The sequence below is a fragment of the Podarcis cretensis genome, assembly GCF_951804945.1.
Source record: "Podarcis cretensis genome assembly, chromosome: Z".
In the NCBI taxonomy this organism is placed as follows: Eukaryota; Metazoa; Chordata; class Lepidosauria; order Squamata; family Lacertidae; genus Podarcis; species Podarcis cretensis.
This window is the reverse complement of record NC_137184.1, coordinates 47732634-47991904: the sequence shown is the minus strand read 5'-3', so window position 1 is coordinate 47991904 and position 259271 is coordinate 47732634. Positions and strand designations below refer to the sequence as shown.

General features: G+C 44.5%; 1 protein-coding gene across 13 annotated transcripts; it reads right to left on the bottom strand.

Moving 5' to 3' along the window:
* Positions 1-18938: 18938 nt before the first annotated feature.
* On the bottom strand, positions 18939-249897 carry LOC307208231 (5-hydroxytryptamine receptor 2A-like). 13 transcript variants are annotated; one of them, XM_079962833.1, is made up of 8 exons: positions 248966-249897; positions 112720-112841; positions 111495-111574; positions 53145-53322; positions 52725-52942; positions 50585-51240; positions 22296-22496; positions 18939-20168 (listed from the first exon to the last, which is right to left on the bottom strand). In XM_079962833.1, the coding sequence occupies exons 6-8, from the start codon at positions 50970-50972 to the stop codon at positions 19342-19344; spliced, it is 1416 nt and encodes a 471-aa protein (XP_079818959.1). In that variant the 5' UTR covers positions 50973-51240; positions 52725-52942; positions 53145-53322; positions 111495-111574; positions 112720-112841; positions 248966-249897; the 3' UTR covers positions 18939-19341. The 13 variants fall into 13 exon arrangements, with proteins under 13 accessions (XP_079818959.1, XP_079818961.1, XP_079818962.1 ...); XM_079962835.1 differs by having other exon boundaries at positions 52725-52836; XM_079962836.1 differs by having other exon boundaries at positions 52725-52836; positions 53145-53209.
* Between the last annotated feature and the right edge of the window lie 9374 nt (positions 249898-259271).

Here is a 259271-nt window from a genome sequence, read left to right as displayed (position 1 = left end):
TGAGTGTTAGCAATATTTTTCCAATTGAGGGCTTACATTCCCATGGGTGTAGTCTGTGGAGGGGTATATACCAGCAATGAGCAGAACTGGAGTTGACACATTTCCTCTCCCTGTTCCTGCTGCCCATCCCCCACCCCATCCCCAATCCCTACATGAAATTAGGCAGCAGGCTGAGGGCTGCATTCCCTTCTGGGTAACCTCTTGATGACACCATGCCAGAGGCAAAAGTGAGTGGAGCAGCTATGGTAAGTCTTAACTTAGTACAATGTGCTGGATACATGGACATCCATCCATCTGGGCAAGCATTATCAGAGGCCAAAGAGACATTCCAAAAATACTTGACAGGAGCAAGCCCACAATAAATCACCCAGAGTACATGAAGTTAACGCTTTATTAGAAGAAACAGAATCTGCTCGGGAGTGCCAGGCTTAATGACCACAGCAACTCTTTGGTAAGTCTTGCCCCTATGAGGCAGTTGCAGAGACTAAAGGTTCCCACCTTCCCACAACTGCCTATGTCCCCTCTCCTAGGTTTCCCCAAGCAATCCGAGACTACACTAGCATGCCTGCTTTTGCTCCTCCCACTTCATGCCTCTCCTTGTCCTGGGAGACCAGCAGGGAGAGGAGCTTGTTGCAGCAGGAAGGGGAGACACACATGACTGCACCAGCCTGACTCATTTCTGCCTCTTGACCTCCCACTTTTCTGCTTCTGGACTGCTCTCTGCCACAGACGTTCTGCTCACTAAGCCCTGTTACTCCTTCAGCATCGAACACAACCTCCCAGTCTTCTCCCTTTGACCACTCATCGTCCCACCACCACTCCCCAGGCTCTGAGCCTTCCCTTGGGGGTTCCCCAGCTGGTGCCTCCCACCATTCCTCTGTGTCCAAATGATCCATAGCAACACTTGAGCACATGTGAAGTAGGGCCAGTGAGAGGTGTAGCCTGGGGAGATTTCTGAGGGTTAGACAGGTCGAGTCCTGCATTTGGCCCCATGTCAAAAGTTCTTCATCCTGGTATAAAATGGCAAATGCTGCTCTGCTTAAATGGTGGTGTGCAATGGCTTAGATGCATGATTAAACCAGACACAGAGGCAAGGAGATCTTTCAGTGGATAATAGTAAAAACAGCTAAACAGAAGCACTTTTTTCTGAGGCATTGATGCTGCTGGTTGTTGTTTTAGTTTTGTACATATATTGCAGCAGAATGCACAAATCAACAGTCCACTATTACTTCTGCTTGAAATAATAACAAACCTTAAGGTTTATTACTCCCAGCAAACAAAGCCATTCTGAGTACAACCTTGTGTGCAGCCATCATGGACTTCTGAGTTCAACAAAAGGAAGGTCCAACACTAACACTAACTGAAGCAGCGGCAGCAGGAAGGAAGTAAAGCCCAGGGTAGCAAGCAAGTGAGAAAACAATAAAGGCATATTTTAAAAGCATCCAGGACAGATGCAGCCTGGGAAAGATCTCTGCTTAAAAGCAAGAACACAACAGAGATGGTGTGCACTCAATATTTAACAGGAAGGAATTCCAAAGGCTATGCGCCATGACACTAAATACCTGATTCCTGTTGCAGCATCTGCATTGTGTTGTGTATGATGTGGTATTGTTTTCGACTGTTATTTTTCTTCTTTCTTTTATTGCTTTTAGATGGTAGTTTATTGTATCCCCATAGAATTTAAATTGCAATACAGTCATACCTCGGGATAAATAAGCTTCAGGTTGAGCGCTTTCGGGTTGTGCTCTGCGGCGACCCAGAAGTAACGGGTTTCACTGCTAACGCATGCGCAGACAGTCAAAATGAAGTCACGTGCATGCGCGAAAGCGGCGAAATGCAACCCGCGCACCCATAGACGCGCTGTCGCTTCTTACGTTCTGTTCAGGATGCGAATGGGGCTCCGGAATGGATCCCGTTCGCATCCCGAGGTACTGCTGTATGATAAAACACGACAGAAGAAATACAAATAAAATTCAGTTAAAATCAATATGGATATTTAATGTGATGGATGCGTCATCTCATCTTCAACCACACAGCCCAAGCCACGCCGTAGACTACCTTGAATGAAACGCAGGGACTGGCGGCCCACAAACCACAGTTTGTGAACCCTTGGCTTATAGATTAGGGCAATAAATGTCTCTTCTACACTGTCCCTGCTGAAACCTTCCTGTGTCCTGCCTCGTGTTCAGGAGTCAGGTGATGGTGGTAGTCCACAACTTGGTAGGCAGTGAGCAGCTGAGATGGTGGCTCACCCTTTGAGAGAGAACCACTACAAAGCCAAGAGGAACTTCATGGCTTGAGCAAGGAACTAACAATCATGGATCTCTCTCTTGCCAGGGCTGCAGCCACTGCAGCATGCTGCCGCCTCAATTCCTTTGCATCTTGGGAATTTGGGAAAGGGGCAGTGTAGTTCCAAGAGTAATGGGGAGGTACACAGAGCATAGATGGATGTTGGCATAGATGCCAGATCAGACCATTGTGGTCTATGCTGACCACATTGACAGAAAAGAATGGGCTTTTCTAATACCTGCTATCTTATTCTTCTGACTGGAAATGCTGGGGATTAAATCTAGGACCCCCACAATGCATTGCTGGTGCATTGTTACTGATTTGTGGCCATATCAAGGGTGGGGGACCTTTCTCAGCCCAAAGACCATATTCCTTCATGAGAAATCTTCCACGAGACACATTTTAAATGTCACATATGGTTTCCTAGAACAGGGCTTGCCAACATGGTGCCCATGCTTGTGAAAGCCTTCATTGACAACTCCAGGCAGGGCCCCAGACTCTGAACTTACATTTTTAAAAAGAAAGTTTCTAGCCTTCCTAGAAAGAAAGTTATGAAGCAAAATGTGCAGGTATCCTATGCTAGTTCTATGAAAAGAGCTAGTCTTGCTGCTCCCCCTCCCCTATTAATGTTTTTAGCCAAAGTCCGAGCTAGGATTGGTAAGTGAGCTGTTTGAATACCAAACAATAAGAATCCCTGGTGTTCTAAGAGCTGCTGTTTTCCTGCAATAAAGAGAAGAGTGAGGTGTGGCCACCTTACATATTTTTCCTGGTACTGGGAAATGCTCCCAGTTCACTGAAAACAACACTGTCTGTCTGTCTGTCTGTCTGTCTGTCTCTCTCTCTCTCGCTCTCTCTCTGTGTGTTTGTGTGTGTATATATTTCTGTGCAATCAAGATTGTGTGATCTGTGATCTCCACAATCAGGACCAAGAGAACACAGCTTGAAAGGTCCTAGAATGGATAATTAAACAGCATGGGTTTCTCAAAAACACGTCATGCAAGACTAAGCTTTCTTCTTTTGGCAGAACTTGGTGGATCAGAGGAATGCTGCAGATGTCGCATATCTTGGTTTCAGCAAGGCTTTCAGCAAAGTTCTCCATGACATTCTTGTGATGTGGATGCCATGGGGTCTGTCCTGGGCCTGGCGTTTTTGGATGAAGGAATAGAGGGGATACTCTATTTACAGATGACGCCAAATTGGGAGGAGTAACTAAAACATCAGAAGATTGAATCAGGGTTCCAGATGATCTTAATAGACTGGAGAACTGTGCCAAAAATAACAAAATGAATTTCAATAGGAACAAATGTAAGGAAAAACCAGACAGATACACAAATAGAGTGTGGGGGACACCTGGCTTGACAGAAGTATATAATAAAAGGGTCTGAAGGTCTTAGTAGACCACAAGCTTAACATGAGTCAACAGTGTGATGCAGCAGCAAAAAAAGGTAATGCGATTCTCAGCTGCATCAACAGAACTATACTGTCCAACTCAAGAGAAGTTATATTACCATTCTATTCTGCCTTGATCAGACACCCGCCATTTTTTAAAAAATGGTTCTTTTGGTACCTCCTGTTTTAAAAGGCAGAAGAATCTAGACTGGGGCAACTAATGAAATGCCCTGCAGATATTTCTGGACTGAAACTTCCATCTTCCCTGACCCTTGGTGATATGGCCGAGGCTAATGGGAACTGGAGGGCACGAAATTCTGGAAGGCTGACATGGATACAGTAATCTTGTGCTTGATGGGACAAATAGTTCAAGATAGAGCAACTTATCCCCCCCCCCCCCCAAAAAAAGTCCAATCCAATTCTTCTAGCTTTGGGGGAAAGGAACAAGTGATTCCATTCCCCCCCCTACTTTTTCTAAAGGGCTTGCATCCCAACCCCAGTTGCTTTTTCCATTAGTGACAACATTTTGGAATAGTCTGGTGGGACAGGCTTCAGCACAGCAAGGAGTGGTTCAGCTTTCAAGAGTACTGAAAGGTTCTTTCCAGTGTTTAATGTTTAATGGTACAAAGCTGCATATCCATAGAGGGGAAATCCCAGCTGGCTTCCATAAAGGTCTTTGGCCTCTTCTTTTGTTGGAAGAGAAAGGGAAGAGCTAAAAACAGCCACACTTTTATCCTTGTGCTGTTTCACCGAGTTCATCAGTGGCTGAGCATTCTGAGCTGTGGCGTGGAGGGGGTTGCATCAGGAAGAGCATCGGTTCTACTGCTCATGGGTGTGGCTGTGAGTCAGGGATGCTCTGTTGCTCTAGCGGTCAGGTCAGTTTCCATGAATGCAGCTCGAAGTTATGACCACAAACCTTGAAAACATGGCCTCCACGTTCTGGGCTGGGGCTTTGATTTTTTTTTTAAAATAATATTTATTACCTTTTCCAACAATTTAGACACTACAGGGAAAAAAAACATACAATACAACACAATACAACACAATACAACACAATACAATACAATACAATACAATACAATACAAAAAAACCACTACATTACACTAACAAAACACTAACATTAAACTAACAAAACAAAACAAACACAATTTAAAACACATCAAATACTTTCAATAACTTATCTTTCATTTACTTGTTTCCGCGACCTCCTCACACCTCCCTTTTTGTATTCCACTTCTATTAATTTTTTCAGCAATTCCTTTCCATCTTCCTCTATTTTTAATCTTATAGTTATCTTAACACATTCTAACCTTATTTTTCCTTTAATACTCTATTAATCTATTTATCCTTAATTCCTTATAACATTTCTACTAAAGCCATATAACTTCATTCCAACATTTTCCTAACATTCATTAATTTTACAGTAATTCCGTAAATAATCTTTAAACTTTTTCCAGTCTTCTTCCACCGACTCTTCTCCCTGGTCTCGGATTCTGCCAGTCATTTCCGCCAATTCCATGTAGTCTATCAACTTCATCTGCCATTCTTCCCGGGTGGGTAAATCTTGTGTCTTCTAAGATTTTGCGATGAGTATTCTTGCTGCTGTTGTTGCATACATGAAAAATGTTCTATCTTTCTTTGGCACCAATTGGCCGACCATGCCCAGGAGAAAGGCCTCTGGTTTCTTCAGGAAGGTATATTTAAATACCTTTTTCATTTCATTATAAATCATCTCCCAGAATGTCTTAATCCTTGGGCATGTCCACCAAAGGTGAAAGAATGTACCTTCAATCTCATTACATTTCCAACATTTATTATCGGGCAAATGGTAAATTTTTGCAAGCTTGACTGCTGTCATGTACCACCTGTAAATCATTTTCATTAAATTTTCTCTTAGGGCATTACATGCCGTAAATTTCATACCTGTGGTCCATAACTGTTCCCAGTCAGCCATCATTATGTTATGTCCAGCATCTTGTGCCCATTTAATCATAACTGATTTCACCATTTCATCTTGAGTGTTCCATTTCAGCAACAAGTTATACATTCTTGACAAATGCTTAGTTTTTGGATCCAACAATTCTGTTTCCAATATTGATTTTTCCACCTGGAAGCCAACTTTTTTGTCCGAATTATATGCCTCCATTATTTGATAATAATGAAGCCAATCTCGCACTTTATTTTTCAATTTTTCAAAACTCTGCAATTTTAGTCTGTCTCCATCTTGTTCCAAAATTTCCCAATATTTCGGCCATTTGGCCTCCATATTGAGTTTTTTCTGTGCCTTCGCTTCCATTGGTGACAACCATCTTGGGGTTTTCTTTTCTAACAAATCCTTATATCTTATCCAAACATTAAACAATGCTTTCCTAACAATATGATTTTTAAACGCCTTGTGTGCTTTTACCTTATCATACCACAAATATGCATGCCAACCAAATACATTATTAGAACCTTCTAAGTCCAACACATCAGTGTTTTCAAGAAGCAGCCATTCTCTCAGCCAGCAAAGAGCAGCTGATTCATAATATAGTTTAAGGTCTGGCAGGGCAAATCCACCTCTTTCTTTAGCATCAGTTAATATCTTAAATTTTATTCGAGGTTTCTTGCCCTGCCAAACAAATCTGGAAATATCTTTCTGCCACTTCTTGAAACAATCCATCTTATCCAAAATTTGCAATGTTTGAAACAAAAACAACATCCTTGGCAGCACATTCATTTTTATCACAGCAATTCGGCCTAACAATGATATTTCTAAATCCTTTTTCACTTCAGTCCAACATTTTTCATAATTTTCCTTAAATAAATTCACATTTTTGGCTGTCATATTAACCCCTAAATATTTCACTTTCTTAACCAATGTTAATCCTGTCTCTTCCTGAAACTTTTCTCTTGGTCCTTTCTAATCATATTTAACAAAACCTCAAGGACCGATATAAAGAGCAATGGAGAGATTGGGCAACCTTGTCGTGTCCCTTTCTCAATCTTAAACTCTTCTGTCACCACATTGTTCACAATTAGTTTTGCCTTTTGTTGTGAGTAAATTGCACCTATACCATTTTCAAAACCTTGGCCTACCCCAATTCCCTGTAGATTCTTCTTCATGAAACTCTAAGAAATGTTGTCAAAGGCTTTCTCTGCGTCTACAAATATCAAAACTGCCTTGATATTGATATTCACTTGTAATTTTTCTAGGATATTAATTATATTCCTCGTGTTGTCAGACAAGTGTCTGCCCGGGAGAAAGCCCGCTTCCTCTTTATGAATTTCTTCTACTAACACCTTTTTAAATATTTTAGCCAAAATATCTGCGAAAATTTTGTAATCCACATTAAGCAGCGATATGGGGCGGTAATTCTTAAGCTGTGTCTTTTCAGTCTCTGTTTTTGGTATAAGTGTAATTTAAGCTTCCTTCCACGACTCTGGTGCCTTTCTCCCTTCCAATATTTCATTGCAGACTTCCTTCAATGGTTGTATTAGCCATTCTTTCAAAGATCTGTAATATCTTGAAGTCAAACCATCTGGTCCTGGAGATTTACCTAATTGCATGTTCTGGATAGCCCCTTCCACCTCCTGATCCATTATTTTGTAATTCAACATTAGCTGTTTTTCCTGGGAGATTTTGTGTAGTCCATTTATTTTCAAAAATCGATCAACGTCCATTTCTTTCTGCTTCTCCTGTGTATAAAGTTGTTTAAAATATCTCTGAAAACACTTCCTGATCTCCACTGGGTTCTGTATATTCTTTCCTTCCACTTCCAAATTCGTAATAGTATTTAGTTTTTGTCTTTTTTTCATTTGCCAGGCTAATAATTTTCCACACTTATTTGCCGATTCAAATGTCTTTTGCCTCATCTGTTTAATCTTCCATTCTATTTCCTGATTCATCAGCTTTGTATATTGTACTTGGTATAACTTTATCTCTTTCAGAATCTCCTGTGACTTTGGTTTTGCTCTGTTTCTTCTCTCCTTCCTCTATTTTTCCCAGGATTTTATCCTTTTTTTCATTCTGAGTTCTCTTCTTAATTGCATTCTGTTGTATTAGGAATCCCCTCATAACTGCTTTGCTTGCGTTCCAAATTACTCTTTTTTCCACTGTAGTATTCATATTTATTTCAAAATAGTCTCTTAGAGTTTTTTGGGCCTTCTTGGTCACCTCTTAATTCCTAAACAATGTATCATTCATCCTCCATCTAAAGGAGCTAGTTGGCATCAATTTCATTTCCATCTTCACAGCATTATGGTCAGAACAAGTTTTGAGGCAGATCTCCACTTTGCTGATCTTCGGAACCAATCCCCTAGTTACCCAAATTTGATCAATTCTTGTCCATGTCATTTTTGCCTCAGAGAAGAAAGTTCCCTCTCTTCCCATTGGGTTCTTCACTCTCCAAATGTCAACTAAATCCATATTATCAGTCATGTCAAAGAAAGTTTTAGGTAGTCTACAATCTTTGGTGACTACCTGTCTCTGTGCCTTGTCCATATTTGTAGACACCACTCCATTCATGTCTCCCATTAAAATCATATTATAGTCCATATAGTCCATCAAAGTATCATGTAGCTTCTTGAAACCTGCAATGCCATCATGTATTTACGCTGATATTCCTCCAACTGCACCCAATGCTTGCTCTTCTTCTGTTGGTGGTAGTGGTGGCACGTTCACTGGGCAATCCAGTCCAAAGGATAATGTTGATATATCCAATATTCCCTTATTTGGTGATCCTCTATCCAATGCTCTTTGCTCTATTCCTCTATCTGGTGATCTTCTATCCGTTACTTCTGACTCTTTTCCAAGTCCTTTCTGCAGATCTTCTTCGTATTTATCCAAAAACTTTATCTTCTACTGATCTTATTTTTATTTTCCTTCCTTTGAAGCTGAAAGATAGACCTTGGGGAAACTCCCACCTAAAGATAATTTTGTTCCTTCTCAGCAGGGCTACCAGATCTCTATAGTTAGACCTTAGATCCAAAAGGTATTTCGGGACGTCTTTAAAAATTTCCACTCTTGCAGGTTTTGAGCTGGAATGTGAATGGACTGAATTCCCCGGAAAAAAGGCAGAGAGTCTTTCATTTATTGAAAAAAGAACATTTGGACTTGATTTGCTTACAAGAAACACATGTGATAAGGCTACATAGGAAGATATTGAGTAATAAAAGACTGGGCCAAGAATTTATTTCATCAGATAAAGTTAAAAAAAGAGGAGTGGCCCTTTATGCAAAGGAGAGCCTATCACCGAAATTCATATTTAAAGATGACCAAGGAAGATTCATTGCAATTGAAATTCAATCACAAGGAGAGAAATTCCTAATTGTAGGTATTTATGCACCAAATGAAGCTACACTCTTGACCATTGTACTTCTAGGTTCTTCTGATAGTGCCAGCCCAATATTCTATCTCTCTCTTCTTTCGTTCGAAGGGTAATCAAGCAATCTCTTATTCTGTTCTTCTCTTTTTTCCCTCCTCTTCCAAGTCTAAAGGCCCTCACAATTCTAAACTCTTCTTGGCCAAAATCCAAGTCCCAAAAGTCAGCAAATTCCTGTGTGAGAAAATCTGTCAAACTTTCCTTCTCAAATTCAGGTAGGGCTCTGATCCTCAAATTCGTCTGTTTTTCTTTAAGTTCAATCATAGCAAGTGTCAACTTATGTTCCTCAAGTTTCCTCTGTAGGGCTGGGACTCTCTCTGTCTCAAGTTCTATTACTTTACATTCAGCAGCAACAGCTTTCACCCTGGCTTCTTCCGCAGTCTGCCGTATCAAAGTAGATTCCTGTATCAATTTCTGGATGGTTTCTGTATTGATATTCACCTTTTGTCCCAGATCATTTATACTTTCTGTATTTAAATCAATTTTAGTAGTTGCAGCATCCACTTTCACATTTATCGTGTCTGTTTTCTTGTTAAGCTGTTCCAGTGAATCATTTATCTTACTTAATGCAATCGCCAAGGTTTCTTCTGTCGACATTCCTCTTGATTTTGAGTGAACTGATACAGAAGTAGCCGCAGAAGAAGCAGGGAGACCTGGTGTTGAACCTCTCCTGGGTTGCTGCAAAGTCCTCCCAGACCTTAATATTTTTTCTGCGGTTTGCTGGTCTGTTTTTTCCTTTCCATTTGCCATAACACTTAAGAATTCAAGGTCAGTCCCAGAGTCTCACAGTTTTTTATCTTGCAGCTGGAAATTCCCCTAGCCCAGCTCTTATAAAACAACCAGTCTCAAAGGCTTCCACTAGGGGAAAACAGTTTCAATTTGTATTAATCAATAGTGTCCTCTTTTAAGCGCAGTTCAAAGAATCCGAAGTTGGTATCAATTTTCAGTTACTTTTACTTCTTTTTAAAAGCAACCGGAGACAGTAGAAACAATGTATTTCTCTTGTAGCTAACTGTCAATAAACGTTCTAAGTGCTGTCAAAAAGCGTCAGTCCTGCTAGCAGCCCATTTCCAGGGTCCGAGCGGCGGTATTTTAACACTCTTCGCTCTCTTCTGCAGGCGTATTTAGTCCACAACTCTCCCCCCCCTCTTCTCCTGCCTCCAAGGGGTGGGGGATTTAATGTTCTTTACAGATGGAGATTCAATCTTTTACAATAGGCTTTCCAAGACTTCAACTTGCAGCCTCATTGCTTCAGTCTATTTACAAAAGGGGAAGGTGGACTTCCTGTATTGAACCTCCCCGTTACGATACCAAGTTAAACTTTTAAAAATCTAGTTCTGCCGCCTCAACTATACTCACGGGTAGTTACTTTAGATTCAAATTGTACACAGAAAAAAGTCAGTGCTCTCTGGCAACAGCTATGCGGCTTCGCTCCGTGGAAGAAGCAGTCGATTCAAAGCACCGCGCCGCTCACCTCACGTCGCTCTGGACCCCCGAAACTGGGTTTCCCCGTGAGTAAGGGAGGCGCAAAAGGTGCCCACCGAATCCCATGCTCACAGGCTTCTCCCACCTGTGATTTTTTTGCGGGTCTCCGCCTTCGCCATGGCAGCCAGACCCAATTCCCATGGGGCAAATTCCTCCCGATCAGAGGAATTCTGCCATTACCGGAGGCGCCAACCCAGAAGTCCCTCTAGCGGTCAGGTCAGTTTCCATGAGAGCAGCTTGAAGTTATGACCACAAACCTTGAAAACATGGCCTCCACATTCTGGGCTGGGGCTTTGAGAAGCATTGGCTGCCCTCACCTTGTCTACTTGGCCAATCCAAGCCGTTTCCCAGGATTGTGACCACTGCGACATGCTGACAGCTTCTAGGAGCCCCAGGTGAGAGCTGAGTGCAGGGATGAACTACCCCAGAAAGAGCACCATGAGTCCCCCACCAGAGGTACTACCCTTCTCCTAGCACCCCATGCACCACTAACCTCCTGTACAAAGGTAAGATTTACATTTCTTGCTCCACCCACTTTTGCCTCTGGTCCTGCCCACCACTGGCATATGGTTCCTGGAAAGGGAACAAGACCCTCAGGCTGCGAAAGGTTCCACACACTTTGCACATGCAACTGAAGAGTCTTGTCATTGTAGATCATGTCAGAGAACCAGCAGGAAAGCAACATTTGTACATGGGTGTGTTTCAGATCCAAGTGGTTTTAAGAGGATCTCAGGGTTGTTGTGCTGCTCAGATAGGCAGGTGTGCGCACAGACACACATGTGCATGCACAGGCATGGACTTAAGCATTGGTGCGAGCCCTGAAAGAGTTCTCTGAACATGCACCTCATGACACAGGTCCTCTCCAAGAGACATTGCACAGCACATCTTTGCAGAGCTGCAGCCTCTGCGAGCTTTGTGCCAAGATCAATATTCATTTTCTCACCTCCAATGCTCCTGCTATCAGGGGCAGCAGTTACTTGAGACTTGACACTGAAATTGTTGTTCAAATAATCTGTGCAATGAGCAAGATAGCATGTTAACACGGGGGCAGTGCCAAAAACATTTCTGCAAGAAAGCTAATCAGGGAAGCCCCTTTTCAGCTGAACAGAAAAGAGTCCTGTTCTACATCTGTGCCACAGTGAACCCAACCTAGATCTGTCCTTCCGAGGAGAAGGTAGAATGTGCAGTCTCTTTGCAACAACACAGCATGTGCCTTCACACATGAGCAACACTTTCTGCAAGGGTGGGGAACCTGTGGCCATTCAGATGTTATTAGAGTACTACTCCCATAACCCCTGATGATTAGCGATGCTCACAGGTGCTGATGGAAATTGGAGTCCAATGCTATCAGGAAAACCACAGCCTCCACCCCCAATTAGTTAAATCAGTTCCCTTGAGAGTGCTGAAAAAATAGGGCCGCTTTCAGTTCTTTTTAAAAATTGAACCTAAGCAGCCCCTTAGCAGTTAACTGTCCTATTTCTTCCCTGACTTCTCCACCTGGCTAATGCATGGCTTTGATTTAAGAAAGGGGGGAAATATAGGGGAGCACAGCTCTGGGACTCTTTCCAGAGCAGGAATGTGATAGCAACATCCACTGGGGCACCAGGGTAACAGACGAGCCCACCTTGCAAAGGAATGAGGTGAGAATGAGACTTTCAGGTCTCATCATTGCTTGTGACAGATTAGCATATGGGAGGTTGGAGAATGAGGAGAAGAATCAAGCAGAGGTTAGATTTGTATATCCTTTTCTTTGTTGGGGTTTCTGCTTCATGTGTCTTTGCAAGATTTTTGGTCTTTCTTTAGCCTTTAATAGCTAAAGGTTGCATTTCTGCTAACTGAATTTTTTTTTTAATAGAGACACATTTATTTATTTTAAGCTGAACTTATTCAATACACAGCTATTCTATGATTGTCAGTCTATCCTAGTGAATTGGTTAGTCTGCACTTTTGCTCAATTGCATTTTTTGAACTGTCCTGGGAAGGAGGATGTGGCAATGAGGACCATTAGGAGTTAATTCTTGAGAGATTTGGGGATGGCGGGGTGAAAATAAGAGATAAGGACAGGCGAATTCCTATAGCAGCCTCCCCAAATGCTGTTCTCCCAGTGTTTTGGAGTCCAACTTTCATCAACCCTGGTCAGAACCACCATGCTGATAGGAGAACCTCACACTATACGAAAATTAGCCTGGAGTAATTTTTGAGATGGGAAGAGCCCTGTCCCCTCCAGCTCTTCTCTGTGATGCTGCAATGTGATGGAATGTTCATAAACATTCCACATGCTGCTGAGGGTGAAACTGACAGTGGAATACCTGCAACTAGTATTAAGCAAAGGGATAGTAAATATGACTGAACTTAAGAGGCTGTGTGGTGTAGGAGGTTCAGGCAGACAAGGAGACATGGTGTAGAGAGGGAAGGAAGAGAAGCAAGGGGAGATGGAAAATAACCGACAAGAAAACTCATCACACAAAGGCCGAGGGGATTTGAGTGGCAGCACTCCTACCATGCTCCAGACTTCAGCATGGAGAATATTTGGAGAAACGCTTTTTGAGAAATTCAAATTGTGTTCTCTCCTACAAAAAATAAAGCAGAAGGATTCTCACTCTGACAGTCTACCAACCTCATAGCAGTTTGCCAGAGTAAGGTGAAAGTGGGCAGGATCAATATTGCAAAAATTCCAGTAATTCATTTCCCAGAAGCAACATCCTCTGGCACATGTCAGAGTCTTCTGTGCCATGTCCCTTAAATTTCCCGGGTTTCAAAGGAAGCAGCTCCTCTCCCTCCCTCCCTAATTTTGCTCTCCAAAATTATCTGGTCCCTTTTAACTTCATATTTCAACTGGTAGCCTAAAATCCCTTACTTTGGCTGCTGGTCCCTTATTTTCAAATCTGTAAGTTGACAGCTATGGTTCTATCAGTACTACATATTGCAGAAAAAGGAAACATGAACAGATTCTAACTGGGTAAGAGGTCCTGATGATGGGATTCCTTCAGAGAAAATAAATATATTTTCAGAATGCCAAAGAGGCAGGGTACAACTTCATAAATGCATATTGAATATTTGCATTTTAAATTAGATGTCTGCCTAATTATTGTGTGATCCTTGGGAAGGGCTTAATATACCCCTCTATAGCATTGCTTTGTGATCAAACCCATCCTGGGAAATTCACTTCATTGGGTAGCCTGTTGAGAGACCTGTGTCTATATCACAGATTCCATTTGTCACTAGTTATAATAGTTTTGAATAAAGATGCTTACATGAGTGGGAACAAGATAAGAGTGCTGGGAAGGTGGATAGAGAGTAGATATTATTCTGTAAACCGGCCTGAGACCTCTGGGTATAGGGCGTTATATAATAATAATAATAATAATAATAATAATAATAATAATAATAATATTGCCTGTTACTTTACTTCTACAGCCATCCCCAAAAAACTCAGGTTTCAATAAAATACAGAAGAGTGATTGCTATGCAAGCTTAAATCGGCACCTTAAAGAACCGCAACACAGATTGTACTGGCCTGATTCAGCAGATGCATCGTTATGTTCTTATAAGTTCCCTTTTAAGGAGTCTGTAACTGAATAGGAGATTGATATAAAGGTGACTGTAAAAAGGCAAGACCTCTGGGAAGTGTTTGAATGTAATGTTCATTGGTAGGTTCCTATTCTGACCAAACCATTTGACACATTAACAAGACCATATAACTTCCCAGAGTACTGGAACCAAGTATTACTAACCTCCCCACACCCTCAAGCAAATTAAGAACCAACTATTTTCCTAGATATAGCTTCCAAAATGAGATAGGCAGTTTTTCCTAGATTAATGTCTGCAACACCACAAATTAATACTAGAAAAACGAGCCAGCTTCCAAATAATAACAAGATACCAGCAATTGACAAGTGCTTTGTTCATTACCATCTATTACCAAAAACAGGGGGAAAGGGGCAGAGCAACTTGTGGTGTTTGCTGCTGTTGGCAATCTTTGGTCTAGCTACAGAGCAGCACAGGAAACCACCTTATGCTAAGTCAGATGCTTGGTCCATCTAGCTCAATGCTGTCCACACTTGCTGACAGCAGCTATCCAGGATTTCAGTCCTCCCCAGAGAAGCCATTTGGGATTGACCCTGCGATCTCTAGTATCCAAAGATGTCCAAATTGGGATCATGGAAGACGTAGTCGACAGGTGGCACTGAAGTTTGGTCTTTAACCAAAAATCACATGCAGCCTAAGACTGTACTGCTTTCTCTAGTGTTCTCTGTGGTGTTCACTGAGGACTAAAGGGGTAAAGGGACCCCTGACCGTTAGGTCCAGTTGTGGCCAACTCTGGGGTTGTGGTGCTCATCTTGCTTTATTGGCCGAGGGAGCCGGCGTACAGCTTCTGGGTCATGTGGCCAGCATGACCAAGCCGCTTCTGGTGAACCAGAGCAGTGCATGGAAACACTGTTTACCTTCACACACCTATTTATCTACTTGCACTTTGACATGCTTTCGAACTGCTAGGTTGGCAGGAGCAGGGACTGAGCAACAGGAGCTCACCCTGTCGTGGGGATTCGAACTGCCAACCTTCTGATCAGCAAGTCCTAGGCTCTGTGGTTTAACCCACAGTGCCACCCGCATCCCTCACTGAGGACTACTCACCTGCAAAAACCTTGCCTTCAGTGATGCTGGAATGATAATCTTCTTAACACAGCCAAGAGGAAGCAATGCTGCCTCTTTGGTAACTTCTGCTAGAAAGATGCAAGGAGGAGTCTGAAGAGCTTGAAAGAAGGTGGCAAACACTTAGCAATGAACATGGTGCTTTAGACAGAACTGCATTGGCAGTTAATACCAATAACTGTTGTTGTTGTTGTTGTTGTTGTTGTTGTTGTTGTTGTTGTTGTTGTTACTGTCATTGTATATGATGAGCTGTATAGATTATTAGATAAATCTCCCCTTCAAGGAATCCTCAGTTTATATAAAAAAATTGGGCTTCAACCAGGTCTTAAGAACTAGACTGAAATGTCATTATCTACATGAGAGAGGCTAAGTATAAATAAAGCAATCAACTAAAGACTGCCATCAAGGTAATCTAAATTTTGTGCCAAGGAATGATTACTGTATTTTTCCGTCTATAAGATGCCCCAAATTTTGGGGGACTCTGATTTAAGAAAAAATTGTGTATTTTACTATCCATGTATTAGATGCCCCCAAATTTTTGACATTTTTTAAAAGGAAAAAAACCTAGCCTTATACATGGAAAAATACAGTAATTTTGTGAATCTTCTATATCAGGTGTGCTGAACCTCCAGCTCTTCTGATGGTGCTGAACTAAAACTCCCATCGTCCATGGCCGTTGGCCATGCTTTCTGGGGTTGATTGGAGTTGTACTTAGGAATATCGGAGAATTCCAACAAAAACAGAAATGGGAGGGGAAATTGCTTTCTTTGCCCCATGTCCAGAACAGAAATCAACCCAGCGTATGTGATCACTATTTGCTGTGGCTGCTACATTCAACAGCCTCAAGCAATATGTAATTGATTATGTGACTCCTCTTCATTTGCAATGCACCTCCTTTGTACTGAAATTGATGGGGTGGAATATGAACAGCCTGCAATATCAGGTCAATGGCCCGTCAAGCCTAGTAACCTGCTCTCAAGGTGGCCCACCAGATGCCTGTGGGAAACCAGGGTGCACAACATGAGCACAACAGCACTCTCCCCTTCTGTGGCTTCCAGCCAACCCAGTACTCGTAAGCATTACTTTCTGTGACTGTGGAGGTAGTGCATAGCTGTAACACGGATTTCTCTAATCCTCTTTTAAAGCCTCCCAATGTAATACATAATGTAACGACAACTACATAAATTGTGTAGGTTACCACTTTGCCATAGCAGACAGTGTGAGACAAATAATGGAGTTTTCAGTGGAAGACAAACTTCATGTGATGAATACAGGACGGAATGGATAATGATAATCAATGGATAATGATGTCTTCTTACATTCCTAGGAGTGCTCCAGCAACATCTGGTGTGCCACAGAAGTTCCCTACACCTGATCTATATTATACAAAGAAACATGTTTCTATAGAGATGTTTTGCGCTGTTTATTTGGTTGTTGCTCATTGAGAAACAGCACCAGATACCAAGGCACAGAAGACTGAACTTCTCAGAATCTCGCACTGACCCTAAATCATCAACATACCTACAAGCCTTTGCAGGCACATGACATTTAGCAACTAGCTATTTTTAAAAAACCTGGAGGTTGTTTAGATACTTAAATTTGCCCTCCTACCAAGTTATGTGTTTTTAATGTGCACACTCAGAATCTACGCCACTCCAATACAATAAGAAGCTGTCATTCTGTTGTACTTGTGCTGGTAAAAGCTTTTTGTGAATAAAAGAAAAATATCCCTTTGTCTCCTTTGAGTAATAAGTTGTGGTGCTTTGCTGAATGATGTTACCTTGTCTGTTATACACAGCAGTCCACTTACATGCAACTCCTTTCCTTTAGGTAGTTTCTCTTAGTACACTGGGACAAAATGGGGGACTGCTTCAAGCACCATAATGTTTTGATCAACTAACTACATCTTTTCAAGAGACCTGAACTCCATGTTCCTGCAAACCCTGCCTAGCCCAAGAAAATTGGTTGGGGAAACTCATTCAAAGCAGTAACTTTCATCAGAAATCTCCAGAGGGTGAGGTTACCTACAGTATTTTGGGAGAAATGATTCTAAGCAAGTTAGCTACATGGAAAAAAATTAATGTACAGAGGAGCACCAAGCCATTGGTGCGAGTCATCAGCAAAAGTTTCAATGGAATCCCAAAATTTCATTGGACTTACAACAAGGAACAATCCTTGGGTCTGGTTCTCTTGAAGGTCACAGAGGGTGAGGATACAGTTTCCTTCCTGCACCAGATTTGTTACAGAAGTCACCTAGGGGTGGGAATTCCTTTTTCCATTTGCACTCCATAGGTAGACTATAGTTCACTGGTTGGGTGAAAGTACAATGGCTTCCATTCCAGCAACTCAAGTTTCCTTTTTAACACTTTTCTCCACTTTTCTCCATATTTTAACACTTTTCTCCACTTTTCTCCATATTTGATCTTGTGCATCTCCCTATGGACAAGATGGAGAACCTTTTCCTATGAAGGGCTGCTGGGTTATAGAAAGTCAACTAGGCAGAGCCATGGACCAAAGTGAGTGAAGTCTGCAGGACTATGTAGTTCTCTCACTCTCTGCCATCTTGTCTGTCTCACTCTCTGTTCCACCATATTTCTGGGGGATGCATGAATTACAGTCAGCCTGCAAGTCCACCATCCCAGGTATGGTGCCAGCCTGAATCTTTGCTTCCTGGTGCAAGATCTATTTTGGAGAACAATGGGGAACAGGAAGAGCAAGCTAATTGTGCATTCTTTCTCCTTCCCCTTCCTCACACCTGATGAGACTTTTAAAAGCATTGCCTTCTAGGATGTTGGGAAAGGGCTAGAGAGAATGTTCAAACAAAATAGCACTTTGGAGGGAGCACTTTGGTCACTTCCCTTCCTACTTAAGAGAGGCACATTTCTTTAGGAAATGTCATGCACCAAAATTGCAACACAAACATCCAGCCCTGTTGACAGGTTCTCACTGGCAGGCTTTTAAAAATCTTATTCTGCTCCTCATAACAAAGGAACATAGGAAGAGCCCTGCTTCCTAGTCCAACATCCAGTTGCCCACGATGGCTTACCAGGTGTCTATGGGAAGCCCACAAGGAAGAGACAAGCCCTCTCATACTGTGGTTCCTAAGGAAGTGGGATTCAGAAGCCTGATATCTCTGATCCTGGAGATAAAATCCAGCCACCCTAACAAGTAGCCGTTGCAGAATGTGTCTAATCCAATCTAAATTGGTGGCCATCGTCACACTTTATGGAAACAAATCCCATATTCTGACTGTGCACCGCGTGGTACAATTCTCCTTTTTATCTCTCCTGAATCTTCAATTGCATGGCCCCATTAGGTTCTAGTATTTTGAGAGGGGGGATGTGGGGGAAACCCTTTGTCCACTTTCTCAAACCATGCAATATCATATACACCACTAACATGCCACCTTTATTCAACTTCTTTTTCAAATTAAAAAGTTGCAAATCTAATGTAGCTTTTATTCACAGGGGAGTTGTCCCAGGCCTTTGATCCCTATGGTTACTTTTTTCTGCACCATTTCCAGTTCTACAAAGATCCTTTAAAAAATAAAAGGAAGACGTGGAAACATGATTTCTTTAAAGGCATGGTGGTATTGACAGGTTTGTTTTGATCCCTTTTCTAATGATTCCTTAGCCTGGGATTCATCTTTTCCCACAGCTGTCATTCATCCAGGTAGTCATTTTCATCAACTCATCCACCACAACCAAGCACAACATGCATTTATCCAGGGTTTGCTATCAATGCCAGCACAAGAAACGTTGAACTATCCAAGCCCATATCCCTTTATTTGATTTGTGACTACTCATAATGGACCATTGAGGACTCAAAAAAATACCACCTGAGATTAATAGTCAGCACTTTTGTTCATGCAGCAAGGGGAGAAAAATCAACATTTCAGAAGCAAAATAACAAATGCCACTTTGGGTCTGGTACCCACTGTTCCTATAGAGGCTCTGCCTCCTCTGCTTTTAACAGTAAGTACAGATTCTGTTTTAGGAATGATGGAAAGCAATGAGTTACAAATGTGAAAGTTCAAATTTAAAAAAAGGAGAGACTGCTTTGTTCAGAATGCATTATTTACATCATTCTTTGATTAACACATACATTGTCTGTAGCTGAGCCACAACGAAATCCGGAGCGTAGGTGTGTCCTTGAACAGTCTTACACACTACTTGTTTTCTTGCCACTGCAGTTGTTTATCGAGAGCTCTGAGGTTCCTACGTGCATTTCCAAAGCATCCTCCGTCTCGTCCATCTCCATGCTGTTGAGTTCATTCCCATTGCGGTAACTGTTCAAATTGAGGTCTTTCCCGTATAAAGCTGTTGTCGAGACGTTTGGACACTGGTTGTGCCGCTGCGCTGACTTTTTGCCATTGTTGTAACGGCAGCGGATGTAGTTAGAGAAAGCCCTGCGGTAGATTTTGTTGAAGAGTGTGTATACCAGGGGGTTGACCCCAGAGCAGATGTAGCCCACCCAAACGAAGACGTCCAGGAGCTCCCCCAGCAGAGCCTCATCACAGGCTTCCTTGCAGAGCACAGACATGATGTTGGTGATGAAAAAGGGGCACCACATGATGAGGAACAGAAAGAAGACAATCCCCAGGACCTTGGATGCCCTCCGCTCATTGTTGATGGACTGCATGGTGCCTTTCCGGAACAGCACCCCTTCCTTGTTGACAGGAGAGTTCAAGTGGGATGCGGCCTCATGGTTCTGGAGCATGGAGAGGTTCTCCGTGTTGTTCTCCTTCTTCAGACAGCTCATGCTGCTCCTCCTCTGCTTGGGCGCCTCCCCGTACAGGAACACAGATGCTTGTTTCTGCAGCACTTGGATGGTCAGGCAGTAGGCAAACACCATGATGATGAGCGGGATGAAGAACGCCACAAAGGAACCAATGAGGACAAAGTTCTCATCATTGAGGACGCAGCTCCCATTCACAAACACCCGGGAATCGTCTTGCAGGCCGATGACTGGGATGGGCAGTGAGATCCCTGAAGAGATCCATTCGGAAAGGGAAGGCCAAAAACAACAGCAGGAGCAGCAAAATACGTTATTTCAGTTTAGATTTATAACCCATTTTATAACCCCACTTATATGCTTGGAATGGATAATGATAATTTCATTTAACAATAGGGATGAGCAACTCTCCCTGTGTCAGTTTCTTTCATTCCTAGCGGATATTAGACATCAGTTTGCATTTTAAAAGTTGCCAGCATTTTAGTGGACATTTCTCTCAATATACTAATGTTTCTATTTCATTTCCCTTATTTATACACATTCTTGCAAGCCCTGGCTAAACAGATAGAGCCCTGGGAGAAACAAGGTTAGCCCACTTGCCCACCAGATGGCTCCACAAGTACAGGGAGAGGATGGCCAGCCATCTTGAACTGACGGCCCACCCAAAACATTCCATACCCACCAACTTAAATTGTTATTTTAATCAGCTACAAAAGAAACAGAGGAAAGGATCACATATCTTGTCCACAACCTTCAAAAACTTGCTCCAGGCAACCCTCCCCTGAAAAGCTTTCCCACAACCCAAGATTGCATTAAGCAGTGGCTGAAGCTATTGCATCATCCGGCTTAATTCCTGGCTCCTTTGTGAGCAGAGTATATGGCATCAAATTGTGGGTGGGGGTGGAGAAGGATGCTAACTTGGCAGGGCTAACCTTTGGATATCTGTGTTACATCTACACTGACTAAAACATCAGTGACACTACTCTGGCTTTTAAAGAGCAAGGCTGGTATGGCATATACTAAGATTTTGCCCTAAAAAAAAAACCATTGGGGGGGGGAGCACAGCATAGACCACGTGACTCACCAGGGAGCACATCCAGGAGGAAGGACATCCCAGTTTTTGATCTGCAGAAGTTGGACAGTGTGACTTTCGAGGAACCAACTCATGCCTAATGTTCTACAAATGTCAGATACCCCTGCATCTCAGGTGACAAAATCACTTACCAGTCTTGGGTTCTACCCAAGATCTACTCAAAGTAGACTAATTGAATTTACTGAGTTTGTCATGTCCTTTGGTTCCAGTGGTTCTACGCTGAGTAGGACTAACATTGAAGACAACCCTTTGACTTGGGTGGGGGGCACACCATTTGCTGTTCTGTCTCAGCTAGTAAAATGTCCTGGGCCCATCCTAGAAACCTGACCTGGGTCAGAGCTAGGGATGTCAGAGAATTCCACCAAAAACAGGAAAGGAAGCAAAAATTGCTGCCATTCATGTGTTTGTCTTTATTTGTTCATATTGTTTTTAAGTCTGCAAACAATAAGCAGTTAATGTGTCACCACCACATTGTTTTGTCATTTCCTTTACATTGAATGTAAGCTTCATAAAGAGTTATGCAAGTTAAGTAACTCACATCACTTGCATCAAATAGCGGGCTGCAGGGTGAACAACTGAGTACTTGGTGGGAACCAAAGTGCAGTGGAATGGAAACAGCACTGGTGGTGATGAATGCAGGTTGGAATGGATATTTCTGCTTTCTTAACATCCCTAGGAACCCACCCACCAAGTGGGCCAAGACCTTCTCAACATTTACCACTTTCCATGCTACTCTCTCACTTACAAAATGTACAGTTGTTTGGTGGGAGATGCAGGATGTGAAAGGCACGAAGGACAAGCAACATTTCAGTTGGCAGAATGCTGAGGAGGTTCAGTGGATGGCACTACTTCAGGCTCCAGGGGAACTGATCACTTAGAAATAAAACCCAGAGGGGTTGCTGGCATCTTAAAGGTAACATGTTTAAGTGTTTGTGCAGAAGATTACACACCTGCACATGCCCAACAACTCTTTGCTGCAGATGTATCTATGCTGTCCACACAACCCTTGTCCAATAGGCTGGGTTTTGGCCAGCTTCAGATATTGATTGGCTTGCCCATATGGGTATCATAATTGATATTGGAAGGTGAAGTATAATGCTTAATAAACTCTGCCAGCCAATTAATAAGAAAGCTTTATTGTTTGCAGCAACAGTCCATTATCATCAGTCATTGCAACCCATATTAACTGAAATTTATGGAAGTTTTTTCAAAGTAAATAGAGGCTGGAAAAAGAAAACCACGCCAGTATTTACAAGGTTATAATTGGCAACAAGGGAGGGTGACTTACCTATAGAGATGGTCCAAACAGCAGCAATTTTCATTATTGCCTTGGTGCGAGAATTAAACCGGCTGTGCTCGATGGGGTTACGGATCGCAACATAGCGGTCAAGAGAGATGGCACAGAGGTGCATGATAGAGGCAGTAGAAAAGAGGACATCTAAGGAAATCCAGATTGGACACAATTGTTTAGGTAAGGGCCAAGCATAATCTGAAACACAGAAAGAGACAGTGGGAGAGAGAGAGAGGAAGAGAAGCAAGGGGAGAGAAGACAGATTAGTTGGGGAAGGGTTTCACACTAGTACTTAACAACCTAGTTGGGGCTCAGAATTGCACTGGGTGGCACATGAGAACTGCAGGAGAAATTCATCCCTTTGCATCTGGATGAAAAATGGCCTAATTCACATTTCTTGAACCAATACGGGAACAAAAACACAATTATCTGAAATTCACACTTCTCTGAATTTTGGTGCTGCAGCTCTCTAGCCAAACTGTGGATACAAAAATGTGTGTAAGAATACAACAGCAAGCAGAAATCGGGGAGAGGGCTTTGCAAAATAAAAATGGCACGTTGGTCAAAATTGCATACACAATATGTATATGAAGAGAAATTTGCTCTAAAATTGCTGGTGAATTTTCACAGGGATTTTAAAAAGAAACCGCAAATTACTGTGAAAAATTAAGATTGGAATAAAATGGGAAACTGGGAGAAACTTAAACTGGTGGATTCACTTACCCCTAGGGAGCCCCTAGGTTTGTAGTTCCCAAACCGGGTGCTATGAGAAATCTGCTGAAGTGCCAAGAGAAAGGAAATAAAGAAATCAAAGCTGCAGTGGGGGAGTCCCCAAGGAGAGCACAGGCTCTGCATGCAGTAAGCCCCTGGTTCAATTCCCAGCTAGAACAATTTTAAAGTATCAGGCAGCAGGGAAGGGGAGGGACCTGAGACCATGGACAGCCACACAGAGACCTAGTCTGGTCTAGGTGGGCAAGGAATATAGCCTGGTGGCACCCAAACGTGGTTCCCAAGGATCAGCCAGCACAGAACCCACTGAGATCCACTTCCATGTAATCATGCATGCAGCTATGCTATGAACACTCCTAGATGCCCAGCCACAGTGTTTTAAATATTGAATATGCTGGCTGTCCAAGGGGACAGGTCAGGCCATGCTGCTGCACCTCGTTATTGAACGTGTTTGGATCATTTTATTGGTCCTGGAGCAGGCAAAGCCCTTGCTCTAAGACTGAGCTATGACCTTCTACTCAAATGGGAGTACAGGAAACTGCCTTAACCTGAGTCAGACCATTGGTCGATCTAGCTCAATACTGTCCACCAGGGCTGGGTGATATATCAATATATTGTCCAAATCTAGTTTGAAGTCCATACTGTGATATTGGTTTCATAATTTTTGACCTGGCAATATATCATGAATCATTCTGTGTGTGTGTGTGTGTGTGTGTGTGTGTGTGTGCGCGCGCGCGCTACACAAAAATCACAATGCGGGAAAAACTGTGAAGCCAGCCATTGCCTCCTCACAGCTCAATCCTTATTTCAGACATTGTGATATATTGGCATATCACAATGTTTAGCTGGTGATGCATCACAATGTTTATGTCCACCCTGACTGGTAGTGGGCTCTGCAGGGCTTCAGGCAGGACTCCGTTCCAGCTCTGTCTAGAGATGCCAGGGACTGAACCTGGAGGCTTCTATTTGCAAAGCAATTCCCCCCCCCCCTGTGCTATGACCCTTTCCCCAAGGAAAATCAGGCCAGCTACCAGGGGATGTGCAAATCATGGAGTCTCTCCCTTTTAGATAAGCAGAGAGAGGTTGCTAATTAGTTTTAAGGAAGGCCAGGCACTCATCCAAGATGAGAAACAAGTCATCCTCAGAGCCACCTTTAAATAAATAAGACACGTGCAGCTTAATGAAAGTGAGCTCAATTCAACCTGTGACTTAATTCGCCATTTGAGAGGTGATGACCTTCTGAATGAGGCACAAGCAAACATTACATTTCTTTCCAGAATGTTATGCAGCTGTTTTGCTTCCCAGATAATTTGTATTCATTCAGCTAAAAAAAATAATCCAGGACGACCCTAGTACATCATGAGATGAAGTTTTACTTGCATACTTGTCTGAGGGTGGTTCTTAGGGTGCATAAGATTATTTGTCTCATGGTGATCAGTTACCCCCTTTGCACCCTTAAATTGCCTGCTGGGCTCACAACCAGAATGGCTAAGAGATGGGCATGGGAAGGGCTCCCCACTGTCGTGGCCCTGATTGTGAGGCAAGAAGTGGTTACTACTTTTTACATGGGCAGATGAAAATGCTGGGAGGGAATTGAACTATCTGTTCCAGCTTCCCCAACCTGGGTCCTCCAGTTCCCATCAACCCCACCCAGCATGCCTATATGATCTTGGCTGTGCTATCTGGGATGGTTGGGAATGGAACTCCAAAATATCTAGAGGGCACCAGGTTGGGGAAGCTTGCAATATTCTGACTTGCACTGGCTTTCCAGGGTTTCAGGCAGAGAGGGGTGGGGTGGGTCTTTTGCAACTCTTCTGCTTGTTTGAACTTCCCACCCCCAAATGCTACTATGTCATTTATCTCATTTGCCCATTGCAGCAAAATTACTTAACTTACACTATTGACATAATCAATTACATTGTCATCTCCTTCCACCCAGCTCATTTCAATGCAAAGGAAACACAGTGCAAATGTGATGGCAGGGTGAGGTGGGGTGGGGCCATGATATAAATAATAAGTTTATCATTTGCAAACCAAAATCAACAAAAACAGTGAACACTGATTGCATTCCCTAAATTGATTTCCATTCCAGACTTGGAAAAAATAAGCGAACACCCACATCTTCTGCTTCTGTTTCTGTCAGAATTCTTTGACATCCCTACCTCCCACTTAGGTTTTTTTATTTTTATATGATGATGATGATGATGATGATGATGATGATGATGCTAATCAACTAAGAACAAGATCTAATTTAGGGCTGCTGGGGATTGAACCCAAGGCTTTCCCACATACAGATTATGTGCTCTGCTGATGATGTGGGCTGCCTGTTGTCAAGGTGAGGTCCTTTCATTCGTGGCTGTTCAAGAGCCTATTATTGTGGCAATGACTGTTTAGATTAGGGATGGGGAGCCTGCAGCCCTCCGGATGCTGCTGTTTTGATAATATTAGACCATTGGTCTTGGTGACCTGGATGGAGTCCACAACGTTGGCTCCCTATCTGTGACTTGTGACCTACAGATCAGGGCATGCAAGACTCCACACACCCTCTGTTTCATTGAGCAAACTGGCAACCGTGACCCTGTTTGCCAAATTCCATTACAATTTCCTTAGAGTGGCCATTTCTCTTAGGAGTTTAGGGGCTGCAAATGGAACTTGTGGCCCATTCACATCAGAATGCACAGACCATGGTGATGTGATGGAAGCATTTTTCATACTAATTCCATTTCCCTTCATCTGCTTCCCCTATCCACACACACTTCAACAGCCACAGATTTTACAGAAAAGTGAGCAATTACATGGAGTTTAAACTTTTCTTGCACTTCCCCTGCCCACCCACCCCCACATCAGAAGTGAAGACTTTCTCACACTGAAAAGCAGCGTATGGCAACAGAAGGAAAAGCGATGCTCTCTCGTCTCTGCTCCATTCCCAGACAAGTGACTCGCAAAATTACCCCATCTTGATGAGGTGCATTGCTAATGGCCCTCATCATGCCACCTTCCTTTCCCTGAGCCGAGAGAGATGGGACAATTAGTCTAATCAGGCAACTTTGTCACTGGTGATTTTTGAAAACAAGCAAATCCTTCCTGGTGGGTGCAGGAGGAAGAGTCAAGGGCATCACTGACTGTTGCTCTCCAGGCATTATTTAGGTCTCTGAAAACACGGCTCCTCTTTAGCTTTCATGTGCTGACATCAATGTGCTCCGGGTGGCAATCACTCTAATATGCTTTTAAGAAATGTCTCTTGACCTTGCTCCAACAGAGGTGGTAAACCTGTCTGTTTGGACAGCTTCAGACTCCAGGTGGGGGCTCACATGGTTGACTCAAACGCCAGACCAGAAAAAATAACTTTTAAAAACCTTGGCACTTAGGGCTTACCTACACTTCTGTTTGCTTCACCGCTTCCACCTGGGGAAAACTCATGGTTTAGCACTGAATCAGAGCAAACAGCAACTGAGTTTTCAGCAGATTCCCATTTGTTCCGATTTATCACTAAAAAGCAGGTTTTCTGAGGAAAAGCGACAGGGCAAAGGGAAAACTGCTCAGACCCAATTCTAGAATGCACAGGGCAAGTGGAAAACCTCTTGGACATTCTGAGCATGCATGCCCTCCAACATTTCTCCAGTGAATATAGGGACAACAACAACAACAACAACTTTCTTATTTTACCCGATCCAACTGGGTAGCCAGTTAGTGGGTGGTCACTTATTTTTATTTATTTTTACATTGTTTTTTTTTTTTTAAAAAAAAAATATTTCAAGTTGTATGGTTGTTGTAAACCTCTTTGGGTTTTGTTTTTGAGAAATAATGCTATATTTTAAATAAATAAATTGGATTAAATGGGTGGGGACTACAGACTGCCATTTTGATGCCACTGATGTGATGATGTGGATGCTGCAAAAAAAGAGGCACATTGTAAACATCCCACAGTTTTCTCCTCAAAGCTATGTTGCCTATTTCTTTAAAGGATTCTTCAAGATCTCAAACGCTGCCGAGTTCATTTACTGAGGCCACGTGAGGCCGCATAGCCTGATTCAGAGATGTTGAGACAAAGGGGGCAGAATGGAGAAATAGCGTAAGGAAAACTGGAAAGGAACAGAAAAGATGGAACAAACAAACAAACAAACAACCAAACAAAAACTGAGCCCCAAACCCCTTTTCCTAAGGTGCAAGAAGGACACTAAAAATTGTCAAATGATCTGGGGACGTGGGAGCTTCATCAGCTGGGTTCCACACAACAGTTCCCACTTTTAATTAAGAGGTCTCCACTCCTGCCCCCACTGAATTAATTTAAAATATAATAATAACAGCAAATGTATCTATTTTATTTCCACAGCTTACAACCTGCTTCACTGTTGGCATATCTTAAATGGGAGCCTTCCCTATTTGTATATCTTAATGGAACTAGTTTTCTTGATAAGATTCAAAATGCAGCCCCAGTAACCTCAACCTGTTTACTTGGCTCATAAGAAGGCGTCATGTGGGCAAGGCTGATAATTCATCAGCCAAAGGAAAACTTTGGCCGATGGCTAGAGGTGAGTGCTGAACTAGGGATTTATGACATGGATCTTCCACACATGCACACACATGCACACACAGTCTCTATTCGCCAGGAGAAAGCTATAAAGGACCACAAGTGGTGAAATGACGGGATGTCGTTCCCCTTGCAGAATTATTATAATAAGCATTTGGTTGGTAGCTGTGAGAACAGGATGTTGGGTTAGATGGGTCTTTGACCCAATCCAGCAGCCATATACAGAATTATCAGCCACCTTTCAAGAGCCACTGTACTCAAGCCCCTTTCACAATGTTAATTCCATGAGCTATGGATGCCCACCTGAACAAGGGCAAAGACAAAAGAGACATAATCATTGACTGCTGGCAGCTCAAAATCATCAGTCAAAGCACCCAAGCAATGAAAATGTTTAAGTCAATAGAAAATTAAGTATCTCCTTAAGCCTTTCCCCTGCTGAAGACTGGCACAGCAAGTTTCCTCCAAGCTTTCCGACATTCAAAGTGCCCTCCACTGAACCCTTCAGAGGCTCTTACAGATGATGGATTAATTTTCTGCCTTTGTAAAGTTAATGGCATTTCACTTGCCTGCTGGGGTTAAAAAGCCAACAGGCTGCCTTTAGAAAAAGGTCAGGGAGATGGACTGATGGGTCCCCTGACAGCAGCAGAGAGTCACGCTCCGAAGAGAGCAAGCCATGTCCTGTTCAAAATGAACCATGGCTCCTCTCCCTGACAGCTCAAGGAAATGATCTTCACCCCTCATTTGAATTTCTGCATGCAACAGGACCACTAAGATGAGTCAGGCAGAGATGGCAAGTTGCTCAGAGGCGTTGAAGCTTAAGACTTCAAGCCACACAGCTTTGCCTCCAAGATGTTTCCAGCTTAGATAAGGAGAGGTAGAATTTGAGTAGTTATTGGCCTACTTTAGGCACATTAGGTCTACATTCTTACTCTTGTTGGAGCAATGCGTCAGCTCTCTTGGAGCTCTCCCAGGTTCTGAAAATCCTACCTGCCTCCTTCATGCCTGCTATTAACAATAATCTCCATGCTGAACCTCACCAACCACCTCCATGGGCCTCTGGCAGCAGACAGAGGACAGCAATCTGGCTGCCGAATTCTGCACTAGCTGAAGTTTCTGAACCATCTTCAGAGGCAGCCCAATATATAATGTGTTGCAGGAATCTAACCTAGAGGTTACCAGAGCATAGACAATAGTAGTTAGGCTGTCCCTGTCCAGATAGAGACACAGGTCTATCCAAAGCTGATGGAAGGCACTCTGCACCACTGAGGTCACTAGGCAAGCATGATCAGAGTTCAAGGACAGATTGCTGTCAGGCAAATGCAACTGGGGTGGAAAGCAGAGACAGTGAGAAGTATGACTGGGGAGAGGGGTCCTGGCCAGATACCAAGGACTGGAGGACCACATTTTCCCCCAGGCCTGATGTAGCTCACAATCACTTAGTCCTTGTTGTGGCTGAACAATGTTTTAAAATTGTCTTCTCCGCCCCAACACTCTGCTCCCTGCACCACACTGAAGACAGACACAAATTTCTCCATCACTCTGGCTAACAGGACCCCCCTGACCCACCTCATCAGTGTTCTTCATCCCAAGAAACAGGACAGCGGACACCACTTCCGTTATGTCACCCTGGCATTTAATTACTGAGGAAGGTCATTACCAACTACATTTCTCTTATCGTGGGGAAATTCCTTTGAACTCCTATTTCAGCTCCCTGACTGTAGCTAAATTGAAAACACTGCTACTGCCTCCTTGGACAAGAGTCACTTCTTATTAAAAAGCAAAGTGGTCTTTTAAGAGAGGGGTGTTATTTCCAAAAAGGGTTTTGTTATCAATTAATGAATCAATTAAAACAAGGGTTTTAAACAGACACCTTTGGAAGTGGCAAGATCTTATCAGCAAGCTCTTTTGCAAGGCAGCCTGATTCAGATTATCAGGGGCATGATCCAGCACTGTGGTTGGTAAGCATGGAGCCCAGCACCTGGCAGCACTAGAGCCAATGACAGGCAGAACCAGCTGAGTCTAGCTTTGCCTCCTCTCTCCTCCCTGCTGAATACTACATGAGGCAACACTGAGACCAAGGAGGAGGATGCTGGCAGGCAGTGCCCTCCTTTAGGCTGGATACAGGTGAGAAAGCAGACAGGTGGGGGCTGACTGAGAGCAGGCTGAGGTTGGTGAGGTACTGCCCCATTCATCCAAATGAGCCAGCTTCTACTGCTCCATTGAAATGAGCTGTGCACATTGCTATCCCAATGCTTGCTAACTGTGGAGAGGTTTTATTCATTTATTTCATAGAATTTATATCCTGCTTGATTGCTATTGTTGTTTTTACAAAAAACTTTCCAAGTGGTTTGCAAAATGAATAAAACAATAAAATTATCAATAAAAGCTGTAAGCTGTTAAAAACAACTATTTAAAATGTTTGAGAAAAATAAGAGTCAGTGATAAACTCAAATTGGTTTTTTTAAAAAACAAACAAACACAACATTCTGCATATTTGGGTAGGCTTACTGAAAAAAAAAAATTTTCTAGCAGGCACCAGAAAGAGTACAGTTAAGTCACCTGCCTGATGTCACTAGGAAGGGAGTTCAAAAGCGCAGGTGCTGCCACACTACAAGATTGATTGCTTACAAGCGCTGAATGGGTATCGTGCAGCACCTACAATGGAACCAGTTCTGCAGAACAAAGTGGTCACGGGGGCATATCTGGCCAAAGGTGATGTTGCACTTAAGCTGATCACAAGTTATATACTGGAAGTGTAAAAGAAATAAGAAAAAAAGGTAAAAGACCCCTGAATGGTTAAGTTCAGTCAAAGGCAACTATGGGGTTGTGGCACTCATCACACTTTTCAGGCCGGGAGAGCCAGCATTTGTCCACGGACAGCCTTCCGGGTCATGTGGCCACCTGTTTTTCTTTTCATAAAAGAAAATACTGCATTGCTGCGAACCATGCAGCTAAGCAGTGATCTTATTTGCGATCGATGTCGGCTTTCTTTGCAACCTTAAAAAGGCATTACAAATAGCTCGTTGGGAGGCCTTGTCTTCCTATTTTGACAGCTGGCACTTTTCCTTCTGCCTTGGCAAGGCAGAGAGCAGAAGCAAGGAGGAGGTTGTTGGTTGAATCAATCTCAGCGGCTGTGAGTGGCACATGAGTTTTCAAGATCTGTTCGCCAGGCAGAGACAGAGGATGTGAACAAAGACAAGTGTGGCCAGCACAGCATAGCAGTTAAGAGTGTGGGGCTAAAATCAAGGGAAATGGGGTTCAAATCCCCACTCAACCATGAAGCTCGTAGGCAGCATCCGCTCAGCCATTATCTCTCAGCCTGACCGACCACACAGGGCTTTTGTGAGGATAATCAGATGGGTAGAGGAGGGTGTGTTCTACTCTGGCATGAACTCCGTGGCCCAAACATCCCTTTGAAGGGAAATGAAAATGCAATGAGGAAATCAAAGTTTTAAGTGTCTTTTGAAGTTCCACAAAAAGAGTTGCCATCTTTGGTTTGTGCCTGGGCTCCTGAGACTTTAACAAACTCACAACTAGCAAAGGAATTAGCTGGTCACATTTTCCCTGCCAGTGAGATATCTTTGTGGTCAGAAAAGCTTCAAGTCTCTGATATCGGAGGTAATAAGCCACCACAACTAGCCATTACTGATAGCCTTGTCCTGCATGAATTTATCCTTTTGTCCCAACATTTAAATGCCTGCTGAAAACTGTTCTATTCCACCAGGCCTATGCAGGAAATTATGAGTTTTTTGTTTTGAACTTTTAAAGCTTTTACTGCATGCTTTTATGCTCTTTATACTTTTATAACTGCTATAAACTGCTTTAATAATTTTAAGGGGTATAGTGGTATACAAATATTGTTATGAATAAACAAATAAAATGCAATTTGTCTAGTTCCCTTTTAAAAGCTGTGCAAATTGGTGGCCATTTTGTGGTAGCAAATTCCATAGTTTAACTCTGTGCTTCCTAAATATGTACTTTCTTTTACCAGCCCTGGATCTTCTAATGGGCAGCTTCCAGCTCAGGTTCCAAGGTTATGTGACAGGGAGAAAAACTCCATATTCACCTTTTTTGACATCATGGATAATCTTGTACACTTCTACAGGTACCCTCTTAGTGACTTCCCCCTCACCCTCACCTTCACCCCCCACTAAATCACAGAGCCCCAAATATTTTAACCTTTCCTCCTAAGAGGGTTTTCAGGACACTTTGCAAGCTCTACAATATCCTGTGTGCAAACAAATCCCTGCTCACCCCCCTTTTTTTATTTCTTTTTATTAATTTTCACTTGAATCACCGGAAAAAAAACACAACAGATCACCAGTTACAACAGTTGCAAAAAACACAAAAACACAAAAAGAAAATTAAATAAATATCTAAACATAACATGTAAATAATATCAATTTCCGTTACGTTTCTTTGTCTTCTCATTTATATCTTTATATCTTTAAATATTTCAATCATTCTTCTGCACCTCTATTGACTTCCATCCCTCCCGGTATCAGGCTTCTTAATATGAATAATTTATTTCTCCTGCAGTTGATAATTATAATATTTTGCACATCGTAAGATCTATATCAGTCCTGCTGTAGTTTTTAGGTTCTTATAATTCCCTTCAATGTAGATCATAAATTTATTCCAGTCGTTAATAAACTTTGTATTTTTTTGGTTTCTAATTTTTTGTGTCATTTTTCCAAGTTCTACAAATTCAAATAACTTTATTTGCCAATCTCTAATTGCTGCTCACCCTTAAAGCTCACTGGGTTAATTTAGATCAACCATCCCTTGGTCGGCCTGACCCACCTCACAGAATTGCTATGAAGATATAATGGGTGGGTGGATGAGAGCGAAATATGACACCCAGAGCCCCATGGAGAAGGGGCAAGATAAAAAATAAAGGGGAAAAAAATAAATATCACCCTCACCTTCTCATAGGAATATGCTGCTTTATATCAAGTCAGACCACTGGTCTATTTTACTCAGCACTGTATACACTGATTGGCAGCAACTTTCCAGATTTGGGAGAGCAACAACCCTAAACGACCTTGGATGTCCTCTCCAACACTATGAGATCATGATTCCGCATCAATCCCTCATGTGCTAATTTTCTAGGTGCAGGAAAGTATGTCATTGTAGTGAAGCATTCCACCTGCGTTGTAACTGAAGCCAAGGGCAGCTCCACGTGAAAGTGACCATGTGGGCTGGAAGGCCTAAACCTATCTGATCCCAGTTGCTCTGAGTTTGATGTATTGTTTGGGGAGGCCAGCACAGGGTGAAGGCCCCCTTTGTGGAAGGATGCAGATATCAAATATGTGTGTCGGGGGGGGGGGGGGAATCCTCTGCCTAGTCATCACTCCCACTCATAGGGCCTTCTCCAGTATCAACTATTTTGGACCCTATAATCACCAGATGAGGCCTTGCTGCTGCTGCCACCAGGGCTGCCTGACCGGCGCTGACACATGGCAGGCCCTTTTCAGTGGTGGCTCCCCCATTGTGGAATGCCCTCCCGAGTAAGATCCCTGCCATTAGTAACTTTCAGGAGGAATTTGAAAACATTCCTGTATAATCAGGCATTTGGTGGATGAAGGACACTGTGATAGCTTTTCGAATATTTTAAACGGAAACTGCTTTTAGACATTTTAATTCTGATTGTTTTTAGAAAGCTTTAATTTGTTTTAGAATTTATTTGTTTTCTTTTTGTTCTTAAATTGTGTGTTTGCTTGCTACCCTGGGCTCCTTGGGGAGGAGGGGCAGGGGACAGAAATGAAATTAATAAATGAAATATTTTTTAAAGCTCTGTTCAAAAACAGGAGCTTGAAATTTTCAACTGCCTGTTAGTCCCTCATTATGGCAGATTGCCGAGCAAGGTTGGGATGCAGGAGTAAAAATAGCCCAGGAAGCACACACATTTTAATTAGCATTTTGACAAACATATGGCAGTTAACACAACACACACAATTCATTCTTTTTAACATACTGACTAAATACTTTGGAGATAATTATTTTCGTTTTGTGTTATTCAGAACATGAGCAATGCTGCTGTTTAAAAACCCAAATCCAAACAGAACTTGCTTTTCAAGCCAAAACCACAAGAGTGTGATTGTGCTTAAGAAGCAAGTGGCTCCACGGGGAGGCTGATGGGCGGAAGAGCAGCTCCCTGTGCTCAGAAGGAGGAATCCACTCATCAGACAGACATGGCAGAGTTGTGATCTATCAGCCAGGGTCAGCAGTTGGCAGCCTGCCTGGGCATTAGGGATGGAGCAGATTTGTCAGTTTCAGCTTTTCTTCTTCTTTCTCATTCTTAAGCTCAGCTCTGAACATTTCATTCATTCATTCATTCATTCATTCATTCATTCATTCATTCCCTCCTTTTTCCTTCTATGGAGCTCAAATTGGCTTCCATAGTTCCTCTTCCTCTCCATTTTCTGGTCACAACAACCCTGTGAGGAAGGTTAGACTGAGAGGCAGTGAATGGCCCAAGATCACCTAAGCGAGTTTCATGGCAGAGTGTGGATTCGAACCCTGGTTCCCAGAACTTAGCCCAACAGTCAAGCCAATACACACCTCATTGTCTTCTAAAGGCTACATTACCCTGTACCATACCCTCCGAAATTCCTCTGTTGAAAACAGGGACATTCTATTCCACATCACTATCACTGCTGGGGGGGGGGGGAGAGGCTTTTTGGGGGGGGCATGTTAATATTTTTATTAAAGTTTTTCATTTTGCAAACAACCAGAGCCCAGCTAATTCCAGCACCCACCCTCAACCACCACAACATCCGTGCCCCCACCCCTCAAACTCCAGCCCCCCACAGGCTTGCCTGCACCCCACCAGCAACACCCATCTCCATTGCACATCCCCCCCCAAGAGCCCACTCCTTCCTAGGGTCTCCTCCAGCTGCTGCCTTCTCTTCAGGCCTGACCTGGCTCACTTTCTCCTTCTCATTTTTATTCAGCATGGCCAGCTGGGTGAGTGGCTGGGGGCCTGCCAGGCAGGAGAGCCCCAGCCTCCTGTGGCAGGGATGGAGGCATGGGCATCCCTCTTGCCTTGCTCTCCCTTCTTCTTCCTTTCCCTGCTGCTGCTCCACCACCAGCTGGACAGCCTGCCTGGCTCCCTCCCTAGGAGGACCTGGTGCAAGACTGTTTCCTCTTTCCCCACCCCTCCTTCTCCAACTCCCAAGAGCGATGACAAAGGAGGAGGAGGACGAGGAAGAGGAGGAGGAGGAGGAGGCCGCCTCAGTCACCAACTCACGCTTCCCCTAATATGAAGCCATTTCCAGTTAACGTACCTCAACAAAGATGGGAAGTTGGGACTCTGTGTGACAAAATAAGATACCTTGGTGGCTTAAGGGTTTTCATGACAGTCCCAGCATTTTGGGGGCAGTTGGAGACTTTACAGTGGTACCTCGGTTTTTGAACATCTCGGAAGTCAAACGTTTTGGTTTTTGAAAGCCATAAACCCAGATATAAATGCTTGTTTTCTAACACTTTTTGGAAGTCGAACATGCCACGCGGCTTCCGCTGGGTGCAAGATCCTGAATGCTAGCTGTCGGCTATTGAGGTTTTGGCTTTTGAATGTTTCAGAACTCAAATGGTCTTCCGGAATGGATTACATTTGAAAACCGAGGTACCACTGAACCTGTAGTCCCAAGTGGCCTCCCAACCAAGTACCCTTCAGGCCTGACCCTGCTTAGTTTCTGAGATCAGATGAAATCAGGGTCATGTGGCCATAAAATTTCTGCATCAGTTGTGATATTTAGTTGTTGCTGTTAGAAAAAGGCCTCACAAAAATCAGCAGCCTTTTAGGATGCATTACTCCTGACAGGTACAGTTTGTCCATGCAATTTTGCCTGATACAGTGGTACCTCAGTTGTCAAACGTAATCCATTCTAGAAGACCATTCAACTTCTGAAACGTTCGACAACCGAGGAGCAAAGGGTGGTCAGTAAAGTCAATGGAGAAAATGGGGGCGGAGATGCAGTGGAAGCCATTCAACTTCCGAGGTGTGTTCGAAAACGGAAGCATTTACTTCTAGGTTTTTGGTGGTTAAAAACCAAAATGTTTGGCTTCTGAGATGCTCAAAAATTGAGGTAGCACTGTATGAACATTTTTGCAAGATGTTTTACTGATACAAAATACTTTTGTACATTATTTTCAGCAATATATGCATTTTTAATGCAGAATACTCCCAATATATGCATTTCTGTACACTTTATTTTTTTGGCTAGAGAACTGCATTGCAAAATTTTGAGAGGTGCAAGTTTCGAAGGACAGCTGTGTTTCATACTTTGGGGAAACATGAGTTAGGCATACTCAAATTAACACGCTATTTTGCTTTCCAGTATTTTAAAACCCAACTGCTACAAATCATAGCTGCATTTCACTCATGCCCCTCACTCCTTCCTTGGCTGCAATAAATCCAGCAGAAAGCATGAACTACGGTGCCTATTGGAAAGTCAAAATCCAAAGAGGCAAATGGGTATCACAGCTGAGGAAGCCACAAAAAGCAAGCAACAAGGAAAAAACACAAGCTGTGTGTCATGCCGATTGTCGGCAAAACACTTGGAAGTCGAAATCTGGAGCTTTGAAGCCTTGCATCTGTCACTGAAGAGAAAATGAGGGGTTGGAAGTGCCTTGATGGAGATGAAGTGCAACAGGAGCAAACACAGGCAAATGGCAAGTAAGTGTGAAAATGGACCATAGCTCTTCACCAACACTTCTAGGTCCTCTGGGTAGAGGCTGTAGCTCAGTGGTAGAGCATCTGCTTTGCATGCAGAAGATCCCAGGTTCGATCCCTGGCATCTCCAGGTAACGATGGGAGTGTCACCTGCCAGACACTCTGAAGAGCTACCATACCTTGCCCCTGAAGCAAAATCAGAAACCACTGTTTAGGGGAGGTGTTCCGTGGTAGAACATCTACTTTGCATGTGGAAAGTCCCAGATTTAATCCTTGATGGCATCCCCAGGTTGGACCGGGAAATACTGCCTGCCTGAAACTCTGGAGAGCCACTGCGTATTGTTTCTCAAACTTGGGCCCCCAGCTGTTGTCCCCATCACCCATGACCACTTGTCCCACTAGCTATGGATAATGGGAGTTGTAGTCCAACAACAACTGGAGACCCAAGTTTGAGAAACACTGCTAGGCAGTACTGAGCCAGATGGGCCAATGCTCTGAGGTAGTATGAGGCAGCTTCCTCTGTGCTTATGAGACCCATCTTTGAGTCTTTCTGCTGTAATGACCACACCACAAATCACCCCAGGCCACCAGAGGGTGTGCTTTCCTTTTTTTTAACCAAAGCAGATGTTGTGGACTGGTTGGCCCAGAGAAATGGTGGGAGGCACCAGTTGGGGAACCACCAAGGGAAGAAAGGCTCAGAGCCTGAGGAGTGGTGGTGGGACAACAGTGAGAAGCCTGGGAGGAGGAGGTGTTGGAAGCTGAAGAGGCAACAGGGTTTAGTAAGCTGGGAGAGTCTGTGGCAGAGGAAGAAGCTGAAGTAGGGTAGGAGGAAGGTTGAGAGGCAGAGATGAGTCAGGCTGGTGAAGAGACAATGGTTCCTCACCCTCCTGCTGCAACAAGCTCCCCTCCCCCCTGGTTTCCCAGAACCAGAAAAGGCATGAAAAGGGCAGAGGAGAGGTTGGCTACACACAGCCACTGTCTCCGATTGCTTGGGAAAAGCCCTGGAAAGGAGCGGACTTAGATGGCTGTGAGGAGGTGGGGACTTTCAGTCTCAGCAACTGATTTTCAAGGAGTAAGGCTACTGGGGATGAGCTGCTCTGTTCATTGGGCCTGCTACTCAACCAAGTCTGTGGAGATCATGTTTTGCTAATAATTAGTTAACTCCAACTTTGAACTGTGTGATTACTGATTAGCACACTCCTGTGACAGCAGCCTGCTGGCCTCTAGATGTTTGTTGGACTCTTACTCCTGTCAGCCCAAGCCAGTTTTAGTAGGGATGATGTTAGTTCAGAGTCCCCCAGTTTGGAAAAGGATGCTCTAAGATAAAGCACTTGCTTTCCTACCAGCCAGTGCTTCACATCCAGCCAGCATGACCAAGGGTAAGGAATGATGATTGCTGGTGTCTAAAGCATCTGGTGGGTATAAGGCTGGGGAAGGCTGGGTTTTAAATACATGGCCAATTGTACCACACTGATGTTTGACTTCAAGTCACTGAATAGTAAGCCATGGTTTGTTCAGTCTATAGTTTGTTTAACAAACCATGAGTTGTCCCAACCCCCACCATTTCTGCAAAGTTTGCTTTGTTTTCCAGATGCTCTTGCCTTGTGCCTTTGCATCTTTGTCAGCCACTGGGGTGGGGTGGCCTAATGGCTAAGGAAGGCCACTGTGCTCACAAGTAATACCACCCCATAGTTAAAGCCACCCATGGTTTGTAAGCCATGAACAAGCTAGGCTTCACATTGTGGTTTGTTGGCACTAAATAAGCCACAGTTAAGCAGCTGCGGAAGGTTTGGATGATCAAACAAATCACAGATTAATAAGCCGTGGCTCAGTGTACTTTGTGAACCAGATTGTTCTCCCTCTTGATTTATTTGCGCTCTCTCTCTCTCTCTCTCTCTCTCTCTCTCACACACACACACCAAGCTTTAACTCAGTTGTGTTTGACACTCACTGAGTCATTGATTTCAATTTCAAGAGGCCTGAGGGTAAACATTATTAACACGTTTGTACTGCGTTGTAATATCATAAAATTCGTCCTTAAGGGACAGTTAATATAGTTGCATTTCCCCCTTTAAAAAATCAATTTAAGGCAAAACAATCTCCCTTTTAACTTTTTTTCCCTAATTAAGCAAAAGCAGCATCCAAAGAGGCATGATATGGTGTAGGACTACAATTCTCATCATCCCTAACGGTAGGCCATCTTGGCTAGAGCTGATGGGAGTTGCAGTCCAACAAAATCGGGGGCGGACACAGGTGTTCCTCATTCCTCAAATTACTGGATGCAGCCAAACCTGGGAAATTTCATAGAGAGCCGGTGTGGTGTAGTGGTTAGAGTGTCAAACTAAGGACTGGGAGACTAGGGTTCAAATCCCCACTCGGCCATGAAGCTCACTGGGTGACCCTGGGCCAATCACTGCCCTCAGCCTAACCTACCTCACAGGGCTGTTGTAGGGATTAATTGAAGAAGAGGAGAACCATGTGCGCCACCTTGAGCTCCTTTGAGAAAAAGGTGAGATAGAAATGCAATAAACGAGTAATGAATTAAAAAAATTTTGCTGCCTAAGGCAACTGATGGGTGTTTCCCCATTCAGTTTACTGAAACCAACTGAACTGGCAGCTGAATTGTAATTTGACACTGGTCATGGAAGGCTTGCTTGGAGGGTACAGGACACAGAGCTCTGTCCTCCAACAGAGGGGAACAACCAAAAGTCTCAGGAGGAATGGTGGGAAGGGGATGAATCCATCTGTGCTCCCTTCCTTACCAATCAGCCCACTCTGCCTAACTGTACAACTAACTCTGGACACAGCTCTGTGTGGATATTGGTGGAATTGAAGACGAAGACTATTCCATTCCAGGTAGGAAATACATGACACACCAAGAAGTGAATCAAGGTTGAAGCAGAGCTGTAAAACCCACTTGGCTGCACCCACTTCTGTCAAATAAAAAACAAACAAACCTGGATGTCTGCACATTCCCCATGTGTTGAAAACGGGGAACCACCTACCAGCATGCAAATCCCATCACCCCTGACTACTGGTCATGCTGGGTGGGACTGTTGGGAGTTGGAGTCCAAGAACATCTGTGTGGAAAACACAGGTCTTCTCACTCCTGCTTAAGTGCCTCTTTGCACCTAATATTTATCACTGCCTGCCTTAAGCTGCTTAAAATTGTAGCAGCTGAATATGCCAAACACCTGAATGCTCCTCAGGGGAATGAGGATTGACTGATGGTTGGCAACCTGGGTTTGCCCTCTGTAACACGTGAAAATGGTGAAAGGCTGACTTTGGCAAGGATGCCCCTCCCTAACAAGAGTGCTGAATCCACAACCCGCTCAAGAGATTCCCTGTTCAGTTCTTGCCAATGGTTCAGTTCCTAATACAATTGTCAAACGTGACTCCAACCATGTAAGCCAACAGTTAGCTTTTATCTGCTGCTCTCTGTACCTCGCCATCTATTAATTAACATACTTATTTAATTAGTCCTTCAGGAATTGCGTGCTACAGAAAACATTAAAGGATGTCAAATACAAGTTGTCCCTTAGTGCAAGACATTACCAAAAAAAAAAAAAGAAGAAGGGGAAAAAAGAAGAAGAAGAAGAGAAGGTTAACTGATAAACGTTGCGTAGGGCAGTGACTTAATTGACTTGGGCTGCTGATGTAATGGGCTCATGGCACTGACTGACACAATTTATGTTAACATATTAGAAAAGGGGAGGGAGATGCTTTTGAGAAGAACAGGGTGTCCGAGCAAATGCTTGATACGAAAAATGCTTAATTGACTTCATTAGACTCAACAGAAGAGAACTAGACTTCCTTGTGCAAAGTGGAGCATCACTAGGAGCAAAATACGTTCTCCAGGATAATGGTTTTCAAGTGGGGAAGCAAGCCCCCCACCCCCTTGCATAAAGGAATATATTCAGAGATGCACGCTTTTAGGTCAGGGAGGGGGGAAACTCTCTCTCTCTCTCTCTCTCTCTCTCTCTCTCTCTGTGTGTGTGTGTGTGTGTGTTAAGCATTCTTGCTTATTAATAGTTTTGTAGCAAAGTAATTTTAGACCCTGGACTTTAATGGCCCTACAGAGGGTGTGGAATATGCATTACTTCATTTCTGAAGCACACAATTGGCATATCTCTCCTTTCATCCAGCCTGTCCCTACTTCTACATTCCAGGTACGTCACAGCAAAAGGGTCAAGAAAAAAGAAAAGAAAAACAGCTTGCCAATCCAGATTTTTAAAAGAAAGGTATGTGCACTTTTGCATTTTAATCTCATACAAATCATAGCACCATCATGACTAAAGGAAGAAAACCAGGTTTGCTTCAGATGCTAAGCACATTTATTGGGGAATAAGCCCAATCCCATTGTAGAAAAGGCTAATAAGTTATTAAAGTAAGAATAACGAAACCAGCATCTGCAACCATGTATGTACCCAGCCTCTGGCTACAATCTTTTTTAAAGGAAGGGAGGGAGGATGTTGTGCCAACCAGAGCTAGTCCAAGTGAGCATTGCCATGCCCAGGCCAACTCTGGTGCTAAGGCTGGCTAGTTTGCCACTGCCACATCATCAGCTGCTCTCTAGTTGGTCACCTGAGACCTCCCTAGCCCAAGGGATCCTGGACTTCTCTCCAAAGTCCAGCAATCAGTGTACCACTTTTGCAATTAGGATCTCAAGCCATTCACAGCTATCCTAGGAGACACATCACTTTCATATAGTCAGTGCTAGCTGTTGCTTGTATGATTGATCACTAAGCATACTGAGCATAGTTAATGTTCTTCAAGCTTAGGTCCCGAGACATTGCTGTTGTTGGACCCCAACTTCCATAATTCCTACCCAGGTTAGCTGATGATTGGGGCTGTCAAAGTGAGGGGACAGTGGTAGCTAGGGATGGGTGAATACATAAGTTTCTGCTACTTTCTGTTTTTTCCAACTTTTCTTCTCCATATTTCTGCATCAGATTGCATTCTTTTGTTTTTAACTCATCATGAATACCCATTAGCATTTAGGGGCAAATTTCTGTCATACACATTTTTATATGCAATCCGCCTAATACAGTGGTACCTCAGGTTACAGACGCTTCAGGTTACAGACTCCGTTAACCCAGAAATAGTACCTCAGGTTAAGAACTTTGCTTCAGGATGAGAACGGAAATCACGCAGTGGTGGCATGGCAGGCCCCATTAGCTAAAGTGGTACCTCAGGTTAAGAACAGTTTCAGGTTAAGAATGGACCTCCAGAATGAATTAAGTTCTTAACCCGAGGTACCACTGTAAACACATTTTTCCAAAGCAATTTCCCCTAGTTATAATGCATCATTGCATGCTATTTTTACTAACACATGCATTTATATGCCCACTTTGTTCTTGTATATGCATTTTTGTACACATTGTTTGACTGGAGACAAACTGGAGGCAAAAGTGTGGCTTTCAAAGGATAGTTGTGTTTTGCTTTGCATTTGGAAAATGCAAATTTTCAAAGTTAGTCTTTAAATGTGAATTGAACTGAACTTTCCCCTCATTCCCTAGTGGTAGAGCACCTGTTTTGCATGCAGAAGGTTCCATGCTCAATCCCTGGTTTCCCCAGATATAGCTGGAAAAGACATGGCTCTGGAATTCTGGAGAGTCACTGCCAGTCGGTGTCAGTGAGTCTTCCTCAACATGCTGCCCTCCAGAGGTTCCTGACTACAAGTCCCATTTGGCCCCAGCCAGCACAGGAAATGGCCAGGGATGATGTGGGGCAGAGGACCAGAAACATCTGAAGGATACCAAGCTGGAGGCTGGCTTGGACCCTGACAGACACTGGAAGAATTTAATCTTAACAAAAGCTAGCACATAGAGTTGAAAGGAAGAGGCTGTTTTTAATATTCTTTTTCCTATTCTCTTTCAGATGGCTTTCTTGTAAAAGATGCTGCAGTCCTATAAGGTTTTAACTGCCTGTAATGTTTTTCAAATCTTAGGTAGCTTTACTGAACGATCTTTGCTGGTTCAATTTACTCTTTTATTATTCCAGCCAGTTATTTGGCTTTACATTTTTTTGGGTGCAGTATGATGATTTTGTAAGATGTTTACTTTTATTTGATGTGAGTTTTGCAGATTTATTTGCACTTAGATATTGCATAGAAGGCACTTTGAGAGGGATACACACACACACACACACACACACACACACACACCAATCTCTTACCAAGGATTTGATGATTTCCCAGGAATGAAGATTATGGAGACTGTGGTGTCTTTAGGGCATATTATTTTATTTATACCTATCTACAAGCTAAGCTTAGGATGGAGTGTCTCATAGAACTGACATAGAACAGATCTTGTCTCCCTCATTAGGTTCCCAGGGATATCCCCAGGTCATAGCTTTTTGGGTCCAGCACAGAGAATGGCAAGCCTCTATGTATCCAATTCCAATAGCCAAAACCTACATGTACCCTGACTCCTTTGGCCTATGGCTCTCCATCTTAAGACAATGTGGCATCCAGCCAGGTGAGGTGTGAAAAGGCCCACTCATTTGTCCCTATGGCAGAAGAACAACATCTTTAAGATGCTGATGGCGGGTACTTAGAATCATAGAATCATAGAATCATAGAGTTGGAAGAGACCACAAGGGCCATCGAGTCCAACCCCCTGCCAAGCAGGAAACACCATCAGAGCACTCCTGACATATGGTTGTCAAGCCTCTGCTTAAAGACCTCCAAAGAAGGAGACTCCACCACACTCCTTGGCAGCAAATTCCACTGTCGAACAGCTCTTAGCTGAGCGGCTAAGACCAAAGGAACTGGTTTGACTGGTTCAGCAGGTTGCCTCTTCTGGATTCTAACTTCAGAGGTTCAGGGCCATGGGCAACTGTGAATGGTGCATACACAGCTGTCACTTCATCCAGGCTCCAGCACAGTGTCATCTACACTGACTGGTAGTGGGCCCCAGGGTTTCAGGCTGGAGTCTCTTAGCCTTTTCTTCTCCCAAAGATATCCCACAAGGCAGTGGAGGTTTAGGACCAGAGTTTTCCTTCTTCCCAGGTAGACGAGCCCCATCTGCCCCTCACTTCCCTCTACAGCACATGCAGAAACTGCTTTCTTGACTATTGGGCCCACTATAGGTATCATTCACTCCATCTGCTGGAGCCTGTCTTGCATGCAGGGGAAGTTCCTAGCTCAGCAGGGTCTGAGACTCATCAGCTCCCCATACCTGGTTTACCCAGTCACTAAAAGCCATTTTCCAGGGTGTGGCCGCTGTCTCATGCTGACACCTTCTGGGAGCCCCAGCTGAGAGCTGTGGGGGGGACCAAAGGTGACAAACTCCCCCAGGAGGAGCATGATGTGTCCCCCACCAGAGGAACTACCTCTCTCCTAACACCCCATACACAATATGGCAGCATTTAAAATGTCACAACACAGAGAGCTGAAATGCTATGGTCATTCTCCTTCATCAGCATTGCTGCTTGAGGGCTTGTGCTGGAGGAGGAGGAGGAGGAGGAGGAGGAGGAGGAGAAGGGGGCAGTTTGGAGAAATGAGGCCACTGCAATCCCCACCCCATTTCTTTCAGCACCCTCCTGTTTCAAAGCCTAGCAGCATGACCCAAAGATTCCAGCAGGAGTCTTTCATTTTGTTTCAGCTCTGAACATTTCCTCCAGCTGTTCCCAACAGAAATACCATGGCCTTCACCTTCAAAAGCCTGCTCACAGGGTGTGAGGGGTTTCTATGTGAAATGATGTCTACTGGTTTTTATATACTGATTTGATAGAGAGAGAAAAGTGCCGGAGGCGGGGGGGTGGTGGTGAGGAGGACATGTGGGGAAACGGTGAAGAAAATACGTGTGCAGGGGGCATTTGATAAAATGAACAGCAGCTTTTGAAAGGTGAGATTCAGCTCTGAAAGACAAGCTGCTTCCCAGGAAAAGTTTCAGGGGCCAAAATCCTTGTAATGTGCAACTGTTGGACAAGGGTTCACCCTGACTGCTAAAGCTCTGTGGCAGAGCATCCATTTTGCATGCAGAAGGCCCCAAGTTTAGTCTCTGGAACCTGGGGAAACGTTTTCAGCCTGATGGCCATGTTCCCTTCTCAGCAGCCATCAGAGGCTGCAGGCCAGTGGTGGGCAGGGCCAGAGGCCAAAGTGGCTGGATGAATGAATGCAAATTTTACACTTCTACAATAGGCTAGCTTCTGCACAGACATCTTTCTATCCTCTGCCCAGGGGAGCAAGAGGCATGATCAAAGCTCAAAGACACATCCCAGTCAGGCAAAACCACTCAAGGAAGGTGCAAGGCTGGACCGAGTGTATGCAGCCTGCAGAGAGATCTAGGGGCCAGATAGAGAGACTTGAAAGAGCCACACTCACGAGTCTTTTGCACCCCAGTATTTATCCAGGTTCATAATCGTTCTCCAGGGCTTCAAAGCAGAGAAAAGCCTTTTTAATCACCTGTGACTTGAGACCCTTTTAGCTAGAGAAGCAACTCAGAGACGCAATTTCCAATGTTCATTCTTCCACACAAACGGAGACGCGCCAGCAGCCAGCCACACAAGCCCAGGTGCATGAATACTTCAAGGCACAATGGGCATTAAGGGGCCTCCTAATGCTTCCGTTGGAATTAAGAGGCTGTTATTCAAAGTGGGAGGTCGGGTGGCAATTTCCTTTAGAGCAGATGTTGGACCAAATGCATTTTGGTTCAGAGAGAGACTGATTTACAGGTATCAAAGGGCTTGCTTAGGATTTATTACTGCTGCTGTTGTTTTACAGGTCTCCACTTCTAATGGGTTTGTCCCAGGCCACCATACTGGACTGGGAAAGTTTATCCACCATAGTTCCTGTGCTGGTTCCTTTAAGACTGGATTACTGCAGTACCCTCTATGTGGGGCTTCCCTCATAGCTGCAGTTAGTGCAGAAAGCTGCAGCACGATAATTGACAGGAGGAAGGCCCTGTTAATACCTGTGCTCAGATATCTGCACTGGTTGCTGCTTTGCTACTGGGCCCCATTCCAGATGCTTCTATTAGCATATGCAGCCGTTAACAACTTGGGACCAGTTCACCTATGAGATCTCCTTATCCCTGCATGTGCCCAATTGGCTGCTTCACTTAGTGGAATTGGCACCACTGCAGGTGTCACATAATATCCATTTCACATCTGTAAGAAATTGATCTCTTAGTGTGACAGCACCTACACTTTGGAACTCCCTGTCTATTAACATCAGGAAGAAACCTTCACTGTACTCTTTTTGGCACATTTTTGTTTAGACGAGCCTACATAGATATCTAGAATACTAATGTGTCTTTAGTTTATTCCTAGTTTTAATTTACTGAACATTTTAATTGCTTTTACTAATGATTTTTGTTGTTTTTGTAAAGCATTTTGAGGATGTTGGTTTTTTTAATAAGTGGTATATAAATTTTATGAAATAAATAAACAATTGCCTGTCTCATTTTGAACATGCAAAATGAAAGTGACACTCTTGAGCATGTGCGAAGTGTTTTCCCTTGCTGCAGTGGATGTCCAGATAGCCACTAAGCATATGATTAGGAGGGGGCTTGCACTGAAAGCAGGACTGAACTCTCCACACAACAGCTGACGGATGAAAATTTCAGCCCTGCTTTCTGCAGGGATTAGCTGTGTGACATATGATGTCAGGTGGAGGGCAGGTGAGTACAGCCTTAGGGAAATGGCCTTGCGGGCCAAAGGAGGAGGCCTGTTAAGCCTGCATGCTGGAGGCGCCCCACCCCTGCACCTAAGACAAAGCCTGTGACCTCCAATGAGTCTCCTCCCTCCTTGGAGAATCTATGGTGCCATGTCACAATTCTGTATTTGAATGAGGAAATGGCACTGGGAATGAGGAAAGTGAGCTTAGTAGATGCATGGGGCGGCAAGGGGAAAGTTAATATTGAGGGAACAGCAGTTGGGTTTGTGAGCAGCATCAGCAATGGCACAGGCCCATATTCTTTCATTGCATATAAGACCTATGCCTGCAGAACACTCCAAAGGTTCCAAAAGTTGTTTTTTCTTTTAAGGGTGAATTATATTTTTGCCCCGGGACACGGGTGGCGCTGTGGGTAAAACCTCAGTGCCTAGGACTTGCCGATCGCATGGTCGGCGGTTCGAATCCCCGCGGCGGGGTGAGCTCCCATCGTTCGGTCCCAGCTCCTGCCCACCTAGCAGTTCGAAAGCACCCCCGGGTGCAAGTAGATAAATAGGTACCGCTTTATAGCAGGAAGGTAAACGGCGTTTCCGTGTGCTGCGCTGATGCTGGTTTACCAGAGCAGCTTCGTCACGCTGGCCACATGACCTGGAAGTGTCTCCGGACAGTGCTGGCCCCCGGGCTCTTAAGTGAGATGGGTGCACAACCCTAGAGTCGGACACGACTGGCCCATACGGGCAGGGGTACCTTTACCTTTATAGTTTTGCCCTGGATAAAGATTGGGGGGGGCACATCTGTGTAATTTTCTGTATGTGGTTCATGCTTTGGAGCTGTGGGTTTTATAGTCCTCATGTGGGCAGGAGCGTCGGTCTTCCTTCTTGGGGTGGCATTCTTGGGAACAATAGGGATCATAAAGCAGTATCTAGGCTCCTTAAGCCTGCTGTGCTCTCCCTAGGGAGAAGCGTGGGTTGTTCCAGCAGCTGCTGGGATCCTAAGAGCCACAGTAGGCAAGTACATCTCCCACCCCTTGCAAAGCGGTAGCCTGGGGTTTTTGGGGTGGGGGGTGGAGGACTTATTTCATTGGAACAGTAAATGTCCAGACCATGTCAAAAGTTGACTTTTTAAACCTCACCACCTCCCCAAATTTCAAAGCACAGCACCAGGGTGCATTGGTGGGTGTGTGGGGTGGGATGTAGTGCTTATAGAAATGCATGCTCAGTGTTCTGCAGGGTGAGTGGGAACCAAGTTTGTGTGGTGCTTTGGATGCTGGCCAAAAGGGGTTGGGAGGCTGCATTCCACCAAGAGCTTGGCAGTGTGCAGATCAGAGTGAGATTGCTCCATGTGGCACCCTGCCAAATGAAGTTAGCTAAGGAGGGAAAGAATTTCATGATGAGTCCTGGAGTGCGAGAGTTCATGGCCAGAGCAGAACAGGCTCATTAACTGGACTGTGCTGGTGTTGTGACCCATGGTCCAGGAACTTTGCACAGCACAGCAGGGAGATTCAGATGAGGTTCAGCTATTTCCTCAGAGAGATGACCACCATAATTGTACTCAGACCCTGGAGAACACAGCCCTACCACCATGCTCTGGCTCAGAAGATGTGTCAATCTTCTGAGCTCTTAAAGAAGGCAAAAGCAATGAATCAAGGCCAGGGCCAGCCAACTCTTCCATCCAGCCCACCCAAGGCTTTGGTTGGCTACAATAGCCTGAGCAGGGCTCCTTGGAGCTGTCCAAGGTCCTGGGCACTTTCTCTGGGAGCTGTCCAAGTTGCATGCTCTCTCTGACTCAATATTGCCTGCCTTCCCTAGGAACCTCTAGCACCCACTTGACCCTAGGTTGTAGAGAGCTCCTAAACACAATGCCCTCAGTAGGAGGCCCTCCTCAGTGAGCCCATCTCCTCCCTGCTGGCACCCCATGGCCTGTTTCCTGAGATGAATCTGCAGAATTGGGCAGGAGAGTGCAAAATAAGTGAAGGCTGCTGCTCTCTCCTCACCCATGTTCCTGCTTGCTTGCTTGCTTAGAAGAGGGCACGTGAACAGGCAGTGATGGCACAGCAAGGAGGCTTGGGGGGGGGTTGATGGTGGTCTCCTTGGACGACACTGTGGGCTTTGGCAAGTGCTCAGGGATGCCTATCTTGAATAGAACCCTCATCATCCTTTGTGAATGATGAGGTTTTTTTTATTGAAGTCTTCATAATACAATAAAATAGCTGCTACAAAAAATGCAAGTAGGATACAGAATCCTCTCTTAAAAGTAATTCTTAGCCCTCCCCACCTACAGAAGATAGTAACTCCTCCCAGCTCTCACTTGGAGACCGACATTTCCGTATCTCTTACCCAGGGTCCTTCATCAACCTTTTACCATCCCCATGAATATATACTCTGGACCTTAATAAAGCCCACAGACATGGACTTCAGAGAAAGAAAACAAACAAACAAACAAACAAAAAAGAATGAAAGGGAATGAGAGAAGAGAGAAGAGAAGAGAAAGAAAATAAAAAGACAAAAGAAACATTAGAGAAAGCTACCAAAAAGTCCTTCCAATTTTCCATTTGCTAGTTATATTAAACAAAAAAGGATTATGTAAGACATTCAGTCCATGCTAACACCCATCTTCTCCACTTTCTATTAAGCAATATTTCTTTTAAGTCAAGGTGTTTTAGAATCATTCATTTCTTTTTCCCATTAAAAGTCCAAGACGGGTTCCCAAATTGTTGTTAGTATTGGTAAATGTCAACCATATTTTCCCTTTAATATTAACTTTACCTCCATTAATTCCCACCACTGTAACTCCACAATGAATGATAGTAAATTCTTCCCTCCATGTCCATTTTAAAATCTCTCCACTGTGATCACATACTGGGATAATATTCCATAATTATTTTCTTATTATATATCCTTTAGCTCACGTCCAGTTCTGTATATTCACATTCCATTTCCGGTTGTATTTCCATGCCTATCTTAATGCCAACCCTGTGACCAGGGCCAACTGAACTACCCGAAGGCATCAACACACAGATACAAAGCTTCCTTATATTTAACCAAACCCTTGGCCCATCTCCTCCAGTAATGTCCACTTTACTTGAGAACCTGTAGAGCTGTGCCCAGAAAAGGCGGGGAACTTTCTATGGTTCTGCTGTTGAACAGCCTTTATGCTGGGAGTGCTGGGTGGGAATTGAATCAGGGACCAGACACACATAAAGCAGTGTATTCTGCCAGGAAGCTATTGCCTGCCCCCCTGAGGGACAGGCATTCTAAGACCACAGCAGTGACATCAAAAGTCTGCTGTAATTCTGAGGAATGCTAGAGGGCAGCACCAATCAGCAGAAATGCTAAAGAAAGCAAAGTGGGAGAGTGCTGTTGCACTCAAGTCATGCTCATGGGCTTCTGGTTGGCTACTGTGAGAAAAGGATGCTGGACTAGATGGGGCATTGGCCTGATCCAGCAGTGATCACATTCAGGAATGTCACCTAGGTTAAGAAAACCAGCCCAAACTACCTTTCCTTCCAAGTAAAATAACTAGTTAAAGGCTTTCTCTTTGATGGGCTGGCTTCCTAGCTGCAGGGAGCTTCCACACTGAGGAGCAACTTTTACCTGCAGCCCAGTGTCGCATGTAATTCACACCTCCTGCAGCCCACCTAGAGAAGAAATGAAGGAGTGACTCCCCCTTAGCCCTTGAGATGCTGCTGTACTGCAACTCCCATTATCCCCAGCAAAAAGGACAATGGTCAAGGATGTACTCCAACATCACTTTAAGGGAACCACATTGGCTTGTTAGCATCCATTTGTCTCAAGAAACAATGGAGTGCACCTCCAGGGGTGAAGTCAAACTATTGTGTCAGCAGCACCAAAGTCACCTCCCCAGGGTGCAAGCCTGGACAGTGTGTGTGAAGATCCTGGGCTGTCCAGATGACAAGACCCCTCTCTTGCTCTCGCAGAGGTGGTCCAAAGAAAAGCAGAGCAATACATTTGGCACCAGCTTGGCTGCAGGAGTTCCCAGAGGGAGGCGTACAAGGTGCCATCCAATCATCTTAGGGACTCCACTCTGGATTTGTGTAGGGTTTACTCCTGAGCCCTTTCTTCTCCTGAAGATATCCCACAAGCCAGTGGAAATTTAGGATCAGAGTTCTCCTTCTCCTAGATGAGGTACCTTTCCAGGTTGATGAGCCCCATCTGCCCCTCACTTCCCTCTACAGTACATGCAGAAACCGCTTTCTTGATTGTTGGACCCATTAGTGGTCTCATCCACTCAATCTTCCAAGCCTGTCTTGGCATGCAAGGGGATTCCTTAACTCACAGAGGGTTTGAGACCCATTGGCTCCCCTCAACTGGTTTAGCCAGCAGTCAAAGCCCTTCCTAGGGTGTAGCTGCTGTCACATGCTCATAGCTTCTGGGAGCCCCAGGTGAGAGCAGGGTGGGACAAAAGGTGGACAAACTAGCCCAGAAGGAGCACAATGTGTCCCCCACCAAAGGCACTACCCCTCCCCTAACACCTCACACACCCAAATTGGCTACTCCTGCTCTAATTTATTATGCTCAATGTGTTTCAGTTAAGAACTTCGTCAGGGCTTCTGTGAAGGAGGAATAACCATCGCTGCCTGCACAGAGCAGGTCTTTACCTGCAGAAATCAGAGGAGTCAGAAAAGGCTTTAAAAACCCACCTGCTGTTCAGTTAAGGGCTATGTCCTCCCAGTCCATCTGGCTTCAACTTGAACAAAGGCAGTGACTTACCGTAAAGAATGGTGATGAGGGAAACTGGCATGACAAGGATGCCCACCAACATGTCCGCCACTGCCAAGGACATCAGGAAGTAGTTGGTGGCATTTTGGAGCTTCTTCTCCAAGGAGACTGCCATGATGACCAGAATGTTCCCTCCAATAGTCAGTAGGATAATGATCAGGATGAGGAGGGCAGGCCAGTTCTTGTCCCCGATGGACTTCCGAGGGGCTGCTGCCCCCTCAGAGACATTCAGAGGATCGGACGTTGGTGAAGTCTGATTCAGAGTCAAATTGTGGCTCAGTGGCCCGGACATCAGGCCACTGTGTGAGCTAAAGTCTAGTGGGACGGACACTGTTGTAAGGCCAACAAGAACCCCAGCCCCATTAGTGGCACTCATCATTCATGCCAGTAATTGCCCCCTCTCCTTAAGAGCCCCTCAGTGTTAATCCCTTTTTCATTGGAAATAAGGTCCAAGGCAATAACTGGATCTCATGGCACCAGGGCCTCCAAGGTACTTGGCCTTCCATAGTGGATGAAAGCTTGTAGAAGCCACAGCGGAGTTCTTCCGGGATACCGTGAAGGCAAGACTCCGTGGCTTGAGAGGACCAATGGACAAGAGGCAACGGGATCTTTGAAAGAACATCCAACTCATACTCAAGGTCAGCATTCTGCAAAGGAAAGACAGAGGCACCCTCATTTTTGCAGCAATCAGAGCAGAGCCAGGGCTGGATCACACATGAGCATTCCATCCTACCAAGCCGGATGCAGCCCACAAGCTACATCTCCCAGCTGATACTCAACGATCCCACCTCCTCCTTTTTGCAGTCCTAGGAAGGCAGTGATCAAAAGGTTTATCATGCTTCTGATGGGTCTCCATCCTTGGCTGAGGAGCTATGTTCAGCACACAACTTCTGCAGGTTAGCCGAGGAGCCATGTGTAATTTGAAGAGGACCTCTCTGGTTTTACTCATGTCAAGAGCTCTATCTGGCCCAGGAAACCTTCCACCAAAATGAACCCACTGGTCTTCCAAGACCTTCTGCTGTTTCTACAGTAGCAGACTGAACATGCCTGCCACCCCTCTGGAATTGTACCTATGGCAGGCAGATCTCCCAAGCCAATTTTGAAAAGGAAGGCCAAAAATAGGCCACTGCCCTAAATGGAACTGTTCAGGGCCATTAAACACATCTTGGCATGAAGCAGGAGAACTATAAATAAAAGCAAGGGGTCCAGACACATGCTGTCCTGGGGACTGAATTTTGGCTAATATACTTCAACTGTAAGTCTAATTTGAGAGAGCTGTGTTGGAAGTCATGCAAAATAAGCAAACCAAGAAAAGAAAGAAAAACTAGACTTTGGGTGTATTGCATGTTATTTCCTTAAAAGACACAACAACCATTACCCCCCTAAACTAAAAGGTTTCCCCCCTCTAAAGATGGGTCAGAGGGACACATGATTGGATTATATGCTATATAAATTATACATGGTATGGTGAAAGAGGGTATTGGGGGGGGGGATCTCCTTCTGTCATACGGCTCATCTAGCCCAGCAGCATGTTTTCAGAGTGGCCAACCAGAGGCCTCAGGAAAGGCCCCAGACAGGACAAGAGCACTAGAGCACTCTCCTTTCCTGTGGTTTCCAGCAACTGGTATTCAGAAGCATTACTGCCTCCAGCTGTGGACACTGTAGCCAGAGAGACTTTAGTTGCAGACACAGGTGACACAATTCTAGCCATGGTTTAATTCATCCTGCTTTTGGCCATTGCTGTGTTCAAAAGGAAGAGTTCAGCTGTAGTGCTGTGTTTAAAAAAGAGCTCAGCTCTTCCAGAGATGGGCATGGAAGTTTCTTTCAAAGCACTTGCTGCAACCTGTGTATGTGTAACTGGCCCAGGTAGCCCACAATGCTACACAAAAGATGCCCATTCAGTTCTCTCCCAATCCATCACCCTCTCAATGTCGTTTCACTTGTCCGCAGTCAGAAGCAAACACATAATTACAGCCAGAGGGGTGGCCTGGCTGCAGAAAGCCAGAGCCCTAATCAATGGCAGCATCTGAGCAGCAACTATAAACAATTAACCCCACCCCCCTATTTCCAGGTATGCAGTGGAAGGAAAGAATAATAATTCTTCCCAAACCTGGCACAGCCAGACACTTACTAAGAAGGAGGAAGCCAGGTAGAGAAGTCATTATTAGCTCCAGCTGAAAGTTGCAGGACAATGCCGTCAGAGCAGAAGGGGATCTATTGAAGTAGTAAAAACTCCAAGGGAACTGAAATACATTGATGAGGGTTTATTAAGGCTCAATTACAGAGCTGCTGTTCAGACCTGCCAGATATATTCTTGTGAGGGCTGTGAAAGTGAAACAGCCACGTTTACTGGAGAAAGAGAGTAAAAAGACGGGAGGGGGAGCAGATAAATGAAAGAGCTTTTTGAAGACAAAACAGGAATGGAAACATTTCCCATTAATGGGGGGGGGGGGAGAAACCCACACAGCAGTGTTTCCCATGTTCAAAATCCAGCATGCTAAATAGCTTTCAGAGCATTTTATGTGGGTGACAGCTCGCTCTCTTCACATACCAGGTACCGGGATGCTGAATGTTCGTGATCTCCCACACAGTTTGTTCCTGTCGCCTTCTGTATTGCTTGCAGTCCATGTGAAAGATGGAACGAGAATTAAGACTCAAGGTGGTGATTGCTGAGGGGGTTTTTTCTTTGTAAAAACAACAACAAAGCACTTCCCATCACCTATTCTGCACTAAGAAAATTCACAAAGAGTGCATTTTAAGAAATATAGAAAATGCACGTGTCGACTAAGTTCACATGCATAGTGCACAATCTACATTCGAACCTTATGAAATTCATCTTTCTGAACAGCAATTCTTCACCTTGTGGTATATTATTTATTATTTATTCATTCATTGTGTTTATATCCCAGCATAATTTCCCTCCAAGGAGCTCAAGGTGGTGCACGTGGTTCTCCCGCTTCTCATTTAATCCCCACAACAACCCTGTGAGGTAGGTTAGGCAGAGAGGTCACCTCGTGAGCTTCATGACTGTGTGGGGATTCAAACCCTGGTTTCCCAGGTCCTAGTCGGACACTCACCACTACACCACACTCAACAAAATTGTACATTGCTATCTGCCACACCAATCTCTGAGTAGTGTGAGATTCCAAGGGTCCATGCACCTATAAGGGGTTCATGTTTCCTTTGGAAATGAGGCACAGCAGAGATTGTGTCTTTATTATATATGATTTACCGATACATGTATAAACAACCAGAGCCTATGATGGTGGAATTCACAACATTCACACCCCAAGAGGGTCTTGCTTCTCACATAAACACAGCAGCCAATGTATGCAAAAACACACTAGCCATGGCTTGGCCTCCCTTCAGCTTGCTGTGTTTTACAGACAGCAACTATTTTCTCTAGCTCACATTATCCCACAACTGCTATCCCAAATGCAACTCTGCTTGCAACTCACAACTCATAACAATATTTTTTTGTACTAGGGGCCACCACCCCTGCTTGCTCTGCTCATCAATCATGTTTATCCCTTTGCCCTTCTCCCACACCTAACCAAACACCCTCCCTTTATCCCTCACTCCCCACCCACTCACAAGAGGAAGCCAGCAGTAAATCACACCTTGTAAGTTGGAGTTAACTCTTTATTAGCAAAACCACAATCAACACAGGAGGGTTGCGTCTAATGAGCACAGCAATCATCACCAAGAGGTCTTGTCCCCATGAAGCAGTTGCTAAAGGTCCCTTCCATCTCACAGCTGTCTAAGTCCTCTCCTCTCCAGGGCCTTTTTCAAGCAATCAGAGATCAAGCCTGCATGCCGCCAACCTCTCCTCCGCCCTTTTCATGCCTCTTCTGGTTTTGGGAGACAAGTGGGGAGGGGATCTTTTTGCAGCAGGAGGGGGAGATACCCATGACTCTGTACCAGCCTGACTCATCCCTGCCTTTGGACCTCCTGCTCTCCTGCTTCAGCTTCTGCCTCTGATTCTGGACTTCACTCTGCCACAGACTCTCCCTGCTCACCAAACCCTGTTACCTCTTTGGCTTCTAACACCTCCTCCTCCCAGTCTTCTCCCTCTTCTCCTGTTGACCACTTACCAACACCCCACTACAAATCCCTTGGTTCTGAGCCTTCTTCCCTTGGGGGTTTCTCAACTGGTGCCTCCCACAATTCCTCTGCATCCAACCAGTCCATTGCACCCAGTCACTCACTCACTTACCTGTCTCGCAAAACCCCTCCCCTCCTTCCTCAACCCCCTTGTCTATCACCCCAACCACCCCATTTTGAAAGAGGGTGAAGCACTTCTAAGAGCAGTTTGCTAAACAGCTGTGGGAAGGGCCTCCCCCTTGCATTAAACTTCGCTGCAGGTGTGCTTAATGGAAAGGGGAAGGTGCTTCACAGCACTTCCCCTTCCCTTCATTAAACAATTTGCTTGGGCCATTTGGCTATTGCTCATGCTACAGTTGGCATGGCTGTCTATTGGGGGCCACACAAACTGCAGAGCATGATGACACCTTTTTATGCATATAGGAAGATAGGCTGAGCACTGCCTGGATCAGACTTCCCAACCCACTCCCTAAACTCAGGACTTTCAATCTTTGCTATCATGTCAGCCTTGAAGCCCCCTTTGTCATTGCAAGAGACAGATATCAGGGTGTGGCCATGGGGAAGCTAACTTCCCAGACTTTAATTGGTACTTCTCACAAGTCAATATGCTCCAAAAAAACCACCCTCGGTACAATAGTGGAAGAGAAGTTTTAATGCCAGGGTATCAAATGCCAGCATCTCACTTGACCTTCAGTACAATGCCCTGTACTTAACTCAGTAGAACAGGCTGAACTCAGTAAATTAAAGGAACAAATATTAACGTCTCTTGTAATAAAAGCATGAATTATGCATACATTGCCTCTGCTAGCTGTGAATTCTTAGCTTCTGTTTCATCCTCCCTGGACCGTAAGCCTCCCCTTCCTTTCACTAATATCCAGCCTAATGACTTTTCAATTCATTTTGGGTTTAATATGTGGCAGAACTCTGGCAATTAGTTCAGAGCAAGCAGGGCCCCTGCAACAAAATGTGGTGATGTATCCCTGGTGTGTAGGTGTTACCTGAGGTTGCGGGTGAGAGTGAATCACAAAAGATAGCATCAGAGATGGGAGTTGCTGCTCTAACTTGGGTCTTCCCTTCTTTGCAAAACCTTATTTAAGTATTCTTGATTTTTGAACATTTAAAAGTGCAGCCAGGCTGCAGGCAGGTCAGTGGAGCACCAGGCTTTTGCTTGTAACTGTTTGGTCCCTGTTTTGTTCCACTAGTTCTTTACTTTCTATGAAGGGGTCCAATGGGCTTTTCATTTGACCCCCCCCCACTTTCCCCAGGAAATCCCACTTTTTACAGTTGAATCAGAACAAATGTCAGTCCACAGTAAACTCAATTGATGTTTGTTATGATTCCGAGGTAAACAGTGGACTCATGCCTAGAAAACATGGTACAAGCAGAAGTGTGGATGAGGCCCAAGTGCTGGATTTGGCTAGTGAGAAGTGATTTAAATGTTGCCAATACTGAGGCAGATGCACCAGTGGTATAAGTCAGCTCTCCTGTGCCCTGAGAAAGTGGGGGTCTACAAGTCCCTCCCTCGTACCCGCCATGCCATGCCCATAATACCTTTCTTTCATTCCACCCTCACAAACTCCTCCAATATGCCATGATAGCCAAAAGGACCCTCCATGTTCAGTCAGAGTATACCTCTAAGTACAAGATTATGGAATCCATACTGGCAGAAAGTCCCTGTATTGAATGGTAGACCGATATGGTTTGCAACCACCCCTGCAGTTCACTGTTATAGTTGAAAGCTGGCAGGCTATGCTGAGAGAGAGAGAGAGAGAGAGAGAGAGAGAGAGAGTGAGAGTGCTTATAGGAACCCTGCAATATGGTCCACTGTGGGATGAGCTGGTTGGGATCCCTGGTCAAAAATTCCCCATATGTCTCAGGATTGCAGCAAATACCAGTCTACTAAACTTGCCACCCTCAGACCTCCTCCCAAATCAAATCAAGCACTCGAGCCCCTACAGACTGCCTTGCTTTGGAAGAAAACTGAATCCCGAAGGACTGTTTTGAATAAACAGCCCAAACACTCCCATACAGGGGTGCCAACTTGAATAAAATATGGGGGGGGGCAGGTAAGCCCTGCTAATCAATCACATGGTGTGGTCTACACATCCCATTTGAATGGCAATGCCTATTCACTTTGGGGTCCCTGGCCTCTCAAATATTGTACGGGGGGGGGGGGCAGAGTGACCACGGCTACTAGGAGTTGGCACCTATGTTCCCATATGGGCAGTTTGAGAATCTTTAGTTTGGGGTTTGTGTGTGTGGTGGGGGGACACTTATCCACAAAAGGCAAAGGTGATAAACTATTTAGGAAATGAGAGGAGCTCTTGCAAGCAGCAGGAATTGGCTGTTTTGTCACCCCATTGTTACATGGCAAGGCAATTGTTCTGAGGGCATTGATCACACTGACTGCAACAAGACACAAAGACACGGCAGGTCAACAGGCACCAAAGTGACACTTCATGAACCAGAATGGCAGAAAAAAATAAAACAAGCAAGGAGGGTTCTAGACTGTCCAAGCTGAGCATGCCTGTCCACTAGGCATTTCCCCCCCTACCATTTTTTTTGCCTAAAGTGACTTACATTTTGTCAGGGAGGTAGTGGTAATGTGGACAGCTGAAAGTTAGCAGACAGGACAAAAAAGAAAGGGGTGGATTCTTATTGCCAGACTTAAAGATATACTATGAAGTGTCCTGCCTGACCTGGCTAAGGGATTGGATGAAATTAGAAAATACAGATGTATTGGATTTAGAAGGTTGTGGCAACAGATTCGGGTGGCATGCATATCTACAGTATGACAAAGTTAAAGTTCATAGAGGTTTTTTGAACTACGCTATAAGAAAACCACTTTATGAGGTATGGACAAGATACAAAGATCTATTAGAGCGGAAAACACCATGTTGGATATCACCAGTAGAAGCAATATCAGTTAAAATATTAAACATAAAAGGTAATTGGCCTACATATGGGGAGTTGCTAACAGAAATGGATAATGAGTTAAAAATGAAGCCATATGATGAAACGAGTGATAAGTTAACAGGTTGGTTGCAATATCATCAAATAAATGATATTTTCCTGCTTGGCAGGGGGTTGGACTTGATGGCTCTTGTGGTCTCTTCCAACTCTATGATTCTATGATTCTATGATATATTTTAAAAAGATAAAAGTAAGAATGGCTCTGAGACTTTAGATTGAAGCTAAAAACCGATCTGTTGGAAGGTAAAACAAAAATATTATCGAAAATGTATGATTTACTTTTGGAATGGTATACAAAAGAGGAAGAGGTTAAGGAAGTAATGATAAAATAGGCAAAAGATATTGGGCACAATATTCAATTTGAAAACTGGTCAAAATTATGGAATGTTGGAATGAAATTCAGCGCATGTATGGCATTGAAAGAAAATATAATGAAAATGATGTATAGATGGTACTAGACACCAACTAAATTACCAAAAATGAGAAATAAGAATTGTTGGAAATGTAATGTTAAAGAAGGAGATTTTTATCATATGTGGTGGACCTGTGATAAAGTTAAAGTATTTTGGGAAAGTATTTACAATGAATTAAAAAAAAATGTTTAGGTACGCCTTCCCCCCAAAAACAGAAGCGTTCTTGCTGGGAATGATAGGAGTGGAAATATCAAAAGTAGATCAAAAACTGTTTATATATGCCACAACGGCAGCTAGAACCTTAACAGGCCAAAAATGAAAACAGCAGGAGTTACCAACGGTTGAAGAATGGCAGATGAAGATGATGGACTATGTGGAACTGGCAAAGCTGACCGGGAAAATTCAAAACCAGAGCGACCAAGCGTTCCAGAGACAGTGGAGTAAATTTATACAATACATTGAGAATCATTGTACACTTATAGAGACACTAGCAGGACTGAGATAAAAGCCATAACGTTTAAAAGAAGAAAGATTCTATTTGTGATTAAGGTTGGTTAATAAGTTAAGATATATATAGAACTGAGATGTTATAAATGTGTGGAGATAATAATGTGTTATAAGAAAACCAGAAGATTTTATAAAAAGTGTTATGATGTTATAAAATTGTTAAAAATGGAAAATCAATAAAAATATTGTTGTTGTTTTAAAAAATGAAAGTTAGTAGACAGTGCATTGTCATTTTGATGGTGAAGAAACACAGTGTGGGGTTATTGTTTGTGAAGCAAATGAGAATTATTTCTGCAGCAGGAGAGGGGAAAATATTTCAGCAGAAGCCAGAGATGCATCCCATGTATGACTCAATAATGAAACACACACACCCCCCACATATCCCAGGCAGAGACAGGAATGGGGAAGAGTTAGCCTAATGAGTGAAAGGCCTAGTATGCTTAATCATAGAATCATAGAATCATAGAGTTGGAAGAGACCACAAGGGCCATCGAGTCCAACCCCCTGCCAAGCAGGAAACACCATCAGAGCACTCCTGACATATGGTTGTCAAGCCTCTGCTTAAAGACCTCCAAAGAAGGAGACTCCACCACACTCCTTGGCAGCAAATTCCACTGTCGAACAGCTCTTACTGTCAGGAAGTTCTTCCTAATGTTTAGGTGGAATCTTCTTTCTTATAGTTTGGAACCATTGCTCCGTGTCCGCTTCTCTGGAGCAGCAGAAAACAACCTTTCTCCCTCCTCTATGTGACATCCTTTTATATATTTGAACATGGCTATCATATCACCCCTTAACCTCCTCTTCTCCAGGCTAAACATGCCCAGCTCCCTTAGCCGTTAATGGTGTGGTAGAAATAAAATTGAGATTGTGAAGTCCATAAGCTTATCAAGACAATGCCAGCTTCTTCTGTTAAGCAAGAAGTCCAGAAACAGTCCTACATGAAAGGATTTTGTACATGCGTGTAGAATTGCAGCAAAATAATTCACCTCTTAACTACCATTTTTGTGCCATAATTCTCTGATCTTCCTGTGAAGTTTTCCCACTGTACATTACTCAAAAATCTAAAAAAAAAAGTTTAAAAAACAATGCTAGCCTAAGAGCCTGATTCCCCAGGGGTGCTTCTTGGAAGATGTTTGAAAGGCACAAAGATATTTCCAAAGGAGTTTCCATCTTGTCTAAAGACATCTGAACATGCTGCTCTCAGGTCTATCTCACCTGCTCTTGCTTCCTGTCATGAAAAGAGATCCCATCAAGGGTCCCATTATCTCAGTGTCCTGTTTTCTGTAGTGGGACAACCAGACACACCCAGAAAGCCCACATCCAGAGCACTGGCCTCCTCCTTCTACTGTGCAGTTCCAGGGCCCATAAACACCTGATGTAGGTGGCTATAAAGAGATTCCTATGCTGCATGGTATGGTATGTTCAGTTGCCTGGTGGTGCTAGCTTGCTTCCTCCTCCTCTTGCTGCACCCACAACCTGCATAACAGGAAGTCAGTCCCCATTTAGAATATTGCTGTGAGTTTGGAAGGTTAGCTTGCATGATGCCTGAGTCCCTTGTAATTCCTGTGTTCCTGAATCCAGCAAAGGTTAAAAATCTAACCGAGGATTCATTTGTTGAATTAGTCAGACAACGGTCATTGTTACCACTTAAGCATGGTCATTAGTCTGACAAAGGAAGCTGCTCTGTGCCAGAAGACACTTGGGTGTGGGTGGGTGGGCTCCCTCCCCTCACCTGGATGGCAGTGAGAAAGACAATAGCCAGAGCTGAGTGTGTGAGAGAGCAGGAAGTTAAAAGCAGGCAGAAGCCAGAGAGGGAGAGCCATGCTTGATTCCTGCTTGTGCCTATGGGAAAAGCAAGACCTTCTGGGCTGTTATCCACCATAAACTCAGATTATATATAGGGGTATATAAGCAATTGGGACGCGGGTGGCGCTGTGGGTTAAACCACAGAGTCTAGGACTTGCCAATCAGAAGGTCGGCGTTTCGAATCCCCGTGACGGGGTGAGCTCCCATTGTTCAGTTCCTGCTCCTGCCAACCTAGCAGTTCAAAAGCACGTCCAAGTGCAAGTAGATAAATAGGTACCGCTCTGGCAGGAAGGTAAACGGTGTTTCCATGCGCTGCTCTGGTGTGCCAGAAGCGGCTTAGTCATGCTGGCCACATGACCCGGAAGCTGTATGCCGGCTCCCTCGGCCAATAAAGCGAGATGAGTGCTGCAACCCCAGAGTCGGTCACGACTGGACCTAATGGTCAGAGGTCCCTTTACCTTTTTATATAAGCAATATATCCTAAAGGCACTACAGTCTCTGCTGAGCCTCATTCACGAAGGAAACACAAACCTGTGTAAGCACCCAGAACACATGGAATCTTGCACTGCTTGGAGATTGGTGTGGCATGCAACAATACTATTTACCCTACTCTGCCCAAGGGCAACATTCCCTTATAGGCAACTTTCTGAGAGTCCCATGACAGTGGTGGGCATAGCCATAGGCAGACATGGGCACAGCAATGTGTGTAATTTTTACAATTATGTACTGGGCTGTTTATACACACATTCACATGCCCTTCTCTATTCTTATATACAGGCAAGCAAGAGAAATGATCAGTGTTCAAGGGTACATTCCAGCCATGGAAAAAAAACAAAAACAAATGGGGGCAGGGAAGGGCATGGCCTTGAGACAGTTCCCAGGGCCAAAGGGAGAAATGTTGAGGGCCACATCCACCCCTTAGAATACATCTTCTGGGTGTAAGTACACTATGGTATGCAATGCTAGTGCTACTTGAAGTAGACCTGTTGGAATGAATGAACCCAAGTTAGCCACCTGTGTTAACTATAATAGGTCTCTTCTAAGCAGGACTAACATTGGAAAGAACACTGAAAGTTTATAAGCAAAGCTGAACCACTCGCAGTAACCCTCTGAAAAATTACCAGAATCCGTGCAGGGGTGCACTGAAGTTAGAAAATGTCTTAGCTCCAGATTTTGCTCCTTTCTCTTACAAGCTATGTTCATAAATTGAACTGTGCATCAAAATAAGATAGAAAAATGTATTTTATTATTATTTTGCTTTTGGCAGGGCAAAGAAATGAGGCATTTATCTGCAGAATGGCTAGGTCTTTTTAAGCTTTTCCCTAGGCTGGTCTGTGCTTTGGCTCTTGCCAGCTCTTTGGAGTGCAGTTAATCAGCTGAAATTAAAAATAATTACCTCTGGAGATTTGTATCTCCCTTATTTTACCTGAAATTCTAAGCTGCTTTAGAAGACATTGCCATTTAGGGAATGCTCCAAGGCTCTTTCAGCACAACTTGTTTGCAAGCTACCCTTGCTTTCCTGATCTCAGCCAAGGAGAATTCCCAGTCCACCAAGGACTCATTTGCCAGGCTGGTTCCTAAGTACAGCGCCTGGTTGCAACCCAGTTGTTCGTCCCTTCCACCAGGAACTTCTGCTATGTCACTGAAATAAATAAATAAACAGGCTTTGCTAGAAGATAAGACACTGTCCTACTCCAAAGCCAGCTTCATACCGTTACTCTGAAGCACTATGATACCACTTTGAACAGCCAAAGAATTCTGGGAGCTGTAGTTTGCTAAGGGTGTGGTGAGTTGTTAGGAGACCCTATTACCCTCCCAGAGCTACAGTTTCCAGATAAGTTTAACAATCAATCCCTTTCCCCAGGGCACTGTGGGAATGTATCTCGGGAAGGGGACAAGGGAGAATAGCCACCTAACAACTCTAAGCAAACGACAGCTCCTTAATTATTTTGGGGGGAGCCACAGCTTTTTGAAGTGGTATTAAAAAGTAAAGGTAAAGGTACCCCTGCCCGTACGGGCCAGTCTTGACAGACTCTGGGGTTGTGCGCCCATCTCACTTAAGAGGCCAGGGGCCAGCGCTGTCCGGAGACACTTCCGGGTCACGTGGCCAGCGTGACATCGCTGCTCTGGCGAGCCAGAGCCGCACACGGAAACGCCGTTTACCTTCCCACTGGTAAGCGGTCCCTATTTATCTACTTGCACCCGGAGGTGCTTTCGAACTGCTAGGTTGGCAGGCGCTGGGACCGAGCAGCGGGAGCGCACCCCGCCGCAGGGATTCGAACCGCCAACCTTTCGATCGGCAAGTCCTAGGCGCTGAGGCTTTAACCCACAGCGCCACCTGCGTCCCTTGGTTTAAATGCACAGAGTGGATGTGACCTTAGTCACAGTCCAAAGGAAACACATATACAAAGGTGTAGTTGCTTTTATAATGAAAAGAAGAACAGCAAGTGTAAATCAGTGAATTCTGCTCCTGATTTCATTTCTGCCAGAACACCTGCATTATCCAGTATCCCCGGCCTGACACCAATGCTCCCTCTTCTCCCACCAAGTTAAGCCCACTTCCCAATGAAGCTCCTGTCAGGTGCAGTTTGAGAAAGTGTTGGATGCCTCCTAGATTTGGAGACTGCTTGTCTCTCCTTCCGTGCCATCAATGGAAGCTGTGGGTGCCCTTTTTCTCTTCTTTTCTATTTTCCCCAGCAGAAGAGGTGGTTGTCCCAGTTACGGGATGAATCAGCCCTCCAAGTTAACAATGACTCAGGAGCGGGAGGTTTATTTTATTTCATTCTCCCTCCCCCCCCCCCCAGTGGTTCCAGCAGGCTTTGTCTCAACAGGGCGCTGCCGATGAAATCACAGTGATTCCCCCCCAAACGCCTCTTCTTAATGCCAAAAGTACAGCCCTTTATCCAGTCCCCAGCAATGAAGCTAATGATGGGGAGAAGAAACAGCCGCGATCAGAAAACCTCAGCCAGCTTGTGATGCTTTGTGAATCCTCAATGAAGTTGCAGGCTCCATAGGGGTGCTCCCCCCCCCCATGCATTCTGTGCTTGAACAATGCCCCTCCTCCCACATGGCCTCTCCAGAGGAATGACAGCCTGATAACATTCATATTTCCCTCAGGGCTCTTGTACAGAAAAACCTTTTTACCTGCTGCTCTGTGGAAGGACCCTGGGGGCAGGCTGTGGGCCTCCCTTTGTCCAATCCATAGCCCATCCTAGATAGCTGCCAGAAGTGCAGAAGTCCTAAGAATGCAAGAAGAGCCATGCAAGCAGATCAGGCCAAAGGGGCTCCTGGACTAGACAGGCTATGGGTAGGCTTGCCATACGTCAGTAAAATTCCTGACATGTCCTGGTCTTCAGGTGTAAAAATGATGTAGGGGGGAATTTGGCTGAATCAGCAAAATGTCAGGGAAAACCCAGATGTATGGCAACGTGATGGAAAAAGCAGTGGAAACAGCTCCAGAAGCTTAAAATCACTATTTTGGGGGGAGGCTTTCCCCCCCAAAACTCAACAATTTTGGGGTATTCCTAAAAAAAAAAGTGCAACAACTTTGCAGGTGCCAGGAATTTGAAATATGGCAACCCTAGAGTGGGCCTGATCTAGCAGGGCTCTTTTTGTGCAACATTAGCACTCTGTTGATGGTCTGAGGAGTGCTCTGGAGACAGAACAGGGCTATGAATGGATACTAGTCACCATGGGTGCCATCTTGAATAAAATATTGGGGGGGGGGGATTTCCAAGTAAGCCCTGCCCTGCATAATCGATCACATGATGTGGTGCACGGACGCCATTTGAGTGGCAATGCCCATCAAGTCTAGGGTGGTGCCCACATCAAATATTTTATATCAAAGACCTCTTGACCCCTAAGGAATTGGCTCCTATGCTAGACACAATAGCTGTAAATTGCCTTCATTGTTAAAGGCAGTGTGCTCTCTGAATGCTGGTTGCTAGGAACTGCAAGTGAGGAGAGCGGTTGTTGCGCCTGGATCCTGCATTCGGGCTTCCCTTAATAGGCATCTGGTTGACCCCTGAGAGAACAGGATGCTGGATTAGGTGTTCTCTCAGGGGCCAACCAGATGCTCATTACGGGAAGCCTGAATGCAGGACCTGAGCGCAACAACAGCTCTCCCCACTTGAAATTCCCAGCAAAGAGAGTGCACACTGCCTTCAACAACTGAGGCAAGATACACCTCTGCCCATAGCCTAACTAGTCCAGCATCCTTTTCTCTCTGTGGCCAGCCAGATGCCCATCATAGGAAGGCCCCTCCAGCAGGATCTGAACGCAACAGCACTCTCTCCACCTGTGATTCCCAGCAACTGACCTCCTGAATCCAACATTAACTTCAACAGGTTCCAAATGCAGCAGCCTGGTTACTGGTCTGGCTTGCGCTTAGTTGAGAGCCAGTGTGGTGTAGTGGTTAAGAGCGGTGGACTCGTAATCTGGGGAACCGGGTTCGATTCCCTGCTCCTCCACATGCAGCTGCTGGGTGACCTTGGGCTAGTCTCACTTCTCTGAAGTCTCTCAGGCCCACTCACCTCACAGAGTGTTTGTTGTGGGGGAGGAAGGGAAAGGAGAATGTTAGCCGCTTTGAGACTCCTTAAAGGGAGTGAAAGGCGGGATATCAAATCCAAACTCTTCTTCTTCTTCTTCTCCATTTTAAAACAGCTGCATTGCTTGCCAAGGCCCAACTGAAGATGCTCACATTTGTGCTTAAAGCCTTACATGGCTTTGGCCCCAAAGACAACCTCCTTCCCTAAAGACCTCCTTGGATGTGAAGATCAGACAATGGTAGTTCTATTGATAGTTCTGCTGCCTCCAGAATTGTGGAGATCCTCCCCTAGAGTGCTTGGCACTCCCCTAGTGCTTGGCACTTTCACTATACAATATTCATCAAGTTTTAAATGTGGTATTTTAAGTTGTTGTGACTTGCCCTGGGACGTCAGGGCAGGCAAACAGCAGCAGCAGCAGCAGCAGCAGCAACAACAACAACAACACACAGCCATTTGGGCTAGTAGTTATTGACAGCCTTGTCCTCTGAATGGTAGTAATTCTCCAAGCTCTCAGGATGATGCTGTATAATGTAATCGGCTGGTAAGCAAATTAGGTGTGCTAAATTGGCAGTACAGGACCCGCCTCCCCCAAAGCAATTCATGCAAATATGCCTTTATAGAATCCAAATGGAGGCCTATGCAAATACCCAGAGACTTTGGGGTATGAAACCCTTGAACTTTGCTTCACTCCAACAGTTTTAATCACTCGCCAAAGTCATTTGTTGCCTCACGCCCTCCCTGTATATGCTACTGCTTAAAACATATTTACAGTAAATGTATCCACTTTGACCTGACAATGTTGAAGCCCTGCAGGGTGCTAATTCTGCATACCTGGATTGTCCACATTTTGTTAGATTCATCCAGGAATTAAGAAAACCTTTATTACTGCCATCATAATGTAACAAGGAGGGAGGCCAGAAACCAAAGTGCCAACTCTTCATTTCTTAAGCATCCTCAAATCCTAGAGGACTGAACCCACGACCTTGGCACCATCAGCACCACACTCTAGCCAACTGTGCTAACTGCCAAACCCTTTGCCAACCTGATGCCCTCCAGATGTTTCAGACTACAACCCCCATTAATTCCATCTCTGCTGAGGCTGATGGGAGTTGTCATCGAAAGGATGTGGAGGGCACAAGGTTGGCAAAGGCTACAGCAGCTACTGTTCCTCCTACTGTAAAGTCTGGGATGAAAAATACATAGGAATCAAATTTTCTCTCTCAAAGCAAGTTATCTTGGAGCCAGGTTCCTTTGTTTCAAAAGTCCTTTTATTTATTTATTTATAACCCATCTTTCCTCCAAAGAACTAAACACAGTGCACAAGGTTTTATCCTCACAGCAACCTTGCGGGGTCAGTTAGGCTGAGAGTTGGTGACTGGCCCAAGGTCACCCTGCGAGCTTCCTGGCCAAGTGGGGATTTGAATCTGGTCTCTCCCAGTTCAGCACTCTAACTACACCACACTGGGCCGCTTCAATCAAAGTATCCCTATATATAAGTGGAGTCTGGTGGAACCTAGATTTGGTGTGATGCGTAGGAGGCCACGTGGGTAGTGCCCAGGTCCCGATCCTCCCTTTTGATTTAATCTTGTTGCAATAATTAGTCAACCACTCTGTGGCTTTCCCCCCTGTCCATTTAAGGGGGAGCTCAATGCAGCTTACTCTTCTGCAAGTGGACAGAGAACTGCAGGCCACATACATCATTCACCAAAGTAAAACCATAGCAATTTTCCCACTGACATATAGTGAGCTTCATGGCTGAGTGAAGTTTGGTTTTGAACCCAGGTCTTCCAAGGCCCTTTGTTGTTGACATCTGCCTGTCCCGAGAAACAATGGAGTATGAAGTCAAACCTCTGTGCCTGGGCAGTGTGCATGAAGATCCTGGTCTGCCCAGACAACAAGACCCCTCCCTCTCAGGCTTGCTGATGAGGTCCAAAGTAAAGCAGAGCAGACATTTGGTACCAGCTTGGCTGTAGAGGTTGTTGGAAGGATGTGTACAAGTCACCATCCAACCATCTCAGGGATTTGTGTAGGATTTGCTCTATGGCCTTTTCTTCTCCTGAATATATCTTGCAAGGCAACAGAGGTTTGGGATCAGAGTTTGCTTTCTCCTAGATGGGCTCCCTTCCCAGGTGGACGAGCCCCACCTGCCCCTCACTTCCTTTCCAGCATGTGCAGAAACTGCCTTCTTAACCTTTGGACCCACTATTGGTCTCATCCACTCCATCTGCTGGAGCCTGTCACTGCATGCTGGGGAAGTCCTTAACTCAACAAGGGTTTGAGACCCATTGGCTTCCCTCACCTGCTTTAGCCAGCCAGTCAAAGCTGTTTCATGGGGTGTGGCTGCAGTCGCCTGCTGACACCTTCTAGGAGCCCCAGGTTGTTGCAGAAATGCGTCAAGGTGAGAGCTGAGTGCAGGGTGAGGACCAAAGGTGGACAAATCACCCCAGAAGGAGCACCATGTGCCCCACACCAGAGGTACAACCCCTCCCCTAACACCCCATACACCCTCCCAGGTCCTATCCAGCAGTCTTTAGCTGCAATTCCTGCACTGCAGGGGGTTAGACTATGTGGCCTCCACATCTGTTCCAATTCTATACTTCTGTGATTCAATGATAATTAAATTTACTTACTTTTTTTTAAAAAAAATGTATCTTTATCAAAAAACTAAGCACAGTCCACAATACAAAAAACAGCCGAGAAATAGCAACAAAACAAATCTTAACTGAACAAAGCTGTAGTAAATAAAAATGGAAATCAACAGCAAGTTTAAAGGTCAAAATGCAGCAATAAAATAAAATAAAATTGACAAATTCTCTTCATAAAATGCCGACTGAAATTTTATAGATTTATTCTGATATTTATTAAAGGAACCTTCAGAATTTTGTGGGAGGGATTCAAGCGAATACAATAGGCATTTAGATTTGTGCAATTAAAATAAATTAAAATGCTCTATTGCCTGAGCACATCAAATCCACTTTAAAAAAGGAAACAGGCTTTTTGCAGTTCAGCTATTGACAGGAAAATCCATTTAAAAGTGTGAAATGAATAGATGATTAATGGGAAGATGCATGTGTAAACACTCTGAAAACAAACAAGAATGAAGGCCCAATAAAGACGGGACACAATCTAACATCAATGCCAACTCCTTGCAAGCGTATCAGGATGAATGCTCAATAAACAAAAACCTGCCTTAAGCTAAATTTATATTCATGTCTTAACCTAAATTCTCTCTTTTATGAGGTGCCTTGGGAGGGCTTGGGTTCAAAAGGTGTGTGGGAGGGAAATAACTTAACAATATACTAACCACCCAGAGTGGTTGGGAACAGCGGCGTAGCGTGGGTTGTCAGCACCCGGGGCAAGGCAAGTAATTTGCGCCCCTAACCCCTAACCTGCCGCTGCTGCCAGCTTCTTCTTGCTGCTGCCTGAGCTGGGGTATTTACGGTAAGGTAGCCACGGCGGCAGCGGCAGGTCCGTGTCAGGTGATCTGAGGCGAGTTGCCGCTGGCACTGCCACCCAAACGACGCCGCTTGCTCGGTGGAGGAGGGCAGAGAGGTGGGGAAAATGCAACATGGCCCAGCAGCTGCAGCAGCAGCGGAGGCGGCGGGGCTGTGAGGAGGGGCTGCCTGGCGCGCCCTCCGCAGCCCTGATGCGCGGGGACTGCGGCGAGCGCTGAGAGCCGCTGCCTGCCGGACGCCTTCAGCCCGGACGCGCGCACAGCTCGTCGGTTCCGCGAGACATGGGGCTCTGCTACAGCCTGTGCCCGAGGCTCTTCGGCGACTCCGGAGGCGGCGAGCGCGCCCCCCCCAGATGTTGCACTCGGTGCGGCCGGCCCCCCTGCACCCCCCACGCTACGCCACTGGTTGGGGAGGCCTGGCCAGATGGGTGGGGTATAAGTAATAAATTATTATTATTATTATTATTATTATTATTATTATTGTTATTACTATGTATTTTGGGAAACTGTCTGTTTGGAGAGCTCTTAAGATATCCTAACTAAACTGTTCATGATGGTTCCTGAGCTCAAGGAATAGGTTTTCATGTCGAACCAAGATGGTGGACTTTTTTGGTTTCTGAGACTTCATGTCCACCTTTGGTACGAGACCTGTTGTAATAAATTAGATGGAAAGTCCTTCATTTTGCAGGGTAGTGAAATGCCAATGAGGATGGGGCTACATTGAGTTGCTGAACCAGCTGAATATATTCATCCTTCTGGCAATGGGGAGGAAAAGTATTCTGATAGTCAACAGTTGTTGGGAGGTTTTTTACCCCCAGTGAGTAACAAACCTATTGCTGAAACTTCTAAAACGCCCATCAGATCAGCTTGTCACAATCATTTGTGTTTGCTGAGTTCTCTGCACAGCAATTCTTGCATAGTTCTCTGTCTTCAGCAGATGTGAATGACATCTTCTCAATCCTGTGCCTTTCATTACATATGTGATTGACATTCCTCTGGGGGATGGTGCAGCTAAACGAACATAGTTATTGTTCACTTTTAATTATGACCTGCCCCCCCAAGATGGAGATGCTTTGCTGCGGTTCCCAGTGGCGTAGCGTGGGGGTGCAGGGGGGGCCGGCTGCACCGGGCGCAACATCTGGGGGTTAGGGTTAGGGGTAGGGTTAGGGGGTGCAAATCCATGGGTTAGGGGGCGCAAATTACTTGCCTTGCCCCGGGTGCTGACAACCCACGCTACGCCACTGGCGGTTCCCAGGCACCCTCCACCTGTGGGGCTGTTCAGTCCAAGCCCATTTTAAAGATTAAAGACCCCCAAGGAAGGTGCCTCAAAGCTGAGTGCCGACTGCCTTCCCCATTATGGATAAATATATTGCATTTCCATCTCAATTGCAGTAATCATTTCTAAATTTGCCTGCAGACACACAAGAGCTGAAGTTCAGCAGTGGAGCACCTGCTCTGCATGCAGAAGGTCCCAGGTTCAATGCCCAGCATCTCCAGGAAGGGCTGGGAATTGTCCCATTTCCAAGCCTTCAGATCCCTGCTGCCTTTCAGTGTAGACAAAGCTGAGCTGGATGGGATAGCTTAGGACATTACGCACTTGTGAAAGAGGCACCCCCCCCCCCCCGTGTGTCCACTCAACCATTTTGAACTGTGGAAATGATGCTGTTATAAATGCCACAATTAGCACTTGAAAGAAATTGTTTTCAGTGTGGCAGCACCCACACTTTGGAACTCCCTGCCTGTTGACATAAGTTGCTGGCAATTTTAATAAATCGATAAAAATAAATAAACATTTTAATCTCTTTTTACTGGCAATTTAATTTTTTTTAAATGTTTTGAACAGTTTTTAAAACTGATAAATTTAATATTTCCTGCAAACTGCTTGGAGGATTTTCTACAATCATGTGGTGTATACATTTTGTTAAACAAACAAACAAGATGAACCAATGGAGTGAGTCGGTACAAGGCAGCATTCTATGTTCCTATAAATCTGCATATTGAAATTTTATGTAAATCTGCAGACTTTTTGGGGGTGGGGTGGTGATGCATTTCTTCTTTTTGGTCATGTGCAGATGGGGCCAGCTGCCTCTCCTGCCCTCCCATTCCCAGGCCAGCAATCCTGACCCTCCTGTGGGAAGGGAGATGGGGGCCACTGCCAAGGGCATTGTCACTGAGAGGCAGGCCAGAAATAAGTTTTGTGGGCCCATTCGGTGAGCTGGAACTCCTGACTTTGTTCCTTGACTTTCTATCACCACAGGAAACATGAACACATCACTCTCCTTTCCACATGTCCACACCTCTCCTCCTACCAAAGATTTGCTCCTGAGAGACTGCAGCAGAAGCCAGACACCAAATCATCTCCTTCACTTCATTCCACACACACTGCAAAGTCCCTGGGATCTCAGCGGTTCTGGCATCAGATCAGCCCATAAGGGCGGCTTCTCACTGACAAGCTAAAACTCATTTGAAGGTTCACAGCTGGCATCTTGGCATGTTTCAGGAGATGTCCTTGCTAGATTAGGGAAAATAAAAAAGTGCCAGGATGGCTGATCTTCAAGGAGACCCCCTTGTGTGACTGACTTTGAAGCCATAAAAGTTTTGATGAAGGTTTTAACGATAATCCAACAAGGACTCCCAATGTGTGCCAGAAACGCTCCCAGATGCAATGAACTTCCTTCCAACAAAACCTTTTTGATACCTTCAGTCGTGTTTGGGATGTTGCTAAAGTCACTGGTTGGATCCACATAGAGTGTGGAGGGCGGGAAGCATAACTGGAGAGTCTGTTTGCATGACCTTCCACCCTCCCTGCTGCACATGAGGCCAAGGGGTGAAACATGCACAACCATATCAAACAAGGCAGTGGTTCAAAATCTCCCCTGCCCCCACCCTTGTGAACCACTTGAAAATTGCTGGGGATTTTGGAGGACAACTTAATGCTTTTTCCTGGTCTGTTCTAGCCATCATGATGCACTGTGCTAGATGCTGTAAGGTTTTTAAATAAATCAAGATAAAACCTTAATTCTAGCTTGCCACTAACTTTGCTGCTAACTCTCTCCACTCCTTTCAGGTGCCTCCTCTCCCTGCCCATCACTTCTGGTCCATTCTGCTCACCTTCTGGTTGGACCACCAGGTTCTAAAAATAATAGAGCAGCTGCTGCACCCACCATTCACAGCTGATGCTTCTGCTGTTCTTCACAGATATGCCACAGACCATCTAAATATGCTGTAACAAATTAAGCATCACTCACTCATCAACTTGCCCCAGAAACAAACCCTATCTAATTAACTTCTATAACCTGTTCTTAGCTCACTCTATGCTAGCTGAGGCTCACTTTATCCATTAGTTAGAGAAGGGGTGGGAAACCCTCCCAGATATTGTAAGACTACAGTTTCCAATAACTCTGACCACTGGCCATGCTGGCTGAGGATGATGGGAATTGGAGTCCAACAACACCCATAGGTGTTACTGCCCCTGGACATGACTATCATGATCTGGTTCCATTCATGTACTCAACCAAGGAGAACAAGCAGAATCAATCAATCCTACTAGTCACAGAGAAGGTCCAAAACAACAAGAAGAATAACAATTAAATCACTGACTCACAGCCTAACATCTTGATTTCTTAATCAAGTCCAGAAATAATGAACATCCTTTCAGATGAAAGGCAGGGGCCTAATATGGCTGATGTTTTGTGGTGGGGAACAAGGGGTGGGGAACCTTTCTTAGCCTGATGACCTCATTCCCTTCTAGCAACCTTCTGAGGACCACATGCCAGTGGTGGGTAGTGCCAGAGGCTAAAGTGGGTAGAGCGATGAATGTAAAAATGTTCCTTTGTACAGTAGGCTATTTCCTACACACAATTCCCCCACCCCTCTCCATCCTCCACCCAGGGAAGCTAGAGGCATTATCGGAGTTTGAGGTCACATTCCAGCAAGGCAAAATTACTCCAGCAGGATTTGATGCAAAGCCAGTGAAGGGTGTTGCCTAGACAGCATCTCAAGGGCCAAACAGAGAGGATGGTGTGTGTGTGTGTGTGTGTGTGTGTGTGTATCCAACCTCTGGATATGAGGTACCCTACTCTTGCCACAGAGTGACAATGAACAACTGAGCACCTCAGTATTAAAATGGGCTGAATCCAATCCTGGTGCTTTGGGTGCAATAGCTTGGAGGCAATTTTGAGGGCACCTGAATCCATGGCCATGCTTGTTTCATGGATTTGCTATGCAATTCTGCAAAGGTCAACCACGTCTTTTTGCAGCTGCCACATTGTTCAGTGTGGCAGTCTGAAAGCTGGCCCCTTGGTTTAATTTTATGAAAAATCTGTCCCATGCACCTATTGTTTAGAATGTATGGGATGCTTCTGAAAAACCATTTCCAAGCTTGGAATGACTGGGTACATTCTGAATAGACCCATTATGTCTCATTGTAGTGCCACTGAAACTTACATGTTTTGAATGTTTCAGCAGAAGCAAATAGGACAGGTATGGCACTACACAGTTGCTTAGGAAATGCTCAATATAAATATCTGCCCTTATCATGGCCTGACCTTCTTCAAGATGACCTTGAGAATGGAATAGGCAGCACAGCTAAGAAATTTCAGCACAAAACAGGTGGACAGCGTTGGCCTTCCAAGTAAGAAAATCCATTGCTGCAGAAATCTGATGGGGGACAATGTCTGGTGGATAATGATGTGAACCAGGGCTGGCTCAAGACATTTTGCCTACCTGAGGCAAATAAGAAAACGGTGCTGCTCCCCCTGGGAATCATAGTTGGTTGAGGGTGCTTCAGTGAGCTCTCAGTGAAGACAAGGCTGGGAACTGGCATGGCTTGAGGGTGGCAGGCCCATGCACCCCACTTCTGCTCCCACCTCCTCTTCCTCTGCCATTGCCCCATGGCGGTGTCTGGGGAGAAGCTGCAGCTCGAGGTGACGGGTTGGCAGTGGCAAGGTCCTCATGGCACTCCATCCACAGCCGAAGGGAGTGCATGAGGATGCTCCTCTCCATCCTGACTTGCTGTCCCTTTCAGCTGTCTGCAGCCTGTTGTTGGAGGGAACTGCCTCAGTGAGGTTAGTGAGTAGGCTGGCCCTTCTGTGAAACTTCCCTCTCATGTTCTACATCTATGTTTGTGTTAGAGATAGGTGGCAGCCACCGGAGTCAGTGGGCTGTGTTCAAACCGATGTGCTGCCTGTTGCACAGGCCCTTTTGTAGCTTGTCCTGGTGCGGCTCATTCCCCTCCGCCCGTAAGCAGGGCACCCTGAGCACCTATTTCTTCCATTATTGCATCCTGCCTGCCCTCTGAATTAGCTCTCATTTGCCACTCCAAACAGTTGCCCTGCGGCAAGTCTGATCCCCAGGATCAGCCTCATTCTGCTCCTCCTCTCTCTATTCAGCAAGCAGGAATCTGTTCAACGGGACTCATTCTGCCTCCCCCTCACTTTCCCCACCACAACCACCACACCGACCAACCACTGATGGAAACAAGCAAATCAGGTTTGTTTAGAACAATATGCCCAATTACAAAAACTAATCCCCCTCTTCATTAAATCATTAGGCAAGTTAAGTCGGTGACTAATTCCCCGAAATTCTAATATGCTCAAGAAATGACATATTATTAGCAAGGGAAACACAAGCTGGCAAGAAAATACATTTATGTAGATGTAACCATTTTAATTTAAACAAAGTGTCATTATTATTATTATTATTTTAAAAAATAGCAGATTGTATGATTGGGGAGGGGGGCACCCTGACAGGGGAAATTAAATTCAAACACTCGAACCTCCTCCTGACGATGATGGCACATTTGTGCCATTTAATATTTTTTGCAGATGACCAACAACGCAGATGCTGGTTCGAAATTGGCAAGATAAGCCAATCTTGGAGATAATATATGCTGCCTCAGAGAAAAGCAGAGGGGCTGGCGGTGATCCAATGCACAGCTATGCACGCTCAAGCGCCACTGAAATCAATGAGATTTAAACATGCATAATGGCACCATGGGTTGGCTGGAGTTCAACGCTCTGTCATAAAATCCCTGCCTACTCTCTTACCCCATTAGGTTCTCCAAGATGAATCGAACAGCTTGAAATAGGCGCAGGGGACAAAAAGGTTTCTCTCCAAATGGGTTTATGACATCCACCCATCATTTCAGGCCATATAGGAAGGAAAGGGGCCATCTGCTTCGAAGTCACAGGTTCGATCCTGCCCCCCCCCCCAGAATGAGCCAAGTGTGGTGTAGAGGTTAGAGTGTTGTTTTCAGACCTGGGAGACCAGGGTTCAAATCCTCCTCTCAGCCATGAAGCTCACTGGGTGATGCTGGACCAGTTGCAGAGCCTCTTAGCCTAACTCACCTCACAGGTCTGTGGTGAGAATAACATTGGGGAGGGGGAGCCACTTTAAGCTCTCTGGAGGAAAGTGGGTTAGAAATGAAATAAGTAAATAAATAAAAACCTCCAGTTAAATTTCTAGGTGACAGGTACTGGAAAGTGCCATTTCCTGCCAGGAGCTCTAGAGAGTAGCTACCAGTCAGGGTGGAATTTGTGGCTGGTCTATTAGGGTGATTGGGGAAGTCTCAGCCAGGCCCCACCTGCCTGCCTTACAACCTTACAACCTCTAGGGGTCTCAGTAGATCACATGCTTAACATGAGTCAACAGTGTGATGCAGCTGCAAAAAAGGCTAATGTTATTCTAGGCTGCATCAATAGAAATCTAGTGTCCGGATCAAGGGAAATAATAGTACCACTCTATTTTGTCTTGGTCAGGCCACACCTTGAATACTGTGTCCAATTCTGGGTGCCGCAATTTAAGAAGGATGATGACAAACTGGAATGTGTGCAGAGGAGGGCAACCAAGATGATCAGGGGTCTGGAAACTGAGCCGGTTGGAGGAGCTGGGTATGTTTAGCCTGAAAGAGAGGAGACTGAGAGGAGATATTACGTCCATCTTCAAATATCTCAAGGGCTGTCACACGGAAGTGGGAGCAAACTTGTTTTCTCCTGCTCTGGAGGGTAGGACTCGAACCCATGGCTTCAAGGTACAAGAAAGGAGATTCCGACTAAACATTTGGAAAAACCTTCTGATAGAAAGAGTTGTTTGGCAGTGGAACACATTCTCTCAAGAGGTAATGGACTCTCCTTCCTTGGAGGTTTTTTAAGCAGTGGTTGGGTGGTCATCTGTCATGGATGCTTTAGCTGAGATTCCTGCATTGCGGGGGGCTGGACTAGATGACCCTTGGGTCCCTTCCAACTCTACAATTCTATGATTCCTATGTGAAACCCACAAGCAGAACCCAAGCACAAAAGCCTTCTCCCTCCTTGTGGTTTCCAGGAACTGTTACTCAAAAGCATTTAGTGCCTCCCATGGAGGCAGAGCATAGCTATCGATAGCCCTCTTCTCCTCCATGAATCTCTCTAACGCTCTTTGAAAGCCATCTGTGTTGGTGGCCATCATGGCCTCCTTGTGGAAGTGAGACCCGTAGCTTGACTATCCATTTAATGGAGAAATACTTCATTTATACTTCTGATTCCTGCAGCATTCAGCTTCATTGGCTAGCCATGAGTTCTAGAGCAATGAGAGAGGGCGAAAAACCTTTATATCTATCTACTTTCTCTCTGCCATGCATCTTTCTCTAAACTTCCGTCAGGTCACCTCTTACTGGCATTCTCTCTAAACTAAAAAGTCCCAAACACTGCAACCTTTCTTCATAGGGAAGTCTCTTCATCCTCTTGATCATTTTGTTTGCCCTTTTCTGAACCTTTTCCAACTCTACAATATCCTTACAAGGTCCATTTATCTTCAAAGCAGTCATGAGCTGCCCACCTTCAAACGGAGGACTGCAAAGCAGGCCACATGGAATTGTTCCGGCCAAACTCCCTCGACAATGGCATGACATTCTTAACATCATTAGTATTGCTCTCTTGCATGCCTCAGTTGTTCGTGCAAATGTCCAAGTCTAACACAACATGTCACCCCTCTTTGCCAGAGACCAGAAGCTGAATTGCCACAACAGCTTTATCTATACCCACAGGTAAGGAAGCGGGCCAGCATCTTGGCTTAAAAACCAACTCCTGCACCCAATAGCTGTGATTCCTGCATTGCAGCAGCAGGCTGGACTAGATGGTCCTTTGGGTCCCTTCCAACTCTACAGTTCAATGATTCTGTGATTCTACAGGGCTTTGGCTGAGCTGGCTTGAGAAAGTGACACTTTGCAGAGAAGATCAGGTGGTGAATAAAGCACTTGTCATTTGAGCTGGCTCAAAATCCCTCAGTACATCTAAAAAAATGATTCCTGGAAAAGCAGAGATAAGCAGAATGGAGATTTAAGCTCTGCTGAACCAGTTGCTGTGGATGGACTTGGAGGCAGAATTATTTGACAAAATGCTGGCAGGGCAGCCTCTAATATATAGAGGCCCATGTGCACCCAGGAGGCCATGGTTATAGCCAGATGACAGACAAATCTGGGAAGAAATACAGTTGGTCTGGATGACATAAAATAGAGGGAACAATAAATGCATAGTTTGGGGGTAACTCACTGTGATGCCCTGCAAGTGGAGCTGGAAATCAATCCCCATCATCCCTGACCATTAACTATGCTGCCCAGGGATATAGTCAAACAACATAATGAGAGCACCCCATTGGCTAACGCTTCCATGGTTCAATGCACTTCAGCTTTCTGTAGTGGACAGTAGTACTGCTCCTCACTCCAACATCTGGCTAAGGAAAACAAATTGAACTAAGGTCACATACACACCATATATTTAAAGCACTCTTATACCCCTTTAACAGTCAAAGGGAATCCTGGGAGCTGCAGTTTGTTGAGAATGCTGGGAAAAGTAGTCCTGTGGGGTCAGCAGCTTTAGCAAACTACAACTCCCAGGATGCATTGGCTTATAAACCAAGGCTTATAAAGTGCTAGGAGAGTGCCTTAAATGTATGTTGTGGATGTGACCTAAATATACAATGTGTTTATAGTATAGGAGATATCATACTGTTTACTATATCCTTGAGGTCTCATCACAGGTCTAATTCTTTTGGAAATGTTGACTTCCAAAACATATATATTCCCTGCATGAACACACCAGCAAAGCCAACCCAGTGCTCTTGTTAGTGCAACTGCTCAGTTTCAACCCTGCCTCTGGCCTGCCCCACCAAGTGAGCTACTGTGACACTGGTGACAGGAGGGTGGCTCAGCCCCATCACAATGGCTGCAACTGCTACAACTCCCGTCAGCACTGCCATGCTGGCTGGGGCTGATGGGAGTTGTTCTTCAAAACATCAGGTTGGTGAAGGCTCTAGTGGACATGTGTCTGTGTTTACATGTAGTGCACAGATGGGCAACAGCAAACCTTGGACTTACATCCATTCCTCCTATCCTCTTCTGGAATAGCCATGAGGAGTTTGGGAGCTCCAACCTTTTTAAATTAACCACAGTTTGTTGTGACATCCAAATCTGAACCAGATGGACAAGTCTTAACTATGATTAACTTCAAACTTCAACCTTTAATGTGGACCGACATTCAGATAGTGTCAGGTGGCAGAGGAACCAACCCCCACAGCAGGTTGCCAGGAACGGATAAGACAAGGAAAAGTCCTTACCAACTGCTTTTTATTCAATATTTACAGAGAGGGGCTTGGGAATGCAGCCTCTTGGAATAATGGCCTTGTCCTGAGTAAATCTCCACCTCTCTTCTCTCCCACTTCCTCATTCGTCAGTAGCACCACCCTTTCTACGGCTGTCACTTAGGGCCAACTGTCTTCAAGCTCTTTGCTTTCCTACTTTTAAGGCTCACCGGGTTCTGGGAGATGGTGGGCCTGGGATGCTTTCTAGTGATAATGTGTCAGCCAGCTGCTCCTGTTCTGCCTCCTTCTCCTCTCCCATTATTTCCCAACTTCTCCCCTCATCTTCCTCTGAGCTGTAATCTCCCTCACCCCCATTGTAATTCTGAACTGTCTTATTCTCTGGAAGGGTCAGGCTGGGGAGGCAGTCTCCACCATTCCTCCTCTGCCCAGTCCCTGACAGATAGCAGCTGAAGGCAGACAGAAAACATGGCCTGTTTTCACAAACCATAGTTGAAATCAACCACAGTTTAGGGGTTGGATGGCACACTAAACCGTGGTTAATCTAAATGGAAGAAGCTTCTGATCTCTTCCTTATAGGCATGCTGGTGGAGGGGAGGGGAGGGAGCAGCATCTGACCCCAGGCTTGCTGTGGCTTCTCTTCATCCTTTATTTTGGTTACTGAGGAATCCAAGTCGTTCCTGCAACACAGTTGTGAAAGCCACAGCTCAGCACTGAAAAAGGATGTGAGCAATCCAAGCAACCCATAGAGCTGGGTTGTAGAGAGCAGAAATTTTGCATGAGCCACACACTGAATGTAAACAAGTCTTGCAGTGGATATCTTCTGATAAACATGCCAGTGGAACTAGCGCCAAGGTGGCTTCCACCCAAATCTCATTTCTAGGCATTCACCTCCTCCCCAAATAAACTGAAATTAAATTTGAAGAAAATGCACCATAAAATTAGATTTCAGTGAGCTTTCCATCTTTGCTCCCAAGATGCCCGTTTCTCTGACTGCACAACTCTGTCTGTGTGTGTGTGTGTGTGTGTGTGTGTGTGTGTGTACCTGTCTCATTTGACTGCAACTTTGCAAAATATTACTGTGCTGGTCCCAGGGGCTAACCGAGAGGCGAGGTCCGAGTCCAGCCCGAGGTCAAGGGTGCGGTATGGAGGCTGTCCGTCAAAGCTGTAGGGGGGCCAAGGCAGGGAGTCAGGTGAGGTCAGGAACTCTGGCAGAAGAGCAGGACAGGGTGCAGGCAGGAACAGGCTACCAACAACATTGCTCCCACACCTTGGGACTGGGGCTGACTGGCTTTTATCTGCCCCGAGGCATAGGGCGGCCCCGATCCACAGGTGACTCGCCTCTCTTGGAGGCGAGCACTGCTCCTGCGGGAACTTAGTTCCCTCTGCCTCTCTGCCCTGAGCCTCTGCAGCTCAGGAGAGGCTGGAGGGTTACCGGACCCAGAGGCAATCTCACCTTCCCCTGACGGGGCTGAGAGTGGAGCACCTGCAGGCAATGGGTCCTCCATCATCACCTCAGGGGCCAGAGCAGACTCAGCTGGTGCCTGCACCTGAGGATCCAGCACAGGTGAGGACCCTTCAGGCTCAGGCCCCAGCCCCAGCTCAGCTGGTTCTGGAGGTGGGGACTCCTGTGCAGGCTGGGATTCCTCAGGTTCAGCCTCTGAGTCCGAATCCCAGGCCATCACAATTACATTCACTTTTGACCTTTTTTATTATTATCTCCAAACAAGCATTGTGAAGCAGAAAGCCCACAAGAGAAGACTATGTATTTTTTGCAGAGCAATGGTGATGCTAATAACAATAATACCAAAAATTCACAGGGACATAGCACAAGCCAACTATAAATCATTAGAGTCAGGAAAGACAAGGAGGTTAATTAAAAGTTGCAAGGAGTCAAAAGCAATAAAGGCCAATGAAGTATTTAATTGGGTTAAGATTGCAGCAAACGCTACTTAGCAGAAATCCTATTTGAGGAAATTGGCTGAAAAAGATACGGGAAAATGTGGACTCATCCTTCCTAACACAGGCCAAGAGAGGCTCACTGCAGTAAGTCGATCCATTTTTTTTGTAGTAGAAAGTGCATATTTATCTGGTTCAGATTATGAATTTCTCCACTTCATGGTGCTTGAATTCAACACCATTCCCCCAGTGTTATCTGGATCAGGGAGTTAGCTGAGCTTCTGCGTATGCAGATGTCAGCACTGAGCCCTGAGAAATGCAGTTTTCTTGAACACCTGAGTACTCAAGTGGGGGGGGGTAGGTGCAATGGGAACTTCAGACCCCCAGGACCTCTTGGACTTGGAGTGCTGTCTTGAGCCTGATCACCACTGCTGCAAGTGTAATGACCCCTGGGACATGGAGATACCAGGGCAACTGACATCCCTACTGAGCACACAAGGGTTCTGGTAAACTGCATTTCATAAAACTGGAATGCTCCAGTTCAATTCGCTTATCCAGACTACTCTATTCCATCCCTCTCCCACCTGGTTCGATATTTCTCCCCCCCGCCCCAAATGGGCAATTAGCATTCTGTGGCCACTAAGCATGCCTGGTCCACACTGGTCTGCTTTTGGAAATTTCCCCTTCAATAGAGATTTTCCGCAAAGATTTTTCTGCTTCTGCAAACTCTCCTAATCCTAATGACACCTTCCCCTGAGGTGTGAGTGATTCTGTTTGGTGACATACTGTAAGCAATGGACCTCATGCCCAAGCACCAATGATAAAGCACAGCTGCTTGGGGAGCTTTGACTACCAGGTTACACCTTTTTTCACTAGGAACTAAAGACCCACGAGTCATGATCCCAGCAGGCTTGCAATGCTTCTTGGAAGTCCAGTTGCAAGAAACTCTTCCATGCACCTGCCTTGCATATTACAATTCTCCTATGGAGATATCTATGTTTGATTATTTATTGGTTCTGAATGGTTATCAAACTGAATTGTATTATGAACTGTTGGGATGCTGTTAGTCTGGTTTTATGTATCACTCTGTTGTAGCTGATTTAGCTTTTGTTGAAATGTGTTTGTTGAATGAATGATTATTGTATCGAACAGTAGTTATGAAATAAAGGATTGCTGAATTGGTTTGAAACACAAGTGCTGTATCCATTATAGGTGGCTGCCTGATAGTTGCTACTGTTTAGCCTGCAGTAAACTACCTCGAGCAACTACCTCATGGCCACTGGTCCCATCACCTCCTGGCAAATAAAAGGGGAAGAAATGGAGGCAGTGAGAGATTTTACTTTCTTGGTCTCCATGATCATTGCAGATGGTGACAGCAGCCACGAAATTAAAAGACGCCTGTTTCTTGGGAGAAAAGCAATGACAAACCTAGACAGCATCTTAAAAAGCAGAGACATCACCTTGCCGACAAAGGTCCGTATAGTTAAAGCTATGGTTTTCCCAGTAGTGATGTATGGAAGTGAGAGCTGGACCATAAAGAAGGCTGATCACCAAAGAATTGATGCTTTTGAATTCTGGTGCTGGAGGAGACTCTTGAGAGTCCTATGGACTGCAAGAAGATCAAACCTCTCCATTCTGAAGGAAATCAGCCCTGAGTGCTCACTGGAAGGACAGATCGTGAAGCTGAGGCTCCAATACTTTGGCCACCTCATGAGAAGAGAAGACTCCCTGGAAAAGACCCTGATGTTGGGAAAGATGGAGGGCACAAGGAGAAGGGGGTGACAGAGGACAAGATGTTTGGACAGTGTTCTTGAAGCTACCAGCATGAGTTTGACCAAACTGCGGGAGGCAGTGGAAGACAGGAGTGCCTGGCGTGCTCTGGTCCAGGGGGTCACGAAGAGTTGGACACAACTAAACGACTAAACAACAACAACAAACTACCTCGAGCACAATGTTATTGTGGAAAGATGGTGCATGAACAAATTGACAGATTGATCTTGCATGACTCTAGTAACAGTTTAGGAACTAGAACAAATCAAGAGGTTGGGTGATGATGATGGTGATGCGTTTCATATACATTATCCCAGTAATCCTTAGCAACTACCCTGTAAAATAGGCCAGTATTGTTATTTACATATTGAAGATTAGTAGGGAGGGAACTTGAGATACAGCTTACCTAAACTTGGAATGGAAAATCTGGTGTCCCCCAAGTCCTGTCGGCCCCGGCTAGCAAGACCAGTGGTCAAGGGCAATGGAGTTCAAGAAAGGTTTCCCATCCAATGAAGCTGAGTGTTGGAAGATTCAGGACAGACAAAATTAAGCACTTCTTCATGCAGCACATAGTAAAACTTTGCTCCCACAGGGGACAGTGATGGCCACCAGCTTGGATGGCTTTGAAAGGGGACTTGACAGATTCAGAGAAAAGTCATCTATTAATGACTACTAGCTATGATGGCTTTAAGAAGTGGAGGCAGTAACACTTCTGAATACCAGTTGCTGGAAACCACAGGGAGGGGAGAGTGCTTGTGTGCTTGGGGTGCTTGACAGATGTATAAGGGCTTGATCATGGAACAGATCATCCCTTCCCCTGCAGGGAGACAAATCCCATCCACACAGAGTTGCCAACACTGCACACAACCCAAAGCTTTCTTCCTCCAGGGGCGTAACTCTCACGCTAATTCCTGATTGGTCTCTTAATTGCACTCAACAGGAAAAGCGATAAGGCTGGCAATACTGGCCTCCTCAAACTAATCCATTTTTGAAAAGCTTAAGCAAACACCATAAATATTTAAATTAAATATAAGCTGCATCTGTGCTGTGATCATAATTAAGAATTAAGATGACATTCTAAAAGAAAAAATGTGTGGACGTTCCAAGTACACTTGATATCAAGGGTAATGCTGCAGTGTCTAAGATGAGGAGCCATTGATTGCAATAAGGATTTTAATCTACTGTCTTGGGCAGAGTTAAGCCTTCTGTTTGATCTTTGAGTCTCAAGAGAACTTTCATGCATAGATATATAATCAAGATGTAGAGTTTGGTGGGTGAAGAAAGAGCTGTGAAAACAGAAAACTTGGGTTGGGCTTTGGCACTGGGAGAGAAATCCAATTCAGTTCATATTTACAGGTGACTCTACTTCTTCGTCACTTTTGGAAACAATACATAAACCAAAACTCAGCCATCCTTCAAAATTCTGCAATGCAGATATCCAGCCAAGTAATGTGTACAAAAATTCCCATGCTGGGTATGTAACATCTACATAACAATGCATATATTAGTGACAATAACATACAAATATGCATTATATAAGGGGAAATTGCTTGCAAAGATGTGTATATTAGGCTAAAGAGCATACAGTCATGTGCATATTGGGAGGAAATTGCACCATAATGCTGAAGAATTTCAACTGAGGACTTTAAAAAAGAATTTGCAAGCTGATGTGGAAATATCAGGAAATGAACTTGAGCTTGGTAAAATACACACATCCACCCCTTCTTCAAAGGTTTACTGTTGCAACCTCTTACCCATTTTGTTTAGATTCCCACCCAACCCCAACTCCCAAAAATCTTGCATTAATGAATTTGCCATTTGCTTGAGAGATTTGCAAAAAGTGCCAGACACTGTTTTTTGGGGGGAAGGGGGAGAGAACCTGTGGGTGGAAACCAAACCACTGCATACCCACTGGTGGTCAGCTAGTGAGGTATAGATGCTGGAGTGTCTGATGTGGTGTGGGGAGACCTCAGTTCAAATTTTACTCAGTTCTGAAGCTCACTGATTGACTTCAGGCCAGGTATGTTATGGAGACACAAACACAGAGTCCACATTTTATGCCTCTTTTGAAAACACTCCAGCAGATTTCCCCAACCTGGTGCCTCCAAATATTTTGGACTAGAATTCCCATCAGTCAAAGGCTATGCTGACTGGGGCTGCTGGGTGTTGTAGTCTGAATCATCTGGAAGACACCAGAGGGGGGGGGTTGCACTACAGATTTTGCCCCCTAAAATCACCATGAAAGAGATTCTATGGAATAGATTTAAGTTTAACGGTGCTGCAAGCAGGAAAACATTAGATAATGACAAATTGGATACCCTCTAGCCCAAGAGAGGGAACTGGAACAATATACATGCCTTAATTAGTGCAACTTCTGTTAGGGCAGATTGCAGCTCTTTGATGCAAGGCTTAATAGGCTAATGTTATTAATGGCTGTATATTAGGAAGGATAATATAGAATAGATAAAGATCTCACAAAAAGGCTAAACTAGGGGAGAAATGGTTCAGTGATGGCCCTGGAAATAAAGCAGTGCTGCAAATAATCACATCTTGTTCCACATGAATTAAAAAGGCATCACTTGCTACATTGGTCCCAGGAAATGAAGGGGGGGGGTGCTACTCTAATCTGCTCAAAGAAGATCTCGCAGGGTGCTATTATTCCAGGAAGAAAACTGGCTTTGCATTTGAGAAGTCCCAGGTTCAAGCCCAAGGAGTGCTAGGTTAATCTGGGAGACACCCCAGAGAGTTGTTGCCATCCATGTAGGTAATACTGAGCTGGTAATACTGAACTCTGTACCATCTTCCTCTGGCTACCAGGGAGAAGAGAGGAAGTTGTCTCATATCATGGTTTCTATAGCTCAGTACTGTCCATTCTGATTGGCAGCAGCTGCCCAGAATCTCAGGCAGAGAAGGGTCTTTCTCCCATCACCTCCTCCCTGATCATTGTTCCCATGCCCCTATGCCTTTCATTGGAAAGGATAGATTTTGTATGACATCAAAACCCTGTTTTCTCACATGGCATCACGTGCATTGCCAGGTGCAAGCTTCAATCCAATGCATCATTGCAGGTTGTTTTCAGCAATGCATGCATTTTTTATGTACACTTCCCTCTAATATATGCATTCTTGTACACTCTCTCCACCCCAATTTGGTTGGAGGACTGCATCACAAGATTTGTTTGTTTGCTTGCTTGCTTGTTTTTACTTTTTAAATTAGTTTTCAAATAATTGTGGAACCACAAACAAAAGTAAACAATAGCAAAATTTCAATAATATATCAAACTAAAGGCAGGGCATACAAAATCTAAACATATACGGTAATAACACCCAGTCTGAAGTCATAATAACCACATTTCTCCATGGGGAGAAATTCCAGAAAATCGGGCACTAAGCTGTATGAAATAAAATCTCACCATACTAAGTAGAAATTAACAAGATCTTCCTGTCCCTTAGAGACTATATTCCAGATATTTTTGTACCTTGAAAACACAGTCAGTTTTCTTAGCAATTTCCACTGTTGTGCTGGAAGAGTGAGAAGTGTGAATTCTGAAGGAATTCACTCTTTGGTTCAAGGAGTGAGAATGAGGTAGATCCTCATTAAAATGCAATTAACACCCCCCATCTCTAATTTGGTGGCACTACTCCCCAAACTTTCTGTTTCATGGAGCAAAACTAAAACAGTAGAATATTGTTACAGAGGTTGTGCACCACCCCCAACCTCTAATGAGAGGTAGCAAAATTCCAGGGTTTCCAGGCGCTCACTCAGGCATATGCTTCCACTGGGAAAAATCAAAACACAGTGGAGGCTAGTGAGATATGCTTTATTGTACACTTATGGAGGGGCTCATCAGCAGCACCCCAGAATGCACCAGTTTATTTTATTGCAGCATCACCAATATCCTTTTTGCTGGTGTACATACATGTCTAGTTCTCCTTCTCCCAGCCTCCCTGATTGCATCCCTCCACCCCTAACTCCATAGCTTCTCCTCCAGCCCAAGTTCTGGTTTCAAGGGGAAGGTCCCTCCTTTGACGTGCTAAATGGCTCTTTACCTCAAAAGGGGATTAGCTTTCCACACCTATTAACACTTATCCATTTAGCTGCTTTGAGCTTCAAATGGTCTATCCCTCCCAGTTGGACACCTCACAAGGAAGCCTGCTTGACTTCATTAAAGCTTGAGCCCATGCTGACCTGGCTAGGATTACAATGTTCAGTCCATAACCCAGGAAGTGTACCTACTAGGTAAAAAGGTAAAGGTAAAGGACCCCGGGTGGTTAAGTTCAAAGGTGACTATGGGGTTGCGGCACTCATCTCCTGTTTCAGGCAGAGGGAGCTGGTGTTTGTCCACAGACAGCTTTCCAGGTCATGTGGCCAGCATGACTAAACTGCTTCTGGTGCAACGGAATGTGACGGAAACCAGAGTGCATGGAAATGCTGTTTACTTCCTGCCATACCTTCCCACCTTTTTATCTACTTGCACTGGTATGCTTTCAAACTGCTAGGTTGGCAGAAGCTGGGACAGAGCAATGGGAGCTTACCACTATCACATAGATTCAAACTGCTGACCTTCTGATTGGCAAACCCAAGAGGCTCAATGGTTTAGACCACAGCGCCACCTGTGTCCCTTGTGGTGTTGTGCCTACTTAACTAATTTTGCATGTGTTAATTGCAGAGGCTGACCAGTGAGTGCACCATATCTCTAATACACATTGGGATTGGCCATTTCCTAGTTGTAACATACCTGTTTTAATTAAATCCTAATATTTACCAAGAGGGACGCGGGTGGCGCTGTGGGTTAAACCACAGAGCCTAGGATTTGCCGATCGGAAGGTCGGAGGTTTGAATCCCCGCGACGGGATGAGCTCCTGTTGCTCGGTCCCTGCTCCTGCCAACCTAGCAGTTCAAAAGCACTTCCAAGTGCAAGTAGATAAATAGGTACCACTCTGGCAGGAAGGTAAACGGCATTTCGGTGCGCTGCTCTGGTTCGCCAGAAGCAGCTTCGTCATGCTAGCCACATGTACGCTGTACGCCGGCTCCCTCGGCCAATAAAGAGAGATGAGCGCCGCAACCCCAGAGTCGGCCACGACTGGACCTAATGGTCAGGGGTCCCTTTACCTTTACCTTTAATATTTACCAAACCTTAGCAAGTACTACAGATCTATTACAATATTGTAATTGGGGGTTTTTTTGGGGGGGTCTGGAGGAGGGGTGTGTTAAGTCTTTATGATACGCATGTGTCCCTTCCAAACCTCTGATCCTGTGTATGTAAGGTTACAAGTGGAAATATGGTGAATTTGTCAAAACAGTTCCTTTGTTAAGGTAATGGTCTTAGCTCCCCAGTTTTGCCATTTACATGTCTAAAGAGGTTGCCCTCTTGCCATAGAGACAAATGGGTGGGCCTTTTTCCCACCTCACCTGGCTGGATGCCACTTCATCCTAGGAGGAAAAACAGTAAGCCAAGAGAATTTCTATTGCTGTATGAGTTTTTGGCTGATGCTAGAAGCTGGAGACACAGAGGCATGTCTTGCTCTGTGCTGGACCCAAGGCTGTGAACTTGGGGATCCCCTAGAAACCTAATGGGGAGGCAAGATCTGCTAGAGTCTTATTGCTGTGTGTCCCTTCCATTCTATGCTCAGTTTGTATATAGGTGTAAATAAAAGCATGTATCCAAAAGACACCACAGTCTCCTCTGAACTTCATTCCAAGGAAAATGAACCTTGGATAAGTGCAGACATGCCTGGAGCCTCTCACTGCTCAGAGAGTGGGGTGCATGCAACAATATAACATATTTCCATGCTAAGCTTGATATTCATATTCTGTCTAAAGCAACACTTCCTGAGTGGGAGCTAATTTTGTGTGTTTTCTCCCACATAGCCCAGCCTTCCCAGCTGACCCTGAAGTTGTTACTTGCCTTCCCAAATCAGTGCTCTGCTTCCTCCCTTCTGCCTCCTGGGACGCTTAGACCTTTCCTCTGCAGAGCAAACAGGGCAGTTGAAAAGCAGTCCCTGCACCTCGGGGGAGGCATCTCCCTCTGACACTCACTTTGCTCTAATTAGCATTCTGGTCCACATCACCCCCAGTAATTTTTAGCACTGCCATCCACTTCTCACTCTAACGAGAGGGAAGGTTAATGAAGGATTCTGTTGCTTTAACTCTGCAATGCCCAAACATGATGCAAGGCATGGGTTTTGAAACGTGGGGTTAGACACGAGTGGGGCCAGAAGGCCACTGAAGGGTATCATTAGGAACAGCCACCACACAGAGCCTGGATGGATCAGACCAATGACCCAATACTTTGGCCACCTCATGAGAAGAGAAGACTCCCTGGAAGACCCTGATGTTGGGAAAGATGGAGGGCACAAGGAGAAGAGGACGACAGAGGACAAGATGGTTGGACAGTGTTCTTGAAGCTACCAGCATGAGTTTGACCAAACTGCGGGAGGCAGTGGAAGACAGAAGTGCCTGGCGTGCTCTGGTCCATGGGGTCACGAAGAGTCGGACACGACTAAATGACTAAACAACAACAACAACAATTGTGAGAGAGGGAGAAAAACATATCATGACCCACTTGCTTCAAAGTTTGTATGGTCTTCTATACCTCTATCATTTCCCAAACCTCCACAAGGGGAAATACAGCGGTACCTCGGGTTAAGTACTTAATTCGTTCCGGAGGTCCGTTCTTAACCTGAAACTGTTCTTAACCTGAAGCACCACTTTAGCTAATGGGGCCTCCTGCTGCTGCTGAGCCGCCAGAGCACGATTTCTGTTCTCATCCTGAAGCAAAGTTCTTAACCCGAGGTAATATTTCTGAGTTAGCGGAGTCTGTAACCTGAAACGTATGTAACCTGAAACGTATGTAACCCGAGGTACCACTGTATGTAGCAGGGTTGTATCAGCGTCTTCTCAGGAGTTAGTCCTACTAGCCTAGAGAGCCTGTGCAAGTCCCACCAAGGTGAATGAAAGCTGTATAACAGCATTATTATTATACTGACTCCCATGCATTCTAAAGTAACAGGCCCAACCCGAATTCCCAGCTGACCGTGCGGATCTCCATCTCATTATAAACAAAACGAGAAATCTACATGGGATGGTGGGAGAGGTGCAAAAATCTTCTGAGAAACTTTACTGCTTATAGGATCACTCTTTTAAGTCCCCCCATATGCCAGCCCAAGTGAGTTAATCTCAAACTGATATTGCGCGCGCACACACACACACATACTGGTATATAATTTTCCATGGAGGTTTCCATAGAAAGGCACCTAACAATTAAATAACAAAACAATGTAAATTTGGTCTAATGGGATCAAGCTGCCTTGCCCCCCACAGGTATATTGGTGGCTCAGTTTTGTATCAACAGACGTTTCCAGACCAATTTTATAGAGAGCCCTACACAGACAGCATCACAGTAAGATAGTTGATGCAGAGGAGGCAGGGGAGTCCAGAGCCATTATTGCCCAGCCACTCAAACATCTTGATTTGTAGAGAGGCCAGTCCATTTACTGTGCTCTGGCCCTTTCCCAAATTGTAATGGTACTCCATAGCTCAGAGTAAGACCCAAAAGAGAGAACTGGTTTATTTTTATTTCCCTTAGAAAGGTGGCCTAAATTTCCATGTGTACATATAAATTAGTATGTATCTGCAAATATTATGCACATTGATGCCAAGTACCTAGGACCCAAGTCTTCCCTCCCACTTTGAAAGTTGGCCAAAATGTGCATCTGCACTGAAAGTTAGCATATGCAAACATTCTGCAAATATGTGCTATGACAAGCTTCTGTTCCAGGTCTTTTAAGTCCCTAGAAATGCCCCCCTTTTCACCCCAATCACAGGGAAAATGACAATGTGCAATTGTCAAATGCTAAGGAACTGAACAGTTAGAAGTAGGGAACTACCGTCAAGTTTGATGCAGAGCCTTTCCTCAATGCTGTCAATTAGTTAATGTTTATAATGTGGAAACTGAAAAGCACACATACACGCACACCAACTTCTAGGCATATTTCTTGTTTTCATAATGTCCCCAGCCCTCTGTGCTCTCTCTCTCTCCCTCTGAATTGAGAATTATTCTTGGAAAGTCAAAATTTGCCTCCTAACATGACAAACTGTGATGTCCCACAATAACTCCCCATTCTTTGCCTGCTGGATTCTTTGCACAGATCAAAGCTGAGCTGAGAAATGTTCCTGCTGTAGTGTGTGTGTGTGTGTGTGAGAGAGAGAGAGAGAGAGAGAGAGAGATCAAGCCTCCAATGGGCTCAAAGATGGCATTAGTTTGGCTCAGAATAACTCAGATGTTCAGCAGTGGGAAAATGCTTGCTGAAAAACGCACACACAAACAGCACTGACCTCAGGGGGTATACAGACTGAAACAAACCCTTCCCAACCTGCACACAGCAAAGCATTGAAAAGGAGTGACACTCCTCCCCATCTTCAACCAGGGAAGCCCTTTTGTATGAATTTTCCCACAAGAGATGGGAATTTTCCCGCCTCAGTGGGAGGTCTGTCACCTATTCTAAGGGAGTACTGGCCTCTTGTCTTCCAATAGCTGCACAACAGGGAGCACCCCTCACGCAGGAGCAGGGAGCCCTTTCTTCAGTCTATGGGCTGAATTTACTTTGGGACATCCTGCCTGGAGCTGCCAACCACAGACAGAAGATCAGTGGGCAGAGCAACGAATGATTTAACTTTTCTGCACACATGTTTCTACGTACACCCAGACACCCCCTCTCTATCCTTAATCCAGCCAAGCAGGAAGCATTATCAGTTTCCACATCAGTTTACATATAAAAAAAAATCCTTGTGAAAATTCATCAGCATTTAAATGCGATTTTCTCCTAATTTTACATGTCTTTTTTTTGCAAAGCATATTGTTCCTAACATTTATATATCCCCTAACACAATTCATTGTGTGTGTGATATATTCACTAATATATGCATTAGTATGCACATTTTATCTTCTTAGCATGTGCAATTTTGGTGCATGTTACTCGGCTGGAGATTTTGGCATGGCAAAATTCACAGAAGTGTAAATAAAAGCTGGCAGACTCAGGCACCCACTCGGCTATATGAAGGATCCCAGGCCAGAGAGAAAATTCCACCAGTTTCTGGAGGAACCTTTTATTGCCTGATGTAAATGTTGGGGCAGCTCCTCGGCCATGTTCTGGCGGCGCGGGTACTTTAGAAGGACCTGTGTGCCCCAAAAGAAGGCAGAAATGAGAAAGGCCAGGCCAGGGAGCTTGCTCATGACATTCGCTCCTGAAATTGACCTGAGAATATTCTCTTGCATTGGCTGTGAGAGGGTGTGCCCCCATCTCTCAGCCTGGACACTGAGGTCCTCCTCCGAGGGTCTTCTGCTGATTTCTGTTCTCATCCTGAAGCAAAGTTCTTAACCCAAGGTAATATTTCTGGGTTAGCGGAGTCTGTAACCTGAAGCGTATGTAACCTGAAGCGTATGTAACCCGAGGTACCACTGTATAACATAGGGCAGTGACCTCAAAATGAATATTTTTCTGCTGTCATCCCTGTTTCAAGGAATGCCCTTCCTTTTGCCAGAGTCAAAGCAGACACCATCAGTTACTTCCACTGTCTTGCAATGACATATCGCTTTGCCCGCTCTCCCTGACCCTTAGGATTGTGCCCTGTTTTATGTGTTGAATCTTCAGAATCTGCTTAAATTCTTTTTAGATGCTTTCATACAGTTTTGTTTATTTCAGACTGTATTTTTAATGGATGTTGTTTTCATATTGCAGGTAGTGTACAACGCCTAGAGATTTAAAGATATTACCGTAAGTAGTTTAGAAATGCTTCTAAGTCAAACAAAATAAGGTGATGGTGATTACTAAGGCAGAAGGTGATGGTTGTTTTAACCCCCAGGGTTGTTAACATCTCTCATTTCCCACAGGTCAGTCCTGAATCCAAGCTGATTTATCATGTCAGCACTTATGCCTTTAACTTAAACCATCTATTAATTGATTTGGACATTGTTGGGTGCCATATCTGTAGTGCTGCATCACGGTGAATAAATGCCCAGCATCTGTTGGCGTGATGAGTAGCCTGAACATAGCAACACAAAAATTACTTTTAAAAGAACAATGTGCTGCATTACCAATTCTCCCAGGGCTCTTTAGTACTGGGTTGTGTGGTGGTTTTTTGTGGGGTTTTTTTGGTATTGTCTCAGATCTGTATGCTGTTTGATTGTCTCCCATTTGCTATAACCCGCTCCATTGTTTTAAGATAGAAATGCGGGGGTAGGAATAAAACAATAATGGTAATAATAATCCCTTCAACATCTCAGAGAGGAAAACAATCCACCCTCCCCATTTAAATAACATTTAAGAGGGTTTACTTGGTAGGTTTAAACTCAGCTAAAATAAACAAATACACAGCATGGATGCCACTTGTATAAGCACATGCAGTTTAGAATTGGGAAGGTGTATTTGGATGAGGACTGAACCCCTCTCTTCTAAATAAAAGGACAGTTATTTTTCTGTTGATTGCCATTGGGAGTAATAATAATAATAATAATAATAATAATAATAATAATGCAAAATAACCCCTGAAGATATCTACCCCAAAATCCTGTAGATTTTAAGGAAACTGCATTGCAGGGATATTGGACTAGATGACCCTTAGGGATCCCTTCCAACTCTATGTTTCTTTTATTCTATGATACTATGATTCTACATGTCTGGACAGGCTTGCCTAAACAAAAGTGTTTTAAGCTGGTGCCAAAAGAACACAGCAAAACACCTGCCTGATTCCAGGGAGTTACAACGTCTAGGAGCTGCCACACTAAAATATCATTTTCTCACAAGTGCAGAACAAGTGTCCGTTCCACAGACCCAAGCAGTCAAGCGGGCAGGTAAACTGGTCCCAAGCTGTTAAGGGCTTTATATAGAGGAACACCTTGAAGGCCCTATGAAAACCTTGCTTTGCTTCCTTTCTAGGGGCTTGAAAGCTCTGCTGTTTATCAGAATCCGCCTTCACGCATTTTAGCATGTGTCCATGTGGAGTACTGAAGAAGCAGGATCTGCCCCCAGCTGCCATATATTTATTAGAACACCTGTAGAAAAGAAAAAGGAATGAATTCCTATGCACAGTGCACATACTGTATTTGCTGGCACCAATCAAAGCCAGCCCCCTTCCTCTCGGCTCTAGGCAGGGTGGGGGGAAGTCAGGAGGAGGGAGGGGGAGATGCCGCCGTGTGAGGGAGAGGGAAAGAATTGCGCACTGGTGCAGCCCGAATGATCAGATCCATGCCAATTCCTGGACCATCCGCGGGCCGGATTTAGAAGGCTATTGGGCCAGATCTGGCCCCCGGGCCTTAGTTTGCCGAAGGCAATATTGAGTTAGATATACCAAAGTTCTTACTCAGTATAAGGCAGCACTCTGTGTTCCTATGCTGAGCATTCATCCTAATTTGTTTGTGTACAATTGCCACGGAGGCTGGTCAATTTCAGCTATTTATTGAAAATTCATCCTAATATGTTAGAATCAGGCTATAGGATATTGCCTCAAGCATTAAGCCCAGAGCGTTCCCCCATCACTATCCTCATTGCAAGAAGTCCAATCTTTTTTTGAGTATGGGGGGAGGGGCTTGTTTTTCTCATTTTCTCAAACCTATTGGAATTTAGACAGGATTTCAGGAAGATTCAGTACAATAAAATCACTGAGCAAAATCAGCATCCAGTAATTAAAATCATGTTATGTAACATTCATGAATCCTCAAAGAGTGTGGCAGAAACCTGACCACTATCTCCATCTTATCCCCATCCTGAAAATGGGGGCGGGGGGGCTGGTTTGCTGAGCAAGAACGGCAGATCATCTTTAATTTCATAATCTGAGTTTGAATCCCACCCAAAATTACCTACAGTCCGGAAGCTTCCACAGTTAATTCACATTGCAAGAATGGTGCATTTGCCTAGCAATATTTGTAACCTCCAAATTAACTCAAAGTGGAAAGCTAAGCATGCGCTAATGGCAAGCAGCAGGAGCTGCACGGTGGCAAAGGAGTTTAGTACACTGCAAGGAACATTCTGGAAGTAACTGAAGTGGAGGGAAGGAGGAGTTCAACCCACTCAGAATCATCACTGTGCAGAGTTCATTCGCTCATTTCAAATGGGGCTTGCATAGAATCCCCAATGTATTTCTACAATTTAGCTCCAAGACGGCAGCCTGATTGATCACACACACTTCCCTTTGACAGCTCTTAAAGAATTGCCAATATAGGCTCTCTGCACAGTATATAACACTCCCTCAAGTTTTCAGTGCAATATTGCTTTTGCAACCCTCCCTTTTGATAATTAATCTCCATTTATGTCCCCTGCCATGTGCACTCAGGGTTGTGGTCTGCATGCTAATTCTCCCAAGGCAGCGAGGTCTGAACCCCCTTGGGGGAATGCAATGGCTGCTGGAAAATGTAAAGCTTGATCTCCTTAATTCACAAAGGTCTCATTTGAGTTCCGTCTTGTGAAATTCACTGCAATTCCTTGCTGCAAAGTCAGGGTTTTGTTTTTTTTTTGGGGGGGGAGGATTGCTTTAATTGCTAATCCCACCATGGCGTGCCTTTGTGAGAGAGAAAAAGATACTTCTTGATGCATCATTATTTGAAAAACCAGGTACTTAAGTCTTAAACGACATCAGGGACGTGGATAGCTGTAGGGATGAGCAAGTCAATCTGTTTCTGATCCTCTGCACTTTTTCACAGCCTATAAACCAATTCTGTCCTGATTCTGCATTAGTCTGGTGTTTCCATTTTTTTTTTAATCATCATATGAAAATGTGTATTTAAATGCAGATATTGGGAGACAGGGTTTGGCCTGGGGCAGAAGCACTGAGCAAGGTAGAAACTCAACAGCACAAGAGCCTTACAAGTGGATCAGGCAGTGGCCAACCTAGTCCAGCATCCTGTTATCACAGCAGCCACCAGATGCCCACTACGGGAACCTCACAATCAGGGCCTGAGGACAACAGTGGCAGCAGCAACCCCCATTTGTGATTCCCAGTAGCTGGTATTCAGAGAGCATACTGGCATCAATGACAGAGGTAGAATGTAGTCACCATGGCTAGTATCCTCCATAGCCTTAACCTCCTGTCTCCTGAGCGCTCCTCGGACCCTTGGCAGAGTCCTAATATTTAAGAACACAAGAAAAGCTTTGCTGGATCAGACCAATGGAGTTCAGCATCCTGATCTCACGGGGACCAACCGGATGCCCATTATGGGAAGCCCACAAGCAGGAGTGCAACAATCTTGTCTTCATATGTGATCCCCAGCAACTGATACTTAGAGGTGTGCTGTCTTCAACAGCACAAGAAAAACACAGCCACTGTGGCCTAATAACCATATAGGTAAGGCACAAGGGAAGGCGGTTTCCTTGAGCGGGGTAGAGGGGATTATAGTACATTTGGAGTTGAGTGCCTTTCTCTGCGTGTCCGATGAGGGGTAATGGAGTTGATGAATTGCAGGAGTGCCTACAAATTCCCTCCCTGTGCTCTACTCATTATTTGTAAGCACACCCAATCTGATGTGGGAAAAGCAACTCTACTTGGCTAAAGAAAGCCAGACCTGGATAGTACTGCTCTTGAGAATTTTTTCACTGCTTGGGGAAATGACAAAAATACAGCTCCTGCCAGCCTCCAAAGCAGGAAATTTTCTTTTGTGCAGAGTAAATCTCTGGGCAAAGTGGCTGCTCCAAACCTCTCTCAGCAGAAGTCTTCCAATCCTTGTACTGGACTGGGACTGGGGAGCCTATGCCCCTCCCCAGGTGCTCCTGGACTACAACTTCCATCATGCTGCTGTACTAAAATTCTCAGCATGCAGCTGGCTGGGACTCATTGGAGTTGACTCCAATCACACATGGAGGGCCACAGGCCCCAACTTCACCCTTTGCAGACCCACAGGCTTGTGGAACACCTGGAGACACTATTGGGGTTTGCAGTCTAAAGATTCACCATCGTATAAAAGCACTTAGGTACCAGTATTTTTCTTCCTGTTACAGATGAAACACAGAGCTAGGTAAGGAATCATCAAATCTATCCAACCACTCAAAGAAATAAAAAAGCCTTTCTGGCTTGTGTACACAGGTGGTGACCTGCTGAGCTAATTCTAAGGAGTAGTTAAGCTGGAGGACACTTTCTTCACATCTCTATTCCTACTATGATGTGCAGGCGTTTGCCGGAGAAAGGAGCCTTCTCTTCTCAAAGGCAGGGCCAGCCCTCCCATTAGGCAGAGTGAGGTAGCTGCCTCAGGTGGCAGATGTAGCAAGAATGTGTTGGGAGGACAGAGCTGTCTGTGCAGTGCAGCTCTAGGAGGGTGGAGGGGGTGGTCCTGACACCAGTGCTGGAGCAAGATCCAGCTGCCTGGCCAGCTGCCTTCTGTATGTGAAATGTGTGGGGGGGGAGGGGTGCCATCTTGCCCCTTTGCAGCAGCCTGTTTTGGGCTGCCATAGTCAAAGGAGGTCCAGCCAGTTTGGGGCAGCAGAACCAAGATACCATGCTAATTTTGTTTCCCTCACTGCAAGCTAACATTTTGAGTCATTATTCCTCTGAAGCCAGACTAAAAAGATTCTCCAGCTGTGTTTCCTCCCAAGATTAGAGTCTAGACTTCCAGAGTTTATTCCTTCAAAAGGTGATTAAGATAAGGGAAGGGTAAGTGTTTGGGGCCAGGGATGGTTATTTTGCATTGGACTGGCATCTCAAGCAAATAATTTGCACACAAAAGGACGTTTGGCAATTACTTTGAAATCAGTTGTTCCTGGAAGTGAATGAATGAATTTATTAACTTCAGTCACAGGCTAGTTCCAGCTCACATACAATATCATAAAACACGATAGGGATACATTTGAATTTGCAATTGGGTATAACAGGGACAATACAGATATAAAAGGTAAAGGTAAAGGGATCCCTGACCATTAGGTCCAGTTGCGGACGACTCTGGGGTTGTGGTGCTCATCTCGTTTTACTGGCTGAGGGAGCCGACATACAGCTTCCGGGTCATGTGGCCAGCATGACTAAGCCACTTCTGGTGAACCAGAGCAGCGCACGGAAACGCTGTTTACCTTCCCACCGGAGCAGTACCTATTTATCAACTTGCACTTTGATGTGCTTTTGAACTGCTAGGTTGGCAGGAGCAGGGACCGAGCAACGGGAGCTCACCCCATCATGGGGATTCGAACTGCCGACCTTCCGATCGGCAAGCCTGAGGCTCAGTGGTTTAACCCTCAGCGCCACCTGCTACCTAATACAGATCCAGCAGCAGTTAAAAATATATGTTAAATCTTAATCACTAAAATATAACCTAAAATTGTCATTTAAGGCCTTAGTCATTATGGTAGCACAGCTTGTTCCCTAAATTTTATGGCAGTTGCACAGAATTTGGCCACCCTGAGCGTGACCTCTGGATCCTTGTCCTCTACCAGGGACCTAAGACATTGACGTTTGCATCCATTTGGAGATTTTTGTATAGAAGGATGATAAATGCCGAGTGTATATCCCCGTAGAAACGACAGCATAACAAGGCATGACAGACAGTTTCTACCTCCATCAAGCCCTTTCCTAGAAGCAGTGCTGTTGTGCTCCACAAAGCTCTCACCTTCTCCACATGGCCTGCACTGTGCAGACAGGGTGAGGATTTGTAAAGGGCTCTGCGGGGGGCAGGGAAAGAAAATGGCACAATAAAGGCCTCTTTCCACCATCAGGAAAACCAGCAACACACTGTAACTGCACTGGCTCTTTGTTCAAGTCTAATTTCAGGAGGACAAGGGTTGGAGGTGGCGGGGAACAGCCTGTGGGCACAAGGGAAGGCCTTTCTGGGTACATGCATGCCATGTGGATGACCTGTGTCCTAGGGAGATGCTCCAAACTGTAGCCCTCTAGCAGTCATGCACAGAGTCAAGGGGCTCCTGGAGCACTTTTCTTAAATCCTAACCAGGAATGGGAGTTTTCCAGTCCAATGCTATCTGTTCCAAGGTGAGCTGCTGGAAGATAAGTATGGACTTATGGAAGATAAGTAAGCTCAGTGCTTATAATATCTGTTTTATCTGCCCAGAGCCCCAAATTCAATCCCTGGCATCTCCAGGTAAAGTTGGGAGATGCTGCTATCTGAAATCCCTGAGAGCCACTACCAGTCATTGTAGACTAGTGTAGAGCTAGATCTGCCTCAGGATGAAGCCGCTTCATGTGCTCTCATGGACCCTAGAGCTTAGGAGTTCCTGCTTGGTCAATATTTATGCCAGGCGTAGTTTCAGAAACTTCATTTTGCCCCGCTATCACAGGGACCAATGTCACAAAATCCCTGTTTCCTAAGTGCCCCAGGTCTCAGGTAGCAAACTAGTGTTAGTTCCTACTCTGCAGTCACAAAGCAGGAATGCTCTATAAGTGTACATGCTCCTCCATGCCCAAAGAGTAAACTCAGACCCTCCAAATGTTCCTATTTTTCAGGGACATTCCCAGATTTATAGAAGCCGTCCGACCTTCTGATTTGATCCCTTAATGTCCTGCTTTTCCTTAGGACATCCCTATTTTCTCTGAAGAAATGTTGGAGGGTATGGAGTTATCTGACCCCCCGAGCCAAGGAGATAAGCTTTACAACCTTTATAAGACACCTGAAGGTAGCCCTGCATAGGGAAGTTTTCTAATGTTTAATGTTTTGTTATGTTTTGATATATGTTGGAAGCTGGCCAGAGTAGCTGGGTCAACCCTGTCAGATAAATATTATTATGATTATGATTACTGAATAGGACACCCCTATTTTCAATAGAGAAATGTTGGAGGGTATGTAAACTCCCAAATGGTTATTATAACACAGAGGTGGGGGGATTTTTAATTCTTTAGGGCCACATTCCCCCATGGGGGGAATGGCAGGTGTTAATAGTGGGCGGAGCCAGAGGGGAAAGTGGGTGGGGCAGCACATGTGACTTGTCCCTCCTTACAGGAGGTTACATTCCAGCCACATAAACATGAGAATTTTCTGCAGCCACATCCTCCAGACAGACTTCACTGAGGCATGCAGTTCAAGGACACAGTACATCCTAGTAACAAAGCACTCAAGGATGACACAGATCAGGGTGTGGTCGGGGGGGGGGGAGAGAAAAAGGCTGGGCTGAAAGTTTAACACCACCAACCCTGGCAATATTGGCTACAACTATTAGAAGGGACTCGATCTGCCGCCTAGAAATTTATTGCAACTTCCTCAAATAAACTGGTCCTTTGGCAGATCTCTCCTGCTCAGTTTGAATCAAGCCCACCTCATTTAATTTTGGAAACGGCACTAGAATAACTCAGTCAACCTTTGCAGTGTGAAAGTGAATCACAAACAGAAAAAATTAACAACTGTTACTAAATATATATGTGCAGCAGAACTCCCTCACCCCCCTCCTTCCCCAAGCCAGAAATCTCTTTGCCTCCAATATCACATGGTCACAATCAGCCTTTGCTGATTGTTCTTTGAAACAGGCCTTCACCAGTGTTGGTTTTTGTCACCAGATTCTCCTGTGCAAGTGGTCCAATGTGATCCCTCAGCTAGCATACCCTCCAACATTTCTCTATTGAAAACAGGGATGTCCCATTCAATAATAATAATAATACTAATAATATTCATACCCTGTCTTTGTGTGCCTTCCAACACACATTTAACATTAACAATGTAACAATACTTTCATATACAGGGCTGCCTTCAGATGTCTTCTAAGGGTTGTATAGTCACTTATCTCTCTGGCTCGGGGGGGGGTGTGTCACATAACTGAGCCATGCTCTCCTACATTTCTCTGATGAAAATAGAGATGCCCTAAGGAAAAGTGGAACATTCTGGGATCAAATAATAAACTAGGACAGCTTCTGTAAATCCAGGACTGTCCCTGGAAAATAGGGACACCTGGAGGGTCTGAGCTTGGGACGTGGGGGAAATTCAGTTCAGGTTGAATTTTAAGACGAATCTACCTAATCTGCACTTCCTAAAACATTACTTGAAGCAAAACACAACCATCCTTAGAAATTCATGCATCCCAAATTTTACACTGCCATTCTGCAGCCAAGTAATGTGTGTATCAAGAATACATATACAGAACACATATATTCTGCAATACATATGGAAATGTATATATCAAGGTGAAGGGTCTGTAAAAATGCATCTATTAGTGAAAACAACACCAAAAAAGGCATCAGGGAAAATTGCATATCAAAATGTGCCTATTAGGAGAATTTTCACAGGGACTTAAAGAAAGAACTGATATGGAAATGGTGAGAACCGAATGTAAGAATGGAAAACATGAGAATCTGAAATTGATATATTCATCCATCTCTACCCACTTCCCCCCACCATCAGCAAAAGTGACAGAAAGTGACAGAAATATGTACTGGGAAATATGGGATTGCAATAGCTTGATGCAACATCATCTCAGCTCCCCACAAACAAATCAGAATAAATAGCTGACCTTGTCTAACCTCCCCACATACTTTGTGTAAACAAATCAGAATGAACAGTTGATGTGCAGGTCACTGGAAGCAACCTTAGAAACAAATATGAAGGCTGGATGGAGAACAATATACTTCTAAGTATTCCATTCTCTCTGTCTCTCTACAATGGTCAGAATTTTAGGCTGGTACCTCTATTCCTTATAATAGGGGGGAAAGGAAAAAGAGCAGCTCTGCTTCCCCAGAGGATGTCCTATGCCTTCCTTTCTTCATACGATCTTGTAAGCTGGAAAACGTTGAGAAAAGGGCAACCGGAATTACCAAGGAGATGAAGCGACTCCCCTAAGAGGAAAGGTTGCAACATGTGGGGCGCTTTAGTTTAGATAACAGGTCAGTAGGGGGTGACATGATAGCAGTATCTAAAACTACATGAGTTGCTGGAAACCACGGGGGGGGGCGAGTGCTCCTGTGCTTTGGTCCTGCTTGCAGGCTTCCCATTGGGGCATCTGGCTGACCACAGCTGGAACAGGATCCTGAACTAGATGGACCATTGCCCTGATCCAGCAGGCTCTTCTTACATTCCCTGAATTTGCAAACCCAGCCTCTGAAGAATTTATGGCTCCCTTCAGTGAGTCTGCCGGCCTGGCTCTCTCCGTCTGCTCACTTTCTTAATAAATTGCAACCACGATGGCATCCTGCTGCTAAAAATCAACTTCTCTGGTCTCAAGTGTGTTTCTATGTGGGTGTAGAAAGGGAGGGGGGATTTGTGGGGGAGGGGACTAGACATCTTCTGCTTCTAATCACTAATCATGAATTAAAAAGATCCTCAAGTACTGGAATCATGAAGGAATAAGCAGGTTGAGGTGGAGGAGGGGGGAAATCACGCTGACTCAGCACATGAAGCTGCTTTCTATAAAGCCAGACTCCTGTATAGAATCATAGAATTGTAGAGCTGGAAGGGACCCTGAGGATCATCTAGTCCAGAGCTTTCCAAACTTTTCAAGTTGATGACACCCTTTTTAGACATGCATCCTTTTGTGACACAGTAATTAATTTTACCAGCAAAACTGAGTTTAAACTAACCCCTTTCCAGCCCTGAGAGGAGCATGGGGAATGTTTGCATGACACATCTACACACTAACATGTTGCAACATCCTGTTTGGAAAGCTCTGATCTAGTCCAACCCCCTTGCAATGCAGGAATATGCAGCTGTCCCATGTGGGGATTGAACCAGCAAGCTTGGCGGTATCAGCACCACACTCTAACCAAATGAGCTAAGGCTGACATGGCTACTAGCCATTATGCTGGAGGCAGAATGCCTTTGAATACTGCTCGGGAAAGGTCTGTTGTTCTCTCAGCATGCTTGTGTGCTTCCCAGAGGCACCTGGCTTTTAAAATGTTAAAAGTAGTTTAAAACAAATTGCAGTCACAAGAAGAGGGCAGGTCCTGAAAACATACACCTCCGATATCAAAGGCCAAGGTAAACAGGTGTGTCTTCAGCACACATTGAACCCAGCATAGCCTACCTTAGAAGGCACTGGCTACTTCATCGTCTAAAGCAGCACCTACTCAGCTCTGCTGCTGGAGAACCTGCCAGGAACTGGCCCCACGGCATCCTTCATGCAAAGTGTGTGCTCAAAGCATTCCTAGCTTACCCCACAGCTCCAGATGGCTCTCCCACTTCCCAGCCTGGAGCAATTCCACGAGGCTGCCACTCGACTGCGAAGCAAAATCAAGAGGAACACCTTGGTGCAAGGTGTGTGAACTACCTGTTAGCTCCGTTGATAAAAGTGTTTGAAAGAATTCAGCAAACCATGTCAAGGTGCCCCTGGGGCTGAGCACTCAATGAATACACAGGAGGCTGCCAGTGACCCAGTGTGGCTCATACCAAAGATAGGGGACCCTTTTCCAGTTTGGGGGCCACATCCCATTCTGGGCAACCTTGGGCAACCACAGAGGGCCCAGAGGAAGAAAAATGGGAGAAGCAAATAACATGAAATATATTTTTCTACAGTAGAGTAGTTTCTATACCTGCTCACCTCTCTCCTCCATCTGGACAAGCAAAGGGCACTATCAGAGTTCAGTGACACATCCTGGTCTGTGTGAAGCAGGATCAGTGACAGCCGCAGCCTGGGGAGAGTTTTGAGGGTCAGGGAGAGAGATCTGGAGGGCTATGTCTGTTCTGCAGGCCTGAGGTTCCCAATCCCTGGTTGACACTGAGTAGAAGCTGCTCTCTTGATCCCTGAGTACCTGGACAATGACCTTGAAAATAGCTTCAGTGGTCAGAGGGTCATGATTCCACTTGGCCTTCAAAGGCTATTCCCCAAAACCTAACATGGACTCCCTTTCCAGTTCCAAGGAGTCAATAAGACATTTGAGCCACATTCAGCTGGACTCAGAAGTAAAGTAGCAGACTGAGCAACGTCCAGCTGGAAAATCCAGCAGAACTCTCTGGGGTCCACACATAGCTCAGCTACCCTGGAAGCTGTGATTTAGCTGTGATTCCCGCATTGCAGGGGGTTGCAGCAGACATGCCTTGAGGCCCCTTCCAACCCTACAGTTCTAAGCAACCGAAATGAAATTGGCAGCTCTACTAGGCCCAGAAAAAGAATCTCTGTGGAGACTGAGGAGGAAAGCCTGATATTGAGAGCTGACATGATAAGATGTTCCATAGTGTGGCACCCTTAGAGTCTGGTGCACATGCAAGGGGCTGTAGTTCAGTGGTAGAACACCTGCATTGCACGCAGAAGGTCCCAGCTTCGATCCCCGATTGCATTTCCAGATGGGGCTGTGAGGGACTCCTGCCAGAAACCCTAGAGGGCCACTGCCACTCGATCAGTGTACAGTATTAAGTGAGATGGACCCAAGGCCTGGCCCAGCCTAAGGCGGCTTCATATGTCCCTATGCTCCTATAAGATCACTTTCCTATGGCTGTTCCTTCAGTGAAGAGCAGGTGGGGGATGCAGAGAGCATCATAATTCCTTACATGATGATTGTAACTTTGTGCATCGTAAGATGTAACATTTCAAACTAAATGTTCTTCATTGGAAGCAATACACCACTTGATATAACCATTTCTATTAAGACTGTCTTTTTCTTTTATTTCTCTTCTTATTTTGCTTTCCTGTGATCTGTAATTCTTGTTTTCTTTCTATTAATTCTATCCATATTTATGCTTTGAAGTTCCCTATCTTGGATTACTGAAGATACACACAGGAAGGTGATGGACAGAGGATGGGGGGGGCAGGGGAGAGAGGATCTGCCAGGGTGGGAGGCTTGGGGGAAGAGGGCGAAGTTCCCAGGTGAGAAGCCCCTGGGACGGTTCACTCTCCTGCATGTGAAATAAGGCTTAAGATATAATTACAACAGAGGATCTTCTTCTTCTTCTTCTTCTTCTTCTTCTTCTTCTTCTTCTTCTTCTTCTTCTTCTTCCCTATTTATTTTCTTTAGATTGGTTTGGCTTTTATTGTATTTCATGTTGAAAACTCTTAATAAAAATTGTTTTTTATATATCTATAAATTGTGATAGAAAGATAGATGATAGATATCCTTTTAAGCTGCCAGAATATCTCTTTAAAGGGGTGGGGTGTGCTTTTTCAGTCTGAGGCCCATATCTTTTAATAATAATAATTTGTTTTTTGTACCCCTCCCATCTGACTGGGTTGCCCCAGCCTCTCCGGGGGGCTTCCTACAGAATATACAAAAACACAACAAAAGGAAACCTAGGCCACGTACCTGGTTGGTGTGGCAAAAGTGGGTGGTTTCAGGAAAAGGTATTATCAGAGTTCAATATCACTGGAGGAGGGGAGGAGGGGTGTGGTCTATGTCATGTGACAAAGACACAGCAAAGACAAAGCAGGCTGGGAGGTGCTGGGACTGCAGAATCATTTGGGGCTACTAAAGTTATTCAGGCCTGACTGCTAACTGTGGAGTCACTCTGGCATGTGACTTAGCAACCAGTTTCTCTCTGTGTTCTCTGTAAGTTTTCAGTCAGAGTCAGTCTGCCTCAGCTGTGAGCAGAGTCAGTATGGAATCTCAGCCAAACTGTTTGGAACCATGTTGTTTATGAAGAAGTTTATTTTAACTTAGTAAAGCTCTTATTCTTTCACTTAAAAACTCTGCATTATTAATTTACGCTGCGCATCAGTCTACACAGGTCCCAAGAGCATAGCTGTCAAGGTTTCCCTTTTTTTAAGGGAAATTCCCTTATTCCGAACAGGACTCCTTGCAAGAAAAGGGAAAAGTTGATAGCTAGATGTCCACAGGCTGCTCTCTACATAGCTTGGTGACTAAAAAGCTGTGTGCAAGACACAGGCAGGCTTGTATGCAAGCATTTTGAGGGCAGTGGAAGCTGAGGGTCCTGCTCCATTTGCTTTTTATCTGTTTGGCTGCTGCAAATTAGAGAACAGACATCTGAAAGCAAGAAGCAAAATATTCTCCGGATCAATATCTTCGTCTTGAATGTGTCAACAACCCTGGGTAGAAAAGTGTCCAGTTTTCACTTGCAGTTGTAGTGTACTGCGGACTTTGATCTAGCCTCCGGGAGTGTGGAGGGGCATTTTAAATATACCCAGAAGATAATGCTAACTCTTGCATGAGACAGACCTTAGCAGGAACACTCAGGATGGAACAAAATCTGTCAAGTTGACCACATGTGTTACACACACATCTTAAGCAAAAAGGGGAGGAAACATAAACTGGAGGTTGCCAATTCAACTGGAAAGAGGCAGGGTGGTGTAGTGGTTGTAGTGCAGGTCCTGGTCATCGAGCTTGCCTAGTGCTGTGCACAGAATGCTGAAGAATGCCTGATGACCAGCTGATTGCTAGAGCTTCTGTGCACAGCGCTATGCAAAAGCAGTCACCTGACACCAGGGAGTTGCCGCATGATTGACAGGTGGGCCCACCTGTCATACCTGTCTCAACGGGGAATAATAGAATCATAGTTGGAAGGGACCACGAGGGAGATAAGGATCCAGCCCAAGTTTGATCCAGTCCCCCCCCCCCACCTAGAACAGGGTGCAAATTCCAGCCATTAAGTTAAACTATAGAACTTGGACGACTTTAATAGAGGACTGAACAAATTCACAGTGGCCTTGCCTCCATAGTCAGAAGCAGCAATGCTTCTGAATACCAGCTGCAGGAAACCACAGGACAGGAGAGTTTTTGAGTTCGGATTCTGATTGCTGGCGTCCCAGAGGTGTCTGGGTAGCAACTGCCGTTACAAGATGCTGGACTAGATGTCTATGGGCCTGATCTATCAGGACTCTTATGCTCTTATGGGTGTCTCTTTCAATCTTACCTACTTCACAGAATTGTTGTTAAGATGAAATGCAGGAGCAGGAGAAGCATTCATGCCACTTTTGGGTTTCATGGAGGAAAGATAGGATAGAAATGTAACAAGGACAAGGGCCAGCCAAAGGGCAACATACATGTCCGCTTGGTTGGGGATGTGAAGTGGGTATAGAAGCAGACTGGGCCAACCTTCCTTCGCTTCCTGCTGCATGGGTTCTCATCCCCCTCCAGACTCCAGCACAGGTGAAAACCACAATGAATTATTCAGATCAAAGAGACAAGCTGGTGGGGCAGACCATGTGCCACAAAGCTGGTACAGTAGATGAATTTCTTGCCTGTAAGTCATCGATGGCACCATGGTATCTTCTGCCATTTCTACAACAGGACACAGAAACTTCTTTCCCTATCGTGCATGTGCTTTCTCTCTCACTCTCTCAACAGAAAAAGAGGGACGAAGTTGGAGAATGCAAAGCAATGTCAATACCCAGATGGCTATGGGATGCGTCAGCGCTGTCATGAGGTTGACAAACAAGCCAGAGATGACAGTTTGCTAGAAGGCAGAGGCTGCATACGAATGCTCCATCCATGATGCCAGAACACAGTGAAGGAAAAAGAGACTCCTGGTATCAGAACTGCTGTGCAGGAATCCCACCAAGGGGACAGAATCGAGCTGAGGCTGTCTTGGTCTGTTGACTCAACTGTTAAAACTATAATGGAACTTGGTTAGCAATGCTTGCTGCTCAGGGAACAGCTAACACAATAACATTAGAAAGGCTGCTGGAACCAGGCCAGTGACCCATCTAGTCCAGCATCCTGTTCTCACAATGGCCAACCAGATGCTCCCCTGGGAAACCTGCAAGCAGGACTCAAGTGCAATAGCCCTCTCCCTTCCTGCGGTTTCTAGCAACTGTATTCAGAAGCATTACTGCCTCCGAGCGTGGAAGCAGAGCAAAACGATTGTGGCTGGTAGCCACTGATAGCCCTCTCCTCCATGAGTTGGTCAAATATTTTTTTCAAAGCCATCTAGGCTAGTGGCCACCACTGCCTCCTGTGGGAGCAATTTCTGGACTGCCCAAACCAAGTGTCACATGAGTGACAGAAGAAAATAAAAACCAAAAATCATCTTGTGGCACTTACAGATTGAACAGAATTTATTAGGGCACAAACTTTCATGGGCTATACCTCTCCTTCATCCGATGGAAGGAAATAAGAATATCCTTGCTGGATGAGACCAAGGACAAGAGCATTCTGTTCCAAACACAGAACAGATAGATGACTCTCTGGAAGCCCATAAGCATGACAGCGTAAGAAGAGCCCTGCAACTGGATGAGGCCAAAGGCCCATCTAGTCCAGCATCCCATTTTGAAAGTGGGCACAGCACTCTCCCCACTTGCCATTCCCAACAACTGGGGTTCAGGGGCATAGTTCCTCTTAAAACAAATGAAAGCTGGGAATCTAGGAATTATGGTTCATCCAGATGGAGGGGGCACCTTCCCCCTTTGCCTGTTCTCCCAGTGAATGCCTACGCAACCTGATGATTAAGCCCCTTTAAGCCCCAGTTTTAGTGCAGTACTTGGGTTAGACCCTTGGGCAACCCTGGAGAGCACTATTCCCATTTTACATATTGCAAGCTGAGTCTGAGAGATAGTGGCATGCTTATGGACATTCTACATAGAAACACATCCATGGAGTTTAAGGCAAGGATTTTGCAGGGGAGGCCTGGAACGGTTGCTCTGCAGGGCTGCAGTTGGGGCTGGTAATCTTTGTGAGCCAAGATTTATTTTCTTTAATCGACCACATAGACAGGGATCTCCTCTAGGCAGCTATCTCATTTCCCTATGAAAAATGGTGCATATGGCTAAAAACATGCACATTTCTCTGATATCCTAATGAAATTGTATTCATCCTGCACTGCAAAAGTCAATTTATCTGATGATGCAGCAGCAGCAAATAATGGGTGGAGCTGACAAACAGGTACGCTTGGAAAATTATTTTTTCTCTGCTCTCCAAATAAGCATATTACTTTGATGCCAAGTTGCATCAATATTGCAGTCTTTTCTTTTTTTGCTTCTTTCACATATCACCGGTTCCTTTGGTTTCTGCAGTTACAGCTTGATGGGCAACCAATGAATCAACTGACCTGTTTTCAGCACTAATTGATCATGGTTTGCCATTCCACTTGCTCCTTCCACTCCATTTGCCTGTTTAATACCCACTTCAGGAATGAGAAATATTCCCCGAGTCGCTGAGGCTTGCTGACAAAAGGACCATGAGCTATACATGGCTGAGGCTTTTCAACTTTCCCATTAAACCTCTGTGCAGAACCAAAAAGGTTGCAGATCTGCAAAAGGCTAGAGTACTAAGAGGGATGACGAGAGGCAGAAACAAAAACCCCGCTCCTCTTTTTTCTGGGAATGTCCTCCCCCCACCACACCACCTTGGCTCAATGTAAGTTCTTAGGAATTAAGGGGGTGGAGAGAGGAGGTTGGCAACGAGTGGGCGCCCGCTTTGGTGCATATGGCATGCTCTGGGACCGGTAGATCATTCTTGTGTTGATGGCAAAGCCTATTTTTACTGTGTTTTTTTGCCTTCTGTGCTCAAATGAAGCAGCCTCGCACAAGTCCTACCCTCCACAGCAGCAGCAAACAAGCTTCTCCATCTTCTATGTGACAATCCTTCAGTTATTTGGAGATGGCTATCGTATCTCCTCTCTGTCTCCTTTTTGCTAAGCTAAACATACCCAACTCCTGCAACCGTTCTTCATAAGGCTTGGTTCCCGGATCATCTTTTGCCCACACTCCAGCTTGTCAACATCCTCCTTAAAATGTGCCCAGAACTGGACACAAGACTCCAGGTGTGATCTGGCCAAGGCAGAATAAAGCAGTACTATTACTTCCCATGGCCAGGACACTATACTTCTGTGGATGCAGGCAGAATAACACTGGGAAGGGGGTGGGGCGGTGTTTGCTGCTGCATCACATTGTTACCTCATGTTAATTTTGCGGTCTACTAAGAACACTAGATCCTTTTCACATGTATTGCTGTCAAGCCAGGTTCTCCCCATCCAGCTTAGGGTAAGCAAATAAGTGTTGGCTGTAGAGAGAGGATTCTGCTTGGGTGTGAGGGAAGGGCAGTTAGGCAGGGTTGTTAGTCCCTAGTACATACATCTATAAATACATGCACACACATATAGCCTCCCTGCACACCAGGGTGGTCCAACCTCTCAGACCAAGTGGGCTGAACACTGAATTAAGTTTCCATATCATAAATCAAGGTAGTTAATATTATTTAATATACACTACTAATATATTAAATTAATATTAAATCCTACAGAAGCAGAAAAGGCAACTCACCCTTTCTTCCTCCCTCCCCTTGTTCTTTCCCAGTGTTGAATCTGGGGTCAGAACTACAAATTGTAACATCAGATTGGAATTCCAGATGGTGCCTTCAGGACTTGGAGCAAGTCTCAGTTCATCGATTCCATGTGCTGAGTACGGTATCTGTTCTGACTGCAGCCCTGACTCCATTCCCAACACAACATTAATGCAGAACAAATTGAGACATATCCTCTCAATAATTAATTCCAAGATTGCCCAAGATTTGTGGGCGAAGAGGGGCCAGGGCTCCAACACCAGTCAACAATATAGGAGCAAAACCATTAGCAGTGTATGAAGCTAGGAAGGAACTCAGAACAAGAGAGAGCCATATATTTATAAGTGGAATGGGGGGGGGGCAGGATACATAGCACAGCATAACATTTGCACCCCTACTTAAGCAGGAACCTCATTTAAGTCTCTGGGGCTTGCTTCTGAGTCACAAACAAGCTCAGGTCTTAAGCACTGTCACCACTTCAGCTAAGAGTCTCCCACCCCACCTGACTTCCAAACACCCCCCCCCTTTGAGTTCAACTGTGAAGGGGAATTCTCCTCAGCCAACCGCCTCCCAGAAAAAGTCAGGAAGATCCTAATAATTCTGGCATCACAGGACACCCCCCGAGCCCACCTCAAAAAGGGACAGCCCTGTTTAACCCTCCCTCAAATTCTGCGAGGGGACTCTATTTACCACAGGCAATCCTCCCCCCATAAAGTCACTCTGCCCTTCCAAGTCCCCCCCAGTGACACCCTGCATTTCCTCCTCGCTCACCCCATCCTGTTATCTGCCACCTGCTCGACTTTGGTCTCCTCAGTGGCTGGCTTCTTTTTATGTGTGGGCAGCAGCAGCAGCAACCCCATTCCCTCAAGGCCACTGCCACGCTCCTTGGTCACCATGCTGCATGAGGCATGAGTCTGACCTCGCCAGCAACTCCTCCCAGCAGTCAGCAGAGGGACACGTCAGAGCTAAAGGTGGCAGTCGCCATAAGACATGTGCAGGTGCCGCCTCTTTCTCCTTTCCCTGCCTGGGCGCCGGCAGCCACTAGGAAAGTGTGTCTTCTCTTTAGCAAGGGAAGAAGAGACGGCAGATGGGAGCTGCAGCTGGCTTTTACCTATCATGCATTGCTGCTGAGGGCTGCCAAAAAAAGGTGACCCTTGAGCCACATGTTGGACCACCCTGCTGCTCACAATAAAGTAATACATCAGCACGACCACCAACCTAGGATCCTTCTGCTTAACATGCCATGTTTTCTATATACAGGGAGCATTTTACATGGAGGAGCATTCAGGGCTTATCCACACTTATCTTTTGTCTACATTTCCTAGGCATGTTCTATGCTTTAAAGCTTCACTTCGAAGCATCCCTTTTTTTGCTCCAGGGCTTCCTCCATGAAAACTCACTCTTTACTGCTAAATTGGAGCAAACAGCAATCCATGGAAAACCTGTGCAATTAGTTGAACTTTAGCTTTAAAGACCAGGTTTTTGCAGGGAAAGCTCTTGGTTTGCAAAAAAAAAAAAAAGAGCCCTCTGGCACAGAGCTTTAAAGCTAGCAGACCTTTGCCTGGAAAGCGCTACATGTGGCTAAGCCCACAGACAAGCAAACCCATTTCCTTCCCCAGTGATTCAGCCCAATATGAGTTGAGTCACATGGTTCCCTTAGTTCCTTCCATACAGAACAACCAGTTCTATCAGAACTCCAGTCCTGTGGATCATATTCACCATGAGTGCATTGCAGAGAGCACTCCCATGCAATCCCCCCCCCCCCCGTTTAATTAAAAGCAGCCGCAGAGGCATGAATAAAGCAATCCCATTAACAAATTCCAAAGCTGGGGCTGTGCAAATAAGGAGACTCTGCGAAGTTAAAATGTAAGCAACATAAGAAAAATGTCAGAAAAAACCCAACAATTTTTCATTTCTGCAGCCGGGTCATTTGTTGGAAATGTTAAGTATGGCTTGCAGATGATAACTAAGTTGACTGCCCTTTGCGGCATTCCCTCCTTTGCCCCTTAGTGCCCAGAATTTGCATTTTAGTATAGTTTAAGAAAATCACTCGAACATGACTCTCATTTGACTTCAGAAGAAGAAACGCGAATAGGCACGGCCTCATTTGCTGAAGTCTCCATTGCAATAAAGCTGTGAAGAGGGGCTGTTCTGGAAGGATCATGTGGAGCTGAAGATCAAAGGTGCCAGAGAGGTTGAGTGGTGCCTTTATGACAAAGTTTTAAGACTGTCAACAGGCAACTCTGCCAGATCACTGCCCCACTTGATGAAACATGCCTACTTTAGCACAAGCAACCCCTCCAAACCTCCACTGTTAATATTAGGAAAATGTGAGCTCAGCTCATACAAAGCTGCCTTCAACAGAGTCAAGCTACTGGGTCCATCTTGCCAAGATGGGCTACTCCAGCCTTCACCAACCTGGAGCCTGCAAGTGTGGTGTCATCATTAGAGTGCTGGACCAGAACCTAGAAGACCCGGGTTCCAAGTCCTCACTCAGCCCACAAAGCTCACTGGGTGACCTTGGGGATAAAATGTAGACAAGAAGAAGTTTCATGCAACCTTGAGCTCCTTGTGGGAAAGGTGCAATATAAATGCAATAAGTTATAATAAATAAACAGTTTTTGGATTACAGCTTCCACCACCCTCACTAGCGGTTGTGCTGACTAGAGCTGGTGGGAACTGCAGTCCAAAGCACCTGGTGAGCACCAGGTTGGGGAAGGCTGCTCTTAATACAATAACAGCCCCTGACAGTTTGGCGACACAGAAACTATTTTACAGTCTTTTGCAAATACCTTTGATTCTCTGCGGCAGAACATCCAGCCACAATAGAAGCCAGCCGAGTGCAGAGAGGCAGGCCTAGTAGAAGGAAAAGCTACGTAGGAAAAAAAGGCCTTCTGATGTTATTATTTCTATGATTATCATATATATTGGTATTTGTGTCACAGAGTAGCATAAGAAAGAAGCAGGTTGCTGCCCCGATGAATGTACAACCTAAATTTAGAACATGTTTGTGTGCATCTACAATCAAAAAGGGAGAGAAGGGAGAACCAAGGGTAAGAAGAGATGAATTAATGAAAGTCAATGCAGTTTCATGTATTTAAAAGAACACAAATCATTTTTCTTTTCCAGTTGTAGATTAGGACTAAGGGAGTCTTCGCCAGCCTGGTGCCTTCTAGACATTGTATACTTTTTTATTTGTCCATTTCTATCCCACTTTTCCTCCAAGGAGCTCAAGATGGTGTACGTGGTACTCCCCCCTCCCCGTTTTATTTGCCCTACAGCCCTGCAAGGCAGGCTGGGCTGAAGACAGTGAGCTTTGTGGCTAAGTGGGGATTTGAACCCTGGTTTCCCAGGTCCTAGTTCAACACTATAACCACCGCATCACACAGGATCTCAGTGCTGGCTATGGCAGAAGGGAGCTGTAGTCCAAACCCCAGAAGGCACCTGGTTGGCGAGGGCTCAACTAAGGGATGAAGCTAAAATCCATGGAAGGATGTGGGATTTGAGGAAGGATGTGAAGGAGAGGAAATATTTGGCCCTTAGAGTTGGTCTTGGAAGGATTTCCAAACAGAAGGATCTAGGAGGGCTATTGGGTGGAAGAGACACCCACTCCCATACCCTCTAACATGCCACCAAGTGAAATCAGGACGTGTGTCTTCTGGGGCCACGGTCCTGCATACATATGGGGGGGGGCTATGCTCTTCTTGCATGGGACTCATGCAAGAAGAGCATAGCCCCCCCATATGTATCTTTAGGGGCCATGCTCTCATGGGAGCCAAGTGACTCATGCGAGAGCATGATCCCCTAAAATGGGCATCTTTGGAGTCCATGCTCTCATGCAAGCCAAACAAGACATCCCAGGAGCTAATCAGAAGCCAATATGGCTCCTGTAAATCTGGATGTCCAACTTTAAGTAGTATGAAATCCCATGGCTTTCACCCTGGTAAGCATGCCAAGACCCTTGGCTCATCTAAATCCCAGTTGGGCCTGCTTCAAACATCTGGGCTTGAGGCTTACCTTGCCTTGATCTAGGTCCTACGAAGGTCACTCACACCCCAGTCTGTTGAATGCAGAGGTGCCTGCCAAAAAGGCAAACCTAGGCACTAGCATCTGGCTCCAGGATGCGATGAAAGTTCCACCTGCAGGAAGGAAAGAGGAAGACCTCTCAGTAAGTTCAGAAAACTCTTTGTAGGGCACAAAGTTTGGGGAAAGAAAGGGAGAGATTTGCCCTCCATGCTGCCCCCTGTTCATTTTTTGACTGGATTCTCATGCATGCCCCACACATTTCAGAACCACCATAAATTCTCTCCCCATTAGCTGGCAAAAAAGCCACATGAAAGCCACAAAATAAAGACTTTGCCCCATCGCCAGTTGCAGTCACCACTTATCTATTTTGCTTCTTAACCAAGCCAGGTAAATGAAATGCTCACTTTTCAAAGATGGTGTTGTGCACAAAGGGAGAGGGGCTTTAGCTCACTTCCCTCTGCAGCACATGCAGAAACTGCAGAACCCACTATTAGTCTTGAGAGCTCAATCTGTCAGAGCCTGTCTTTGCATGGAGGGGAAGTCCATAACTCAGCCCATGGGTTGAGACCCACTGGCTCCCCTCACCTGGTTTAGCTGACTGGTGGAAGCCATTCTAAGGGTGTGACCACTGTCACATGCTGACAGCTTCTAGGAGTCCCAGGTGAGAGCTGAGTGGAGGCTGGGGACCAAAAGTGGGCAAACCACCCCAGAAGGCCTCAACTAGAGCCAGGGCTTTTTCGGCTGCGGCTCCAACCTGGTGGAATGCTCTGTCACAAGAGACAAGGACCCTGCAGGACTTGACATCTTTCCGCAGGGCCTGCAAGACAGAGCTGTTCCACCTGGCATTTGGTCAGGGCGCAGCCTGACCCCCTCCTCTGGCAATCTTTACAAAGCTTTAGTTTATGGTTGCCATCAATTTTGATTTTAATTCATTTTTATAATGTTTTATAATGTCACACTGTTTTAATGTTGTTAGCCGCCCTGAGCCCGGCTTCGGCTGGGGAGGGCGGGATATAAATAAAATTTATTATTATTTATTATTATTATTATTATTATTATTATTATTATTAAGGAGCACCACGTGTCCTCCACCAGAGGAACTACACTTCCCCTAACACTTCTTAAACCCCAAATAATAACACTAATAATCAATTATTTTCTAAAACAAATATTCTGGCCTTTGAGCCTGCCCGCTCATTGTACTCATTAATCTGGATGTCATCATGCTGCCTTAAGGGACCAGTTTGCACATTTTACTGATTTTAGGAAGGTACTTTTAAGGCTGCCTTTTCCAATAGTTTGTTCAAGGTGGTGTCTAATAAGAAAATAAAGTATGAATAAATCATCCAACCTCATTAACAATGTATGAATTAACATGACAGAATGCTACAGCACAAAGATCTATCCACCCAAAGGCGAATGTGTAAATACTGAGTTTAAAGTACGCATTCCAGAAAGAAAGGAAGATGTGGAACACTTGTTTGCAAAGAAAACCTTTAACTTGTGCCTGGAATCTTACATGGTAAGGCTCTTCCAGGATATGCCCCCATGCTGGATGCAGCCGCCGGAGCTGGGAGATCCTGTGTGTTCAGATAACATAATTATAAGAGCCTCTTCGGGATTTCTGGTACCAGGTACTGTAATCACACAAGGGAGGGGGCTGTCGAGACAAGACCATGAGCTGTGTCTACACACACACACACACACACCAGTGTAGAGTGGGTTGCCAGTGCTGCTGCTGAAGTGCCCCCCGCCCCACTGTAGCCAAGCAGGGCCATGCTGTGCCACCTGCTCCAGGGGCCAGAGACCATCAGCAGCTGGCAGGGAGGGAAGGACAGGGAGCCAGGGATGTGGCCTGCCAGGATGTGCCCTCTCTCCAGTGTCCCTTTTCAATCAGCATGAAAAGGGAGCTTTTTCAGCCACTGAGAAGAGGTCTTCTCACCCTGTATGCTGATGGGAGCCAATCAAGGTGGAAGGAGGTGAGTCAGTCACTAAGGATGGGCTTCCAGGGTCACTCTGGAGAAGGTGCACAGAAAGACCACTGAGGAGTTGTTCTCTGTGCTCCAAAGCTGAGCATTTAGGTACACTGAAAACATAAGGTTCTTTCAGTTTCAAGAGAATGGTGTGCAAGTTATGTTATGTACAAAGGAGCTTCAAGGAAAACACAACTTGGCTTACCACTCTGAAAGAAGATATTAGAGCACTCAAAATCATTTCCCCATGTACATGCACAGAAAATAGATCTAGCTGAAAGGCAACACATGGAGATCTGCACTGATCATTGCAATGCATCTATTATTATTATTATTATTATTATTATTATTATTATTATTATTATTATTCTGCATAATCTTAGACGGTTGTATATCTTAGAAGGGGATTGTCACAGGAGCATGCCTGCCAATAATCACACAGGTCAAAGATGGAGTTAAGTCTTTACTAGCAAAAAACATGAACTCCACAGTCTTGGTTAAGTGTCAGGCCTAATGAGCAGAGCAGCTCATTCCCAGTGGTCTTCCTCCATGTAAATCAGTTGCCAACACCGAAAGTGCCTGCCTCCTTACCACGGCTTTCCTCAAGCAACTGGAGACTCCACCTGCAAGCAACTAACCTCTCTTCTGCCCTTTTCATGCCTCTTCTGGTTCTGGGAGACAAGGGGGCAGGGGAGCTCATCACAGCAGGAGGGGGAGACACTTGTGACCACCAGCCAGGCTCATCTCTGACTCTTGGCCTCCCTCCTCCCACTCTTCTGCTTCAGCTTCTGCCTCTGATTCTGGACTTCTCTCTGGCGCAGACTCTCCCAGTTCTCTAAGCCCTGTTACCACTTCAGCTTCTGGCACCTCCTCTTCCCAGTCTTCCCTCTCATCTCCCTCTGACCACTCAGCATTGTGCAGCTACCACTCCCCAGGCTCTGAGCCTTCTCCCCTTGAGGGTTCCCCAAATGGTTCTTCCTACAATTCTTCTGCATCCAACTAGTTCGTGACAGGGACATGGCTGTGAGGGGGAGTGGGTGGAGTATCATGAAGAGATCCTGCACTTCTGAATTTCCCAGTACACCAATGTCCCACACCTGAAGGTGAACCCTCCCTTTTTTTGCACCCAATTTACAAAATAGCCACACAGATGTGTAAAATTCTGCATGCTCCTTTAAAACCCACAGAAGCAGAAACTGGGAAAGGACTGTGCCCTTTCCATGCCGCACATTTCATCTGTGCTTGCCCTTTCAACTTGATAGCATTCATGTGCGGGTTTTTTATGTTCAGGAAGACAGAAACATAAAGAAGGAGAGCCTTCGCCCTTCACCCGAGGGTACAGATTGATATTTGCTTACAAGGGAGTGAATCTCTGAACTGGTAAAAGCAAAGGTTTAATTAATTAACGAGAAAAGCTGGCAGAGATATTTAAGAAGAGGCAATTATAAGAGTGGGAGCAATATTGTGGGAGAAAGTATACAGAAGAGAATTTGCATAAAACTTCTCTCTCTGTGTCTTTATAAGCATCATCTTGGAAATGAGCCCACTGAATGATAACTCCTTTGTGGGCACTTTCACAGGAAGCAGAACCGTTTCATGGGGTATTGATACCTCTGGGCTTGGAAGCACCTTACATATGCATTTTTTAAAAAGAAAAAATCAGTGATGGCCTGGATGGTTGCTTTACTCCAACCATGCACCCCCCCCATCCATTTTCTAGACAAGTCATAATAAGGCTGGTATTTCAAGAAGCCATACTACAGTGGTACCTCGGGTTAAGTACTAAATTCGTTCTGGAGGTCCGTACTTAACCTGAAACTGTTCTTAACCTGAAGCACCACTTTAGCTAATGGGGCCTCCTGCTGCCGCTGCGCCGCCAGAGCACGATTTCTGTTCTCATCCTGAAGCAAAGTTCTTAACCTGAAGCACTATTTCTGGGTTAGCGGAGTCTGTAACCTGAAGCGTATGTAACCTGAAGCATATGTAACCTGAGGTACCACTGTACTAGGCATTTAAGATGAGCACCATCAGCCAGCTAGGACAGAATAGCAAAGAGAATGTATTTCATGACCAGAAAGGGGGTGGATTGGACGACCCTTGTGACCCCTCCCAACTCTACAATTCTATGGTTCTATGATTTGCAGCGTGACATAGAATTGGCCCCAGACATATTTTTAACTTGGATTCCGAACTTCACCTACAGAGTGGCAGTGTAGGCATCTTGACCCAAGCTCTTGGCACAGCAGCCATGTTTCAATGCCTTCCCCTCAGTTTCCCCAAAAAATCTAGCAGACAGAGCTCAGTGTTTAGAGGGAAACACCTAGGCTATTCCATCAGCTGACCCTCAAGGGCCACCCAGATGCCCCTGGCCCCTCTAAAGCAGCAGCTGCCCTCTTTGCTGCTGCTGCTGCTGCTGCTGCTCAGGTGATTCCTGTTCAGCTGAAATGGGGAGGGGAAGATGAGAGAGAGGGCAATCTTAGTCCTGCAGGAGCCAGCCAAAGGACCATCAAGTCCAGGGCCAACAAGATGCCTATGGGAACCCTGCAAGCAGTACCTAAGCACAAGAGCCTTCTCCCCACTTGTGATCCCCAGAAGCTGGCATTCAGAAGGCACAACACAGTCAGGAATAACCTTATCCTCCAGGAATTTATCTTTTAAAACCACCCAAGCCGGCAACCCCCATTACCTGTTGTGGGAGCGAGTTCCACATGTGATATGCAAAGAAGTACTTTCTTTTCTCTGTCCTCCTGAATCTTCTCACTTCCTGCTTCACTGGATGGCCCCAAGTTCTAGTGCTATGAGGGAGGGAGGAAAACTTTTCTCTATCCACTTTCTCCACACAGTGCCTAATTTTTTTTTACACCTCTATCATTTCCCCTCTTACTTGTCTTTTCTCTAAACAAAAAAAAGCCCCAAATCGTATAACCTTTCCTCTGAGGGAAGCTTTGAAGCTGTACAATATCCTTTTTTTGCACTGAGGTGACTAGAGCTGTACACAGTACTTTCAAGTGCTGTCACACCACAGACTTGTATAACAGCATTATGATATTATAACATTCCCCTGGGTGATCTTCTCCCCCTCCACCAGCAGATCAGGAATCATTTGAGCAGCACAGAATAGGGAGCTCTCTCTCTCTCTCTCTCTGATTGCGGGGGGGGGGGGAACCCTCAAATCGAGTTACAAAAAATTGTGAAGATGGTGGGTGGGTGAGCAACCTCACACACCTTGGGGTAAGCTGCTCCTGGCCACTTTCCCCCAAAGGGAATACAGAACTTGAGAAGAGTGGGAAGGATTCCCAATCTGGCATATAGGAGGACATTGTTACAGGTCTTTGGTCTCCACAGTAGAAACTATAGCAAATGGAGTTCTCCACCCATCCAATAATTCATCTCTACCTGCTTGGTCCCCAGTAAGTAATGTTGTGCATGCCCCAATCACTGAGCAGCAAGAGGCTTCAGGGGTGCCTACACTTTACTCAGGAATTGGTTTCCTTGAACTGAAGGCAAATGGAGACTGTGGTGCCTTTAGAATATATGGTTTTATTTGAGCATAAGATGGAAGGGCTCACAGCATTAACACCCCAACAAATCTTGCCTCCCTAGTAGATTTCCAAAGAAGTTCCAAGCTCAGCTTTGGGTCCAGCACAAAGCAAGACACGCCTCTGCATTCAGCTTCCAACACAAGCCAAAACCTCATGCTCACACAAAAAATTCCCTTGACCTGTTGCTTTCCATCCTAGGATGATGTGGCATCCAGCCAAGTGAGGTGGGAAAAGGCCATGCCCATTTGCTCTATGGCAACTTCTTTGGCCATGTAAATAGTAGCATTTAACTGGATAGCCAAGGCTGGTTCAGCAGCCTCTTCTACTGGATTCTAAACTTTATTAGATACAGGATCACAAGCCTGGAAGGAACACACAGATATCATCCACACTGACCCTCAAACCTATAACAATGATATGAAGAGAGACAGTGAGCAACATCCCATATTATAGTCTGCTATAGTATCTTTGAACACCAGAGCTGATTAGGGTTCAGAGTCCCTCCCATCCCTATATCACACCAATTTCCTTTTGTTTCAAAACCCTTGCTGGTCTCAGAAATGGTGCTTGGAGTTGAAAGTCACTTTCCCACAGCCATAGGTTTCCCATAGGTTTACCACACAAAGTTATCATGGTGAAAAAGCTCTACATTCCACAACTACCACCCTGAGGTATTTTGCAGGAAGGCTGGGGAGGCACACAAATCTTTAAATACAACATCTACGCCTGGGGTAACCAAATGAATAGCTCCACAAAGAGTGCTAATATTCAGGTCAGGGCAATACAAAATTGAAGAAAACTAATCACAATGGATTTAATCCAGATTATATCAGTTGAACTCAGATGCCATTGAAATCAATTAGACAAGTTGGTCATCATCATGACTTAACTCTCTTTGATGGAGACACAGTTTGGCTGATTTAGTCTGGATTCAACCTACTGTATTCTGAAGCCTCTCTCTAAAAGCAAAGCCCATCATTTTATGTTTCTCTCCCCCCCCCCCTAAAAAAATCAGGACAAAGCAAAGGGATGATGGGTGGCACAATATGTAGGAAAATGCAATGTGTACAAGAGAATAAGTCAACTTTTAGATGAATACAGATGAACTCCCGTGATGGATGGGAGAAATATTACATCAGGAGAGCTTTTACATGGAAAGAGTAACAGATAGGTTTATCAGGTCCTCTAGCTGATTTAGCAGAATATTTTAATACCTTAAACTGAGTAATATTTCATTCTTTCTTCTAATATGAACACAGTCCTTTAACTCCAAAGTAGCCCTGCTAAGCAAAACAGACATGCTCTGTAGTTAAGTGGGTATATTTGATTGTAGCTTTTCTTTCTATCCAAGAGCCTATGATTTAGGTCCATGTTGCCTGCTAGCATCTTTCAGAGCACAGTGCCAACAAAACAAAGCTATAAACTTCAAATATTGTCAGCAGCATTGGGGTTGATCTGAAAGGGAGGAATCCCCCAACCCCAAAACTTTAAACAGCTGGAATTAATTTTTGGGGAGTGTATAAAAGCACTCACCCATTCAGAGTGAGGAGAGATAAGTTGCTGTCACTCTGAACTGGTTTTCATGACCAAATATGAATTCAATCTGTAGCATTATCTTAGCATTGCTCCAGAATCACTTCCAAGGAAGAAGCAGTCCCAGTTACTGATCAGGCTGTGAATGTAGTGCAGTGCAGACAGCAGTAATGTTGATGGTGGGTGAGTGGGAAAACATGTTTCCCTCTGACAAAAAGCCTTATTTGCCCAGCCAGGGCAGAAGGATTGTTGCAAGAAAGACGCAGCAGGATGGAATTGCTTAACCCCTCTCCCACTAGGGGTGGGCAAATTTCAGTTTAGTGCAAATTTGGCCCCATAAACACACTTTTGTGAAACAATTTCCCTTTACTGTATATTGTACAGTTCTGCATTTTATATGGACACTTTCCCTTAATATATATATTTCCACAGACTTCACTAGGCTGGAGGGCTGCATTGCAAAATTCAGAAGCACTTCAGTTCACATCTTGTTTTGGGATGTGTGAATTAGGTAAATGCAACCTGAATCAAATCTATCCTGTGCCCATATCTCCCTCCAACCCATTAGTTCTCCACTACAGACTCCTCCAAACACATATACCAGACAATTTTAATCATGTTGCCCCACCTCAACCAGACTCAAAAACTGGAAATAAATACAACTTCAGCAGGGAGTGGGGTGAACTGCCTCAGCAGAGGACGTTTGCAATGGAGAAAGGTGCAATAGGGATGATGCTAATTTAGCCTTCTCCCCGCTTCCACCCCAGATATGTTCATCTCACAGCAGACTGCAGCACATTTCAAGAGAGAGCAGCAAAAGAGGGTGGGAGAAATCTTAAGATACTGCAGTCCATGCCAGACTTTGCAACTGCAAAAGTGGTGGGTAGCCTGCTTCCTCCCACCAAAGGAGTCAAATAATTTGTATACTTAGGGTTGGTGTACAAGCCTACAGTTTCTTGTTTTTTATTTAAAACATCAAGAACATTATGCACAGCCACCTGCCCTTCACACCAAGCCCATTTTTCGAGAGAAGGATTTGCACCTTGCAGGCGTTATATTTGGCAGTAATCAAAATGCAAGCCACGGACAGCCAGCCACAGGCAAAGAAAGAACAGAAAATATGCCAGATGTATTAGAGACAGGGAAAACGTAACTGACAAGGCAGAGGGATATGGGTGGTGGTGGTGGGAAAGAACTGACAGCATGGATGAAGGAAATGCCAATGAGACTGGAGGATGGTTGTCAATCAGCCAAAAAGTCCTACTTAAGCCAGCCTCAGTTCACACAAATGTCAGCCTTTAAATAAAGTTAGTCTTCCACTCTCACTTCACAAACTAGGAAGAGCATAGTTACTGCTGACCTTTAAAGCCCTAAACGGCCTTGACCCTGAAGGAGCATATCCATTTTCATTGTTCAGCGCAGACACTGAGGTCCAGTTCTGAGGGCCTTCTGGCAGTTCCCCATTGTGAGGTTATAGGGAACCAGCCAGAGGGCCTTCGCAGTAGTGGCACCCACCCTGTGGAATGACCTCCCATCAGTTGTCAATGAGATAACAACCATATGACTTTCTGAAGACATCTGAAAGCAGCCCTGTATCGGGAAGTTTTTAATGTTTGGTGTGTCTTTATATTATGCTGGAAGCCACCTAGAATGGCTGGGGCAACCCAGTCAGATGGACAGGCTGCCATTATTATTATTATTATTATTCCAGTTGTGTCGCGTGCTAGGAGCCTGGATTTTAGCTGAGCAAAAATGGAGATGTTTAACCTGCACATCTGGTGGAGCTTGTTAGATTTGATGGAGCTCAGTTGATGCCTTATGCCTCAATACCTTGTGCTCCCTACACACATCTACTCAGACCCAACATTCATCACCTGAGGCTCTTCTTCATGTACCCTTTTGGGGAAAGTGAAGAGGATGGTTACTGAGTTCAATAGCATCCATATTTATATAAAGCAATTAAGCCTGCAACTGAGGGGGTATTCCTAGCCAGAAGAAGAAAGGGCATGATTCTTACTCCAGGAAGATCCTACTGGGGTGTAGGGAAATTGCACTAAAGGGTCACCAATGACTGCCAAGGCAATGAACAGTGAAAAATATGGTTCCTTGGGATTGTTTGAGAAATTTTGCACATGGAGAGAGAAAGCCACCAACATTTGGGAATGGAAAAGTTCTGAAAGAACTTTAGCCTTAGCTCAATTTTAAAACAGGCCTTGATAGCAAATTGTGGGAGACTATAAAAGTGCAACAAGCTGACAGTTATTTAGCCTATTATTATATTTTGACAACCATGGAAAGGATTGTATGGATTTATTTGGATTTATTAATGCACATATTTCCTCGAACAATGGGTTTTGTTCTTAAGGAGAGCCTCCTATGCATTTGTTCACAGCAAATCAGAGTACATAATGTAAAGTGAGAATTGGTCCTTGCTTGCCAAGCAAAACAATAAATTCTAGATCTTTAGTGTCAGCCCAAGACATTTCTGATAGCTGAGGGACATTCAACAATACTCTGAAGCTGTGGGGCATCCTTGGCTAAATTTTTATCTATTGCCCAAAGAACCACAAATCAGCAGATTAGACTAGTTTGGATTTCATAATAAATAATAACTGTTTGTGCTCATAAATCGATTCTGGGAGATGAACGGATATGAACAATCCTGCCCTCTGTCCTTAGTATCAAATTCTGCCTCTGGAATGGGTATCCAGTAACTACTAGGACAAGACGAGGACCTCTGCATGACAGTCACATACCCCACAGGCAGCAGACATCCTGATAATTGCAAAGTTGTGGTTGTAAGCTTCCTTTGAGGTCCTGCTGCAGTTTTAGCTCCTTGTCCAAAGAAGAGGCCGAGGAGCAACCCTATACAAATCCAGAGTGGAGTCCCTGAGTCATTTAGGACTATGTTAACTTGTCGTTCAGGAGTGGGGGAAAGGAAGCTGTGTTGAGTGTGTGTGGAAATATTGTGGAGAAAACATGGTCACCTGACAGTAATTTTGTTGAAAGGGTACTCCTAGCAAAACAGAAAGCACACAAAATTGCCCAAAGTTGCCAAAAGCCTGCAGTGAACATGGCAATATTTTCCTAAGAACAAGGATAGCTGTCAGAACCATAAACCGGATAGGATCTCTTAAGGCATCTCTAGAGAATTACGGATTTCAAAAAGAACACTAAAGAAAATCACAGGGTGTACTATTAAAACTATGAATGCAGTCAAGGTGATAAACTGGGGCAGTAAGTACAGAGATGGCTAATAATGGAATTCACAGGAGAGAGAGGAATAATGTTGAATCATTACACCCATTTTCACTCTTTCTGGTTTCCTGCTCTGGAGAAGCCAGAGCTCTGAGGAAAGCATAAACAACAACCTTGACATGCAAGGTAATCAGACTCAAAGTATTTTAGTGACACCTAATGAACTATAAACATGGGTGCACCAAATTAGGGATGGATAGTTTGACCTGACCGTGGCACAATTTAACAATCAGCAAATGCTGAATTTCTCCTGTTGTGGCAAAATCCTCAGTCCCCAACATGTCATCAGGCTGCAACTTTGAATCCTCAAAGGTTTTGTTAAATGAATTCTCCAGCCCTTATTTATGACTGAAAGGCCCATTGGCGCCATTGATGTCTGGGCATGTAGCACATATTACACAGGGGCTGCAAAACCTCAAGCCCAGGGGTCAACTGTGGCCCTCCAGGTCTCTCTGTCTAGCCCTCAGAATGCTCACCAGGCCACACCCCTCACGGGTGCTGCTTCACACCAAAGTGTTGGTTGGAATTTGTCCTTAATTCTGATAATGCCTCGTCTCAGGATGGGGGATAAAGAGTTGTGTGGGTGTGGGTGTGGAAACTAGTCTATGGCACAATGATTAAAACTGCATTAGTTGTTCCACCCACTTTTCCTTCTGGCCCCAAGCACCACTGCCAAGCAGAAAAAGTTCCCCCCACTGTCGTGTTACACTTTGCTGACCACAAGTCTCAGAAAGATAGAGCACATGCTTCATGTGCAGAAAGATACATGTTCCAATCCATGGCATCTCCAGGGATGGGGAGCAGATCTTAGGCATCAGGTCTGGAAGAGGACATTCTACCTCTGCCTCTGTGTTCAGGACCTTGGAGAGCAGCTCCAACCTGTCTTGATATGACTGATATGGTGTGATTTCACATAAGGTATATTCTTGCATTTGGGGAAGAAGTATAGCTCAGGAACAGTGCCTGTTTGGCATGTAGGAGAACCTGGAGTTCAATCCCTGGTTTCTCCAGTTTAAAAGGCATTTCAGGGAAGTTGTGGGGCGGAGCGGCGGCAAGGAACAATCACCACAATACATTTTAAAAGGTGCTCCCAAGAGACTACCAGAGTGAGATCATGGAAGCATAAAGAACCATTCCAAGACATCTGTGAAGTAATTAATGACGCCTGTTAGTGGGTGTTTAGCAATTGCCTCTGTGCCCACCAGGAGCAAAGAGTTTATCTTACCCTTCCAAAACAGCCTTTTAATATATATATATTTTTAAAAAATACAGTACTATAAAGGCATTCATTGCTACCAATTCACTGTATAAATTTAAAATGATAAAAAGAGAATGGACGGTATATTTCCATTTCCTATAGACACAGTGCTTCCTATCAGATCAAATACTCTCAATAAAGTACTGAAATCTTCGGCATTCAGCTGGGATTTGGCACCGAGCGTCTATTAATTAACCACAGAGATGATAACAAGGTTTACATAATGGGTTCTCTCAGTCTTGGAGGCTGGCAGGGAGGCCCCCACAAAAGCTGAGCAGATTTCAGCCCCCAGGTGTTTGGCAAGCGAGATTCTCAGCTTCACTCTCCACAGATTCACAGGCACTTACTGTGTCTGGCTTAGTAACAGACCCTCTAAATCTTCCAAGGTTGACATACTGATAACAAATTCCCGTAATCGCATCAAAAATGTTCTGAGCTGTTTTTACAAAGAGGAAATTCTAGTCACACACACACGCACACACACACGCACACACACTTAGCTTTCAGGTAACTATGGCTATGTCAAGTCATCTTCCATTCCCTTACTAATTCCTGTCAGTAGCTGCCATTTGCTCAGCTGCGTGGTGGAATCCCAGGGTATGGTAACCATGGAAATTGGACTTCAGGAAAACCAAGCTGGATTGGCTAGCCTCACTCCTTACAACTCTATCACCAATGGACACTTTCTGGGATTCTCAAAGACACTCAACATATCTCTGCTTTTACCTATGTGCCCACAGCCAATTTTCCACACCCCTAAAAGTAGCTCTAGTCATGTGTCCCAAGGGCAAAGCACATCTGATTCAAGGAAGAGGGCTGTAGCTCAGTGGCAGAGCACCTGCCTTGCATGCAGATTCATTCCCCACCATCTCCAGGTCAGCCTGGGAGAGACCCCTGAGTGAAAACTTGGAGAGCCAACGACAGTCAGTGTAAATGAAGATAGACCAATGTTCTGATTGAGTGTAAGCCTGCTTCCTATATTCTCAGAACGTCCCCTTAAAGAACCTCTAATTACAAGGCTAGGAAAAAGCTTGGCCTGAGACCATGAAGAGTTGCTGGCAGCCAGAATGTTGAGGAAGATGGAGCAAGGGTGCAACTCACTGGAAGGCAGCTTATGCTATACATAAATATCCAAGAAGGACCCAGAGCTCAGTGGCACAGCAGATGTTTTGCATGCAGCTGTGCTAATCTTCTGTCCCTTTCATCTAGGGCTGGTGGAAAGATCATTCTTTATCAGAGACAGGACTGGCTAACCATTTGTTCTCCAGTTGTTGCTGGACTAAAATTACCAATTTCCCTGGCCACTGTCTGCAATGGCTAGGATTGATGGGAGTTGGAGTCCAACAACATCTGGAGTACCACAAGTTCCATAACTTAAAGTTCCAGCCTTAGACCTTGGAAAGTAAACACTTATTAGTGCCTGAAGAGGTGGTTCATGAAAACATCAGGCTAAGCACTAAGTATAATGGCCAACCAGGTGGGAAGCTCACAAGCAGGACCTAAGCCCTATAAAATAATAATAATAATAATAATAATAATAATAATAATTTATTATTTGTACCCCGCCCATCTGGCTGGGTCTCCCCAGCCACTCTGGGCGGCTTCCATAAAAACCAAAAATACACTAAAATATCACAGATTAAAAACTTCCCTGAACAGGGCTGCCTTAAGATGTCTTCTGAATGTCAGGTAGTTATTTATTGCTTTGACATCTGATGGGAGGGCGTTCCACAGGGCAGGCGCCACGACCGAGAAGGCCCTCTGCCTGGTTCCCTGTAGCTTTGCTTCTCGCAATGAGGGAACCGCCAGAAGGCCCTCGGCACTGGACCTCAGCGTCCGGGCAGAACGATGGAGGTGGAGACGCTGCTTCAGGTATACTGGGCCGAGGCCGTTTAGGGCTTTAAAGGTCAACACCAGCACTTTGAATTGTGCTCGGAAACGTACTGGGAGCCAATGTAGGTCTTTCAAGACCGGTGTTATGTGGTCTCGGCGGCCGCCCCCAGTCACCAGTCTAGCTGCCGCATTCTGGATTAGTTGTAGTTTCCGAGTCACCTTCAAAGGTAGCCCCACGTAGAGCGCATTGCAGTAGTCCAAGCGGGAGATAACTAGAGCATGCACCACTCTGGCGAGACAGTCCGCAGGCAGGTAGGGTCTCAGCCTGAGTACCAGGTGGAGTTGGTAGACAGCTGCCCTGGATACAGAATTGACCTGCGCCTCCATGGACAGCTGTGAGTCCAAAATGACTCCCAGGCTGCGCACCTGGTCCTTCAGGGGCACAGTTACCCTATTCAGGACCAGGGAGTCCTCCACACCAGCCCGCCCCCTGTCCCCCAAAAACAGTACTTCTGTCTTGTCAGGATTCAACCTCAATCCATTAGCCGCCATCCATCCTCCAACTGCCTCCAGGCACTCACACAGGACCTTCACTGCCTTCACTGGTTCTGATTTGAAAGAGAGGTAGAGCTGGGTATCATCTGCATATTGATGAACACCCAGTCCAAACCCCCTGATGATCTCTCCCAGCGGCTTCATATAGATGTTAAAAAGCATGGGGGAGAGGACGGAACCTTGAGGCACCCCACAAGTGAGGGCCCAGGGGTCTGAACACTCATCCCCCACCACCACTTTCAGAACACGGCCCAGGAGGAAGGAGCGAAACCACTGTATAAGAGTGCCCCCAGCTCCCAACCCCTCTAGACGGTCCAGAAGGATGTTATGGTCGATTGTATCAAAGGCCGCTGAGAGATCCAGCAGAACTAGGAAACAACTCTCACCTTTGTCCCTAGCTCGCCGGAGATCATCAACCAGCGCGACCAAGGCAGTTTCAGTCCCATGATGAGGCCTGAATCCCGATTGGAAGGGATCCAAATGGTCCGCATCCTCCAGGCGTGCCTGGAGTTGTTCAGCAACCACGCGCTCAATCACCTTGCCCAAGAAAGGAAGATTTGAGACTGGGCGATAGTTGGCCATACTGGCCGGGTCTAAAGATGGTTTTTTAAGAAGCGGTTTAATGACCGCCTCTTTCAGCGGATCTGGGAATGTTCCCTCACAGAGGGAAGCATTCACCACCCCGCAGAGCCCATCGCCCAGCCCTTCCCGGCTTGCTTTTATTAGCCAGGATGGGCAAGGATCCAGGAGACAGGTGGTTGGTTTCACGCATCCAAGCAGCCTGTCCACATCCTCGGGGGTAACGGATTGAAATTGATTCCATGCAACTTGACCAGACAGAGCTCTAGCACTCTCCCGCCCCGGCACTGCTCCCACGGTGGTGTCTAGCTCCTTCCGAATATGAGTGATTTTATCTGCAAAAAACTTTGCAAAATCGTTGCAGGAGATCTTGGGGTCTTTACAAGGCCCCGGTGGTAAAGGTGGTTCCGTTAAATTACGAACCACCTGAAAGAGTCTCCTGCTACTATTTTCTGCAGATGCAATAGAGGCGGTGAAGAAAGTCTTCTTCGCCGTCGCTATCGCCACTTGGTAGGCTCGACGTTGAGCTCTAACCTGTGTCCGGTCAGATTCGGAGTGAGTTTTTTGCCACTGACGCTCTAGCCGTCTCAGCGATTGTTTCATCGCCCTCAGCTCCAAAGAAAACCACGGAGCTGTCCGGGCTCCATGCAATCGGAGAGGGCGCTTCGGAGCCAGACAGTTGATAGCCCTGGTTAACTCCGCATTCCAGCGGGCCACCAGGGAATCAGCTGAAAGGCCATCAACATGGGATAAAGCATCCCCTACCACTCTCTGGAAACCATTTGGATCCATTAAGTGGCGGGGGCGGCACTTAATGCAGAGGGGAAGGGTCGCGGAGAAGTCCAGTTGCACCAGGAAGTGATCTGACCATGGCACTTCTTTTGTTTCACTTTTACTTAGTGTCAGATCACCCACGTCACTAGAGGTGAACACCAGGTCTAAGGCATGTCCATGACTATGAGTTGGGCCAAACTTATAAAAACATAGGAAGCTATGTTATGCAAAGTCAGATAATGAGAAGACATTTCAGCAAGGCCTACAAAGAACCATAAAGCATAAAAATAGTTTTTATTGTATTGAAGGATACTAGAAGCAGCTGACAATAAGCAGGCTTCCAGATAAGGTCCTGTTTTGAATGTCTTCCTCAGGTGATAACACATCAAAAGCCCTAACTGCGTTCATCTCTCCCAATAAGTTCATTGATTCCAAGAGGATAACACCAGTGGAAGGGTTCAAAATTATAGGCTGGTGTCAGTATTAACTAATTTGACTGTCAGTGGCTCTCCAGAATTCAGCCCTACCTGCAGGTGCTGGAGATGTTTTACGTGCAAAGAAGATGGTCTGCCACTGAGTCATGACTCTTCCTCAAGTGGCATAATCCAACCAACCCAACAAAGTAGCAGGCACTTTCAGGCACTGAAGCTCAGGGGAAGGTGTATAACAATGGCAAGTAGTCACATGCAAATAATCTGATACCAGGTGAAATAAAGTTGTCTGTTGCTATCCTAGGACTGAAACCCAAGCTCTTGAAGCCAGGCCTGCAAGAATGTTCTACCTCAACCGTCAAAGATAACATGCCTGTGATTACCAGTTCCTAGGGATCACATGCAGGGAGCACTAGGGCATTTGTTTGGAAACTGCAAACAGAGTGCTGGGTTATATGTGCCTTTGGCCTGATCCAGCAGCCAGGCTCTTGTCATGTTCTTAGAACCTGGAGGATGCAGGGGCCTTCATCCAATTCAACTGAATGGCAGAAGATGTTTGAAGTCATGCCCCTTCCAGGATGGTTTTTTAGCCTGTCCTTTGGCTTCTGGGTTGCCCCTTGATGGCTATGGGTTCACAGTGTCCAGTCACAGCCACAAACAGGGAAAGCAAGAACTGGCTCAAGACTTTCTCTAACTATTGTAATGAGAGGGAGTTCGGAATGCCAGTGTGCTAAAAAGTCTGTCCCGGAGAGATTGGAAATCCGTTTGCTAGTTCAAAGTGGTTGGTGCTCCACACAACCTTTTATACCTTGCCAAACAGAAAGTGTTCCTTGTCTGCCCTGCTTGCATTGGGATGGTTTGCCTGCCCTGAAAGCAGCACTTAAAAGAAGCTTGCTACATAGATCTTCTTCATGTGAGATGCTACATGCAAGATGCTGATGTTGTAACTCTCCATGACAGGAGAATCAAGGTAATCTGCAGATGAGCCTTGACATTTTCAGGACCACATTAGCAACATGGCCTGTATTTCAATGGGTCATGGTCAGTTTTCTCTCTCTTCTGAGCTTTCTTTTATACCAGCAGTGGGAGAACCTCAGGCCTGGGTACCAAATGTGACCCTCTAGTCCTTTCTATTTGGCAACCAGAACCTGGCTTCTGGGCCTGCCCACTAGAGGCATTCCCACGTGGGAATGAAACTCCACCCAGATATAATTATACCAGTAGGCTGTTTTCCTCTGGTGCTGCTGTGTTCATTCTGCTGTTTCTGGTGTGTGTTCCACTGCAATAGGTTTGCAGTTTTTCTAGTTTCTGTTTTTCTGTTTTGTTTCGGTACCAAATTCTTGCCATGTCTTCTTGAAAAGTTGCATGATGAGGCCAAGAACACTTGCAAATGAATTAAGGCAAGAGTGACAGCCCTAAATAGTAAATGAGCATCATAACAGTCATGGTGGCCCAGAACAGAGGTCCATCTAATGCTAGTATCCACTGTCCCCACAAGCAAGACTAGCCACGATGGCTATGTCTCCATGGTCAGAGGCAGAAAGGCTTCTGAATACCATTTGCTGGAAACCGCAGGAGAGAAGTGCTCTTGTGCTCAGGTCCTGCTCTCAGGCTTTCCACTGAGGAATCTGAGCAGCCACTAGGAGAACAGGATTCTGGGCTAGATGGACCAATGGAGGCTCTTCTTATGTTCGAAAGATGTGAAGGCAATAGCTTTCTCCATTCCTTAGCTCCAGAGCCTGCAATATAGGAAGAGTCCAAGTGGTCCGTTTCCACTGCGTGTCAGTTTCACATGTGTTTACTCAAAAGCCTTTCTGCATTAATCTGCTATTATTATTCTTTTAAAAATCCACCCTTTTTAAGAACAAGCAATCAGAAGTACACAAAAAGGACTCCAAAACTGGCCTCACCATGGTTTTGCATTAACAGCATCCTATGTGTTGGCTTACAGGTCCCATGAGGTATGACGTCATTACACGGCCGCAGCAGCAGACTGTGAGGAAACATATATTTTGAGCATCATTCACAAGCCAATCTGCACCAGGAACCAATAAGTGAATTAGTAGCTGCCCTTTCCCCAGCAAAGCAGCCACCTCAGCACATCAAGGCTAGGTCAGCTATCCCAAGTCATCACAGGCTGCCTAATTCCTACTTGCAAGGGGTGGGGGTGGGATCTAAAGTTAGATGATGAAATTAATGGGCAAGAATAACTTAGACCCATTAATTTCAACAAGTCTACACTGTATACAACCTTTAATATCCCACATACCAGGGTGTTTGCTAAGGTTAACTGACAAGACTAAATGCGAATATGAAATACAAAACCTCTGCTGCTAAAATCCAAAGTAAGAACTAGCATTCATTCAGATAGTTTGCCACCTGCTCACTAAAGCAATTGATTGGTCCCCTCTGGGAAGATGCTCAGTGAAGAGTCTTTAAAGATTAAGCAGGAAACTGTCTCATAAGATGATATATATTCTTTTAAGCCCTTGAATTTTCTTAAACAAAACAAAACAGCAACAACAAAAACTACAGTAAAAGAACACACGGAAGCCCTTTTTGACCTCTGAGTGACCATACAGAGACAGCAACTAGCTTTAAAGAGAACTGTACCAATCCTGCCTGCTCAGATCTTTGAAATTGAAATAGTAAAATTCTTAAAGTGCATTACGTTCTTGCTATCACTGAGACTTTAGGCTCCTTTAGTTTATGCTTTACATAGCAAGGAATTGTCTGTATGTTTTAATCTTGAGGGAAATCTATTCCAGATAGAGAAGTTGGATATACATTTTGAAAAATAAATAAATAACCCTGGAGCTGTGCTGCATTGAATTACTTAGTGGGATAGCTGAAAGATTGGGGGGGGGGGGGAGTTCCACAGGAGCAAGCAATCGAATGCAATCATTTTGTGAATTGCCTTTCTAACAAGACTAATTCCTTTGCTCCAGTTTGATGGATTTCAACCATTACGAGATCCGTTGAAGACCAGAGGAGCATGTGGAAGCAGGAGAGGAGGTGGGGAGAGCTTGATAACACCATTCACTGCTTGCCATTCTGAGAGAGTCTTTGCTTCTTCGTGTTAAGCAGATTATTGCAGAAAGAAAGCCTAATGGCTCTGGTGCCTCGTCTTAACTCATCATGCCACAGTGGATTTAGCCTTCCCACTGCCTGGGAAGTGTGAAATGAAAGCATTAGGCAGTGAGTTTATTTATATTGCTTTGTCTTGAGTCAAGACAGCTAGGCCTCCAGCAGCCCACATGAAGGCTATTGTAATATTACAAGCAGAGCAAAAAAAGTTGCAAAACTATCTTGAGCAGAAATACATCTTTAATATATGCCAGTGGAAATTTCTCCCCAGCTCCAATATCACTTCCAAAGCCCAGAGCTTCTTCAAAATGGAACTCCTTAAAGTTGACAAATGAGCTGGATGGAACTTGTCATACTGGAAATCATGCACAATGCACTAGGATAAGCAAGATTTTGCATACAGTGGTACCTCGGGTTACATACGCTTCAGGTTACATATGCTTCAGGTTACACACTCCGCTAACCTAGAAACAGTGCTTCAGGTTAAGAACTTTGCTTCAGGATGAGAACAGAAATCGTGCTCTGGCGGCACAGCGGCAGCAGGAGGCCCCATTAGCTAAAGTGGTGCTTCAGGTTAAGAACAGTTTCAGGTTAAGAATGGACATCTGGAACAAATTAAGTACTTAACCCAAGGTACCACTGTACTTACAAATCACCTATGAACTTCTGAAAGTTCTGAATAAAAAGTGAGGGGTGGTGGTAGAACATTTCTATTCAGCAGAATTTGAAGAAGTTCTGGCATTCATATGCCACAAATAAAATATAGATGAAAAAGCAAAGGAAGGAGAAGGCTGCCAAGGCAACTTGCTCTACAAAATGGGAGAGTGCAAAATGTAGCTAAGGGAGGTGAAATGTGGATTCAAATTGGGTGATGAAAAAAATACATATAAGAATGCAGTATCAGGGGCATGAGTAATAGTTCTAGAATGGGTTGGGTCTTAAACCAGGCTCCCAGACATCAAACTCTAGATGCCTTATCTCCTGAGCCACCAATGTTCTGTACCTCCAGGGCACCACCTAGGCTGAAGTACCTGTCTGTCAGAACATTCCATCAGCTTAGGGCCAATCCCTTTCTCCCAGGCTCTGAGCTTGCTCCTCCAACTTATTTTTGATATGAGGAATCTTGACCTCTGCGTGGTATTGACTATGCACCTGCCTTTGGCCCCTTGATCCACATTTGTTGCCTGAAATGCCTGGACCATACTTCTTCCTGTACTCTGCTTGGTCAACAGCTAGCTTCTCTGGGTCATGGAGCCTTACACCCTGAAACCTGACCTTTGCCAAAGTCTGGTTGTCCCTTGAGTCTGTACAAGGGTATTTCTTGTTCCTCTATCTTCTTCCTATACCTGGGAGCTTGTGGGCTTCCTATTGGAACATCTGGTTGGCCACTGTGAGAACAGAATATTCTCTAACCAGGGCATTATATGAAGTGGTCACCATGGCTGTCAGTCACCCTGCTTCACACCAATGGCTGATGAGGAGACACACAGTACAGTAAGGACATAAGAGCCCTGGTTGATCATGCCAGTGGCCCATCTAGTCTATCATCCTTCTCTCACAGTGGCCAACCAGATGCTTATGGGAAGTCCACAACCAGGACCACGATTCCCAGTATCATTTAACAACCAACCCCTCTTCACAGGGAACTCTGGGTATCATGGCTCTGAGATGGGACTAGGGGTTCCAAACAACTTTCAGGAACTTTAATGAACTACTTGCTTCCAGAATTATTTGGGGGAAGCCATGATTGTTTGATGTGTGCCAGATGTACCTCTGTGGGGGAGAAAATTCATAGGAAATCTACAGCTTAGGGGTTGCCACAGATAAGGTCCATGGAACTACCAACATGGCATTTAAAGGGAAACCACACTGGGTTTAGCATCTTCAACCTGACTCCTGCTGTGCAATATCCACAACAGATGTAAATACTAGCGTGATGGATAACAGGTTACTGTTCCATTTTACCTCAGAACCACTCTTCAGTTCTTGCCTTTTTAATGATCAGCATCACTATTGACATGTACATTCTATTCATTGATACCTTCTCTCTTTTTTTAATAGTAAGTGTAATGTTAATTGTTACAAAACTGGGATCAGGAGAAAGTGGTGAGCACTATGCATCAGAAGCAGAGCCTCCCCCAGTCTAAACGCACCTTCCAAATGTTGCGAGCTACAACTCCCATCATCCCCAACCAGCATAGCCAATGGTTAGGGATGGTGGAACTCAAAGGTGAAAATATCTGGCTACTCTTATATCTAATCAACAGGCCCGCATTTTATAAAACGGTGGATCCTTCTGCCAGCTAGGAGCGACAGCACTCCATTTGCCCCATTTGTACAATGAGAAGGGGACCTGGTTTCCAACCTTCCCTGTGCATTCTTACTATAAAGCTATTTTAAAAGTATTTAGTTGGCTATTTATGTCCTGTTTGGCAGTTCTACCACTGGAAGCAGCCAACACCAATGAAAAAGAAAGTACATCGACTAGAACTCTATAAAAACATAAGCCGTTAAACCAACACCACATTAAGAAGTCTCTAAAACTGACATGTACCAGGTAAATTGCAGCACTCAATAATCGTCTATAATCAGAACCTCATCTAAAGGTTATTCTGGGATTCCTACCAGACCTTCAAGAGATATTCAAGACTCATAGTTGTACCCCAGCTTTCCTTCAAGCAGCCCAGAGTGACATTTTATCATCCCACTGCAAACCTCCCAGGTTGTCATGGGCCAGGAGTCGGCTTCACTTGCTGAGCAGCAGCCTGAAGGAGCAGAAGGTGAAGTGACCACCTGCTGCTGATCAGCCTTCTTGCTACTGATGAGAACCAGCTGGCTCCAGCATTCTTAAGGACGGTTTTCAGCCTCAGTCAGTTGCTGGAAACAACATTAGTTGTTCCTGGCCGGACCTGCTACTTCTTGCTTCTTGTGACCTTGGACCCTTGCCTTTCTTGACCCCCAGATCATCTGACTATGTGAACTGAGATTCTCCTGGCCTTAGGACTGGACTGAGCCTTGTATATGGACTCTGCCTCCAGGCAAGTACCCCCTAAGACTCGGCTGGTTGGCTGGCTTCTCCCTCCACTAAGCTTTGCTGTGGCAGGCAGAACAGGGCTACAACACAGGTACATTAGCAACTCTGTCCATGGCCAGTCATTGAGCATTCATAGCTAGCTGGAGATCTGAATGAGAATTCTCCAGCGTCCAACCCCAACCCCTGCAAACCACTGTATAACAAAGGCCCTGTTGAGTGCAGCTACAGCTACATAAACACATCTAGCCATGCTGACTTTTTTCTGCCTACACTGTTGGAGGCACCATGCTTCTGAATAACAGTTCCTGGAAATTACAAGGAGAAAGCTGTTATGCTGTTGCCCTGCTTCTGCGCTTCCCACTGGAGGCTCCTGTTGACCATGGTGAGAACAGCATGCTGTGCTAGAGGGACTCTTGGCCCTAAGCCTTGCATACACCAGCACAGATAACATCCCACACATTTTCCAGGACATTCTGCTGGCCATGTTCTCCTCACAAAAAACAACTGTTGCTGAGAAAACTGATCATCACAAAAACAATGCAAGATAGACATCGCAGAGAGAAGAAGCTAAAATAGGAATAAGGCAGGAGATGCCTGATGGGAAAGCCTGCTACTTGTTCTTAACTCTCTGCTTCCCTTCCAACCCAGGCTCCCAAGTCTGCAGGCTGTTATTTGAAGATAACTACACTACTTACCAGGGACTCTCCAGTTGGCACAACTATTAAGTATGTTCCAGCTTTGAAAACTGAGCACGTGCCAACCACCTCCTCAATTCAAAGTCTGCCTCTCAACACTCACTGTCTCATTCCTGACCCATCAATAACTGGGAACAACCCAGAAAAGCCATTAATTTAAATTAAGTTTTGAAGTTTTTTTAACCCTTTCAGGGTGTGTGTTTTTCAATCATTTCTGTCTCTTTGATTTGCAATTGAGAGGCAAAATGTTAAACTGGAACATGCTAGAAAATTGTTCTCATGAAAACTCTTAAAAAACAAACCTGTAATACTAACAGTGAAACCCTGTACGGTATATACACTCATACATATCAGACAAGTGCCATCTTTATTTTCTATTAAAGACCTTTTTTCAAAAAGCCTTTAAAGGAGAGATTTTGTTTTTTATCCTAGTTGGTATCTACACTGAATTTGGAACTGGATTATTATAGCTGATTTTTTAAAAGATCATTAATCACTTTGACATGTTGCCTTGGGAAGCAATTCATTTTAAAAAAAATGCTACACAGAAGTAATCACTACTGAGCTAAATTGGAGTTACTCCCAGGTAAGTTTGTATAGTAGGGATGGAGAACCTCAGGCCCTCCAGACATTGCTCAATCCCAGCCAGGCCAAAGGTCAGGATTGGGGACGCCAGAGAATTCTGCGAAAAATAGAAAAGAAGCAGAAAGTTGTTTTTGTCTGTGATCAGTCAAGTGATGTATTCTTTCACATCACTGTGTTGTTGTTGTTTTTTAAGTTTGCAAACATTACATAGCTACAGTAATTACTTTTCTTTTCTCTGAAATGAATGTTAGGTCCCATAAATAGTTGCATAGCTTACATAACTTACATTAAGTAGAAAACAGTTGGGTAACTATTGTAGCATTTGGTGGAAGCTGAACTGCAGAGGAACAGAAACAGCATTGATTGTGAGCAATACATGTTGGAATGGAAATTGCTGACATCATACATCCCTAATCAGAGGTGAAGGGAGCTGTAGTCCATCAACTTTGGGAGTCCAACAGATGCCTCACCTGTGTTGTGCAGGGTTAGGGAGCATGTGAATATGTTGGGGGAGGGGGGAGATAAAAAGGGAACTACATTCTATTAATGTCTCTTCACATTCCAGAGCTAGGGTTCATAATAACACATTTGCTGATGTAAGTCTAGCTGCCCTTTTAAGCAGTGATAAAATATGCCAGGAGTTCTCCATGAATTTATGGTCTTCTGTTACCTTTGCCTTTTTCATAGTTACAGGCTTCTCACAGGAAAAAAAGAGGAACCTTTTTAAAAAAGAAGAATTTCAAACACATGCCAATTTCAAGTTTCTTTTCACTTGCTGCATGGCAGATTTTGGCCGCTTGATGGCCAAAACTGAACAGCCAAAGAAAAATCTACCTTTGAAGATAATTAAAGAAATTCAACTGTGAAATGAAACTACCAGCGTGGTATCTTTTGACTGGAGCCAATAAAGCTGTCTCTCACTCCCTGCTGAATTTCAGCCTCAGATAGAAAAGCTCCAGACAAATATGATTGTCAGAAGGTTATTTAAAAATCCCATGTAGATTTGGAATATTTGGGGATTTGCATAATTTCTAAGTTTGGTAAAAACAGCATTACTTATAAAAACCAATTAAGGAAATGTTTTGGTTTCTTTAAAAATTGTGAAGTGCCTTTCAGTGATTATGTTCACCTCTGCAAACAGCAACCCAGTGCTATTGTCCTCATTTTACATATAGGCAAAGAGGACGGAGACTAATGAGTCCAGGGTGAAGTAGAGGATTGAACCCTAGAGTCACAGATGCAACTATTCATCCTAGCTTTGCTCAGTTTTGCAGTCAGTCAGCTTCCCAACATGCTGCCTTGCTTAGTATTATCCTGTATGTCGACTACAGGAGATGCCTGGCCAGGCTAGAAGGGGTTAACCTGGGTCAGCAAGATGCTGGACTAGACGGGCTTTTTGTATACAAACATGTTAAATTGGGAGAAATTCACACTGAGATGCTGAAGAATAGTCATGGGGAAGTTCTTTTTTTAAAAAAGGGAAACTGATGTGGAAATGTGGAAAACAGGAAAGTGGAAAAATGAAAAGCCATCCATGGGTGTCTGAGATTTCTTTTGATATTGAAAGGTGGGGACCTCCAAACCTCTCCCTTTGGGGAAAGGTTAATGTCCTCAAAATGAATGTTGTTCCAAAGCTTTTATACATTCTTAGAGGATTACCAATATATATCCCCAAATTATACTTCCAAATATAAATCAACTATTTAGATAGTGCCTGTGGGGTATAAAGCCACCAAAAATATCACTACATAAAATGCAACTTCAAACTAAGGAAGGTGGCTTTGGGCTCCCAAATCTGGAACTGTATCACCAGGCTTACCTGCTGAGTAAGACTAATTGTTGGAGAGCAAGCAGGAGAGCAAGAAGGGCTACTCTTGAACATAGTTTCTTTGAACCTCTTGTAGGAATATACTACACTCGGCTCCAATTTTATGAAATATCCTATTATCCTGGAGAATATTAAAGCACCTATACAAATTTGGATGAATATAAATAAAATAATAAGGATGACCCCTATCAGCATGAGAAATTAACAATATGGGCCAACCCAAAATTAAAAATTGGAAATCAAGTAATAATTTGGCAAAATTGGATAAAAAAGGTATTTTGACACTGAATCAATTAATTGATGAAAATTACAAATTTGTGGAATATAAGACTTTGCATGTAAAGTACGGATTAACCAGTGAAACACAATGACAATACATCCAATTGAAACATAGGTTGGAAAGGCAGTTTGGCCCAAACGCTATAGCAGCATCAGAAACACCCATGCTGCTACAAGATTTAATCTCTGCAACAAAAAAACTCTACACATGCACTATATAAAACCCTACTCAACAGGATGAAATATGATTTAGAATATGATAGGCAAAAATGGAGTGAAGAGTTAGGGGTACAGATAACAAATGATATATGGGAGTCAAGTATAAAATAGCCTCTATGGATCTAAGACTAAGACTTATTCAACAGAAAATAATATTCAGAGTCCACTGGACTCCAGCAAAACCGTACCAGAAGATAATAATAATAATAATAATAATAATAATAATAATAATAATTTATACCCTGCCCTCCTCAGCCAAGGCCGGGCTCAGGGCGGCTAACAAGCAATAATAAAAACAAGTTGAATGAATACAACTTAAAAACAAGATTAAAATAGAACAATTAAAATATTGAAACATTAAACTATTAAAATGCAGCCTCATAGCAGGAGGAGAAAGGAAAAGAAAAAAGAAAGAGGGGGAGGGAATCAAATTGGCTCCAAGCCAAAGGCCAGGTGGAACAACTCTGTCTTACAGGCCCTGAGGAAAGAAATCAGATCCCGCAGGGCCCTGGTTTCATGAGGCAGAGCGTTCCACCAGACCGGAGCCAGTGCTGAAAAGGCCCTGGCTCTGGTTGAAGCCAATCTAACTTCCTTAGGGCCCGGGACCACTAGGGTGTTGCTATTTATGGACCTTGAGGCTCTCTGTGGGGCATACCGGGAGAGGCGGTCCCGTAGGTACGAGGGTCCTAGGCCGTGAAGGGCTTTAAAGGTCAAAACCAGCACCTTAAATCTGACCCTGTACTCCACCGGGAGCCAGTGTAGCTTGAAAAGCACTGGGTGAATATGTTCCCATGGCAGAGACCCTGTGAGGAGCCTCGCTGCAGCATCCTGCACGCGCTGGAGTTTCTGGGACAGCTTAAAGGGCAGCCCCGCGTAGAGCGAATTACAGTAGTCAAGCCTGGAGGTGACTACATGGATCACTGTGGCCAGGTCGGGGTGGGAAAGGTAAGGGACCAACTGCTTGATGCGGCAAAGGTGGAAAAATGTCACCTTGGCTGTTGCTGCAACCTGCGCCCCCATGGAAAGGGAGGCGTCAAGGATTACAGCCAAACTCTTAACGGAAGGCAATGGCACTAATTGGGCCCCCACAAGAGAAGGGAGTTGGTCCCTCATCCCCATGCCATCCCGACCCAGACATAGGACCTCTGTCTTCGAAGGATTTAGTTTCAATTGGCTCCCACGAAACCATCCAGCCACAGCTTCCAAGCATCTGGTCAGTGTGTCCGGGGCCAAGTCGGTGTGGCCATTCATCAGCAGATAGAGCTGAAAATAACAAGTGCAGACAACGGCTGGAGATGTGGGAGTAAAAATGAGAACTGAGTACATATGTTGATTAACTGCCCGATGATAAGATTGTTTTGGTGCGAGGTGAGGATATTTATAGCAAGAGTAACAAAAAGAAATTGTTATTTAGGGAAATTGAATTTAATTCTAAATTATATTCCAGAAACGTGGGAGATTTCAAGGGGTCAAAAAAAAAAATGGATGTACCATGCTGTACTAGAAGCAAAAAAACAACAAAAACTTTTTTTGATGAAGTGGAAGAGCTGCAAAAAGATTCCATTGATCACATGGATTAATAATATGGACAGATTAGCTACATACAAACGAATTACGTTTTGATGCAAAATAAGAATGGATAAATACAGTGGTACCTTGGGTTACAGACGCTTCAGGTTACAGACTCCGCTAACCCAGAAACAGTATCTCGGGTTAAGAACTTTGTTTCAGGATGAGAACAGAAATTGCGCAGCAGCGGCAGCGGGAGGCCCCATTAGCTAAAGTGGTGCTTCAGGTTAAGAACAGTTTCAGATTAAGAATGGACCTTCAGAATGAATTAAGTTCTTAACCCGAGGTACCACTGTACAAAGAAATTTAGAACGAATATTTAAGCGATAAGGCGGATAGTTGTGGGAAGTAGGGGGAGGAGAGAGAGGTGGGAAAATATTGTGAAAAAAGGTGTAGTCATAGGTATATCAGTGTATTCAAATCTGAATTGTCAAATTGTGTTATTATTGTAATTATGGTTTTTGTTGTATGTGTCTTTTGTGGTTGTTGTTTGTATCGAAAAAATGCTTAAATGATTTTTTTTTAAAAAAAAGCCATGGGAAGTTGAAATTGACAGATTTGTTTGTCCTTAGGGTCACATACTCCTCCTGCTTCACAGCGGACATGGTGTTGTGGGGATTCAACTGTGTGTATCACACACTGACGCAACTGGGAACATGCACACATGAGAGCAAATTGTGGAACTCCTCTCATGTCTGGGGAACCCAAACTGGTAACTTTCAAAACTTCTGTTCTACACATGTCAGTTAACAGAGACAATCTTAAAAACCTTCAAGGTGACAGCTGCCTTCGAAACAAAGAGAATCTTTTCATGAGCAATTCATATTTTACCCTCCTCTAAACCTACAAGGAGAGAGAGAGAGACTAATACACTATTTCACCAAATGCAGGCTTGGGAACTCTTAAAAGTGTGAGAAACAATTAAAAGCTCTTTTTATTGCTTACTATAAAATAATCGGAGTGCTTCGTCTCCTTGGTTACCTCAGCACAAAAATAAGGATGGAGAGATTTGGATGTTAGCAAGACTGAATCTAAGTTGCTCCTGCAAAGATGAGTGTTTTGAAGACACTAGGAGGCTGGGAGAATTAAAGATTTAGTTCCCTTACTCAATTTATAGATGGGCAAGCTGCCTGTGATGCAGACTCTGGTCTTTAAAAAAAACAAAAAAAAAAACTTCCATGCTGGGGTTACTCACATTCTCCAACAAGAAATGCTGGAATCTGCAACTTGAATACATTTAGAACATCAAGCTAATTTGCACACATTTGGTCATTTTGCATAATCCAACTCTGATGCTGAGAAGGAGGGGGTTTCTAGAAAAACAGCACTGGCCAAAACCTTGGGCGAACCACAGAGGGTTGCCCTCCCCAACCAAGCAAGAAGGGGTGGATGAAGATCTACATCAGGAACAAGGGTGGGAAAAGATCCGCAACACCTTCTATTCGCCAAACTGCCTTCCTTGGAAGCCAGATCTGCTGCCCCTGTGTATCCTGCTACCTGAGGCGGTCTCCTCTCCTTGCCTCATGAGTAGGCTGGCCATGATGGCAAAAGTCATAGTTAGGCATAGGAGAAAAATCTGCTGATGTTCACATTTGGAGGCAAGTTCTCAAAACTCTGAAGCAATATGCAAACCAAAACTTGGCCAGCCTTCTAAAGTCAAACTTCTCTGAATTTTGCAGTGTGGTTCTCCAGCCAAGCAATGGGCAGGGGAAAAAATATTTCATGCTAGGTAAAGTGTGCATAAAGATGTATATATTAGTGAAAATAACATGCAGATGTGCATTATTTTGTGAAAAATGGGTTGCAAATATGTGTGGTGAAGAATGAACATTTTCAAAAAAGAATTCACAAACTGTTTTGGAAAGGGCAATTTAGTAGGTGAGGTTCCCATTAAATGGGGAACACAATCAGACTTTCCCCCATCTCTAGTCTGGATGGCTACAGGTTTCCCACCCCCAAAATACTGCCATCATGACTAACACCCATTGAAATATTTTTTATTGTTATTGATAATAATTATGATGATAATAAATATTATTTACATTTATATCCCACATTCCCCCCCCCCAAGGAGCTCAAATATCTTTATATATTTTTATCCTGCCTTTTGCCCAAGGAGCTGAAGGCAGCATACTGTTCATAATTTCCCCCACCCTCTCCATTTTATCCTCACATCAATCCTGCGAGGTAGGTTAGTCTGAGAGATATGACCGGCCTAAGGTCATCCAGTGAACTTCATGGTCAAGTAGGCATTTGAACCCAGATCTCCCCTGGCCTTAGTCCAATACTGAAACCACTATACTGCTCTGGCTCCAATACATCACTGTTAACACTAGACACCAGCCCACTGCTTACAAACAAACAAAAAATAGTTTGCCTTAGGAAGAGACACAGGAAGCTGCATTATACTGAGTTCAACCACTGGACTATCTAGCGCAGTATTGTCTACACTGACTTGAAGTGGCTCTTTTCAAACTCTGCCTGGAGATTCCAGAGACTGAACCTGAGACTCTTGGCTTGCAAGGCAGGTGCTCTACCAGTGATCTTTTGTGAGGAGAGCATGGCCAGCAGAATGTCCATTGAGTTACAGCTCTCCCCTCTATAAAGACTTTGTAAGCTCACAGCCCCTTCATTGAAGCCACCCTTTCTGCATTTTTCCGGTTCCAGCAAGGACAGCAACCAGTTTTATCCAATTTGCCTCATGCAGATAGTTGTGTTAACGGCCTTGGAGCGAAACCAAAACACACATGGGCTGACTTCACCTGCAGGCAATGGCGGCATCAGGAGATGAGCTTGGGCTAGTCAGAAGGTGGCAACAGACCAGGCAATTAATGACAAGCACTTAAGCAGACTTTCTGATAATGAACAGCATTTCTTGTGTTAGTGCTTCCAAGTTGCTTCTGCTCCAAGCAGTGGGCCTCTTTAATTATACTCAGCATATCACAGACTGAGCCAGATTCTCTCCACATGGTGGAAGCGACTCAGCCCTGGAAGCAGGATGTGGATGGGAAGGAGTCCCACTGTACTGCCGAGCTCCACTTTCTCCACTAAACAAATTTACCAGGCCAGGCTCAGCACTAAGGCTTGGCTCTGGTTCAAGGAATGACTCTGCCTTCACATCTGCCGTGTTGAATCCAGACGAAATGCATAGCACTTAAGAACATTATAGGATCCTGTTGGATCAGGCCAAAGCCCTGTCTAGCCCAGCATCCTGTCCTCACAGTGCCCAACCAGATGTCTCTTCTGGGAAGCCCAAAAGCAGGACCAGCGCTCTCCCCACCTGTAACTCCCAGCACCTGGTATTCAGAGGCAATCCTTAACTGGATGAACCCATGGTCTGACTCAGGTTAATGTTGTTCCCTATGTCTTAAACCAGCCTTCTGCATTGGGGTATAGCAGCCCATAAGACAATCCCTGGTGGGTCAGGCAGCCCAACATCCTGTTCTCACAGTGGCCAATCAGATGCCTGTGGGAAACCTACAAGCAGGACCTGAGCGCAACAGCAATTCTGCCAGCTTGCAATTCACAGCTACTGGTTTTCAGAGGCACACAGCCCCCAACAGTGGAGGAAGAACAAAGCTGTCACTGCGTCCCTTTTCTTACTGCCATTGTATTCCAAAGCAAGTGCATCAGAAGTAAATCAGAAGAGCCTGCTGGACCAGGCCAGTGGCCCATTTAGACCACCATCCTGTTCTCGCAGTTCTCATGACTGGTAGCTATTTATAGCCTTTTCCTCCATCAATTTGTTTAATATTCTTTTAAAGCCATGCAAGTTGGTGTCCACCACGGCTTCTCATGAGAGTGAATTCTATAGTTTAACTAGGTGCTGTGTGTGTAACACTTGAGAACTTCAGCTCCAATCTAGATTAGGACTCGGAATTAACCCAGTGGTTTTTGAACTCCAGCGCCCCAAGGACTGCTTATGGAAAACACCATCCTTAGGACCAAATAGCAGCTAAGTAGGATGGTGGGGGGAGAGGGCAATCTTTAGCAGAAAACCCACAAAGGACCCCCGTCCACATTCCAGGTCAGTGGCTGTATCCATGGCTGCTTTCTCTCCAATGAAAGCAGTCGGGTTCAGCTGGCTTGTTTGAAACATGACAGGTGTTACATGTCATTTGACCCCTGAGATCCAGAGCCAACAGAGAGAAATCTGAAGACATGCCAAAACAGCATGTTTAGTTCTGAGGCACAGAGTGGTGGCACTTTATCTGATGAAAAATACAAATAATTCTCAAATGACATGCATTCAACTTGCGTGATTTCAGCTTTACGCACTTGGAAACCAGCCAGCTGAAATCACACAGACTAATTGCATGGAAGGCAGAGAGTTTAAAAACTCTTTTGTGCATTATTTTCCTGGCATGGAAAGAGCTTTTAAGTTCTCACACCTGCTTAAAAGACTTTGGGAAGCTCTTGTGACAAGAGTCCCAAAACTTCACTGCCTTGCATGGGGGGTGGGGGCAAGACCTGCTTGGCATGGCAACTACAGGCTTCAGAAAGGTAGGGATAGTTTCAGCAGGGTAGTTCCAGGGTTGTTCTCCAGGTTGACTTTGGCTTTACATGCAATCCTCGGAATGTAACCCCCATGCAAGTTGCAAGTTACCTGTGAAGACTTGGTGCAAAATTCCAGCAAACTAGAGTGAATCACACACACACACAGTATTGGCTTCTGTCAATCCCTTTCATTTCAGCACTCGTCAATGGAAGCATTTTTATCTCCCCAGCCAAGACTTTGCACCACCACCCCCGGCTGCCCCCCTCCAGCTTGACTCAGGATGCATGAAAGATTCAAAACGCTCCTTTATAAATAACATCTCATAATCCAGCAAAGGAAATCTTCACAGAGCTACCAAGAGCAGTTGCTTCCAGGGACAAGAACAGATATCACTCTCCAAGTGGGACATGATGCAGTGAGACAAGACCTCCCCTGTGTAGGCAGGGTGTCTGTGATTCAGCGCTTAGAAAAGGAGGGGGGACAGACAGAGAGACAGGAAGGATCTTTGCCAATCTGGCATCAATTCTGCTCCCAAGCAAACTGCTTCACGGTGCCAACCCATCACCCAAAGCTTTGTGGGGGGTTTTTAGTGGAAAACTGATGCCCTAAAGAGAGGGTGCTGGCTACCTTGTTCTCAACAACTTTTGCCTCTTGCCATCCAAGTTCTAGAAACATCCTCTCTGCCATGGAAGTCAAAAGAAACTGAGAAACTTCCCTTCAACAAGCAGAGCCCAGAACTCTGCCCATTGGAATTATGGGCACAGTACGGGTGGTCTACACTGGAACTGTCTGAGACCACCAGGGGAAGTAAAGCAGTCTACAGGCAGATCTCTAGATCATATAATCATAGAACTGTAGAGTTGGAAGGGTGTAAATAATAAAATATTTGTGGTTGTGATTGTGGTTGTTGTTGTTGTTGTTATTGAATAGGATATCCCTATTTTCACTGGAGATATGTTGGAGGGTATGGGGTAACCTTTCTGCAACAGAAATCAACTAGAAGAAGATTCAAGACTGTCAGAAGAAAAGACTTCTTCACAAAATGCATGGTTAAAACTGTGGAACTCACCGCCATAGGACGAGGTGCTGGCCATGAACTCAGCTGGCTCTATCTTTCTCCCTCCCTGTTTCCCCCAACCTGCATGACATCTAGTATGATAGTGTCTCATACAGAATGTACCGTATATGAACTGTGAAAAAGACTCTACGAATAAAAAATGGAGATGCTATATAAATGTACTTTCCCCTGTTCATTTGTTTGTTTTATAACACAAAAAAAAACTTTAACAAAAACTGGTTTTTTTTAAAGAAGGGTAGAACTTCAGCCTTGGAGGAAGAGGAGAGATGTGAGCAGCTATTAGTCACAAGAAATTAAATTAAGCCTCATTCAGTTTGCCTCTGAAGATCAGGTGATGGGAACTAGCAGTGCGGAAGGTGTTGTTGCATTCATCACTCTGCTTATGGGCTTTCCAATGATGCCTCTTCAGAAGCACAATGACAAGCTGGCAGTAATACTTCGGAATGCCAATTGCTGGAAACGATAGAAGGAGAGAGTGCTCTTGTGCTTGGGGTCCTGCTTATGGGTTTCCCAGAAACACATGGTTGGCCACTGTGAAAACAGGATGCTGGACTAGGTGGGCCATTGGCCTGATCCAGCAGGATCGTCTTAAGTTTCAATGCTAGCAAGCATGATCCTTGATCTGATCCAATAGTTTGGAGGGGGGGTTGTTTTCCTAAGGCCTTCCTTCTGAGCAAACTCCTCCAGAAATAGCTCTTCCATCAAACCCCTCCAAATTTGCTCTTCTGCCAAGAAGATTTCAGCTTGCCTTGCATTTCTTACAGATTCAAAGGATATGCCCTTGTGTGCTATATTGACGTGCCATCTGCTCAGAAGCTGCTCATGCAGCCCACACTGTGTAGGAGATTTACAGTACTCCGAGCTCCCCCCCAACCCCCCCCACTCAACTTCTTCACAAAGTCAACAAGCCATGCCCATGGACCAGAGGTGAAGGCAGCAAGAAGTTCAGAAGTACATGCAAAAAATGCCCATATCAATTATGGCCAACCATATGCCACTCGCAGCTGCCAATCACAAGAAAGGAGGCCACATCAACAGAGAATCTTTTGCCTTCTTGAGACGAGAAAGATCCCTGCATGGTCTCTCTGGTACTGTGTGGCTCCTGTGTGGCCCCACAGGGTGAAAGACATATCCCGAGGTTTGTTCTGGGCATTCAGCTCCATCACTCCTAGGAACATGAAGGTCATGATACCTGGTGCCCATTGGGACTGGTAAAGCAGAAGAAGGGTGACCAACAGCAGATGGAATTGCAGCCAATGAGAGGCATAGCCAATGATGCACAGAGTCAACTCATTCTGGTTTTGTCCCATAAGAACCTGAGAAGAGCCTTGCTCATCTTTAGGCCAGTGCCTTGTTTCTCACACTGGCCAGCCAGATGTCCATGGAAACCCACAAGCAGGGCCCAAGCACAAGAGTGAAATTTGTGCTGTAGACTGTTGCTGCTGCTTCTTCATAAGGGTATGTATTTAAAGAAGATGAATAAATGAGTAAATTAAGATAATTTGGATATGAAGAAGATATTAAAGGTAAATTTAAGGAACCACAGGAAGGACGTCAAGCTATGGAATGTCAAAATGACTGTAAAATTAGTGAGATGTATAAACTTGAAAAGTATAAATAATAAAAAGAGTGAATTTTGTGATGCAATTTTCCAACCAAAGAACGCTTTCATGGGGCATGGGGTGGAATATTCATAAAAATGAATGCATTGGTGAAAACATACAAAAATGCATTGCATTAGGAATAAATTGCTTGGAAAATGTATGTATCTTATATGAAACAGCAGGCAAAAATTCTCACGGAAAAGGATGAAGAATTGAGAATTAAATCAGAAAGAAAGAAAGCACAAGTTGCTGAAGAAACTTGAATTTAAGATTGGAAATATGTGAAACAGAGAGAACCAAAATTGACAGCACCTTCCATCCCCGGCCGTAACCCACCCAGCTTCACCTCAGCATGGGAGGCAGTTTGGAGTGGCAGAGGATGTTGCAGGGTGTGGTGAGGGGTAGAGAATTGGCACAGCAACACCCCAGGCTTGGTACAAGGCAACCCCTGTGCACCACAACCCAATCTGCACCATCTGTTCACATTTTTCCAACCTGCTTGGGGAAATGCGGCAAAGACATTCAGCCAGGGGAGGAATATTTAAGTTGTTTGCGTTCCAGCACTTTTGAGTACAGGCTCCCGCTGTCAGGAACAATTTGTGCATACAGTGAAGTTCCCCTAGGCACAGGGAAGGGGGGTGCCATCCTTTCACTCATGTTCCTCCCCAACTCTCTTGCACATATGTTTAATAAATATAAAGTAGATAAAGAAATAAAGAGGGTGGTTTTCTCCCTCTAGGTACACAATGAAAGCAGAACAACCTGCTGTGTGTCAGAGAAGCCTCTCTCTCTCTCTCTCTCTCTCTCTCTCTCTCTCTCTCTCTCTCGCACACACACACACACACACACACCCCCCTCCACAAAGCAGCTTCTTCCCTAGCAATAACTTTCTTAGAAACAAATAACCAAGAACTTAGCTTGGCTGCTTCTCCATTGGCCAGAAATGGGAAACACTTCCCCCCAAAAAAGTTTGCACAGTTTTCATCACATGGACCTGTGTGGTTGCCATTAATTTGATTCTGAATTGATTTTAGAATGAATTGATTTTAGAATGCTGTGTTACTTTTATTGTTGTTAGCCGCTCTGAGCCTGGCTTCGGCTGGGGAGGGCGGGATATAAATAAATTATTATTATTATTATTATTATTATTATTATTATTATTGATAGATGCATTTTTATAAAGAGAGAAAATACTCTATTTAAATCAATATTTCTATATATACATCTGTATCTATATATTTGCAGGAAAGGAAAAGAGAGAGAAAATTAAATTAAAGAAGAGGGAAAGTATGGGATGGGTGGGAGAATAATAGTGTTCAAATAATACTAGCAGAAGACACATGATGAGGATGATTACCTACCCTTCACTAGGAGGGTCTCAGGGCAAATTACAATGCTTTACAATTCAGAATCAAATAAAGCTAAAACAGATGACAGGAAGCCACAGGAACAGGATGGGCTCTAGAAACACAACATCCCAGGTGTCAAAGAGCAGGATCAGGAGCCTTCTTCAGCACTTCAAATTGTGGCTTCAGTGAACATAGCACACAAATCTTAAAATTAAATGCATAAATTAATCTGAGCCTTCCAGATGTGAATTTCTCTAATTTAACTAGAAATCCCATCCATCTCATCACAGCGGGGGCAGCGGGGGGGGGTGTATGTGTGTGTGTGTGTGTGTGTGTGTGACCAAGCTGCCTATGCGCCTGCTCTGTTTCTTGCCCAGGTGCTAAGTTTCGATAGGCAGCTATAAGGCTCTTCCTGCTCTCCCTGCTCATATGGTTCTTTATCTTCAAAAGAAGACTTGTGCAAAAAAAAAAATTTAAAAAATTGGTGTATCAAAGGGAAGGGAGCAGAGGAATTGGGGAGAACCCACAAGTATTTGGCACACTTCTTCCCCAGTACAGCTGCTCTTGTTCCAAGAGACTAGGGAGTGTGGGGCAATTGTATCTTCCCCTCAAGGCTTTCCTACACCTCTTGAATTCAGTACAGTGGTACCTTGGTTTATGAACTTAATCCGTTCCGGAAGTCTGTTCTTAAACTGAAACAGTTCTTAAACCGAGGCACACTTTCCCTAAAGAGGCCTCCTGCTGCCAGTGCCCTTCCACCATTCGGCTTCCGTTCTTAGACTGAGGTAAAGTTCACAAACCAGGACACTACTTTGTGTGTCAGGGCTGTTCTTAAACCGAGGTACCACTGTATTGCCTATTGCAGCCTTTTTGCAACCAGTGCCCTGCAGATGTTTTGGACCACAGCTTCCACCAGCCCATCAGGCTTCTCTAGACCTGCCTCAGAAGCCACATTGGAAGTTTCCTGGCACAGAATTTGAATTTGAAGCTACCCTAGCAATTACATGGAAGGCACACCCAATTTTCAATTCCTGGCTCAAATGTTGAAAGCATTTCCCGAGAGTCACCTCCTGGCTAGCTGACAGGGAGATGGCAAGTGGCCACTGGGGAGGACTGATAAGGTTCATAGGCCTTCCAACAATGACACACACACACACACACACACACACACAACTCTGGATCCAAGCCAGGCAGCTGCACAGGAAGCCCAGTGGTTTCCTGCCCTCCAATATTCACACCATTAGCCTGCCACTTGTAAAACCCCTCTGCCTTTCAGGCAGGCAGATATGTAAGAAGAGCTTTACTCACTGATGCATCTCCACAAGGATGAAAATAAGCACTTGGTGAACATTTCCCTGCTGGGCAGCTGTTAAAAGAACAGAAGACCTACCCTGGGTGAATGGATATTACTATTACCACTGCTACATTTTTATCCCACCCCTTCCTCAGCAACTTGGGGGCAAGGTTAAAGACTAATGAGAACTGTAAGACTTGGGCCAAACTGGTGTTCTCCACCACTCTCAAATTGGAGTCCCAGATCCACAAGATCATAAGAACATCAGAAGGACCCTGCAGCTGGATCAGGCCAGTGGCCCATCTGTAATAATAACAAAATAGTTATTTATATGCCACTCATCTGAGTGGGTTGCACCAGTCACTCTGGGCAGCTCCCAACAACAAAAAAAGCAAAATTACAACATCACACATTTAAGACTCCCCTGAAAAATTCCTGTGAATTTAAATTCCTGGGCGTTTACCTTAGTGAAGACCTCACTTGGAAAATCAATACAACCCAGATGGTTAGGAAGGCCCAACTGAAACTCCATTTCCTCAGGGTCTTGCGAAAGAACAATGTCAAATGAAAATTGATGATCTCCTTCTACCAGTCCACAATAGAAAGTGTCCTTTCATACTGTATTACAATGTGGCACGCTGGTTTGACAGCCACGGACAGGAAGTTCCTACAGAGGGTGGCGAATGCAGCACATGACATCATGGGCTGTCTCCTGAGTTCGCTAGATGACATCACAGGAGACCGCTGCCTCAGGAGAGCGAGGAAAATTCATAGGGATGACTCACACCCTGGCCGGCACCTCTTTAATCTCCTACCTTCAGGCAGGAGATACAGAAGTATAGTCAGTCACATTGATAGATTAAAGAACAGTTTTTATCCGTGGGCTGTTGGACTGCTGAATGAAAAAAAAATAGTGGTGCAATTGACTTCTGACAAGCACACAGAGTGTGAATGTATTGGGGGGGGTAGTTTAATTTCACTGCACACAGGTGGTGTAGTGACAATAAAGGTTTATTATTTATTTATTATTATTATCCTGTTCTTATAGAGACCAACCAGATGCTGGTGGAAACCTCATAATCAGGATCCAAGCACAGGAGCACTCTCCCTTCCTGTAGCATCTAGCAAAGGGTATTCAGAAGCATGCAGCCTCCAGCTGTGCAGAGCACAGAAGCTCAAGGGTGTGTATACCACAGATCAGCAAAGGTGCCACTGGCACCAAAAAGATGCCAGGGTCAAATTAGAGGCTATCGTGTTGTTCTATCTAGAAAGGTGAGAAACAGAACATGGGGTCTTTTGCATTCACACACCAAGCTGTACCACTGAGCTGAGGCAGCACTGCAAACTCTTTCTAGAGCAAGCCTTCACAGGAAAAATCAGGGAAAGGAAGAAGAAGAAGAAGAAGGAGGAGGAGGAGGAGGAGGAGGAGGAGGAGGAGGAGGAGGAGAATTGAATTTCCAAGCAAACTATGGAGAGGGAACTGATGCATCAGATATGGAGAACGTTGCCAGGTCAGCCTGTTCTTATTGCATTCCTTGCACAAAGCGCTCTCTCTCTCTCTCTCTCTCTCTCTCTCTCTCTCTCTCTCTCTCTGCTTGGGACTAAACTCTTGGATCATTGCAGCCATCAACCACCCCTTGTCAAGCAACACATTGCAACAGAATTTCTTGCAGGGATGTAAGCCTCAGCTTAACAGTTGCTCATCTGAGACCCCAACACAGCTCCGGCATTCATTTACCCTAACCCTTATCAAAGCATGTCAACATAAGCACTGTATAACAAGCCAGACTGAACACCAGAAATTGAAACCCTTTGGCTAAGTCCCCATCTGCACTACACCTTTAAAACAGTATAAAAAACACTTTAAACAGTCATGGCTTCCCTGAAAAGAATTCTGGGAACTATAGTTTGTTAAGGGTGCTGAGAATGGTTAGGAGACGCCTACCGCTTTCAAAGATCTACAATTTCCAGATGTTATAAAAGCCAATCCCTCTTCCCAAGGAGCTCTGGGAACTGTAGCTTTGGTAGGGAATAGGGGCCTCCTAACCACTTAAACCACAGAGCCTAGGACTTGCCGATCAGAAGGTCGGCGTTTCGAATCCCCATGACAGGGTGAGTTCCCGTTGCTCGGTCCCTGCTCCTGCCAACCTAGTAGTTTGAAAGCACGTCAAAGTGCAAGTAGATAAAGAGGTACCACTCCAGCGGGAAGGTAAACCGTGTTTCCGTGCGCTGCTCTGGTTCGCCAGAAGCGGCTTAGTCATGCTGGCCACATGACCTGGAAGCTGTACGCCGGCTCCCTCGGCCAGTAAAGCGAGATGAGCGCCACAACCCCAGAGTCGGCCATGACTGGACCAAATGGTCAGGGGTCCCTTTACCTTTTTAACCACTTCATAACAGACTACATTTCCCAGGTATCTATGAGGGAAGCCATGGCTGTTTAAAGTGTTATAAAGCCAATATCATAAATAGTGCAGATGAGGCAGATGGAGGAAGGGAAGCTGTGATAACCAAAAAAGAGGGTGATAAATACCTTCCAATTAACACATTGAGTGACTAACATATTCAATTTGGTAAGTGAGCAATTTGTATATAGCCCAGTACTTGTTAACTTTCCATTGTTGCTATCATTCCCAGAGCACCTTTTAATTGTAAAGAAACTTTGTGACCTAGCTAAAGCAAGGGGTTTGTCCTGTGCCCCCTGTTGCTTAATGGGTGCTGTAGAAAGCAGGAATCCAAAACTGAACATTTTCCCAATTGAAATGCAAAACTCCACCCAACTGCATTTAAGTATTTCCCACTGTACAAGGCTTATGCCAGCCTTACCCAACATGATATCCTATAGATGTTTTGGGCTACAACTCTCATCAGCCCCATCTAATAGTCACTTTGCATTCTTTCAGGACATAAGAAGAGCCTGCTGGATTCGACCAATGGCCCATCTAACCAAGCATCCTGTTCTTGCAGATGCCTTCCCCTCCAGTTGCTTCCAGCAAATGGTATTCAGAAGCATTACTTGCCTCTACATGTGGACGCAGAGCATAGCCTTCAATAGCTCTCTCCTCCATGAATTTGTCTGATCCCCTTTCAAAGACATCAGAGTTGGTGCCCATTACTGTCTCCCATGGTAGAGAGTGTGCCTGTATTCAGTTTTAACTCTCTTACATAAACTAGCAGAGATTAACTTCTGGATGCAAAAAAAGACAGCTCCAAATTGGACTTTCTCCTACCTCCAGATCTGAAGAGAAATGACAGATCACCATTTTTTAAAAGAAGTGTATGATACCACCTTCATCGAACTGGGAAGATCATTGCTGGGAACCCAATCTGTTGCAGAATAAAATCCATAAACAGCACACTTGGGTTAGCTGAGCACCCTCCCATTAAGCCCAAAGTCTCACCAGGCTCAGCATAGCCATCAAGCCTCACTGGTTGTCACAGATAAGCAAGAGTCTGCCTCCTCCTTTTTGTGATGCATTTGCCCCCTCCACAGTGCCCTACAGGCAAGGCTATGCAAAAGGATGTCAGGTCAGCAGAGCTACTACCAAAGACAGCTGGCGGGTAAATGAGTTTGCATTTCCTCCTCAAGTCCTGGTCTGAACAGATGGGTCTCTGAAAGGCTCTAAAGAAAGCCAGTTGTTGATTGATGACATTCCTATCCTGCCTTTCCTCCAAGGCATTAAAATGTGGTATACCTGGCTTTTCTCCTTACCTTATTTATCCCTCACGACAATCCTGTGAGGTAGGTATATACTGTAATATTTGCCACCACACAGTGACATGGTAGAGTTTCATGAGTGTATATTTCATTTATATATTGGTCTTCCATCAGAAAAAATTGCAGGACAATTCATACAATGCAAACCATTAAATGCAACAATTCCAAAACCATGTAAACAGATACATCAAAACACAAAATCAATGTGATGTGAACCTCCTGTTTTAATTGCTGTATTGCTTTATCATGCATTTTAATTATGAATGTTTGGTGTTTTAATGGGAGTGCTTTATTGTGCATTTTAACTATGAATATTTACATTTTAATTTCTGGGTAACTGGTTTTTATATTTTGTAAACCATGTAAAAGCCTATTATGGCATTAAGTGAAGAAGAAGAAGAAGAAGAAGAAGAAGAAGAAGAAGAAGAAGAAGAAGAAGAAGAAACACAAAAACAGCTATGATTAAATTGCATTCAATACTCACTCTACAACAGCAGCCAAACTAAACGGGCTGCTCAACAATCCTCAAGTGGTCCCAAATGTGGGAAAACATGCAGTCAAAAATGACAATTATGTTTCCTGAAAAAAAAAGCATATGAAGGGGTTAAGGCTCACAGAGTATTCCTAGAGAAGACAGGTCTGTGTGATGTCATATCCCCTACTTTCTGTGGCAGGAAACAGGACAAAGGATCTTAATCTATTTTCCTTCCTCCTTGTCTCAGTCTCTCTTTTTCTTTCCAGCCATTGATGTGAGCAGATGTACTTGTCTGTAAAAGAAAACAGCAGCAATAAGCCCCCTACCCAAGTGGGATTAAACACCCTTGTTGGTGAAATAGACTACACCACAATTGTTCATGTGTGCAAAGGGGTTTCCAAGTTTCAGAATTATTGACTGAAAAAGTTATAAAAGTTATATTTCTATAATGTCATCCTAGTCCTGAGTGCCATTCACAGCTTTCTTTTTTTTATTGCAGTTTTGAAAATTACAGAGAGAAAAAAAACAAACTAAAAATTACACCCAAATAAACAAAAAGAAAAGAATAAAAGATTTTTTTAAAAAAGATACAATTGTTCAAAGGATACAAACCATAATTTGAATATTCTATACAAAAGGCTCCCAGAAAGAAATTACATTAATATTTCTTCTTTTCTTTCTTTCCTTACAATCACTTTCTTTCTGTTCCACTAAACTTGTTTGAATCCTTAATATGTTAATTGACTTCCCTCTATCTCTTTGTGGCTTCAACACTTCTCATTAGTTACCAATAATCTGTTTTCCTTTATTTAAATCATTTTTTTCCATTATATCTGTGAAATTAATCTAAGCACAACCAAGTATTATTTTTGGAACCATATTTAGTCATATAGTTTTTGAAGCAAACCCATTCTTTTTTTACCTTGTCTGAGTGGTTTCTTATTAGTTCTGCCATTTTGGCTAGATACTCACAGAACTTCAATTGCAACTCATCTTTTGTTGTATTAGCTCACATTTCCAGTATTTTGCTATTAATATTCTAGCCGTTGTTGTCGTGTAAAGAAACACTTTTATATTCATTTGGGATGCTTATTATTAAAATGCCTAATAGGAAAGCTTCAGGTTTCTTTAAAAATGTATGTTTTAGCATTTTCTTTAGTTCTTCATAAATCATGTGCCAATTTTTTTTATTCGGGAACATGACCACCACGTGTGGAACAAGGTTCCTCCATTTTGTTTACATCTCCAGCACTTATTACTGTTATTTTTATTTATTTTGGCTAATTTGCTTGAGGTCAGGTACCATCTGTAGGTCATTTTTATAAAGTTTTCTTTATCAGATAGCACGCAGGGTATTTTAAATCTGTTTTCCATAGTTTCCCCCCATTTTTCCATCTGAATTGGATAACCAAAATCGTGTGCCCATTTCACCATCACTTCCTTCACCTCCTCATCATTAAGATTCCAAACCAATAGTAATCTATATGTTTCTGATAATATCTTTTTATTAGTTAATAAAAGTTCTTTTTCTAAATCTGATATCTTTATGTCAAATCCATTTATTTATTTTTCTGACTTCAAAATTTAATTTAACTGGTGATGTTGTAGCCAGTTCACACCTACCTGCTTGAGTTCCTCATATTTTTTAATTTTCAATTGATTATTTTCTTATTCTAATATTTCGCTAAGCCGCTTAACAGCTGATCCGCTAAGCCGCTTATCAGCTGATCCGCTAAGCCGCTAAGCCGCTTAACAGCTGATCCGCTAAGCCGCTTATCAGCTAAGCCCCTAAGCCGCTAATAGCGCTAATCCGCTAAGCCGCTAATGGGCTTGCTTCGCAAGACGAAAAAACCGCAAGACGAAGAGACTCGCAGAATGGATTCTTTTTGTCTTGCGAGGCACCACTGTATTTGCATTTTTTAAAATCACCCACTCCTTAATCCATACTAGGCATGCTGCCTCGTAATATAATTTGAGGTCTGGTAGTGCAAACCCTCCTCTGTCCTTTATTTCCATTAGAAGTTTGTACTTTACCCTTGGTTTTTTGCCCTGCCATTTGCCCTGCCATTTCATAGGCTTAGTGAGCTTTTCCATTAACACTGCTGTCCATACTTTTCACCTGCACAGGGAAAGTTGCAGACTTTCTAAGGATTTATTTATTTATTTATTTAGAACAGAGATTCATCCATTTTTCTCAAATCATTCTACACACTACAATACTCTAAAGCAGATTTCTTTACGGTGGGTGTCATCAGCATTTTTCAGCCAATGGGCATTTCTGGAATTTTGATCAAGTGCCGTGGGCACCAGTCACAAAATGGCTGTCGTGGGGTCATGCAGGAGAGGCTACAGCAGTGCAGACAGCAAGCTGTCCCTCATGCATTGTGTATATTTACTGAAACTTTTCACAGGCACCAGATGAGATACTGGTGCTCGCAGGCACTGTGTTGGTGACCCCTGATATATGGCATGTTTTAATACTGATTGCTCCTTATTATTATTACAATTTAATTGTCATTTTCCCAAAGAAAACAGGTGTTGGCAAAGTGCACAGCCTGAATCAGGAGCTGCAAGGGCAGCTGACAGGGCTGCTCCCTCCTAGCAGCTGTCTAGAGCTGCACTAGGATGTCACAATGAGCTTGCTACAATGGTTCGCATGAAAGCTCTTGATTTTAATTCATGCTCTGGGATCCCCACCTGCACACAGCTCTAATTGATATTCCTCCCAAATCAGGCAACAGAACATTGTTCAAATTAAAACCAGACCGGCTGGGAATTTCATCCGTTCAGTCATTCAAGGATTTATTTTACAAGGCACTGTCCCACCTCCCTTCTTCCTTTCTGTAAATCCAAGAGAAAAATAATTTGGTGCCTCGGGCTTGCTCCAAGATTTTCAGTCATCTTGTTTGTTTTTCGTTATGAATTGAGGAAAGGCCTCTGCCTAGCTACCCTGTCCATCAAATTAGGGGGTTAGTAGCACTGTTTTAACCTACTGAAAGAGGAGTCCTGCACTCCACTCTTGAACTCCACCAAAATCGTTGGAAGGAAAATGTTTCTGAATAGAGCAGTACCTCAGAAATGAATCCCATTTCCCCATGCCTTTGGATAAAGCTTTCAATCCCCTGACATATTGGTTCAAATCCTGAGAAGCTGTGCTATCATTTGAGCAGGAGAATTATTCAGCTGGAGGGTGGGGGGTATTCTACAATCACTTCTGTCTTCAGATCGAGCCCTGGAATGGAAAAGCTTCTGATAGCATGTTCTAGAGAAGCAGGAACAGCATTTGTTTTCCCCATTTGCATCAGAACAATCAGCACAGAATGGGGATCGGCCACCCCCCCCCCAAAACAGCACTCCACATTGGAGGATTGTTACCTAGGTGCCCAATCTGGCTGGCACCCTGAGCATACCTTTCAGCTCATTGTTTAGCTACAGGTGACTGTGTGCAAACCACACAATGTTTGCAGAGAAGCAAAAACATTGCTGGGCTTCTTTGCATGATAAAGCAGGCCAAACTTACTGTAAGGTTTGTTCTGGCTACAGTTTGTGGTCGATGAGGAGAGAGCTTAACTGTGAGTAATGAATTGGATGGCACACTAAGCCAAGTCTTGATGTAGCTCAATTGGGCACTGGAGTGAAGTCAAAGTGGCTGTGAGCAACTGCCCATGAACCTGCGCATCCACCTGGTCTTGCTAAGCTATTGTTTGGTTCACAGACATGAGAATGAGGCTGCTTTGCAGAACTGCTATAGACCAGCAGCTAAGAGACAGAGGCTGTGTACACACACACAAATACATTTAAATCACATTTACAATACATGGCTTCCCCAAATCCTCAAAGAATCCTGGGAACTGCAGTTTGCCTTTCAGGGAGCCGCAATTCCCAGCACCCTTAACAAGCTAAATGATTTATATCCCGCCCATCAGGCTGGGTTTCCTCAGTCACTCTGGGCAGCTTACAACATACATAAAACACAACAAAACATCAAGCATTAAAAAACAGAATATCCTATACAAGCAACAAACAAACCAATAAATCAATAGAAACCAATAACAACAATAACAATAAAAAGCTACCGTTCCCATGATTATTTGGGAGAGGTCAACGCCTTGAATGGGATGTGAATCCTCACAGTCATGCTCATTTCTCAAGTCAGTGACCAAATCATCTCTAGAAAATAAGAAGGACTGTGCCTGGTAAATGGGGACATGGCTGAAGTTTATGCAACAACATTCACTTGCTGCTTATTGTATCCTATTTGTATATGCATATGTTTTGTAAATGAACTGGCCTCCCCCTGCCACCGCCAAATGCTTTGTATCTTGCTAGGTGCTTGTTCGTTTCTTCTAACGTAACGATTATGGAGATGATGAAGCAGTATATAAATGGTTGAAACAAAATATATAAACACACACATTATTTTGCATGCAATTTTCTCTAATATCGATCTCTATCTATCTGGTACTTCTTCTTGTTGTTGTTGTGAAGCTGCACTGCACAATTCAAAGATGTCAGAATTCCAGAGGATAGCCATGTTTCAATTTACATATCATTTCAAAGAGTGGATTCGGCACATTTCCATTAACATGTGGGGGGATTTCTCCCGCATCAAGAGGAGAAAAACCATTCTTTAAGAAAACCAGATTATTCTTTTTTTCCGTCCCCAGCACTGTTTCCGGTAAAGGGGCTCCATTAACATGGCACTCAGCCAGAGAACTAATTCCTGGCATCTATGAATGTATTTGAACCTACCCATTGAAACAGCAGGAGTTTCTTTCTGCAGTCAATTCTGCCCCGCCCCACCCCCCACTGTACTTTCCAGGCTCTGCCTGCACAGTAAGGAGCAAACAATTCACTGCTCATTTCAGTGCACCTGCAGTTACCAGGCATGAAGAACTTCAATGCCTTTTAGAAGATTGGGGTGGGGGGAAGCTGTAACAGGTCAGTGAAATTGCCATGAAATGCAACGTCCTTGGGGCAAATTTCAGTGCAAGTGGGACCTAGTTCCAGCAACTAAAGAGAAACAAGGCTCATCTTTTTCTCTCTTTCTAATATCCATTCCTCATCATGTTATTGAATCCAACACCTTGTAGCCCATTAGAGAATCACACTCTATTCTGAACAGAAAGCGGGGGTAATGGGAGGGGGAGAAAAATCAATCGTCCCTGCAGGAGGATTCAGCTCAGCATACCGTTTTGGCATTAAAAGACTCAGAGAGGAGAAAAATTGTCCACATGGAGGCAAATCTTTCAGTGTTCCTGCATGGACTGTCTTTTGGCACTCAATGGGGAAAGCACCAGGGCTCCCTTCTACCTATAAAGGGGGCTATAAGTTGAAAGATACAGAGCATGCTGTACTGTACATCTGATCCAGTTTTTGGGGTCTGCATCCTCCAGCTCATTTCTAACACTGCTGTCCCAGGCTCACCGCAATCCACATGTTATGGAGAAGGGAAGAAGCAGGGAGCCTCTGCCCTGTGTATCTAGGTTAGAGATGTAAGAAATTATTGTTTCCTATTCTGTCCTGCCTTCATTGCACACAGATCTGTTTCCACTCCGTTACAGTTCACCTTCCCCTCAGTGTCCAGCAGACACTGCGGCAAAATTACATGAAGTACATAATTAGTTATGCAGAATGCACTGTCATCAGATTATTACACCCTGTACATTTCAGTAGAAAGAAAATGCAGCACAAATGTGGATGAGGATCAGTTACTTATCTTTTGTGGACAGAAAGGAACAGCAAATACTGATTTGTTGGAATGATTTCTGTTCCAGGCATGAGACGAACCAACGAGCATTGGAAGTTTCTACTCCTCTTTCCACTGGAATTCTCCAACATCTCTAATCTAGGTTTCCTGCACTGCCACATGTCAAACAATCTTCATGGGAGGGGGTAATTAGATTCAGCTCCCATTTAAAAGTGAACCTGCCTATTTTGCACTTTCCAAAGCACTGCAGGAACTGAAACACAGCTATTCTTTAGAATTCATGCTCCCCTGCATTTTTCAGTGTAGTTCTCCAGTTCAAGTTATGTTCATTCAGTTGCAGGAAATTGCTTTGTAAAAATGTGTTTAATAGACAAAGCTGAGTTCAAACTTTCATATATCAGGGGAAATTCACAGTGAAGTGCTGATGAATTTTCATCAGGCTCTGTATTCCTTTTTCTTTCAAATGCAAGTTGATGTGGAAATGTGGACAACTGAACTTGGAAAAATTAGAAACTGAGAGAAGCCAAAGTTAACAGATTTGTCCATCCCAACTTCAGACCTCCCCATCCCAACAAATAATATGTGAGTGGGGATGGGCAGAATCAGCTGACCGGTAAAAGTGCCCCCCTCTCCTCTCACAGTTCATGTGAGCCAAGAACGTCTGCCTTGGGCTACTGAGTTGGGTCATCTTATTCCTCACTTATCTCCCCAACATTAACATGCAGAGACCCAACATCTTACAAACAGGCAGCAGAGAGCAAAATAAAATGTGCCCCTCGGTTGCAGAGCTTGTAGCTTTTCGGTTGCACCATCTGTAGTGACACCAGAAAAGTGAAAGCAACAAAGCTCTTTCCATAGAACACCAATCAGAACCCACCTCTCAAAACTACCCATCAGAACCAAGTCACATTCTGAGACCCGCTTAAAACCATCCCTGTCATTGCAAAGCTTAAGGAAGGACTGGCTAGATGTGGAAGAAAGTGAATGGAACTCTTGAGATGATTTTCTTTGCCTAAAAGCAGCAACCAGGTTTCCCAACCTTGGGTCTCCAGCTGTTTTTAACTCCCATCATCCCTAGCTAGTAGGACCAGTGGTCAAGGATTATGGGAATTGTAGTCCAAAAACAGTTATAGACCCAAGTTTGGGAAACTCTGCCTAGGTGAAGGGGACCTGGGGGCAATTTTGATCTGAAAAAGAGCACAGGAAATACATCCCCTCCCCCTGTTCCACCCACTTCACACATATGCAATCAGTCTGGCTGATTCAAAGGAAAGGAAATGGTTTTTAAGAATGTTGATCACAAGGTCCACGTATTCCAAGGGAACCATTCTCTTTTATTTACTATTCTTCTTACGCCCTCTTCCTTGGATAGATGCAAAGGTGGGAGCCATGCCACAATGGCCCAAGCAAGACCTGCTTAGTTTTAATCAAGGGAGCAACATAGTGGTTCCCCTCCAAGCCATTCCTGACTCCCACATCTTGTCTCGGTGGATCGTGACCTCCATCCTGTCCACATTGCATGCGCTGTGTACACAAAACAAATACACACAGCATGTACAATGAGGGCAGGATGAAGCCATGCAGACTGTTGGTGGACCTGCCACGGAGGGCTTCTTCTGTCATTTGCAACTGAAAACAAAGATTACAGAACACTGTGTTGCAGATGCACAAATTCAGCTTTTTTTTTTTTTTTGTAAAGTCATTTTCACAAACCAGTTGCACTCAAGATCTTTTGGAATACATATCTCAGCAGCCCTGGGTCTGATGAGTGTTGTAGTCCGGAAACATCTGGAGAGCAACAGGTTGTCAAAGGCTGTTGTAAAACATAAAAACAGACAGCGACATAGCAAACCATGCTTAATTCAATATTCCAGAAATCCAGTAGAGAATCTGCAAATGGCCATTTTAAGCAGAGATGCATGATCAATACAAATTTGATTTCTTATCATTTAATCAACACTTTAAAAATAATAATCAAAAGCTGCTTTGCAAGAAGGTTAAAAATAATACAAAAGATTTCTTCAGCTATCTTTAAAGCAAGAGGGAGAACAAGCAAGCTGCAAAACACCTCTGCATGGAGAAAATGGAGATATGCTATTCATTGAACTTCTGGAAAGATGCGTCGGTTCAGAAAACAGGCTCCGGAGCTCCGGAGGACTCTAATTGACTTTAATTGCTGCTCAGGAAAATGATTTTCCTTTCTCCACTTTTAAACTTATAAATTCACTGAGAACTTATCAGCACTTTCTTATCTATGTTATACGAAACACTCTGGGCAAGCACTGCGAGAAGCATCCTGGGCAGGCCGTTAGCTGCTAGCTGTTAATTGCCAGCTCCCCTTGTTTTTTGACTTCCTGGCAGTCATTACACAGAGAAGCTCTTCAACAGAATAAACTGCACACTTTTTTCCTTTCCTTTCCTGCTAAGGAATCCTCTCTTTGTTTACTTATCACCGCATTATTATGCCTGCTTGTAAATGCTACAGGGATACAGAAGAGGCAGTCCTTTCACCAGCTCTCAATGGAAAATGGAGGACTTCTTTAACAAATCTGTTTTTACGGTTTCAACAAAAAGCCAGTTTTCCCCTCTTGAAGTTGATTGTGAATGTGAGGAGAATACTCGGAGTGGGGGTGTAGAACTAGATTCAGCGATGGGGCAAGCTGACTCTGAGCTTCAAATAGAGGAAGAAATAACAAGTAGGGAGAGCACCCAATTAACTTTAATTGCAAGAACGGTTGAACACATCTTCCAACAAATTCGAGGTATCGCCTCCCAAATAACTCAATTATCCAAAGAAGTCCATAGATTATCTGTTAATAATAAGCAGGTACCAATAGACCACCAAAGCGAAATGGCGTCAACAAGAGTAGACCCCTAAGCTCAACACAGAATGTGTAGAGGTACTTAAAATCAACTCTTCTCATCTAATCTTTCAACCAAAAATGATCTGCATGACAATCTGTGGAAGTTCAACTCAAACTCCTAACTCGAAAGGCGCCCAACGTGCCAAACGACATCTATCAGACTTACTTGGAATTGGACTTACAGAGATCAATCTAGTTGGGACTCAATCCCTGAATACCACAAACCAATTCCAAAAAATCATGTTAACTTTTTCCTCTACCAGACTGCCTTTACTGATCCACAAGTTGAAACCCAGATTGTCAAGCAGAGGAGTTTTTCCAACCCAGGTATTTCTCAATTCTATTGTTGTGCCCTTATGCAAGATGAGGACCAGGGCTACAGAGCGACCCACAAAACCAAAGCCTGGATCTCCAATGGTAGTAATGACATCGCAAACAAACTTGATAAGCCGGGAGGAAACAGACATGCCCGAGTTGAATCCACAGAATCATGCTCAACATCAGTATTATCCCTTGGAAGATGATTTCCTCAACTCCTTTAGGAACCTCTCTCAGGAAAAGCAACAAACAGTTATCAAGAGGCTTGACCTTATGAGCCAGACATTGAAAGAGAACAAAGAATCAGAGGTAGAGACTGACAACAGACCCAGTGTCCATAACTGCTTGATATCTATCTACGGAACCACCAGAGTTCTGGACAAAGATGAGACATTTAGATGAGGAGGAGTTAGGAACTACACTTAAGGAATCTCCGCGGGTGAGTACAGTGGTACCTCGGGTTAAGTACTTACCATTCGTTCAAGAGGTCTGTTCTTAACCTGAAACTGTTCTTAACCTGAAGCACCACTTTAGCTAATGGGGCCTCCTGTGGCCGCTGTGCCGCCAGAGCCCAATTTCTGTTCTTATCCTGAAGCAAAGTTTTTAACCTGAAGCACTATTTCTGGGTTAGCGGAGTCTGTAACCTGAAGCGTATGTAACCTGAAGCGTATGTAACCTGAGGTACCACTGTAATTTGCCCAATGACTGAAATTATTGAACATCTGGATCACACTACTAGTATAAATGATACCGTTGCCTCAAAAATTGGCAAACTCTAAAAGCACAATGACCAGCAATTTACTAAGAGGAAATCACTAGAAAACAATCAAACTTCTATCATGGAATGTAACAGGGTGAACAAGATTCAAGACAGCAATTTCTGTTCCTATTTACAAACACATGATATCATTTTCCTGCAAGAAACCTGGGCAAAAGAAGGTACAACAGTTGAATTACAGGGTTTTACAAGTTACACCCAACCAGCACTTAAAACTGCAAAGCACGGAAGGCCTAGCAGGGGGCTGGCAGTGCTGGTGTCAACATCTCTTAATGTAACAATTCAACTGTGCCCCTTGCTGACCACCCCTAATTTTTTAGCACTGTCCCTCTCCAATAGTCTTCTGAGAAATACTTAATGTATTTGCGTGTATATTCCCCCAGTAAAGTCCTGTGGGGAACTGAGTTCATATTGGGAAAGACTTGACCAACTACTCGAAAGTATAGACTCTTTGTCGCCCAACCCTCGGTTTGTCTTGGGGGACGACTTCAATGCCCGGATTGGCCTTGTCTTCCCACAAAATATAATATTATCTTGGAGGACGAACCCAAAATCTGCCAGAGGGCAGCAATGGACAGCACCTCTAACCGCGCTGGGAAATACCTCTGTGAACTTATAATTAAGCACAATCTTTTGTTATGTAATGGGCACAGACAAGGGGGTCAGGAGGGGTATTTTACTTTTATTTCCCTCAGTGGATTTACTAGCACCATAGATTATATCCTAACATCTAATAATGTGCCAGTTAATCGAGACACCCTTAGGATAATCCCTAGAGCTGAAAGTGACCACTTTCCACTTGAGTTATCTCTTGCACCATTTGTTTCTCCCGCTTTCCCTAAAATATTGGATGAAACGGAATATCTGATACTTGGAGATAGACGGTTAAAATGGAATGCACAGGTCCAGGAAAAAATGATCCAGATCCTGGATTCTCATGAGTTTGCTTTATTAAAGGGGGAAATGTTAGAAACAGGAAATGTAATCGGACTCTATGAGAATATAATTAACCGAATGTGCCCACTGATGACCACAACCAGTGTGATCAAAAATAAAAAGTTCAAAAGACAGACATGGTTCGATAAGGAAAGTCAGAATAGTAAAAAACGTCTATCTAGGGAACTTAGAAAATCAAAGTTAAAACATGATAAGCACAATCTTGCTCTGCAAGCTGAGGTAGCTCAATTATGATACAATTATAAACTATTACTTAAATGCAAGAAACAAATATATTATGAGCAACAGTGGAAAGCACTGGGAGATGCAGCACACCAAAAGGACTCATAGAAATTTTGGCATCTGGTTGGCCAAGGTACAAATGGGCTGGGCTACTCGTTAGAAGCATCTGTCCAAGGAAAGGATTGGGTGACATATTTTACAGGAATATATGGCCCTCGTTCTGACTCACTCTCACAAGTTTACTATACTCAGTTATTAGAACTGCCAGAATGGCCAGACGTCACGCCCAATCAGATTAAGAGGCTAATTGTAAGCCAACTAGCCAATAAAGCTCCAGAAGAGGATATGATCCCAATGGAGATTTATAAGATAAGACCGGATTTCTGGTCACCCATCTTAGATACATAAACAGCTCAGGCTGAATACCGGAAGGGTGGAAGCTGAGTATAATTGCCCCAATATATAAAAAGGGTGATAAGAAAAACCCTGCCAATTATAGACCCATTAGTTTGTTAGATGTAGCTTCTAAACTATATGCCAGGCTCCTTCTTGGGAGACTGGAAGAATGGGCAGATACAAATTAGGTGATATCTGAAGTCCAGGCAGGTTTCCAAAGAGGGAGATCCACATTGGACCAGTGCTTTGTGTTTAACTTTCTGCTATGTAAATACATACATAATTTGAAGCAAATAATTTGAAGCTTTTATCGATCTAAAGTCAGCTTTCGATACAGTCCCTAGACATGCATTGTGGCAGAAATTGGAAAAGACAAATATAGATTGTCGCTTATTATTTCTCATCAAAACGTTATATACTGATACATCGATACAAGTAAAAGTGGACCTGGCTATCTCACTACTAGGATAAAGACTATTACCAGTTAAACAAGGATACATTTTGGTGCCCTTTCTGCTTAACTTTTATATTAATGACATAGTTAAAGAACTGGATGGCTTACAGTTTGCCCCTGTTACAATTCTTGACCAAAAACCTTCAATCTTAATGTATGCAGATAACCTAGTACTTGGATCTAGAACCCCGGTGGGCTTGAGACGGCTGCTTGTGAAATTAGGTTCATATTGCACGGGTAATGCTTTATCTATAAACTATGACAAGACACAGCTCATTGTATTTGGGAAGCGCCCTAAAAAGCATGTTTGGCACCTGGTGAACACATCATAAACCAAGTAAATACGTTTAAATATTTGGAACTGGTCTACTCAGAAATGGCCTCTTGGAATATACAGCTATCTAACTGTACGCCGGCTCCCTCGGCCAAGAAAGCGAGATGAGCGCCGCAACCCCAGAGTCAGCCACGACTGGACCAAATGGTCAGGGGTCCCTTTACCTTTACCTTTTACCAGAACTAAACCCACATTGCCTACCACACAAAAATCCACTCCTGCCCACCTCTACTATATGTTGCATGCACTGTCTCCATTCTGCTGCTGTTTGCCTTCTACCAAAAAACTACGTTATTCATCTCACTGTTCTCTGTGGTAAAATTATGCTAGTTATGTTACGAATTGTGCAAACTGCATAGATTATATTGTCATTACGTTATTGTACCCCAATCATTTCAATGCAAAGGTAATGTAATGAAAAATCCATCACATATCATTAGCCAGCTGAAAGCAACAAGAGAAAATGCCAATTGCATTTGCTGGGTTGAAGTCTGTTCTGGACAAGGGGTTGGATAAACTAACATTGGCAATTTCTGCTCCCATTTTTAGTTTTGCTGGAATTCTTTGACATTCCCAGTTCAAATCTACCTTATACTCACCCATTCCTGCTTTCCTGGGAGCAAAGCAGCTAGATAAATGCAGTCCAAACTTCCCCACTGCCCAAAAGCAACAACAAGCAAACAAAGCAAAACAAAAATATCCACATCATTTCAGCCCTTAAAACCATAGGAATGCAGATTTCTCCTAACCTTTGGAGCTGGAAAACATACCTATCCCTGAAGGAAATACATTAATTACCCACAAACAGATTCTACATTAATATGATAATAAGCCCCATTCAGTATCTACTGGTACACTTGAATGAACAACCGGCGATTAAGAATGTCAGCACTAAAATGCCAGAAAGCGTATTGAGAATATTTATAACTCCCTCAAAACATTTCACAAATTTAAGCTGCTTCCAGTTTTTGCAACACTGAATTGAGTGTGTGTGTGTGTGTGTGTGTGTGTGTGTGTAATCCACGCTTTCCGAAACAAGGTGAGAACTGAAACACAGCCATCCTTCAAAAATTATACTTCACTGAACTTTATGGTGTAGTTCCCCAGTCAAGGAAGGCGTACAAAAATGCATATACTAAGGCAACATGTGCATAAGCATATATTCATGAAAATAACATAAAGTGCACTATATTGGGGAACACTTGTTTTTCCATAATGCCTACATTAGTATACAATTGTGCCTATACTAGGAGAAATCTCCACTACAATGCTGGTGAATTTTCATGAATTATTATTATTGCATACTGGTGTGAAAATTATGGATAACTGAACATAAGTTTAGAAAAAGGAGAAAACAAGAGAAAGCAAAATTGACAGATTCACCCATCCCAGTTCCCAGGTAAGTGTGTATAAGACTGCGGCTTCTTTGTATAGAAACAGTCCACCAATTCATGTTAATGGTTTTATTTTATTTATTTCATCAGCTTTATATCCCACTCTTTCTCTCAAAGGAGCACCAAACATTTAACATAAAAGAACATAAACACAACAGTAAAGCAATGATTTTTTTTAATGGCACCCACAATTTGAACTCAGATAATCTGCAAAGTCAGTGATAATGCTCAATACATTCCAAAAGCTTGAGAAAATCGACAAAATAAAGTCTCAGTTTCTAGCTGAGTGCAGCTAGTGTGAAGGGCAGGCAGATTTCACTAACAAGGGAATTCTAAAAATGGGGTGCCACTACCAAGAAGCTCCATCACTGCCTTGCGAGGCATCTCCAGACTGCAACACTTGGGCTGGATGATTTTTGGTGAGCCTCAGGTTAAATTTTGAATAGAAATGTCCACATGGCATCAGGTGTTTTAACCCACAATATCAGAAAATGTGGAAAGTCACTCCCCACCCCTTTTTTTAAGCCAAGGAGTCTGAGATCCGTATTAATCTGCATGAAGGGTAGGATCAATATTGTCAGATGCTGATGGTGTCTAATCAGCACCAAATTAAGAAACAGAATTCTGCAGCCGTGAGCGCTGTGGATGCTAACAGCTACTAATTAGTGCCAATTAAGTAGAACAATATGAAAGTTCAGGAACTGTAACCAACCTCACAACAAAACGAAGCCACTAACTGATCTAACTTCTGCACAATACTCCACACATTTCATACATTTCATGAGTCCACACAACTACTAACCAAGAGGAAACTGATCAAAGTGTACATACACTGAGTGTACATAAAAACACACTGAGCCTGTTGAACACCCACACACTTTAAACATCAGGGCATTTTGCCCACAGGCAACCTCCAGAGGTAGAAAGGCCACAGGTGGCTTGACATATCTGTTCTTAAAACCCTTCTGAAAGGGAATGCAAAGTAGAATGAACGCGTTCTGGAGATGGGCAATGGCAATGCAATAATTGTTTGTGTACCTGCCAAACAGAGGTTATCAGAAGGGTAGAAAAGATAGTTCTACCCGGAAGACACACAACTAATATTGTAGCACTGGAAATCCTTAGTCACACCAGATTGGATGAGGACTTTTTACATTCAAGAACTTTGTGGGAGCCTGGCTGGTGGATCAGGCCAGTGACCCATCTAATCCAGCATCCTCTTCTCACAGTGACCAGCCATATGACCTAATGGGAAGCCCACAAGCAACAGCACTTGCCCCTCCTGTGGCAACTGCTATTCAGAAACATACTGCTTCTGAAAGTGGACTTCTGGCTCACAAGAAAATCCTCTTTGGTAAACTGCATTATGAAACAAACTTCCAAGAGAATTAGAACTTCTTAGAGCTCCTCACTGCATAAACTCCAAAGCCATGAGAAAGGTGCTCATTTTATATTATTTTTAATCCTATCTCTGGTATCTTTTTGTACTGTTATAAAACTATTTGTTGCATTTTTTTTGTTTTATTTTGTTTTTTTTGTTTTGAAATCACTTTGACACACATGTAAAAGGAAATTCTTAAGAATGTGGGAGACACAGTGTGGCAGAGCAACTTTTCCAGATCAGCTTTCTTCCACCCAAAACTAGCATTATGTTTCAAAACTTTCTCAGCACACACTCAAGAACTAGATGTATGGACAAATGGCTGAACAAAAGAAGTTAAAATATTACTGCAAAAAGGATTAAGGGATCGGCAGCATGGGGAAGACTAAGAGGAGGCAGGGGAGATACTGAATTATATGAAAAAGCTAACAAACTTCTATAAAAAAGAAAGAAAAGAAACAGTCAGTGGCCATTACTTCATCTAATGCCAATGAATTTATCCCTACGTCTCTCCAGGATAATGCAAAATAAGTGCCTATACACTCCTCAAGGTAAATTACTACTTGACAAATTGTTAGTTTTCTTCACTCATTCTCTCTTTATCAGGGGGCATTTAAAATTATATACAACAGGAAACACGCTAATGTATTATTTCTTTTAATTCCTATAAATTCACAAGCACTCCAAGCCAAACATTTAAACATACATTAGCATCCATATGTTATGTTATGTTACATTACATTACATTATGTTATATTACATACATCAGCATCCATAAGGATGGCCAAATCCATCAGTCTCTGTTTCTCTCAGTTTCTCATTTTTCCAGTCTGAAATTCAGTTCTCCACAGTTCCATATCAGTTTGTGACTTTCTCCAAATACATTATTTTTTTGCAAAGCAATTTCCTTTTATATATTGCAAATGTTATTTTCACTAACCTGTGCACCGTTATGAATACTTTCCCCTATGACATATGTTTTCAGATACTTTAATGTCACTTGCAGGCACTTGGACTGCAAAATTCATAGAACTGTGAATTTCAAAGGGCAGCTGTGCTTTAGTTTGTGTATAATTTTGGAAACTGCAAATTAGGCAGCTTTATATGAAAATGCAAATTTAAGTGAACAACCTTTCCCAACCTGTTGGGACTTCAGGCTTGATGTGGCCAATACACACACACACACACACACACACACACCCCCCTATACACACCTCAAAACAGCAACTTCAATTAGATTTTGCAATTAACACACATATTAAATGTGGCTGACCAATCCATTGACCTATGCAAGCCACAACTAGAAATTCAAATAAGCCAATTCTGCAAATCCTTTCATGACACTGCAGCAAAGTTTTGAAAATCTCAGAGCATTGTTTCTGGATCAGAGTGTCTTCATTACCAGTGCAGTCTCTCCACCAACACATCCAGTCCTGTTTTAAAGCCATCCAAGGCAGCTGGTTGCCTGATTGACACATAGAATAATAGAATTGTAGACTTGGGAAGGGACCCCCAAGGGTCATCCAGTCCAACCCCTGCAATGCAGGAACCTGAGCTAAAGCATCCATGACAGATGGCCATCCAACCTCTACTTTAAAATCTCCAAGGAAGGAGGGGCCACAGCCTCCAGAGGGAGAACATTCCACTGTCAAACAGCTCTTACTGTCAGAAAATTCTTCCTGATGTTTAGTCAGAGAAGTGAAAATTCCGCAGAGCAAATATGCACCAAGTAACAAAATTATTTCATTTGTCTGTCCTGAATCTATGGCCAGCTGGCATAGGCCTAGGACCCTCGTACCTACGGAACCGCCTCTCCCGGTCTGCCCCGCGGAGGACCTTAAGGTCCATAAATAGCAATACTCTAGAGGTCCCGGGCCCTAAGGAAGACAGATTAGCCTCAACCAGAGCCAGGGCCTTTTCAACTCTGGCTCCGGCCTGGTGGAACACTTGCCTTATGAGACCAGGGCCCTGCGGGATCTGATTTCTTTCTGCAGGGCCTGTAAGACAGAGTTGTTCCGCCTGGCCTTTGGCTTGGAATCAGCCTGATCCACTCCCCCTCTTTCCTTTTCCTTCTGTGATGGAACCCCTATTTGGGACTTCCCTGGGTATTTTCCGGCCCATGTAGGACCAGTCTGGATAGTTGGCCTTGGTGAAGATTTGACGTTTTCTCCCCCCAAAACTTTTTGATCTGGGCTTCCACTGAAATGAGGCTGCATTTTAAGTTGTATTTTAATCAGTTGTTTTTATACTTGGTGTTAATCGCCCTGAGCCTGGTCTTGGCTGGGGAGGGCGGGGTAAATAAATAAATAAATAAATAAATAAATAACAAAAACGGTCACCTTCACATCTCACAAAGGGTATTCTTGAGCTGCAGCAAGTGGCAGGGCCAGCCCACCCATTAGCCTTACTGAGGCAGTTGCCTCAAGCAACAGGATGTGGAGACCTGGGTGGGGCAGCAGATCTGGAAATGAAAGAGAGGCGTGTCCTTGCATACTTCTGCTGCTCTTCCTTTGGCTGCAGATGCAGAACTGCACTGATCTTGCCACTGCCTGCCTGAGGAGGGCTCCTGGGCCAGCAGTTCCCCAAGCCACTTCCAGTTGCCTCAGGCCATGGCTTCTCCATGGAGGCCACCTTAGGGTAATGTCAGAGGAGGTGGCAGTAGCATCAGGGCTTTTGGGACCCAGCGGCTGCCCCTCCTGCTGCCCTCAGCCAACATCATCCCCACCCAGAGCCAGGATGGCGCCTGCCTGCTGCTGCCCCTGCTGCATCATTGAAGCACCCTTAAGGAACTACAATGGGGCATTATTACCATTATTATTTGCCTCGGGTGGCAAAATGTCTTGGGCTGGCCCAAGAAGGGGAGGGGCCAGGTGCAGGGAGATCAGCGCAGTGCAGGTGTGGCAGCAGTGGCAGCAGGTTGTTGCTGCAGTGCCAGCAGTGCAGGGAGATTCCTGCGCTATCAGCAGCTACACTCACCACCCTGCCTGCAACACCTTGCTGACCACTGCCATGCTTGAAGAAACCCTTGAAAGCAAAAATAATAAGTAATAAAATAATAAAAGCCTTCTGAATGATTCACAAAATAACTTTGAATATTTCAGCAATTAATCACCAGAACACAGTAGTTAAATGAAATCTTGACAGCCGCAGCAACAGGGCCAAGAGTGACAGATGAACACGAGGCAGGTTGATGAAGGAGGGAGTGCAAATTAATAATTTACAGCCACTCTCTGGAATCATTTGCTGAGGGGCTCTTCCTATCTATCAAAACGTCCCTTTTGAACCCAAACTATTTTGGCTATTAAACAGATGGCTACACACCAAGTACATCTTAGCAAAAGCAAATGATGCCATTTGAGAGCAAAGGCTTGGAATGCTAATGGGAGTCAGGATAAGGAAAGAGGTGTGGCAACCTATGTGTGTGGCTTCATGGCTACAAGCTGTGCAGTTCCTCCGTATTTGCTAATTTCCCTCCAGTGTTTTCCAAAGTGGGTTGCACTGCCCCCCTGGGGGCTGCTAGAACAATCCAGGGGAGGGCAGTAGTAGCTCCGGGTGCAACTGGGGAGCGCTGAATAAAAATAAGGAGGCAGTGGCAGCATAAAGAAATAAGAAAAGAGAATTTTATTTTGAAAGCCATACATGTTTTATCTGTTGTGTAACACAGAACATCATAAGAGCCAGACTGATCCGGCGAATGGCCCATCTAGACCAGCATCCTGTTCTCACAGAAGGTGATCAGGTGCCCGGCAGGAGTCTGGGTGCAACAACACTCTCCCTGCTCGCAATTCCCAGCAACTGGTATTCAGAGGCAATGGAGGTAGAACAAAGCTATCCTGGCTACTCACTGTCATGAGCCCCATAGAGATGACATGGGGGGGGGCAGATCCTGAAGAGGTGGGGGAAGAGATCAAGGAGTTAGATGCTCCAGGGGAAGGCTCAAGCAAGACGAGGGAGGCAAAATCAAGGCCTCAATAAATACCTGAGCATGAGGAGGGGGCAGTGATCAAGAGGACCAGGAGGTGGATTCTGGGGAAGCTGGTTGTCAAACACTTCCAGTCAAGTACATCCCAGAGACCTGCTACTTCTGGACTCCTCTTGTCACTCCTGCCAATCATGAGTCTCCTCATGGGAAGTTAAGTTGGATATTGAACTGGCATCTCTGCAATTAAGGACTGGAGAAGCCAGGACCAACACAAACACTCATGGAAGTTCCTGTTTGCTTGGCCAGGGCAGAAATGCATGTTGTTTGCCCACCCCGCTCTTCAAAAGGGAGAGGCAGGAGGCTTGGAGCTTGTTGGATCAACATCTGAGCTCATGCTTAGCCATGCAATTCACCCACAACAGCTTTAATCCTTGCCTTGCCAGGATTCTGGCGGAAACAGAATCTTCTTCTGGCAGTTCTTCATCTGGCAGCCAGGGCCAGGAGAGCGAACCCTCTCACCATGCATTTGTCTATTCCTCTTTTCAAGCCAACCAAGCTGGTGGCCATCACCAAAAGTCACAAACTGTCGTAAAAGTCATTTTAATTCACACCTTCGCTCCTTTTTGTACTTTTAACACTTCTGATGTTTTTCAAACAGGTCACTCCCCAGACTGAGCTCTAGGGAGGCACAAGGCAGAAATGGAAATCAAAACTTCCAAGGGAAAGGTAGAAGGCACGCAAACTTGGAAGCTGCTATGAGCCAGCTTTTCATCCCCAAAGGTCCTCAGTTCCTTCCGCTCACTCAGGGGATGGCCTTCTGTGCCAGGTACTGATCCCAAGAAAAATTGAAAAATTGTTGGTTCAAAAGCTTCCCCATGTGCTTCATCTCAGCTAGTGCCTATTATGCATCATTTGGATGGTATTTGCCCACGGCAAAATTGCATTTTAATGCAGCTGTGGCATCATGTCCAACATAATTGAAATGAACCCCATCATCATACCTACATGGGCTCTCATGAGTATGCAAAAAGTCTGTATTTACACATGAGATTGGGAATAACTTTTGATGGCTGATGCTTCACATTCTTTTGCAAACAGAAGGCAAGATCCTCTCATGGGTGTGTTTGGAATGTTACTGTGTCTGAGGCCAACAGATCACACACCATACATGAGAAACTTTACCCTGGCACCATGGGCAGATGTGAGCTTTCTCTCTAGATCCCCTCTCTTCAAAGAAGGTGCATTCAGGGAACACAGGCATTGACCATTGATCTGACTAGCTCAGTGTTGTCAGTCTACACTGACTGGTAGTAACATAGGAACATAGGAATCGGCCTTATAAGCAGTCAGACTATTGGTCCATGTAGCTCAGTACTGTCTGGACCATGGGTAGGCAAACTAAGGCCCAGGGGGCGGATCTGGCCCAATCGCCTTCTAAATCCAGCCCACAGATGGTCCAGGAATCAGCTTGTTTTTACATGCGCTAGCTCTCGCCCTGCACAATTATTTAGTGTAATTAGGTCTTTAATGTCCCTGGAGGGACAGCCAAATTTAAATAACAATTTGACACACAGCTGTGAAGCATTTGCGAGCTTTTTTACGGAGAAGGTCCTGTTGCTCCGTCATGACCTCCCTGCCAATTTGGATACAATAAAGGAACTGGAGGCCCCTCGACTGTCCTCGGGTCCAGTATTGGACCACTTTGACCGGATATCCCCAGCCAATGTGGACAGACTCCTCCGAGCTGGAAAGCCCACCACCTGTCCTCTTGACCCGTGCCCATCTTGGCTGATTAGAGCATGTCCAGACGAGGTGCGGGCCCCCCTAAGGGATATCATCAATTTGTCCCTTGGCACTGGGACATTCCCAGGGGAATTGAAGGAGGCAGTGGTGCGCCCGCTCTTAAAGAAAACATCATTAGATCCTTTAGATCTATCCAATTACTGCCCAGTTTCAAATCTTCTGTTCCTGGGTAAGGTGATTGAGAGAGCGGTTGCTGAACAGCTTGGTAGGTTTCTGGATGAAACATCGTCTCTGGATCCATTCCAATCCAGCTTCCACGCTGGTCATGGGACCGAGATGGCTCTGGTCGCCCTAACAGATGATCTCCGCAGGCAGCTGGATCAAGGTGGGTCGGGGCTGCTGATTCTTCTAGATCTGTCAGCAGCCTTTGACATGGTCGATCACGAACTCCTGGACCACCGCCTTGCCGACGTGGGGATCCAGGGCACAGTCCTTCAATGGCTGCGCTCATTTCTCTCTGGTCGGGGACAGAGGATGACGCTGGGGGGGAACTGTCATTGCGCCACTCCTTGGTGTGTGGAGTGCCTCAGGGTGCAATACTCTCCCCAATGCTTTTCAACATCTTTATGCGCCCCCTCGCCCAGCTAGTCTGGAGTTTTGGGCTGCTGATGACACCCAACTCTATCTGTTAATGGATGGCCATCCTGACTCGGCCCCAGACACACTGATCAGATATTTGGAAGCTGTGGCTGGATGGTTACGTGGGAGCCGGTTGAGGTTAAATCCTTCAAAGACAGAGGTCCTGGGTCAGGACGATGGGGGATTGGGGGAGCAACTCCCGTCTCTTGCGGGGGCGCAATTAGTGCCAGCTCCGTCTGTTAAGAGTTTGGGTATAATCTTTGACACCTCCTTTTCCATGGAGGCACAGATTGCAGCTATAACAAAGGCGGCATTTTTTCATCTCCGCCAAGCTAAGCAGTTGGCTCCTTACCTCTCTCGCCCCGACCTAGCCACTGTGATCCATGCGACGGTCACCTCCAGACTGAATTATTGTAACTCACTCTACGTGGGGCTGCCCTTGAGACTGACCCAGAAACTCCATTGGGTGCAGAATGCCACAGCGAGACTCCTTACAGGGTCCTCGCCACAGGATCACATTCACCAGGTGCTATACCAGCTGCACTGGCTCCCAGTGGAGTACAGGATCAGGTTTAAGGTGCTGGTTTTAACCTTTAAAGCCCTATATGGCCTAGGACCCTCGTACCTACAGGACCGCCTCTCCTGGTATGCCCCACAGAGGAACTTACAGTCCCAGGAGGTCCCAGGCCACAGAGAAGTTAGGCTGGCCTCAACCAGAGCCAGGGCTTTTTCAGCTGGGGCTCCGATCTGGTGGAACACTCTGTCACAAGAGACAAGGGCCCTGCGGGACTTGACATCTTTCTGCAGGGCCTGCAAGACAGAGCTGTTCCACCAGGCCTTTGGCCAGGGCTCTAGCCCAATGGTTGCCATTAATTTGATTTGAAATAATTTTATAATGAAATGATTTTAGAATGTTGTATTATTTTATTGTTGTTAGCCACCCTGAGCCCGGCTTCACCTGGGGAGGGCGGGATATAAATAAAAAATTATTATTATTATTATTATTAGTAGTAGTAGTAGTAGTAGTATGTGTCCTTTTATTTAAAATGCATCTCTGGGTTATTTGTGGAGCATAGGAATTCCTTCATTATTTCCCCCCTGAAATATAGTCCGGCCCCCCACAAGGTCTGAGGGACAGTGGACCGGCCCCCTGCTGGAAAAGTTTGCTGACCCCTGTCAACACTGACTGGAAGTGGCTCTCCAGGGTTTCAGACAGGGAGTCTCTCCCAGCCCTACCTGGAGATGCCTCTGGGGATTGAACCTGGGGAACTTCTGCCTGCAAAGCAGGTGCTCTACCACTTCTTTGCAAGCAGTGGTATATCCTTCAGTGTACCTGAAGGAGTGTCTACACCCCCATTGCCTAGCCTGGACCCTGAGGTTATCCTCCGAGAGTCTTCTGCTGGTTCCCTCACTGCGAGAAGTGAAGTTACAGGGAACCAGGCAGAAGGCCTTCTCGGTAGTAGCACCCACGCTGTGGAACACCCTCCCACCAGATGTCAAAGAGAAAAACAACTATCTGACTTTTAGAAGACACCTGAAGGCAGCCATGTATTAGGAAGTTTTTAATGCTTGATATTTTTATTATGTTTTCAGACATGTTGTAAGCCACCCAGAGTGGGTGGGGTATAAATAATAAAATCATCATCATCACCACCACCGCTGAACCACTTCCCCATTCACACCCAGATTTGGAACATAAGATGCTGCCTTCATACCGAGTGAGACCATTGGTCCATCCAGCTCAGCACTGTCTGCACTGACTGGCAGCAGCTCTCTGGAGTTCCAGACAGGGGTCTTTCCCAGCCCAACCCAGAGATGCTGGGGATTGAGGAAGGGACTTTCTGCATGCAAGGCATGCAAGATGCTCCAACTAACACTAAGCTACGACTCCTTCCAAACCTGTTAGACTATAGGAATGTAAGAAGAGCCTTAAAAAGTCTGTAAGTCCAGCCTCTTTCCTCCTTCAGGGGCCAGTCAGTCACTGGGGTAATGTACACTTCCACTGAGCCATCACCCTCCTTCTTCATTGCAAAGTTAACTTATCTCCAGGCAACTTCAATACCTAAAGAAATGACAACTGAGGTTTAGGTGTGGACAGGCAGGAAATCTTACAATGCTACATTTACAAAGAAATCCTTGTATGGCCAATTCAGCAATGTATGGATCACTGCCATTCACATCATATCAATGTGGCCACAGTTCTGCCAAAATTGAACAGAAGTTATGGATGGCAAGTTACCTTTTCCAAATGGAGTCACATTCCCTCTGAAGGAGCAAGTGCGTAGCTTGGGAGTAATCAAGCATGAACTTCATATGGAGCTGTCCAGGGTGCTATTGCCTTGCCTTTTTCAGAACCTAGACTTTGCTTTATATTGCCTGTAACTGGTAAGCCTCAAATCCTCAGTGATTTAGGTACTTCCCCTGCATGCGAAGACAGGCTCTGGCAGATTGAGTGAAAGAGAGCAATGGTGGGTCCAATGGTGAAGAACCTGGGCTTTGATCTGCATCACTTGACTCTGCTTTGCCAGAACCTGAACTCTAGCTATGAACCTCCAACATAGATCAGAACCGCCTCCAGTTGCTATTGCCAGGCTTTGGAATGGAACAGGATCTTGGACAGCTGCATCCAGCTGTAGAGGCTTTCTGACCTAGGGTCCTGTTGAGCATTACAAGAACGGAAGCTTCAGCAGACAGGCAGTCCCTTTCTGTTGACAAGGCAAGGGTAGATTGACAGAATCCCAAGATTTATACTGCTTGCCTGCCAATCAAAGGGTCTGAAATTCCACATCTCTGTTTGATCATATTCCTGAGGACTGAGCACCCACTGTCTCTTAGGGATGGGAAAATCTATCAGTTTCAGTTTCTCTCGAGTTCTAATTCTTCATACTAAAATTCGGTTCTCCACATTTCTGTATCACTTCCTTTTTAAGAAAAAAGAAAATGCCTGCAAAAGTTCATCAGCACTGCAGTGCTTATTTCTCAACCTAAACACATTTTTACCAAAATTCTAGTTGAATAATGTTTTCTGTCCCATTTTTTGTTTTGTGGAAGGGAGGCATCTCAGATTTGCTTGGATTCTCAAAGTCTCTCTTCACAAGCAACTCCAACCCTTCACAGATTCATTTGGGTGTAACGCAGCTTGGGCAAGTTTGATCTGCTCCACTCTATAAAAATAGGAGGGGAGAATGAGCATTGTCTCTGATTTACGGTTGGGAAAATTGCCAAGGGGAACCCAAGCTATTGATGCGGATGAAGATACTGGGTTGCCACTAAAATACATATATTTCTCTGTAAGGTACATTGCTGAGGCTCAGCTAGTGGCACCAAAGCATATATTTTTCTGTTGATCTTGCAGCACAGCTTGAATACCAAGCTGAAGTGAATCCACAATGGTGCAGCACCAGCCAGGTGATTTATAGCTCACTGCTGCTGCATTGGCAGCAGAAATCAGCTCCATTCCAAGGCATTAGTCCTTATTAGTTGTGTGGGCTTTCAATCAAACTGAACCAGGGCTCCCTGTGCTGCAGAAACTAACCCAATGCAGCTATTATAAAAAGCATTGGGAGTGGAAATCTGAGAAGGCAGTGTTTTTCATTCCAAACTGTGCCCATCATATTCAGCACTGTTTCCATTTCTCTTCAGTTCAGCTTCCACCAAAATCTCATTTACTCTTCTCTCTATCTGCTGTGGCAAAGTTACATAACATACATAATCAATTATGTACATCAAGCTATCATTGCATTATTCCATGCCATTCATCTCAATGCAAAGGAAACACTATGTAAATGGGGCGGGGAAGTAATCAATTATATATTGTTTATGGGGTGAAAACAGAAGTAGCAGCAGCAGCAGGAAAAGAGGTCATATTCACTGGATTGAATTACATTGTGTTCATGGGACAAATAGGCAGACGCCAAGAAGTTCTATTCCCATTTCCATCAGAATTCCCTGGCATTTCTAATCAAGAGGGACAACACTAGAGTCAAATTAATGGGAGTGCAGGTGGCTTCTGTGTACAGAAGTTGGCTGGCAGAAGTACAGTGGAAGGAAGCCAAAAGCAGGATGCCAAAACTCTGTCTCCATCAGCAGCCTCCTCCATGTTGCTTGCCATCCTTGGTGGGGCAGCATGGTTCCAGGGGCAGAACCACAAGCAGCTGGCAAGATGGGGCCAACATGGCAAGGTTTAAGAGAGAAAAGGGTCACACCAGGACTCAGAATTCACCAAAGACTAAATTTGCACCTGGGAAATGTCCCCCCAAACAAGGAGCCTTTATAAGCTTTCTTTGTTAAGGAGGGGAGATGGATAACTTAGGTGGATAAACCTAAGAAAATACTTGAAGGTGGATCAGACCAAAAGCTCATCTAGTTGAGTATCCTATTTCTGCTGTGACTAAATGGGAAGCACTGAACCCAACTGTGATTCCCAGAAACTGCTGCTCAGAGGAATACTGCCTCTGACAGATGAGGTCAAGCATTTCCATTGTGGCTAGTAGCCATTGACCTCCTTCTCCTCCAATAATATGTCTAGTTCTCTTATGAAGCCACCCAAGTTGGTTGACATTGCCGTATAATGTGGGTGGAAATAGTGTAACTGAGTGTTACATGAAATAGTCCCTCTGTTTGTCCTCCCTGAATTTTCCAACATTCCACTTCATTGGATGATACCAGAATAGAACACTTGCACCCCCAAGAACATGCCACTGCCCAGGGACAATCAAGAAATGGGGCAGGCCTGCACAGAGCAGCAGGTTCTTGTGGATTTACATAAGAACAAAAGAAAAGCTTGCCAGATCATGGCAATGGACCATCTAGTCCAGTATTCCATTCTCGCAGTGGCCAACCAGGTGCCATTGGGAAACCTGCAAGCAAAACCTGCTCGCAAGAGCACTCCCCCCCCCTCCTGTGATTTCCAGCAAGTGGTGTTAAGAAGCATTGCTGCCTTCATCCATGGATGCCTTAGCCATTGTATCCAGCAGTAATTGATAGCCTTCTCCTCCATGAATCTGTCTTAACCCTCTTAAAAGTCATCCAAGTTGGTGGCCATTGCTGCCTCCTGTGGGAAGAAGTTCCATGTCTTAACTATACTGCACATGAAGAATAACTTCTTTTATCTGACCTAAATCTTTCAATGTTCAGCTTCAATTTCTGGTGAGGTGACCAGAGGTGTACATAGCATATATTTGTATAGTGGCATTATGATATTGGCAATCCCCCCCCCCCCCAGTTTCTCTCCTAACGATTCCTAGTATGGAATCTGCCTTTTTCATAGTTGCCACACACTGGGTCTGCATCTTCATGGAGCTGTCTACTATGACTTCAAGGTCTCATTCTTGGTCCATCACCACCGGTTCTGGCAGGCAGGGAATTATTACTGTTATTTATTTATTTATACTCTGCCCTTTTCTCCAAGGAGCTCAAGTTGGTTCGCATGGTTTTCCCTCACTTCAAGAACCCTGTAAGGTAGGTTGGGTTGAGAAGCAGGGACTGGCCCAAGGATTTGAACCCTGGCCTCTCCCAATTCCTAGTCTGACACACCAACCATTACAGCACTTCTGGCTTTCATTTCCCCATAAGAGGGCACCCAAGAACACCCTGCAAGACGCAGCAGATTCTGAGGTACCAAATCAGCCAAAATATCTGGCTCTCCTGGTCACATCATTGCCTTGCATGGTTCAAGAGGCAAGGCTTGTGCCTTTGTGAGCTGAGAGGTTCCAGAATCCTCTACAGTGCACAGAGATTCAGAGCACAGGGGGTGGGGGTGGCAGATTAATCAATGTGAAAGAGACTCCCTGCAAGAGCTCTTGAAAGAGCTACCATATTTTTTGCTCTATAAGACTCACTTCCTCCTTGAAATCTTTCCATTCCATTGCAAGTCTCTGAGATGGCTCCCCCCCTTTTGTGTCATACCTTTTTAAGTTGGTTGCTTAAAGAGTGTAATCCCGAGGCAGGGACTAACGTATCACTGACATTTGCAAGCAATTCTGTGAACCTTTTCCTCTCTTTTTTAGCTGTAGGGTAGGATTTTTTTTAATAAAAAAATGCTTTAAATAAAGAAAGAAAAATGCTGGAGCATCAGACTGGATTGATTCTGCAATTAGAACACCCAGAGATGCAGACGAGCATGTGAGCTTTCCAAGAGATGTGTTTGCAAACTCACATCTTCATATCAGCGCCATCTGGATTAATGGCCTGTTTGAGTATTTTGGCAGTTCTGTCATGCTGGCAAGCTTTGCCGTACTGCTGGATGAAACACCCTCGTCAAGGTGCAGAGCACCACTTTAACATCACCCTGTCAAGCCAGGTTCTTTGAAGCAGATTATATTTTCCACTACACCCCCCCCCCCGACAGTTTCATGCTATTAAATTAATATTTGTTTTGGTGCTTGGAACTCTGGAGTTCCCAGTCACTTTAAAAATATGGGAAGGTTTTCATTTCTCCCTCCCTCCTCCCCCCCCCTCTCTCTCTCTTATGCACACAGACAGAGAGAGGCAGAATGACTACAAAGGGGGATGAAGATGTGTCAAATTCATAAAGCGGTAGAGGAAAAAGAAAAGAGCAGGCTTAGGTTTGCAAAGTCTCTCCAATTATATTGTAAATTGTGGAACAGACACAACGAGGGTTATCATAATATATTTCACCATCTACTCCATGAGTAGGCAGAAAGGAGATTGTGATCCACTGAAAAAGCACTTGAAGGTTTCCAGTCAATCACCCTTCTGCAACCTGGTGCTCTGGCTGGATGTTTTATAAAACTCAACCCATGTTGGCTTATTTTTTATTTTTTTAAAATATTAGCTTTGGTGATCAAAAACAAAATATAGCATCCTAAACATATAAGTAGCATATAGCTAAGAACATTGCTCGAATCTCTGTTGCACTTCTTTACTTACGACCAGAATTTTCCTTTTTCGTTGTTCACTGTGTTGTCTTATACAGTTAATCTACTGACGGCTGTGTGTGGCCAGTGGTTGCCAGAAATGTTCATTTCATGGCACATATTTGATAAAGAGATACTGTGCCACTTGAAACACTTATTTTTTTCTTCTTTTTAAGGGGTTCTTGTCTCTCACCTTTTCCATCGCTTTTCCCATCAATGCAGCTGTCCAGTTTTGCTGGTGCCACTCAGATAGCAAGTCAGTCTCCCAAATCTTTCCACCTTCCAGCAATTGTCAAGTGCGCTGCTGATAGTAAGAATTTCAGGAAGTCCTCATTTGTAACATTTGAACCCCCCCCCCCATCAAACATGGAGAATGACATCGTCCTGAAATCTACATTAGAGCTATTTCATTAAAATATCTTTTCTGAAGTATTCTGGAGTTGGGTGCGTTGGAGGGAAAAGTTAATGAGACAGGATGTGCAATCCTTTATTAGTTACCCTAATAAAGAAAATCAGCTTCAGGAAGAAGGAGGTCAGAATGGAGAAGCAGTACAGAGGCCAGCTGCTTCTCCTCTCCATCTCCCAGGCAAGAATATAACAAGAACCTGCTGGATGAGGCTAGTAGCCCATTCAGTCCAGTGGCCACCCAGAAGATTATGGGAAGCCCAAAAGCAGGATCTGAGCAGTACTCTGTACTCTCTGCTCCTGTGGCTTCCAGCAAAGCCATCCAAGTTGGTGGCCATCACTGTCTCCTGGGGAAGCAAATTCCACAGTGTAATTATGCGCTGCATGAAGAAGTACTCCCCCACCCCCACCCCCACCCTGAATCTTCCACAATGTAACCTCATTAGATCTCCATGAGCTTTCGTGTTAGAGAGGGAGAAAAACTTTTCTCAGTCCACTATCTCCATTCCATGCATAAATGCATGAACTACTATTATATTGCCTCTCACTTGCCTTTTTTCAGTTGTTGATGTTCAGTGGCAGCTAGAGAACACTTTGCCTACCTGTGGGGCTCCGTATCTTCTCCTTCCAAATCCAGCAAGATGGGTGCTTTTGTGTGCAGGACGTCCTACACCCCCATCATAACTTCAAGAAATATGAAGCTCATGTTGCGCTATAGTGTACTTGGCACAATTAACAATCCAGTCCTTACAATGAGAATGAAGATGGTCCTGCAGATCACATGCACACTCCCCCCCATTTTAAAAAAAGAGCAAATAGTTGAGTTTCACGTGTTGCTTCCTGCTTCCACTTGCTGAAGCATGTGAAATGGGATACAGCATTCTGAAGCCATGGAGATCTATAAAAAGCTTTGGATAATCCAGCCTTTCATTCAGAGACTGAACGCTACAAAGCCAGTTATCCAGACAGTTTGCTTCAGCCAGGCTGTCCCCCAAAACCTCCAAGCAAAGAAAATCCAAAACTAGAATGTGTGCAAAAAGACTGAAAAACCCGATCCCATCACCGCTAGTTGAAAATCACCCAGCAAACCAAATGCTTCTGTTAAAAAAAGCACTGTGGACTGTGGGGGCAGTGAGGAGTCCCTGGACCCAGCAACAGATTTAGGAGACCAGGGGAGGGACACCAAGGGCCAAATGAGACACTAAATGCACACAAAAAGTGCAGAGATGCTAGTTGTTGTTTTTCAATGCAAACAGCAGCTGTTGCTGGAAGGCATGATGATGATCAAGACTGCAGCAGAAGCCCTCCCAGACACTACAGATGCTTGCATTGGAAGGAAACAGGGCCAGCCCTCCCACCGGGCAGAGTGAGGTGGCAGATGCTGGGAGTGGCAGCAAGGTGTTGGGAGTACAGAACCATGTGTGCCATGCAACCTGCACTGTGCCCCCCCTACCCAATTAGTTTTCCATTCCTACAGTAATCCCAGTTATCAACATCCTCCTCCTTCCCCTGTGCTTAATATTTGCAGGAGGGACTTTACTGCAAAGCACATTTAATAATCATTTATGGTAAGTGCTAGGGGCTGCCACTCCTGCTTTCTCAGTTTGCCAACCCCACCTACATGACCAAATCCCCTCCTTTTATGCCACGTCCCCCATACCCTCAGTTATCCCCTCACAGCATGCCCAAACCGTTTCTCTCAAAGCTCACCTCAAGCCCTTACCCTCTCACTTCACGCTTCAATGTGCAGTTTCACATTTAAAACTCTCTTAGAGAACCTAGTGCCACCACAATGCCAGGGATAAAATGCAGCTTGGTTCTGTTGCCCTGGTGCTAAACACCTTTACCTGGGAATGATAAGCACTGTTTTGCTGCCTTCTGTAGAAAAACTATACAATTATCACACAAAACTGTCTTCTACTGTATCAGTCCATATGGGTTTCCCTAAGCCAGTATTCCCTACTTTCAAGAAGCAGTGGTTCTTGCAAGGTCTCAAGTCTTTCCCATTGATCCTTTTAAAACTGGGGGCTCCAGGGATTGGACCCCCTCCTAAAGGTGCATGCCATAAGCAACTTTGTTTCAGAGAGTGAGGCAGCTCCCATCAGGGGCTTAAACCCCATTCTTGGGAGGGAAAGAACTAGCCTCTTCCAGCTATAGAAACTGAGAGCAGAAGCTCCATCATTGTCCGTCTCTCTTTCTCCCTTTTCTCCATTGGAGCTGCAGAGAAAAGAAGCATCTGTAGTGTCTGGGAAAGCATCCAGAATCATTCCTCAAGAAAAACGTGACATCTTGGTGCTGGCATCACAGAACAAGGGTCATGGCATGCTCATGGTTCGCTAATGACTTGCAATATGTTCTGTACGCACCGGTTAGTTGGCAGGAGAGAGAGACTCCAGATTGCAATGGGAAGGTTTGAGGGAGGGTACGTAGGGATGTTTTTTCTTGCATATAATGGAGGCAAGAAAAATGATATTGTGATGCAGTTCTGCTTTGCTAGAGCAGAAGGAGGTGGTTCAGTACCAAGCACAACGTGACATGGGAGGGATCTTGTTGGAAGGGAAGGGATTACGTCCTCTATTACAAAGCCTCATGTGGGGGTCAGTTTGAGACCCCAGTCAAGTTATGGGGCACAGACTTTAAAAAGAAGAAGTAAAAAAGTGACAATTGACCTAGAATTTCTCCTGGAATGACTTCTGTTTTGTTTCATTATTTCTTCAATTCATCAACCACCCTTCATCAGTGAAGATAGTTAGGCAGTTCATATATCATTATGAAAACAGGAAAATATGATTAATATCAATACCATCACTAAAACATGAAAACAAGTTGAGATTTTAAGATGTCAGTTCCTAATAACACAACAGAACAATGGCAGATGAGTCCAAAATGGCTATCCCACTCCAGCCTTATATCAAGCAGAACCCAAGGCCAGTGTGTAAGAGTGTGTGAGACAGTATGAAGGAGTGGTTAGATTGCAGGACTAGGACCTGGGAGACCAGGGTTCAAATCCACACTCAGCCATAAACCCACGGGATATCTTTGTGCCAGTCACTATCTCTCAGCCTGACCTACCTCATTGGGTTGTTGTGAGGATAAAATGGAGACATGGAGAAGTGTGTACACAATCTTCAGCTATTTGGGGGGGGGGGTGATAAAACAAAACAAAGGCTGAGTGAATAAGTGCAACTTAATTTGATGATGAAAAGTCTGCAGTGAAGATAACAGATTCCAGGGAAGGAAATTCCACATCTGGAGTGCTACCACACAGAAGGCACTGCAAGAAGTGCTTGCCCTGCAAATCTTAAAGTTTGGGTGGACAGGCAGACCTTCCTGTGCATAAACAGAAGATCTGAGTAGGGACACTCTCAGCCTCTTTACCTGGCCCCATCCCTCCTGCTTTACACCCCAAGTATTTCTGCCTGGGTAGAATGTGTCCTTGGATTCTGATAATGCCACTTGCTTGTCTAGATACAGAAAAGAGAAGTGAGGTTTGTGGGTGTGCCAACTAGCCAACTGCACAAAGGTAGCATTTACATTTGTTTCTCTGCCCACTCCTTGCCTCTGGCCCCACTCACCACTGGCATGTGGCCCTTGAAAAGTTGCCCAGAAAGGAATGTGGACCTCAGGTTATGATTCCCCGTCCCTGTCCAAAATCTTAAATGTAGCTAAGAATGAGGAGGGTGAGAAATAACCTTGCAAATCTTTTTTTCTTTTCTTTTTTTAAGAAGTGGGAGGCAGAAAGAATACACTGAAAAGTTTCTTCACTCCCAACATAAAATAATTGACTTAATATATGGTACAAAATGGGTCCATCTATTCTACCTGTTACAAGGCAAATGTCACCAGAATACCCACAGGAGTATTCAGGACGGAGCAATGGAAAAGGTACCGTTTTTTGTTTGTTGAATAGATTTTATTAAAGTGTGAAGAAAAATACAAAGGTTAGTATCAAACCCCAAATACCTTTTAATCAAAGATAAAAAAAACCTAATCTGAATAAAAACACAAAGCAAAAGGATGAAAAAAGAAAAAGAAGGAAAGAGAGGGAAGAAGAAAAAGAGAGGAAGAACTTCTGATTCTTCATCTGTTAGCTATATACAGAGAATTGTTCAAAACATCCACTCCAAGAACCACTTTCTAGAAACCAATATTTTATTAAGTCTTCAAACCAGATATCATAAGTTCATTTATTTTTCACGCAAAAAGGAGTTTCCAATCTTTAGCAAATATCAACCATGATTTTTCTCTTATTAAACACATCAACTTTGCCATCTCAGCTAAGTCCAATAATTTTAACAGCCATTCTTCCATGGTAGGGAATGATGAATCTTTCCACCTTTGTGCATATTAAAGTATTGCAGGGGGCCAGTCCACTGTCCCTCAGACCTTGTGGGGGGCCGGACTATTTTTTTTGGGGGGGAGAACAAATTCCTAGGCCCCACAAATAACTCAGTGATGAATTTTAAATAAAAGCACACATTCTACTCATGTCAAAACAGGCTGATTCCTGGACCATCTATGGGCTGGATCCGGCCCCCGGTCTTAGTTTGCCTACCCATGTTCTAGCTTAAGGGTAGCCAATAGGGTTTCCTCCAGAGGTCTCTGAACCACAACTCCCATCAGCCCCAGTCAGTTCAGCCAGTGGTGTGGGATGATGGGAGTGCAGGAGTGCAGGAACTTCTGGGATGCACAGGATTGGCTACCTCTGTTTCAATTGGACAAACTGGGGATTGAAGCTTTTGCATGCAACACCAGTGCTCTACCATTGAACCACCCACATTTCTAGAGGGGTAGAGTCCAGGTGAGGAGGGACAAGGTGATGGGAAAGGGCTGTGGCTCAGCAGTAGAGCATCTCTTTTGCATACAGAAGGCCCCAGGTTCAGTTCCCAATGGTATCTCCAGCTAGGTCTGGGCATGACCTATGACTTAGACCAATGACCTGCCTTGGTATAAGGCAGCTTCCTATCTGCAATTCAAACCAGCTGTTCTGAAGCACAGTGTAACAACAACAACAACAACAACAACAACAACAACAATTTTATATGTACCCCACCCATCTGACTGGGTTTCCCCAGTCACTCTGGGTAGCTTAGAGCTAAAAGTTGTATAGTTCTTTATCTCCTTGGCATCTGAAGGGAGGGTGTTCCACAGGGAGGGTGCCACTACTGAGAAGGCCCTCTGCCTAGTTCCCTGTAACTCTCGCAGCGAGGGAACCGCCAGAAGGCCCTCAGTGCTGGATCTCAGTGTCTGGGCAGAACAATGGGGGTGGAGACACTCCTTCAGGTATACTGGACTGTGGCCGTTTAGGCCTTTAAAGGTCAGCATCAACACTTTGGATAACGCTTAATAAATATGAAGCCACAACTTCCTACAGCATCCATGCACACAGCAATTATTTCACATTTCTATAACAATCCAAAAATCTACCCATAATAATCATTTACAGAGAAGAATCTGCAAAATGCCAGTCCTAATTCTCTCCCTACAAGTGCATTTAGCCTTGAGCAGAGCTGTAGAGGCCAGAAATCCCATCCAAATCAGCTTCCTTACTGCAGGTTTTCTCCTTCTGGTCTGTCTTCAAGGTTTTGCATATAAACAGCTTATTTTAAATGCAATTTGGAGAAGACCCATTATCAGAAAAGGCATTGTGTCAGGGCTGGAAATGCTTATGCACTCAGTGAGTTGCCTGGGAGTTTATCTGTTGAGGTTGCAAATGAAGGCAGGAGAGAGAAAGTCATCCAAGAACCCCTTGCTGGGGAGGCAACACTCCAGAGGTATTATGCTATAATAAATATGACTAGCAGAGTACCCAGAAAGCAGAGGCAGACTTGGTCCTTCAACTTTCAACAGAAACCCATGAAAGGCCAAAATGTGGTGCCCCCACCTTCCATTCTGCTCAGTTCACTGCATCATAGCTATGATGCCCTGTGGTGCCTCCTGGGCGCAGCACCTGTGTGGCAGATCCAGTCACACTGCCCTAAATCTGCCTCTGCAGAAGAGCAGGAGATGATCAGCCATAAATCTAAATTATTAAGAATGATAACAGTGCTGGGAGATATGAAATTCAATAAAGGTAGCTGGGTTAGTCTAGATTAGCAATCTAGCAAATATAAGCCAATCAAGTATGGGGGAGATATTTAGCACTTTCTAAAACAATCGGTGAACTGAAACACAGCTATCCTTCAAAATTCAATCTTTTCTGAATTTTATGAGACAGCTCTTCAGCCAAATAGTTTGCACAAAATTAAATGTGTAAAAATGTTGGTGACGATGACACACATTGCATTGTGTTAGGGGAAATTGCTTGCAAAAAATGTATATACCAGCCAAGATTTCACACACACAAAATGTGCATGTTAGGAGAAATTTGCTGATGAATTTTCATGAGGACTTAAAAAGAAAAAAGAAAAATCTTGGAACAAATGAGAACTGACTTTAAGGCACAAAAAATCATAAATTGAGAGAATTCAAAATCAACAGTAATCCATCCCCAGCTGACATATTAGCCTTGTCATTTAATATATGAAGTTCCCTTACAGGATCAAACCATCCATCTACATACTTGTTTTTGTGAGATGAGTTAAGTACGTTTATCCTGGAAAAGAGCTAGTTAAGAGGCAATGTTCCAATATTTGAACAACTGTCATATGTAGAATATGGAACAAGTTTTCTTGGGCCGGTTGTGGTTAAAAGCTGAATCAGTGGGTTCAAATAACAAAAAAAAAAAAAAAAAAAAAAAATGATTTAGATAAAACATTAGGAAGATCTTCCCAAGGTATGACCTGACAGACCATGGAACTGCATTACAAAATTGGGACAACGGTGAACTTTGATGTATAGCTATGCTGGAGTTCGCATATTGTTTCATAATGTGTGGACAAGGTAGCTTTGCATTTAAATGTAAACAGAATCAAATTGCTTCCCCATCCCTAATTCCAAGAAGGAATTTATGATTCATGGACTGATTATCCTGGATTTTTTTGCAGCCACTCTAAATGGCAGAATGCAGGCAAAAGCAGTTAGCATGGGTGCTACTCATGTTTAAGAGGTTACTGATATTTAATGATAAGCATGAGTGCAAAAAGTACCAGGTAGGAAGGAAGTGAGATTTTGGCTGCATAGTCCAAAGTGCTAAATTCAGCCAATAAAGCACAGGGAAGGATAGATGGGGCAGGGTGGGGTTTTTTTGTTTGTTTTTGTTTTTAATTAAAAACGTATAATGCTGCCCTGCCTCCAGTCCCAGCATATAGGGACAGGCAAGGGGTACTCAAGGGTCTGAGAACCAGCACCTCTTTTTGTTGTTGTTAAAAAGTGTGACACTTAAGGTAACAACTTCATAGTGCATACTGCCACCTCTTTTTCTAGAAAAAAATCACTGGGAACAGGTACAGTTTTCACTGCATTGGCATCACAGATACAGACTGAAAGGCTGGCAAAGCATTCCTGTCTCCAGTCTGCAAGGAAACAGAGGGTGACTGATCATTTCAAGACATCAGAGTGTCGAATAAGTACAGTGAACTTGCTGCTTAACCCCATGTTCGCCTCCTTGCCATTTTAATGAGCTACAAGCATCCAACACAAAGGAAGGAATTACTCTGTTCCAAACTCAGAGAGACACATCACCCTTGTTAAATGCTTCTACTTCTTTTTAACTCTAATAAAGTAGCCCTTTCCTAAAGTCACAGCCTAAGGAGATGACCTGCCTTAAATAAATTGCCACTCTTGTAACTGTTAAAATGACCTTCACATTTGGATGGAAAGAAAGCCTTTTGAGATTTTCCTGTTGGCAGAATTTTGATTGGGAATCCCATAAGAGACAAGGCTCAAGGGGAGCTGGAAGGCGCTCTCTTTCCTCTCCAGGAACAGCCTACACCCCTCATAGCAAAAGGAATAGAGGCAGACACTGGATATCTGGATGGCCAAAGAGCTAGCACTCTGCTTGTGCTCCAATACACCCTTTTCCTCAGCCATCCTGAAAGTGCAAGTTACTTGGGGCAAGTCAGTTTTCAGGGTCTGTTCTGTGTAAAAACAAATTTTTGTGGGCCTTCAACATTATCTAGCTATCTTACATTGTGTGGGATAACCAGCCCCATACAGGCAACACACATAAGTCTAATTAATGCATGGAAGAGTTAATACCATAGAGTAAGCTGTCCTGCCAGGATTAACGATGTACTTCCTTTTCCTTGGGAGGAAATGGGTCATCAGGCTTCACCCCATCTATGTGTGAAGCTCAGCATGTGAAGAGGTTTGAGCTGGTTGCTCCAGTTCAACTTCACGGCTCTCACAGACCACTATGAGTTCCCATACCAATAATTTAGGAACTTTCACTACTTTGTAACTAAGTTTCACTGCCTGTGAATTTTTTTCTGAAGCACATAAATTTGACCTTTGGAGAGTTTGTTGTAAGTAAACCATTTTCTTAGCTCACAAAATGTGTGGTCATTTTCTTATGCTGGGGGAAGAGGGAAACTTTGGAAAGAAACTTTTTAAGGGGACATTTTGGAACTCCAAAGCTAAGCATTTAGGAACACTGGAAACACAAAGCACTTTTGTTTCAAGAAAATGGTGTGCAAGTTCTGTTATGTACAATGGAACTTCACAGAAAACTAAACTTGAGTCACTCCAAAGGAAGATATTGGTGCACTCCCAATCATTTCCCCATTGTTGTACACAGAAAGGCGCAGAAAATAGTAGAACTAGCTAAAAGGCAACATATGGAGATCTGCATTGATTGTTGCAATGCATCCCTAATTATTTCTATTGTATAATAATAAGATTATTGTATAAGCCAAGAATGTGTGTGGCTGTGACTAAATAGAAGAAATTGATGGCCCACCTACATGGTTGCTGCAAGCACTACAATTCAAAAACAGCAACACAAGAACACTGAGTGGTGGGTGAAGAGAAGTAGTTACTTGACTGTTTCTGGACCTTAGTTGCATCTGACATGTTTGGATCCCACCAGCAAAGTCAGAAGGGTTTCCCCCCAGAAAATTATGCGCGCGCACACACACACACGCACACACACACACACACTGTTTCCCCCCACCCTGAAAAAATGTGAAATGCCTCAAGTAGACTGTAATATGTTTATTTATTTTTTTAAAAAAAATAATATTTATTAAAGTTTCCACAAGAAAAGTTACAAAAATAATAAAAAAAGAAAAAAGACACAAAAAATACAAACACTGAGAAAAACAAAAATAATTAAAAACAAATCCCTCTTTCTATATCTTACAGTTCATTTACTTATTTTCATGACTTCCTCACACCTCCCTTTTTTGTATTCCAATTCAAATATTTAATTCAGCAAATCCATACTCTCTCTATTTTCTCTTAATTCTTTGTCTTCACATATTATAATTTCGAGTTTTCGTCTAATATCCATCCCTTTTTACATATTCATTGAAGTAGACTGTAATATGAATTGGCATGTTTGACTTACATTTAGTCAAAGTTGTTTGTGTTTTTTTATTTTTAAAAAACACAAAAATGATTCCACATTAATTTTACATGCTGTGTTTCGAATATTTCTTCCATTGGCCCCAAGTATTTGAAGTGAAATATTAGATTGGGATATTAGATTGCTTTCCCACATTCACCCACATTCTAAACAAAAATGTGGTTTAAATGCTGGGTGTGTTGTTGTTTTTTAAAAAAGCTTTTCTTCAAAATTATTTGCATGGAAATACTTGTAAATATTTAAAAGCATGACAACTTGACAGCACAAATCTTGCTACATTGTTTAAATGTTAAGTGGGGAAATTGAAAGAACTGAAAACTGTTAAACTAATTTTAGAATACCAGAAGAATGCATAATGTAGATTTGTGTGTCTGTGTATCTATGCCTAGCCTGGAGCTGATGTAGCTTGCTTTCCTTCAAAGTCAAAGGAGAGGGGAACTTTAAAAGAAAACGGCACAGGAAAAGAAAAAGGGGAAACGCTGCTCACGCTTTTCACCCTGTTGGTAAGAGCCCCTGAAAAGGCATCTTGTTCTCCCTCCCATCAGCTGTTTCGGACTCCTCTGCTTGATAACCTCATCCATTTTGCCATCCTGAGCACAAACCAGCACCATGGGCTAAGAAAATATTGTGAAGCTCTGTCTTTCCATGGGAGGTTTTCTCTCTTTCTAAACACATATTGGTTCTATAACATTAATTAAGGAGATTACAAATGTGGTACACTGCCAGTCAAGCTGGGCAGTTTCAAATCTGTGTTACCTGTTTTTTTCAAGTGATCGTCCCTAAGAAACATGCTAATGTTGAAGCAGTACACAAATGCCTTAAATAAACAATAAAGTACACATGTACAGCATGCGAGTTGTGTAACACGTTGGCACTCGCTGCCTATTGAGATTAGGCAGGCATGTTTGCTGTACTCGTTTTGATGCCTGCTATGTAGAAATGTAAGAAGCTGTTAGCTGATAGCTGTTTTAACCTCATTCTTAGTTTACTGTTGATTTTTAAAAATATGTTTAAAATAGTTGTTTTTAAATGTTCTCATGATCACTTCATTGATTTGTTCTTTCTGTAAACCACTTTGAGTGTTTTTTTCTGTTTTTGTTTTGTTTTACAATCAAGTGGTATACAAATTGTGTGCGTGTGCGTGCATGCATGCAGAAAACTAGCTTAATGAACAAAGGTGAAATTTACCTTCATTGTTCCACCCACATGCTCAATTTAATGTAGATTTTAATTATTCCCATTTTAAACTTTGTATTTTAACCTCTCCACCCTCAGACCCAAAGAAACTAATACCCCATGGAATGCCCTCCCATGAACCATCGGATTCAGCCCTAGAAATCTTCTGGCTGAAGAAAGAAGTCAGAATGATTTAGAAGGCCACTTTTTAGGGTGACTCCTTAAAGCCCACTGGGATAAGAGGATGAGGTTAGGAACAGAGGTGGAGACCAGAGGCAGAGAAAGGGTGGCCCAACCTCAGTATTTGCTGGTCGAAGCCCCTGCTTCATGGTAAATTAGAGAGATGCAAGGAAATTGTCTTCATTTTATTATGCAACTCGTTTTCATTGTTAAAGACCTCGTTCATTTCATGTTTGATTTGTAAAAGTCACATTTGTTTCACCAGTCATTTGCCTGAAGGTAAATGTATTTTGACACACACATTTTCTTTATTCCATTTCCTGTTCACTTAGATATTTTCATCTTATTTATTTTATTGCCACTCCCTGCGGTGGTGGCAAAGCACCAGGCATTTGACTGCCCCATAATTCCCTTCAACAGGTACAGTGGAGCTGGTGGCTGACTAAGGCAAAATTCACACCAAAGATTTAAACCACTATGATACCACATTATATAGCCATGACTTCCCCCAAAGACTTCTGGGAGATTGCTAGGGAACACACCCCACACCCTTCATAGTCACCTCTCAGAGCTGCCATTTCCAGAATAGTTTAACAATCAATCCCTTTTCACAGGGAAATATGGGAACTGCAGCTCTGGGAGGAAAACAGGGGTCTCTTAACAAATCTCAGCACCCTTAAAAAACTGCCCTTAACTCTGCATAGATCTTGTGGCCAATAGCCATTGATAAATGTCCCACCATGAATTTATCTAATAACATTTTAAAGCCTTTGACACAGTATACTATCTCTCAATAGAAGCACAGAACTGTAGAGTTGGGAGAGAACACAAGGGTCATCTGTGTTCATGATCTTCTGCAACGTGTGAATCGTTTGGGCAATGTGGGGCTCAAGCTCTACCAGCTGAACTATCCCTGCTGATCTTCAAGCCAAGCAAATTCTCAAAGTCAGTCCCCCTCTGGAAAACGGTATTGTATTCAGCTAAGCTCTACTCAGAATAGAACTAGCACTGAAAGTAATGAAACTAAGTTATCCATGTCCCTTAGCTTCAGTGGGTCTACTCTGAGTAGGACTAGCACTGACTGCCACCCATAGATCACATTTTATCAGCACAGGCAGTTGTCCTAAGTGAGGGCACAGGGCATTGGTGGCCAAAGTTGGCTACCAATCAAGATCCTTCACCTCCACAACCAAGACTTCAACACTTCATATCCAAGTTTAATTGTGCTTTATTGAGAATAAAGAACAAAGGGGGGTACTTGCATAATTACAAAGCATGAAGAGTTCAGGTGGCAGTAAGATGCAAAAAGCCTTGCTGACAGTTTTCCCTAAACATAAACATATTGCCACCATTAAAATAAATTCAGTTGACACTCATACATGAAACATCACACAACCAAGCAGGAAGCCACTTACACAAAGTCACACCACTGGTCCACCTGTCTCAGTATGGTCTCTACAAGGATGGCTGGCAGCTCTCCAGGGTTTTTGGCAGGCCTACTGCCAGGCCTACCTGGAGATGCTGAAAATTGAATCCAAGACCTTCTGCATGCAAAGCAGGTGCTCTAATCACTGAACTATGGCTCTAAGTCTATAATCTAAGGAGCTGAGAACATCTGTTTGTCATGCAGATTGTCCCAAATTCAACCCCTGAATCAACTGAATTCAACTTGGTTGAATACAGGCACATAGGAAACTCCTTATGCAGAGTCCGACCATCTAGCTCAGTATTGTTTGCACTGACTGGCAGCATCTCTCCAGGATTTCAGGCAGGGCATTTCTCCCAGCCTTACCAGGAGATGCCACTGTGGATTGAGCCTAGGACCTTCTGCATGCAAAGCAGAAGCTCTGTTACTGAGCTATGCCCCTCACCGGAAGGAACAGTATTACCCCTTTTTGTGTAATCCAAACCTGTTTTCCGTTTGTTCGTTTGTTTTGACATCCCTGGAAGCAAAGCATAGGCTGCAGAAATTCTCCAGTTTTTACAGCTGCAAACCAAGCCGGATTAGGGACTGAGACACAAAGTTAATTCACATCCCTTTCCATGCCTACTTCGTTTCCACAGAAAAGAGAGAAGGGTGTGTAACAGGTTCCCCCCTTCTTCTAAGAGCATGCAGGAGAGGCTAACTTCCATTTTAATCAAGATGCCTGGCTAGGAATTCAGCTTGGGTTTGCAAAGAGTCATGTCTGAGGCATTTATTGATTTTTTTATTAAAGTGTTCCACCAGTGCCCTTAAGAACAAACTCTTTCATTATGTCTTACAATGAAGACACAGAAACACAACAAAAATACTAATGGTGAAAATATTTAAAGATCAGCAGTAAACAAAAACATCACTCCACTCCCTCCCCCAAATCACCAAAATAGGACCAAACCCAACTCTGATTGGAGACCAACAATAAAGCCCATTCCAAGGGAAGGACAGTGGAAAGACATAGTGATGGGTGGACAGAGAAATTCTGCTTCAGTTGCACTTTAGTAGGAACCTCTTCAATTCATACATTCCAAAAGAATATGTGAATATGCAAAACACAACCATTCTTCAAAATTTGCACTTCCTTGAATTTTGTGGTGCAGCTCTCCAACCACATAGCATGCACAAAAATATTCATATTCAGGGAAAGTGTTCATAAAGAAACATATATTAGTTAAAATTATATACAGAGTTGCATTGTTTTAGGGGGAGTTGCTTGCAAAACTGAGTACATTAGGAGAAACAGCATACCCAAATGTTTATGACAGGAGGAATTCATACTAAAACGCAGGCAAATTTTCATGAGGACTTAAATAACAACAACAACAAACTAACTAACTAACTGATGCAGAAATATGAGGAACTGAACTTATCAGGAGAACCAAGAAACTGAGAGAAACTGACAAGCTCATCTATCTGCAGAAAGAGATAAGCTCTTTTCAAAAGGCCTGCAGTGTTGTGATCTTGAGAAGTCCAAGGAGCAATGGAGTCCAAAGCTGCAGAGTTGCCATAGGGCTGCTCCTGAACTGCAACTCACATCATTCCCAACAGAACTGTGGTCAAACAACGTTGAAGAACACTGATTTACAGAGGAACAGCAGCAGATAACAGTGGTGTGAGGAGGGGTACTGGCTTCCCGTTTGTTGGGGATTGGGGCTTACAGTTAAGGGTAAGATACAAATTATGAGTTTAATCTGAAACTACATAATTTCCACTTCTCAAACCAATATGCAAACCGGAATACAGCTGTTCTTTGAAATATGCACTTCTCTGAATTTTGCAATGCAGCTCTCCAACCAATGTGTACAGAAATGCAAATATTGGTGGAAAGTGTGCATTAAGGTGCATGCATCCATGAAAATAATGTACAGAAATGAATTATATTAGGGGGAAATTGCTTTCAACTCTGCAGGGTAGGTAAGGCTATTTAAGAGCAATTTGGCCTATGCATCCCAAGCAGGGATCCAAGGCACTACACCAACCGGCTAAGCCACATCTGGAATGTTCCCTTCAGGAAGAGGTCTTTACCTCCACGTCTACAATTCAGAACCACTGAGAGAGGATAAGCTCTGAAGGTGGATCTTTTTAAGTATACAACAGATGTGAAAACAGACAAGTGCAAAATAATCTTTCCTCAAACAAACACAGAATGACAGGTGTTGGGCACCTATCCCACAAGTGTGGGATTTGTAATGTCTCACTGTTTTGGTTTAATTCACACCTCCAACCTGTTAATATTTCCTTGCAAACAACACTTGGGAAACGGAGGATTGGAATGACGCCATTCTTACCTGGAAGGAAAGAAAGGCAATGGATACAGAAGCAGAGCAGTTAAGATCAGCTCGCAAAACAAGGTGCTAATTCTGTTCTGGGCTCAGCAGCTCTTCCCTGCTGACCTCACTTGAGGAGGGGAAAAACGGATTTCTAAAAGAGAGGAAACTCAGAGCACTGGCAACCTGTTAAACTGACAAGTGTGAAAGACTGGTTTCCAATTTTCCTGGCACTAGGAGGCAATTCCCCCTACGCCTACAATGCACGTAATATATGCACCTCTGCCTTCCCATACTTGGACCCCTGTGGTTGCTTGAAGGAAAAAACACTTGCTGTATGAAAAAAAGCTAAACCACAAACTGGAAAACGTAACCCAATGTTGCAGTTCTAATCATGCTTACTTAAGTAACCTCCATCCAGACTGATGGGACTTGCTTCAGAGAAAACTCGTTCAGAAGCTGAAAGGGGTCACAACAGACTCTGCCACCCACCAGGGGCCCTGGAGGCTGCAACCCCTACTTCCCAAGGAAGACCATATCAGCAAGGGGGAGGCCAGCCTGGCCCTCATTTGTGTGGCCATTTTTGCATCACCCCAAGACGAAAAGAGGGCACAGATTTGCATCGCCCCATGAACTTCTCCCCCTGTTGCCCCCCAACATTTCATGCCTTTTCAGATTTTAGCCTGCCATTTTTTGGTAATATGGAAATAATTACTGTCACTCTACAATCAGAGTTGGTTTTAGCATAGCATGGCCAGTTCCCCTGCACTGGGCACTGAGCAGAAAAGGAACCTGATAAGCACATGCCTGGCTATGGGAAAGAGGCATAAGGGCTTAGACAGGGTCCTAGAGTCCTCCATCCTCCTTCCCAAAGTCTAGTTATTGCTTGCCCAGCTATGGGAAGGAGGTGGGAGGGCTCTAGGATCCTGCCCCTCCTAAAGCCCAGGATGACATGAGGGCTGGGTGAGGTGTGAAATTTTGGGCAAGCTCAGAGCGCCATAGTAGCAGAGTATGCCCCTGCTATAATCCACCTACAATCCTTTTAATTGAGGAGCCCTCCCAAGGCTATCATTTTCAGAGCAGCTTAACAACCAATCCCTCTTCTCAGGGAACTCTGGGAATTGTATTTCTGAGAGGGGAATAAGCTATCTCCCCTAACAACCACCAGCACTGTTAACAAACTACAATCCCAGAATTCTTGGGGGAAAGCCAGGACTGTTTAAATTGGTAACATGGCACTTTAAATGTTTGGTGTGTCTCTGGCCCTAGTTTTTTCTTGCATCCTCCTTCTCTCTGAGTTTTACAAAGGAAACTTTGTACTGAAGAGGACAAGGAAGCCAACAGCCAGTACCATCTCCTAGACCTCTTGCAAAGCAGTAGGCAGGGGAGGGGGCATGCTGGCTGACTGCAGACTGAATTTGGTGGGACAAAGCCCCCTTTGCCCAAATCATGGACCTGACTGGAAAAAAGAGAAACCAAAACTAACATATTTGCTTGCCCTGAATTGCAATATTTTTAAAAATCCTGCTTCTGTACTGCTCTGGGTGCCACCTTGAGAGCACAGAGTATCTATGTGGGACCAAAAAAATATGATTTAAGGTGATTGTTCAATTATGGAAACAAGCAGAGTACTGCAATAAAATAAAAATAAATCCCAAACCACAAAATGGAATATTTCCTCCAACAAATATCACTCAGAATGTGATGGAGTCATTGCGTAGTCGTCTGTTCATCACCATAGCCGGTGTGAAATTATCCTGGGTTAAGAGTGACACAGGAAAGGGCAGAGGCAGCTGTGCAGCCTCATCTTAGTTCCTTCCTTCTCCTTTGAGTTGTGCAACTTTAATGAGCCTTGAAAGGCTGCACCCACAGCCCTGCCTCTGCACTTATTGATGATGCTAATTTGTAGCATCAGCTCCCATCTACAATGCTCAGAACTCCTGTATGAAGTGAATGGAGTTCTGGAATCACAAAGCAGGCCCCAAATAGACTTGGCAGAATGCTGGAGTATAGCCAAGCACCTCTCTTGGTTTATCAAAGAGATTATTCATCAGCTACAAACCTGGAGAGCTCTGCATCTTGATTTCCACCCCAAAACATGGACATCCGGGGGGGGGGGGGAATCAAAGCATGGAAGATTAAACACCCACTTCCCCACCCATCCAAAAATAACACATCCAGGCAAAAAACTGTCTGCACTATTACATGAGAATCAGCATCACCAACCCCATCAAAAATAGATCAGCTTACCTTGTCTAATATTTTACCAGGGGGTATCCTAAAGCAGAACCTTCCTGCTGAATTGCTAATTCCAGGAATATAAGAAGCAGACTATACCAGGTCAGAAAAAGTGTCCACATAGTCTAGTACTGTTCTCTCTCATGCAGAGACATGCATTTCCCAGCAAACTTTCCAAACTGAACCTGGGACGTTCTGCATGCAAAGCAATGCACCTTTCCCCTCCTGAACCTCTTGGGAAATTAGGCAGGTAGAAACCTCCAGGAACATGTCCAAGACTAAGGAGAGATGGAAGACTAATGCTTCCTTCCTTCTGTCTCAGACTCCAGGGCTGTGGGCATGAGTTGGTCTCTCCTGGCTTGCTAGCAAGACAGACCAATAGAAGTTTCTCAAGGCAGGAAGACCTCTGTCTTCCTTGCTAAAATGTTTTTCGTCTTCTCAGAAGTAATTTGATGCAGGCAGTGAGTCATGACAATGGCTTGTCATTGCCAGCAGCTGCAGCACTTTCACTGTAGAGCAAACTACTCCTACCTGTGGACAATTTTAACAGAAGCAACTGCATCAATTGTGACATGTTGCACTTAAAAGCCACACGCTGGCAGAGCACTTCCACAAAGCATGTCAAAAACCTGCCTAGACAATGAATGGAGTATGGATGATTGGGGAGAGAAATTTGTTTCAGTTCACATTTAAAGGCAAAAACTACCTAGGGCTTATCCATACTTACCTTTTGCCCCCCCCCCCTTCCAGGCACAGGTGTGCACTTAAAAGCTCTGTGTCTGAGCATTTTTTCCCTTTGCCTGCAGCTTTCTCCGTGAAAATCTGCTCCTTAACACTCAGTTGGAGCAAACGTCAATTTGGGTTTTCTATGGATTGGCATTTGCTCTGATTGAGCTTTAAAGAGCAGGTTTTCACAGGAGAAAAAGAAGGGCGCTCGGACACAGTGCTTTAAAGCACAGATCATGTCTGGAAAGAGCAGAGGAAAGTTAAGTGTGGTTAAGCCCCTAATTTGCAAGTTTGGAAACAGTGCATGAACCAAAACATAGCCATCCTTTGAACCTTTCATTTCTCCAAACTTTGCAGTCCTTAACGCCATGTATTACATGTTTTAAAGACATGTAATACAAAAACAAAGTGTGTAAAGTGTGTCTAAAAATACATGCATTAGTGAAAATAATGGACAAACAATGCATTATATCAGAGAAAATTGCTCTGCAGAAATGTGTATATTAGGAGAAATATGGGTGGGTGAGAACATTTTAAAAGGGGAGATTTGCAAACTGATGTGGAAATGTGGAGAGGCAAGGTTAAGACTGGAAAAATGGGAAGCCGGGAGAAACCAGAAATGGCAGATTCTCCTATCCCTAGAGTGCAAAGGAGGCAGTTTTCTTTCCTCTTCTATCCCTGAGCTGTGGTGTCAGCAACTGGCTGGACACTGAGGAGTGGTAGTTGGATACTGATGAGTGGACACCAGGAGAAGTGGGGTTGTGGACTAACTTGGAAGAAGGAATTAGTGATCTGGGGGAGACTGAAACAGCCAGGAGATGAAAGTCAGAGGCAAGACAAACTGTGGGATTGGAAAGAAAAGAACAGGTGCAGGAGGAAGGAGGGACAGAGGTCAGGCTGGTGTAGAGTCAAGGGCTTCCACACCTGCTCCACCTCTCCTGCTCCCCTGTCTTCCAGGATCAAGAGAAAATTGAAGCAGGAGGAGCAGAAACAGGTTACAGACAGACAGACAGGAGCCTTTGCCTGCTTGTGTGCAGCTCAGGTTGAGGAGATACATAAACTGAGGTTGGCGGGTGGGCCCCCTCTGCTGCAACTGCTTCATTGGGTGCTCACCTAGGAGTAGCTGAGAGATGTGGGATTGATTGGCATGCCTTTCCCTAAGCTGCAAGTGTACTTTTGACAACAAAGAGTTGATTCCTCACTGTGGTCATTCCTTGCCTGAAAGGCTGTGACATGTGGATAGGCAGGTAGACAGCAGCCAGACAGCCATTGCCACTGTGTTGCTGTGGACTGCTCTCATCATCACAACTGTTGTTTTGCTACAATAAGAGGTGCAGGAGCATCTTGTGGATGCCAAGGCTAGTATGCATTCCCCTTGTTTTCCTAGACTAGCACAAAAGCCACCTGATGAAAAAGGCCAGATGGCTTCCCACTTTTTCCAAATACAACTGAAAAGGATGGTTTGCTCCACTGACTTCCAGCCAACACTGTCTGCTGCAGTCAGTTGGAGAAGATTACACTTTACATTTACAAGCTGTGAGCCATGTGATGGCTGTTAGACGGTGCCTGATCATGATGAAGCTTTATTGCAATCCTGCCACTTCAATTTCTGACAGCCAGGATTTCCAGCAGAGCAGTTTGCTAACATTGCCATATCTGCCAGTGTCAAGCACCCGTTAACCAACAGTGCTGATGGCACTGCGTGCTGCATCTCGCAGGTGGTGGAATCTGTTGAGAGCTTGGACCAATTTAGTGCGCCATGTAAAAAATATTTTATGGAGGAAAGAAAACAAAATGCAGCCCATGTTTGTGGTGATTGAGTCTGAAGAACTACTTGCCACAAACATGGGGAAAAAATGCTCTTTTTGTGGGTTTGGGCAGGTGATTGATTCAAGCTGTTAGATAATTACTTATGGGGCATTACCCAAAAGTTCCTCAAGATGGACTAGAAGGAGACCCCCCCCCCCAAGGAGTGAGCTGCATTAATTGGATTGGCAGTACATTTCTACTTAAACCAGAAACCAAGATTAAATTTAACGTTCTATGCAGGTAAGTGTTGTGTGTCTGAGAATTGTATGGGAATCTGCTTTTCTGCAGTCAACCCATTTGGCAAACAGGTATTCCTATATTTCCTTAAAAACCCAGTTCTTTTTCTTTACTTGCAAATTTCACACAGTTTCATTACATCATGGGTTATATGTGGTCCTTTGTATTTGTATAGTGTTCATGCAAACACTATAAAATCCATAATGCAGTACGACCATGAGTGAAGTATTCATGTAGGAAAACTTTCAGGGCCTTGGCAATTGCAAGGTCAGTAATGATGGTAAAAGAAACCTGAAAAAGAATAGTAGCAGGCCATGGGGGAAGAGGAATTCGTCTTTGACAATTTCCTCCTGGTGAATTTGCATGGCATCCCTTCCCTATGAAATACCATTAGTTTAAGATGTTTCCATTCTATGAAAGAAAAGTCAATTATTTTTGTTACTTTTGTTCAAAAGCTGTTGGTTCTCATTCTAGTCCATCTCGAGCACCTCTCTCCTCCAAAGCTCCTTGGAAAAATTCAACATCTCAAGAGTCTTACACCCCCCATACTTCCTAAGTCAGATTTGATTTTTGCATCATTAAATTCTGTTCGCAGCCTATCTAAATAATTTCTGTATCAGATGCCAAGATAACAATGACAGTTAGCTTGTTCATTGGATACAGAATGGATTGTATAGCAATGCTAACACAGTTATTTCCTCATAAGTGTGGGTCAAATTTCAATGATGCATTCAAAAATTGGTGGGGATAAAAAAAGCCTTGCAGATTTAGGAATAGTTTATGAGATGGCTGAAAAGTGCATTGCATCATCTTGCACCAATAAGAAGAGATACTGAATTGGAAATAGAGACTGCAGCATTTTCTTAGTATCTGGCAATAGACAGTCATTGGTTGAGGAAGAGCTGTAGATCACAGCACTAGTGGCACAGCACTAGTTTTCCATGCAAAAAGTCTTGAATCTCTAAGTACGGCTGGGAGAGACTGCTTACTGAAACCCTTGGCGGTTGCTGCCAGCCAGAGTAGACAATGCTGAGCTAGACAGACCAGCAGCTTCCTACATTCCTATCCTTTGAGCTTTCCCCTGGGTTTTACTGAATTCTCTCTAGCTGGCAGAAGACAGAGCATTCTTACTATTTTGATGGTAACAGAAACTACTGAGCAGATTCTGTAAACAGATGCCTGAAATTTGGCACCAAGTTTTCTACTCATTTCTGATGGAAATTAAGCTTTGGAAATTTACATGCAGAGCATATGTTGCAACAAAACACCAAAATTGCAAATCAAATGGCTATTTCATTGTGTGTGTTTTTAAAATTGGCTGATTAAATGCAACCAATAGCACCTCCACACTATTTAAAGCACTATGATATTATTATTATTATTATTATTATTATTATTATTATTTGTTGTTGTTGTTGTTGTTGTATTTAACAGTCATGGATTCCCCCAGATAATTCTGGGAGCTGCAGTTTGTTACAGGTGCTGAGAGATGCTAGGAAACCCCTATTCCTCCCTCCAAGCTGCAATTTTCAGAGTGGTGTAACCATCAATCTCTCTTCCAAGGGAACTCTAGGAATCATAGTTCTTCTGAGGTATGTGTCTCCTAACAAGTCTCAGCACCCTTAACAAACTACAGCTCCCAGCATCCTTTGGGGGAATGTTTGACTGTTTAAAGTAGTATCATAGTTGTTTAAATGTATGGTTTTAATATGGCCCAAGTCCACTATTCCTACTAACTCTGTCAGCTGAACTTCATTCTCACAGCCATCATGACTGCTTAAGTGAATGAGTGTCTGCTAGAGATGACTGGGTGACAGGTCTTCAATTGGTCACCACACCTCGAAAGGGATGTTCTAGAGCTGGAAAAGGTGGAGAAATAGACAACCAAATGCATCAAGGGGCTGGGGCAACTCCTCTGTGAGGAAAATTTCATGTCTGTGGCTTTTTCATTTACACAAAATGGTGTGTGAAGCAGAAGAAAACTAAGCTTGCTGTAATGATGGTGGCCAGAAAGAAGTTTCTCATGCCTCTCTCATCATGCTAGAGCCCATAGGAGCCAATTCCAGGGGGCCATGGGTACTTGGGAATCCACAATAATATAATTGTGGGGGCCAGGCACCCATAAAGTCAATGGGAAAAGCTGGCAGGTGGCAGTAGTGTTGCCTCCAAGAGAGAAGCAGTTCAGCTCTACCCTCTGCAGCCAGCAAGGGAGGCACCCTTTCCGGGGGGGGGGGAGCTCAGAGAAGGGTAGGTGGTGGCATCTGGACTAGATTGGCCACTACTTTGATCCAGTAGGGATCTTCTTATGTTCTTGTAAGATTCAAGAAAGACAAAAGGAAGGACTGAAAACATAGTTAAACTGTGGAATTCCTTGCCACAAGATATAGTGATGGTTGTTCACATGGATGTTTTTCTAAGAACAGATTTTTAAAAATGGGTCATTTGATAACCCAAACCATTTTGTGTATTATTGGAAAAAGCCAATTTATTTGACTTTTGCACCCCCACTGATGTCAGCAGCATTTGCAAAAGTTGTGGGACAACCAGCCTCATATAACCAACATGAATGAGTCTGTCTAACACATGAAGGAGTTAATACCATAGAATAAGCTGTCCTGCCAGGCTTAGCTAAGTCCACCTTGGGAGGAAATGTGTATCCAAACATTTGTTCACCCTTTAATCTACCTGAGAAACTCAGTGTGTGAAGAGGCTAAGCTGGTTGCTCCACATTCTGGTTGTTCCAGCTGTATGGCTCTCACCAGTCACTCTTGAGTTCCTATACCAATAATTTAGGAACTTTCATCATTTTGTAACTAAGACAAGTTTTACTGCCTGTGCAACTTTTCTGAATCCTATATGGATTCACATGAATGTGGCCTTTGGAGAGTTTGTAAGTAAACCATTTTTATTTACCAAATGTGTGGTAATGCCAAGGGAAAAGGGAAAATTTGGAACTCACAAGGGCATATTTTAAGGGGCTAAAACCTTCTACACTTTCCTGGTAAGTTTCACAGCGCTCCTCTTGAAAAAAAGAAAAAAGAAACCCTTTTAAAATAAAAAAAAAAACATTATTTGTCCTTAAGCTGGCTTTTCCCCACTATTACTTTTTCCAATCACCTTTAGTTTCAGCTGATCTTATTTTCACTTAAGGACAAGGATGAGCAATTCCTAGTTATATTTTGCTTTTAAGAAGCAGCAAATGTTGTGATGCAAGATTTATATTAAATGGAGCTGGATGCATTCGGCACATTCCCACAAGCTAAATTACAATCAACCAAATTCTTTGATTCTTACCCCACCCCACTAGCCTCAGAAATTAAGCATTTATTAAAGTCTGTAAATGGGAAGCTACTTCCACCCAGACTAACTCACGGCAGGTTGTCTGAAGTTATGAAATCACACTCTGTGGGAAATGCTTTGCAAGACAATGTTCAGAGCAATCTATATACTAACTCTCTGTAAAGAAACCAATTTGCCAGGTTGCTTCGGATCACAGAACCCCTTGCTTGGGATGTCACAATTGTATTGATTTTTGTTGTTGTTGCAGTCTGTACCATCTGCAGAACATGCCTGAGAAACAATTAAATGGGTATTTACCAAAGTGTGCCTAGTGAAGTGCTATTAAGGGATCAGTGTACAGTTGACCACGGGGACAGAGGGAGAGGGAGATGCAGCAGTGAATTACAGAACAGGAAGAGTTTTCAGCGGTCATCAAGAGACACAGGTTAAATAAATGGTGTGCGTGTGTGGTTTTTTTTGTGTGTGTGGTGTGAACATTTTTCATCATACAGTGAAATAAAAACAAACTAATCTTAAGAAAAAGAAAAAGGAAGGAAGGACAAAGAAAATACAAAGTCCTCTCTCAAAGGTATACCTTAATCCTTGTCCTCACACATAAGAGGGTGAACCCTCTTCTCAATTGTGAGTTTTCTTTTCTTCTCCCAGCCTCCTACCCTGGGAGATCTTTCCTTCTCTGCCTCCCACACAGGGTCCTTCACCAACCAGCTATCACCTTCTTATGCCTGCAATCCCCTCAATGATCCAGAATTGAGGACATCCAAAAAAACCAAACCAACAAAAGCAAAGCAAATAAAAGAAAGAAAGAGAAGAAGAAATATAAAACAATAAAATAATGAGAAAAGGGAAGAAAGAGAAAAGAGAAATAAAAAAAAAGGGTTTCTAGTTCTCTGTCAGTTAAATAGAAAAAGATTATTCAAAATGTTCAAATTATTCACTTCAGGATGACATCCAGCTGTTCCTTCTTCTGCTAGGAAATATTTCCCCAATCTTCAGACCCAAACGTCTCAACTTCGTTAGTTTTCCCTTTCACACAACAAGTCTAAAAGGGGTTCTCCAATTATTATTGTGGATAAGGTAAAGGTAAAGGTACCCCTGCCCGTACGGGCCAGTCTTGACAGACTCTAGGGTTGTGCGCTCATCTCACTCTAGAGGCCGGGGACCAGCACTGTCCGAAGACACTTCCGGGTCACGTGGCCAACGTGACGAAGCTGCTCTAGCGAACCGGCACCAGAGCAGCACACGGAAACACCGTTTACCTTCCCGCTATAAAGCGGTACCTATTTATCTACTTGCACTTAAGGGTGCTTTCGAACTGCTAGGTGGGCAGGAGCTGGGACCGAACGACGGGAGCTCACCCTGCCACGGGGATTCGAACCACCGACCATGCGATCGGCAAGTCCTAGGCGCTGAGGTTTTACCCACAGTGCCACCCGCGTGGATAGGTGTCAACAATAACCTTCCTCCAGTCCAGCATAACAACTTTACAAGTGAAATAAATGTTGAGATGGAAACATTGACATCTGGGCCATTCTCCCCACCAAGCTCCATCTGCCCTCGGCCAACCCCCACCTGACTACCTCCTTACTTACAATCAGTCCAGGGGGTAGCATTGGCTGTCAGCATCCTCTTTAGTTTCAGGGTTGGTTTTGGTAGAACCCAGCAGGAAGAAGATGAAGCAGGAGGAGGGCAAAAACCAGAATTGTCTTGAGCTCCTCATCATTAGCTTTGTTCAGTTAAGCTATGGAACTCATTCCCACAGGAGGCAGTGGTGGCCACCAACTTGGATAGCTTTGAAAGAGGATTAGACAAATTCATGAAAGATGAGGCTATCAGTGGCTACTAACCATGATGACCATGCCCTGCCTCCATAGTTGGAGGCAGTAATATTTCTGAAAGCAATTGCTGGAAACCACAGCATGGGAGAGGGCTCACGTGTTTAGGCCCTGCTTGCAGGCTTAGCATGGGCACCCGGCTGGCCATTGTGAGATCAGATGCCGGACTAGTTGATCTCAATTTTAGTTAGGTTTTATACATTTATCTGCTGCATGTTCATTTTATATCATTCATAGTATCGTGTAGCTTTATTTCTTTCTAAGCTGCCTTGAAAGCATTTTATGCTTCAAGCTGGAATTTAAATACATTAACAAAAATCAATTCTACCAGTTTATGTACATTCATTGCTCATGACCCAGATGTTTCCCTAAAAGGAATCGCTTTTCTTTTGATGGTCACTGTGTCTTCCAGACACCCAGCACACAATGCATTGCTCCTTGGAAAATGGCATATTTCCTCACCCCAAAGCTAGTAGGAACACTGACAACTGGAACAGGAAGTGGAAAATGTCTGTGTCATCATGGAGGTCGGGGAACCCATGTCTCTTCGCTGGGGCCCCCAACACCAGGAAGCAAACTGAGATGGGGAATGTGATGGACAGCTGAAACTCATTAGGGTTTGGTCCTGTGCAGAGTCTTAGTTACAAAATAATGAAAGTTCCTAAATTATTGGTATAGGAACTCAAGAGTAAGATCCATACAGCTAAGCTGAAGCAACCAGAATGTGGATCAACCAGCTTAGCCTCTCATGATGAGATGCTTGCTCCCCAACATGCAAGCTGTCTGAATTACTGGCTACCACTTGTCACATTCATCATATTCAAATGATCTGCAGAAAAATGCATGTTGGGGAGCAAGCATCTCATCATCAGAGGCAGCTTTCAAAGCCAGGGCAATGTGTAGACTCTGAACCATAGCTGTCAAGTGTCCCTTATTTGAAGGGACAGTCCCTTATTCCAGCGCCATGTCCCGCTGCTGTCCCTTATTGATGGATGTCCCTTAAATGATGTCCCTTAAATTTCAAAGGAAGCAGCTCCTCTCCCTCCCTCCCTGCCGGCCAGGGAGGAGGGAGGCTCCAACTGTGTTGCTTGGCTGTGTTGCTCACCCAATAAGAAGTCTAAGAATGACTGGGGGGTGGAGCTTGCATGCCTTGTGTGTGGCTAGTTAATGCAAACTGAGGGGGTTTTTGAATGCTGGACGCTATTTTGTTGCACGTGCTGCTGCAAACTTTACAGTGCAAAGCCAGGCCGGGGAGCCATCTTAAGTTGAGGCTGCATAGGCCTTGTGGTGCATGTGATTCAGATTCTATTCAGTTGAACCTCTGGTTACAAAGTTGGTTGGGCAGTGTTCTCGAAGCTACCCAGCATGAGTTTGACCAGACTGCAGGAGGACAGGAAGAGTGGAGTGCCTGGAACAGGTGAGGCTGCAGGTCCCTTATTTTGGCTGCTGGTCCCTTATTTTCAAGGCTGCTGGTCCCTTATTTTCAAATCTGTAAGTTGACAGCTATGCTCTGAACTCCTGGCTCGAACTGAAAGCTGGCTTAATATGCCACCTTAATGCCAGCCAACAGGAACTCTCTCAATACCTGGCACCTTATAACCCACCTCAAACTAAAATGTCACCTTCTATGGTCAGAGAAGCAGGACTCACTTCACAGGGCATCTGACTGGTTGGAACTTATTCCAAACCCACTTGGCTTTCTTTTATGCACCAACCTGTTCACAGTTAATCTGTCTCAGTTACACAGAAAGCTGCCTTATACTGAATCAGACCTTTGGTCTAGCTAGTATTCTCTACACTAACTTGCAGGGATTTCAGTCAAGGGTTTGCTCTGAGCTCAACCTGGCGAAAGTGAAGAGAGAAAAATGTTTTCTCTCTCTCTCATAAGACTGGAACCTATGCCATTTGGTGAGTCAGCATGAATAGCTCAGTTGGTTAGAACGTGGTGCTGATAGCACCAAGGTTGCAGGTTTGATCCCTGTATGGGACAGCTGCATATCCCTGCCTTGCAGAGGTTGGACTAGATGGTCCCCAGGGTCCCTTCCAATTCTATGTTTCTATGAATGAAGTTCAATGTTGAAAGATTACAGACAGATAAAAGAACTCCTTCAAACACTGTGTAGTTAAACAATGACAATCACTCCCACAGGAGGCAATGATAGCCACCAGCTGAGTTGGCTTTAAAAGAGGATTAGGCAAATTCATGGAGGATGAAGAGGAGGCTGTGTGGCCACTGTGGGAAAAGGATGCTGGACTAGATGATGTTGATGATGATGGTGATTTATTGAATTTATATACCACCTTATACCCAGAGGTCCCAGGACGGTTTCTTTTTTATGCACATGTTCCCACAATATATGCATTTTTTGTTAGCATTGTTTTGTCTGGCTTTTAGAAGACATCTGAAGACAGCCCTGTATTGAGAGGTTTTTAATGTTTGATGTTTTAATATGTTTTATATGTACTGTAAGCTGCCCAGAGTGGGAGCAGCTAGATGGGTGTGGTATATTATTATTATTATTATTATTATTATTATTATTATTATTATTTGTGGGGATGATTATGGAGGCAGGAGAAGGTATATTATTTAATGATATACTTCCTAACTTGCTCTAGCAAGTTCCATATTCTAGCAGAGTTACAAACATCCCCCTTTTTAAATTACGCAGCGATCAGCTTGTTGCTGACTCATCTGAGTCTTACAATTAAAGATTCCTTCCTGGTAAAATCCTTTCTAATCCCTCTTAAAAACAATATACACGAGAATCTGATTAACGTTAATATAAAAGTAGTTTACTCACAGATTCATTCAGGTTCACAGACATATCCCTGAAGGCAGGCTTGGGTTACATAACAACTAGAACTATTCCATAAAGAAGTGAGTCCCAAGTGTCACTTCTCCAAGCAGTCACTTCTCCAAACACACAGCAACTTACAAAATGCAGAACACACACTGATCCTAACATGGAGGCCGTGCGCTCCTCCATGCTAGTACAACAGATCACACCCTCTTCAAGTCTGTCCCAGCTCAGGAGGAAACAGGAGTGGTACAAAACATCTCCTAACATGTCCACTGTAGGAATGTTGTACTTGACTGCAGTTTTACATCCCACATTATTATTATTATTGCACAATTTGGATAAATGCAAATTTTGAAGGATAACTGTGTTTGAATTCACATATTATTTCTGAATTTGTTTCTGCACTGGATAGATTCAGCTTCAGATGATACCTTTATCAAATATCTCCTCCACCCCATCCTGAGAGCATCTACAGTTTTGCATCCACACTCTTCATTTGTGTGGCAGGACACTGGACAGAGGTTATCAAGCTGGGTCTGCCTAAGTAGCTTTTCAACTCACTAATGTTGCACCCCAGCTGCTGATTAGAGGCTCAGGTCTGCTCTTCTTGCTTCCAACCAAAACAAAGCAAAAATAATTCCCAAACTGATTTGCAACCAGAATGGGAATGAACTGATTTGAGCTCCAGATGTCACTGGGTGCTTCCCTGCATAGCTCTGCTGAGAGCAGCCAGGTCTATTTTAAGTAATATCTAGAAAGCTTTAATCTGATTGCATTGGCTGCACTCACTTGTCTGTGTCTCACAGGTTACAAATCCACCCAGTGCCACACTACACTGCCACAGATGAATGAGGCATTCATAGTGCATTTTGAAAACACAGACCAATTATCTCAGTCCCCCATTTTCACTGTGGAACTAAATTGGCAGAAAGCTACAGCTGATGCTAGGCATTCTTTTTTTAAAAACAACAACAAATGCAGCTCAGATACTCCTGCCTTCTGTGAGCTCCAACTCATTAAAGAACCACTCAGAACAAAACATTCCAATCACACATTTCACAAAGAAAACTGTACTATGCCCCAATCAATCTCTTATCCCAAAAATACTCCATCATTGGGTCTTTCAACAATTATTTTTTAAAAAATCAGGAGCTTGTAAACATTTATTTGGGAGCTTCAAGCCAAAGCTCCCAATTATAAAAAGGTGTGGTACTGCCTATATAGTCAAGGCAGATATATCAAACAACACTCCACCATGTTCAAAGCTAAATATTCTTAGTAAATGACAGCTATTTGCCCAAACCTTATGAAATTTGTGAACGTTTTTGCATTTACCCTCTCTGGCAGGCATCCCCAAACTCGGCACTACAGCTGTTTTGGGACTACATTTCCCATCATCACCGACCACTGGTCCTGTTAGCTAGGCATGATGGGAGTTGTAGTCCAAAAACATCTGGAGGGCCGAGTTTGGGGATGCCTGCTCTATGGCATCCGTCTTCTCTGCCCTTTGTCCCTTACAATGCACTCTAGAATCCAAGGAGATTTCAGAGGCCTTGCCAGGGCCAGCCCAAGACTTTTTACTGTCTGAGGCAAACCGGAAAATGGTTCCACCCCCTTGATTGAAAAGATAGGAAAGTTGTGGTTAAACTCTGGCATGGCAATGACAGAACGTTCTCTAAATTCCAGATACTGTGTGTGCAGATTCTCTGCTGACGTATTTGTAGCAAGCCATGTAATTTCTTTTTAAGGGCATTTCACTTAACTGTATTTACCTTGTAAGTACTTGATGTTTCTAAGATGTTATCTTCTGGTTTGCCTTTTAACACAACACACACACAGTTCTTAAGGAACGGAGCAGGCTGACGCAAATTGGCTCCACCTGTCATTGGCTCTGGATCCACCTACTGTTGGCCTCCCTTGCCTTCTGCCCCAGCGCTCCTATGAGACCAGCCACCATGGCCAGAGCCTTTTGGAGGGAAATTGTGTTCTCCAGAAAAGGGGGGGGGGAGTTTTTATCCACAGTATGAAAGGCTGTCAGTTTTCAGGTTGTACTGGTTGGCCTTAAAGCCAGCAAGACAACTGGGTCTTAATGCCCTTTAAGAGTACAGCACTGAACACTGAAATCCTCACCCTATTTTACTCAAGAAGAAATGGTTCTGCATGGGATTCATTTCCAGATAAGCATACTTAAGGAGTTGCAGCCTAGTGTTGCTTTTCAATCAGCTGGATCCTTCACCATTTTTACCCAGAAACAGGGGAGCCCAGAGTTCAAGTACTCCTGCTTGAAATTGTGCAGAGGATGGCAGGTCAAATCCTGTACACATTACTCCAAAGTAAGCCCAACTACATTCATTGTGGGTCTTACTTACAAGGTGTGGGCAAAGGGATTGCAGCCCCCTTCTGTGCATGCTTCCTCTGAAGCAAAGCCACCCACCTGCCTTCCCCCCATTCATTCTCACCTGATGGGGTTCAGCCTTGTGCCCTTCTTGCTGTCCAATGCAGCTAGCATGCAGATCAGTCTCGTCTCTTAAACTCTCTGCCCCCAGACTGATGATTGCCCCACAGAACTCCTTATGATCAGGAGAGCCCTGAGAGATATCTCCACAGCTTGAAACCCCAGGGCCTAGAATAAGTCAGTTACTGCAGAGGAAAACACCAGCTCTTTAGTTGGCCAGATGCAGCATTCAGGGGGTGTGACCTTCAGTCATTAAATGAATGAATGCCGAGCTCAGGCTTCAAATGTTGCTCCAGGACACTATCTAAACAACTGGTGTGTTCTGCCTCAGCTACAGGAACGCTAATCTGAAATGCATGCCTTAGTCCCTCTCTAAGATGCTCGCTCTGCCTTTTCTTTGTGTCTGCCTGGAGCCCCGAGGCTCCTGGCATCCCCCTTCTTTCATCCATCACCAATCCATGGTGGTGGCCATTCCCATAGATCAGGCTAGCACCCATTCTCTCCTTTAAAAAGGCTGAGCAACTCAACCAAAGCAGTTCACTGGCAGACTTGCTTTTGACAACACCTCTGACTTACTATTAAGCACTGCATTCATCTCTCCTTTCTGTCTCATTACAACTTCACACACACACGCTTCATCCTTTGTGGCTGTAGATAGGAGGCTGCTCCAATCTTGCCCATAACGACCACGCTGACATTTATTTTCATCAGTCCAGTTTTTATAGGAGACATCCCATATCAGTGATGCAGTCCTAGCTGTCAAGAATTTGGAAGAGCAACACAAAATGGAAGCATCTTGCCTGTATTAAAATCAATAGCCAGAAAAGGCTTGAATGAGGCCTTCTAGTCCAATAATGTAACCCAAACAAATATGTATGCAAATACCTGGGCCTGGGTCCAACCATAAAAACCTGTATTAACCAATGTTAACCTTTTTACCTCTCTAAAGGTAAGAGGAATCTAAAAACCCTGTCTTGCAGGCTAAAACAATATGTAAGATTGAAAAACAGTGGCCTGGTACAATTCTTGAAATCACAAGATTTTGATTTCCTTCTCACCACTCATTTGAAATTAGAATCCAGGTCATTATGAGAATTGTCTGTTCTCGGGGACATCTGGCAGCCATTAACAACCGAGCTTTTAATTTATGCATCAACCTCCTTCAGATCTAATTCAATTGCTTTGGTAATGTTTTGCTTCTTCCTTCTAAAAGGATATTCTATTAACCTTTGTTGGCATCACTCTTCCAATGAGGGTGTCACACAAAATGCACAATAACAAGCTTCTATAAATCCCACTAAAACAATGCCAGTGCCTGGACTAGGTAAGGAGGGCTTGTTGCACCCTAGACCCCTGTGGGATGTCTCCTCAGCTACAGAAAACTAGTAGTAAACCTGCTTTGCTGTCAGATATAATGTGTGCAAATGAGCCATGGCCGGGTGATCTTCAGTTCGTAATGCATATGCAGGCATTTTCATGGGTAGCACCAGTGTTATAAAATGCACTTCCTGCTGAAATACAAGAGGCCCCATCTATATTGGCATTGACTTTCCAAGGTGCCCCTGTTTGCACAGGTGCTCCTTTGATCACTCAGCCTGAGTATCCCATTCAGATTACTGTGTTGTTCAATGAGATTGTTTTATTGCATGTTTTTGATGTGGAAATTTATATTTCCATGTTTGTGTAACTGGTTTTTATACTTTGTAAACTGCTTAGAAGCATATTTTGGTATCAAGTGGGATATATGGTTTCATTTTTATTTATTTTTTAAGAAAGAAAGAACCAGAGCTAATATTTTGATTTTGTTTTCAGTTGTCTTCACAATCCAAAGTTCTGGTTTTGACTTTTAAATCCACTAGTTGTTTGAGACCTTGCCATCTGAATGATTGTTTCTTCTTGTGTTTTCTAGCTAAGATTAACCTTATAGCCTAGAAATTGTCAGTATATGGAAACATCACAGCTGCAGACAGCCAGATTGTTGACATCACATGATGCGCCTATCTGTGGGAAAGAAGAATTTCCCAGGAAGTTCACAGGCTGGAAAAGTCTCTGTGAAGAGTGTAATTTGAAACCTTCCATTTGCGCATGCTCAGGAAGTTTGTCAGATGTGCTGGAAGAACTGAACTAAAAGGACGTGTTTTTCCTTTAGTGCTGTAATGTCAGAAATAAAAGAATGTAAATAGATTTCTGACTACTTTTCTTTCCCCTGCAGAAGCAGGAGGAGGGGGTGTGCATTTTACCCACTCTTGGGAAAATGTCGCCTATCAATATCTCCCTGGTCTGTCTGGGAAGTCAGCCAGAGGAGGTTACCGGTAAGCAAGCTCCGAGGACAGTGAGAGGGGCCAGCCTCTGGGGGGGGGGGGGGGCTTGCGAACCGACAGAAATGCCCTCCTGGCTGAAATATGAGGTGCTCCATCAGTATTGGCTTTCAGCCAGCTCTTGAAGATGCAACTGTTTAGGTAAGCATTCCCCGAAACTGAACTTCCAGTTTTATTGTTCTGCTGTTTTAATTGTGAGGCTTTTTAATTGTTTGCTTTATTCTGCATTTTAATTAAGAATGTTTTAATTCCCCAGTGGATTTGTTCTTGCTCTTGTGGATTTTAATTTATGGATTGTTTCATAGCTATAAACTGCTTAGAAGCCATTTTGGGATACAAGCAGTATATAAATGGATAAATAATCATATACTGAGGCCTTTTTTCCATGTGTCCCTGCCTAATGAGGTATGGTGGGTGGTTCTGGGGGAAAGAACTTTTAAAGCTATTGGCCCTCAGTGGTGAAATGCCCTCCTCATTTGGCGCATACTTCAATATATTTGCAGTGCCAGGGAAATACCTTTCATATTTCCCCCTTCTTTGGTGTTCCAGTTTTCCAGGAAATATCTACAAGGCTAGAGACTGGATGATAAGGCACCATGGACATGAGACCACAGACCAGTGGTTCCTCCCTGGGTTAAGGAGTGGGGGATAAATTATATCAATCAGTAATTTCAGACCCACCCACATTCTTCAAGTACATCACAAGTGGGGAGAGTGCTGATGCAATTGAGTCCTGCTTGTGAGCTTCTCATAGGTATCTAGTTGGCCCCTATGAAAACATGATTCCAGACTACATGGGCCTTTGACCTGATCCTGCAGGGTTATTACATTAGCAAGAAACTTGCTTTGAAAATGACTGAGATCTAACAAAAACATCTGTATCTGAACGAAATATATATACTGCCTAATAGTAGTCTCAAGTAGTCTATGCCTTGCCAAGAAGCAGTTGGCCATCTTCTCAATACCATGCTAACCTAACTGTCTCTGTCTGTGCCATTATGCAGCTCAGGCACAAATTGAGAGATTGGTAACTGCATGTTACATCACAAAGCTGTCATTATTTAATGTAAAGTAATGTTCAAAATCAAAGCGTGGTTTGGATCAGAGGCAGTGGAGGTTGGAGTCTTATTAAATAATAACAACCACCACCACCACAACAACAACAACAATAAATGAAAATGATTCCAGTTAGCAAAAAAGATTGTTTTTGATTGTTCAGAGCTTCTGAACTAGTTCATGCACTTCTGAAGTGAAACTGCATTTAGCCTGTAGACGTCTGAGATTATTCCACTTGCCCTAACCAGGCTGACAAAGCCTTTCTCCAAGACAGGGCTGGGGAACCTGTGGCACTCCAGATGTTGATGAACTACAATGCCCACCATCCCTGGCCATTGGGCCATCCCTCCTATGATTGGATTTGTAGCTCAGCAACTTCTGGAGGGCCAAAAGTTTCCACACCTGAGCTAAGCGAAGGACCACTGCTCAATGCTGGAGTGCAAGCTTTGAGTGACAGGTCTGATCACAATCATCACCAGTTTTTTTAAAAAAATAATCAAGTAACAGGTGATAGGAAATATTGGAGTGTCGTTGTCTCCTAGAGGAGGCCAGCTTTCCTATTTGCTGCTCTTTAAATGTTGTTGGACTCCACCTCCCAACATCCTTGACTATTGGCCATGGGGAGTTGTTGTCTCTAAAACATCTAGAGGGCACTAGTTTGGGCGAGACTGGAGTAGATGGACAAGTAGTCTGGTTTTTGGCAGCTTACAATTATCCACTCACTGTAGCACTGAAGGGCCCTTCTGCACTATACATTTAAAGCAGTATCATATCACTTGAAACAGCCGTGCCTTCCCCCAAAGAACTCTGGGGACTGTGCTCTGCTAAAGATGCTGAGAGTTATTAGGAGATCGCCTACTCCCCTTCCAGAGCTACAGTTCCCAGAGCAGATGAACAATGAGACTGACTTCCCAGCAAACTCTGAGAACTGTCACTTTATGAAGCAAATAGGTGTCTGCTAACATTTCCCAGCACCTTAAACAAATCAGAGCTACCAACATTCCTTGGAGGAAGCCATGACTGCTTCAAATGGTATGATACTGGTTTAAATGTATTGTGTATACAGATGGGGCATAAATTTGGAGTTGTGTCTGCATGAAGTAGTCACGCCTTATGATTCCCAGAATAGGATATGTAGAAACTTGAATCAGATTCAGCTATGATACTTCAGAAACAAAATTCTCCTAGCAACATGGATGAATTTGTCTGCGCTGGACTGCCCTGCAGAGCAGATTTAAAGATTAAACTGATCTCTTCAGGGATTAAATTTTGTTATCCAATGTAGTTATTGTGAAACTGTTGGTTCAGGAAGTGGGGGAAGAGAGAACGGAAGCAAAGGCAGCAAACAATTGGTTATGGGAAAATGAAGAGGTGATAAATGGTCACTGGGAAAATAAACCCAAACCAGAATTTCTCAACAGCTGCAATCCTTCCATAATTCCTTCCCACCAGTTGTGGCCCATCATTGTTTTTTTAAAGTACATAACAATGAATGCCGATGGCTGATTCTCACAGATATTGATAGCTGGCTTTAAGGAAGAGGCAGCCAGTCAATAATAAACCTTGTAAGAGAGACCCTTTTGAAAGGCTCCTTTTGTGTTGCTCTGCCGGGCTCATAAAAGAGCTTTCACCAGAGCAGACAGCCCTGATTGATCACCAAGACGGTTATGTTTTCTGTATTCCAGTGAGCATCTGCCTCACACTGTACTCTTATTTTCATTCTGTAATGGATGATACCTCAGGGTTAGCTGCCTGGGTGACAACTTAATGTTGTATTTGCTTCAACATGCAACAGTCTCAGGCTTGTTTCAACATGGCACACCCCGTCCCTGCTCCACCCACCCACCTCCCACCAAAATCAGATCCCCCCTGCAGGAATAAAGCCCTTCAATTAAATATTGAGTATCCCCACAATTATATACACATAGAAGCTTTCATTTAAAGAAAGCAGAGGTTGCATAATGTTAGAGGAACTAATACATTGACGCCCTAGTAAAAAAAAATGTTGCAGGAGATGTGGTTCTAGAAATGCCTCATTGAGGTACATGATGTGGACCCGTTCAGTAATATCTCCTTCATGGTCTGAAGTTGCTATCTGTACTAATCTTTTATTGATGAACTCCTTGATATTTGGGCTCTTTGTGTACTTTCAAATTATATCCCTGCAGTATGAAGATTAATAGCAGGTCAACGAAATGGATTTTATGGGTGATGAGAAATCTCTTTAATACACACACACACACACACACACACACACAAATACACACTTTATTATGAGAGGATCCTGCTGGATCAGGCAAAAGGTCCATCTAGTCCAGCATCCTGTTCTCACAGTGGACAACCAGGTGCCTCTTTTGGGAAACCCACAACCAAGATCAGATCCAAGAGCCCTCTCCCCTGCTGTGGTTTCCAACATTCAGGAGGTGTTGCTGCCTCCAATTATGGAGGCAGAGAAAGCCAATAATAGCCTAAACCTCCATTAATTTGTCCAATCCTCTCTTAAAGCCATTCAACAAGTTGGCCATCCCTGCCTCATGTGGGAGCAAGTTCAGAGTTCTATGAAATGCATGAAGACGTACTTCCTTTTGTCTGTCCTGAAGCTCCTCGGGGTGCCAACTTGGATAAAATACTGTGGGAAGGGGCCAGGTAAGCCCCACCCTGCATGATCGATCACATGATGCAGTGCACACCCACCCACACCCACATACCATTTGAATGGCAATGCCCATCAACTTGGGGGGGGGAGCCCTCTCCAATATTTTATTGGAGGGGCCAAAGTCCCCTCGGTTCCTATGCTTCTTATATCCAACTGGTTCTCTCCATTCCACCAGCTTTCCACTGTGTCAATTATATATTTGTTTCTTTTGAAACTCCAGTTTCCCAGTCTTGCTTTGGGGGCTTCTAGCAATAGCATTAAACACACCTATACTTCATCTCTCTCTCTGAACTTCTCAGGCATGTCCACCCCACTCTACATCCCTTTGGCCAGCTCTCATTTCCTACTGTTCATTTTACTGTCAATTTTATTTAAGTGGTATTTTATTTTCTAAATCTTTTTTCCCCTCAAGGAGTTGTTTACTTGGCTATAAAAATTCATTTGGAGCAGTGCCTTGCTTTAATAAAAAAAAAACAAAAAGGCAGCCCTGGAAGCCATCAGGGTTATTTAAATTTTGCACAAACAGGTGTAAGAAGCAACTGTGGCTTTCCTAAAAGTCAGTGGGATGTTTTCTAAACACTGGGAGCAGCCCCCAAATAGCTTCTTCTCAGATTTAATTTGTGCAGGTTCTTAGTTCTCCTGATTGTGCCCCGAGAAGTGGTGGAATTAGTTCTGGCTGTGATGCAGGAACAATCATTGGAAATAGGCCTGGGTTTTTCAGAATGCCTAAACTGCATAATATTAGCATGACAATAAGGGATTGGCAGAATGTGGGTCAGGGTAGTGGAGCCACATGTTAAGGTTCCTGAATGTACATGAACCTAACCAGTGGATTACAGTGCCTTGTGACTTATTGCAGTCACAATAGCAACAGTAACAAGAGCACACTGTTGCATTGAACACAGAGAAGGAAGCCAAGTACCGGCACTTCTAAGGTGGATCAAGTGTTGGGTGTGCAATAGCAGGGATCATACAGTTTGTAATTTAAGGGTTGATCCTGTTCGTATTAAAGTCAACTAGCCAAGAAGAGATGGGCGGAGGTGTTGCTTAGCAACCAGGCAGAGTGGCATGATATTTTCTGAGGTGCCCTGATTGGTTGTGTAGTTCTGAGGGAGTTTCTCTTCTCTGTGTTTTATTCACTGTCACACTGCTATGTACATGGCCTGACCTAAGGAAGACAAAAGCTCCCTGTTCCTTTCTCTTCAAATTATATGCTGTTTATGACGAAACATGTCAACCTGCTCATTGGTGACATTCTGCACCTATTTCCTGTTCATGGAACACCATCAGAAGAACAGACTAATCTCTGGGCATACTGACGGTGTCAATTAACCTCTGCCTTCATGAGTCGCTGGAAGCTAGGGAATTTTATTTTTATTTTTTGTAAAATACTCACTTTTTGTAAAAACAACAACAACAACTGGCTTCCACATGGGGCTTAACAGAGGAGAAGAGATTTATTTCTCTCTGAGGGCCACACTGCTAGCAACTGGAAATAATCTAAAACCAAGCCAACTCACAACACATCTCACCTCCCCAGCGATGGCCGAGAAGAAAACCAGCAGATGGAAGCACACCTGAGCAACTGCACCAGAGTGGGGGGTGAGGGTGGCAGAGAGAGGAAACTGGATTGCAAGGACATGGTACTGCAGAGTCAGCAGAAAAGGATGTTGATGCAGCTTCTCTGGGGAGAATGGATGCCAGTAGGCTGGAGTGGGTAAGGTATGAGAAGCTGAGGAAGAGTTAGCTTTGTAGCACACGTGTCTCCACCCAAAATCCAAGACCATTATCCCAAAATCCAAGACCATGACCCATCAGTGACTGTCATATTATGGTCCGGAAAAAGTTGTGTGTAGGAGTGGGGTGGTTTTCATTGAGAAAAGTTTCCCTGCAGCTCATCACCCATACAAAATTAGCTGGGAGGTACTGCTGGTTTAGCTCTAGAGCAAACTATGATGTGTGGGCGAGCAGTGGCCCTTCATCTTCATCCTCAAAGGTTTTCCTCTCCCTCTTGTAACCCTATCACTGGTGGACATATGTTGGAGCTGAATGTTGGAAGATTCAGGACAGATGAAAGAAAGGAGTTCTTCATAGGCTTGCCATACGTCAGAAAAATTCCTGACATGTCCTGTTTGTTTGGGGTTTGTTTCCCTCCCCCCCCCCCCGCCAAAAAAAAGCTTAACAACTTTGTGGGTGTCAGGAATTTTACTTTTTTAAATATGGCAACCCTAGTTCTTCATACAGGGCATAGTTAAACTATAGAACTCCAACCCATGGAAGGCTGTAATGACCACCAGCATATGTGCCAACTCCCTGGGGCCATGAGTGCCCTGGCTCCGCAACATTTGAAATGAAGGGGCCAGGTCCCCACAAAGTGCAGCTGTGGCCACACATGCATGCATTTAAACCAACCTGAATGGTTTAAATAGGGGTTTAGATAAATTTGTGCAGGAGAATGCTATCAATGGCTACTAGCCACTAGCACTGTGCTCTGCAGAGGCAGTGACACTTCTGAATGCAAGTTACTAGAAATCTAAGGAGCAGAGAGTGCTCTTGTCGTTGGGTCCAGCTTGAGTGTTTCCCATGAGAGCCTGTGGGTAGTCTCATAGTGACCACAGGATGGTGGAATATGGGCCATTGGTCTAATCCAGCAGGCACATCTTATGTTCTTTTGTCCGTGGTAGGCCTGCATTAAATATTCATATTGATTTTTAATTTAATTTTATTGCTTCTTTAAACTTTTATACTGTATTCCATTACATTGCAGAGTGAATCTGATGGAATGCAAACCAAAATACAATAAAATACAATATAAGAAATAAAAGGAGCCATAACAATGCAATTAACAACCTTGCAGCCTCTAGCATAGCTCATTGCAGCTGCTATAAAAGGCAGGGAAAATCATCAAGTGGTCCACCAAGGCTATCAGCAGTTTTCAAGTGGTCCATGGGGGCAGGTAAGTGTGAGACCCCCTACTTTAAAGTACACCTGGGGTGACTGCAAGATGCCTGCCCAAAGTACAAAATAAGCATGTTCTCTCAGGGATCCACAGTTCCACTCATCGTGCTTTCCATGGCATGATCTCCTGCTCAGCACACATGATGAGTTTCAGGCTCTCTTCCAGCCTCATAACTGGGGATATGGTGACTTTATCATTCCCATTATGCAATGTGCTTTGGAGAGGGGCTTGGAGCTATTCAGAAGTTCAGCATGACTGTGTCCTTGACATCCTCTGTTTTGGAGCAGAGGTGGGGTACTAGCAAATGCAAACTTTTGATTATCTGTCAAGCTTTCCTGGCCAACAAACACACAAAACGTAACCAGCTGTGCATTCACATAAACAATTCTCTTCTGTATTTTTATCACAGTATCAAATACTTCTCTTGCACATAATCAACACATAAAGTGCAACAATGTAAACAGAAGTCTCAATAGATCAGTTCATTCATAGAGTCCAAATATCTGCTAGTTTCTGTTCCACATATGTTTTTGTATGTTCATAAAATCCAAATGGGAGCTACTACAGTTCCACAGAATCTTGACAAGGATTTCTGGAATAATCCCTTGTTTCCCCCTCCTGGGCTTCAACAGTTGTACATGTTCTAAATAATATAAATGAATATAATATCGCAATTCAACATATTTTAACAAATAAGAATAATATATACAATAGGTACAATAGGTACAATTGTACCATATGGTACAATTACCATATGTAATATATCGAGATAATGGAACTTATGACATGGTGGTTTCTGCAGTGAACAACAACTGTTACAATGTAAAGTTATATAGATATATATGATTTTAGTTACAGGTGACAGCAATCTACACTTGCAAGGTTGCCTTCTTAAAGTGACCCCCTTTCACGCAACAAAAACCCTGCCCCTGCAATCTGTGGGAATTTTGCCAAAATTTTCTCTCATTTCCAAGACATTTCTGTTCTCACAAATTGATAGAGAAAGGTTAAGGGGGGGCAGGAGAAATGGTTGGCACAGAATATTTTCAATGGCATCACACAATGCCACCGGGAACAGTGTGGGGTTTTGCATCACTCTGTAGTCCTTGCATCAGAAGCTATTAGGAGTGGACCAACACAGGCTGAAAGAAAGAAGGGTTTCCTAAAATCCATCTCCTTTCAAGTGACCATCCCCCTCACACAATGGAAGCATCTATAAAGTGATTGATAGCTCCATGCTCCAATTTGTACTGACACAGCAACAGTGTTGTGTTGACCTTTGGAAATGCCCCAAACTCATCCCCGCCACCAAATTAATGGAATTTGTTGACACAGAACACAGTGCTGACCACCAGTTTAATTGACTTAAACAGGAGGGGTTAGACAAATTCATAGAAGAGTCTAGCAGTAATTACTAGTCACAGTGGCTGTATGCAGAGCCTCCATGTTTCAGTGCAGTCTGCATCTGGGTACCAGAACCTGGGAACAAGCCACAGGGACTGGGGAACTGCCCTCATGTCCTGCTTGTGGGTTTCTTAGAGGCAACTGACCAACCACTGTAGGTAACAGAATGCTGAAAATATGGACCTTTTGGTCTGATCAAGCAAAGCACTTCTGATGCAATTTGCAGGTGCTTGATTTGATCAGTATTTTTGCTGCCAAAGAGCAACCTCTGGACACAGCATTCTGCAGAAAAGAACTGGAACCTCATCTGAATTGCAGGGCTGGTGCAATTCTTCACAAAAGATGCTGGGCTTTCAAAGTGAGCAGTTTTCATTTTCCAGCCCAGTAATGTAAGGAACGGCAATTCATCAGGGCAAAAGGTTGGCGTTTGTTCCAGAGTGCCAAGTGTATGCAGTAATCAAAAATATCCAGAAGGCAGGAGAAAAGGCTGCATTTGCCTAAACATACAGAAAGCCATGAAAATAAACCTGCTGATAAACTGGTGAATACACTGGGCTTGCAAGCCTCATTTATCAATTTCTCCCTTTGGGTTCCCAGACAACCCCATCAAAAAGGTTTACAAAACATTACACAGAGTTAGAAGGGGGAGAGGCAGTTATAAACCAAACAGTATGAGCCCATCTGCAGGGGCAGAGATTCAGGGATAGATTTCCCTCTCCGCATAACTAACCTCCACCCCCAGAAAAGGACCCCTATGTTCAGCTCCTGGGGATAGGATGCTTTAATAGCCATAAGAAGGTGGAAAGGGAACTCAGACCCAAATTTTGCTGTGATGCAGCAGTAAGATGACCCAGGGGAAAAGAGAATGCATCAGTGCCAACAAATGTGGGGATTTGAACCCATGGCTCCTAGGACATAGTCCAACCCCAATTGGCATGCATGCATAAAAGGCATTAGAAGTAAGCTGCAAAAAGTTAAAACCTACAGCTTTTGATGGGCATGGGGATAGGCAGTGGGAGGATGTTGGTGGAGCACAGCACACTCTTCAGCCATCTTAATTTTCCATTTACAATCTGGCCAAAATTCCACAGCCTACAGCAGAGCCACTACATCATCTACAGAATTACACAGCATCCCTTTACTACAAACACTTTATACAGTTTCTGCAGCACCATCACAAAACCAGCAAGTAAGTCCAGTGATACACACACCACTCAACATCCTTCCCCCAACAACGAGTGGAGCCCCTGCAGTTCGTGTTGCTGCTGCATGGAGTATCTTCTGCCTCCAGGCTGCCATCGATTGCTTATCCACTGTGTGATAACACCTGGCTGTTCTCAATCAATTTAGACAATAAACTTTGGAAGTTATTTTTCTCCCACAGTGCTTGCTGCATTCAAACACACCATCTGTTTGATTCTTACTCGATGCGTCCCTTGCTTGATCCTGTTCCTCTAGAGTTGTGTGCTGAAAAGTTTAATTTAATGCAAGTTTATTGTTCCAGCCAAAGGCCATGACAAACCCACAGCAACAGTACCAATAAAGCAATGCAAATCATACATCCATAATATTAGCCACCACCCATGATGTAAAAAAGAGCTTAGCAGAGACACCAACAAACACAAATCCAGCTTGATTTCAGATTAAACCTCCAAATCACCACAACAATTTATAGCGGTTTTATCTAACTTCTTTTTCCTGATTTTTTTTCCAGCCAGTACACAGGGTGCCACTCTGTGTATTACAAAGCTATTACTGACACTCAAAAGAAACCAGACTATTTTTACCAGGGTGTACCTGCTTGCTTGTGTGAACAAAGATTACAGAAAGCGATATCTTGGATCTCTATATGAGGCGCAGGCTTCCAGATGTCTCCCACCTGAGGTTGACCACAAATACAAAGCCTGTCTAAGTACAGGACCTTGCTGTAGCAGCCATCCAAGACTGCAGTGGGCATCACTTGGAAACAGAGCTTAATAGAGACATTTCTTAAGAAAGCTGGTGATGAAAAGTTTGGACTCTCTTGTTTGTGCTAACCTGCTAGAAGAGCACACTGTTTGCTCACTGCAAGCACTGAGAATTCCAGGAATGCTGTGCATGTCGAGGTGCTCATTTCCTTTGGAAAGAGCTCACTAAAGGCTCACAGCATTTTTGTGACAGATGGTTTCTTTTGACATATATACACAATCTGAGCATTGGGGAAGGGCCACAGCTCAATGGCATCTGCTTTCCATGGAGAAGGTCCCAGGTTCAATCCCTGGTAAGGCTGGGGATGTCCCCTTCTTGAACCCCTGAAGAGCCACTGCAGGTCAGTATAGGAAGCACTAAGATAGAGGAATGAAGAGTCTAATTCAAATACAGTGGTACCTCGGGTTAAGTACTTAATTCGTTCCGGAGGTCCGTTCTTAACCTGAAACTGTTCTTAACCTGAAGCACCACTTTAGCTAATGGGGCCTCCTGCTGCTGTCACGCTGCCGGAGCACGATTTCTGTTCTTATCCTGAAGCAAAGTTCTTAACCTGAAGCACTATTTCTGGGTTAGCGGAGTCTGTAACCTGAAGCGTATGTAACCCGAGGTACCACTGTACAAGGCAGCTTCCTATGTTTCTATAAGTGGAAGCTCTACAGACTTAGCGTTCCAATGGATCATCCACCTATTTATTGCATTTCTAGAGGAATTCCCAAGACCACCGGATTGAATTTTCATAGGCCTCTGTGTCTCCTTTAGCCCCAGAACTGACCATCTATTATTCTCACACATACACAAAAAGCCTTTGATGACATCACCTCTCACCAGGGAAAGGGGAGAAAGATAGATACCCTCCCTCCTAGAAGCATCTTTGACTATTAGCTCGAAGAGCAAATCACACGTACTTGACCATCTCTTTAGTTATGCAAAGGCCTATCCTCCCAACAAAAATGAATACTGCATCTTGATGGGGGTGGATTGTTCTTATTTTTATTATGTATTTTATGTTTCTATCGTGTATATTTATGATGTGAACTGCCCTGAGATCTACGGCTAATGGGCAGTATACAAATTTAATAAATAAAAAAATTAATAAAACTAATCTGGCTGGCTATGTTTGTCCATGCAGTTTGACTTTTTAAGCTGTCACTTTTTACAACCATTTCCAGAAGGGTAGCTGTTGTGGCACTTTGAAGGGCTTAAAAATCTAGTGCAAGTACCTCACTCTACTTCCCACAGAGAGAGAGAGAGAGAGAGAGAGAGAGAGAGAGAGAGAGAGAGAGAGAGATGAACCTGTAAGTCAAGTCACCACACTGGAGACTGGTCCATTTGGGTGAATGGAACACTGCCCCACCAACCCTTGTTCTGGTTAGAACCACAGGACCCATGGCAATTTGTTGGGTCTTTCTGCCATTGGCTCTGGCAGTACCTGTCTGTGGCCACCATGCCTTCTAGTCTGTCTACCCCAATAGCACCAGCGGCTGCTGCTGCCTGTTTATGTTTGGATGGTGATGATTTAAAGTGTTCATTGGATTGAATCCAGGAGAGAATTCCAGATCAGCCCCAGCATCTTCATACATCTCGCCTGTCTCCTCCCGGACTCACACAGAGAACAGAAACTTTTACCGACCTACTCTATTTGAGATGGCTTCACTTCGTCTGGCAAGCTCCTTCCCAATGAAAGAGGAAGTTAGGCAGCAGACCCAGGAAGAAAAATTTAAGTGTGAAGCACATTATTCCAAACTTATGGTACAAACATCTGATGGGACTGATTCATAAGCAACAAACAGGCTTGCAGAACAGTTAATATTCATCCCCAGCAAGGTTATACGATGCTCATTACTAAGAGTTCCCACAACAGAAGAGCAACTAATGAACAGCAAGGAAGTGTCAGAAAGGAACATTTGTGCCTCATTCACTCATTTCATTTCCATATTTTAGAGGCTGGTTTTTTGTTTTTTTTAAGAACCTGATTCTTGTTGGAAGGAAGAACATTCAGACCCAAGTAAACTCAAGCAACCAGTTTTAAGTGCATAGCTGTAAACAGAAAGTTAAGGTGGCTCCCAGGCAGGTGTTTAATTTATTGCGCAGTCACTGCTGCTCATACATGGAAGATTTTTTGCAGCATCCACATAATCAAAAGCCAACCCATGGTTGTTGTTTTTCTGCATTTGCCTTTCTGGAGAAAATTCAATAAGCTTTTCTTAATAATAATAATAAAAAGTTACCAGCAAGCAGCTTGCCTCCTCCCCCCACCCCCCACCCCTGGTCTGGAAGTACTCTTACTCTGCAACTGACTTGTATCTGCATGTAGAATGGGACAGGTGGCATTTATTTATTCAGTTCTGCAATGTGGCCCAGTGTTATTGCACCCATGGACATAACTGGACAGTCAGTAAGGGCCGCCATATACAAAGGATATATGCCATATACCAGTGGGTGAAGCCTAGGCCTTACCGGATACTGGTCATGATTTACTCCTTGTTGCTGGTCTTTAATTGTTGTATACTGCATTTTTAAAATTGCCTTCATTATAAGACATTGCATCAAGTGTTATCCCACAATCTCCAGTGCATTTTCCCATCACTTTCCTTCTTGCAAAAAGTCTTACCTATTGAGGAGGTGGGTTATTGTGCAAGACCCCCAATCAACTTGAATCTGCCAGTATGTGATTAAATCCCACCCAAAAATAGCAACAGTCCCGATGTTTCCTAAGTGAGTTCATATCTAAGAGGAGGTTTGAATCGTGCACCTCACAGCCCTAGCCACTGTGTTCCACAAAGCAATACTGAATGAACTGGTGGGGAGGCTAAGAGTGGAATCAGCACTACAATATCCTTCCAAACAATGCAAGGCTACTCACAGTAGTTAGAAAACCACACACTTACGATAGAAAAAGAGACATTTCTTCTTGACTGCAAAATTGTTCTGTGGAACTCTCTGCCACCAGAACTGAGATCATACAGGGCTATGAATGCTTTCAGAGACAGGATAGTGGGTCACATAAAATATCCATCTGTCTAGCTCCTTTATCAAATCCTGTAAAATTACTTAGGCTTCCCACATTTATTTTTGTGGGTGGGAGGAATAATAGGAGACACGGGGAGGCAATTCTGAAGCATTTTAATTTATGCACTAAGCTTTTTAGCCCACTCCTGCCCGCCCCCCAAAAATCTACAAGCTGGAAGAAAAGGACACACTGACAATGCCAATCCCTATTTATGTGATGGGATAAAAGCTAATGATCCCAGACAGCTATGCAATAGGATAATAAATCCTTCATATCTCCATCTCCATCTCTCTCTTTTCTAAAATAAAACCCAGTACAGAGCAGCTTTGCTTTGCTGGCTATCATTATCTGAGCAGGAGCAAAACAGCAAGGGCCCCACTGGCTTGTAAAATCCCCTCCCCCCCAAAAAAAAGCCAAGATGAGACACCCCCTTGGGTTAATTGAAGGATGCTTTCTGCAGGGCTTATATAGCAAGGTGTTGCTGTGCTTTGCGGAACCCTCTTTCCTCCCCTTTGTGTATAGTTGTGAGGGACATAAGGGGACTTGAACCCGAGAACTCTGCAGAGAAGTCTGGGAACTTGCTGTGCCGGAGTCATCACCAGCTGTGCTGAAAAGGTTTGAAAAAGGGCCACCAGAATTATCAAGGGGGTGGAATGATTCCCCTGTGAGGAAATGTAACAGAGTTTGGGACTTTTAGTTTAGAGAAAATGCAGGTGACATGATAGAATCATAGAATCATAGAATCATAGAGTTGGAAGAGACCACAAGGGCCATCGAGTCCAATCCCTGCCAAGCAGGAAACACCATCAGAGCACTCCTGACATATGGTTGTCAAGCCTCTGCTTAAAGACCTCCAAAGAAGGAGACTCCACCACACTCCTTGGCAGCAAATTCCACTGTCAAACAGCTCTTACTGTCAGGAAGTTCTTCCTAATGTTTAGGTGGAATCTTTTTTCTTGTAGTTTGGAACCATTGCTCCGTGTCTGCTTCTCTGGAGCAGCAGAAAACAACCTTTCTCCCTCCTCTATGTGACATCCTTTTATATATTTGAACATGGCTATCATATCACCCCTTAACCTCCTCTTCTCCAGGCTAAACATGCCCAGCTCCCTTAGCCGTTCCTCATAAGGCATCGTTTCCAGGCCTTTGACCATTTTGGTTGCCCTCCTCTGGACACGTTCCAGTTTGTCAGTGTCCTTCTTGAACTGTGGTGCCCAGAAGTGGACACAGTACTCCAGGTGAGGTCTGACCAGAGCAGAATACAGTGGCACTATTACTTCCCTTGATCTAGATGCTATACTCCTATTGATGCAGCCCAGAATTGCATTGGCTTTTTTAGCTGCCGCGTCACACTGTTGGCTCATGTCAAGTTTGTGGTCAACCAAGACTCCTAGATCCTTTTCACATGTACTGCTCTCAAGCCAGGTGTCACCCATCTTGTATTTGTGCCTCTCATTTTTTTTGCCCAAGTGCAATACTTTACATTTCTTTCGCAAGCTATCAATGGCTGCTGGATACAATGGCTAAGGCATCTATGGGTGGAGGCAGCAATGCTTCTCAACACCAGTTGCTGGAAACCACAGGAGGGGGGGGGGGAAGTGCTCTTGCGAGCAGGTTTTGCTTGCAGGTTTCCCAATGGCACCTGGTTGGCCACTGCGAGAACAGAATGCTTGAGTTGATGCCTATTGGCCTGACCCTGCAACCAGACTTTTCTTATGTTCTTATATGCAACTGGGACTAATAGAACGTATGCACTGTGGAATCGGCGATATACTTTCAAAGCATTATGATTATGCTACTTTAGTCATGCCCTTCAGCAAAGAGTCTAGGGAACTGTAGATGGGTGCTGGGAGTTGTCAAGAGGTTCCTATTCCCTTCCAAGAGCTACAATTCCCAGAGCGGTTTAGCAATCAATATCTGTTCCTGAAGAAGGATGGAATTGTAGGTTTTGGGAATAGGGGTTTCCTAACAACTCTCAGCACCCTTAACAAACTACAGTGGTACCTCTGGATGTGAATGGGATCTGTTCCAGAGCCCCGTTCACATCCAGAACAGAACACAACCCACATCTGCGCGTGCCACTTCTGCACATGCGTGAGCAGCAAAACCCGGAAGTAACGCATTCCGTTACTTCCAGGTCGCCATGGAGCGCAATCCAAAAACGCTCAACCCGAAGCTACTTCAACCTGAGGTATGACTGTACAGCTCCCAGGAATCCATGTGGCGTGATAGTGCTTTAAATTTATAGGGCAGATAGGTTCGTGTTATGTGTGGATGCAGAGAGATATGCCAGGTGTGTGTCCACATTGTTTCAAGTTCACTGCCCTCCATGTTGGGAGCAGTGTTGTTGGCAGTGTCCTTAATTGGTGTGCACTGGTGACATTTTCAGAACTTTGTCAATTTTGCACATTTTAAAAAAAATAAAAATCCTGGTTGTATATTCTTTTCCTTGATCATGGCAAAAGATACAGCAGCCACTGTTCCTCCAGTGACAGCTTTTCTCCAATCCTAGGATAATGTGAGTTAATACATACAAGATGCAGCAGACTGTCGGTCTTAATAAAGTAACATTTTAATTAAAGCAAGTTAAAGCCTGCCTCCACTGTTAGGAGATCCAAGGCCTAAAATGGATTTGGGGTCATCTCTTTTTAAAAACATTTAAAACTTCATGGATGAGAACAGCACAAGTGTAGTAGTTCAGGGATGCCATGGGGCAGGGAGTCAAAGACCCATAACAATTTATCCAGCAGGGTTCCCATCTTCAGCATCCTAGAACCACCCAGCATGAAAAGGGGAACTTTTTAACCACCGAGAATAAGCCTTCTGGCCCTTAGCGATGATTGGAGCCAGTCAGAGTGAAAGGAGGTGAGTCAGTCCCTGAGGATGGGCTCCCAGGGTCACTCCGGAGGAGGTGCATCAGAAGACACTGAGGAGGAGTTGTTCTCTATGCTCCAGAGCTGTGATTAGCATGAAGAGACCCTGCCATTACACTAGAGGAAAGCGGTAAAAGAAAGGGAGGTAGATTTCCCACCTTGATGCAACTAAGTGAGATTAAGACCTAGAACAGCCTTTCTCAACCTGGTATGGTGTACCAGTTAGAGGACAATTGAACTCTGTGCCTTTCAGGGAAGTTTTTAATGTTTGATGTTTTATTGTGTTTTTAATATTATGTTAGGAGCCACCCAGAGTGGCTGGGAAACCCAGCCAGATGGGCAGGGTATAAATTATTATTATTATTATTATATTATTATTATTACTATTACTACGACTACGACTACGACTACGACTATTTCAGGTGCTGCTGCATTCCAGCTCCCAACAACCACAACCACATAAGCCATTGGTCAGGGATGATGAGAGCTGCAGTCCAGCAGCTACTGGGGAGAGCTGGTTGGAGGAAGCTGACCTGGAACATCCTTGCAAGTTTGCGTCCTCACCTTACCGCAATCCCTGGCTCTGCCTTGCATCTCATTAAACTGCAGGATGCTGTAGCAGAAGTCCTTAATCTGCAGACAAAGATATCAAGGGTGACACAGGCATTTGGCTTCTCCTTTCTGAATCAAAGTCAGAAGCTGCTTCAGCGGGGACTGTGGCATCTTTGTAACTGAGTGATGGACCAGCTGGGCATGTCTGACATTGGCTGAACAGCCAAGAGGGAAATCAAGCTTATTGTGTTGTAAACCAAAGCTGGGTGCAGGTAGGCACAACTCTGGAGGTTTCTAAAAAGGGGGAATAAGGGTGAGGAATTTGGTTTTGATTTGTAAGCCACAGACAAGATCCCTAGAAATGTTGAGGGGAGTATCTCCTTCCTTAGTGGGCTTTGCGGTAAGGCTGAGTAAGGCATCGCCACAAGACTGCACTTTTCACAGCAGGGTGGGTTAAAAGAAGAGGTCTTAAATCAAACTGCTTTCAACCTCATTCAGTTCTAGAGAGCCAGTGTGGTGCAGAGGTTAGAGTCCTGGACTAGGAACTAGGAGACCAGAGTTCAAATCCCCACTCAGCCATGAAGCTCATTGGGTGACCCTAGGCCAGTCACAGTTTCCCAGCCTAAATTAGCTCCCAGAGTTGTTGTGAGGATAAAATGGAGAGGGAGAAAAGCATGTATGTCACTTGGAGAAAAAGAGGAGATGGAAATTGAATAAATCAATTAAACCATTAAAAATGTAATCAATTAAAAATGTAGCAAAGGCCATGTCCTAAGGAACATACAGTGTACATTTAAAAAGCAGGGAGGGGAGAGGGAAGGAAAGTAGCATGTGAGCAAATGCAGTTGCATGTGCCGAGATTTTGCTTCTACTTGTGAAAGAAACTGAGGCCAAAGAACCAGGGAAAAGAAAAGTGTTTTAAAAGAGGGAAATGATGGATGTTTCTCTCTCTATTTCTCTCACTCTCTCTCTCTCTCACTGTGTGTGAAATAGAGGGTGGGGCCTCATCCAGACTTCCTTTGCAGCACACTTTACAGGCACAGGTCTGTGCGCTAAAGCTCTCTGCCCAAGTGCTTTTGCTCTGTCCAGGCACTTTCCCCAGGAAAATCGACATTTCACCATTGAATTGGAGCAATAAATCCATGGAAAACCCAAATGTCATTTGCTCTGATTCAGTGGTGAAATGAGAGAGAGGGAGAGAGGAAGGAAGGAAGGAAGGAAGGAAGGAAGGAAGGAAGGAAGGAAGGAAGGAAGGAGGTGTTGTGTGTGGAACCTCTGGGTGTTTTCAACAATAGCAACAAGAAAAAAAAACTGAGTTGTTTGATGGACTTTCAGGCATAAAGCATCTGTAGAAAAATGGGTATGCAATATGTTGTGGCACCTGGCGTAAAAAGAAGAGAAACAGGCAGAAAGATTTCCCTCCAAAAACAACTAAGTAATGGGGTCATCATCTGGTTCACCGTATTCACAGGCTTAAAGAATGGACTCTTTCCAGCAGGGATGAGGCTTCAGCCCTCCAGCTGCTCCTGGACTGCAGCTCCTATCAAAAGATCCCTGCCTTATCAAAGGCCCTTTTAGTCCAGAATTCTGTTTTCAGTGTCCAACCAGATGCTTCAGGGAAGCCCCCAAAGCTGGGCATGTAATGAGAACTGCAGCCCAACAACAGCAGGAAGGCCAAAGATTCCCTACCCTGTTCCAGCAATATCTTGAAAATGGGCAGCATTCACTAAACAGGAAGTTTGTCTGCCATTGTTGGCTCGTGAGCTTCCTGGAAGCATCTGGTTGAGAAGCAGGAAGTTGGTCAAAATCAGGGGTGGAGAACCTGCAGTCCTCCAGATACTTCTGGAATACAATTCCCATCATTCCCGACAACTGACCATGCTGGCTGGGGCTGATGGGAATTTTAGTCCATCAGAGAGTCACAAGCTCCTTATCTCTGGTCTAGATGGATCTACTGTATTTTTTGCTCTATAAGACTCACTTTTTCCCTCCTAAAAAGTAAGGGGGAATGTGTGTGCGTCTTATGGAGCGAATGCAGGCTGCGCAGCTATCCCAGAAGCCAGAACAGCAAGAGGGGTTGCTGCTTTCACTGCGCAGTGATCCCTCTTGCTGTTCTGGCTTCTGAGATTCAGAATATTTTTTTTATTGCTTTCCTCCTCCAAAAACTAGGTGCGTCTTGTGGTCTGGTGCGTCTTATAGAGCGAAAAATATGGTACTTTAGCCTGATCAGCAGAACTCTTCTTACATTCATTACAAGGAAAAGTTAATAAATTGGATTGTGTCTATCCTGCACTTAACTATGCACACCCAGGCAACTGAAATTCTGCTCCCCAGGAAGCAGCCTGTAAATTATGGAGCATGATTAAGCAGATTTGCATATGCTTCCTTATATTGCCCAATTGATTCTGCCTATGTTAGTAGTCCTCAGGAGATGGGATACAGTTGCTTGCTTTGCATACGGGAACTACCGGTAGTTGGGGCTGGGAATGTTCCCCAGTCTGAAATCCTAGTGAGCTGCTCCTAGTCAATGTAGTCAACAGTGAGTTAGATGAACCAGTGGCTTGACTCAGTGGGAGGCAACTTCTTGTTTCCTAAGGTCACTGAAAGGTCAATCGCAGGAAGCTTTGCTCAGTGTCCATCCCCTTTACACACACACACACACACACACACACACTTTTCTTCAAATACAGTGGTACCTCGGGTTAAGTACTTAATTCGTTCTGGAGGTCCGTACTTAACCTGAAACTGTTCTTAACCTGAAGCACCACTTTAGCTAATGGGGCCTCCTGCTGCTGCCAGAGCACGATTTCTGTTCTCATGCTGAAGCAAAGTTCTTAACCTGAAGCACTATTTCTGGGTTAGCAAAGTCTGTAACCTGAAGCGTATGTAACCCAAGGTACCACTGTACATGAAAGGTTGCTGCATACAAATTGGCAAAGACTTCTTTTCCATTGCTTCAGAGGGCAGGATGAGGTGAAGCAGACTCACAATATAAAGGGCATACTTCAGCTGAACACTAGGAAAAAGTAGCAGTTGGTCTCCTGGATTTTAGACAGGGATTCTTTCCTAGCTCTACCTGGAGATGCTGGGGATCAAACCTGGAACATTCTGCATGCAAAGCAGGTGCTCTACCACTGAGCTGCAGCCATTCCCCAAAGAACCAATGAATTAGGCTGAAACTGATGGAACCAACAGCCCAGAGGAGTGATGGACTCTCCCTGGTCTTCAAGCAGAGGCTATGTTTGACAGCAGTGTTCTGGGGATGCTCTTACTGTCTGGAATTCCTGCATCAAGTAGGGGGTTGGTTTAGACAAGTTTTCTTCCAACTCTTATCTTTCTATGATTCATTAAGCATTGCCCACACACTTGTAAGATTATTGTTATAAGCTTGGGAGTTTGACAGGAGAGAATTAATGTGACCAGAACAACTACAGAAACAAATGGTAGGCTGCAGGTGCCTTAGACAAACTGTGTGCACCCATAATCTTACATACAGACATTACCACACCCAAGTGGCCTGTTTACTGAACATTCATTCTGATTTGTTTGCAAAAAGGTTGCAGGGAGGTTATAAACTGTCCACTGTTTGTAGAGCATTCTGATTTGTTTGTGGGGAAGCTTACACACCATCACATCAGGTAATAGTAATCCCACACATTCCTCTGCATTTCTGCACCTTTTTCCTTACTGGAGAAAGTCCAATTACTAAACTCAAATATTACAAAAAGCATTTGTAATATTCATGAAGGACAAGGCTATCAGTGGCTGCTTGCCATGATGGCTACGCTCTGCCTCCAAAGGCAGAGGCAGTAATACTTCTGAATTCCAGTTGATGGAAACCACAACAGGGGAGACAGCTGTTGTGCTCATGTCCTGTTTGCAGGGTTCCCATTGCAGCATCTGGCTGGTCACTGTGAGAACAGGATGCTTAGCTATAGGAGCTATTGGCCTGATCCAGCAGGAGCTTATGTTTTTAAGGCTCCAGTGACCTTCCAAAGAAAATCAAGCCTGGGTAAGTACTGCACCTCATGAAATTCCATGGCATGACGTTAGAGTCTTAAGGGTTACTAAGGAGCTTAAGTGGAGAAATTGTGGTATCATTATATGATCTGCAACCTACAGCTCTGAAATGATGCAGTGATTGGGATGCGACAATTTCAGAGTCTACATATCAACTCTAATTATTTTGGAATTGCTCATAAAAGCCACAGAAACCAACAGACAGCAAGTACCAAACTCTGCATTTCCAGTGATGTGGGGGCTATAATTAGATTTGAGGGACCTAATTTGAAGCTGTCCAGCCGGTCAACAAGAAGCCATCTAGCCATCCAGAATGCATCAGCTGGCTTTGAAATCTGTCCATGAAAATAATAGAATCCTGAAAATAAATCTGTAATTTTGTATAATTTCCTCAGGATGCGTGCTGACGACCACAACAGAATTTATGGCACTGTGACTCATACCCATCTCCTTCAGAGATGTGTATGGGATGCTAATATCCTTAAGCTATTTTAAAAAATGATCCAGGAGCCCTTATGCAACAAACTCATAAGCGAAAAAAACCCTGCCTGAAAGATCAAAGCTAACTTGCGTAAAAGAAGTCCACTGAACTTCAGGACTGTAAGGACAGCTAAATATATTCTGATGCTATTGTCAGAGATGCTATCAATGGCAAAAAAATAAAATGAATAAACAACTGTACCACTCATTTGGGGCATCAAGCAGGGATCTAGGCTGATGTCTTCTTCATTCAATCCTTAAAAACTGCATAGAATGAAGGAATTGCAGAGTTACAAGGGACCCTAAGGGAGCTCCCTGATAGATGGCCATCCAACCTCTGTTTGAAAACCTCCAATGAAGTCCACCAACTTAGTCTGTTCTGCTGTCAAAAAGTACTTCCTGATGTTTAGTTAGAATCAGGTCCCACCCTCTGGAGCAGCAGAAAACAAGCTTGCTCCAACTTCCATGGGACAGCCCGTCAAGCATTCATATCACCTCTTTAGATGCTGCCAATGCGGCCAACTATTGTCCAGTCTCAAATCTACCATTCTTAGGCAAGGTGATTGAGTGGGTGGTTGCCGAACAACTCCAGGCATGCCTGGAAGAAGCAGACCATTCGGATCCCTTCCAGTCAGGATTCAGGCTTCATCATGGGACTGAAACTGCCTTGGTCGCACTGGTCAATGATCTCCAGCAGGCTAGGGACAAAAGTGAGAGCTGTTTCCTAGTTCTGCTGGATCTCTCAGCGGCTTTTGACCCATTGACCAGAACATCCTTCTGGACCGTCTAGAGGGGCTGGGAGCTGGGGGCACTGTTATACAGTGGTTCCGCTCCTTCCTCCTGGGCCGTGTTCAGAAAGTGGTGGTAGGGGATGAATGTTCAGACCCCTGGGCTCTCACCTGTGGGGTGCCTCAGGGTTCTGTCCCCCATGCTTTTCAACATCTACATGCAGCCCCTGGGAGATCATCAGGGGGTTTGGGCTGGGTGTTCATCAGTATGCAGATGATACCCAGCTCTACCTCTCTTTCAAATCAGAACCAGTGAAGACGGTGAAGGTCCTGTGTGAGTGTCTGGAGGTGGTTGGAGGATGGATGGCAGCTAACAGATTGAGGTTGAATCCTGACAAGACAGAAGTACTGTTTTGGGGGGACAGGAAGCAGGTGGGTGTGGTGGACTCCCTGGTCCGTAATGGGGTAACGGTGTCCCTGAAGGACCAGGTGTGCAGCCTGTGCGTCATTCTGGACTCACAGCTGTCCATGGAGGCGCAGGTCAGTTCTGTGTCCAGGGCAGCTTTCTACCAGCTCCACCTGGTACGCAGGCTGAGACCCTATCTGCCTGCAGACTGTCTCGCCAGAGTGGTGCATGCTCTAGTTATCTCTCGTTTGGACAACTGCAATGCGCTCTATGTGGGGCTACCTTTGAAAGTGACCCAGAAACTACAACTAATCCAGAATGCAGCAGCTAGATTGGTGACTGTGAGCAGCCGCCGAGACCATATAACAGTAGTCCTGAAAGACCTACACTGGCTCCCAGTACATTTCCGAGCACAATTCAAAGTGTTGGTGCTGACCTTTAAAGCCCTAAACAGCCTCTGTCCAGTATACATGAAGGAGCGTCTCCACCCCCATCGTTCTGCCCAGACACTGAGGTCCAGCACCGAGGGCCTTCTGGCGGTTCCCTCGCTGTGAGAAGCCAAGTTACAGGGAACCAGGCAGAGGGTCTTCTTGGTAGTGGCACCCACCCTGTGGAGTGCCCTCCCACCAGATGTCAAAGAGAAAAACAACTACCAGACTTTTAGAAGACATCTGAAGGCAGCCCTGTTTAGGGAAGCTTTTAATGTTTAATAAGTTATTGTATTTTAATATTCTGTTGGAAGCCGCCCAGAGTGGCTGGGGAAACCCAGCCAGATGGACGGGGTATAAATAATAATAATAATAATAATAATAATAATAATAATAATAATTATTATTATTATTATTATTATTATTATTATTATTATTCCAAGTCAAACCATACTAACTTAGCACTGTTCACACTGTCTGGCAGTGGTTCTTAGAGATGGGAATCAACCCTGGGATCTTTTGCATGCAAAGTACATCCTCTACCACTGAGCTACTGACCTTCCCCATGTTCTTGGATGTTGCTGGCCTAGACTGGCTCTCTCACCTAGTTGCCATCTCCCCCCATCACAGACAGCACATTTGGGAAAATCCCCTGCAACCAGGGCATGGCTGGGCACTCCAGCAGGAACTGATGTGCATGCATTGGCTTTGCTCTGCTTACACAATGAATTTTGCCTTTATTTATTTGTCCAGGCATTGTGCAAGTGCTGAGCAAAGAAGGACCAGAGGATTAGGCACACCACACAGCCCAGCCTCCCTCCTTCTAATAGAATGGTCAGTGGAGAATGCATTCCTATCACTGACATTCAACTGCCTCTCCAGCAAACTTCTGCCCCTGGAATAGGGTGTGTGATATTTCTATTTTTATTTCGCTTAGAACATTCCTTACCCACTCTTTGTTAATTTAAGCAAATCCAGATGCACCATCTGAGTCCAAGTCAGAAGGTAGATGATCGCAACCAGTCAACTAAAGTAAACATGAACACTCTCACTCAAATCTACTCAAAGCCTTGACAAATATCCAGGTCTTTCGCTGGTGCTTGTGAATGCATAAATGCACCAGCAACCATGCAGTGCCAGTTTCATCCACTGCATATAGAGAATGCCCTTCACACAAGTGCCAGCCTCATGCTAGGTAGGTGATCAGAGCAAGAAGTATATTTCCGCAACCCCAGAACATGCTGGTTAGGATCCAAAAATAGTGTGACGCTATATGCCTACTCATTCCATGCTCAGGGGCACACGGATGAGGCAGAGCTCACAGGCAGCCACTGCTGTCAGGGTTCCTGTGACTAACAGCAGGCTGCAGAGGCAAAATGTGCTACCCTGAAAATCAGGGTGCAACAACACTAGGGGCTTGGTCTTTTGGCCAAACCTTGGAGAATGGTGATACCTCGGTGGCATATAGAAGGACCCAGGTTCGGTTCTCTGTATCTCCAAGGAGGGTGGGACCTCCTACAGGAAAATGTATTGGGACAACTCTAGTTGCAGGAGCCTGTGAGTGGGGATTAAGAGGATCTGCTATGCAAGCAGACTCTCTAAAGTGCTGGCAGGATAGCCATATGTGGTAACATTGGGGAAGCACTGCAGAACAAACTAAAGCATCGGTCCATCTGTTGACACTGTAGCCTCAGCTCTCCAGTCTGCCACACCAGAGTCTTTTTCAGTCCTGCCTGCAGGTGCCAGGGATTGACTCTTTTGCATGCAAAGCATGTGCTCTGCTCCCTTCCCCGATGCATTCTCTATGCAAGGTATAATTACTTTCTTTTTGTCTGTCCTGATCTATTACTGATTGATTCCATTGGGCAACTCAGAGTTTTAGTATTGCTATAGAGGGAGGGAAACCTCTCTCTCCACTCCACGTATAGCTTTATAAAAGCTCAGTCTCATCCTCCACCCACTGAACTGATTCTTCTCCTATAGCAGACATAGGCAAACTCAGCCCTCTAGATGTTTTGGGACTACAACTCCCATCATCCCTGACCACTGGTCCTGTTAGCTAGGGATCATGGGAGTTGTAGTCCCAAAACAGCTGGAGGGCCGAGTTTGCATATGCCTATCCTATAGCAATATTGCTACTGTCTCAGTATAAGGCAGCCTCCAATGTTCCTATTTAAAACCAAATTGTTCTTTCAAATCAAGAGGACTAGAATCCTGCTTTCCTTTCTTTAATGGAAATGGACTACAGCTCGGTAGGAGAGAGCCAGCTTTGCAAGTAGGAGATCCCCAGGTTCAATCCTGGCACCCACAGGTAGGGCTAGGGAAGACCGCTGTTTGAAACCCTGGAAGGCAGCTGCCAGTCAGTGTGGACAATACTGAACTAATGGACTGAGAGTCTGACTCAGTAATGAGGCAGCTTCTATGTTCCTTCTTCCAGCAGATCTGCAATGGTGCTCTTCCTGAAGGCAGTGTTCTCTGCAACGTGCTCTGTCAGGCACTGGCAGAGGAAGAGGGGGCAGGGGAGCGCACTGTCCCCAGCACCACGATCCTGGTGGGGTGCCATCACAGCTGCCCCCCCCCCCGCACTGGGTGCCACGCCCCCACAGGCGGTGCGCCATGCCCCCAGGATGCACGTCACGCCCCTGCGGGCTGTGCGCCACCCCCTGGGACACACCCAGTCCGCCCCCGCCTGCTCTCTAACCCCTCCCCCCCCACGTGCAGTAGCATGGAGCTCCACCACTGCTGTCAGGGTGCAGAAGGGAGAGGGACCAGGGCAGAGGGAAGATTTCTCCTGGAGGAACTGTTTAACAGGTGAGGAGACAGAAAAGAAAACAGCCCTCTTGATCCAGCCCCTTGGGAAAGTTGCCACACACACACACACAGTTGGGGGGTGGGGGTGGAATCTGGGCCCCACATCCCCTCCAGAAGCAAAAGCAAAACCATACCAAGCCATCCAACGTTGCACAACCTGCCTTCATGAGCACTCCAGAGTGATGCTGCCTCCTTGGGCGCTGCAACTCAGCCATGTTCTACCTGCAGGCAGGCTGTGCTTTGCTAGCCCTGCACCTGCTTTGGGAGGGAGGAAGCTAAAGTGCAAGGAAGAAAGATTGCAGGCGCACCCTGCCAAGACACTGCAAAGCAAAGCAAGGCAGCCCTTCCTCCTTCCAAAGTCAGGCCGAAGAAAGATACAGCCAGGGAGGGAACCATTCTTAGTGCTGCAGCATGAAGCAAGGGGTATGGCTCCAGTTAAGAGTCTCCACTGGATGGAACCCAGAAGGGCCACCCTGTCCATAAGTGCAAACACAAACCTCTTCCCTGACTATGGCTAAGTACCCCCACCACCCAAAATCTACAGAGCCCAAAGTGAAGAGCAGCAAAATATTGAAACCACAATCAAGGCTCACCTGCTCCTGCTGGTGCTTTAACTATTCCATGTTGTGCTAAACCAAGGTTTTAAGTAAGTGATCAGCTGCCAGGCATGTCAGCTTCAATTATAGTTAACATTTACAGTGGTACCTCGGGTTACAGATGCTTCAGGTTACAGACTCTGCTAACCCAGAAATAGTGCTTCAGGTTAAGAACTTTGCTTCAGGATGAGAACAGCAGCAGTGGGAGGCCCCATTAGCTAAAGTGGTGCTTCAGGTTAAGAACAGTTTCAAGTTAAGAATGGAGCGTCAGAACAAATTAAGTTGTTAACCCAAGGTACCACTTGGTACCCAAGGTACCAATTTCATAGGTGGCATAGGATGCATTGTGCATTCAGCTAGTGGTAGGCTGGCAACAGTGTGGAACATGTGACACACAACACCTGCCTGCTGCATCTCAGCAAAGGGGTCCCTGCATTGCCCCCCCCCCCGAACTCCAGAATCTCAATGCAAATCCCCAATTAGACTTTGCAAGCAGGGCAGGGAAGAAGAAGCCCATTCACTGCCAGTATTTCAGAAAGACCAAAGCAGTTAGACCCAGGTAATTACAGTGGTACCTCAGGTTACGCTTCAGGTTACAGACACTTCAGGTTACAGAGGCTTCAGGTTACTGACTCCGCTAACCCAGAAATAGTACCTCGGGTTAAGAACTTTGCCTCAGGATGAGAACAGAAATCGTGTGGCAGTGGCGTGGCAGCAGCAGCAGCAGGAGGCCCCATTAGCTTAAGTGGTGCTTCAGGTTAAGAACAGACCTCCAAAACGAATTAAGTTCTTAACCCGAGGTACACTCTATAGGCTTCTTAGGCAGTCATCGATCCCAGATGAAGCTGACTGAGTGGCTGATAAGGGGCAATGGAAAAGGCACGCAGTGTAACTGATTTGGTCAACAGCTCACATATCCCACACAAAGAAGAGGAGTGTGATTTTTGTGTTAAGGCTGGACTCCTGCTCGGTGCCAACTGCAATCCTCTGCACACCCACTTGGGACTTACTCCCAAGTAAGCATGCTTAGAATCAGTCTCCAATTTCTCGGCTGTCGTGGAAATGACAGGGCCCACATTTCTTGCATTTCCTTGAATGGAAAAATTATTCCACCTTGAATTCTTGCCCCTGGTGCTCCAATTTCTTTCCCTTCTTCTGCTGTCTTCTTTATCCCTTTTTCTAGATTGTATTTGAAGTTTTGGTACAACTCAGCTTGCAGATGAGGGTTTAATGCAGGAAAGAGTAAGCAACCTCCAGATTCCCAGACTATCCCTGTATCTTTGACCCCTTAGCTTGCCTCTCTATCTCTTTGATGTTTAGACAGATATGTCTTGGGTTGCATCCTGTCTACAACTTCCTCCTCCTCACATTTCTCTCCTGTGCTTCAAAATGAGAGATCATCTTAAATCTATCCTCTGAGAACATAGAAGCAGGCATGTCTGCGTATGTCTTCTCTAGATTAGTTAGTTAGCTTAGAACCAAAAACTTTTATATCTAAGATATATTTTCTGCAATAAACTCCTGTATTATTTTCTTACTCTACAAGCATCTGTTTTTCTGTGATTTCAACAAGTTTATTCTCTAATGTAATCAAAATTCACAAGCCAGACACTGCTTACTCTGCATACCAAAGAGCTCCAACAGGTAATTCAGTCCAGTAGGAAGACCCTTGGGGAAGTCAGCTGTCCTGTCATGCATGGGTCATTCCAAGCCCTGCTCCCAGTTATCCTTAGAAATGCTGTGGGCCAAAACAGGGAACTTCTGCATGCAAGGCAACGCCTGTCAAGCAATGGCTCTTCTCTCAGGCATGCAACAAAAGGAATTCCTCAGCCATTCTTGCATAAACAGGAGTCATAGCACAGGCTCCCAAATGGAATGCACCTTTCCAAGCCATGCCACATTGAGCCAAAGCAACCGTGGTGGTGCAGCTCATTCCATCAGAATGACACCACCACAAAAAGCACTGCTGGGCACTTGTGTGCATGTGCCATCTAAACTCTGCAGTGTATAAGCCACAGCCTTCCAGGCATGCCAATGGCCAAAATGCTGGGGCAGGGATTTGTGAGCCCTTCATTAACAGCCAAATAAGCCACTTGCCATCTTAGGAAAACAGACAGTAGCAGCTGCCATTATATCAGGGAGGTTAACTGAACACCCTACACTGCCAATTTTGCCCCTTCACTGCATCAGTCCAAGCTCACGCATGCACAGTCTCAATCTGCTCTGAATAGGCTTTTCTCTCTCTCTATTTTTTTTCCAGCTGATTAAATCTTGGCCACTCCATTTTGACTCCGATTGCCTTAATGATGAATCATTATCAGGCTCTGGCCCTGTAGGAAAGCAATTTCAGTGACTACTTTCTTCCCATTTGCAACTACATGTGTTTCACCAGTGCTGTCCTTTAAATTCACCTTTCAAGTCAGACTCCATTCTTGTGAGTAACAAGAGAACATTCCCTCAATTACCTTCCACTGGTAAGCAAAACAAGGAAAGGGCTCCTGCTCCAGTGTAAACAAAGTCAAGTATTTCTCCAGAAAAGGGCTTGCTGTTGTCACCTGTGCTGTGAACATGTGTTTTGTTTATTCGTTTATTTACAGTCTCTGCTAAGCCTATTCCAGCTGCCCCTTTTAACACCAATGCAGACACACGTCCCAAAAGATGGCTACAGGCTCCGGATTCATAGAAAGCATTTAGCTGCCTTCCTCTGATACTTGCCTCATCCCCAAGACAGACACACATGCAAAATTCTGCTGGAAGTTAATTGGTGAGCGATTTCATTTCCTATGTTGTGTGCACCAGCTCCGGGGAACAAATGTGAGCAGATTCCCATTGTTCACAGGGGTGGGCTTTTTTTATAAGAAGATATAAAGATACTCATAAATGATATATCTGTATCATCTTACCAGCTGCAGATCACCCGTGAGGCATTCAACAGGAGAATATGAGGTTACAATCTGCTGTTGCAACCACTGCCAGATAGGCAGTCAGGGCTCTTTATTCCCCAGATCGTGCTTCAAGAACCCAGGACCTTTCTTGCCTCTCCTACATACCAAACTTTGATTGCTACCTGCATTCACCTAAAGACCCACACTTTCCCATTGCTAGAGAAACCCCATGTGAATGAAGAACTGAAGCTGTGAACACCTTGCCATCTTAAAATGCAGTGCGTCATTGCTCTTCCTCCCTCCCTCCCCCTCTCCACCCAACACACACACTGTTTCCAAGTCACCCTCTGTAGGCTGAGAGGGGGCATAGATGCTTTTGGAAATAGCTTAGTCTGTAGAGAGCATGAGATGCTTGGTCTCAGGGTCATGGGTTGTGCCCCACGTTGGGCAAAAGATTCCTTCATTGCAGGGCTTGGACTAGATGACCCTTGTTTTTCCTTCCAACTTTATGATTCTACATGGCTTATGTTTTCAATTCAGATCGAACATGGTTTGGGAGGAAACCACATCAAAACACAGTATTTCTCAAGCAGCTGCAGGAAAAATATGGGTTGTGGCTAGTGGTGGGAATGCAGTGGCTGCAGGAGTGCATAGAAAGCCTAGGTCAGCCTTCTATGTAACCCAACATCCTCCACCAGCAGGTCCCTGGGTGGGCTGCAGCAATTTAAAACTCAGTATTAAAAACAGTTGCAACTAATTACATCCACAGGAACAGTGCGGGCCATGAAAACACACATCTCAGGTGTTGAGGTTCATTAGAGCAACATTCCCTTTGCCTCATCATTTGCAAGGGACCTTGCCCCTCCCTCTCTCCATCCTCATTTTCTTCCTTTCCTTTTTCCTTGTCTTAGAACAAGCCAGGCTTCCTTAACCTGGTGCCCTCCAGGCATTTTGGACAACAACACACACACCCAGCCCCAGGGTTACATGAGAGAGGGATATTACAGCTCCAGCTTCTCACAACACAGCTTCTCACAGTTCTGTCTCGGGACAGAATAATCTGTTGGTTTTAGTTCTCTCAGTTTCTCATTTTTCCAATCTTAAATTCAGTTCCACACATTTCTGCAGCAATCTGCATTTTAAAAAACTAATGAATTGGAGTGTGAATTTCTCCTAATAAAACCCATTTTTGTATGTAGATTGACTAATATAGACATTTTTGCCCACCATCTCCCCCAGTATAATGAATTCAAGTATGTTATTTTCACCAGTATCAGCATTTTATGCACACTTTCCCTAATCTATGCATTTTTGTAAACGTTTAGTCAGAGAACTGTTTCCAGAATTTAGATAACTGTGGATTTCAAAGGATGGCTATGTATTGGTTAAGTGATCATTTCGTAAGATTCAGCTTCAAATGCAGGCTGAATCAGATTTCTTCCATAGTCCTAATAGAGACACATCAATTGGGGAAAGCAGGACATCAAGCTGATTGGCAGTAGGTTCAGAACAGTAAGGAAACACTCATTCTCAGTGCATGTCATTAACTTGTGGAACTCACTGAAACAAAGTATAGTGATGGGTAGAAGCTTAGGCTGATTTCTAACTAAACAGAGCTTTCACATTCAGAGACGGTATACTTTCATTTACCATGTCCCAGAGCTGTGTCCAAACAAGAGAGCTGGAAGAAACTCTTCTTGGAAGAAAGGAGAGGGGTTGCAAAAGCAGTGGATCCTTTCTGCTTGTTGATGAAGTTCCTGATGGGCAATGATTATATATAGCCGTCCAGAGTGGCTGGGGAAGCTCAGCAAGATAGGTGCGGCATAAATAATAAATAATACATTATTATTATTATTATTATTATTATTATTATTATTATTATTATAGCAGGGTTTGGGGACCCCACAATCCTCCAGTTGTTGCACTACAACTCCCATCGTCCTTTCACTAGTAAGGCTAAGGCAGGTTGGAGACCAACATCTAGAGGACCACAGGTTTCCTATCCCTGATATAAGGGATATTCCCAGTGCTTTTCCTCCAGCATTCAGAGCTCTTTGTCAACCTTATCTGAATAATCCCCCTAACCCAGTTAGAAGCATCAGTTGCACTGGTAGGGCAGCAGGGTACAGAGTCCAACAGTAGGTGGCACTAGAACAAATGGCAGCCAGAGACCCACTGGACTAGTTCTAAGAAAGAAGGCGACATTGCTGTCACACAGAACAGAATAATTTCCCCTATACTGGAGACTGAGGCTGGAAGAAGCGCTTAAGGGCACCCAATGAGCTCTTGGCTAGAGTGCAATTTCAAATTCAAAGCTCATCGTAAGGAACTATGATGCTTGGAAGGTCCCCCACATGAGTGCCTGAAGATGGGCAAGTGGTCTGACTCAGTGCACAAGCAAACTGTCTCTATTTTCTGGTGGATTCAATCACATACTGCAAGTTTCATGTTGTGCAATGCTTAGAAGGTCTTGCACAGCAAACCCGCTTCTCCAGAAGACTCAACTTTTTGCAGTAAGGAAAGTGATGGGGAACTGCACTAGAAAGTGTGGGTTAACATTTGCTTTGACACAATGTCATCTGATGTATCTCACAAACAAATCAGAAGGAAAGCTCATTAAATTGTCTAATCTCCCCGCAAATGTATTGGGATGAATGTTCAACAAATGGGTTGCCTGAGAGCTGCATGCTAAGGCAGATTCTTATGCTCTCTCCCAGATAGTAAGCTTTGCCACTGAAAGATGAGAAATTGCATGTCTTGTTCTGTGTACACACCAAACATTTAAAGCACATTTCTCCACCTTATAAAGAATCCTGAGAAGTGCAGTTTGTTAAAGGTGCTGGGAGTTGCAGCGCTGTGAGAGCTAAACTACAATTCTCAGGATTGGGGGGGTTGCTTTAAATGCATGGAGTGTGTGCAGCCATCAGAAGCCAAGCACGTGTATACTCACACCCTTTACACATCCCTGTTATAATTATTTCTTCCACATCACCAGTGTGTCAGCTACTGCCTGCTTGAAGCACCCACCCTGTTTCAGTACAATTTGAGAAAACATGTTTATTCCACCCCTCAACATATGCCCTTCACTGAAAACAATTCTGCAGCTGGCACTTATCCCTTGAAGAGACATACACACACACACACACACACACACAGAGAGAGAGAGAGAGAGAGAGAGAGAGAAAGATGAAGGATGGCAAATGACAAAAAGCTCTCTCCATTTCTGCCTGGGAGGAAGAGTTCCATTGTGGCGACCCTCCCGGCAGTTAGAAAAATCACTCTATGCCTGTGGTCACTCAGCAACAACTAAACTGGATTCTAAACGTTCAGCTATTCTAAACGTTCAGCTCCCCTCCGAGAAAAGGGGAAAAGCACCAGCCACACAGAAACTGAATCCGTTCCAGTACCGATTCAAGTAGTAACGTGCCAGCAGAGGCTCTCACATTCCGACACCACTTCTAACTCCCAACCCAATTAAAGAAAATAAGTCGCTTGCATCGCTTAGTAACCGAGATCAACACAGGGTCAACGTTCTATTGGAAAATCAGAGATGTTGCTGTTCCGTGGTCCCCTGCTGCTGCTGCTGCTGCTGCTGCTGCTCCATACCTGCGAGTCAACCGGGGAGAACAGCTAGTCCTAATCTACTTCTAGGCGCTCTTGTTGTTCTTCACTGGTGCCAAACTGCGCACGGCCCTCTGGGTTAAGCTCCGCATTTGGCACCTCCGAGGAAGCACCAGGAATGCTGCTGCGCTCCATAGGCGCATGGCAGCACGGCAGAATGTGCCCTGGCTGATTCCCAGGCTGTTGTTCTTAGGTGCTCACAGCACAAGGAAGGCGCTTCCAAGAGAAAAGGCAGGTTTTGTGGGGGAGGGAAGAGAACAGGGCTCGGAAGAGATTGTTGCTCTGTAGCAGAGCAACTTCTGTGGATGCATAAAGTCCTCGATGCAACTCTCCCCCTGCCACTCGCGGGCAGCATTGCCCGGGGGAGGATATTGGGCAGCTGGGGAAAAACCCCGCCCCCCTCTGCCTAAAACCTTGCAGAGCTGTTGCCTGTCCTGGATTAACAAACCGATCAGCCTGACTCCATAAAGCAGCTTCTTTTGTATGCATGCTGCTGGGCACCTAGGCACCTGCCCCACGGAAGCCTTTCCGAGCATTGCACTCTGTCTCAGCACCGCCAACATCGGCGAAAGGCCATCCGTCTCTGTGAAAACGCCCCTCGAGGCTGGCCAGGGGTCAGAGGCTCGCTGAGGGCTGCTTCTATGTTATTGCTTCGGCGTCAAAGATGTTTTTACTGTTGTTGCGCTCAAGGCTCGTTTGCAGGTCCCGGGAGGAGGTCGAAAAGTGGGTTTAAAAGAAAAAGCCTTTAATTAAATAGCAGTTTTGGCCTGCAGTGCATTTGCCTTGAACACATACACACGAACACAGGCAGCACTCAGGTACACGCTTGCTGGAGAAAGGTAGGGCCTTAAGCGTTTAAAAAGTTGCAAATACTCAAAACCACAAAGCGATCTTAGCTCCGCCAGGCGGCCGAGGCAAAGACACAAGATTTCATTGACAATCCAGCTAACTCCCGGGTCTACTGCCCCAGTCCTGTATATGCTGGTCTCATCGCTCCCCATTTAATCCCAGCAACAACCCTGTGAGTTAGGTTACGTTAGTCCTACGGTGCGGCGCCAGGAGGTTGTCAAGCACTCTCCCTGCTCGCTCTCTTTTCATGGGGTGCCTGGATGCCTGGGAAACCTAGGTAAGGCTTCTTGGAGAGGAAAGGATTTACTTTCCGAGGAATCAGCTGACGCGGTAACTCTTTGGTAGGTCTGGGCGGTGGGATTCCTTTGGATGTCAACAACAGAAGAGCCACAGGTCTGCAGAGACGGTGGGCGCTTAACCCTCCTGCGGAAGCCCCAGCGCTCTCCTCCGCACGCCCCCGCACTCTTGCGCATCAGCCCCTGTTCACTGCGACGGGTCTAGCGCAGGTGGGCTTCTCCGAGTGGATCGTACCCCACAGGGTCAGCAGGCGATGCGCTGCAAGGAACAGCTCCTGTGGCCGCCCCTCGCGCCGCGCACCCCATGGCCCACCCCAGCACTCACAGGTGACGTGACCTTGTCCAATTTTCCCGGAGGGAAGAATGCTACCCAGGATAATGTGCAGAGCTACAGACTCGTTTGTAAAGGGGGCAGGAAGGACGACCCTCCGGAGGCAATGAAGCGTAACTTCACAAGGCGAGGAGAGCGTTACAAAGGCACATTACCACCGAAAACCCAACCTGGTTTGCAGCGCTATCCTACGCGGGTTTTATAGTCTGATGTCCCGTCGGCTCCTCTACCCTAGCGCATCCCCAGAACGGGAAGGGAGGGGAATCGCCGCCTTTTATCCAGCGCGCAAATCCCGCGCACGCTTCCTCGCCAAGTAAAAAGCGTGCACGGGATCGTGGCCCAAAAAAAATCTCTTCGCAGCGGGTCCCTGCCTCCCCCAAAGCGTGACTGCCTCTGGGGTGAAAAGGGCCCACGAGATATAAAACATAAGCCACGTCCTGGCTGAGCTGTCCCGAGAGAAATTTGCCCTCTCGCTCCCCCTTCCCCGCGGCCGGAGAGGCAGTCTAAAATTAGCAGGTATAGCAAGGGGCAAGCCTTTCGGAGACGCAGACTGTGAGAGGCGCGCGCTTCGCTAGGGGCAGCCTACCTGGCAGGCGCGGTGTCCGGCCGCGAGCGAGCGCCGCCCGGGTCTGCTGCTGCTGCTGCTGCTGCTGCTGCTGCTATTCCTCCTCGTCCGGATCCCCGCTCCCCTTCGCGCGGGTCTGCATGCCATTGCTGTGCGGCGACGCCCGGGCTCAGGCTGCCAGCCTCCTTCCAGTTAGTGGCCGCCGCCGCCGCCGGTCCCGGCGCGCGCTCGCTCGCTCAGTCAACCCTGGCGGCGTCGAGGGCGCCTCCGCTGCAGGGGCATCTCCAGAGGCGCGGTGCGGCTTCTCGGCGGCAGGAGCAGCGCCTCCGCCGGCCGCTGCAAGGCTAGGCCGTTGGTCAAGGCTACTGTTACACCCCAGCGCCGCTTCCCAAGAGAAGGAGCCGGCGTAGCAGGAGCAGCCACCGCAACTCCGCCAGCCGCCAGCACCGCCTACCGTCCGCTATCCCGCCGCCGCCGCCGCCTGGCCTCCCCGCTAATCGGATCCGCTGCCGCTGCACGCCTCTGTGGGTGACGGGGAGGGAGGGGAGAGGAGAACGAAAGACCCCGACGTCTTAGTGCTGCTGCTACTGCTCTTAAAGGAGCCTGGGCCACCAAAGCGCCTGCCCCAAGACGCCTGCGAACGGTGCCGCCTCTCTCCAAAGGCAGAGCGAGAAAGCGGCCTTCAGGGCCCCAGAGAAGCCCCCTCCTTAAGGAAGGCAGTAATTGTACCGTTGTGGTCCCGCTATTGTACCGCATAAAGGTGCAACAGGTGAAGTGACAGGAGGGAAAGGGGCCACCTGTTGATGTGCAGAGGACAGCGTCTCCTAGGGGCGCGTCTGCCCTCTGTAGGTGCGGTTGCCAACTGACCAGAAGTCACACCCCACGCTGTCCCTTTCCCTTTAAGAGCAGCTGGGTGGATAGAGGTCGGCAGCTGAAGCTGTATGCCACATGGCCATTAAAAGCACAGCTGCAGGGCCCACTTTTTAAATCTGCCAACACTGTGGACAAGAAGATAAAAGGTTACTCTTCCCTTTCTAGCTATGCTTTTCATTGGTAAGTTTTCAAGGCTGGTGGAATATCACAATGTGCAGCTTCCCCATCATCACAGCATTTCTCGGCACTTCTGTCTGTCAGGCACTGGTTAAAATCACACACACTGTACAAGCCCAGCTGACTTCTATCAAGTCAAACCACTGCACCATCATCTAGTTCTGTACTGTTTACACTGACTGGCAGCTGCTCCCCAAGTTTTCAGGCAAGGATTTTCCCACTCCAACCCCTACCCAGAGATGAGAGGGGTTGAACCATGGACCTTCTGTGTGCAAAACAGATGCTCTACCACCAAGCTGCAGCCAACAGACAAACAACTGTGCATGATCAGAGGAACCAGGGGTCCCCCGCCTGCACAGGCAGCAACTCCAGGGGGCCCTGGGTGCTTTGACATCCACAATTTTTTCACTGTGGGTGCCCGGCCTCCACTGCTACCACCCACTGCCTTACCTCCAACTCTCCTACAACAGAGGCCCCATGGCAGAGGTGGAGGCCCTAGCCCAGTTGCTGCAGTGGCACTGGAAAGCGGTGGTGGTGGGTGGATATCAAGCAGCATGATGCCATGTCATGTCATGTTGCAATGTGATGTCACCATGTCATGTCACATGCACCATTGGGCACCCACAGTCTGGGGCCCAAGTTGGCACCTCTGCTTGCCTGTTCTTTTAACAGTACCCCATTCCAAGTTTTTGGGGGCTGCAAGTGAGAAGAGTTGCTGGTGTGCTCAGCTCCTGTTTGCCGGCTTCCCAAGAGGGCATCTAGCCAGATTGTGAGAACTGAATGTTGGACTAGATGGGCCTTGGCCTGACCCTGAAACCAGGCTCTTCTTATGTCCTTAGGAATGGGCCCCAGTCTCTGCGGTTTCTCAAACTGCTCCTTCCTTGTGGCAGCCTCAGTAACCATTTCTGCTCCACTCTCAGTTTTTTTTTTATTATTTACTGACACTTGATTAAATTATTTAAGGGCCTGTAATAACTTAATATCTTTATTGGTAAATAATTTACAGTTGAGAAGAGCTTGTTTGCTGCCTTTATGGTCTAATAAATTATCCCCGTCTTTCTTGTGAAAAGCTAATACTTCCTGGCAGTGGTGGAGCTTCAATGTAACTGGTGTGAGATTGATATTGTGTGCTATCCTTGGTGATCTCTTTACAGTGGCGTAGCGTGGGTTGTCAGCACCCGGGGCAAGGCAAGTAATTTGCGCTCCCTAACCCATGGATTTGCGCCCCCTACCCTAACCCCCAGATGTTGTGCCCGGTGCGGCCGGCCCCCCCCTGCACCCCCCACACTACGCCCCTGTCTCTTTATGTTTCTGTAGCTCAGTGGCAGAGGATATGCTTTGCTCATAAAAGGTCCACTCACAGTAACTCAGAGCAGGGTTTTCAGTGTGGCTGCTCCTGTTCTGTGGAATAGCATTCCTGTTGAGAAGTGACAAGTGCCACTATCTGCACTTTCTGGAAATCATAGAATTGTAGAGTTGGAAGGGGCCACTAGGGTCATAATTAAAGACATTTCATTTTTGTTCCAATGACATTTCCCAGCTCGGTGAATGGGTCTCTGCCATGGGAATCTACTTTGCATTGCTTGGCATCTCCTGCACTACAAAGGCAGATCAGCAAATGGTGAAGAAGTGTCAATATATTCAGCCTCAAAATATGTGTGGTTGTTTTGTGCTACAGGTTGTTCAGGAAAAGAAAATGGTGCACCAGCTCTACAAGAAACAGATTCAAAAGACTGGAAGAACATTGGAGCAATTATCTCTTCATATGAGAGGATTACTGACCATGTAGAAAACTATCAGACCTGGAGAGAACTTGAGTTGTGTTTATCTAAAGAAAAAGAAATTGATAATATTTATTAGCAGAAAATTGAAAGAACAATACTGGTGACAAATCTTGGACTTCAATTGTCTTATCAGAGTTCTTGGCATGCAAAACTTGGCATTCTGTGGCATAATTTGCCCTTATAGAAGGGAAATTTTATTTGTAAAAATGGGTATTTTAGGCAAAATTGCATAATTTCACTTTAAAATGTCGGTGAACTTTCACAAGGACTTGTTTAAAAAAAAAAATCACAAACTGATGTGGAATCTTAAGGGGAGGAAATGATAAATTTGCAGACTCACCCATCGCTGACTCCGTATGCTGGAGTAAGAGTTGCAAGACTCTCATTTTCATTGCTTTCCTGGGCTCCTTAAGAGAAGCCTGACCTGCAGGCATTTCATAAATAAAGCTTTCCCCAACATATTATACTGGGGGGAGGGAGATGTGTTTAGCTAGAGCTAGGGACCTGAAACAATCTAGGCATGGCTGTAGCGTAAAAAACCCCATTCCTGTCTCTAATGTGCATACAGACTGACTAGGCCCAAAGGCAAAATCCAGTTCTCTATATGGGCCACTGCAAATATAAACAAGCAAAATTTCAGTCTTGCATATACTTGTCCACATATACACAGTGTGTCTGACATCTGAGCAAACATGCATAGGATCAGGCAACAGGTCATGTTTCTGCCTAGAGGTAAGACCTGTCATTAGCTTTGATGGACATAATTGATCTCAGATACATTCAGAGTCTGCTGGCTTTTGGGGAAATGTCACACAAGCTGCCTTTGGCACAAGTAATGATCCAATGAGACCTGGAAACTCACCAAGAGTGAAAACCATTTGCAGGTGTTTTAAGAACTGGGGTGTTTTTGTTTTCTCTTACTGGATTAAAAAAGAGTATTGTACCTACCCTGGTATTGGTGCAGGTTGAACAGTAGTTTATACATTTTATGAATAAAAGAAATGAAACAAAATGGCTTGTGCAAACTGCCCAAGTGACTGATTGGCTGTTTTGCAGTTTTGTCATGTGTAAACTCAGGGCTGCACTTTTGTTTTAATTGATAATTTGAAAAGCCAGGAAGAAAGTGAAGCAGAGCCTTTTGTAGAGGCCCTCCCACTTGGTCACAAGGAAATATAGATTTTTTAAAAGGAGGATTCCCTGGGTGCCAAGATCCAAGTTTGGGGCAAGTACCATTTGGTGAGCGAACACCAACAGAGATTTATGTAGCAAAATATAGTAAGTAAATATAGGCTGATAGACCTGTAAAATATACCCTTCTTTCCAAAGTTCCCCTCTCCCGCCATCATATAAAAATACCACACATTTGGTAAGTGCCAGACAGGAAGGTGGGGTGGAAACAAATCCCAGCCAGGCACACCCTGCTGCCTTTAACAGCAGCCTAATGTGCAGCCATCAGCTGCTGAGGCATTTCAGGGCATAAAGATAAATATTGACACCAGCTAATGCCTGCACAGTGAGCTCTAATAAAGTTAGTTAAAACCAAGGTGTCTAGCCAGAAGAAGAAACCAGCCAATCCAAAATGGCAATTCCCTGATAACACAGTCTAGCTTGGAAAGTGTAGTGCCTTGGCTGAGGAGCTTGCACTGACATTCATGAATGGCGTCCCACCCCTTGTTTAGCAGAACAATGTCATCTCTGTTGCACAGGCTTGGCACAGCCTCCTGTGTGTGCCCATATGTGCAGGCGGAACCATGCCAGCTGAGGAGTGTGGAAGGCAAGGAGGCTGAGCCAAGCTTGACACAGATGGGGTGGTTGGTTCCTGGAACAATGCAAAGTTTAGCACCAAGAACCCCTCTCCTCTGGCTGGTATTTGCAGGGTCATGCTTTCCAAACATCATGTCTGAAAAGAGCTCAATGAGGTCCAGATGTCTCTGCAGGAATGCAGGAAAGCTGGCCAAGGAGAAGAGAGCCAAGGGGGAGAGTGCCAATGTGCAGTTCATCTCTGTGGGAGCATTGCAAAATAGTGGCCATCCAGATGTCTGTGGGAAAGCCACAAGTAGGACTCAAACACACTCTCCCATCACGTGGTATTCCAGCAAATGGTATTCAGAATCACTACCACCTTGAATGTTGAGGCAGTGCATAGCCATTGTGGGTAGCAGCCACTGATAGCCTTCTCCACCATCAATTTGTCCAATCCTTTTTTAAAACCATCCAAGTTGGTGACCATCACTGTCTCTTGTGGGAACAAGTTCCACAGTATAACTTTGCACTGAGTAAAGAAGAGCTTCCCTTCATATATCCTGAATCTTCCAAGCTTCAGTGTTATTGGATATCCACAAGTTCCAGTGTTAGGACAGAGGGAGAAAAATTCTCCATCCACTTTCACCGTGCCATGCATATTTTTACAAATTTCTCTCATGTCATCTCTTGCCTATGTTTTTACTTGCTGCAACCTTTCCTCATAGGGGAGATGCTCCATTCTCTTGATCATTTATCTTGCCCTATTTAGATGCAGCAACCAGAAGTATACACAGTACTCCATTGCTCACACCATAGATTGTTCAAAGGCATGGTGGTAACAACTGAAATGTTTTCCAGCTTGGAGATAAAGCAATGGAAAAAGCTTCGCCAACATAACTTAGGATGAATGGTCTTATATTAGCCATGGTGTCCAGGGACTCCAAGTCCCATCAGCCTAGCCACCATGGCCCATGGGAGGCCAGAGACTGCCCCCTCTGTACTAGCCTATTATTGTCTAATTGGCATTGACTCTGGGGTTTCAGGCAAAAGAGATTTGCTTCACAGCTATGCCAGCTGAGCATCTCTGAGGGATTATAAATACTATTTAGAAGTATTTGCATTTGTATATAATATTGTTGAGTGTTCCAAGCACTTCACATTCATTACATATCTGGTGCATAGCATTTGTTTATTTCATTTAGCAAAATTTATATAACACTTAGCTGTAAATAAAGCCTATAAGCAGTTCACAAAAATGTAAACATACATTTCAAATGTCGGGGGGGGGGGGGGGAGGGAAGCAAAATGAATAAAACCAACAGTTAAAAATATATATTCAAAGTTAAACTACAGATTAAAAAACAAACCAACTTTACATGTCTGGAAACAGAAAAGTTTTTAGCTGGTACCAAAAAGTATTTCTTTGCTCTGTAGATGCAGCATAGCACCCTCTCCATTCCCCAAACAAGACTCATGGAGCCCAGTGTCATTGAAGATCCATGACAGCCTTTCTCAATCTGCCTCCCACCATCTGGGGCAGAAGAGAGGTTGCATTGCAAAACATCTGGTGGGCACTGTTTTTCTGGAAAGACCATTGCAAAAATCCAGAATTCAAATGGAATCTGCCCTTCACAGCCATATAAGCAGATACATCAGGAGAGACCCTGCTCCTCCCCCTGTTTCGCACAGCCTGGTGTAATTACTTTTGGGCTCAGTTCTCTGCACAAGCTAGCTATTGGCAAGACCATACAGTCTCATACTGCAAACCCTGCCTCCATGAAATTAAAGTCATACACATGCCAATGCAGAGCCTTGTCACAGGCTGGGGAGGCTGTTGTTTTAAAGAGACATGCATTGGAATGGCAGGTCTGTGTCTCAGCTTCAAACCCTCCAGCACATCTCATCACTGACCACTCCTGGTGTCACAGGAATGCAGAGACACTCAACTTCTGTAGCTATATTAATTGCATAACTTGGCGTTTTATTACACCCACCTCCCTACAGCATGTAACTATGTCATCAGCTGATTGTCTGATAGTGCACTTCTGTACCTCAGGTGTAGGGAACATTTGCCAGTCCCATGGCCACATTTTCTCATGGTAAGCTTTCTGGGGCCACTTGCCAGAAGTGGGCAGGGCCAGAGGCAAAAGTGGGTGGAGCAGCAGATGCGACTCTTACCTTTGTACAGTAGGCAGCATTTCAGCCACACAAAAGTCTTAGATTTCTATGCAGACATCTCTCCATCCTTCAGCCTGCAAGCAAGTGGCATTACATGCTGCAAATGTGGGCTTGGGAGGGCACATCTTGTTTGAGACTCTGTCCTGCCATGCGATGCCCAATATCTTCCTGATGCAATGCATGTGGATGGCATTGAGGCATTGCTCCTGGCAGTTGCAAGTTGTCCACAACTCACTTCCATAAAGCAACATGTTCAACACGCAAGCCAGGTAGAGCTTCATCTTGGTATTAGCATCACATTGTCCCATACCCTTTTGGTGAGGTGAGCTATTGCCATAGCTGCCTTGACAATACGCTTGCCCAGCACAGCATTGATGGAGAGGTTGCTGGTTATGGTGGAACCCAAGTAGACTATAAATAAATAAGTAAATTCACTCTAATCTCCGAAATTTGGGGGAGGGACATTGAAGTAAATGAGCAAATTTATTCTGCCCATGGTTCATCAGTCTCCTCTGAGTTTTGCACCAGGAACAGTGTGTATGCAGTGGACTTGGACTGTTAGGGTGACCAGTTTCTTTCCCAGTTAGTCTTTCCCCCAATCTGGTGCAGAACTATGTGTTCTACTGCTCAGTTAGCAAGAGTACAGTTGGAGCTATCCATGGTCCTGATCGCTGCTTGCTGGGATCTGCTGTGACTAAGTCAGCAGCAAACTGATTTAACTTGACTTGTTATACCTGGACCGAGCTCTGACTGACTGACTTTGACCTGTTCTACTTGGATGGACCTGCTGTGTTGTAATCTGACCTATTTACCTAGATCTGCCTTTCTGCTTGCATCAACCCAGTTCAGCCTCCCTCTCCCCGTGCAGGCCCCAAGCCTCAACAAAAAAGGACCGCCACACTCTCAGCATAACCTAGGAGCATAGCAGGCTGCCTTATTCCTAGTCAGAGCTTTGGCCCATCTTGCTCAGTGTTCTCCACACTGACTGGCAGCAGCTCTCCAGGGTTTCAGAGAAAGATCTTTCTCAGCCAAACCTGGAGATGTCAGGCAAAGCAGATGCTCTGTCATTGAGCCACAGGTAAGGGAGATATGCATGCTTCCCAGAGCTCCTTGGTGGAATGAAGAGCAACATTCAAATGTAATGTTGGAAAGTAAAACAACTGCTGTGCCTTGGTGGGCACCTCTGTGCAATGTTAAGCTTACTCCGCTCTGTCTTACCTCCCACATATTTCATGAATCAATGCAGCTGTTTTAGAGGGTCAGCTGCAAAGCTCCCCTACCTGGCCTTTTCCATGAAACCAAGAGCAGGAAGGCAGTGGCAATTTCCTAAGTTCATTTGACTGACAAACGCCCAAGGCTTTCTACTGATCTTTAAATATACTTGGAGCCAAATAAATCCTCAGATACCATGACTGGAATATGTAATGCATCGCTGCTATATCCCCTTCTCCTATTTCCATGATTCCAGCTGAGCCGCAGGACTAGGAGATACCTGTGCAAGTTAATCGATGCGCCCTGGAGCTTGATTGGAGGGGATAGCTCTGACTGCAGGAGTGTCTGTCAGCTTGAATGTAGCTAAAGCTGATGATTTCATACACTAGCTAAAGCAGGGAGAGGCAAGATAGTAGGGCCTTTCCATCAACTCAGCTGAGATAGGCCAGCAGTTCTTTTTTTTTTTAATAAATATTTATTAAGATTTTTTAAATACAAAAATGCAAAAGTAATAAACAGTATAACATATAACATAGCATATGTTCAAAACTTCTTTGGACTCCCTCACATCCCCCGCTCCCACTTGCATCATTGTAAAACTTTTTCCAGCAATTTATCGACTTGTTTACATTCTTAAATCTCATTCATTTAATTTAGTCTAATAATTCTCCAAAAAGTTTATATTTTCCTCGATCTCATTTATCATCCAGATTACATCTAATTTAATGGTGCTCAATTTTTAATGATCTGGCATCCTTCTTAACATTCATCCAAATTACAGTGTTTTTGTAGATAGATCCTAAATTTCTTCCAGTCTTCTTCAACCCTCTCCTCTCCCAGGTCTCGAATTCTGCCGGTCATCTCGGCCAGTTCCATATAGTCTATCAGTTGCATCTGCCATTCTTCCAGTGTGGGTAAATCTTGGGTTTTCCAGTGCTTAGCAATGAGTATCCTTGCTGCCGTTGTTGCATACAGGAAAAAGGTTCTGTCCTTCTTTGTCACCCTCTGGCCAACAATACCCAGGAGGAAGGCCTCTGGTTTCTTAGGGAAAGTATACTTAAATACCTTTTTCAACTCATTATATATCATTTCCCAGAAGGCCTTCACTCTAGGGCACGTCCACCAGAGGTGAAAGAATGTTCCTTCATTTCCTTTACATTTCCAGCATTTATTATCAGACAAATGGTATATTTTGGCAAGTTTAACTGGGGTCATGTACCATCTATATATCATTTTCATTACATTTTCCTTCAAAGCATTACATGCAGTGAAGTTCAACCCAGTGGTCCACAACCTTTCCCAGTCCTCAAACATAATGTTATGCCCAATATCCTGTGCCCACTTTATCATAGCTGATTTAACCATTTCATCTTGTGTGTTCCATTTTAACAGCAAGTTATACATTCTTGAAAGTACCTTAGTCTTAGGTTCTAACAGTTCTGTTTCCAATTTCGATTTCTCCACCTGGAACCCTAACTTTTTGTCATTTTTAAAGACTTCTTTAATCTGAGCGTAGTGTAACCAGTCTCGCACTTTATCCTTCATTTTCTCCAAACTCTGCAATTTCCAATTGTCTCCATCTTTTTCTAGTATTTCCCCATATTTTGGCCATTTGGCCTCCATATTGGGTCTTTTTCGGGCCTTAGCTTCCAGAGGTGATAGCCACCTTGGAGTTTTATTTTCCAACAAGTCTTTATATTTTGTCCAGACATTAAACACTGCTTTTCTGACAATATGGTTCTTAAAGGCCTTATTGATCTTAACCTTGTCATACCATAAGTATGCATGCCAACCAAAAGCATTGTTGAAACCTTCCAAATCCAATACGTCAGTGTCTTCGAGAAGTAGCCAATCTTTTAGCCAGCAGAAAGCTGCGGCCTCATAGTACAACTTTAGGTCTGGCAGGGCAAAGCCCCCTCTTTCTTTCGCATCAGTTAGTATCTTATACTTAATTCTGGGCTTTTTGCCCTGCCAGACAAACTTAGATATATCTCTCTGCCACTTCCGGAAGCACTCCGTCTTGTCCACAATCTGTAGTGTTTGAAACAAAAACAACATTTTTGGCAATACATTCATCTTAATAGCAGCAATTCGGCCTAACAAAGAAAGTTTCAATTTTGTCCAACTGTCTAAGTCTCTCTTAATTTCAGACCAACATTTTTCATAGTTATCCTTAAAAAGACTCAGATTTTTTGCTGTTATGTTAACCCCTAGGTACTTTACTTTTTTAACCACATTTAATTCTGTCTCTCTCTGAAACTGTTCTGACTCTGTATCTGTCAAATTTTTTCCCAATACCTTGGTTTTCTGTTTGTTTAATTTAAATCCCGCCACCCGACCAAATTCTTGAATCAGTTGTA

Coding starts and splice junctions, on each gene's coding strand:
- LOC307208231 (XM_079962826.1), bottom strand. CDS start 50,972: ATGATGAGTGCCACTAATGGGGCTGGGGTTCTTGTTGGCCTTACAACA. Junction 22,497..50,584: donor CCTCATCACCATTCTTTACG/GTAAGTCACTGC, acceptor TCTGTGTTTCAG/ATTATGCTTGGCCCTTACCT. Junction 20,169..22,295: donor TGTTTGGACCATCTCTATAG/GTAAGTCACCCT, acceptor GGATCTCTTCAG/GGATCTCACTGCCCATCCCA.